The following is a 237,487-nucleotide window of genomic DNA, read 5'->3' as shown; positions in this document are numbered from 1 at the left end:
GACAAGGGCAACATGCCAAGCCAGCCCCAATCAAGCCATGAACCACATTCTACTGAATGTGAGTTCACCAGGATTTTTTCTTTTTAACTAATTTTTATTGGAATACAATTGCTTTACAATGTTGTGTTAGTTTCCACTGTACAGCAAAGTGAATCAGTTTTATGTATACATATATCCCCTCTTTTTTGGATTTCCTTCCCATTTAGGTCACCACAGAGAATTGAGTAGAGTTCCCTGTGCTATACAGTAGTGCCAGGATATTGATGGGTGTTCTTAGAAAAAAAGGAGACATCATGTGCTCAAGGGAGGGGGATTGTAATATTACATAACAACATGTATTATCAATATTAAAGGTTTAGCGAAATCTTCTGGTTGAAAACTTTTTTTTTTTGGCCATGCCGTGTGGCATGTGGGATCTTAGTTTCCTGACCAGGGATCGAAACTGCACCCCCTGCAATGGAAGTACGGAGTCTTAACCACTGGACCACCAGGGAGGTCCTGAAAAACAATTTTTTTAAGCAGGGAAACTCATCACAGAATCTCTACTGATATCTTGAGTCATTCCGATGCCTTGTGGAATTCAGTGTAGGAAATTTTGCACTAATCAACATAAGGTATCATTCCTGAAGAAAGCATCCCAGGAAGAAACTGTAGCGAAGGGGGGGCAAGGAGAAGGCTTCAAACATTAGGCCAAGATTCAGTCTTTACATTTTGGTGATGGAATTCTTCTTCTTTTTTTTTTTTTTTTTTCTTCCTGATTACAAAAGCAATACAATACAGCCTCCATAAAAATTGAAGTTTTTTGTGTAGGGGTGTCACATTGTCCATGATTTAAGAGAAATCAGTCTGATATTTGCACATAATAGTCCAGGCATGGGTGGTAGCAATGGAAATTGAAAAGAGTAGATAGAAGAGTGAGCAGGCGACTCACAGCATTTAGCAACTAAGTTTGAGCTTGAAGAATGATGTTAAAACTTCCAAAGATTTAAGAGCTTTCATCCTGGAACACTGGGAAAGTGACATTGGTGCAAGAAAAAAAATAAAAGAAAGAAAGAAAATGACAAAGAGCAGCTAGTTTAAAGAATGGGAGATGGGTCAAAGAGAGAGCTACCAAATTTGGTCCGATATTTGGTCAGGTTTGAGTCACATCTTCGTGGAAGCATCTGGAGGCAAAGGAGACCCTGGATAAGGAACTCCAGAAGACTGGAAATACAGATCTTAGAGTTCTTATATAGTCCCACTCCACAAAGGGATTTATTCTCTGATGACACATAGAGGGCAAAGAGTGGCAAGAGATGGGCAGCCTGGCAGAATTTCCAGGTAGAAGTTGGACAGAGACTGAACAGGAGACCAGAAAAGTCAAGTTCCCTGAAAGCCAATGGAAGATATTTCAAGCAGGAGGGAGTGTCCTCTAGATGCTAGAGGTTAGAGAAAATACACACCAAGAAGAGTTCCTGGAATGGGAATCGTTAAGTTCTCAGCGGGAACTTAAGTTGAGAGAGAGATTTTAGTGGCAGGATTAGACACCAGCCTGACGAGGAGGAGAGAATGGTGAGGGAATGAAAGCAGTGGGCTGTGACCACAGGCATGACACACATGCCACTTGGAGTCACTTAAGTGTCTGGGCACAGGGCCGTTGTCTCAAGGCAGAGAAAGATCGAGGGAAGGATACGAAATGCAGCAGGATGAAAGCCCTGACCTGGGTTTTAGGCTCAGGTGTAAATGCATGTCTGGGATGCTAAAGGCCTTCAGATCCAACAGAATCTCAAGGTGAATTCTCCGAAGGCAGCAGTAAGTCTGCGTTCAGCTCCTCCTTTCTGCATACAGAGTGTCTAAGATGAACTCTCTCCTATTCAGAAATGCTTTCCTTCCTGGTTGGGGAAGTCACCGTTTTGATTTAGAAGTCTTCTAGGCTGTAGGCATGTAGGTGTAGATAACACTTTTTGTCTCAGAAAAGGGTTATCACTAATTTCACTTAATTGTGTCAGTACAAACTGGGTAAGATTTGTTACTAGAGTCCAGCTTTTTGACCCAGAGATCTATAAAAAAAAGTCTGCCTGAAAGGACTCCTGAACTCCATCTGGACTTGATTCTAGACTTTCTAGCCAACCAACACCAATAAAGCTACACCCTGCTCCCCACTCCTGGATAATTCAGGTGCTATATGAGGACATATAGGCCAACCTCCTGATTTGGTGGTGTCTATTTCTCTCTGGAAACGGGCACTGAATTTTTTTTTTTAATTGAAGTATAGTTGATTTACAATGTTGTGTTAGTTTCAGGTATACAGCCAAGTTATCAAAGTGAATCAGTTATACATACATATATATCAGGTTTTTTTCAGATTCTTTTCCCTTAAAGGTTATTACTATATACATATATTTAAATATTTATTTATTTATTTGGCTGCACTGGGTCTTAGTTGCGGCATGTGGGATGTTTAGTTGTGGCATGTGGGATCTAGTTCCCCCACCAGGGATCGAACCCGGGCCCCGTGCATTGGGAGTGGAGTCTTAGCCACTGGACCGCCAGGGAAGTCCCCACAAAATATCGAGTATAGTTCCCTGTGCTATACAGTAAGTCCTTGTTATTTATCTATTTTATATATAGTTGTGTGAAATTAGGAGTTTGGGATTAACATACTTCTAATTTATCCCTCCCCCCAGGCACTGAGTTTTTACCACTGACAAAGGATGCAAATTTCAGTAGACTAGCAATTCACATATGTGAAAGTCACAGTGCTTGTCAAACACAAATGAATTAGGCAGTCCAAGAGTCTCAGGAGGCAATGATGGAGGGACACTTTACTGTTTGTAACCTGAACTTCAACTATCATTGAGTGACACTGGTGGGCTTTAATATTTGGGCTTAGTATCCTTTCCACTGGTATTAACAAGCTGTCATTCTTCACTGTCAGTGGGCACTCTTCCTTGTCCAAAGCCAAAACACCAAGAGAATGTCTCTGCCGGCTAGCACCCACCAGGTCATCATTTTTCTAACTACTGTTGAGGCCCTGCCTTCCTTGCTGCCTGTGCATTCACCTGGCTCAGTTCCCATTTCCCTATTTGGATGTGAATGTCACTTAGCCAGTTTGCCCACATGATTTCCCAGACCAGGAAGGGACATGCCTTGATGCAGAAAGATGCAATCGCTGCTACCACCATGGAAAGGAAAGCCCATCCTTGGAATGGGTCATGTGCTCTTCTTTCCTTTGGTTTCTTTTTTTTTTTTTTTTTTTTTTTATGTCAGAAGCTGTGCTCCTGTCATCCATTTTGGTGGGGTATTTCATTCTCTCTGACAAATGCCCATTTGCCTTTGATTCTTCAAGGATACAATTTTCCAGCCAAATGGGACTTCTGTTTATGCTTAGGATTCCAGACTTCATGGACATCGCTTAATCCAACATCTCTGCCTCCAGGCAATGCTTTTTTTTCCAGAGAATCAGAGAAATTCTGTGCATTCTTAAAATAAAAAGTGAGGTCTAATTATAGGTCCTGACATTTCCAGGGATCAGTCTGGAAATTACATAGAGTAGCTCTGAAATAACCTCACTTCATTTGCAATTTCCCTTTGATAAAGTTAATTTAGGTGGCCTTGACCCTGGTCAGGGACCCCACTTGCCCTTTGCTCTTGAGTTTGGGGACTCTATTAGAGCCGTATCCAGAACATTCTCCCAGCTTGCCTGAAAGAGACATAAGTAAGGCTCAGGGAATTTGGGGTTCTTACATGACTCTGCTCTGCACTACTCAAGGGCACAGGTCTCCTTCCTTCTTATCTTTCCTGCACAGAGGTCAAAAGTGAGATTAAGACAGTGCAAGTTTAGGATCCAGCCATAAAGTAGCAGTAGGATGTGAACAAGTCACAGTTGCCCTCTGGGCCCCTCAGTTTCTCATGTATCAAATGAAGGGGTTGGACAACAAGCTGCTCTTTGATCCCAGTTCAATTCAGAACTATAAAAGCACTGAGGGATTACTTAAATGAATAAGGCTGGATTCTTTTTTTTTTTTTTTTTTTTTTTTTGGGGTACACGGGCCTCTCACTGTCGCGGCCTCTCCCGCTGCAGAGCACAGGCTCCGGATGTGCAGGCTCAGCGGCCATGGCTCACGGGCCCAGCCGCTCCGAGGCATGTGGGATCTTCCCGGACCGGGGCACGAACCCGTGTCCCCTGCATTGGCAGGCGGACTCTCAACCACTGTGCCACCAGGGAAGCCCTAAGGCTGGATTCTTGCTCTCAGAAAGCAACGTAGTTAGTGACTGGAATGAAACTAAAAACTCCTGAGTCCTAATGTGTACCAGGTACCATGCAAGGCACTTTGAGCTCACAATCCTCAGTGCAACCTTTAGAGACTGGTATTCTCACTCCTGATATGGCTAAGGAAAGTAACTGGCCTAGCTAGGGAGTGGCAGGCATGTGTTTGACCCCGGTTCTGCCAGTCACCAAAAGTCCAAGGGTTTTTGGACTGTAGTTTTTGGACCCTAGTTCTGCCAGTCACCAAAAGTCCAAGGGTTTTGGACCAAGTCTGCAAGTGTCTGCCTCAGACAGTTGCAGAATGTGGTAAGTGCTACAACAGAGGTACAAACAAGGCACTCTGGGAACACCGTGTCTTTATGTTTCCAGTGGCTTCTTTCCCTATCCAAGGACTCCATGAGCCTTGCCACTTGGGTCTGGGCTGAGCTCACTCAGGGAGTCAGGCCCCACAGGGCTCTCTGCCAACCTCCCATCACTCTGACCCTCAGAATATATTTTTTACTTTTCTTCCAGGAATGTCAGCCCACTTGTAACAATAACAATAATCCTTTCTACACAGGAACACTGCTTCAAGGTTTATGAAGCACCATCACATCCATTACCTCAATTAAAAAAAAATTTATTTATTTATATTTTTGGCTGCGTCGGGTCTGTTGCTGCACACGGGTTTTCTCTAGTTGCGGCAAATGGGGGCTACTCATCGTTGCGGTGCACAGGCTTCTCATCGCGGTGGCTTCTCTTGTGGAGCACGGGTTTTAGAGCACAGGCTCAGTAGCAGTGGCTCACGGGCTCTAGAGCGTAGGCTCAGTAGTTGTGGCACACGGGCTTAGTTGCTCCGTGGCATGGGGGATCTTCCTGGACCAGGGCTCGAACCCGTGTCCCCTGCATTGGCAGGCAGATTCTTAACCACTGCACCACCAGGGAAGCCCACATCCATTATTTCATTTAATCACTTCCTCCTCTACATTCCTACAACATATTCTGGGTATGTCTTTAGTATAACAGTCTGCCTTGTCTAATAGGCCTATTTCCCTTTATTGTGTTCATCTTGGTTCACAAGTTCCATCCTATAATTCAGGTATCTCAGCAACTTGCACATTTCTGTGCACAAAGTGGGGAGAGATAAAAGTTTGCCATATTGAATCCTCAGAGTGTTATGGCTCTTTCTCATTGCTGCCTTCTTCACCCCTTCAATTCAGTGGATGTCTGGTTGCCTGTGAAGGGTATAACTGGGTTCTTCGCGGGTAAATCATGGGAGCAGTTCAGACCAGCTGGGGGAAGACAGAGGTGAAGGCCTCTGATGCCTGGTAGGCCATGGTGAATGCTACAGCAGAGTTTGGTGACTACTTAGTTTTGTCTCGGGACAGGTGGGAAGCAGGACTGCTTCTTGGAAGGGCCCCACTCAGAGAAGAAAAGTGGGACTGAAGAGTCCGACAGGGGACAGAATTAGGAAGGGCCACAGATTTGACCCTTGGGAAAGAGTGGACAGCTGCTTAGAAAAATTCTCCTCAAAACAAACAAACAAAAAACAAAAACAAGGAAGGAGAGCTAAATGGGTAACTTTTCTGGGGCACAGGAGTTAAATGGTTGCCGTTCTTAGGAAAAGAGGAACTCTTCCTGCAACACTCAAACACTGCTTAGAAAAAGCGCAGGGAACGTAACTCCCTGGCAGTTCTTGACCAAGAAGGGTGAGGGGCCATCAGTTTCCTGCAATTCCTCTCTGGAGAGAGGAGAGGTGCTTTAAATCCCAAATTTCTCCTCTGGCTGGAGGAGGTACATGCAACTTAGAAATTTCCCAAGTTATCTTTAGAAATGAAGGCTAGGGCTTCCCTGGTGGCGCAGTGGTTAAGAATCTGCCTGCCAATGCAGGGGACACGGGTTTGAGCCCTGGTGGGGGAAGATCCCACATGCCACGGAGCAACTAAGCCCGTGCGCCGCCACTACTGAGCCTGCGCTCTAGAGCCCGCGAGCCACAATTACTGAGCCTGTGAAGCTCAGTAGAGCTCCTAGAACCCGTGCTCTGCAACAAGAGAAGCCACCGCAGTGAGAAGCCCGTGCACCCGCAAGGAAGAGTAGCCCCTGATCGCTGCAACTAGAGAAAGCCCACGCAGCAAGGAAGACCCAACGCAAACAAAAATTAAATAAATAAATATTTAAAAAAATAAAAGAAACATAGGCCGGGGACATGCAGCCCCCACTGCCCCCCAGATCAGGGAGGAACAAGGCCAGTGGCTCCCACTAGGGCTCAGAAAACAGGCAGGGTATGTTCTCTAAATACTCTCCAGGAAAGGCAGTGGACCCTGAGCTCCCCAAATTCTCCTTAGTAAAGCGGACAGGGGCCCAAATCCCGTCAAGTCTTCTTTGAACAGAGAGCGGTGGTGGAGGGTGGTCCTGAACATACAAAATCATTCTTTTCCTGGCAATTCTCAGAAAAGTGGGCAGGGCAAGAATAGCTAAAACTCTTCTCAGAAGAGGGGTCAGGGGCAAGATTCCTCAAGGTTTTCCTTAGAACGGGGGCCGGAGGCAAGAAACCTAAGATTCTCCTCAGAAGAGAGTCGAACCCGTGACTCTAGTCAGAAGAGAGCCCAGGGCCAACGAAACCCCTCGGAAACAAGGCCGCGCCGCAGCTCGCCCAGTGTCCTTAGAGCGCGCCTGATGAGGCCCCGCCCACTGCCCGGCGTAACCGCCCCACGCCCGCCGGGCCCAGGCCACCTCCGATGCATTGTGGGTGGGGCGCCCCTGCTGAGCACTGCGGGGAACCCCCTGCCCATCCAGTTGTTGGCCGCCGGGCAGCCCGGCGTAACCCCCCGCCAGTGTCCGAGCGAGCCGGCCACGGATTAACGCGTCCTCATGCCCCACCCCTCGCGGTGTTCCTGCCCTGAAGCTAAAGCCCCGCCCCCGCAGCACCCTGACTGGACCCGAGGCCCGCTACACTCTCCCATTGGCAGGCCGTCTGTCAGTCATCTCGTCCCGCCTCCTTGGGCCCGCCCAGGCCCTCAGCCTGATCCCGAGGGCCAGCCGGCCAGCGCGCTCATTGGCCTCCGGCTGCTGTCCGTCATGAGCCTGGCCACGCCCTCTTCGGGGCGCGGATGCCGGGAACCCTGGCTGGACCTCATTGGCCTGCGGCGCCGCCACTCAGTGAGACGTGCCTCAACCCGGAAGTGTGCGAGGCGAAATCTGCCTAGCAACCGGGGAAGCCGGGCTGCGAAGCGGGCAATTTCAGTGTGAGACGGAGCGGCGAGACCGAGCGGCGGCTTCGAGCGCTGTGCGGCGGCTCCTCCCGCCCGGGGTCAGCGCCCTAGCGCGCGCACGCGCACCCCCGCCGCCCGAACGCGCTCCGCGCCACCCGCTCAGTTAGTCCGTCGATAGTCCGTCGTCCTGTCGCCGCGCCGCCGCCACCGCGGGCGCCACCTGAAGGAGCTGCCGCCGCGGAACCCGAGCGGACTGGATACGACCCTGCCACCCGAGGCCGCCCAGGGCCCAACAGCCGCCCGCAGAGGCGCCGAGCAACTTCGGTGAGTGAGGGGCGGGCGCCGCTGGTGGCGGGTCCCCGGCTTCCGGTGTCCCGGGCTTCTCTGGGGCTTCCGCTTCTCTGAGGGGGCCGCTTCCATGCGTGGACCCCCTTGTCTGAGGAGACCTGCTTCCCTAAACCCCGCCTCTCTGATAGGAGCCTCCTTTCCCTGAGGGTGCCCCATCTCTTTGAGGGACCGCCTGCCTCCCTGAGGGGCGCCTTCTCCGAGGGCCCCCGCCTCTTTGAGACTACCCCTCCCAACTTCTCTAAGGGGATCCCTGCTTCTCCGAGGGATTGCTTTTTGAGGGATCCCCTGCGTTTCTGGGACCCCCATGTCTTCCCTGAGGGACCCCCAACTTCTCTCAGGGAGATATCCCTGCTTCTAGGGCACCCTTCCCCTCACTTCTCTGGGGGACCCCCACCTCTGCGAGGAGATCCCTGCTTCTCTGAGCTGTTGTCCCACTGTTCTGTGTTCCTTTTTGGCCCTTGCCTTTTTAAGGTGTCCCCCACTTTTCACAGGTCTCCCTTTCCCCCTACCTTTCTGCGTTGCTCTCCCTGCTTTTCTGTCGCCACTTCTTTGGGTGACTTCCTCCTTTTCCCAAGTGTCCCCCAACTAATCTGAGGTGTTACGGCTTCTGTTAGAATCCTTGTTGGAGGTGTTCCCCACTTTTCTGATTTGACCCCACTTTTGATGGGACCCGCTACTTTTTGATGAGTACCTCCATTTTACTGAGGGGGCCCACTACTCTGAAATGCCCATACGTCTGACTGGATCCTTATTTACTTGAGGAAATGTTCCCCACTTTTCCAAAAAAGTTCCCATTCTGGGGGGGACTCCTACTAATCTGTGGATGCTGCAGTGTTTGGAGGGGTCCCTGGCTTCTCCAGAGGTCCTCCCCGTAATACGAGATGTCCCACTTCTGTTAGGCTCCTCACATCTCTGAAATGTGCCTGCGCTCTTTCAAGATACCTCCTCTCTGATGGAGGACACAGTGGATTTCTTCACTTCTCTAAAGGGTCCCCCTGAATTCCCAGGGGTTCCCCTTCCACTTGCCTGAGGACATGCCCCCTTTCCTGAGGTTTCCCTCCTGATTTGCTAAGGGAGAAACTCTGCCCTCATTTTTCCTTCGAGCCCTCAACTTCAGGGTTCCCGTATTTCTGTTTGTGGTACCCACTTCTCTCTATTCTGGAAGGAGAGATCAGAAATATACCCCTCCCATCTTCAGTCTTCTTTCTTGCCGGATTAGGGGTATTCTCTGAACTTTTACCTCAGCTTCCAGGGACCTGGAGGAATTTATGTTTGGAAGGGAAATTGGGAGACAGGCAAAAATAATGCTGTTTTCTTTCATCCTTTAAGACCTGCTAGATTTGGGGGAGCAGGAGCTGTTGTCGAAGGACAGTCTTGGTTGCTCCATTTTTGAGTCATGGGGCCACCACAGTGTTGTCAGGCCAGTGTAGAGGCAGGAGGGACAGGGCTGGAGCATTGTACCCCATTATCACACTTTCAACTTCCTGTCCCATCCCTCAGTCCTCCCTCTGCATAGTATAACTCACCCCCCCAAAAAAAGAAAAAAAAAAAGAGAAGAAAAACGCTCTTTCAGTTCTTCCAGCTGTGTTTTCTCTCCCTAGGCCCTCTGGTTTACCCCTTGATCTCCAGTGGATCCTCAATTTGTGGGCCACTCGGGTTTGAAAGGCAGAGCAAGAAGCAGGAAATGGGTCACCTTAGATCCAGGAAGGGTGGAAGGGAGGCAAGGCACAGGGGATTTGAATTCATTTCTCTAAGTTTTAGGTGACTTCAGCTTGGCTCAAAGGAAGTTTTTACGTGGCTTTTACAAATCTCATGTGTACCTTTTTTTTTTAATGGCCCACCCTGGATTCCAAGTTCACTCCAGTAGCTAATTTTATCTGTTTTGCTAAACGCAGAGCTCTCTGGAGCCCAAGTAGATGAATGCTGGCATTGAGAGATGGTCCAAAGGACAGGAATGAACTCAGTTTGAAACCTGAGTAACTTGTAACCACTTCGTGTCCATGCACAAGTCTCAGGCTAAAAATGTGGGGAAAATGTTCCTGAAGTGGAGTTCTGAAATATAGGCTGAACTTGGTTGGTTTAGCATTTCAACCAGTTCTTCCCTCTGATTCTGCTAGAACTGCAGTTCACTTAACAAGTTTGACTTAAGACTGTCTCTCTCCTGTTCATTTCCATCTGGGTCTTGCTTAATTTGAGTCCTTTGTGAAGACTCCTGCCGAGGCTATAATTTGAGTTCTAAATCTGTCGGTGGACCATGTGGACACAAGTTTCAACTCGAGCTATTTTCTTCTGTGGAGAAGCGCTTGGAGAGTTTCCTGGGCCCTCTGCTCCTGGGGTAGTCAAGTCCAGGCAGGAAGCTGCTACAGACCTGGTTGCTCCTCTACTGCCTCTTCCTGGTCAGCTTGCCCTGAGGGGAAGAGGAAATTTGGTGGGGAGCTCTGGGCTTAAGGTGTCCTGAGACAGGGCAGAGAAGTGCTGGCACATGTTTATTATTTGAAAATGAAGCCCATAGGACCAGCAAGGTGAGGTGTTAGGGAGGAGGGAACTTTGAAGTCAGAAGGACCTGATTCAGATTCTGGGTCTGTCCTTCCTAGCTGTGTGGCCTTGGATAAGTTATGGCACAAGATTAGCGCGTTACTAAATATTTGAGGGGGTCACATCTCTGTGAATGTGTGTAAAGGCGCCTACAAATGGGAAGTGCTTCCTAGATGTGTGAATGAATGAATCTGAGATAACAAACAGGAGGCAGCCAGCACAGCGCCTAGCACATGGTTGGTGTGCAATAGGTTGGTTGTTGTGCTCAGGAGATTATGGTTCTGGTCTGGACTCCCAGACAGGAAGCACTTGACATTTTGCCAAGGCCAAATATGCCCGCGGAGCAAAGAGAAAGAAACTCGGAGTGTCTCGTGCAAAACCCACTGCCCACCTGGGTCTAGTAGCGTTTTTCTGTGTTCAGATAGCAGACGTGAGATGGATTTGCTGTGTGACAGGGGTTTGTGTTTGCCTTCGCCTTGCTTTCTCCCTCTGTAAAATGGGGTATTTGTGAGTTAAGGCCATGGAGATGTATTACTATAATTAGACCACAGGCAAGATAGAAGATTATTACTAGCTTGAATTGTGGGAAGATAAAGACGGTGAACCATAAAGGATCACGGCCATATTTTGGGACTGCTTGACTGAGTGATATGCAGCAGTTACCTGATGAGTGATCTCTTCTTACACGTTAGAACCTTGGAAGAAGAACCGTTCTTTTAGGGTAATGGATCAGATTTGGGGACAAAAGACTGGAAAAGTGATGTACAAAGGCATTTATTGGCACACAAGAATAGTACATTGAGTGTGTGGCTTAGTGCCCATGAGGAGATCAGGATTCACCTTGAGTTCCCAAGGATTCAGAGAGCTGTGAAGATGCTAACTCAAACTCTGGGGATGGAGGCTGGGGTGGGCAGGACACTTTTTTTTTTTTGAGAGGGTTTTGTCTTAGCAATTAGTGAAAGCCTTAAAATCATGGCTGGTGAGTTGGGTCCAGCCTTTTTCACTTATTCATGTGGGGACAGATGGCACTTGCCCTTGATAGCTAAAACCCGGGTTGCGGGTGAATAGTGGGTGAAAAATCTGAGCTAGGCCCCCACTGCACCGCTTCCAAGTTTGAAGAAAAGGGTTTTTTCCCCTCTCTTGAAATATCCCCTTTCCCTCCCTCTGCCCCCATCCCCCCCCCCACAGAGTGAATTTACTATTGAAGCCAGGAAATATCTGCCAGTCTTAAATTTCTCTTAATTCTTTTAAGGACATTTATTCCATTATATGGGAAAGGAGCAAAGTTTATTATTTTTAAAATATAAAACATAGGGTAAACAACTTTAAGGGGATTATTATCCCTTTTGAAATTATGATGTCCCTTGTGTACCACAGACTTCACTCTGGTGGATGGTGGCACCACCACCAAGTCCCTTTTATCTAACGGGAAGTTTTTTAAACTGTTTTTTGAATTGAAAGATCCTTACAGCAAAAAAAACCTTCGGATAGTTAGAAACGATATTGATCTAGGTACATTTATTAGATGTAATGTAACCTGGTTATCCGTTGGTGGGCAGCTCTAAAAGGTATGTGGGTCGCAACACTGCCCAGCTTCTAACTGGACAATAAACTGTTGATTTATGTAACTGAAATAGCTGGGGAAGTCAGGGTTTCCTTCCTGTTGGAGACAGCACTGGGGGCATTAAATCCCTGTGGGATTTTGATGATAAGAAAGAAGCTGACCTCCCTCGGAATTGGGGAATAACTACCGTATGGAGTCGTTCCATCCAAATGAATGGATGTTGTTATTTTGAATTTCTAGTATTAATTTTGGCTTTATCCTCTCTGCAACCTGGCTGCCTTTGTTTACACTGGTGCATTGTTTGAATATGAATTTATCCCTCCAAACTGTCCTATAAGGGACGTTTAAACACTCAAGTAAGGGCTTAACTTGGCACAAGTTTTCCTGTGTGGCCATAAGGTAGGGTTTTTTTGTTTTTTAATACAACTAAAATTGGATTGAAAAATAGAAAGTGTTAGATTTTCTGGCTCATGTAACTTCCTATGCCAGCAAATAATTCAGCAATAAATGTGTGCCAGTGATGTGCTAGGCATACCATGCTGGGTGCTGGGGGCCTAGCAGTGAGCTGGGCCCCCAGGGACAGATGCAGTCAGCCCTCAAGGATCTTAACATCCCAGTCACAGACAAGTAAACAAATGAATGAAAGAATATCTCAGGGCTTCTTTGGGCATATTCCTGGATGTTGGGAGTTTGGGGTGGAGTTTCTTGGAGGTTTGGAAGTGAAACCTTACTACCCTTCTAATTTCCTCACTGGACTCCCTGCTTCTGTTTCCTCCTTCTGAAAGGAAGCAGAAATTATGGTGTTTTCCCGGTTGATTGTTGGCTTTTGGCACTAGTTGATCCAGGATGACTGTGGCTGTAGTCTTGGAGAAACAAAAGAGAGTCTGGAATGGTTATTGCCAGGAGCATTTTCAGCTTTACTTTTCTTGAAGTTGGTAGCAGTGTGTTTTTGGAATCCTGTGGCATTTCTTCATGGCAGTGCATATTATGCAAAGAGGTAAACAGCTATTAAAGCCCTTCTTGCCTTGTTTTAAATCTTAAAAAAAAAAAAAATCAGACAAGGGTAGTGCTTGGCTGTTGTTTATGGCATAGGAAACGTGAGATTTCAAATAGGTGGACTGCTTTGTCATGTATTAGTAGGTTCTTGGTGCACAGAGTTCCCTCTGCCCTAGGGTTCCCTCTTGTATTGGGACTGGGGAAGCACTATTTTGATCTTCCTATGTTGTGGCCCGGATTTGATGTTAGTCCACATAGATCAATTATGTGACAGGTGCTTTTCTTAAGTAGGTGTATTTTTGAGGGGTGGAGCCAGAGAGCCGGGGTGGATATTCATTCAGGGCCCAGGGCCCAGCAGGGGAGAGAGAGCATATTACAAGGAGAGTTTCTGGTAGTCTGTCTTCTTTTCCTTTCCCTTCACCCAAGTACTGACTCATGAGGTGAAGAGGAAGGCCCAGGCCGGAAGTGGGCGTGGACAAGCAATGCAGCTGTGCACGTGACCAGACTCCCACCTCTGGGCTCTGTTACCCTTGGGAAGTGGATGCTTGCTCTCTCTTCATTTCCTGTTCCCCACACTCCAGGCTGACTTCTTGGGCTCCAATTTGAGCGTAGAAAACATGTTCAGGTTATCACTTTTTGCTCAGTAAGCTGCTTTGTCAGAACTGGGAGCCACCAGTGGACCTGCACCTAGCAGTTCTAGGGGCTCAGCTAATGTACCCACAAACTCAGGACTATCTGGCAGGGTGGTTAACAGGATGGTTTCCTATTGCATTATCACAGTGTTCCCTGCAGGAGCTTGCCTGCAGAGGGCTGCTCTGGAGATGTGTATAGAACTAAAGGAAGCAGACAGTAGATAGATCCTTCTGCAAGAGTGTGCTCTTGAAGAATTAATTTGTCTTTGTTGCTTTGTAAAAGTGCCCTGTGTGCAGTAGAAACTTTGGAGCCAGAAAGCCAGATTCTGCCACTTGCTGGCTCTGTGACCTCAGGAAGGTGGCCTAACTGCAAGTGGCCTAACCTCTTTGAGCCTCAGTTTCTTCATTTGTTGGGTGGGGATGGTAAGCACGAAGCAAGCAGCTGGATTGTAGTAGGTGCCTAGTAAAGCTAGTTGTTAGCAGAATCATACCAAGGCTGACTATTCCTCTTGAGGTTGGCCCCCAAGTTTGGATACCTATCTATGGCAGTTAATACTGCCCAAGAGCAAACCAGTCCACGTTGGGGCCACAGGCTGCTGCGTATGGCTGAGGGCTGATGATCTAGAGGTTCCTCGATTGGCTGATTTTTGACAGTGGGTTCCCTTAGTTCATCATAGCCTTACACTGCTGCTGCTGCCGCCGCACCGCACCACCTTGGTGTACCATATGGACTTGCAGTGCCTCCTGAAGCATGACAGGGTAACTAGGAAAAAGGCTCAAACCTACACTCTATGTGGCTATAGTATGTTGTAGGAAAAGCCTTACTTTTGAGTGTGATGGAAATATTCATTTAACTTGCTAAGGGTCAGGCACCTGGCTGGACACAGGAGCTCATATGCTACTAGGAAAAAAGCAAGTTCATGAACTGATAACTGCAGCAAAATGCTGCAGTTGGATTGCGGAAGGAGAGCCTGCAAAGGAAGGGGCGATGGGGAGGGCTGCTTTTTAGGTGGCTACTCATTCCCAGGAGAGGAACAGCATGGGCACCGTCAGGGACCTGGAGGTAAAGAAACAATCTGGTGAGTTCCCTTGACCTGAGGAGGTTATGCTCATCTAAAAATCAGAGTTTGAACTGATCACATTTGGCAAGAAAAGCCCAAAGTTACCTTCTAAGGTAGAGAGTCTTATAAAATGTACCATAGTAGGATTCAAGATTGAACTCTAAAGTAATATTTAAATTGAGCTCTGAATAAGTATTTTCAATCAGAAACCAATGATGGCCAGTGAAATCAGACCATGCAGACTCTATTTATAATAGTATGCAGTCTACATGGAGTTTCAGGAGGACAGATAATGGGGGCTGCTTCTGAATTTTTTTCCTTTGAGAATTGTCATTTAAGCTGGTCTAAAACTCTTAATACAGCAGAACAGTTTTTTTTTTTTTTTTTGGCTGCGTTGGGTCTTCGTTGCTGCGCACAGGCTTTCTTTGCTCTCTGTGGCAAGTGGGGGCTACTCTTCGTTGCAGTGCACGGGCTTTTTATTGCGGTGGCTTCTCTTGTTGCAGAGCATGGGCTCTAGGCGCGTGGGCTTCAGTAGTTGCAGCACGCGGGCTCAGTAGTTGTGGTGCACGGGCTTAGTTGCTCCGCGGCATATGGGATCTTCCCGGGCCAGGGATCGAACCCGTGTGCCCTGCATTGGCAGGTGGATTCTTAACCACTGTGCCACTAGGGAAGTCCCCAGAACAGTTTTTTAACTTGCATGACATTTTCAAAGTTTAGGCTTTATATTTATACTTAACCTCATAAAGTATCTCTATTGAAGGTTGATTTTTGACCCAAATTTGAAAAAAAGATTTTACTGCTCCCAAACCAGGAGTTGGTAAAATTATAGGCCTGACTAGGTCAACATGCAAGAGGACATGGTGTTTGTTATCAAGCTGTGAAGGAGAAAACTAGAAAGACCCGCCTCCTGAATTTCCTATAGTGAAATGCTGGGCACCAGTGGAGGAGGGGAGTATTCATCCTATTAGGAAAACTTTGGGGAGGAATGTTTTCCTCTTTCCTATGTTAGGTTGGAAGATCTGCCATTTAATAACTGGGGAGGGGGGTGTGAACTGGATACCAAGTTTTTAAAACATGTTTTTCTTCATGTCTAAACCAAGGATGTTTATTAGCAGGCCACTGATGTGATTAATACCCTTTCTTTGTTAAGCAGGTTTGAATAGGTTGATCTCTAGACTTAAGACTGTCATATAGCATTTTTTTTTTTCTGGTAGTTTTCTGATTTTTTTTCCTGTTAATTCTTTAATTCATAGAAAACATGGTTCACTTACTAACTTTTCAAAGACTTAAAATTGACCTAAATTAGATATGCATATTTTTTTTTTTGTAAGCCATATATAGACACAAAAGAGATATTCCTTGCCAACTGGTGACACATGCAGATGAAGACAGAGTGGGAGATACACTTCCGGTTCACAATGATACTTCTGAGCAGTTTGTATTTAACCCTTTAGGGAAGCATTTGTGCTCAGAGCCCTGTAACAGTGGGATATCGTCAGGGCCACACAGAGACTAACTGCAGATGGAGCCTGAACTCCATGTTGCATCTACACTAAGCGTTCAGAATTGTGGTTAGAGACGATACTCAAACACATGTTGACAAAGTGGCTCATCTCTAGAGAGCTGTGCTTCAGAGAGCTTTTCTGCATACACGACAGGGATGGGGCAGATGGGTGCTTATCTGTCTCCCACAAACTCCTAATCTAGTGTAAAAGTGTTGTGATTTAAAAAATGACATTTGTTGTAGAAGCTGTAATGTGTTGGGAGTATTGTATTTTTCATAAAGCATAGTCCCTTTAACTATTTTCTGGTCCTTGAAAAAAGTACCAAAAATATCAAAGTACTAGGGAAATCAAATTCACATAGAAATGAATCTTTTCCTTTCCTTTCCCAACCAATTGCTTTGCAATCTCACCATCTGAGAGTGAATTCGGGGTGAAATAAGAAACTTTAAAATAATCCTCTTAGAGATTGTGGTTATATTGTCCCTAAACTCAATGAAAATAGTTTTAGACTTTAGAGTACTAAAGTGCAAAGTGTGGAAAGTAGTGCTCTTTTTTATAAAGGTACTTTTTTTTTAAACTTGGTACACTTTTGTAAATTAATTAATTAATTTATATTTAAAATTTTTGGCTGCACTGGGTCTTTGTTGCTGTGCGCGGGCTTTCTCTAGTTGCGGTGCACGGGCTTCTCATTGTCGTGGCTTCTCTTGTTGAGGAGCACGGGCTCTAGGTGCACGGGCTTCAGCAGTGGTGGCTCGTGAGCTCTAGAGCGCAGGCTCAGTAGTTGTGGCACACAGGCATAGTTCCTCCGCGGCACGTGGGAATCTTCCCAGGCCAGCGCTCGAACCCATGTCCCCTGCATGGGCATGCGGATTCTTAACCGCTGTGCCACCAGGGAAGTCCGAAACTTGGTACACTTTTGAATGAACAACCTGTTTATTCTTTGGAAAGCTTCTCAGAAAACAAGAGGGAGCCTAGTGTCACTGTTTGATAGCAGTAATCTAAAAATTGGTTAAAGTCTACATAACTAGGTCTGCTTAGCTTGTGAATTGAAGTGGTCCACAGTTCATTCCGTGTTCTGAGAGAGAAAGCCACCTAGAAAGTTTAAAGGTTAATGAATCCATCCCTTTGCAGCCCTATCTGCCCCAAAGCCCTCACACTCCAGGAGTAGCCAGCCAGCTCTGGCCCTTGCTTCTGCTGTTCTGGATGCCTGGGATGTTCATCCATTAAGAGCTAGCTCAAATGTCACATCCATAAAGATCTCCCAGACCCCTCTCCAGGGAGGGGAGCAGCCTCTTCCTTTGTGATTCCTGTCTTTTCTATGAATGCATTTTCTGCATTGAAAGCATTCTATGTCTTTCTGTGCCACCAGCCTGTGAACTTCTGGAGCTGGTGCCTATAGGCTCCCCAGCCTACAAAACCCTTGTGATGAGAGGTCTCTTAGACGGTTCTTGTTGACTGGTGTTTATAATGTAAGATATCTTAAATTTTGTCCACCAGGAACTTTAAAGACATTTTCTGATTAAAACCCCAAAAGTACAGTACCTTAAACATTTAGTAGGTGATGCTACTCCTTTTCAGTCGGTTTCACACTATTGTTGAGCCTTTGACCAATTTCTACTTTATAAAAGAGGACACGAACATGGATTTGGCCCAAATTTCTTGTCTTCAGTCCCTTTGTTGTACAGGAATTAGCTCAGTTGGTTTTTGGAAGTTTATCTAATAGTACATTAGAAAGATAATTAGAATATTTCTGCAGTGGTTAGGGTGGAAGGAGGCTTGGCTATTATTAGCAAGGATCTGGTCTGAAGGATATGAAGTGAATTCGGCAGAAATTTTTGTTTAACTTAATAACAGAAGTGTTTTTAGAGTATCATGTTAACTGGTACCCATAACTATTAATTGACTGCCTTGTTCTTAGGGCAGAGGGGAAAAACTTCAGGAGAAACATGGTTCTAGCCCTAGTTGTCTCTTAAATTAGGGTTTCTTCAGTTTTAGAATGGCATCTGAAGGTGATTGCATCATATTTCATAATCACCCAGCTGAACTATTTGCTGTTTAGTCCAGTACTATAGGCACAAGGTCTTTAGGCCAAGCAGTCTCAGCATTCACCCGCCTGAGCATCTGGTACCCCAAACAGGTCTGGATTCACTATCGCTTTTTCCATCTACACACTTGGCCCTCTCTTCCTATCACAGAAGTAAACTCTATTTCACCCTTTCCCAGCTGGAGAAGTTGGCACTGTCCCCTGGAGCAGCCCACCTGTCACCAGTGCACACCTCAGTCCATAGGGGTGTGTCATTAATATGTCACAGCTGATGCCTCCCTCTTTATTTTTTTTAATAAATTTATTTATGTATTTTTGGCTGCGTTGGGTCTTAATTGCTACGCGCGGGCTTTCTCTAGTTGCAAAGAGTGGTGGCTTCTCTTGTTGCGGAGCACGGGCTTCTCACTGTGGTGGCTTCTCTTGTTGCAGAGCATGGGCTCTAGGGGAGCTGGCTTCAGTAGTTGTGGCGTGCGAGCTCAGTAGTCATGGCTCGTGGGCTCTAGAGCACAGGCTCACGTGTGGCGCATGGGCTTAGTTGCTCTGCAGCATGTGGGATCTTCCTGGACCAGGGCTCGAACCCGTGTCCCCTGCATTGGCAGGCGGATTCTTAACCACTGCACCACCAGGGAAGTCCCATGCCTCCCTCTTTAAAACAGGATGGTTGTCACCTTGGTGACTCGTATGGGGGTTTGCCAGCTCAGATTCTGGAATCCCTGTGTCAATCTCAAGTCTTGGGTCTCCCACCTGACCACACTTTGCTCTGTTTATAGTTAATTAAGTTGGCATTAATCAAGAGCCAGGTGAGGAGCAGTGAGGTAATATTTTGCTTATATTGCTTTAATATGCATCATCTGATTAATCGTCGAGTAAAGCAGTTCTCAAAATAAACAGCTGCCGAATTAGAGTGAAAATCATTTGCTTTAAACTATCTTTGCATATGGGATTAGGGAGTTTCCTGCATTCCTATACCAAGTTACCTGTTTGAGAATAAACTGTTTTTGTTTGGTTTTTGAATTTGAAAATTCGAATTTCTTAGTAGCAAAGCAAATTGCTGACAAATCTGGGTCAGGGAAGGTGTTTGGGGGTCAACAACTTGTATTTTGTATCATTTTTAGTTTAAGGAATGCTTCTTTTTTGGCCCTGGGGAAGTTGTGCCAGACGTTGGCATTGAGCCCTTGGAAGATTTTGGGGGTAGGATTGATTGGGGGTGGAATCAACAACAAAAAGTTGCCAGTTAGGTGTGGAACTCAACACAATTAAAATGGGCTTTTTTTAACTTCTTATTGTGGTGGGGGCACATAGCAGAAAATTTTACTTGTAAAACTTATTCTGCATTAAGTGTTTTTAAAGTTTGGGGTCAAGACTAACAGTGGGTTAGAATTACATTGATTCTTTTTAAAAAATGAAATAGAAAATATCAGTACATTGCAAGGTATGTTTGGTGAAACTTTTGTTTCACTTGTATTAGGATATGTTATCTAGGTGTCTCATCATGAATTATTTGTTTTAACGCTGTGAAAAGAACATGGAAAGGGCCTTTTCTGGTGATTCTTCAGAACCTAATCTTGATATTGAGAGCTTCTTGTGATACTAGATATTTTATTTTCCCTATTAAAACTGTGTTTGTTTTATGTAGTCGAACATCTCCAAAGCCCATCCTATCTCAGGTTAGACTGTTTCCCGTGTTTCCTCCAAGTCACTGGAGAGGGAAGGGTGCAGATTTGCTTTCTTGGGGGATTTCACCTTCTCCCAGAGGCACGGGGGCAGATTGGGAGGTAACTGGAGAGGGAGAGCAGTCATCCCTGAAGTGTCTTTGAAGTGGGTGGGTCTGGAGCTTACTTTGTAGAACTCTCTTTACTGCGCTGTAAGAATTACGGTTTCGCCTATCCCCTGGAGGGGAACTTCTGTGTGACGACCCCGCCGGGGGTGGCATTCTAACCTTGGTTTTCAGAAGCAGTTGCCTGATGTCTCGCAGCTCAGTTGGAGCGAGGTCAGCAGTGAGCGCGTCGTGAGTCAGCCCTGGGCGCGGCCCGCCCGGCTCTGCCGCGGGTGAGCTGGCGACGACCCCCCTAACCCTGCGGCAGGAGCCCGCCCGAGCCCTCGTGGGAAACCGGCGCGCGGGGCCGGGCGTCCAGTGGAGTGCGGCCAGGAGGGGCGGTGCTTCCGGGGCGGTGTCGGTCTGCCTGACCCCGCCCACCACTATCAGGCCCCGCCCCAACCGACTGGCCCCGCCCATCCGGGCGCGGGCGGGCGGCGTCGCCTTTAAGAGCTCCCCGGTGTTTTGGGGGCCGCGGGCCGGGCGCGCTGACCTGGTGCGCATGTCCCGGGCGGTGACGCCGGCGCCGGGCTCCATGTGTGCGGCCGAGGGGCGCATTATCTGGCCGGCGGCGCGGGCGGGAGGGCGGACCGGCGGAGCGAGCGCCGCGGGCCCGGGCGGCCCCACAGGCGGACCGAGCGCGCGCGGCCCGGCGCCCCCAGCCCCTCGGCCGCCCGGCCCCGCAGGCGACCCCGACCCCGGCCCCGCGGCCCCTTGAACCTGCGCGCTGTCCTAGGGCCCGGCCGGCCCGCGGCCCGGTAAGTTCCGGACCAAAACTTGGCGGGGGGCGGGGGCTGAGGTCTTGCGAGGGAGACTGGAGCGGCAGGGGCGGAGGGTCGGGGGGCTGTGAGGGACCCCCTGTGTGAGCATGGAAAAGTGAGAGCGAGCGAGTACTGCTTTTATTCTGGGAGCGTCTTTCTTGCGCTGCCCTGGAAAGTTCCGCGCTCTGACGCCGCCCGGGCACGTGGGGGCCGGGCCGGGCGGGGGTCCTGGAAAGTCGCGTCGTCGCCCCTCTTCCTCCTGCGCTTCCTCTGGGGTCGGGGGAGGGGTCGGGCCGAGAGGCGCAGCTTCCCAGAGGCCGGGACGGGCTGGGGGGCGGTGGCACGTGGGCGCGCCGGGCGAGGGTCCCGGGCGGGGGTCGCGGGCTGGCCGGGCCGCGGCGCTGAACCCCGCGGCGACGGCGACGGCGGCTGCGGATCCCGTGTCAGAATAAGAGTCCCCGCGCGCCCACGCCTGCAGGGCTGGCCCTCCCCCCGCTCGCGCCCTTCCTGCCTGACCCCCGGGAGCCGCGGGACCCTTCCCCCTCAGTGGGTTCCGGCCTTTCACAGGGCTTTATACTTTAAATTTGCCTCCCCATCTAGGCGTTGGCTGTATTGATTTCTTTTTTCCCACCTGGAAAGGGTCGGCATCAGTGACTAGACAGCAGCAGCTGGCCTTTTAAAGGGATTATTGCCAAGAATCGGAATTGATCACTTCAACAAGGAAGAGCTTATGGGCAGGGCCCTAGCCTAGAGCGTGATTGACACTTGGTGTGTGCGCAAACACTGGGACCCAGAAATGAATGGGGATCCCTCCCTTAGGAACTCAATGACACATTGGGTGCACGTTTCTGCCCTGCCTTGGGAATTTTGCAGGGACTGCTTAATTTTGTGTATCTGATCCTATGCCTTTAGGTGTGTAGTTCATCCTTATCCTTAGAGCTTTGGATTCTTTAGATCAAAGTCCGAGTGAGTCACTTGCGACTTTAATTTCCTCTTCCTTACCCTTTTACTTCTTTCAGTTTTCTTGGAGTGCACAGTACTGGTTAAGTCTCTGGTTCCGTATGTCCATTTCACACAGTGACACCTTCTGGCTGTGGTAGCGCAGAGAAACTGAGGGACAGACAGCCTTCTGTGCAGTTGCTTTAGTCTTGGACCCACTGTCCTGTTGATGTTTTTATTTCTTCTGGTAGTGGTTACAAGTTTTCTTTTAAGATAGATTATGTGCAGTGTTTGCTGGCACCAGATCAGTATGCTGAGTAGTGTGTTAGACCTGACAGCAAACTGTGGAGGAAGGCTAAAAGATCACACCGGCCCCGATTTGAATGCCCACTGTGTGCTAAGCTCAGTGCACAGACATATTTCAGTGCCCTTAACAATCCGATGGAGGAAGAGAGAGTATAGTCCCCACTTTACAGGTGAGGAAACTGGGGCTTCTGGAGGTCAGGCTGCTTGCCCAAGACTGCTTAGTAGAGAGGCAGAGCTGGGCTTGCGCCTGCCCTGTGGGGCATCAGAGCCTAGGAGCTCCTGTTTGCAAGCCCAGTATGTGAGTATTTTCTGGGAGCTCCTAAAACACAAGGCCATTTATTTGTCCAGGCTCCAGTACACCTCTGCTTGGAGTTGGGGGATGACCTGGTGACACCATTTCTAGCCCTGCTTTGTCCTCGGAGAGCAGAGTTACCAGCTGGCTTTTAAGAACCAAGCGACAGAGTCACCCCTTTGCCTTGCTTCCATAGCCTGTAACTCAGAAAAGTTGGTCCTTTTCTAGAGGAAGCAGTTTAGGTTGGGGATTTTGAGAGTAATTTGCTAGACCCTTTCCTCAGTTACTCCCCCACCCTTCATCTTTCATCCCCTATTTCTCCCCTAAAATTCTGAAGCTGGGTTTTGCAGAGGATTGCCTCTCATCTTGGATGTGGTGTAGAGAATGGGATTAATGTATTAATGATTTGAATGCATTGTTATTTTCATTCAGATGACATCATTTTTTTTTTTAATGTCAAGTCATCTCTATTAATGCAGTATCATTTGGCGGATCCTACAATTTTATATTTTGATAGAGAGGAAAGAAATAATGCTGCTTTTGGTAAAAACAAAACAAAAAAAGTCCTGGAAGGATTTGTACCAAGATTAGGGGTAGCAGTAGTTTGTTTGTTTTCTTAACTTTTTGATACTTGTGTTTTATGATTTTTTTTTTTTTTAAAGAAGGAACATTTTATTTATTTATTTTTGCAGTACGCGGGCCTCTCCCGTTGCGGAGCACAGGCTCCGGATGTGCAGGCTCAGCGGCCATGGCTCATGGGCCCAGCCGCTCCGCGGTATGTGGGATCTTCCCGGGCCGGGGCACGAACCCGTGTCCCCTGCATCGGCAGGCAGACTGTCAACCACTGCACCACCAGGGAAGCCCAAAAGAAGGAACATTTTAAATTTAAGTAAAAAATGACTCCAATTCTCAACTGTTCAGTAGTTCTCACTTGTTTTGTATCACTTATTTTGTGACTTTGTGGCATTGCGAGTAGTGATTTCTGTATTGATTTATTCAATAAATATCAATGTGCTTACTGTGCCTCCGGCACCATGCTAGGAATCCCTGCTCAGTGGAGTTTACTGTGAGATTAATGGGAGAGAAATCGTAACTAATCTCATAAACTTGGGGAAACTTACAAGGGCCAAGGAGAGAAGGATGCTGTGACATGGTGAGCAAGACTTGAGAGGGTCTTTTTTCAGCTGGGATCAGAGGACATGTAGGAGCTAAATAGGTAAAGTGAAAAAGGGAGAGCATTTCTGGCAGAGAGAGTGCTTGGGACTGAAGGAAGATCAGTATGGTTGGAGCAGAGAGAGACAAATGCGCAGGCTCCAGGGCTGAGGCATCTGGAATTTACCTTGAGAACAGTAGGACCTCACTGAAGAGGATAATACAGGGACCCATGTGATGAGGGTGCATTGGGCCTTAGATAGCAGAAGACTGGAAGATGGTGCCTGAAGGACATGAGGGGGAGAGTAGCGAAGCCATTCTGAAATGTTGGCATTTTCTTGTGTTCTGTTGGGAGAAGATCAAGAATGACCTTCAGAGTCCTGAATGTGTCTGTTTCCAAGAGACAGAAATGTAATGCCCTTACCACTGAATCCAGTTAAGGACTCTTGGTGTGGGTGTGTTAACCTCTGAAAGCATAGGCAACTCAGATGCTTACCTGGAGAACTACCTGTTTGGACTTGGTAGTCCAAACTACCAAGTTTGGACTTTGGGTGTTTCTGTGCCATCAAATGGAATGGAAAAGATTATTTTCCCTAGGCTTATTTTTTTCTCCCTGATGATTGAGTTAATTTATGCTCATTGTAGAAAACTAGGAGGATTATGAAACAGGTGAGTAGGTGAGGTCTTCATGAGCAGTCATCCTGGGGTAATAGAGTATCATTGGGATTTTCTTGTAATAGTTGTCGGGTTAGGAAGTGCAGCAGAACCAGAAGAACGAGTTGGCAGTGTCATAGATTGAGGCTTACAGAACTGTGCAGCCTGCCAAGTGTGGTTGTTTGTTAGAATGGATGCTCTTGAGTTATTTGAACTGTTTTAGGAGGTGAGTTGGACAGCCTGGCCTCAGATTGCTTTTCTTTCAGGTAATGAAACTTACTTTGTGTGCTAACTGTGCAAAGCTACATCTTTGCCTTGAATTAGGAAGGCAACGTGTTAAGAAGGTTGACGTAAAAAAATACAGGGGACCTGAAGTGGTGGCAGTGAGATGGAAGTAGTGAGACTGGTGTTATGAGAAGCAAAAGTACCAGCTGGGGACAGATCTTACATACTTGTGGATTCCGGCAAACAGGATCCAGGACTTCTTAGTCAAGAGGAATGTTAGACCACGGGCTTCTTGCCCCTCCTCTTGCTTTCTAGGCTGTATTTATGACCTCTTTTTGTGTGTGATGAGAATGTAGGTTAGTCTTTTAGAAGACAGAGAAACTTACTCTAATTGAATACCTGAAGGTAGCCGTAGGAAGTGACTTGAAATCCTCTGGAACCCTCCAGGGTATGTGGGAAAGGGTCTTTGTGGCTTCAGTGCACTGCACTCACTTTCTCTCGATTTTCACAGAGGTACTTGAATCCTTCAGCCATTTCTTCTGCATCTCCATCTCTAGCCTTGAAACCACTTGACCTGCCTTGCTAGTCAGGTCTTTTGGTTTGAACCTTCAAAGCTAATTCATCCTAAATGAGGTAATGCCTTTGAGTACACTTTTAATAAATAGTGCTGCATTATAGTGGCCAGCCAGATCCTCCTGGTGCCAGGGAGGTTGTTCCACATCCAGTACCGCCTGCTCTTTACCATGTGAGGCCGTGGGCCTGTTCCCAGGTAGCAGGTCCCTGTAATGGTGTCATGGGTCAGCCCTGGCTTTGCCTTAGGTTGGGTGTGAGCTCCACCCGGCCACTTCCCTGTGGCTTGACCTTGGTGAACCTTGTCCTCTGTTTCCCATTTCTAAAAAGGGGGTAGTAATGTCTGCCTTAAATGGCTGAGTTGGGAGTGAGATAATAAATGCCAGTGGCATAGCACAGCACCTAGTATGTGTACCTGCTCAATAAATTGGAAGTTCAGTGAGTGTACCATCATGACTAGAGCAGATGAGGCAGAGCCCCAAAGCATTAATGACTGTTGTGCTTCTCGTGTGTGAAGCACCTCTATGTTTGTGGGACAAACCATCACTGTCTCTGCCCCTTGGAACCACAACCTTGTTCCCACATTTCAGATGGAAGAAGGTGAAGTCCCTACAGAGGGTGATACTTGCCAGAGTCACCTTGCTGATTTTTCTACAGCTGGGACTGGGCCCCAACCTTTCCGATTTCAGACTATGAATGTTTTTCCCACCAGCCTCAGTGCCTCCCTGGTGATACAGAATGGCTAGGTTGGTGGTGCCTCATCAGGGCAAAGGAGACACAGCCCCTTTTCCTGATCCCGAGCTTGCTGAACCCCACATTCTGATTTTCAGGGTCAGCCCTTCCATTTGTAAGATGTTTGCCAGGCAGATTCTCATGGGGTCCTGCCTTTGAGAACCCAGAGGCGCCCCTGTAACTCTGGCTTTATCACTGAGTGGACTCTGCTCAGGGATGAGAAGTAGGTTGCTTGGTGGTGCTTGCAGTGGCAAACAGGAGAGTTTGTTCCCGAATCCTGTCCTCCTTCCGCACTTACAGTACTAGCCAGTTTGGGAATTTGACAGTTCTGACTACAGCTTACCACTCTTCAGCATTGGGCAGGTTTTCTGGCCCCCTGGCCTCAGCTTTCCCATCCATAGACAGGGACTATATCTTAATCTCATGGGATGGCTGTGAGGGCAATTGGGAAATGTTTAAAAGTAGTCAGGGATATCCTAGCCCTTGATCCTCCATTTACCTCTGAGACAGAAATCCTTCTCTGGGGAAATTCCCTGGCAGTCTAGTGGTTAGGACTCCTAGCTTCCACTGCAGGGGGCACAGTTCGATCCCTGGTCGAGGAACTAAGATCCCACGTGTCTTTAGGTGGGGCCAAAAAAAGAAAAGTAACCAAAAAACAAAATGCTTCTCTGCCCAGAGGACAGCTACATGATGATCCCCCTGGGTCTTACATCTCAGTTATCACACACAATGAAACACTCAGATTGAGGAGCTAGATTTTCTTTTTTTTTTTTTTTTTTTTTTTTTTTTTTTGGCTGTGCTGGGTCTTCATTGCTGCACGCCGGCTCTCTCTAGTTGCGGCGGGCAGGGTCCACTCTGTTGCGGTGCACGGGCTTTTCATCGCAGTGGCCTCTCTTGCTGCAGAGCACGGGCTCTAGGTGCACTGGCTTCAGCAGTTGTGGCTTGCGGGCTCTAGAGTGTGGGCTCAGTAGGTGTGGCACACAGCCTTAGTTGCTCTGCGGCATGTGGGATCCTCCAGGATCAGGGCTCGAACCCGTGTCTGTTGCATTGGCAGGCAGGTTCTTAACCACTGCGCCACGAGGGAAGCCCTAGATTTTCTTTATAACAAAATTCCACCACAACCTAACAGTTTGGAGGTCTTCAGAACTTATTGTAAGGAGATCTCACCTAAAAGGTCAGTCAGGTTATCCGGAAGGGAAGTGAAAAAACCTTGTGGTCTTAAATCTGCATATAATCCCAATATAACATTTCCTACAATCGCAGTTGTTCTGTGCAATTAGCCTTTGAGTCAGTAGCTGTTAAACTTGACTCAACACATTCTTACCTTAGAGGCAGCTGCTCACCATGACCTTGGAGGTGAGCAGGTTTCAGGCCAGTATCTTCGTCACTTGAGTTTCCATTTGGTGGACTTTGTGGCAGTGACAGCATATTTTTAGCTTTCTTGTGTGTTTTGGGCAGGCTCACTCTGCCAGCAGTTTTGAAAACTTTGCTGCTACAATCTTCATTCATCCACGGAGGAAACACATTTTTTTCGCAATTGCTCAGTGGTGTGGGGAAAGTAGGAGCATGGCAAACTGAATCCTTGGTTTGAAGGTGTTGATTGAAATTGGTTGAGTCACTCCAGACCTGTGATATTCTCAGGGCTTGCATATCATTGACAACACCTGAACCTCATTTTGTCTTCTCTCCTGCATGTAAAGGGTTAATGCCCACCCCCTTCAATGACGGGCAGTTCTTTCAGAGGATTCTGGAGTCAGATCCCTCCCTGGGACTCTCTTACACCCACCAGAACCTGGGGTGATTTCGAGGGTTTGATTAGTATTTTCTTTAACACTTTTGCTTGATTAGCTGACCTTCTCAGCAGTTTGTATGTTGGTCATCTGTCTCTTGCCTCTCTCCGCAAACCTTTAAAGTTTTTATTGTTGAGGCTTTTCGTTTGTTTCAACCTTACAAGTGACATTTCCCGATGCCAAAGACTGGGGAAGTGGTGGGAGCCTCAGGTGTCAGTAGTAGTTTGCATTTGAAGTTTTCTTGGTTAAGGATATGAAGGGACTGAGTCTGGATTAAAATGTAATTGTAGCCTTACTGTCAATTTATATTTGTCAGGCAGAGCATTAGAAATGTAACTATTTTTGGTCCTTGGGCAGCAGACAATGTAACATTCACCTGGGACTAGCTTGCTTCTGTGTGCTGTTTTGCTGAACCCAGCAAGGCAGCATACAGACTTCCAGATGAACAGGACAGCCCTTGATGTTGCAAACTGGAAACTGAGGCCTGAGAGTAGGAGTGGCCTGCCCTGGGTTGACTTGCAGAAGAGAGAACATAGATCTCTGTTCCCTTCTAGTGCTTCCTGGTCTGATCTCTGTTATCCTTATTTCTTTATGGCCTGGTTAGTTTAGAATTTTTTGTTTTGTTTTAGGTTTCTCTTTTATTTATGTAGTGTAGGTCCATTGGCAGATTTCCTTCCTCAGGGCTTTGTTTTTTGAGGTCATCATGGTATCTCTGGTGTGAGGATGGGACAGGACACAGGGAAGAAGAACTCAGGGCTGCTTCTGGAGTCTCAGGGCTGCCTTCAAAACAAAACAAAACAAAACAAAAACTCTAGCTGTGTTTCCTGTTCTGGAATTGAGTGGTTGATGGCTTTCAATTTTAAGAGCATTAAACTGCTTTTCCCCATCTATTAATAAAAAGTAATGACACTTATTATTTAGTCATCCTTCGGGTGATCCATTTTGGGTGTCCATTTCAAGATTCAAAAAAGCTGGCCATCAGATCCTATACGAGGCTCTGATGGTCAGCTGTGCTAGTCTGGGGCAAGAGTGAAGGACCTTAACACTCAGATAAGGATGAGTCTAGGACAGCACAAGCTGGCTGCTAAAAAGCTTCGAGGGAGGTTATTTTTTGCATATCCTTTATATGTGGGGAAGTCCATTCTGCCTGCTGAAGTAGTCTTTAAACCATTTCATAGGAGAACTGGTTAGAGGATTGATCATGTTCTTGGAAGAGAGAAGATTGGGTGGGGGGGGGTGGCGAGGGGTTCCAGGAGACCCATTGGTGAGTTGGGATCTCAGCTCAGGATTGGACAGTTGGCCTTTCCTGCTGTTGGTGCCATCAGGTATCCACTCACCCCCCTCAGGGAGAATGGAAGGGGTTCCTCTTACTTTCCAGAGATAAGATCAGGTGACCCTGACACAAAAGGCAGCAAGAGTGGACAGGTCGCCACCTGGGGAAGGTACTTAGCATTGGGTGAGCAGATGAGAAACATGCACCTTCTGTGAAGTTTAAGATGGTGGGAGCATGCCCACTTTGTTACCTTGGTTTATTGCAGAAGGGAGAAAGTAACTTAAATTGCTTAGAAAAATTAGGGTCACTTTGAATCAGTTTAACCAGTCTTCTAAGTCTATGAACTAGGGTTGGCTAATTTTTCTTTTAAGTTATTTTAAAAAGTTAACCCATTGACATAGAAGAGCCTAAGCTACTCCAGTAGGTGGCCTATGGAGTGAAATGCAGTACAGGTGTCTCAGGCCCTGAGATAGTGGGTCTTCGGTTTTAGGGGTGCTGAGTATGAGCAAAGGTGAGGTGAGCTGGGCCCTAGAGAAGGGTGGTCTGAGATCGTGTTTACTGCCTGGGAGAAGGTGGGCATTGGTGAGACCCAGGGCGCAGCCTGTGACCCTGGATGGCCAGTTTCTGCTTCACTAGGAGAATGTAGTGTGTTGAGGTGTGGCGGTCCTGTGTGACCATCAGGGCTCAGGACCCTCATGAACAGGAGGCACGTGTCTTTGACCCTGACAGATCTTGGCTGGCTCTGGGGGCTGGGTGCGGAACTTGATTTGTCCTTGTGTCTCTTCCTCCCCAAAGAAGTAGTGCTTTGTGTTAGATGAAAGTGTGATAAATAATGGGTAAAAGAATAAAATATCTGAGGGACTGTTGTATATACGAGTTTGTTCTGCTCTGTTCCCAAGAGTGAAGTAGTGATGGATAGGTGGAAATTAGAAGGACGTGGCCCTTAACTTAGCCTGAAAAAGAGCTTTGTAGCAATTAGAGGGACCAGGAAGAAGCTCCATGTGATTCCTGTGCCCTAGGAGCTGGCTGGTAATCAGCATTTTTTTTTTTTCGATGTGGACCATTTTTAAAGTCTGTATTCAATTTGTTACAATATTGCTTCTGTTTTATGTTTTGGTTTTTTGGCCCTGAGGTATGTGGGATCTTAGCTCCCTGACCAGGGATCGAACCCACACCCCCTGCATTGGGAGGCGAAGTCAACCACTGGGCCACCAGGGAAGACCCGGTAATCAGCATTTTCTGGATTCTGAGAATTTTCCAACTTGAGGTTTTGGACACTTTTCCAAACAGACCTAGGGCGATTAAGACACTTCTCTGAAACATCACATGAATTTTTCCAACAGCTGCGGCTTCCTAGTTAGAGAATGTTTCCCTATTTCATGCATTGCTCAAATGTTTCCAAATCCTGACTCTTCTTGTAGAGTTCAGGGGAGAAGACAGGTGGGTGTCTTACCCAATGACAATACTGGTTTTGAGAGTAGGGAGAGGGGTTGTGGACACAGGAAGGAAAGGGGCCGTGGGGACCTGACAGTTGGAAAAAAAATGACTTGGGTCTGAGAGTGACATCTGCCTGATGATGACCAAGACACCATCAGGGTCCTGATTTTGCGGTCATGGGTGGGAGTGAGGAATCAGGTGAGGGCAGCAGCCTGGTGCCTCATATGCAGAGCTGGGAGGGCCAGCACATGCCCTGGCCACCACCCACCTTAGGAAGCGCTTCCACAGGGCCTGGGCTGTCCCCCAGCTCCATGTCCCTTGGCCATGTGTCTTCTACTGTCCTTGCACTCTCCTTGCTGTCTTTGGCCAGAGGACCTGTCTCCTTCCCAGTGGTCTGTGTCTGCTCTGTTCCCTACCTCATGCGTGAGTGCTGTGCTGTTCTGATGGAAGGAAAGAAGATAATTCTGCATATCTGTTCCTTGCCAGGGACCCCTGGTCTGCTCTGTGGAGTGCTAAGAGTGGTTGACTTGTGTGTACATCTCACACAATGGAAAAGAAGATGAAGAAGTCCTAGTTTATGACCTAGGCTGGCAGTGTTTTTTTTTTCCCTTAGTTTTTTGCTGCGCCCCGCAGCATGAGGGATCTTCATTTCCAACCAGCCTCAAACCCGCGCCCCCGACAGTGGAAGTGCAGAGTCTTAACCACTGGACTACCAGGGAAGTCCCTGGTAGTGTTGATCAAGTCCTTTAAGCCCCTTCCCTTGGCTTGTATGTACCCTAGCAGGTAGGGGCTCAGAAATATGTGCTTCGTCAACCTCTGAGGGTTTTAGTGCCTTTTGCAGAAGGTGAAGATGCACATGAGTTACTGAATTTGCTGTATGGTCCATGGAATGAGGGTTTGCACAACAAGGCTCATTCCTCCAGGAGGTTTCTAGCAATTCAGTAAAGGGCTAAGTTAGTGTGCTCTTGTAAGAGGGAATCGAGGGTGTGCTGATCTTTGCTTTAGGAAGTCTTCCCGTAGCCTTGGGAAGGATCCAGCCTTAGGATGGCCTTAAGAGTCCGACTTCCCTCGAAGGTGTGGTGGTACAGATTTGAGCCTGGGTCTGGGAGATGGCTGACCTGCATCTGGATCCCCATTTAACTTCTTAATCCTGTGACCCTGGCCAATCACCTTGACTTATCTTAGCCTCTTTTTTTCACCTGTCAAGTGTGGGCATCAATGGCAGTCCCCTGTGTGAAGTGTGGGTGACAGTGACAGTCTCCCAGTGTGAAGTGTGGTTAGTGTTGGTAGTACCTCATTCTGTGGTTATGAGGATTAAATGAAATCAGGTATGTAAAGTACTGGCACCATGCCTGGCACCAAATAAAGAATTTAATAATCATTATCCACTGTTGCACTTTTCTTTTCCTCCTTTAGTAACAAAATCTCTTGTCAACGTGTTAAAGGTGATTCTTTAGATGTTCCTGCGTTTGTCAGCAGTGAGCTTTTTTTTCTGCAGCAGTTTGAATCTGTGTGCCCAGTGGTAGCTTTCTCAGTGGAGAATCAGGCCCTCCCCTTTCTGTGCCACCAAAGTCCGATGAACACTGATGAGTCCTGGACCATGGGGGACAGTGGAGCCCCCACTCTAGCAGTAGTGTGACTGGGGTCTTGGGGACAGACCTGCAGTGCCTGGGGCTCAGGCTGGATCTTGGTGCTGGATGGTTAGGTAGGACCTAGGTCTGTGTGAGGTGGCTGGTGACAGAGCATGGCAGTGGAATAGGCCTCGGAGGAGGACAGAGGGTCCCTGCAAGGCTGGCCCAGTAAAGGTGAGGTGAGTGAACACCCCTACCCTTGCCCCTGTGGCACTACTCCTCCTCTCTCCTCCTCGCCCCTTTTGGTCTGGGAGGGCTAGGGCTGGGACTCGAGGCGACTTCCCAGGGGATTTCTTGCTTTGGGTTGGGTTGTATTGGCAGGACTGTGCTTTGAGAATATTGGAATGAGGTGGACTTTGTGGGCTACTTGGGAGCCTGACCCTACATAGGACAGTGTTTCTCTGGCATGTGTGGTCTACATTCTCAACAACTGACAGCTTAGAAGTATACCTTTGCCTGGAAGATAAAGTGTGTGCTGGCCTCGTGTGTGCCCATGTGGTGTCCTGTATATATTGGTTTTGTGTGCACCCTTGTGTGTGCTTGTGCACATGTGCTTATGCACGTGTGTGATGGCTCTATATGTGCTTGTGCGTGTGTGTATGTGTGCAAATGGAAGAAAGACATTTCAGTCCGTGTTGGACATGGGCTTCGTGTGGCAGAGTCCTGCCTTTTGTGGGGTCCCCAGCCCACTCTGGGGTGAATCTCAGGTAGAGACAAAGTCCCACTGAGGGCACAGCCCACAGGTTTCTTTGGGCTTCTTATTTTAAGTCAGAGATTCACATGACATTCGCATTGTATCTCATAGCACATCAGGTTTAGTACTAAAATCTGCTACCAGCAAGGAAATCTCCAGCTTGCAGCGGAAGCCAAAACGAAGTGTATTTCAAAATTCTGGTGTCCTCGCCGTTGCATCCCAGGAAGCAGGCCTTTCACTCTTCTAAAGCTTTGGTAGGGCCCGGGGATTTGGTCTTTGCTGCCTCTCTCCTCCAGTAGCGGGCTTCTCTATGTGTCTGACTCTCTAGCACGGTTTCCTTCCTGCTTGCTCCCTAGATGCTGGCTCTTCGGCTGAGTCAAGCAGAACTCTTCCCAGCCAGCAAGGCCCTGTGTCTGCCCAGCACCTCTTCTCCCCAATGGGCCTTCTGTGAGGATAGAGTGATGGGAAGTGTCTATGCAAGGTGCTGGGAAGCTCTGATGGCGTAGAGAAGCCTGGTGTAGCCCACCCTCCCCTCTTCCCTACCTCCTCTGAGACCTTGGGAAGGCTCTGCTTCTTCCATCTTGGGCTCATTTTACCTTATAAGGGCTGGGGGCAGTGAGGACAGTCCTATGGTTCTCTGAAACACCCTCCCTGAGGAGCCCCTCTGTTCCTGACCTCCTCTGATCATACTTTTATCGTTGGGTACATTGTCAGGAAGATGTGGTGTCTGTTCATGTCATTTCTCAATTTGTTCTTTTTTTTAAATATTTATTTATTTATTTGGCTGCACTGGGTCTTAGTTGAGGCACATGGGATCTTCGTCGTGGCATGCAGGATCGTTTTTTAGTTGAGGCCTTTGAACTCTTAGTTGCGGCATGTGGTATATAGTTCCCTGACCAGGGATCGAACCTGGGCCCCCTACATTGGGAACGTGGAGTCTTAGCCACTGAATCACCACGGAAGTCCCTCTTAATTTGTTCTTAATTGGCTTATGTAGTGTAAGCCACAATTTACTGATAAATGTTGCCATCGTTGTAGTTTCTTCCTTGGAACTTTGCAACATTTTAATCATTCATGCAGTTTTTGTGATCCTTGTGATACATCATCAGAGTTTGTGGCAATGATGAAGTGTCTGGGGCTGGGAACTGGCTTGTTGGCCTGGACCTTGCCATGAGGCCTTGGGACTTCTGGGCTGAACACGTGGCCTCAGTCACGGCCATCAGTGCTGTGATTGGTTGTTGGATGGCTCCAGCCACGTGTCAGAAGTTACTAGATGGTTTTGACTGTTTGACCTGGTTCCTGACAGATAGAGAAACTGAATCCTGCCTCTTAGGAAAGCTTGGTTGCTCAGATGGTTGTAGCTTGTTTTGTATTTGAAGACCCAGCATCAGACTGGAATTCCAGAATTCTACCAAGGCCACCCTTCTGTCCAAAACTCAGCTAGGGGGCATCTGGAGGTTTGTGTGTGAACGATGCTGACTTTGCCGTCTGCCTAGGTACTCACTAGCTGCTCTGGATTTGGATCTAGGCGGACCCTTTGGTGTTCTGGAAAGTACCACCTTACATAGACCTCAGTCACTTGTTCTCAGTCTCCTGTTGCCTGCCTGGAGGATGGGACCCTTCATGAGGATCAAGGTGGCAGAGGCCAGCTGAGGCTCCAGGTCCGTCTAGCAGTAGTGGGACAGCTGGTGGGTGCTTTCCTTGGTAGTGAGCAGACAGTAGACCTGCCTCCCAGGAAGTGCCCAAGTGCCACAGGGGCCCTTCTGGGCAGGGGTGAGGGGATGGGGGAAGTAGGGGAGTGCGTTTTAGAAGTGAAAACTGGAGGTCCTCTCCTGGACTGTGTGGTCTGCCAAGTTTACATTTCTTTTTTTATTTTCTTAATTAATTTATTTTATTTTTGGCTGTGTTGGGTCTTCGTTGCTGCGCACAGGCTTTCTCTAGTTGCGGCGAGCGAGGGCTACTCGTGGGATTCTCATTGCAGTGGTTTCTCTTGTTGTGGAGCACGGGGTCTAGGCACGTGGGCTTCAGTAGTTGTGGCACTCAGGCTCAGTAGTTGTGGCTCGCAGGCTCTAGAGCGCAGGCTCAGTACTTGTGGCACACGGACTTAGTTGCTCCTCGGCATGTGAGATCTTCCCTGACTAGGGCTCGAACCCATGTCCCCTGCATTGGCAGGCAGATTCTTAACCACTGCACCAACAGAGAAGTCCCCCCAGTTTACATTTCTTTGGTGATATTTCTGCCATCCTACCTGCTGCTACCTGACCAAAATAGTCCTATCTTGGACCTTACAGGGATAAGCTTTGTGAACTACTTTTAGATTTTGTTTGGATTTCAAGACCATGAAGTTTTTTCCTTTAGGCCCAGGTAGGTCTTCATTTATATACAGTGGGGCCAGCACAGAACACTGCTCCCTCCGTGCTCTTGAACAGGTTTTCCCTTCTCTATTCCAGTTCTGGAAAGTGAGATACCGGTTCTTAAACTTGTGGGGAGCACCTGCCCTAGTTACCAGCTTGCGCCAGATTGCTGCTTGTTCACCAAGACTGCCTGTTTGAAGATGGCCGGTGAGGAAGTATAAACTCTGGGCTCAGCCTATGGCCTTCATGTTGCTCCTCAGAGAGACTTGGGGTGATGTGCAGGTCTTTGCCCTGTCCATGAATATGCAGGTCATGGTTGATGCCGGTATCATCACAGAGTTGGGGCCTGTCTTTACGACATGGAGAAGGTGCTCAGCTGGTGGCTTCTTTGCTTCTGCTTTCTCAGCACACACAGGCCCACGGCCACAGGACCTGGGTTGAGGCAGCACATGGCGCCTGTGGCCAGGGCCGGGACCCCTCAGGGGCAGTGGAAGACACCTAGTCCTCCGCTTGGTGAAAAAAGGATTCTTGCTTTTCTGGGAGATGTGTGATAAATAAGGTGTTGCTTCTTTAAAAACAAACTCAAGAAAACTTGCCACAAGAATGGAATGGCTGGAGGTTTTATTTCTTGACATGAAAATAAATACTGATACAGCTGGTTGACATGCTGTGTGACGTGGAGGCCACCTGGATGGTGCCTTCTTGGCAGTGAGGCCTGCTGCTTTGGGAACCTCCTGTTCAGGCCACCTGCTGTAATGGAGATCTTCTGTGGTTGGGGCTCTTTGTGATCCTCACTCTCAAATTTTTCTGTTCTGAGTGGTCCTGGAGACTCAGTTACCTCCTCAGCCTCCCCCTTGTTAGTCGTCCCAGGAGGACACTATATTTTGCAGTCACAGGCCACACAGGGACATGTCTGTTTGGAAAGGAGACTGCCTGCTTGCCCAAGCCAAACGAGGTGGGGAACCCCAGAAAATCATTTTTGCCCTTCTTATTCTGGAGCAGTTAACCAAAGTGATAATTGAGGTGCTGTGGGTGTTTCTATCTGAAATTATTGGTAATGAACCAAATGTCCTCCTCCTGTTGGAGTTGGGTACCTCATGTGGGGTCATTTGGTGTCACTGTTTTCCCACATAGCATCCATGGACTTGGCCAGTGTGGTGACTGACTCCCCTGGGCCTGGCTTTGTGTCAGCCTCACAAGATAAGTGGGTTTGGTACTCAGACCTTGAGGAGGGGATGCAGTGTTTTCCTCTTCGGTGACATTGATTGCTGAGTGCATTGTTGGGGCTATTTGTCTGTGTCTCTGTTGTCTTGAGTTTGACCTGAGTTTGACGTGTCTGGAACTCAGGGCTCACACCGCCAGTGGGCCTGCGTAAGGGTTTCTGAGACTGACTCAGGTGCTCCAAGGAATAGGTTTGGGTTGTGCTGTGATATCTCTGGCTTCCACATATAGGAAAAGATTGTGCCCAAGACAAGTTAGTTATCTTTATCATTCATCTAACAGGGATTTCTTGACTCCCTTGGTTCATGGCTGTGAGATGGGGCTGGAATAGGTGTGTCCTGGGGAGACAGAGTGCTCTGGGAGGCAAGAACTGGGCTGATGAGACTTGGCATACTTGAAGTCCATCTGAGGTATAACATTAGATGCTGCTTTCATCTCACTATTCTAAGTCTTTCCAGTATCTTTTTGTGCAATTTATTTGGGGAGGGAGGGAAGGACTGGTTGATAGTAGAACATGTCAGGGACATGGCTGGTCTGGGAAACAGGGTTCTAGAGCCATGCTTTTTGGCTGTGGGTGTACCATACCCATGGGCCTTGTTCTGTACACACTAAGGCCTCGAAAGGTTAAAATGATTTGTTGTTCTACCTCAAAGAGACATTGTACTGAGTGAAATACGCCAGACAGAAAAGGACAAATACTGCATGATTCTATTTATATGAGGCACCTAGAGTAGTCAGATTCATAGAGACAGAAAGTAGGATGGTGGTTACCTGGATGGGCATGGGAGGGAGGGAAAAATGGGTAGTTAGTGGGTAGTTAGTTAATGGGGACAGAGTTTCAGTTTTGCAAGGTGAAAAAGTTCTGGAGATGGATGATGGGGATGGCTGTACAACAGCGTGAATGTGCTTAATGGCACTGAACTGTACACTTAAAAATGACTAAGACCAAAATATGGTTAAGACAGTAAATTTTATGTTATGTGTATTTTAGCACAGTAAAAAAAAGAAAAAAACCCAGAACCTTTCTGAATTCAGACATAGCCTGCATCCTTATGAGAGCATGCATGCATTTTTTAAAATAAATTTATTTATTTATTTATTTTTGGCTGCATTGGGTCTTCGTTGCTGCATGCGGGCTTCTCATTGTGGTGGCTTCTCTTGTTGCAGAGCACGGGCTCTAGACACGTGGGCTGCACTAGTTGTGGCATGCAGGCTCAGTGGTTGTGGTGCATGGGTTTAGTTGCTCCGCAGCATGTGGGATCCTCCCTGACCAGGGATCGAACCCATGTCCCCTGCATTGGCAGGTGGACTCCCAAGCACTGCACCACCAGGGAAGCCTAGAGCATGCATTTTTATCCTCCAAGAGTTAGCTTAGGGAGAAATGAACAGAGACACTCACATTTTGATGGTCTACCTTATGCCAGATACTAGGGGCTTTAAAAAAAAAAAAAAAGATATACATGGTTCTAGAAGGCACATTTTAACATCATCTTGGGAGCGTGATTCCATGGGTGTTCTTTGGTCCCTAGAGCAGTGGGGCCTGGATGCACTTCCTCCCCTCAGTAGAGTCACACAGGACTGGAGTCTGCAGGAGATTTAGGAGGACAGTCGAGGAACATTTGAGATCTTCTCTCCTCCAGTGCTCAGCACAGAGATTGAAGGTGTTCCTTGGTTTTCTGTGGCTCTTTGTTAGAGAATTCCCTTAGTGTGGCACATATTAATGTGTATGCACAGAAGGGGAGACTAGTTCGTAGTTACTCGTTACTAACACAGAAGTTATTTCCTCTTTTGTTCTTGTGACATTTTCTTCAAGGTATCCTTTAATATTGTAATGCCCTAATGCTAGACATTTCAAACACCTACCAAAGTCTCAGACTTGTCTAGATGTGAACATTTGATCCCTGGGCTTTTTAAAATTTTATTTTTTAAAAATTTTATTCATTTATTTTGTTTTATTTTATTTATTTATTATTATTTTTGGCTGTGTTGGGTCAGTTGTGGCACGTGGGATCTTTGATGAGGCATGCAGGATCTTTCGTTGCGGTACGCGTGCTTCTCTCTGGTTGTGGCGTGCGGGTTTTCTCTTCTCCAGTTGTTGTGTGCTGGCTCCAGAGTGCGTTGGCTCTATAGTTTGAGGCATGCGGGCTCTGTTGTTGAGGCGCACGAGCTCAGTAGTTGTGGCGCACGGGCTTAGTTGCCCTGTGGGATCTTAGTTCCCTGACCAGGGATCAAACCCGCGTTCCCTGCATTGGAGGGCGGATTCTTTACCACTGGGCCACCAGGGAAGTTCCTGATCCCTGGGCATTTTAAGTATGGGAGTTTATCTGAAGTTCTGAACTGCCGAGTGGACTGCCTGGGCAGCTGCTAGGGAGCGAGGGTGGAAACACTGAAAGGAACCTTGTTATAAGGAATCACAATATTTTGAGGAACAACATTAATCACAGTAGTCAAAGTAAGAACTAGTTGCTTCTCTTTGAGAGCCTGCCTGGAGCCAGGGCCTGCCACTTGGTCCTCAGGATGGTCTTGAGTCCTAAGGGGCTAGGTGGGCTCCCAGGGGCACAGTTGGATTTGGCCCCAGGCTGGACAGACTGTTTAATTATCAGGAGGGTTGTGGCTGGGCAGCTAGCTGTATGATTCATCAGTAGCATTCTGTTCATTATTACCAGGATGGTCTGGTAGTGTGAAAGGGAGGGATGCTCAGAAGAAAGGAGGGTCGTGTTGGAGTCAGGTCTTCGAGAGGGCAGGGCCTTCTGTTGGAAGGATTGTTGATGGGTCTTTTAGGGAGGGATATGGAATCTTGGCAATAGAAATGGGGAGGGGAGTGCAGGGTGTGGGTGAATGGGTGCTGGGGTAGGTCACACTTCTTAGTGGTGATAGGGGAGGGCCCTTCCAGACACAAGGCCATTGAGGCCTATGGGAATCTCCAGGCGCGTTTCTCCAAACAGCCATGTGAGGGAGTTGGGGAGAGCTCCCCCCACCCCAAGAAGCTCTGGGCTCCGCAGGGGCTGTGGCGACGCTGTGGCCTTGCCTATCTCCATACTGTTTCTTCCTGATGTTATATTTATATTGTTATGTTTTTGCATCAAGTTGGTGGTGAAAACATAGTGGTTGAGTATTTATAACTCACAGAGGATGCCATTTTGTCATTTCTTCTCCATGCCTCCTTGGGCCTTGGATAAGGAGACGAGCAAGCGCCCTTTCTCTTGTGGAGTGTAGAGCGTTTGGGGGAGAGAACCTAGTGGGATGCTTGATGTCAGGTGTCAAGATCAGCCGTGCCACGTGATGGGGCTGTAGTTCTCGGGGATGGAAGCAAGGAGAGGGTGCCTGAGTAACACGTTTTGAGTTTGAAAGGTGAGTGGGGGGAAGGAAGGACTTTCATGGCAGTGAGAACAGCATGTGCAAAGGCCCAGTCCAGTGGTGGAGGAAGGCAGATATGATGGGTAAGATGAATCGAAACAAGGCCTGTGTGGTTGGAGCCAGGAGCATGGTGTGTGTACACGTACTATGTGCGTCCCAGATGACTTCATAGGGTCACCTGCGCCTAAACAGTCAGGGTCTTAAAGGCTGTGGTGAGGTGTTGGGGGTGTTGGGGGGTTTTAATGAGCTTTAGGAACAGCTGCATTGGCATAGTGTGGGGAGTGGACAGTCTGTCTCTTGGTGAGGCCGTGGTTACTGTGGCTGAGGGAGGAGAGTCAGGGGCAGACTGGGGGTCTGGAGGGCACATACTGGTTGTTACCCTGGTAGATGCTTTGGCTTGACAGTGGAGACCGGCCAGCTCTGGTTGCCAAGGATAGGCTTGTGCAGCTGGCCTCACTGTCGGCTCCTTGGCCCTCATGGGGTTGGTTCTTTGCCTCTCGAGTCTGCCTAGTCATGCTCTCCCTCACTCTGTGGGGATATAGGGTTAATGAGGCTCTTTGCCTTGGGGAGAGCAGGTACTGCTTGGTCCCCTGGGGCTGACGTGGAGCTGAAGCACCCCCTTGCTGTGCCTCTGCCTTGACTTCTTGTCTCAGGCGTGCTGCTCTGCCTGAGTCATCTCTGTCCCTTTAATGCTCAGCAGAGCCTGTTAGGGCCATGGTTCCCTCCTGCTCTCAAGGATCAGGTAGTCAGTATTTTCCACCGTTTCTGTCTTTGTCATTACTACTCAGCTCTGCCCTGTAGGTGAAAGCCGCTGGAGACAGTGCAAACTTGAGTGGGCGTGGCTGTGTCCCAGGAAAGCCATTCGCCAGAACAGGCCCAGGCAGTAGTTTGCCGACCCTTGGATTAGGGAATTGACTCTGACCCAAGTTAATCTTTCCCTAACCAGCCAGCGCATGTTGGACCAGTGTGACCTCTGGGCTTCCTTGAGATGATCCATTGTTGCCCTGCCTCAGTTTCTCCCTTTCTCATAGAGCTAGCTGGGGACTTCCTCTCCTTGACAGTTAGCAGTACAGTCGCTAAGACTGTTGGCAGAGAGGGTCTGGGTGGGGTGCTCATTTTGTGTGGAACAAGTGGACTTTGTGGACCTAGGGGTAGGAGAAGGTGAATAGTATTATTGCTGGGTTTCATCTTGGAGGTTTTTTGGCTTAATATGTTCCCGGGATTGGATTAGAGCCAGAGTGGTAAAACACTGGGCAAGTGTTTGGTGAGTGCAGACGGTGGTAGGAGGAGATCAGAAGTGTGCAGCTTCCATGGGGCCAGGCCTCGGAAGGGATGATGGGGCCCTCTGGGGGGCACCTTGGAGAGCCCAGGCTTCCCCATCAGGTGCCCATGGCCTCTGAGAGCTGTCCCTGGGCTGGCCATGGGCAGTGCAGCTGAAGCGTCTCTAAGGAACTGGAGCTCCCTAGACAGCAGCCAGTGTCTGGCCGGGGGCTCCTCCCCTCAAGTTAAAAGGGAGCGGACCTCTCTTGCCTGAGCTGGAGAGGATGAAGTGGCAACAGTGGACTTTTGTTGCCCAAAGTGCAGTGACTTGATTTCATGTAAACCACCAATCACTGCCTCCTTACCAAGTGTGATCTCCTTCAGATTGGGAAATTGTTGTTTGGGTAGGTCGAAGATTCGGGGTGTTGTGTGTGTATGCATGTAAGTGGAGTACCCAGGTGCAGGGTCAAAGCCAAACCATAATGATTTATCAAGGGAGTGGAAGAGTCTCTTATGAGTTGGTAATTGTGTACTTAAGGGTTACTTGATACTGTTTTAAATATATGGGTTGGAAATAAAAACAGTAAAAGCTCTCTAAACCCAGCCAGTGTGGGGTAGATGGCACAGCAACCCAAATGATATACCAGTGGAAAGTGATTACAGTTTATTTTAGAGAAATGCTCCCAATCCTGATGGTGCTAAGTGGTCTCTGCTTGGTTTCTGCTCCGTTGTGAATTTTGCTCTAATTGTATCAAGGGGTTGTTGGTGTGTGAACTCCTCAGATTGGTTCTTTCTCCCTCAGTGTTAAACCATCTCTGCTCATTCATTCTATAAATATTTATTGAGCACCGGACACTGTTGGAGGTGCTTGAAATGATATCAGGCACCAGGCAGACACCCTTTTCCTTGTGGCATTTATGTTCTTGCCGGGTGAGAAAGTCCATAGATACAGTAGCTGTGTTGTGTGGAGTTTGAGGAGGGGCCAGGGCTGTGGCAGAGAAAGGGCGGGGTGAGCAGGATGGGCCTCTTTGAGGGAGACATTTGAGCAGTGACTTGGGGGTACACGGAGGAGACAGCCATGGTGGGGGAGAGTGATGGAGGCAGAGAGCAGCTAGCACAAATGCTAGCACAAAAGCTAGCAACTACTGTTAGAACAGGCTGTGTACAGACGTTTTTGGGAAATTGTGTGAAGCTGAATATGGACTGGGCATTTGTTGACATTTAGAGATTATTGTATGGTAGTTATGTTTTCAAAGGTCATTTTCAACTTGGGATGCAAATTGAAGAATCAATTGTTAAAATTACAAAGTATCGGGGATTTTGTTGAAAACCTTGAAGAACCCCAAGGTGGGAGGGTGCCTGGTGTGTTGGAGGCCAGCATGGCTGGAGGAGGGTGGACATGTCAAGAGAGGATGGGGCTTCATTCTGAGCGATTGCAGGGCCTTTGGAAGGTTTCGAGCTGAGGAATGAAAGCAGGGGGTCCAGTTTGCAGACCTCCATTGTATTAAGGGAGGATAGTGTGGAAAGTGGAGGTGTGAGAAGTGGTGGGACCCCAGATGTGTTTGATGGCAAAATCAGTAGGATTTTCTGGCAGACTGGATGATGGGTAGTCCTATCAAGAAGGCAAGTGCAGCCAAAAAAAAAAGGGACTTTCCGGCAGTCCAGTGGTTAAGACTTCTCGCTCCCAATGCAGGGGGCGCAGGTTTGATTCCTGATCGGGGAACTAAGATCCCGCATGCCTCATGGTGCACACAAAATAGAAAAAAAAAAGGCAACTCCAGATTTTAATCTGAGCATCTTGAAAGACTGAATTTACCATGAGCTGAGGTGGGGAAAGCTGTGGTGGAGGGTGAAAGTCTGAGGTGACCTTAAAACTTCTTGTATGTTGCATACTGCCCCATGATGCACGGTATGCATTGTGATAACAGGTGAAGGTCACCTTCCTCGCAGGTTAACCCTTCAGGAGAAGGTCCAGTGTGTCTTGTGGTCTCACGGAATTAGGGTACTTGGATCTTTGTTGAAAATCATTTGTCCACATGTGCATGGGTGTTTTCTGTTGCATCTGTCTACTTGTCTGTCTTTACGTTCATATCATACTCTCTTGGCTGCTGTTAACTTTACATACAGTATGTCTTGAAATCAGGTTAGGTAAGTCTTCCAAATTTGTTTCTCTTTTTCAGTATTTCACTAGTCTAAGTCCTTTGCATTTCCATATAAATTTTGGAATCAGTCTGTTTTTTTCCGGCAAAACATGCTTGCAGTTTTTTTTCTTAATAAATAAATTTATTTAATTTTTGGCTGCGTTGGGTCATCGTTGCTGCACACGGGCTTTCTCTAGTTGTGGCGAGCGGGGGCTACTCTTTGATGTGGTGCGCAGGCTTCTCATTGTGGTGGCTTCTCTTGTTGTGGAGCAAGGGCTCTACATGCGCGGGCTTCAGTATTTGTGGCACGTGGGCTCAGCAGTTGTGGCTCGCGGCTCTAGAGCGCAGGCTCAGTGGTTGTGGCGCACGGGCTTAGTTGCTCCGCGGCATGTGGGATCTTCCCGGACCAGGGCTCGAACCCGTGTCCCCTGCATTGTCAGGCAGAGTCTTAACCACTGCACCACCAGGGAAGTCCCATGCTGGCAATTTTTGATTGGGGCTTTGAATCTATGAATCAATTTAGGGGAGAATTGACACCTTCTGACCCATGGAAAAGTCATATCTCTCTGTTTATTTAGGTTTTCTTTCATTTCTCTTAGCGACGTCTTACTGTAGTTTCAGCTTACAGGTCTTGCACATTTTTTTAAAAGATCAGATTTATCCTTAAGTATTTCACATTTATGGTAGTATTAATTGATTTTTTTTTAAGAGCTTTGAGTTTTGGTTGTTTGTTGCCATTGTGTGGAAATACCACTGACTTTTGTATATTGCCCTTGATCCTGAAGAGAGTAGGTGCTTGGAAAAGCCCAGGACCCCTACAAGTTCTCTGAGGCTTCCCCCTTCATGGCAGAGAGAGGCCTTGGCTTGGGAGGTAAAAGAACTCTGATTGCAACTTCCCTGGTGGTCCAGTGGGTAAGACTCTGCGCTCCCAATGCAGGGGGCCTGGGTTCGATCCTTGGTTGGGGAATTAGATCCGACACGCATGCCGCAACTAAGAGCCCGCGTGCTGCAGCTAAACGTGCTGCAACGAAGATCCCATGTGCTGCAACTGAGACCCGGCGCAGCCTATATAACTAAGTAAATATTAAAAAAAAAAAAGAGAGAGAGAGAGAGAACTAAGATTCATGGCATCTACTGCATTTCCCAGCCTGAATGGGGCCAAAAAGAGTGGCAGAAAGGGCCCCTCTCCCTAGGAGCTAGCCCTGGTGGTGGCTGTAGCAGCCCTGGCCCTCACTGAGGAGGATGCCGTGTGCTCCTTGGTTCCCGAAGGTCTTTGCATAGGGTTCACTGATATTTGCTTATTTTGCAAGTTCTCCTGTGGGAGTGTTTCTCGCCATCCATGAGTTGTGAATTGCTGTGAACCCAGCTTAAAAATAAAGTTTTCATATCAGAGCAAGCTCCTGGTAGTCATGTGGGTGCAAAGAATGACAACAGAGGTGATATTGACAATATTTGGCAAGCTACAACTGACAACTGCCTGGGAGTCTGAGATTTAGCTGGTTCACTGGGTTCAATCTCTGTGCCCAGAGGCCTGGACATCTGATGTCACAAAGGAGGGCAAGTTCTGGGACCATGCTATCTCTGGGACCTTGGGAGAGTTCCTAAACATTCTTGAGCCTTAGTTTTCCTATCTGTGAAACAGGCAGACTCTTTCTGCCTGGGCAGTGTAAGACCTTTGGAGTTGATCCCTGGGTGAAACTTCTAGTTGCCCTGTGGCAGTGAAGCCGCCTCCATGTGGGAGATGAATTTTGTCCATCCCTGGGCACCTCATGCCCTCAGCTTCTTGAGGGCAAACTCTGTACTGCCTGTAATGGTGGGTGGTTTCCTTGGGGTCTATGTTGGGGAGTGGGCACTGGGGAGGGGAGAGGTCATCTCTGGAGAGGGAGACCTGGGTGGCCCTGGGCAAGTTCCTGAATATCAGACATGTCAGATCCCTTATGTGTAAAATGAGGGTGATTGTGTAACTTATCCGTAAGATTGTCCTGGGGATTCAAAGAGATGCTGAATTGTATCATAGTACCTGGAACTCACTACTAAACATCAATTAAATGCTAGTATTTCTATTTCTGCTGTTAATGTCATTACCATTATCATCAAAACCGTGAATTGTTTTCTGTGTGTTCAGTATGTTGGCTTGTGGCTGTGTGCCACCTCTTGTCTTCATCCATATTGCTAAAGATGAGATCTGTAGTGTTTGAGATGTTAGTATTTATTGGTTAGTGCACCTTATTGGGTCATACATCAGAGACTGATAGAAATTGATTTCCTCAGCTTGCCCTCCCTTGGAAGGTAGCAGACACAGAGGTCTGTTTGAAATCTAGAATTTTGCAATTCCAGAGATTGGAGACATTTAAAACTGTCTGTACATTCCAGAAATTTTCCTTGGAAACTCAGTGTTTCTTCCTCTGTTCTTTGCTTTAGGTTGGCCAGCACGTTGACGGAGTTGCCTTTTGACATAGCTCCCACCATGGCCGGCTGGTAGGACCACCGTCCCATGCCCAGAAGCCAGGTGAGTGTGTAGTATCTAGTATCTGTGGAACGGAGGCACTGACTTACCCAATAGGCCTTATTCAGGTCCTTGGACATTTGAAACAGAGCACTGCTTTAAAAGCTGATGGCCACCTCCTAGAGGAGAAGGAGGAAGACAGGTACCTCTGGGATTGCACATTGGGCCATCTCCACAGGGCTGCCCAGGCCCTGCCTCCTCCAGGATGGCCGTTTGCTCTCCTGTTGCATCTCAGGGGTCGCTCGTTTGAAAAGGCCAGGCCCAAGTAGGATGAACTGTCCTCCGTGAGCATCAGGGGCAGAGGATAATCCTGGCCAAGTGACCTTTGCCCTCTGGCCATTCCTGTGATTTCCCAATGCTGACAGAAACCATTAGAATTTATCCTTAACCACCAGTGCTTGGAGCTCATTGCCCTTACCGCACCCCGTGCCTATGGGGAAACTGAGCCATCCCCTACTGCTTAGGGCTCTCAGGTGGAGACTCTGTCCAGGGCTTTCGGGACCCAGCAAGACAGAGCCCAAAACCCAGGTGGGATTTTGTCTGTTACTATCAGGCCAGTGATGTTTTGGGCCAGGGCTGCCTACCTGGAGAAGAATGTAGGACTGAGAGACGTCTTAGACGTCTTAGAACACGGAGATAGCTTAGGGTTGGTTAGCTGCTTCCTCTTATAGGCCAGCTGGCTGGTGACTTTCCAAGGGGTGTATGCCCTTCAAACAGTGTCACAGCTGCACAGGGTAAGAACTGGCTGCTGGGTTGAGCAAGGTATGTGACAAGGGTTGGGGGTCGGTTTGTGAGGTTTCAGCTCTTATCTGCATTTAGCGAGATGATAGTATGGGCATGGTCAGGTAATCCTGGTGTCAGGAAAACATTTCCAGAATGTTTACCCAGCAAAAACAAACTTTACTGGTATTAAAAAAAAAAAAAATTTTTTTTAAATTGAGATAATTTGCATACCATATAATTCACCCATTTGTAGTATACAGTTTAGTGATGTTTTTGTATATTCAGGAGTTGTACAAATATCACGTCTATCTAGTTCCAGAACACTTTCATCACCTTCAAAAGAAACCCCACACCCATTAGCAGTCCCTCTCCAATCTCCCTTCCTCAGCCCCTGGCAACCACTAATCTACTTTCTATCTCTATGGATTTGCCTGTTCTGGACATTTCATATCAATGGAATCACATAATATCTATGACCTTGTGTGTTTAACTTCTCATACTCAGCAAGTTTTCAGGGTTCATCCACTCTGTAGCATGAGTCAGTCAGTGCTTCATCCATTTTTGTGGCTGAGTATATTCCATCGAATGGATAGACCGCATTTTGTTTATCCATTCATCTGGGATAGATTTGGGCTATTCCCACCTTTCGGTAATTATGAATAGTGCTGTGAACATTTATGTACACAAATTTGTGTGGACTTGTTTTCACTTCCTTTGGATATATACCTAGGAGTGGAATTGTTGGGTCATGAGTCTTTAATATTCTGAGGAACTGCCAGACTGTTGTTACTGTGGCTGCACCATTTTACATCCCCCCACCCAGCCCTGCCCCAGGCCCCCAGAGCTCTCTGGAGACAAAAAATGACTCAAAGTCTGTGCCGGTTTCCTAGGCTAGTTGAGGATCATCGGTGTTGACAGTGCTCGTTACCTGGTGCTGGTGGCAGCATGCAGTGAGCCAGCCACCTAGAAAGTGGGTTTGGCGCTTGGTTGTCAACAGGCTCTCTTTGGACGTTAGTGTTGGAAAATCGTGGTACTTTACATCTTGACAAGGTCTTACCTGCAGCACAGAGGGGTGAGTGATCATCCCTTATCCTATAGCCCAGGGCATTGTCTGAAGGCAGCGGGCTGGCTTAGGGTTCTCTGAGGTCCTCGGCTGGGTGACCCCACCTCTGCCGGGCCCTTTGTTAACTAGGAAGTACATAGTCCGAGCAGTAAGTACTTGCTGAGTGAATGAATGAATGAATGAAAGAAAACTGCTCCTTTCCTATCACAGGGTCAACAAGGAAGACACAGCCAGAGCATTGCAAAGCAGTTAGTTTGGTGATTCCGGAGGGAATTTCTGGAAGCCCCCTCAGGTGTTCCCTCTGGCCCTGCCTCTCTGTACCCGGTGAGTGAAGGAGCTTGATGGGAAAGGATGGTCTGTGAATGGTTGTGGCAGATGGTGGTCGATGTCAAACAGGCAAAAACACCCTTGAGCAATTTTTTTTTTTGGCTGCGGTGTGGGATCTCAGTTCCCTGACCAGGGGTCGAACCTGGGCTCTTGGCAGTGAGAGCACAGAGTCCTAACCCCTGGACCACCAGGAAATTCCCTGAGCAGTTATTGTTAAGAGATGTATAAATATGTCAGCTTGTGTACTTTTTGTTGTGGGTGTAAGTCAGCTCAGCAGATTGATTGATTGTTCCACTTTCAGTTGAACCATGGCCTAAAGTCAGCTGAGGCCTCCCCATTCCTGCTGCCTAGGACTCCGGGCACAGAGGAAGAGCAAGGCAGGAGGAGGGCTGGGTCCTGGGGAGTCTTGAGGCGCATACACAGCCCCCACACGATGCCCCCACAGTGTATGTGGCTGTCAGTGTGAATACTGAGGGTCAGGCTGCCTGCTTGGGCTAATGGAATTGGTGTCCACCCTTGAATTTTGCTTGTTGGGTCCTGTTCGTTCAGCAGCTACGTATACTGCTTGCATGCTGAGAGACTGGCCTTGTGCTTGGTGTTAAGGATCAAAAATGGGTGTGACTTACAGAAAAACAAACAGGAAAAGCAAATGCAGATGATCCTTAACCAAGGCATAAAAGATACTCAGTCTTTTCTGATACTAAGAATAATGATCTTTGGAGCTTCCCTAAGATATTTCTGACCCTTTGTCTTGAAAGGTGGACACCATTCTCTTGGTGGGAATCACGCAGCACCATATGTTGCTTTTGGAGGTTCACAACTCCTCGGAGGGGGATTTGCTTACCCTTTGCTCCAGCAAGTCCACTTCTAGAAATGTATGCCAAAGATAGACTGTCAAAAATAAGGATTGTGGCAAGACTGTTCATTACAACATTCTGAAGTATAAAACTGGAAATAACGTAGATGTTTGTCATTTGGGCCTGGGACTGATGGGGCTGGATCGCCAGTGGGGTGGAGCCGAGCCCCTGAGCAGAGGAAGAAGGGGTGTCTTCTTGTCATGGTGATGGGATTTCTAGGGTGAAATGAGTAGAAAAAATTATAAGGTGAAGGATAAAGAGATGTACTGCACTCACTTTTATCCCTCATAAGGAACGGTGGGGGTGGGATATAGACATGTGTATTTGTTTATATTTTATTTTATTATTATTTTAAAATTTATTTTATTTATTTTTGGCTGTGTTGGGTCTTCGTTACTGCGCGCAGGCTTTCTCTGGTTGTGGCGAGCTGTGGCTTTCTCTAGTTGTGGCGAGTGGGGGCTACTCTTCGTTGAGGTGTGCGGGCTTCTCATTGCAGTGGCTTCTCTTGTTGCGGAGCACAGGCTCTAGGCACACAGGCTTCAGTAGTTGTAGCATGCGGGATCAGTAGTTGTGGCATGAGGGCTCAGTAGTTGTGGCACGCGGGCTTAGTTGCTCCGTGGCACATGGGTTCTTCCCGGACCAGGGCCTCAAACCCTTGTACCCTGCATTGGCAGGCAGATTCTTAAGCACTGCGCCACCAGGGAAGCCCTATATTTTATTTTTATTTTTCCTTTTTTTGGGGGGGCCATGCCATGTGGCATGTGGGATCTTAGTTCCTCGACCAGGGATCGAACCCAGGCCCTTGGCAGTGAGATTGCAGAGTCCTAACCACTGGACCACCAGGGAATTCCCTAAAACATAGTAGTTTGATTGTAAGATATGAGATATGCCATAAAGGCAAAAATTAGAAAAAAATCTTTAACTGTTTTTAGGAGTCATATTTTTGGTTTCAGGTCAACAATGCCCATGGTCTTACTGTTATATATTGTAGGAGAAAACAAGTAATTGATGTCTTTAAGAACCAAAATTGGGAATTTCTTGGTGGTCCACTGGTTAGGACTCCACGCTTCCACTGCTGGGGGCCTGGGTTTGATCCTTGGTTGGGGAACTATGCCCCCCCCCCAAAAAAAGAACCAAAATTTTTAGGATGAAAGACATATGCAAATAAAAGATCAAAATACTTAAGTGAAAATGTTTTAATTCTAAATCTGCATTGGGAATGTCCCAGTTGTATAAGATGGTACCAGGGTTGTGTCAGAAGGAATCCCCCCCTCCACCCCACCAAGGGTGGGGCAGGTAAATGTGAATGAGAATTAGTCCCTGAGTTGGAGCATCAAATGTATTAAAAAATCCAGGGTTCCTATTGGTGCTCATAGGAAAGGAAGAAACTCACTGGTGCCCTTTGGAAGGTGTTAGGGAATCAACTCATTTTGAAAATTGGTAGATAGAAGGAAAGAAGCAAGCATTTATCCTGCCTCTACTCTATGGACTGTATTTGCAAGGAACAAAAAAGGGGGTAAGAGCTAGTTTCCTTCGAAGATAGATCAGTGCTGCCAGAATTTTCCGGAATCCTCTACTCGCACTGTCCAGTGTGGTACCTGGAATATCGTGATTGAGGAAGTCAAGTTTTAATTTTATTTGATTTAAATCTTTTTAAATAGCCACATGTGGCTAATGGACCATGTAGCTATTAACGTTCTGGCTAATTAATATGAAACGATGGGATTATAAATTCATACATTTGCAGGCATCTGATGAAATGGTGGGTCTAGACAGTGGACCTCAGTGGCTTCCAGCCGCCAAGGAAGGGTGCACATGCTTCCAGAGGGATGTGTGCTTGGTTGGACCTCAAAATCTAGTGTTGGGACATTGGGGTTGTGTTACATTATACCACAGGGATGCCAACTGGCAAAACCCAATTGTGGGAAACAGGACAAATGGCCTGATTTCTTCAACATATGATTGAAAAGAAAGTGGCAGGGGAACCTGTAGGTTTCAGCCAAGCGTGACTTCAACAAAGATTGAGGAATGATTGTTTAATTGTTGATGGTGTGATCATGGGATTGTGGTTTTGTGTCCTTGTAGTGATAAACGCTGAACTGTTCATAAATGCATGTTGTATGGCATTTGCTTCTTAGAGGCGACGTGGGCGTGAGGCGTGTGAAAGACCAAGGTGGTCGTCTGACAACCATGGAAGCTGGGTGGTGGGCATGAGCAGTTAATTGTGCTGTTCTCGCTGCTTCTTTGGGTATGTTTGCAATTTTCCGTAATGAAAAGTTTGGAAGATGGTGTTTGACCCAGGCATTCCCTCAGGGAGCTTTATGATTCATGTCACCCAGGGCAGGGGAAACACTCGTTTACAAAAGTGAGGATGGTGGCCGCTTGTGGTTAAAATTCAAGCAGAAAACCTTCAGCAGAGATTCTGGAATTGCTGTGAGGGGCTGTGGCCAGTAGCCTGTCAAGTGGGACAACCTCTTGTTAACAGCATTCTCATTTTCTGTAATAACAACCCTTTACAGTACCTTCATGGAGCCCTTGAAGAACCTTAGTGATAAAGTGGGCGCTGTTCTCGTTTCACAGGTGAGGAAGCTGAGGTGTGCAGAGATGAACCAGGCATTCTGGTTTTGACCTAATGTAGTGTGATGCTGATGGCACCTTCTGTTCTGGGAGCACTCCGCCCACCTCCCCCAGTACCCAGAGTGCATTTTATCACCACAGTGCATCAACACCCTGATGCTGTAATGTCCCATATGTTGTTTTCTGACATAAATTAATATATTATTCATTAGAAATCAATCTCACCTCTCTATTGGTGTGGTCTGTACATAGCAGCCATAGCCAATTAAGACTGGATAAAGTAGGTAGTTAGCTGGTCTTCAGTATGACTTTGTCTTATAAAAAGCATTGCTTTGCAGATTTGATCCTTATGTGTGATCTAGGGATTATTGCAACTCCCAGTGTGCGAGGGACCTCAGCCCCATGTCTCAGCCTGCTCTGTCCACTGCCTACCCCACACATCTGTGTGTGTCCCCCCAGTGGCCTACTGGGGCTATGCTGCTACGGGTGGGAGGCCTTTTGTTGAAACCCCAAGGGTGTCCCTGGGGCCCAGTTAGCTCCTGCTTCCTGGTAGAAACTAAGCAGGTGTTTGGGTGAATGTGTGAGTGAAATGTCTGCGAGACTGAGGCGTCTGGCACAATCCCAGTGTGAAGCCTGTGACGGACCTGACTTGAATCCAGATCTGCGGTGCTGGCCCGTGTGACCCCTGCCATCAGAGGTCTTGCCGTCTCTCCAAGTTGGCTCCCTGTTGGTAAATTGTCCCATTTGTGTCCCACGTGGTCACACTCCCATCTATACCGTGGGCTTGCTGTGGCCCCCTTGGTTGCTGTGAGAAGCTGACGGTTGTTGCTCGTGGAAGGACTGCATCCCAGTGGACAGTGGCTCTTCGATTGTTTGGGATCTTGTTACACAAAGGAGTCTTTCCTTGAGGACCCTATTCGGTGCTCTTGGGGGTCATAGTAAACCTGCTTTTGCGTTTTAGTAGTTTAGCAGCCGTAGAGGGGTTGTGGCTCTTGAGGTTAAGATTATTTTGTTTTTTGTTTTCCTGCTTAAAAAATAATAAAGTAAAATTCACACATTTAAAGTGTACATTGGCATTTACTACGGTCACAACGTTGTGCAGCCATCACCTCTAGTTCTAGAACATTTTCATCATCCCAAAGTGAAATTTGTATGTATTAGCCTGTACTCCTTCATTCCCCTACCTCTGTGCCACCCAGTCCCTAGCAACCATTAATCTATCGATACTTTCTGTCTCTATAGATTCGCCTGGCTCTGGGCATCTCAGATAGATGGAATCATATACTGTATGGCCTTCTGTGTCTGGCCTGTCTCACTTAGCATGTTTTCATAGTTCATCTGCATTGTGACATGAATCAGAAATTTATTCCTTTTTAAAAATTTATTTATTTATTTATTTATTTTTGGCTGTGTTGGGTCTTCGTTGCTGCGCGCGGGCTTTCTCTAGTTGCGGCGAGTGGGGGCTACTCTTCGTTGTGGTGCGTGGACTTCTCATTGCGGTGGCTTCTCTTGTTGCGGAGCACGGGCTCTAGGCTCATGGGCTTCAGTAGTTGTGTCATGCAGGCTCAGTAGTTGTGGCTCGCAGGCTGTAGAGCACAGGCTCAGTAGTTAACGGTACACGGGCTTAGTTGCTCCGTGGCATGTGGGATCTTCCGGGACCAGGGCTCGAACCCGTGTCCCCTGTATTGGCAGGCAGATTCTTAACCATGGTGCCACCAGGGAAGCCCGATTCCTTTTTATGGCTGAAGAATATTTCATTGTATGGATATACGACATTTTGTTTATCCATTCACCCATTGATGAACATTTGGGTTGTTCTTACTTGTTGGCTGTTGTGAATAGTGCTGCTTTTTAACATTTATGTACAAGTTTTTGTTTGAATAAATGCACATCTCTTGGGTATATATCTAGAAGTAGAATTGTTGGGTCATATGGTAATTCTGTATTTAACTTTTTGAGGAACTGCCAGACTGTTTCTCACATTACTGCACCATTTTACCATTTTACATTCCCACCAGCAATATGTGGTGGTTCCAATGTCTCCACATCCTCAACAACGCTTATTTTCCTTTTTTTTAATAGTCATCCTGGTGGGTGAGAGGTAGTATCTCATTGTGGTTTTGATTTGCATTTCCCTAATGACTAATGATGCTGAACATCTTTTCATGTGCTTATTGGCCATTTGTCTGTCTTTGGAGAAATGTCTTTTCAAGTCTTTTGCCTGTTTTGTTGAATTGGGTTTGTTGCTAAGTTTTAAGAGTTCTTTATATATTCTGACACCAGACCCTTATTAGAGGTACGATTTCTAATGTTTTTCCCGCTCTGTTGATCTTTTCACTCTCTTTTGCACAAAAGAATTTAGTTTTGATGAAGTCTAATTTATCTTTTTTCTTTTGTTGATATTGAGCTTTTGGTGTCATATCTAAGAATCTCTTGCCAAATCGAAGGTCATGATTTACCCTTACATACTCTTCTTCTAAGAGTTTTGTAGGTTTAGCTTTTAGTATTTAGGTCTTTGACCCATTTTGAGTTGATTGTCATTATATGGTATGAAGTAAGGGTTTTGTTTGGTTTTGATCATTACGTTTTCTATTGACATGAAGACTTTTTGGCTTACGTAACAAGGAAGGGGAGTGCCATAGCTGGAAGTTCTGAAAGTACTTTTTCTCATCTGTTTAACAAATATGTATTGAACACCTGTTCTGTCCTGGGCCCTGGGATGGTAGCACTGAACAAAGAGATATATATTCTCTGTTCTTGTGGGGGATGGGGTGGGGGGGACAAACACGTAAACGGAGAGATGAGTAAATAGAATGTCAAGTGGTGATGAAGTGGTAAAGGGATAGAGACCCACCGAAGTGCATGGAGGGGAGATACATGTAACTTTGCTGTTTTGGCTGAAGAAGAGAGTGGTATGCAGAGACTTGGGGGAGGACCTTCCAGGTAGGGGGAGCAGGAAGTACAAAAGCTCTGAGATGGGAGTAAACTTGGTTTTCAGAGGAGCAGCTGGGATGTCAGAGTGGCTGCAGCTGAGAGAATAGGGTCGAGGGGTAGCGGGGACGTGTGGGGGACAGCAGTAGACAGGTCAGAGAGGCCGGCAGGGCCTTGGCTGGGGTGAGGCCTTGCTTTTACCTTGAGTAGCATGTTTTACAAAATGACCACTAATGTGATATGCTCTAGGTCAGCTTGGCTATTTCCTGGAGGTTGTTGTAAGTGTCTATACCCAGAACAACCCCCTGCCCAAGGGGAAGATTTCCACTTACAGGGTGGAGGAGAGAAGTAGGATTTCTGTTCCAGCTCTCACAGCTGTGCAGGAAGTGCTGCAAGAACTGTGCATCAGTAGAAACTGTTTCTTAGGCCCATGGGCTTCTCTGAGACCAGAAACTTATTTAGTCCTAGACGTAGGTTTCCCTGCTGGCTCTGAGCCTTTTGGGGCGGCCTCTGGCCCTGCCTGCTGCAGGATGTGTGCAGGGAGGAGCTGACAAAGGAGCCCAGGCAGTGCTTCCAGGCAGTGGCGTCACCACATTGCTGGGTGTCCTGTTGAAAATGATGAAAGATGCACATTTGGTTCTCCCACTTTCCACTCACATTTCCTCCCAAGACTGGAGAAGGCTTTTCTGGCCCTTCCTGGAATTTTCTGTGTAAAACCTCCTGCCATTTCCAGCTCGATGAAGCTGATGGTCAGGGCTGCATTCTTGGCCAGGCCCTGAGGGAGTCAGCCCTGGAAGGGTTAAGGCCTCCCATTTTTGATGTGACGCCCGATTGGCACATTGCAGGTGGCATGGAAATGGCAGGCGTAACCCTTTGTGGGCCGAGGAGGCTCAGCCTAGGAGGCAGCTGGGAGGGACAGAGTCCTTTCCTGTGGGAGGGAAACTCAGCCAGACATCCCTCACAGTGACGTCCTACACCAGAGGACTCCTGGTCACCATTTCCCTGTGGACATTTCATATTTTTCAGATTCCCCTCACAGGTGGCACCTTTATTTCTGTGTCACGTTCTCTGGCACCATTTGTTTCTCTCTCTCCGGGGCTGCAGGGGTTGGGCTTCAGGCACAGGCCCCCGCTGTCAGAGGCTCAGACACCCATGTGGGGTCACTTCCAGGTGGGCAGTGTTGGGTGCTTACTGAGCACTTCTGAGAGTGTAAACACAAAATCCAAGTCCTCACGTGGGGGTGAGCCTGGGGGTGCTATCAACAGTTTTAAAAACACTCGCTACCCATCTCTCTCCTCCCCTCTTAAAACGTGATCAGTTTAGGTGTACTTTGTCCTACTGTGTGCTTTGACTAGGAGGTGTAGACAGGCTTTCATCTCATGTCGCTGGGAAGGGGCACTCAGAGGCCAAGGCATGAGGCTGAGGGGTAGACAGAGCTCAGTGGAATCTGCGTGGCCTGTCTGGTTAGTGGTGTTCCCTGTTTTCAGAAGTTTTTAGGAGATTGTCTATGTCTGGGGGAAGATTAAAACATACTCCCTACTTACACCATCTTCCCCAACAGGATCTGTGCTTTCTTTAGCCGCCCCTCCCTGATGACTCCAGGAAGGGAGGATGGTTGTTGAGGTCAGGGGACTTGGCTGTTCCAGGCCAGGCCCTGCATGTCCCCAGGTGAGTTTGAGTGGCCGGGCATGCTACCAGAGGGCTGGCTGTTACTGTGGCATGAGCCTCATTGAAGGCAGTGACCACTGATTTTTCTGGAGATGACTTGTCCCAAAACCTGCTCTGTTCCCACAAGCGGTACTGGGGTGAGGTGCTTCCAAGCGCCTTTCTCCACAGTGCACGTCTACATGGGGTTTTCCTTTAGGAATCTGAAGACCATTCAGGCTTTATTTTTTAAATGTTGGGTGGTTACTACTTGAGTACATTAAAGTTTCTGCTTTCTAGGTTAATTTTATTAAATATATCCCAAAAAAGCATTATTTCAGAGGCTGTATTTACATGTCCTCCACCTTAAAAAAAAATCAGATTGTAAATGTGTGTTTATTTGTAAATGTAAAAGCCTGAGGTTCTGTGTGTGTGGTTTTTTTATTTTATTTTTTTTACTCTTTTCAGTCTTAACAATCTATATACCTACATATCTGGGTGGTTCTTGAACCAAGGACTGAGGTGACTTTCATAGGATGGCTGATTTGGTCTGACTTTATCTTGCATGACTCCTCTGGGTGGTGATGGCCTTTTAGATGGGTCACTAGCATTTCAGATGGAGTGTGATGTTTGGGCACACCGGGCATGATAGAAGTGCCCTGTTAGGAGGAGGTCGAGATGCTCCTGAACTTAACCTTCCCCTTTGACTTCTGTGTCTGAGCTGAGCGCTGCGTTTGCAAATGGTGTCTCTTCCCTGAAGGGTTAGGTAGGTAGAGCGCACCTCCGGGGGCTGAGGGCAGAGAGCTCCCTGCGGAGAGCGCCAGTGCTCAGATTGATTTGTTTGATGGAGTGACTGGAAGCACTTCATTTAAGTTGTGTGCGTGCATGTGTCTTTTTGCAGCATACTCTGTGCCATTTCATAGGTCTCAGCACTCCCCTCCTCTGTCCTTCAGGACCTAATTAAAGGTTCCAGCTCTCCTCACTCTCACAGGCTGAAGGCGGGCTGGTCAGGGCCCCTACCCCACCCCCAGTCCCTACACTCCTGCAGGGCGCCCTGAGTCAGAGAAGTCTCTGGGAGGCCCGATCATCACTGTTTAGCCTCTTAAACTGAATATAAGTGGCCTCACTGTAATGGGGGAATGTTTTTTCCTTTTTTTTTTTTTTGCAGTACGCGGGCCTCTCACTGTTGTTGTGGCCTCTCCCGTTGCAGAGCATAGGCTCCGGACGCGCAGGCTCAGCGGCCACGGCTCACGGGCCCAGCCGCTCCGCGGCATGTGGGATCTTCCCGGATCGGGGCACGAACCCGTGTCCCCTGCATCAGCAGGCGGACTCTCAACCACTGCACCACCAGGGAAGCCCTGTTTTTTCCTTATAAGCAACCTCATTCCATTTAAAAAAGTGGTTAAAAGTTTTGATCTCCTTTTATTTGGTTTCACCTACTTACTTTGGAGATGGGTTTTCATGCGCCTGTGTATTTCTGCCACTTCACCTTTTGTGCTACCATTTCTTTCTCCCTCTTCCATCTCTATCTACAACTCCAGATTCTACTCTTGGGGCCTAGCTCAAATGAAGCTAGATCCTTAGCCTCCTCCTCTGGTCGGGCAGGGTGGATTTCTTTTCCAGTGTTGATTTGTAACAAAATGGTGATTGACACACATATCTCATAGCCCTTACTGGGTCTTTGCTCCCATGAAGGCGGGGATCCGTCCAAGCTGCTCTTCCTGCCCTCCACAAAGGTGGTACCTGCAGGTCACTGGCCCCTTGGAGGTCACTGTCTGGTACAGAATCAGTATTTGGAGTCTGTCGGCGTCCACGTCCTGGGCCAGATGGGCTGTGAACTAGGAGAAGGGTGTCCCTGGTCGTTAGTAACCGACCAGGCTCCTCCGTGCTGCAGAAGTTCCCTTCTGGGTTCAGGCATCACTCAGATAAACAACAGTAGACAAAAGTCAGTTCTTCGCCTTCTCTGGAAACTTAAATTACTGTGTACACAAAGTAGTAGAAATGAGCATGGTTGCAGTGCTAGTGATTTTAAAATGATCAGCTGTTCCACCCAGGTGCGAAATTATTTGTCTTAGAGGAATTGTGGGTTGATGTGGCGGAGGTGTGCACAAGGCCCTGCAGGTCTCTCTGCAAGGCCCTCTGGGCTCCTTCACTTGCTTTAGAAGTTGGTGATCCTGGACCCTGTGTCTAATCTTATTTCCATACTTAATAGTTTTGCTTCTTCTTGAGATGGTTGGACACTAATCACCCATAAGAACTGCTGTTCTTTTGCTCATAAATGAATAGAGAAGACCCTTTGTAAGGTAATTGAGAAGGTTTGGAGGTGGGAGGAGGGGATGAAAACTGTGCACACGTATGTGTGTGGTGTTCATGTGTACGTGGGCGCATGTGTTTGTGTTTGCACGAGTGTGGGTACACACACACGTGTGTATTTGTGTTTGTGGCGCAAGGTTGCTTGGTGTTCAACTAGCCTGGTGTGCTGCATTTTGGGGAGCAGGGAGGTGTCTGCCGATACCCTGGTTTCCTGCGTCTGTCCTCTGCCAGTAGGGTGTCCATCAAGTGGGGTCAGATGCTCCCAAGTCTGGAGCACCCTGTGTTCCCCGTCCCTTTTACTCCCTTCTCATTGCCTCAGCCTACCCAGAGCCTAGGCACCACTGGCCACCTTTGGAGGCTAGCAGTGAGAGTGCCCACCTTATGAGAAGCCTTTGAAAGAGCAAGTGAGCCCCTTCAGCAGGACAGAAGAATTTGTTGGTCAAGTCTTTTTGTTACGTGGCTGTTTATCTGGCGAGCCAGCGTCGGCTTCTCTTAACGCTAGGAAGAAGGCTCAGAAAACTTGCAACAAGTCCCCAGGTCCAGGGAGCTCCTGTGTGGGATGGACACGACGCCGCAAGGCTGGGGGTGAGGTGATGTGCCTACCAGTCAGGCCTAGCGTTCACATAAAGGTCAGGAGAATTGAAGGACCAAGGTGCTGACCAGGTGGAGGCTGAGCCTAACTGCTGTTCCCGAGGCTATCCTGGTGTCCCCAGGCTGGGGCTGAGCTGTGGAGCTACAGTTGCAGGCAGAATGCACTGAGGTTCATTAAGGATGCAAGGTACATGGCTGTGATGGCACTGGAGTGGGACAGTCGGGTGCAGTATGGTGTGAACCTGTGTCCTCCCAGATCCCAACCCCTCCAACCAGGTAGAGTGCGCTTCTTAGGGTTTCTCTAGCACAGATGACCCCTCTGTCCCCAGCCCTCAAGGGCAAAGGTGATTTCTGGTTACCTGGAGAAGCCTGGCCCTATGGCTCTTCCCAGGACCCCCCTGTCTCCAGCGACTCAGCCCTAGTGTGCTTGATTCACACTTTCCTTCCTGGCTTAACCCCTGCGCCCCCCCAACCCACCCACCCACCCAATCAGGTCGTTCTCAGTTCCTGTGCTTTTCCTTAGAGCTTTGGTCTGATGCTCAGGCACGTGTGCTTAGGAACTGCTTGTTTCTGTAACTGGGTTAAAGTTTCATCCACTGCAGCAATTGAGTTTATAGCATGTAATTTCCCTCTACGAGGGACCTATTTATCTTGAGAGTGTGTAGGGCTTTTAGGATGGTATAAAATAGACCCACGTAGTGGGGCAGACTGACCCTGAAGTAAGCAGTCTGCATTTGACACTTTTTGAAACTAAATTACTTCTCACTTGTCAAAAGGGTTAACCTTGAGTTCTGGGCTTGGATTGAATTTACACATTCAGGTACTTGTTTTGAAATCGATTTTTCTCTGTTGTCAGTTCTGCTGTGAGGCTTGTTTGGAAAAGCGGGTTTGTTCCAACACTATTAATATATTGGGCACACCGTTTGGTTATGTGCGATTTTGTCCAGGAGAAATGCTAGGTCTAGGGGTTGGGAAGCTATGGCCCACAGGCTGCTGGCCTGTTTGGGTAAATAATGTTTGATTGGGACACAGCCGTGCCCCTTCGAGAACGAACTGTCACAGTTGCAGAGCTTGAGTAATCAGGACAGAGACTGAATGACCTGCAGAGCTGAAAATATTTACTGTGTCCCTTTAAGAAAAAGTTTGCAGACTCCTGTACTATAGGAATCCGGAAAACTGCTCCTAGATAAAAAAGAGCGCCTGCTGGTACCCTAAAGGAAAATGCACACGCCTCACATGCACATCTTGCCCCCTCTGGGCCACACACATCCCCTTCTGGGGTCAGACAACCTCCTTCCAGCATGTCACAGTAACTCAGAAACTGCATCTCACCCACTGTCACAGCAAACACCAGATCTTCCCTCAGGTGAGGCATAAGGCTTCAGGCCGCATTTGTGTATTTCTTAGCTGTTTAACGTGCTGCCATTTAAAAATCAGGTGCCTGTCTTTTTTTTATGGTGCTAATGAAATTTTAGGGTATTGTGCCCTAACCCCATTGTTCCTACAAGCCCTGTGTTTTTTGTTTGTTTGTTTGTTTAATTAATTTATTTTTGGCTGCATTGGGTCTTCGCTGCACAGGGGCTTTCTTTAGTTGCCGCGAGCGGGGGCTACTCTTCATTTCGGTGCACAGGCTTCTCATTGTGGTGGCTTCTCTTGTTGCGGAGCATGGGCTCTAGGTGCGCGGGCTTCAGTAGTTGTGGCACGCAGGCTCAGTAGCTGTGGCTCGCGGGTTCTAGAGCGCAGGCTCAATAGTTGTGGCGTACGGGCTTAGTTGCTCCGCCGCATGTGGGATCTTCCCGGACCAGGGCTCGAGCCTGTGTCCCCTCCGTTGACAGGTGGATTCTTAACCACTGCATCACCAGGGAAGTCCAGCCCTGTGTTTTTATTGCATGATTTTGCACCATGTGGCAAGTTTTGGGAATGCATATGTTGAGCTCCAGCAGAACTTACTGTACTCTGAAAGCAAACAGCAAAAGGTGTGGTCTCACTCATAACACTCAATAAAATTGTAGACATTTAATATCTCGTCTGGACCCCATTGGGCCAGAGCAAAACTTCCTGCTTGTGAGGAGCTCCCTGTGTCCTTTGGAAACCACGCCTGACTCTAGGTGGTTGACGGGGGTGTTTCAGTGGGCACTGTCTGGAGGAGCATGGGCTTCAGTTCCCAGCACTGTCCCACCCACTTGCTGTGTGACCTTCACCTGCCTCAGTTTCCCTACCTGTAAAACAGAGGCTGATGATAGCACTCACCTTGCATCTGAGGTGATCCATGTGGGGTAAATAGTCAGTGTAAGGTGTTCTGTCTGTAAAGGAAGACCCCACATTTCTGTTAACAACAGAGGAGCATTAAACTTGGGTTGAGATCCGAGAATCCCAGTGGTGAAAGGGAGCCCGTGCTCACCAACCCCTCACCCCACCCCCCAGTCCCTGAGCTCCTCTCTGTAAAACCTACATTTGTTCATTCGTTAAATGTTTGAAGTGCACCTACTATGTGGCTGGCACTCTTCTGGAGCTGGGGATACACCAGGAACATTGATGACAGGAGGCTTGTACCTTTTGGTTGCAGGGGTCTTCCCTGCCCAGGCCTTCCCATGAGTGCTTCTGCAGCCCCTGGCAGGGCAAGTCTTAATTTTCTGAGGTGAGGCTGCCATGGAGGCACCTGAGGACAGCTGTTCTGTCCTGCTCCTCACTGGCAAGCGTCATTTAAGCCCTACCATGTGCTTGTCTCTCCAGGTGAAAACAAACAATTTAAACATGATTAACAAAAGGGCTTTAGAGTGTATAGTGGAACGTTCCACAGTGGGCAGCTTGTAGGAATGCCAGGTAGAAAGAAGAGTGTTGGACCTGGGTTCCAGACCCACTAGACTTGGATTTCTCCACCTTGTGGGATGACAGGCTGGTCTTCTACCCCCAGAGGCTCTGGGTATATGGCACCTGTCCCCCTGCCGCCACATGTATGGGTGTGGCCTGTCCCCACCTGGATCACAGGACTGCTGCAGGGAGAGTCTGTCCTCCTCATCTTCTCAGTTCGGGCCTTTGAAGGCCCAAGGAGCTCCTAGCTGGGCCAGGGGCCCTTCCGATGATGTACAAGAGAGAAAACACCTGTATTCTGGAGTGTCTTAAGTTTTCAGACAACTAAGGGTTCAGAACCCAGCTTCAATCAATGAGGAAGACTTAGTTCTCTGTTTCAGGAAACCTTTAGCACAGGACTCAACTGTGGCCTCCCTTCCTTTGCCTGAGACTCACAGCTCAGTGGCTTGGCCCATGCTGTTCCTCTGCCTGGACCATCTCCCTGGATTCCTGTTCCTGCCTTGGCCTCAACCTGTGAGGCTCCATCTCAGTACACTCGCCTCCCAGAAAGTCAGAATGCAGGGGTTTTTTTGCTTTTGGCTGCATTGGGTCTTCGTTGCTGTGGGTGGGCTTTCTCTAGTTGCAGTGAGTGGGGGATACGCTTTGTCGTGGTGTGTGGGCTTCTCATTGCGGTGGCTTCTTGTTGCAGAGCACGGGCTCTAGGCTCACGGGCTTCTGTAGCTGTGGTGCGCAGGCTTCAGTAGTTGTGGTGCACGGGCTTAGTTGCTCCACGGCATGTGGGATCTTCCCAGATCAGGGCTCGAACCTGTGTCCCCTGCATTGGCAGGCGGGTTCTAAACCACTGCGCCACCAGGGAAATCCCAGGACTTTTTAATGAAAGCACTTGACTTGCTTGCTACATTTTGCCTTGTAGGGCAACCCCAGGAATCATACACTTTGTGAGGCTAATTTACAGAAATGTAGGTTTAACTCAGTAGCACATTCTGAACCCATACTGTTTGCTCCACACCGAAAATGGAGATGAATGGGAAAAATCTTCTGCCGTGGAAGAGTTTAACGTTGAGATGAAGCCGTCAAGCTGTATGGGCGTTGTTGCTGTGGGCAGCCCTAGTGAGGAACAGTGTGGGCCGTGGGCCCTCTCAGAATGAGCCCACACTGATGCTGTGGCCTGATGTCCACTTGGGACAGCTATTGGCCCAGGTAGAAGAAGATGGGCTGTGGGGATGAGCTAAGGGGTTTGGGTTTACTGCTTAGAGCCCAGGAGTCACTGTAGCAAGTGATATAAAGGTGGACTGTTAAGCTGCCAACAACAAATGGGAAAGTGGCAGTGGCATCCCCTTTCAGTCCACTGAAGGTCACGGTTCATCTTGGGTTCTTTGTTCTGCCTGTTGAAGGAGCTGGCTGGGGGGTCCTCCCTCCAGTGCAGGGCCTTCTTCCTTCACCCCCACCCAATACCACTTGTTCTTTCAATTCTCAGCCTTTGTAGGTCGGAGTGTTATTTTATCTAACTCTCCTTTTTATCTTTGTTTTCTTTGAATACAAAGAAACTGATAAATAGTCCCTGTTAAGAGAAATAATTTAATCCAGAAATGCTTAATACAGACAGTGAAAGTTTCTGAGATGAGTGTTGTGGATTTTAGTCCAATTTCTTTCAGTTTCAATTTTAGTGAACTTTCTTTCAGTATTTTTTTCTGCAGGTTGTAAGCATTTTAAAACTGTGAATGGTATCATATCATTCTGCAACTTGATTTTCTCATTCAAGTTTTTACTAATGTCACTCTGTGCCTCTTCACATAGCGCATCTATGAGGTATGGATGGGGAAGCTGAGGCTCAGAGAGTGACAAGCTCCCCCGGCTAGTTGCTCCCTGAGGTCCATCCTCTGTTCTCTGCAGTGTCTAGTGGTGGGGGCTGGCTGTTGGGATCAACTTTCTGTTTCCCAAGTTAAATTTCATCTGTTCTACTTGGCCTTAACGAGGTTTGACATTATTTAAAACTCGAGAGCTGGTGTTTTGGGTGTGATTTTCTTCCAGAACACAGCTGCTCTATCCCTGCCACTGTCACTCAAAGATATGTATCAGGAAGTAGCTCAGGCAGAGAGCAGAGTGAGGTCTCTGGTCTGGAAGGGAAGACTTATGCCTGTCAGCCAGGGGCTGTGGAGAGTGTGGAGCTTGGCCAGTGGCTAGTGAGGCTGGCATTTGGAACCTGTCATTACTCAACTGCATCGGTTGCTGCATAGGCCCAGGCCCTTGTTTCCACACCGCCCTGAGGACAGTGGCTATCTCGTGTGCAGGCCTCCGCCTGTCAGCAGACACTCCTCAGCCTCTCTGCATGCCAAACAATCCCACTCGCAACATTCTTCCCCCAGATCTGCTCCTTCCCCATATCAGAAAATCAAATCCATCTTTTTCCGGTTGCTCAGGCAAACAAACAAACAAAAAAAACCAAAGCAACCCTCTCTCGCCTAGCGTCCAACTGTTGGTATGTTGTGTTGTCTAAATCCTCTAAAGTACGCCCAGCATTGGTCATGTCTCCCTGCTGCTCTATCCCCTTTCCATCCTGAACCACGAGATACAGAACCCCCCTGACTGTTCCCCCTGCCACCTCCCTGCCTCAGTCTGTCCCCAAATCCTTTAGAATAAATTGGATCCCACTCCCCCTCCCCCTCCATCCAACACACCCGCTGCCCTCTGTGCTCCACCTGAGGTCAGTCTAGACTCAGCACCCTCCTTTTGACACCTCATCGAGCTCACTCCCTTCTTTGGGCTCTGGAAAAAGCACCCCACATCATCTCCTTTTCAGAGCATCAGCTCTGTCACTTCTCCCAAACACATGTTCTTAAGCCTCATTTTCCTCACGCCTGAAACAGGAGTATTACTAGTAGTGTTCCTGCTGTTATTTTGTAGCAGTGTGGTATAAATAACATTTCCTAGTACAAAGTATTAATGATAACCTCAGGATTATGGCTGTATGACTTATGCCTATCTAATCCCCCCTCTCAACCAAACCCCCCCCCCGCCCCACCCCCTGTGCAGAGTCAGTGTTAGTCTTCTGAGTCCTGTTTAAAAATATTGGTTCCTGGGATTTCCCAGGTGAAGTAGTTAAGAATCCGCCTGCCAATGCAGGGATCACGGCTTCGATCCCTGATCTGGGAAGATCCCACATGCTGTGGATCATCTAAGCCCATGCGCCACAACTACTGAAGCCCACATTCCTTACAGCCTGTGCGCCACGACTACTGAGCCCACACACTGCAACTACTGAAACCCGTGCACTCTACGGCCCATGTGCCGCAACTACTGAGCCCACATGCTGCAACTACTGAAGCCTGCACTCCTAGAGCCCGTGCTCTGCAACAAGAGAAGCCACTACAATAAGAATCCCGCGTACCACAACGAAGAGTAGCCCCCGCTCGCTGCAACTAGAGAAAGCCCGTGTGCAGCAATGAAGACCCAAGCACAGCCAAAAAAAAAAAAAATACTGGTTCCTGCCACAGCACAATTCACCCTTTTGGAGTTGTCTTAGAACAGATTTTCCACCTGAGGTCCTCAGACCAGTTGGAAGGTGACATTTTAATAAAAGAAAGCATCTTTTGGTAGAAGCAATTGAAATTCGCATCCAACCCAAAGCCATGTGTCAGCATTCCGCCTGGGACTTGGTAGCCCACTCATCCTGGGATTGGTCTGTGCTGTGTGCTTGTGAAGCCTCTAGTATGGCTGGAGCCTGCCCTTCTTTGGCCTGAGGAAGACTTGGGTTGCATCCTGCCTGTCCAGCCAGGTTATGTTTGGAGAGAGTGAGGAGGGGCTGAGGCCACCTGGGTTCCAGCCCTGCTCCGCGTGTGCAGCCTGTGTCTCAGGCAGCCTTTGCAGCCCTGGTGGCCGCATCTTTACGGTGGGCTTGCTGCTGTTGGGATCTGTCCCTGCAGACAGCAGCCAGCACTGGATCCTGCCTTGATTAGAGGGGGCTGCTCTCTGTGGGCCAGCAGTTCTCCCCGGGCCTGTGGTGGAGCTTATGCTGTTGTAGCTGCTATCCCTCCCTCACTCACCAGGAGTTTTGAAGCAGATCCTAATTTGTCAGTTGCAGTAGTCCAACCTCTTCACCTGCTCTTTAGAAAGTATTCTAATGTACCTCCTCACTGCATTTTGCAGAAATTGTCGGTCATGCTTCATTCCTAGGTCACACTTCATTCCTCAAGGCTGGTTTCTTCCTGACAACTTTTTTTTTTGCTGTCCCTGCCTCTGTGCCTGCAGGGCGGTGGCTGCCAGCCCTGATTTGCTAGGTTGGGGCACTGGTCCTTCCTGCAGAGAGGAGGGAGAGGCCACTCCTTACTAACACCTGCCCTCCCCAGGAGCAATTGCCTGGTGGTGTCGGTGTCCAGGATTGGCCAGTGGCAGGCCCCATGTGGGCACTAAGGCAACCGCCTTCCCAGTGGAGGAGGCTCCACCCAAGGAGGGGGAGGTCCGAGCTTGAGGCTCCATCCCCCATGGCTGGCCCCACCCCCTCCAGCTGTGCTCACCCTTTATGTGGTGGGGGAGGGGGGCAAGGCTGCGGCACCCCTCCCCCACTCAGCAGCCTGCCAGAGGCACAGGGCGTGCCTGGGGTTGGCAGAGTTCCAGCCCCTCAGCTTCTGAGTGAGCTGCCCTGACACTGCACACAGAACACAAGCAGATGGTCTCCCAGGTCTTCTGCTGGGGACCCCGACCAGAACTGTGGCCTAACATGGTCTCGGGGGCTGGTGGGAGCAGCCCCATGGGTGTGAGGCTCTACTCTGGCCCCTTGTGACCGCTTGTCCTTCACCAGTGACAATGAAGTGAGGTCACTGGGGCACCACCTTGCTGGTCTGGTGACCTGATGCACAGCGACCTCCTCGTCAGCCTCTCCTCCCACCCCAGTCCATGTGGGCAGTTGGGAGGAAGGAGGGACTTCATGCAGGGTCTGCGGTTCAGATGAGCTTCATGGATTGGAGCCTGGGGTTTACAAGGCCAGAGGCTGTGCTGGGGGTGGGGGCCCTGCAGGCTGGGCTGGAGCAGAGGCGAAGTGGGGAAGTATTGGGGGTGGTTCTGAGTTCAGGATTGGGGGGTGCATTCTCCCTGTTCACTTCGGACCTCCCCTCCCCCAGTGGGCACCAGGCCAGCCTGGGAGCTTCTCCCTTAGGAACAGAATTTCCTTTGACTCCAGTGGGGGCCCTCCGTGCCTAAGGTCCTGGACTGCCTTCATCTTTTACCCCCGATAGGCTCCTCTCTGATCCTGGGAGCACAGGTACCCACTATCCAACGTGGCCGCTGAAATCATTCCTCTCATGCAATTCCCCATACATTCGAGCAGCTCCTGTTGTTTAGGCAGTGCCCCAAAGGAAAGTGACCCATCCCTCCCACAGTGAGGGAGAGGAGGGGAGTGACTGACATTCAATTCAGGGCAGTGACCTGTCTGCAGCTCATGGGGAGACAGGACAGACAGACTCAGTGAGCAGGCTGACAGCATTTGTGGTGAAAGCATGTTGGAGAAGGACAGAAACTAGAACTTTAGGCTGAGAGGGACATGGGAGCATCCCTTGCTTCCCTCTGGGGTGGTGAGGAGATGACCTCTACAGGTGAAGGAGGGGATGGGGAGATCTGGGTGAGAGCAGAGGGACGGAGTGTGGCTGAGGGCTGAGATGGCACGGGGTGGGCAGCAGGTGCAGGCTGGGATGCCAGGAGGGGTTGGAGGCAGATGGAGGCCAAGTTGATAGGCTGTGCCCTTGAGCTTCAGACTTCTCAAGCCCTGCCTGGAATGGGGAACACCCCAGGGGCGGGGGTGACATGGCCACGGGGAAACCTGCTTGATTCAACCCTTTTGGACTGCCTGTGGGAGCAGATGTCTGAGGGTCCAGGCCTGGGCACGCTGGCCTAACACGTGTCAGACGGACGCTCGGCCTCCTGTGCCAGGAGCACGAAGCAGCTGTCACTTTCCTTCCTTTCAGTTTGAGTCCAAGGCAGGGCCCTGCAGTGTTGCTCATTTGTGAAATCAGCTCCTTGAAGGAGCTTGCAAATGAGTCAGCTCAGGAGTGTGTCCCAAATACAGTGATGGGGCCCCTTCAATGCCCTGTGCTCTCCCCACCCCCACCAAGTCTCCAGAAGGTGGGCTGCTTTGGGACTGGTTCTGCTTGGCCATACCCAGGACAGGCCTCCCAGGGTGTTTGCTGGTGAGGACACTGAGGTGCTGGGTGTCCTGCCTGCTTGGACACAGACCCAGGAGGTCTTCATCGTAGGCGCACTGCAGGTGTGAATTGGGATTCTTTGAGGGGCTCATACAGTGTGCTCCTCCCCGGGCCCCCACGTTGGTAGATGTGGGCATTGACTGTCCTGTGGAGAACTAGTACTTCAGGAGCCTGGCAGCTAAATTCTTTTTTTGTCCTGTGATGAACTCTTGAATGGCTTTTTAGACCCTGACTGTTGAAGTCTGGTTTCCCATGTCCTGCCCTGCTGGGACATCAGGGCTGGGCTCTGAGCGGCCCCTTTAAGAGCGAGCACTCGTGTCCCAGACTCAGTTGTGGAATGCCAGCAGTCTCCCTGTAAACAGACATCACTGCTGTCTTCCCTCCTGTCTCTGTGAGGGTTAACAACACTTCAGCTTGTTGTCTGGAACCGGTTCAGACTGGTTTTCTGGAAAGTGCTTTGTCTCTCAGACTGAATCCTGGGAAGGGTCATGTGGAGCCCAGTGATGTCATGGGATCAAAAACTGACTCAGCTGTTTTTTGTCTTCTTTTCTTTCTTCTTTCAATCAAGATATGTGTATGCTGCAGGTACAGGGTGCCGGCATGGTGATGGGCCAGGCCTCACCCCACTCAAAGTTCGCCTCATCGGCAGTCAAAGGGTTAAATGTGCCCCCCCCCCACTCCTCACCCCCCTGAGGTGAGCAGGGAGTGAGAAGGCTGCCCCTCACTGAAGCAGGAGTAGAAGGGTCAACCCTCATCAGTGCAGTGCAGGGCTGGAGTTGGGCTGTGACCCTGCTTCTGAGACAGCATGGTCCCTCCTTCTTGGATTCCAGATACCTCCAATCCCATGTAGGTGCTCAGGATCCCATAGGCAGGGAATTCAGATCTAGAACAGTTTCCTCTATTTGCTCTTGAGTCTGGAGTGCAGAGATTTCCCCCTTCTTTCTGATAAGCAGCTACCTTCCGTTGTTCCTGCCCAGGTCCCTGCAGGTTTCCGGCCCTGGATGGGGCGATGCATAGCTTGGCTTCCCAGATGCTCTCTGTTGCTCCTGGGCACGCTTTGTGGGCCCTTCATTTGTTGTACCTACTTCTGCCATTGTCACATGGTGAGGAAAGCACTCCATGCTGACATTGTGAAAAGTCTGAGAAGACAGCCACTTCGTTGTGCCAAGTTTAAATGTCATGTTTTCTCCATCCCCTAAAGTTCAGAATGACTGAAGAAGCATGCCGAACACGGAGTCAGAAACGAGCGCTTGACCGGGACCCCGCAGAGGACGATGTGGAGAGCAAGAAAATAAAAATGGAGAGAGGAGTGTTGGCGTCAGAGTTAAACGCTGACGGAGACATGAGAGTGACGCCTGAGCCGGGAGCAGGCCCAGCCCAAGGGTTGCTGAGAGGCGCAGAGGCGATGGCCATGGGCAGAGGCGAAGGGCAGGTGGGCGATGGGCCCGTGGACATGCGAACCACACACAGGTGAGCAGGAGGGTCCAAGAACCAGGGACAGGCCTGGGCGTGAGGAGGTCTGTGGGGGTGAAGCTGCCGTCAGGCCTACAGGAAGCAGCTTTCGGTGGCTTATCATGGAGATGGCTGTGGGCTCCAGCCCTGGCACCTCCTCCACCATCCTGGCCAAGGGACCTCCCTCTTGGGGCCCAGACATCTGTAGCATGGGGCGTGGGTCTCACAGGATGGGGGAATGGTAGCCTCTGTTGGCTCCCCTGCTTGACAGCAGGCCTTCACTAAACTTGTACCTGCTGTCTAGCTCTGTGCTTCTGGTTTATAGGAAACCTTTTTCATTTGGTCCAGCTCCCCTGCTTTTCAGATCTGGGGCATGGGAGGCCAGGGATGATGCTACACCCTGCTTGGGTCACTTGGCCAGGGGCAGAGTCAGGAGCACAGCCCTCTCACGTGCGTCACCACTCCTCCTAGGCCGTGCATCAGGGAGGAGGGGCCCCTGTGTTCGGGACTCCTGTGATATGCTCTTTCGGTTTCTCCTTCATCGATACTGATTGCTTCAAGAGTAACTTTCCCAATCCTCAGCTTTTAAGGAAAAAGCTTGAAAGAAATAAGACTCAGTGTGTACCACCCCATGTCTTCACTAAGAAACCCTCTTTTCTCCCTGTAAAGAGAATTGCAGGCCTAGCTCCAGCTCCTGCTTTACCCCTCCCTTCACACCTTGATGTCCCATGAGCCAGTAGCCGGTGGCCATGGCCTCCTGAGAAGCCCCGCGGCCCCTCTGTGTGTGGCCCCTCTGTGGTTCATCCCTTGTCTCCCTCAGTGCCTCCTCTGCAGACTCCCTTCCATGTCTGTTTGCCCAGGGTGGGGTGAGGGGCAGTAAGTGCAGATCTGGAGAACCTGGTGCTCTTTGCCTCCTTGTGTTGACTGACCCCGCAGAGGGACCCCAACCTGCAGTCTTTGCATTAAATTCATTTGGGCCCCACACTGTTGGCATCCTAAGGACTTCAGAGATTGTCTGACTCAGTATTTCTCAGCTTTAAAAATTCTTACCGCCTTGAGATAAATGGGAAAATCTAACCCCCTCCTACTGGGGAAGCGTATTAGTCTGGGGTGGTGTGCTTTGTGTTCTTGCTACCCAGAAAGGCCTTTTTTATCTGGCTCTGCTTTCTGCAGTCCCTGTTCTAAAACCAGAGGCCTCTTTTAAAGTTCTAGAAATAAAATTTTAAGTTTGGGTCTGCTTTCCCTTCCCTTTCCTTTCAGAATGTCACAGGTGGGTGAAGAGAAGGAGGAGCCCACACTTGCAGAGATTTACTGGGTCCCTCTTGTGTTCCTGGGCTCCTGGTCTACATTTTTTCCTGTAATCACCTGTAGGGCAGGCCAGTGAATTGTGAGGGAGAGGTTAAGTGTTGAAGGAGCATAAAAGAATGTAAGAGAGCAAGAGACAGAGACTAACCCAGGCACACAGAGCAGGGGTCCTCCTGTGGGACTAGGGAGACCCCAGGGCATTCTTGAAGCAGTGTGAGATTGTGGAAGGAGCCCGGCTTTGGCAGAGTGGGGCTCAGATCACACTCTCTTACTGACCTTGGGCAGATGATACTGGCCCGTGCTTCTTCATTTGTGAAATGGATGATAATCTGTGCTCTGCATCTCTGGGTGACAGATGCGTGCCCAGAATTGACCCTGGTGCATGGCATGTGGTGAGGGAAATAAGTGCTGGTAACAACTACCCTTCAGTCTCCAAGCTTCACTTAAAATACGACGTCACATATAGAGCTAGTGTCTCCTTGAGTGCTCACATAGAGTGTTCTGTCTAGTTTGTTGAAGTATAGTTGTGAATTTTGACAGAATAATAGGATCAAGTCCAGCCCAGAGCCATTCTAAAACTGTAATCTTTTTTGGAGTGAGTGGCCATGGTTTCTGTGTTAGAAGCAGGCAGTCTCTGGATCCTCATTGAGAGTGTCTGGCTCATCCCTTGGGAACCTCCATATAGAGAATTTTATTTAATTGAGGTATAGCATACATAATGAAAAGTACACATGTGCCACTTGGTACATTTCACAAACTGAGCACATCCTTGTAGCTCAAATCAAGAAATAGAATGTTACCAGCGCCCTCATGCCCACTTGTCACTACCCTCCGAGTAACCACTTTCTTGACTTCAAACAGCGCAGGTTAGTTTTTCCTGGTTTTGAACTTTAAGTAATTGGAATTATATAGTCTGTACCCTTTGCTTGCTTTCATTCAACGTAATGTTTGTGAAATTTACTTATGTTGTTGAATGTAGGAATAGTTACTCTTTTCATTGCTGTATAGTATTTTTCTAGAATTTGTTTGGCTCTTTTTAAAAACTGCTTCTTTCTTTCATGCTGTGCTATTCTTATGACCCAGTTTAGGCATATTGAAGGCTAGAGGGGGGTTTCTGGTGGCTTCTAGCAGAGAGAATTTCCTTTTTCTTTAAGGAAGTGCTGGTGAATTAAAATCGCCAAGATACAACTTTTTTTTTTTTTTTTAAACGACGTTGGGGAGATTTAGAGTATGTGGATATCGATAAAATGGTAGGATCAGTTCTCTCCTTCTCTGCAGTTCCCCTCTTCATCTCTCTTTGGCATTTTTTCTGACTTAGTCTCCCAATGTGTGTGTGTTTTATTTTCAAAATAAATCAGGGCTGGAGGGCAGCTTCCAGCAGTGATTGAATGAGGGGAAACTGTCAAATGCTTTCCCCAAAAAAACAACTATGAAGCAGCACAGAATTGACCCCCCAAAATCAGCCATTTCAACACTCTGGAAATTGACCAGAAGCACACAACAATCTGCGAAGTGTTTGTGCTTAAGAAACTGCTGAACTCTGGGTAAAAATGGTGAGAGTGTGTGGCATTTGACCTGGGGCTCCTCTCATGCCCTCTCCCCAGCTCTCTTGGTAGGGAAGTTCTGCCTAGCCAGTGCAGGCTGTAAGGACCAACAGCTTCTCTGCAGGGGTGAGAAGGGGCTCACTCAATTTAGAGTGGTGGGCAGCAGCCCTGCCCGTGGCCTTGTTGGTTAAAGTGACAGTTTTGGAGATGGGTGAGTGGGGAGGGACAGTGGCTGTATTAGCCCAAGGTTGCAGACGTGTCTGGGGGCAAGACAGAAAAACAATTTGAAGAAACAATGGCCAAACATGTATTTGAGCAGAAGCTTATCCAAGAAGCTTAACAAACCTCAAGTAGCATAAATACAAAGAGATCTATACCTAGACACATCAGAGTCAAACTGTTACAAGCCAGAGGAAAAGGGAAAATCTTGAAAGTAGCAAGAGAAAAACAACTCATCACATACAGGGGAAGCATTAATATAATTAACAGCTGACTTCTCACCTGAGACATTCAAATGGAAACCAAAAGGGAACTGAATGGCATTCAAAGTACTCAAAGAAGAAAATTGTCAACCCAGAATTCTCAGTACATCAGAACTCTCCTTCAGAAACGAAAGCAAAAAGATTTTCAGATAAACAAAGACTGAGAGGATTTGTTGCTGGCAGACCTGCTGGTTCTTCAGGCTGAAAGGAAGTGACATGTTGGTAACGTACATTCACAGGAAGAAATAAAGAGCACTGGAAATGGTAAATATGTGGGCTAATAGAAAAGACATTTTTTTCTCATTTCTTCTTAGTTAAAAGACATAACATCATATGAAGCATTAACCATAACACTGGATAGAATTGACAAAAACAACCATAGCTCTTTGGCAGTTGACCAAAGGCATACAACAATCTGTTGTATTTATAACATATATAGACACGTGATATACGGGTCAACAACAGTACAAAACAGGAGGAATGAAATGGAGCTGTATTGGAGTAGAGTTTCTATATTTTACCGGGATCAGGTTAGTGTTAATCTGAAGCAGACTGTATTGTTAATAAAATGCTTATTGTAATCCCTAGAGCCACTATTAAGAAAATAACTTTAAAATATAGTTTAAAAAAATCAACAGAAGAATTGTGGTACATTAAATATTTAACACAAAAGAAAGCAGTCAATGAGGAACAGAAGAACAAAAAAGAAGGAAGACATGTAGAAAACAGCTAAATGATAAATGTCAATCCAACCAGATCAATAATTGCATCTAATGTGAGTAGTCTAAACACCCCAATCAAAAGGCAGAGATTGTCAGAGCAGATAAAAAAGTCAAGATCCAGCCTAATTATATATATATATATTTTTTTTTTTTTCCTTTTTTTTCTTTTTTGCGGTACGCAGGCCTCTCACCGTTGTGGTCTCTCCCGTTGCGGAGCACAGGCTCCGGACGCTCAGGCTCAGCAGCCATGGCTCACGGGCCCAGCCGCTCCGCGGCATGTGGGATCTTCCCGGACCAGGGCACGAACCCGTGTCCCCTGCATTGGCAGGTGGACTCTCAACCATTGCGCCACCAGGGAAGCCCCCCTAATTATATATTGTCTATAAGAGACAACCATTAGATCCTTAGGTAAAAGGATGAGGAAAGATATACCATAAGTAACCATAAGAAAACTAGAATGACTGTATTAATATCAGATAAAATTGACTTTAAGACAAAAAAATATTCCTAGAGCCAAAGAGGGACATTTTTTAACAGTACATGGGAAGATATACCAGTAACAAATGTATATGTACCTAACAACAGAATCCCAAAATATCTGAGGCATAAACTGATAGGATTGCTAAGAGAAGTAGACAGTTCATAAATTATAGTTAAGAGATTTCAGGGGCTTCCCTGGTGGCACAGTGGTTGAGAGTCCGCCTGCTGACGCAGGGGACACGGGTTTGTGCCCCGGTCCGGGAAGATCCCACATGCCGCGGAGCGGCTAGGCCTGTGAGCCATGGCCGCCGAGCCTGCACGTCCAGAGCCTGTGCTCCACAACAGTGAGAGGCCCGCGTACCGCAAAAAAAAAAAAAAGAAAAAAGAGAGATTTCAGTACTCCTCTCTCAATAATTGGTAGAGCAACTAAACAGAAAATCGGCAAGATTCTAGAAGACTCGAAGAGCACTATTGATCTGTTTGGCTAAAGGGCATCTATAGAATACATCTCATGTGCACATGGAACATTCTCCAGAGTGGACCATATGCTAGGCCGTGAAACAAGTCTCAGGAGTAGCTGTAATAAAAAAGACAGACAAAGGACTTCCCTGGTGGTCCGGTGGTTTAGACTCCATGCTTCCACTGCAGAGGGAACCAAGATCCCGCATGCCGTACAGCACGGCCAAATAAATAAATAAAAGCTCTTAAAAAAAAAAAAGAAAGAAAGGACAATAACAAGTGTTGGCGAGGACGTGGAGAGACTGGAACCCTGATACATTGCTGGTGGGAATGTAAAATGGCATAAACGGTTTGTCAGTTTCTTAGAAAGTTAGACATGAACTTACCACCTGACCCAGCAGTCTGTCCAAGGAATGTACCTGAGAGAAATGAAAGCGTGTCCACACAAAGACAGGCACATGGGTGTCCATAGCAGCATGATTCACAATAGGCAGAAAGGTGGAAGCAATCCAGAAGGCCACGGATAAACAAAATGTGCTATATCCATGCAGTGGATTACTAATCAGCAGTTTTAAAGAAGCGAGTTACCGATTTGCGCTGCAACATGGATGAAGCTCAGACTCACCATGCCGAGGGGGAGACACCAGACCCAGAGACTATGTATTGTATAATTTCATCTACAGGGAGTGTCCAAAAAAGCAAACTTACAGAGACAGAGAGCATTCAGACGGTGGTCTGAGGCAGGGGTTGGGGGTGGGTGAGGGCAGTGATGAACTGTTCACAGGCACAAGAGAACGTTTTGGGGTGATGGAAGTGTTCTAAAATTGGATTGTAGGGATGGTTGCACAACTCTAAATTTACTAAAAAATCACTGAATTATACTCTTAAAATGGATGAATTTTGTGGTATGTAAATTATACCTCAAGATGGATGTTAAAAAATATAAATGAGGTTAAAATAGTTTGGTTTCCGTTCTGGCATCCGTCAGTGTGCTCATGGAAAAACAAAACCCCGCAGAGCTGGAGGTTGATCCTGTTGGTCTTGTGAGGCCAACCCAAAGCTCATGAGCACGTGCTGCCCTCCCTGTACCCCAAGTCTGGACTGCTGGATGAGGTCTGGAGCTGGGACAGGCAGAGGAAACTGTTTTGGGTTCTCTGTTTTGTTTCTGAGATAAATAGATTCCACTCCTGCACTTTCCTATAGAGGAGACTCTCTTTCTGTCACAAATTGTTGATCTTCAAAAATAGTCTAGACCACACACAGGTGAAAAGAGCTTTGTTTTTCCCCTCTTGGGTAGAGGAACATTTAACTGAGTAAAACATGAGCCTGTTCTCCAGAGGTTCTGCACCTGAAAGGTTAGGGCTGGGTCCCTTGGTTGCCCTGGGCCTGTGTGGGGTGGGAACTTCATGATTAGCCACCCCCATACTTCACTGAAAATGTTTTTTTGTGTGCCTTTTTCTGAGGCGCCAACTCTCCCTGGATTGTCTGTGGCAGGTACCATGCTCGTCCCTGGGGGCAGAAATGATGGGACAGGATCTGACTTAGCTGTTTTTAGGGTACTGGATCTTGAAAGAATATGCAGAGGTGTTGGGGAGCCTCGACTTTAGGGCTGTGGCTCACTAGGGATGGAAGTCGCTGGATGCCTAAGCAGTCCATCTCTATTTCCTCATTTTACCTGGGAGGAAACAAGGCTGGGCTCCCAGGGTCTCACGGGCAGGGCAGGGACAGACTTGGAGCCCCATTTCTGCTGCTCGACAGCCAGCCATGTGGGTCTTGTGTGGATGTGTGGGGCAGGTGTCATGGTGACTGTGTCTCCCTGGCTTCCATTGGTGTGCATGGTCTTCAGGCAGCTGTCTGACACCTCTTCCTTCCCTGCTTTGCATCGTGTGTCTCTTTTGCTGTGGGACAGGGCTTTACTTGGACCAATGGTCTGCCCCATGGTGTGGGTGGGAAGGACTCTGATGTGTGTTCTTATCCCTACTGAGGGGCCTGTGGCCTATTGGGAGCTGGCAGTAGCACCTGAGCCATTAGAGCTGTTCTTGGCTTTAGTTCTTCTGGCTTTCTGCCTTCTTGCAAGGTTTAACAGACTGTAAAATGCACCAGAAGTACACCCTCTGTTTACCAAGGCTGCAAAAGCAGGGCACCTTTGTTGAAGCCGGTATCCTTGATGACAGAATCACTGCCCCATCTTTCTTTTCGGACTTTGGTAGTGGAGGGCGACACTCTGTATAGAAGTTAGGATTCTCAATGGCAGATCATTTGCTATTAAGACAGGGCTTGGCCACCCACAGTGGTGAGTGTGGTGTGTGGGGCATGTCATCCACACCCATGTTAATGCCCGAGTCCTCTTCCAAAGTGAAAATGAACCTGAAAGTAACATGATAGTGCTTCCGCCTGTCATCTGTAATGTTGGATTGTGTGGATGGCCTTGTTTTGTTCTGTTCTGTGTAGAAATGGAGTCCACAGGAAAGGTATGTGCATCACTTAACGTTTCCAAGATGACTCCACAAGTTATAGAGTCCTTGTTTGGGTGGACATGCTTTACAAGCGGCCTTTGGGAGAAGAAGGATACAGTAAACCCGGGGATGCATTGCCCTGCCAGGAAGTACTGCTGGTGCCTGCCGTGTATGCCTCTCCTGCTGCGGTTTTCACACATGTATCCACCTGTGTAGTTGAGAGCCTTATCGAGATACAGAACCTTATCACCCCAGAAAGTGCCCTGGAGCCATCCATACATTTCCTGCCCTCCCTGACTGGGTGTATTCTCCCACTCTCCACCAATCTTGCCTCTTCTCAAACTTCCTAGAAATGGAATCATAGAGTATGTGCTTGGTGGGGTCTGGCTTCTCTCACTCCACGTGATTGGGATTCATCTCTGTTGTGCGTATCAGCATTTTGCTGAGGGACTCCCGCGTGGATATGCATAGTCATCCACTCGCCTGTCCACCGATACTGGGCAGTATCCAGTTTGGGGTGCTGTGATCATTCCTGTAGAAGTCTTTCGCGTGGACATCGATCATCATTTCTCTTGCTAAATACCTAGGGGTCAAATTGCTGGGGTCACAGGGTAGGTGGGTATTGAGCTGTTTTAAAGAAACTGCCATGCCTTTCCCCCAAAATGTCTGGGTGGTTTTACTCTCACAGGCGTGGAGGTCCAGCTAACTTAATCCTCACTTGGTGTTGTCAGGCTTTACAGTTTTAGCCATGGAGTCTTCAAAGAGGTCTGAGTCCAGGTCCTGGCCTGCTTGTGTGACCATCAGCCCTCTCCCTTCCATGACAGAGGGTGAGGCCAGCGATGTGCAGACGTGAGCCCCCCTCCTACCCTGTTCTCCCCACCATACTCCACTGCAGCTGTGCCTGACCCACCGGCCAGCTGTCTGCTGGAATGTGCGTCCTTGAGTGATTCAGGGGAATGTTACACAGCTGTGGGCGTGATGGCTCTGGAAAGGGCTCTGGTTCTCTCACAGCCTGAGTGAGTGTGATTGTGGCCCTCACCCTGGTTCCTCCTACAGTCGCCAGCGATGGACAGCCCCCCACCCCCACCCCAGTGTGAGAGCTTCGGAAGTCACACAGCCAGGAGCCTGTTCCTTCTGTGTGATGATTACTTCCCTCAGTGTGTGTGGGGGGCTCTGGCACTCTGTGGGAGGCTCTTGGGGAGCCCAGCCCCTCCGCAGCACCTGTTGTGGGCTGGCCTTTCACTTGCTAGTTCTCTGTCTGCGGCTGGGTGGCTTCCAGGAGGGGCCAAGCAGCCTTGGGGAGCAGCTCCATCAGTTCCAACTAGAAATCCATAGCCTGCTTGCATTTCAGCACGTAAGAGCTGAACTGAGAGGTACGTTCCTTCAGAAATCGGTTCCTCGTTCTGGATTCCCCTGCCTCAGCTGCCACCTCTCCAAACCTCTGTGACTTCTCTCCATCTCCTCATTCGCTGCCTCTCCCCTTCCCTTGGGGCTCCTCATCCCGGTTCTCCTCTGTCCACCTGTCTTTATTCTGGGCCGTTAACTTATCCCAGGTTTGTAATAATTGTACTTTGAGGGGTTCACCTGTACTTCTGAAAATCATTAGATTATTTTTGGATGGCAGAGTGACAGACTCTGGGTGCCCTGTTTCTAACTCTTAGAGTGACCTAGTTCACATGGGGCATATTGTGAGCCAGCCTGGTGACAGGTAAGGAGCTCCACAGTTTTGCCACTTCCCCATTGCCTTTACGGTGCCCTCCTCTGGCCTTGGAGGGGATGGTTTCTCACTGGATAGTGCCAGCCTTCTGGGGATATTACTGTGTGGCTGCCCTGACGGGAACCAGCAAGCCACCGTCTACAGTCATCAGGATAGTAGCTGTAAGCACTTGTTTGTTTAACAGTCAGGAGCTCTTCTCTTCACACATGTGTGAGTTAAGCAGATTGGCAGATTAAGCAGATCATTTCCTTATTTTGAAATTATTCAGTATAATTCTGCAATTGCAGTTTCTGATATCCTCTTATGGCATGTATTCCTGCTGGTGCTTTGCCACATGCTGACAGGCAATGCCCTCACTGCTGTAGTGGGTTTAAACATTCTACCTATAGTGGTACATGAGGGAGGGTCTCTGGCCAGCCCTCTGCCATGGAGGCTCTGCTTTTATATACACTGCTTTTTATCTTAGTCAGTTTCTCTGACATGAGGAGAGCAGGTGTACCGGAACCATAACCAACGCTGGGGGTGGGGATGGCGAGTGCGCTGGCCTGAGGGATCCCATCCTGTCCCTCATGGCCACCTAACCTGGTGGAGAAGAAGGATGACGGGAACTCTGTTTGTAGAACAGGTAGAAGCAGGAGTGAATACCCAGCACTTCCCACACATACCATGTGTCACCCCAGGTGGGGCAAGCAGGATTTATACCAGGAGAGGAGTATTTTCTCAGTTAGCAGAATGTGCCCTGGAGGAAAAAGAGAGCTGGCCTGATTGCAAGAGATTTCTGGGTTTTTTCCTCAAGAAGATGAGCACTCGAATTGTAATTTGTGAGCCTGAAAGGGAGCGGGGGATAGCAGGTGGTTAAAAAAAGAATGTGGGGTCTGACGGCTCAATTTCACTCACACCCCTGTGTAGCCCAGGACAGTTCACCCCACCCTTGGAGCCCACCATCTCCTCTGAAGTGAGGCATAGTCCAGTAAGGTTTGTCACAGCGCTGATGGAAAGGAGACTTGGGACTCACAGGTGTCCAAGAATGAGGGAGAGGGGAGCTGAGTTACCTGTGGCTGATCCAGCTCTGTGGATGGGCCCGCCTGGGGGAGGCGGGGAGTGCGAAGGAGGTGGGGAGCGTCTGATGGGTGGAGAGATGGGAGACATACCAGACGTTACTGTGTGTCCCCTTCCTTGGATCCCAAGCCATAAGAGTGCTTATTTTTAGAGCTTAAATCTTAAAAATAGTTGTGATGTAATCACATTGAAAAGCTTCAGGTCTTAGGGGGCACTGAAATCTGGTGACATGCAGAGTTCCTTAAAGCAGGCCCTTGATAGCTTTCAAAAGCAGCTTTAACACAACAGTGCTTTAAAGAGAACAACCAATCCAGGCACGTGTGGTATCTGTGGGCACTGTGGGAAAGAGCAGTCCGGGTGGCATGTCCTGGGGAGCTCACGGCCCAGAAATAGGGGTGCTCAGGCATCCAGCTAGCTCCCTGGAGCCATTGTATTTGCCTGGAGTCAGGGCCTAAGAAGACCCATGGCGGTGGGAGCAGAGCCGGATGTCAGGCTGGGAAATGCAGCCCATGGACCACCCTCTGGAGCAGGGAGAGTTGATGCTCTGGATGTGGGTGGAGCTTGGAAGTTTGCTGGATGCCTGCATGTGAGAACAGAGGTAGACATGTTGGAGGAGGGAGTAGATGCCTTTGCCTGCAGTGCGGCATAAGGGGGGAGTGGGGCATGAGATGCAGGATAGTTTCCTGGCGTTGGGGGCCTGGGGTGCCTGACCTGCCTCTCCGGGAAGTCTGTGCTTGGCCTGCCCATCTGCAGATGCAGGGTGTCCAAGCTGCCCTGGGCAGTGGCAAGTTCTCTGTGAACTGGGTAACTGTGGGGCCTGTACAGTTGCCGCTTTTTAAGGCCACAGGAACAGGGTTACCAAATTTTGTTGTCTTATAATTGAATAGGTTTTATAGCGAAATTATGGTGTATATGTGTGGTGAGTCCTATTAAATTTTTAGTACGTCTTGATTTTCAAAACACAACTTTGGCAGCATGAAAAAACCATGTGGATTGCGGTATGTCAGGAGGACTGCACTTGGGAACCTCTGCTCAGACTGGCATCTGTGATGGGGACAGGAAACCCTTTGCCGAAAGCACTGGTGCAGCCCCTTTTCCATCTCTGGACCCCAGAGAACCTTTGGTCGTGTGGAAAATATGTTGACATTTACTGTGTTAGAAAATCTGAAAATAACTTATTTATTTAAAGATGATGATAATAAGCCCATTACATGTTAACATAAAGAACATTGCTTATAAAAAAAATAACTGTTTTGCAGATCTCTTTAATAAGTAGACAGCTGGATTCTCATATCTGCTTCTTCATCCAGTCTCTTGTGATAAGTTTTTTTTTTTTTTTTTGCGGTACGCGGCCCTCTCACTGTTGTGGCCTCTCCTGTTGCGGAGCACGGGCTCCGGATGCGCAGGCTCAGCGGCCATGGCTCACGGGCCCAGCCGCTCCGCGGCATGTGGGATCTTCCCGGACTGGGGCACGACCCCGTGTCCCCTGCATCGGCAGGCGGACTCCCAGCCACTGCGCCACCAGGGAAGCCCTCTTGTGATAAGTTTTTAGGGATGAAGCATGTGAAGAAAATCCAGCCTGACACAGAGAAGCAGTTTGAGCAGGGAGGAGTATTTGGTTAGTCTTGGATAATTGTGTGTTTCTTCCTTTAATACGACACCAAAACACAGAGTGGCCATTCCTAACTGTTAGTTGCACTGTAGACTCTGAAACCTCGATTATCAGTGAAGTTTTTGTACTCAGTTACATTAAAATCTGTCAGTCTCTCTTGCACCTTGAACAGAACAATTTTTTTTTTAAGTATCATTTTAACTTTATTTATTTTAATTAATTTATCTTTGGCTGCATTGGGTCTTCATTGCTGCACGCGGGCTTTCTCTAGTTGCGGCGAGCGGGGGCTACTCTTTGTTGAGGTGCGCGGGCTTCTCACTGCGGTGGCTTCTCGTTGTGGAGCACGGGCTCTAGGTGTGCGGGTTTCAGTAGTTGTGGCACACAGGCTCAGTAGTTGGCTGGCGGGCTCTAGAGCTCAGGCCCAGTGGTTGTGGCGGGCTTAGTTACTCTGTGGCATGTGGGATCTTCCCGGACCAGGTCTCGACCCCGTGTCCTCTGCATTGGCAGGCAGACTCTTAACCACTGCGCCACCAGGGAAGTCCCTGAACAGAAGAATTTTTAAAAAAAATGTTAGGATTGTTTTAGATTTACAGAAAGTTTGCGAAGATCGTTCCTGCACACCCTTTCCCAGTCTCCCTCATTGTTAACAGATTACTGTGGAACATTTGTCACGAGTAATTACCATTAACCAAAGTCTATATTGTCTATTCAGATTTCCTGGTTTTTTACATACCCTTTCTGTTCCAGGATCCCACATGACATTTTGTCGTTATGTCTCTGGGCTTCTCTGGGCTGAAACAGTTTCTCAGACTTTCTTGGTTTTGACGACCTTGACAGTTTGGAGTTAGGTGTTCTGTAGAATGGCCCTCAGTTGGAATTGTCTGGTGTTTTTCTCATGGTTGGACTGGGTTTTGGAGAGGAGGACCTCAGAGAGGAAGTGCTCTTCTCATCACACATGTGTCCAGGGCACGTGCCATCAGTGTGACTTGTCACACCTTGATCACCTGGATGTATGTCAGGTGTCTTCACTGTAAAGTTACTTTCCTTCTCCCTTTCCATGCTGTGCCCTTTGGAAGGAAGTCAGCTCACACCTAAGGAAAGGGATGCGGAGTCATGCTCCACCTTGAGAGTGGAGCGTCTACACAAATTATTTTGGGTTCTTCTGCCTAGATTTGTTTTTTCTCTCCCTGAATGATCTTTTACTCATGTTTGAGTTTGTAATACCATCGACCATTAGAAAATATTAGTTTACTGAGTTACAGAGATCTTTCAAATACTGATATATTTCATTTTACAGTATCGCAGAATCAGATTAGTTAACTATCCGATCTGTTGGGAAGCTCTTGGGCTCACAAATTTTCCAAAATTCTACATTTTGCTTGTTGGAAGCTCAGACATTATCATTAGTGACATATTATCGGTTGTTTTCCTTGAAGTGAACAGGCTTTGCTTTGACCATTTTGGGGAAAGTGTGTGCCAGACACCCAAGTCTGAATAACCACAGTACGTCTGTCCGACCTTCCTTCAAGCATCATGAACACTCAAACGTGTGATTTTTTTCCTGCATATCTGTTCTGCTTCTGTATGCAACAGGAGTGCTTTATCTTGTCACAGAATATTAAAAAGACATGTTCTCAAATGCTTGAGTTTTAATAAAATCAATAGCTTGTACTTCATGCAGGGCGTTGCCTACAGCATGATGACACCGTGAGTCTTGGCACAGTTTGGTGCAGCTCTCCTGACTTGGTGAAAAAGGCAAATGTCATCTTGGTGTTACAGCAGCCTGGCAGAGCCCCTGAAGGGGTCCTGAGGACCACTCTGGGAGGACCGCAGGCAGGCTGTCCACAGTGGGCACAAGCAAGGATGCCTGGCAGGACTCTGAGCTCACATCTCAGGCAGGACAGTGGTTAATGGCCTGATGGGGTCAGACAGTGAGAGGAAGAGAAGCCCTCAGCCTGGGATCTTGTCCCCAGAGACCTCGGATTGCAGGGAAGGTGGCCAGATGAATCAATTCAGAGCTAAATTATAGCAGAAAAGGTGATGGGGGCTGCCCTGAGTGTGCACATTACTATGTTCTGCAAGGATGGGGAAGAGAGGTGGAGTCATCATCCGTTGACTAGATGCACTTTCTGTGCCCTTTACCATTCACAGCATCCTCTCATGGTCAGTGACATCCCATTCTGCAGATGAAGAAACTGAAGCTCTTTGAGGTTTGGAGACTGGGCCAGGTCCCAGGAGCCACTGACGAGTGCCCAGCCCCCCAGAGTCCTCATGGCTGACCTGGGCGGAGTCTCACAGCTGCTTTGCTTAGAGCAGCTGGAGCAGGTCAGGTGGGGTGGATGGGGGACACCTGAGCCGTGCTGGGAGGACATCCCCTGGGATTTGCCAGGGCGTGGAGGGGCAGGACCCAGCAGTTTGAAACACAGATATTTAAGAGGGGGCAAGAAAGTTCCAGGCAAATAGAGCACTTTCTGTTTATCACAAGAGTTTGTAGTCATTGCAAGCTGGAAAACGGTGTTTGTTTCTCGAGCGTGGTTTCATCTGCACACAGCTGACTTGCTGTGAGTCGGTGAGGAAGCTGGTATCCCAGGAGGTGTGTTTGGGTTCATCTGGTGTAGGGAGTCCCTCCGTGCTGCAGCGTGCTCCTGAGTTTCTCCCTGGAGGAACGTTGGCCTGGCATGCGGGTACGGTGACAGAGCAAAGAGGCGATGCTAGCGATAGTGCTGTGACCAGCAGAGGGGTCCCACACTCCTTTTACCTTAATTCCCCAGGCCCAGGCCCTTTGGAAGCCTGGATTCCCGAGTGCTGAAACCCCACGCAGCTTCCTCAAGCAGGTAGCGGTCCATGTGTAGTTAGAGTTGTTTCCCAGTCAAGTCCAAGGACCACATCCATGTCCTCGTACTGTCATCTCTTTATCACCTCAGAGACTTGGCATGCAGATGCTGGTGGCTATCCAGCATCCTTCAAGTATAAATAAAAATATTTCCCCCTTTTTAACCTAGTCCAAAAATGGTATTTGATAACCCGAGTTAGAGGCCTCAGTTGACAGTTATGTGAGACCTACCCTTTCCTGCCCTGCACCTCCTTTTTGGGATGCCATTTAGCCCCCTTCAGGCTATGGGTGCCCAGCTGGTCTGACTAGGACAGGAGGCCCAGGTCCCAGTGCACTGTGGAATACACCTGGCAGACCTTGGCGTGCCAGAGTTGACCAGGCCTGCCAGGGGTCCATAGGAGGCTGGTTATGCTGTGGGCCCAGGTTATCCGCAGGCCATGGGTGTGTGACCTCAGGAAATCACTCTCTTAAGACTCTTTCCGCACCTGTGGATGTGGGTGACAGTTGAGTAGTTGAGACGATCACATGGAAGCATGCATCTTGGTGGTTGGCACAGGGATGGCCATCAAAAAGGGTCAGCAAACGTCCTGGGTGATTTTCCCAAATCTGACATAAGTCAGCACTTCAGTTCTGACTATGGTCATTTCTAATAAGTGCCCCTTTCCAAATTTCTGAGCAGAGAGCGTGCTGAATCGGATTTAGCCTTCCTGGTGGTGACCCGACTGGAACATGTTGCCTGCTGGCAGGGTCATGCTGCAGTGACCTCCTTGGGTGGGTGCTGGCCCTGCAGGCTGTCCCACTGCCATTTGATGTCAGGGTCTTTTTGTGGGGCCACTGCCAGTTGCTGGCCCAGGGAACACTCCCTTCTGCCCATTCTTGGCATGTTTCTCCATCGACTCTGCATGCCCCCCAAACTGGCCCCTATCCCTGCTTGCAGTCCCAGTGAGGTCCTCTGGGTCTCCCTAGCCAGGCCGTGTGACTTCTAGGGGCTCCTGTGTTCCTAGAAGGATCCCCAGCAGGACAGGCTGGATGCCTCCTGGCCTTGCTAATGGCACAGTGCTCTTCCACGGCAGCTGCCTCTGCCCCCCGCCTCTGTGCTGGGGGCCCTGGTTGGGGGATGGGCTCTCGGGACCAGACCCTGGTCACACTTGCTCTCTTCCTTTCTTCCGAGATGTTCGGCTGTTGCCATGGCAGGGTGGGCCATAATGGAGTCCCAGAGAGATAGCCGGACCTGGAGTCTCCAGGAAGAATTATGGCTGGGTTTCAAAAATCCTGTCCCAGCTGCTCACCTCCATGGCCTCTGTGGCCTAGAAGCAAAATGTATTCTGACTTCCTGGCCCCCACAAAGCAGGCTCTGGGCTTTTGTCTTGACATCCCAGCCAACAGGGTGTCAAGTTACAGTGCGGGGAGAAGTGGTAATGGATGCCAAGAAGGGAGTCGAGGGGGAATTGCGCAGGGGAGCCCAGGGAGCCGAGGGAGCTGAGGGGCTGGGGCTGGTGGGAAGCAGGTGGGCTCTGGGGGGCGCGGCAGGGACCAGGCACTCGTCAGTGCCTACCAACCCCAAGGGCAAGCAAGTGTTCGGCTTTGGGGCGCACCTGTGTCTGCATGCAGCGGTTCCTAATCACATCGGGTGTGTCTGAATGGATGGGGCCCCTTGGGAAAGGAGGGTGGTGTGTTATGGGGTCCCAGTGAGCAGCTCCCATGCCCAAACGGCTGTGAAAGATCCCAGTGGTGTGTGTCTGCGGAGATGCCCAATATGCAACTGGGAACTGCCAGTGAAATGTTACCAGGTAGTAGGACTAACCTGGGAACTGGTGATAAACGTCTTATTTTTCTCTCTTTAGGACTTTTCTAGAAGTATTTCTGGAATGGGAGTGCTCATTGGATTAAGTATATGGAATTGCTTTCCAGCGTTGACTCAGACACCACTCCCGGTAGTGCCTGAAGCCGCCGGTAGTGGCTCCCAGACCTGAGGATGGCCCCTTCCTCTCCTGTGGGACCTTCTATATATATACCCCCTTTTCTTTGTCGGGCAGCTCTGTGCTCCTGCTGGGCAGTCCTAGAGCTATGCTCCAATCCCTTTCCAAGTCTGCATCTGCCCCGGGCAGCCTCTGTGTGCAGAGAAGTACTGCTGGTCCTTTTGGGGGGATTTGAGGTTCAGCAGGGATGGTTACTTGAGTAAACCTTTTCTTTCCCACCTTCTCTCTCCCAGGGTACTGTAGCGTCTAGAGTAGGTGGCCTTGTTGAGTCTGAGGGAGGCCATGGCATTATAGTGGTGTAGGCCAGCTCGCTGGGGGCAGAGCTGGGCTGCCGGCCCCATTAGTTTAGTGGTTTAAAGTAACTGTATTGGTGTAGCATCATCTGTCAGGTCTGCTGGTTCCAGCTGGGTGCAGCTTCTTGGGTTCTCATCTTTGTAGTCCCACGTCAGCTGGATTGGGTGTCCCCAGTGGCTTGGTTACTCATGTGGGATGGCTGGGCCCATGTCTGTGTCTGTGACCCTCTTTGCAAGCAGCTAGTTTGGCATCCTACTCTGGGGTGGTCTCTCAGAGCAAATGTTCCAAGGGCCCAAGCACAAGCTTTTTTTTAATTATTATTTTTTAATTAATTAGTTTTTATTTATTTATTTAGTTTTGGCTGCGTTGGGTCTTTTTGTTGCTGCGCGCGGGCTTTCTCTAGCTGCGGTGAGCAGGGGCTACTCTTCGTTGTGGTGAGCAGGCTTCTCATTGCAGTGGCTTCTCTTGTTGCGGAGCACAGGCTCTAGGTGTGCGGGCTCAGCAGTTGTGGCTCGCGGGCTCTAGAGCGCAGGCTCAGTAGTTGTGGCGCACGGGCTTAGCTGCTCCGCGGCATGCGGGACCTTCCCGGACCAGGGCTTGAACCTGTGTCTCCTGCACTGGCAGGCAGATTCTTAACCACTGTGCCACCAGGGAAGTCCCAAGCACAAGCTTTTGAGGCTGTGACCTTGCTTCAAAAGCTTGCATCGTTGCTTCCTCTATGTTCCTCACTCCTGGCCTCAGAGAGTGAGCCACAGAACTAACCCAGATCCCGGGGATAGGACCGGACACGAGGACGTGAGCATGGGGAGGCATGGATCACTTGGAATGAGCTACCTCCACGGTGCTCTTCAGGACTGAATGGATGGCCTCGTAAGGGTGTAGTGCAGTGGGTCCTCTGTACAGGGTTTTGTCAACCAGGTGTATTAGGACTCCTCAGCATCCACCAGAGTCCTGGACTCATAGGTTAGGAGTTGGACTTCCAGGGCCTAGTGCTTGAGAAGACATAACGACACAGAATTCAGAAATCCTTTTTTTTTTTGCGGCACGCGGGCCTCTCACTGCCGTGGCCTCTCCCGCCGCGGAGCACAGGCTCTGGACGCGCAGGCTCAGCGGCCGTGGCTTACGGGCCCAGCCGCTCCGCGGCATGTGGGATCCTCCCGGACCGGCGCACAAACCCGTGTTCCCCGCATTGGCAGGCAGACTCTCAACCACTGTGCCACCAGGGAAGCCCCAGAAATCCTTTTAAGTGAATTTGCACATCCTTTACCAGTGCAGCATCTGTGTGCGTGTGGAAAGAGCTGCTCACATGTGCAAGGTGATCGGTCAGTCTATAGGCATTGCAGATTCCTTGTGAACTCATAGGCGCCATCCTGGAACCAGGTGCAGGGAAGAGGAGGAGGTAGGTGCACACCAGCTGTGTCATCTGAGCACCCACAGAGCAGGCCCAATCTCTGTCTTCACTGGGTTTGAGAATATTCACGTGTTACTCAATTGACTGCTGTGTGCCGAGTTGACCTTCACAACAAGCAGCCCCTTACTGCCTCAGGAGAGGTTGGGGCCTGAACTGCCCTGATGGCCTCCTACGGCATCTGAGCCTCCTTGGCACTGAGGTCTCACCTCACGCAGTAAACCCCACCCAGTGGGGCAGGAATTACTGTCCCCATCCTTGTAGGGGGCACAGAGGGGGAAGTGTCCTACCCTGGGCTTCTCACTTGCAAGAGGCAGAACCAAGTGAGAGGTTTTGTAAGGGTGTGACTCTCCCCCTCCCCTCAGTGTGTGTAGGCTTGGTGCACAGTGCCTGCTCTGGGAGGAAGCCCTGTGGCCTGTCCACCACCCAGCATGGCACTAGGAGGAGGGTCCTGTCCCTCTGGCTCTGGGGAGGTGGGGAACCCGGGGAACCCTTCGCTTGTCGGGCCACCTTAGGAGCATCCTGGCCCTCACCGGGAGCCATAGGGCCCCAGCATTGTGGAGATGGCTCCAGGTGGGACCATGGCTCCCTGGCTGCTATGCCTGTGGTGACCTCTGGCCCCAGCCCTGGGTTGGGGAACCCGCCTATCAAATGCACAATGACAGCATTACCCTGGGAGGCTGTGGGAGGGTGACCTGAGCCAGCGCAGGGCTGCCATAATGGCACCTTGTAGGAGGGCAAGGCACTTTCTTGGATCCTTTGCTGAGGTGAGGGTGAGTGAGCTGGTCTCTGTCAGGGGAGTGCCTCTGCTCAGGCTTGTGCTGCCCTTGAGTGGAAGCTCCCAGAGTTTTGCCCTAAGCTCCCTGCCTCCAAGATGGGCAGTTAGAGGCAGGGCGAAGAAGGCTGCCCCAGACATGCACGCTGTTGCGGGGGCGGGTCCCGTGAGCACAGTGGGGTAGTGCTGACCACGGTCCCAGGGCAGGGCTTGGCCAGCCGGGGCCTTTTCTGAGGGCACAGGTGGTTTGAAGCGCATCTTGAAGTGTGAGTTGGGCCTCACAAGGGAGGTGAGAAATATGACGGAGGAACATTCCTTGGAGGGGATGGTGGTGAAGGTGGGAGGAGCTCACGACAGGACGTACATGTGAACAGCAACTTGGAGTTCAGGGGCTGAGGGCTGGAGAGGCTGTGGGCCTGGGAGGGCCGAATGGGCTCTAGAGGGAGGAATGCCCTGGGGGAGGGTCTGGTGGGGCCAAGACTAATGTTTGGTGAAACTGGCGCTGGGTCTGGAAAAGCCTCTCCCCCGCACCTGCCATACCCAGCAAACAGCAACCACCTGCCCCTCCCTGCCCAGCCAGGCCCGAAAGATGAGGGGAAGAGGGAGGGTTCTGTCAGGGAGTAGTTGGCCACCAGCGCTGCTTGTCTCCCCTGGGTTAGCCCTGAGGAGCAGTTTGTTGTCCCCAGGCCTCATTTGGCCCACCCTCGTCCCCGGCTTCCCTAGTGTGTGCAGGCATCTAAGGGATCTTATAAAAGTGCAGGCTTTGATCAAGCAGGTCTGGGGTAGTAACGTGCCTTGGTGAAGCTGCTCTGCTGCTCAGTGGGCTGAGGCAGGTGGTGGTCCACTCCCATCTGCCCCTCCCCCTCCTGGTTTTGTGTCTGCCCATCCTGGTCGACCCTAAGGATGGAACTGCTTTTATCCAGGGGTTTCTCCCCACTACCTGACACAGCACCTGCTTCTTAGGTTGGCTTTCAGCAAATTGGAGTGAGTGAGTAAATGAATGAGTGTGGATCAGGTGTGCCTTCCCTAGACATCAGGCAGGCCCATATTGAGAACAACAAAGGTCAGAGCTGCATTCCCTTGATGAGACTGCTTCCCCTGGCACAGGCCAGTGAGACACTAAATATTAACCTCACACTGACCGCTAATTGGTTAGCAGCTGGGATGGTAGTCTGGTGCTGTGAATGGAGGGATCTTGTCATGAGTTAAGTTTATAATCCCTGCCTTCCCTTTAGGAAGCTTGGTGAAAGTTCTGGGCAGGTAACAGAACTCTGTTTAGCCACGGCCGGTATACAGGGGAGGGAGGTAGTGAGACCATTTTTGCTAACAGCCTAGCCTGCTTCCAGGGATTTTTGTCGGTCATATAAAATCTCTTCTGATCATAATTTTTTTTTAATTTGGCTGAGCCAGGTCTCAGTTGCAGCATGTGGGATCTTTAGTTGCAGCATGTGGGATCTAGTTCCCTAACCAGGGATTGAACCTGGCCCCCCTGCATTGGTAGCGTGGAGTCTTAGCCACTGGACCACCAGGGAAGTCCCCTGATCATAATATAAGGGTTCGCAAGATGGGCAGGATAGGCTTAATGAATTTGCCCTGGAATCATATAGCTTCTAAATAAACTTGGTGCCCAGGCAGCTGCCCTGGATTGAGGCAGTACCCCTGGCCACTACAACTGTTCCCCTGGCATGTTCGGCTAGATTTCCTCTGCTTTGTTCTCCTGGCCTAAATGGTTTTATAATTTAAAATACGTTTTAAAAAAAGAATGCCCACAATAATTTTGAGCCTTTGTCAAATGCGTGTTCTTTTCCCTGAATTAAAAGAACCCTCTGGGAAAGTAATGAGAGACTTGAAGCACCTTTGCTTTAAAATTGAACTTAGGAAAGTTTTTCATCTTGGAAACTAGCGGGGCTGGTGACCCTTCTGTGTTTGGAAGAGGTGACTCAGGTCCCTGTAACAATCGAACGGGCCGGCACCACACAGGAAATGCCTGCAGCCCGGCAGCCCCAGGGTGAGCTGGCGCCTCCATTTCCTGACAGCACCTGAACCCTACCTCACTTCTCAAAATGAAGGCTGCGTGTCACAAACTGGTTAGAACTGGCTGTTGCCATGGTTTTCACGTTGGAAGGCACAGTTAAAGGGTCACATGACCAAAGAGGGAAATGCCTTTGTCACATGACTTTTTGGTGGCCTGATTAGCATACAGGAAGTTCACTCCCTGCTGGCTGCTGGGATGCTGAGTGATCATTGATGGGAGGTGATGTCATCTCTTGGACGAGTTATTGATTAGTCTCAGTCCAAGATGGGACCTGGGAGTGCTGTGGTCAGAGTGGCCATCTCAGGGAGCTTCAGCTTCAACATGGTCCCAGTCCCTAACCCTACCCTCTTCCCTCAGGCAAATTTGAGCTTTATTAGACATCTCACCTTTGGAAGGCGTGCACATCCTCATTGAGGTGATAAAAAGTGATAAATCCCTGCAAGTTACCATTGTCTCAGAGCGCTTTTGCTCAGGAAGCGCCTGTAGTTTGTAACTCCAGACGTGGTTCTGCCTGGGCTGCTCCTCTGCCCGTGTGTAGCCAGCTGCCTGGGAACCCACCTGGGCTGGGACCAGTGGCTGCACTCCTGTGCTGGAGCCTCGTGTCTGCTTAGTGCCTGTGTGCGTGTCCACAGAACCCAGAATTGGAGCCCCGAGGTCTTTTTTTTTTTTAAATATTTTTTGGCTGCATCGGGTCTTCGTTGCTGTGCGCGGGCTTTCTCCAGTTGCGGCGAGCAGGGGCTACGTTGTGGCACATGGGCTTAGTTGCTCCGCGGCACGTGGGAACTTGCCGGACTGGGGCTCGAACCCGTGTCCCCTGCATTGGCAGGCTGATTCTTAACCACTGCGCCACCAGGGAAGTCCCCCGAGGTCATCTTTAAAGCTGATCTTGGGCAGAGTTGGCAATCAGCAGGGAGACACGGAGACTTGAAAGTGTGGTGGTTCCTGAATTGCATTGGTTTTTAGTTTGATGAGGCTCTAGTGAGACATCCCGGGTTACTTTGTAGACAGCCAGCCAATTTCTGGACTTGAGAACGTGGGCTGCTAACCACAGTGAGGGGATTCTATACCTTGAAATGGAAGCCTTTTTTTGTTCACTCTCCCGGTCTCTTTTCTGGAAGACCATCCAGCAGCTGTGCTGGTTAAATCAGATCAGGTCTGGGATTGTTGAGGTGCAGCAGCCATGCTGCTCTAGGAGGTGGGATTAGGAGGGGCCTGGGGAAGCACACTGCGGGTTGAGGGGCTCCGGGAGTTAGGGAATGCAGTATCTGATCCTCTGTGCCCATCCTTCCCTGAAGACACAGCTCACTCTGGGAATCAAAAGGGCAGTTGAGTGGGCTGTTAAAACACCAGTCCTCCATCTATAACTCTGTACCCGCTCAGCCGGAAGGAATGGGACAACTTTGAGGTGTTACTCCCAGTTAACTTCATCGAGTTTGTTCTTTGGGTCACAGTGCCACCTAGTGGACACATTCAGTCCTTGGCTGGTTTTCCTGCTGATAGAAGGATTTGATTCCTTTGACACAAATGCTGAGGCAATATCTCAAGGGAAAGTTTACGTTGTGCCCTCAGCAAACAGAGCTCCTTGGTTCGGGACTAAGCACCGTCTCTGGGACCTGTTGGTCCTTATGTGTGGGGTCAGCAATGCCAGAGCAGAAGTCCAGCATCACTAGATGTGCATATATGTCCTAGGGAACTTGGCTGGTAGGGTTGGCGTAAGAGGGCAGAGGGTAATGGGCAGAGGTGGCTGGGAACTAGTTTGTGAGCGGATCAGGTGGGTGGAAAGTACCCAGATCTGTGAGAGAAAATGTGTTCCATGTTCCAGTTGGTTTCAAAACATGCAGCCACTACTGCCACATTGCCACTGGCAGGGTGAAGAGGCCACGTGTAGCCCAGGAAGGGCTGTCTAGCAGACAGCCTTGGCCACCTTGTGAGGTGGTGGCATCCCATGCTGGGGAGCTAGAATGTAGGCTGGCAACATGTGCATCAGCCCCTCTGTCTCCTGGGACAGGCGTGAGGGCTGTTAGCGAGTCTGGGTTTAGCAAAGAAAGGCTGATTTGCGTGGGAGCTGGACGCCCCATCAGGTGACTTCCAACATGGGCAGGTAGGAGCCCTAGCAAGAGGCCCAAGATTCAGGACCCAGTATTTTTATTCAGTACTGAGCTACATGGTAGAGATAGGAGCCGTGGTGTTTTTCAAAATGACTGTGTCACCTTCAGACACATAGGCGTCCTCAGCCCGGGGGACACAGAAGTGGTTACCAAGAACAGTCCCGGCTTTTGAAGAGCTCAGCCGCAAACTGGCAGATTTGAGTGCCCTGTGGTGAGTGCGGTGAGAGAAGGCAGCCTGGGTGGGCAGGTGGTGGGGAGGTCTGGTGAGGCAGCCCTGCTTGCTGCCACCTTGTTGTGTCTGCGTCTGAATCCAGGCATCTGCGGGGTGTGGGGGTGGGGCTCTAGGGGACGCCGTCCAGTGCAGTCGGGACGCTCTGGTAGTAACCTGTGACTGTTCCTGTTCCACAGTGACATGAAGTCCGAGAGGAGAGCCCCTTCGCCCGACGTGATCGTACTCTCTGACAACGAGCAGCCTGCGAGCCCGAGGGTGAATGGGCTGACCGAGGATGCCTTGAAGGAGACCAGCACTGAGGCCCTCATGGTGAGCCTTGTCCCCATGCTGGGGAACCATCTCGCAGTGGAACAGCCTGTGTTCGCCGGCCCCCAGCTCTTCCCCTCAACCCTTGTTCTCTTGCCCTTGTAGAAAAGCAGTCCTGAAGAACGAGAAAGGATGATTAAGCAACTAAAAGAAGAGTTAAGATTAGAAGAAGCAAAACTCGTTTTATTGAAAAAGTTGCGGCAGAGTCAAATACAAAAGGAAACTACCACCCAGAAGGTATGTGCGCGTCTGTTCCCTCCTCAGTGGTCAGTGAGAGCTGTTTAGAACCAGGGACAGAAAGCCATGGTCATTTCCTTGGCCCACTGCTGCCTCAGGAGCCAGAAAGACTGGTCATGAGGGGTCAGGTTTCCTTAGGGGCATAGGGACAGGGTCTGAATTGGAAATTTGCAGACTCAAGTTCATGTTTTGGATTTAGCTTAGAGGATATCAGAGTACGTTTTGGTCTAGTATGTTCTTGATCTGAGTATGTAAACCTCATTCCCTGTAGACTCCATCAAGGAAATGGAGAGCAGGCATCTTTGACCATGCTGAAAGCACAGTTCTGTCTCAGACCCCTTTTCAGAAAGGCCTTCGGCCCTGTGGATGAATGTTCTGGCCAGCAGGGGCCGCTGTGGTTTTGTGGACAGATTGCTGAATGCCACATAGCCTGGCCCCAGAGCTTCTACTCCTGTTAACCTCCCCTGATGCCTCAGGCTCCTTGTGCTGCTTCTAAATGCACCTTACCATGTAAGGCAAGGTCAAGTTTGTTTTGTCCTTTTTTGGTGTCTCATTCTGGGAAGGTTCCTGGTCGGTGACAAAACTACCCTTCCTTATATTCTAACCACTCTCTTACTGAACCAGAAAGTAAATGCACTTCAGGCAGTACAGTGTGTAGAACATGTGTCCCCTTAAGGGAGCAGGACAGGGGGACGCTCACTGGTCTGACTTGGGGATTTCCTTGAGCCCCCACCCCAACCTGGTAAACAAGTGGACCAAGCCTGCCATCTGTTAATATCCCGATGGACAGAGCCTGCTCATTACTTGTTTCCTTGTTGATTGCTTAAGAATTGATGATGTGAACCAAGTCTGTCAGTGTCCCTTCTCTGATGGAATATGTGACTTTAAGAAGTGCCCGGGGACTTCCCCAGTGGTCCAGTGGTGAAGAATCCTCCTTGCAATGCAGGGGACGTGGGTTTGATCCCTGGTCAGGGAACTAAGATCCCACATGCAGCGGGACAACTAGGCCCGTGCACCACAACTACTGAGCTCGCGTGCCTCAACCCTGCGTGCTGCGAACCACAGAGCGCAGGCGCTCTGGACCCCATGTGCCACAACTAGAGAAGAGAAAACCTACATGCCACAACTAGAGAGAAGCCCCCGGGCTATAATGAAAGATCCCGCATGCCTCAACGAAGATCCTGCGTGCCGCAGCTAAGACCCAATGCAGCCAAAAATAAATAAATAAATCTTTTTTGAAAAAAAGAATAAAAAAAGTGCCTGGACCCAACATTTTCTCACCAGGGTTGGGATTAACCTAAGCCCGGGGTCCTTCACCTCAGCCTCCACCACCAGCCTTTTTTGTCCCCTGAAGGGCAGAGATGGCACCTGAACCACAGTGATGCCAAGCACCCCCAGGGTGGGGGGGTAAAGGGTGCTGGAAAATCTGTCCTTTGTTTGTTTATTTTTATTTATTTATTTATCTACCTACCTACCTATCTATCTATCTATCTATCTGGCTGTGCTGGGTCTTAGTTGCGGCACACGGGATCTTCGTTGTGGCATGTGGGCTCTTAGGTGCGGCATGTGAGATCTTGTTCCCTGACCAGGGATCGAACCTGGGCCCTCTGCATTGGGAGCCTGGAGTCTTAACCACTGGACCACCAGGGAAATCTGTTTCAAACATGTCAGTTCCTGCTGCAAGGAACGTGGCAGGCGGGAAGCAGAACGTTTGAGAGCCTGATGCCTTTTGAAGAGGAAGAAAAGCAGTGCTCTTCTGTCAGAATTACGTGTGGGAGGAGCAGGGTTGGTGGCCCTCTCATCTCCTGCATGCCCTGTTCTCTTGCAGCCCGCAGGCTCCACTGGGAGCTCTGTGACCACCCCTCCCCCGCTTGTACGGGGCACCCAGAACATTCCTTCCGGCAAGCCATCACTTCAGGTCAGTGTTCCCTCTGCGTCATGCTCCTGAGCAGCCCTGATCCAGTTTCTGCAAAAGCCCGCTCGTTTCTTCTGATTAGAGGCCTTCTGGTGGGAGCCCAAAAAATAAAACATGCTTGTGTTCCCATACCCAACCCAGGCCCCTGTTGACATCATAAACAAATCACACAGACTCTCGGAGGTCCCCTATGACCACCCCTAGAGAGACTGGAGAGAGAACCAAGGTTCTAGGCAGACTGGGCTCCCTTCTGCCTGACTCTCTGAGGGCAGTTGGAGGGCCCAGTGGGGCCTTGTCCCAGCCCGGCTCACAGCCTCCTTTGCCCACAGGGTGAGATGGGCAGGTCTCCCACTTCCAGCCATAGGACAGAGAGGCCAGGGGCCCACCTCCCTTCAAACAGGCCTGAGCCCCCAGCTCAGACCAGCAGGCGGGTGGTACTGGTCCCAGTTAGCTGGACTCTTGCTGTGGTGGGGCCCGAGTCCTGAGTAAGCCTGAGTGAGCCCAGGTTGGCGTGGCTCTTGTCAGAGTCTGTTGCTGGTTCTTTTGTGTTTTGAATAAATAGGCATTTTAGCTTTTATTTTCTCTGCCACCACCCTTTTTTTTTGACATTTTAATTTTTCTTTTAATCTTTTTTTTTTAAAACATCTTTATTGGAGTATAATTGCTTTACAATGCTGTGTTACTTCCTGCTGTATAACAGAGTGAATCAGCTATATGTATACGTATATCCTCATATCCCCTCCCTCTTGCGTCTCCCTCCCACTCTCCCTATCCCACCCCTCTAGGTGATCACAGAGCCCTGAGCTGATCTCCCTGTGCTATGCAGCCGCTTCCCACTAGCTATCTGTTTTACATTTGGTAGTGCATATATGTCCATGCCACTCTCTCACTTCGTCCAAGCTTGCCCTTCCTTCTCCGCCACCACCTTTTTTCTGGGTGGTGAGTATGTGCTTTTACAAAAACAGCAAACCTGTTTGTTTAAAAAGTCAGGTAAGATCTGAGGGTTGGTGTTGTTGACAGACCTCTTCAACTCGGATGCCTGGCAGTGTCATCCCACCACCCCTGGTCCGTGGCGGGCAGCAGACGTCCTCGAAGTTAGGGCCACAGGCGAGCTCACAGGTCGTCATGCCCCCACTCGTCAGGGGGGCCCAGGTAAGCAGAGTGAGGGCTTAAGGGAAGCCCCAGGCAGCCTCCACCTCTTGAGAATGAGCCTTCCTAGTTCTCAGGTTGGGGGCTCTTTCCCTGTGGCGCCCTCTGTCGTCCCTCTCGTTGACTTGTCTCCCCCACTACACCCTAACAGCAGATCCACAACGTCAGACAACATTCCAGCACAGGGCCACCACCGCTCCTCCTGGCTCCCCGGGCATCTGTGCCCAGTGTGCAAATTCAGGGACAGAGGATCATCCAGCAGGGCCTCATCCGCGTCACCAACGTCCCCAACGCTAGTCTGCTCGTCAACATCCCACAGGTGAGGGTCATATGTGTGCCCCGCAGCTGCCCCTCTGACAGCCCACAGTCCTGGGACCCAGTCATGTCTCCAGGGTGGCTTGGCGTGACTTGCCTGCTTCCTTGGAGCCAGGTGAGGTCTTGGATAATCCAGCCCCGCAGACGGTGTTACTGTAGCTCCTTGGAGCTAGTTGGTGCATGAAAGTCGTGGGCAGGAGTCTTACGTTGCCAACTGCCATCTAGCAGAGGTGGATAGCTGCCGAGAGTGGGAAGGGTGGAGATCTGAGCTGACATAGGGAAGGCTCAGGGTGCGGCACCAGAGCGCTCCGCACCCTCCCCCTCTATAGGCACAAACGTGTGGAGAAGGTCTGCAAATGTCCTTTCAGCACCAGGGCATCTATTCTTAGCCACGCATCCCTTCACCTCCATACAGAGCCTCTGAAATGGGGAGGGTTTGTCGCCACCCAACAGAGCGGGGGAAGATGGGGCCAGGGGTGGGCAGGCCGAAGCATGATCCTCACTGACAGATGAAATTACTGGGTTTGCAAGGGCTTTTGTTGATGTGCAAGTTAGCTTCTCTTCCTCCTTTGGCACGGTGCATCCTTGCCCGCCTTGCTCAGATAAGATCATGGCCAGCAGGGCTCTGGGCAGCGTCCCTGCCTCTTCTAAAGTCAGGTTCAAGTACAGTCTTGCCACCCAAATGGGGACGTCCTGGGCAGGCAGTTTCTTCCACACCATAAACTCGGATTAAATTACTACCGTGTGCCATACCCTGTTCTCGTGCCATGAGGATGGGAACCAGGCAGGCAGTGGTGGATGGATCCTGTGGCTGTGCTCCCTGTGGGGCCAGGGGAGCCTGCAAAAGGGGCAGGGAGGAACTGGCTGGTCAGAGGCTGGAGTAGACAGGCCAAGGTGCTGTGATGGCATCCTCTGTGGTGGGGAGTTTTGCTCCGCTGTGGAGACCCCATGGGCGGGGTCTGGGCAACCGTCCTGGGCTCCCTGAGCCCCATGATGTGTTACATACAAGTTGTCAGGTGTGTGCATTTTCCTGGAGATGGTGTACACAGCTTTCCTTCTATTTCCAGAAGTGTCTTCAGTGCCACAAAGCTAAGCACACTGGCGTGGTCAGCTCCAAGTTTGGGGGAGAGCATTTGATAATATTGGGTGACAAGTGGTCTGGAGCAAGGAGATGGTGATGGTGGAGGGTCAGCCACTGGGGTGCAAAAGATGATAAATGATGCAGGAGCAGTGAGGGTCAGGAAAGGTGAAGTGCAGGGGCACACAAAGATGCTCATGAGGGAAATGCCATTGATGCCACAGTGAGCCACCTTTGCAACCTTTTGAGGAAGGAGGCCACCCAGACCTGTGCTGGGAGGAGAGCCAGGCCATAGTGACAGGAGAGTTGCCATGCTGCCTGGGTGGGGGACAGTTGCCAAGGGGCTACCCACTGTCATGGTGATGGCTTCATGGGTGTCCTCAGGTGGCAAAGTGTAGCAAATTACAGGTTTTAAAGTTAATTGGATATCAGCTAAACCTCAACAAGTGTATTTATAAGATTGGTCATCTCATAGGGCAATTAGTTTAATGGCGGTTTTCCTGTTGCTTGTTGATGTCAAGCAGCTCTGAGTTACTTTTTACTTAAAAATTTTTTTTTTATTTTTGGCTGCATTGGGTCTTCGTTGCTGCACGCGGGCTTTCTCTAGTTGCAGCGAGCAGGGGCTTCTCATTGCGGTGGCTTCTTTTGTTGCGGAGCACAGGCTCTAGGTGCGTGAGCTTCAGTAGTTGTGGCTCACAGGCTCAGTTGCTCCGCGGCAAGTGGAATCTTCCCGGACCAGGGCTCAAAGCTGTGTCCCCTGCATTGGCAGGCGGATTCTTAACCACTGCGCCACCAGGGAAGTCCTGAGTTACTTTTATAAGGATTTGTTAGCATAGCTAATGGTGCTGATGACCTGGAGCTACTTTTATAAGGACTTAGTGTAGCTAAATGGTGCCGACCTGGGCTGTGGGTGCCGTGGTTGGGCTCTCCTCAGGGTGGGTGCCTCAAGCACCCTGACCAGGTCATTGTCTCCCAAAAGCCCTCCACAGCATCGCTGAAAGGAACGACAGCCACTTCTGCTCAGGCCAACTCCACCCCCACCAGCGTGGCCCCTGTGGTCACCTCTGCTGATTCTCCAGCCAGTCGGCAGGCAGCCGCCAAGCTTGCACTGCGCAAACAGCTGGAGAAGACGCTGCTTGAAATCCCTCCACCCAAGCCCCCCGCCCCTGAGATGAACTTCCTACCCAGCGCTGCCAACAATGAATTCATCTACCTGGTCGGCCTGGAGGAGGTGGTGCAGAACCTGCTGGAGACGCAAGGTGAGGAGGCCCTGGGCCTGGGGCCGTTTTTATTTCTTGCTGCTGAAGTTTCCATCATGCAAGTTGTTTTCCATGCATAGCACATGTTAGCATGTCTGCTGTGTACCCACAGCTGTGGGGCGCATTGTGGGTGACATCTTGTCATTAGTTATTTGCTTGCTGTGAGGTTTAGATAATTTCTTTCTTTTTCTTTAAATTAATTTTTATTGGAGTGTAGTTGATTTACAGTGTTGTGTTCGTTTCAGGAGTATAGCAAAGTGAATCAGTTATACATATGCATATATCCACTCGTTTTTAGATTCTATTCCCATATAGGTCATTACAGAATATTGAGTAGAGTTCTCTGTGCTATGCAGTAGGTCCTTGTCAGTTATCTGTTTTATGTATAGTAGCGTTTACATGTCAGTCCCAATCTCCTGATTTCTCCCTCTTGCCCTAGATAATTTCTTAAACATACCATAGGCGCCTTCTTTCTGATGGGGCCACTTCTGAGAGTTGGGCAAAGGTGGAACTCTGCAGAGCCTCGAGCACTCTTAGTCTCCAAAGTGGGAGAGGGACACCTATGCCCGGGCCAGCATCATTTTATTTACCCTCCTTGGAAGTAGTTTGGAAAGCACACCTGCATGTTAGAGGGTTTTAGGAATAAAAGTATAAATAAGGTAGTGAGCAAAAACGGTACTGAAAGGTGAGAGGTCAGGTTGGCCCTTTGGGAGCCTCCAGCAGATGCTAAACTGAGGACTTTCTGCCCTTAGATTGAGCTCGTGGTGGCATTTATTAGGCAGCCAGCCTGAATCCCCGTCGCACGTGATCTCGTCAGATGCTCAGAGCTGAGGAGGAGGCAGAGCTGTAACCTCTTCAGGGCAGGGGATGACCAGGTGGACTCCACCTGAGGGACTGTGGGGCACCAGAGCCAGGCCCAGTGGGGAGAGGTGTGGGCTCTGACACAGCCTGGATGTGTCTGGATCCCTTCAATGACTCCTTTATGATGAGGTTAAGTTGGCAAAAAAGCTGCTATAAGGCCAATGCAGTGCGGCAGCAGGAGGCCTGAGTCAGGAGGCGATGCCTACCCATCCTATGCTTGCCTGTGCTGGGCACCCGCTCTCCCAGACCAGTCTGTCTCTGCTTGTTCTCATCAGGGGTCTGTCTCCCTCTCCTGTTGTCAAAAAACAGGACCTAACTGTGGGAGGAGGCTCTGAGTCCTACTTGAGGTGTCTCTTGACACTTCGCAGAGCCACAGGTGGACACTGAGTACAGCCCTGCACTGGTGTGTCTGTTCTGGCACTGGTCACGCAGGCTGCAGCTGCCTGGGAAGCAGGTATCCCATCCTCTGGGGTTGGATGTGTGGAAGCAAAAGTGCCCTTGTTACCAGAGCGTGTTAGCTGTAGGCTGGGGGCTGGAGCTGGGGGCGCAGTGTAGACCCCTGAGCCTTGGGCAGCTTGGGCAGGCAACATCCCATCTGCTCCGTGGAGTGACAGGTCTCCCCCCTAGAGTCAGATCCTGCACAGCCCCTCAGCAGTTAGGGGCAGCTTGGCCAGGCCCAAGGCGGGATGGGGAGGCTAAGGGTCTCTCGGCATCATGGTCCATAATGCCAAGAGGCAACTAAACTCAGGAGTGCTGGACACAGAAAAGATAGGAACAGAGTGCAAAAGGTACCCCTTACTGCACATTGGATGGCAAACATATATACATTGAAGAAAGTATCGAGGGCTTCCCTGGTGGCGCAGTGGTTGAGAGTCTGCCTGCCGATGCAGGGGACACGGGTTTGTGCCCTGGTCTGGGAAGATCCCACATGCCACGGAGCGGCTGGGCCCGTGAGCCATGGCCGCTGAGCCTGCGCGTCCGGAGCCTGTGCTCCGCAACGGGAGAGGCCACAACAGTGAGAGGCCCGCGTACCGCAAAAAAAAAAAAAAAAAAGTATCGACCCCACACCCCAGCAGGTGCTTTTTGTGGCTTCCCCAGTCACCCCTCCTGTAGCTGATCAAGGAGCCACCAAGTTCCCATTTCCCAGGGCAGCCGGGTATGTGTCCTGGCCCTGCCACTGACCAGCTGTGCACAGGTCACTTCAGCTCCTTGGCCTCAGTTTCTTCCTCAGAACAGTGGGGTGGGGGGTGCCCCTTAGAAGTTTGCTATGAGAATTGGACACCCTGATACCCACAAGGCACCAGGCACAGTGCCTGTTAGCATAAGCACTCGCCCAGATGACTGGTCCTCTGTTAACTCACCCACTAGCAAAGGTGCCGTCACCACAAGGTGGGGGCCTCGAGTGGTCACCATCTCCTCTCCACTGGTGACGCAGTATGGGAGGGTTGGAAATGTCTGCACTGTGGGTAGGAAAGATGACTGGGAGAAGCCAAGCTGACAGCACTGATGTCTTTGAGAGTTGGTATCAAGGGTGCCTAACTCACAGTGACTTCTTGAGTGCTTCAACTTTGCTTCTGCCAGCAAAGCCTCCCGAGGCTGGCCCAGTGCCCACACACAGTTGGCACCCAATATGTGTTTGCCTAACGAACACTGACTGAGGCTTTGGTGTCCTGATGCCAGTTGGGCCACATGGCCCAGGGTGCTGCCTCTGCTCTGCCCTCATCCATATCCCACCTGGGGGTAGTCCGGGCTCCTACTGTGGTGTTCCTGTTCCTCTGACGTGCGGCACACCCATCTCTCCCTGCAGCGGGCAGGATGTCAGCCGCCGTTGTGCTGTCTCGGGAGCCCTACATGTGTGCACAGTGCAAGACGGACTTCACGTGCCGCTGGCGGGAGGAGAAGGGCGGCGCCATCATGTGCGAGAACTGCATGGCATCCAACCAGAAGAAGGCACTCAAGGTGGAGCATACGAGCCGCCTGAAGGCCGCCTTCGTGAAGGCGCTACAGCAGGAGCAGGAGATCGAGCAGCGCCTCCTACAGCAGGGTGCCGCCCCCGCGCAGGCCAAGGCCGAGCCTGCTGCTGCCCCACACCCTGCGCTGAAGCAGGTGAGAGTCCTGGTATGGGAGCCAGAGCTATGGCCTGGGAGCATGGGCTGGGTGGCCTCGCCTTCCAGGAGAGGGGCTTCGTTCCCTTGGCAGGGAGTTGTCGCTAGCAGGCAGGATGTTCAGACATTCTCTCCCACACTCGGCGATCATCTGCCTGGTTGTTAACTGTGCGTCTAAATTGCATTTAATGGTGGTGTTTGGTGGTGAAAATACTAATTTGCAGTTTCTTTAGATTTTGTAGCTTTCACTTGCAGTGTGCCGGCTGACAAGCACTTCTTGTTTAAAAGGACTTTTCTGAAAGCCACATTGAGATACAAAAGGGGCGTTTGGAAGAAATGTTCTAGCTAAATTAAGGAGAGAAGCAAGTTTGAAATCAAGTTTTTTTGGCTGCTTTTTTTTTTTTTTAATGCTTTGCTTTCCCACCCCCTATAGACCCAAAGCTCCCTGTTGGCAATTTTTTGTGTCCTTGGAAGTCATTTGTAATTCACTAATAAACACATCTTCTCAAGATCCCTACGTAGTGGGTGGCTGCGCTGCCCTCAGGAAATGCCTATCCTGTGGGGACTGGGCCTCAAGCGGCCATAGCTGCTGCCCTTTGGTCACTCTAGGTCACCCTTGGCCAGACTCTGGACAGTGCTGACCTCGATTTCAACCCCCATTTGTGTAGGTCATAAAACCCCGGCGTAAGTTGGCGTTCCGCTCAGGAGAGGCCCGCGACTGGAGTAACGGGGCTGTGCTACAGGTCAGAACTGCGGTGCCGGGAGCCCCCTGCACCGAACCACCAACCGGCCCTCACATCCCAGACCGTGACCACGTCAGTCGCCGACTGTCACACTGCCTGTGTCTGTCTGTGTGTGTCTCTCTTTCCCTTCCTCCTACCCTCCCGCCTCGGTGTAACTTACCTAGTCTCCTGATTTTGGACTTCAGGGATTCCGTGTGGGTGGGAAGAGGTCAGCCAGAGCAAGGAGCGGCTGCGCTGAGCATCTTGCCCTCTGTTGCCCCCTTCCCCACACAAGCTGTTGCACCCTCTCTCCACTGTAGGCCTCCAGCCAGCTGTCCCGGGGCTCGGCCACAACGCCCCGAGGCATCCTGCACACGTTCAGCCAGTCACCCAAACTGCAGAATGCAGCCTCGGCCACAACCCTCGTTAGCAGGACCGGCAGACATTCCGAGAGAGCCGTGAGCGCTGGCAAGGGCAACGCCACCTCCAACTGGAAGAAGGCGCCCCTGAGTACAGGTGGGCAGACCCCGTGGGGCTCGGAGTAGGGACCTCGCTGGGGTTGGGTCCATCCCTTCCTTATTTTTAACAAAGACGTGCACACGCACAGGTAATGGCACAAAAGGGCCCTGAACCTGCAGATGTGCTGCCTCAGACTCTTCAGCTTCATCTCTTCTGTTCACTAAATAGGATGCCCTGAACAAGTGATAGCCCTGGGTAAATACTAATCACCCTCGGTGTCTCCACCCTCTATACCCAAACTCTCAGCTCTTGACCCAAAATGGGGGACAGAACCCGTTCCGGCAGTGCCCCCCACCCCCACGCCGTCAGTGGACCCTGTGAGCATAGATGCTCATTTTGCCAACTCACCCCCTCTCCCTTCCAGCCATAGAGAATGTCTGATTCTGCTGTTACAGTGTATTGATACCTTTCACGGCACACTGACTTCATTTCTTGCTCACCCAGTGTCCTTCATTCCCTGCTCTCTGGGCACCCTCTTCCCAGCCCCTCTGGCTTAGACAGGTCAGATGGTACAAAGTGCAAAACAGAATGAGAAAGCAGGCAGGAGGAGGGGACCCTTGGGCGGGGGCTGAGATTTCAACTGAGGTAGGCAACAAAGGCCCCTGAGGAGATGGCATTTGAGGAACAACCGGGGGAGGTGGAGACCCTCAGGTGGTCACTCCCCAGTCTGCCACAGGCCCACCTTCCCTGGGTTGTCCTTGGGTCATCCCCCATACCATTTGTCCTGTTTTTTATTATTTATGTGCTGGCCTTAGGATGAAAGTTAAATATGTCTTGTGTCCGTCAGTAATTGGACAGTGAAATGTAGGCACAAAGAGCTGAGAGGAGGAGATGGGTGAGAGGTCTCATTGGACCAAGTGTCCCATCTCCCTCCTCACCCCCACGCCGGGGTTGCTCTAGGAAGAAGAGGCGCCATCATGAGATCCATCTCACTAGTCAGAACTGGGAAGTCTGGGTTGTTGGTGGAAACAAAACACAGAAGCCGGCTGTGCACGCAGCTGACCATGAGTTATAAACATGCCCAAATGTCAGAGCCTTCTAGAGGAGAGTGAGCTCGGGGGAGTTCATCCAACTGCAGAAGAATCTGGCCCTCCTGGAGAGCAGAGAGCATTTGTAAACAAACCAGAGATACTTTTGTTCAGCCTGTTTAAGATTACAGCTAAGAACTCATAGACTGGTCAGAAGTTCCTTTTCTGGGAAATTTGAAAGTACATGAGATAAGTGGGGAAAGTCAAATATGAGAGTACGCATGTATGCACAGTGATAGTACCATGTAAAAACTTCGTATTAAGGGTAACATTCGAAAGAGAATCTGAAGGAATAAATAGTTGCTGTGTTCAACGATCTGTGGGATTAGACATGAAAGTGTCATGGCTTAAGAGCAGCGTTTCTCAGAAGAGTTCTGCTTGGGCTCCTGGTTGCCCTGGGTTTCTGGATGTGGCTTTCTGGGCAGGACCTAGCAGCAGGTTTCTGGAGTGCTGGCCTTGGATGCACAGGGAGGGTTCTGTGGTGCATTTGACTTTGGAACATTTATTCCACAAAATATATTAACCCACCAAAAATATTTCTGGGTAACACAGCGACTCTGGTCCCTGCTGCAGCTGAGACTCCAGGGCAGTCCTTTCCCGCAGGCCAGCCCAAAACCTAAGTGTGCCGGTTGGAGGCTGGTGGGGCGGTGGGGGGCAGGGTGGGTGTGGGTGTGTGATACTTGAGGAATTCCCTGGCTGTCCAGTGGTTAGGACTCGGCGCTTTCACTGCTGGGGCCTGGGTTCAGTCCCTGGTCGGGGAACTAAGATCCTGCAAGCCGTGCAGCACACTGCCCTCCCCCCGCCCCCCAAAAAGAAGTGATACTTGTTCATTGTGGAAATTTGGAGAATACAAAAAGAGAAGATAATGGCAGTGGCCATTGTCAACCCCAGGAGAACAAATGCTGCACTTCAGGACTTTCTCCTCCCCACCCCCCCTCCACCTCTTCACTCACATGTCACACATGTGTAAATGCCAGCACATATATAAGAAAAAATAGGAAGTACCTTACAGAGGGATCATGCTGTATTTAGCATTCTGTGTCCCTCTTAATGTTTTAATGAGAGAATGTTACCATATCATTAAAAACTTTGAGGACAGGATCAGTTGTAATGACTGCATAGTATTGCATCATACTGGATCGCTCATTTGCACAGTTCAGTCATTTGCAGTTTTTCAGTGTTCTGTATAGTACTGTAGTAAACAACTCAGTTTTCATAGTTCCGATAGATGACAGAATCTCTGATTATTGCCCCACGTGTAAGGTTACCATGGCAGAGGCTGGGAACATTGTAAAAGCGATTGAGTTATTAAATTCTCTTCAGCTTCAAGGCTGGTATTTGAACCACCTTTGCTCAGTGGGCCCAGCTGAGGCTGGGGTCCTCCCAGGAGCCTCCCCCTGACTGGGGCTGTTGTGGCCTGTTGCTCTGTTCTGTTGCAGGCGGGGCCCTTGCATTTGTCAGCCCGAGCTTGACGGTGCACAAGACCTCCTCAGCTGTGGACCGCCAACGGGAGTACCTCCTGGACATGATCCCGCCACGCTCCATCCCCCAGTCGGCCACGTGGAAATAGTGCGAGCCGGGCCCAGTGGAGAACAGGCTCCCTCCTCCCTCCCACCTGGCCCCACCACCCTCCACTCGGGAAGACACCCTGCTCCCCGAGAGGGCGAGTAAGCGCCGGCCGCGCTGCGGAAGTGAGAGTTCCGATCTTGGCTGCAAAGTCTCATCGACGTGGGGGGACCACTTCACAGGTGGACCAGGATTATTACTGGGGACCTTTCCTATGGGCTTTCTTCCTTTCTTTGCCTTTAGTTTGCCCAACACCAGCAGAAAAGCGGACCTTGGGGGCTAGTTCTGCTCCTCGCCCTCTCCTTCGGCCCCCTGAAGGGCACATGGACGGCTCACCCTAGACACTGTGACACGCTCGGGCAATGGCGCCCGGGGCTTCTGAAGTTGAGCGGAGCATTCTGTTTTGTTTTTGCTTTTCCCTCTGTCTTAGCCTCCTAATCTTTGACTGCCTTCCTTCATGGCAATCTCTAGGTTGACAGATTTTTTTTAAATCACCTCATGATGATGGAGTTTAATGTAAACCGTGCAGACCTTCCTGCCAAGCACGGCCCCCATGCCCTGGAGGGTGGGCCTCTGACCACCCAGCCCTTGCTCCAGCAGAAGGCCTCTGCTGCTGCTTGTCCCAGAGACCCCCGACCTTCCACACTTAAGCAGAAGAACAAACTGCAACCCGGACCCAGCCAGAGAGCCCGGGATCCTGGAAGCCGAGAACCGTCAACAGAGTAGGGAGGAGAGAATCGGCAGCAACATCCAGAGCCTGAGCGGGAAGTTGGAGGGGCTGGCTGTTGTGTTTTTTTGTTGTGGTGGTTTATTTTATTAAATTCTTTTCTTTTCCTACTTACTTTGATGGACAACATCCTAAGCCCTGGCCTGTGCTTCTGTCAGGTGTGTCTGGGTGGGGAGGCGCCCCTGCACCCCCACCCCAGACTTCAGGGTTCATGTTTGGGTCTAGTTTAGAACCTTCCCTTAAAGCAGGGCCATGCTGCCAGGGTTTGCCTTCGGACTTTTTTTTTTTTTTTTTTTTTAAGCCCCCCGCTAGAGTCTACAGAAATGTCTTACAAAGGATCAGGTCTGCTTTTAGTTGTGTTGTGTTTTGGTTTCTCCCACTCCTTAAAAATCGGTCCATGAGGAAAGGCAGAAGCTGTTGTGTGTGTGCTGCACATGGGCCAGCTCTGTGCAGGGGTGAGGGTGTCATGTGTATGCGCACACGCGTGTGTAGATGGGGTATGCTGCTCCTCACTTCAGCCCCAACCCTGGTTTTACTATCCATGCAGTTAGGGACTTAATTTAAAATCCTTATTTTGTAGGGCCACCTTCTTCGAATACACTGCTGCAACATTCTAATAAAGGCTCATTTAACCACCGCCGCGCCCCCCCCCCCCCCCATGTTGTGTGACTATCAGTGTTTAGAGGACATTTTTGACATGCCGTAGAACTAGTTTTCCAAAGCATTCTAATTTTTTGTTGTGTAAAATCCTAAATTTTTCATTGATTTTTGTTTTGAGTACATAATGTAGATGGGCTGAAGGAGGGGAGGGCAGGAGAAGGGTGGCTTTCATTCCAAGATCCAGGGATTTGGGGGAAAGGGGAAATTGACCTTCAGGAGGGGTGGGGGAGCGGGGAAGGGTGTGTTTTTACACCAAAAAATCAAGAGTATGCAAGCATTTCTATTCCTCTCATTTTTCTGTGTGCCTGGCAAATAAATACCTGTCTTATACTACTCTGAGCTGTTAGCTCTCTCTGTTCAATGACATGGGCCAAATTTTCCAAATCCTCCAAGGAGTGCCCGCTGGCCTCCCCTGCAAACTGACCTCAGTCCTATGCAGCAACTCAGGCGTCTGGGCCAAGGTCACCTCTGCACTGGGAGTGCACCATCGTTGTTGCACCCCCGCGGGGGCTGACTGGGTCTGTGACTCCAGGGCTCAAACTGAGCCACTTGCATTGGCCCCGAGCCCCGTTCCCATCAGAACCTCACTCTCCACTATGCTCAGGAACCACCTCTCCTCACCTCACCTGGCCAGACTTCTCCAGGCTGTTGAATAGGCCTCGTGAGTTCAGTACAAACTGACCACCACAGGCAGAGGATGGGATGGCCGGGCCCTGACCCTGTCTCTGCCTCCTGCAGCCCAGCATTTGCAGGAACATTCCCATAGTAGGACATACTGTGACATAAATGTAGCTTTTTAAAAGGGGGTCAAGAACGTGAGATGCCTTAATCTTCATTTCTACTGTCTCAAAACTTCTATCTCCCCCCTTTTTTCCTTTAATTTCCCCTTTGCAGTGTAACTTCTATAAGCCTCAAGTGCATGGTTCTGTGATGAAATTTATAATGTTGCAAGAAAAGGCATTAAATACCTCTCTGAATACGGGAAGGATATTAACATTAAGGGTATTCTCCCAGCCCCAAAGCCCACGCCTCAAAATTGGCTACAGTTCTGGGAGTTTGTAGGCTGAGAGGATCTGGTTCCCAGGAGAACCAGAGAATGTGGGAGCCTCCAGTCCCAAATGACAGTTGTAACTGCCCGGGAATCTGTGACAGGAACCCCTGATGGCAACTGGAAACTATTCAAAATGTCAGCTGTTCTGTGGACTCGGGTGTGGGGTTCACCAAGCTCACTTCCCCATTTGAAGTGGCTGCCTGTGTGGGCCCAAGTGTGCACGTGGATGCTCTCACAGATAACTGTGTGTCCACTTGGAGCTGCCCACGGCTCTGGCCATCCTGACCACGTCATGGGGACTCCAGTCCTCAGTGTCCCGTGTGTACTGTTGGGACCCACACCTTTGACAAGGTCAACAGTGGCCTCTCCCCGGGAGGCGGGGAGTGGGGGCTGGGGGTGGGGCAGGGCGCGTCTCTGGTCCTGTCTGTACTATAAGATCTTCAGGAAGCAAAAGCTCACTCCAGTGCAGAGGGAATGAAAGAGGCGACAGTACACCCCTGCTGCATCCTGTGGCTCCTGTGTCCCACAAATCACTCTCCTGTGGGCGGAGAGACACGGGGAGGAGTTTTCTATATAAATAATACATTATCATCACAGGGGTGTAAATAATGGGAAAGACAGTCTTTGCTGCTCTGCCATAGGGTTTTTCTTTGATGCCTAGTTATGCTGCACATGGCGTTTGCCTAAAGAACTTGGACTGAGCTTTTTTTTTTTCTTAAAGGACAGCTAAAGTTTTATAATCCTTAACAAAGAAAAGTATAATAGTCACACTAGTGTAGGGTATTTGGGAGGTGGTTTGTTTTGGTTGGGGGGAGGAGATTGTCACTTGTATTTATTGTGACTCTAAGTCTTTGATAATAAATGTTTAAAAAAATAATCTCCCACCAAACCGGAACAGAAGTTCCAGTAAACAAAGACGCTGGAATCAATGGCTATACATTGTGTCATGAGGAAGTTTTAGAATCTGAAGGACAATAAAGAAATGGATGATGTGTTGGCTGTATTTTTTTTTTTTTTTTCGTCCCCTCAGCCCTGGTATCCCACGTTTTTGTCACGGCTTTGGGGCAGCTTGGAAACTTGGGAAGGGACAGCAGGGTGACCCTTGGTTGATGGGGAGGCAAAGGAAAGGAGAGGACACCTTCTTGGGCTTCTTTCAGGCCTCACTTGTCATGGGTATTTAGTCTTCCCCCAACTGGGTTCCGCACCCTTGCTTCTGGGCCTCCATTTCCACAAGAACCTGGGGCTTTGTGGCCGGTTTACCCACAGCGCTGGGGGAGTGCAGTGAGAATGTAGTGGGTTTTGCCCATCGGCCTGTCTCCTAGCTAGCCATCACCAGCCTCCACCCCAGAGTGGTGGGCTTTTCTGGATTGGCACAGCATTGGGTGTCTGCTGCAGGACATGATGTTGCAGGTGTAGATTCTAAGCACAGAGGGTGGGAGCCACCCGGCTGGCTCCGAAATGAACAATTTCTGGTGAAAATTTGTTTTCAGAGGTTGACACACTTTCAAAATTTTATTCACAAAAATGAGACTTGTAAGCACTTTGGTGAATTCCAATGTGCAGTAAACGTCACCCTGTTTTCCTAGGTGCTTTTATTTACTTATATATTTTCTTGCTTTTTTTTTTTCTTTTCTTTTTTTGCGGTACGCGGGCCTCTCACTGCTGTGGCCTCTCCTGCCGTGGAGCACAGGCTCCGGATGCGCAGGCCCAGCGGCCACGGCCCACGAGCCCAGCCGCTCCGCGGCACGTGGGATCCTCCCAGACCGGGGCACGAACCCGCTACCCCTGCATCGGCAGGCAGACTCAACCACTGCGCCACCAGGGAAGCCCTACTTACATATTTTGCTGTTTCTTGTTATTGGGGCATCTCTGCCTCCAGCCTCCCCAGTGGCCATGACTAGCCTGGGCAAGGCACAGAACTGGTACAAGACATGACTGACATTAAACGCAACCCTGTCCTGCTCCACCCGTGACACATAATGACTGGTGCCCCACACCCCGACACTGGCTGAGAGAAGCCCACTTCCGGGGTTCCACGGCCAGCCTTCAAGTGAGTCTTTGCTGGATTAGGCACAAGCTCCTCCGTGGACAGAGGGCAAGTCTCATGCATCTTCTCCAGCTAACAAATGGGACACCAGCCCTTGTCCCTGAGACCTTGTCCCCTCTGAACTGAGTTGTGGGTGTGGCCGTGAGGCAGGAGGACCCCAGGCCCATTGCTTACACAGATCAATCAGTGGACAGAAAAAGGCATGTGCCATGCCCCAGGCATTGGGATCACACCTTGAGACACGGGTGAGGAGGGAAAGAATGGGGTATCACGGGAGGTGACCTTTTTAGGCCAAGTCTCGCGTGAAGGGAGGGGAAAAGTGGTGCAGGGAGTGGGAGCAGCCTGTGCAAAGCCTCAGAGGTGAGACCAAGCAAGGCAGGTGGAGGACAAAGGAGAGTAGTGTGGCTGGACCTTGGGAGCAAGGGGAGAAGGATGTGGGTTTTATTGAGTGAGCAAGTCATTTCCCCTTTCTTAGCCTGTTTCTTCCTCTGCAAAATGAGGGGGTTGGGGCCACAGCCTATTTGAAGGGAGTGAGGGGAGAGGTGGCACATAATCCCCAGGGCACCTGAGAGCCATGGAGGGTGAGGGAGCAAGGGGTGGGGTATGGTCAGACCCATAAATGACCACCCTCCTCAGGTACTGTGGGGCTCTGGTGGAGGCAGGTAGGATAAGGGCCTAAGGAGGTGTTCCCCATACACCCCAAATGACAACAATCACTGTCACCAAACCCAGTAACCTCATCACAGGCAAAATAACCCCCAATCTCCCCCAGGCCCAGTGGGGTCCCTCTCCAGACACACACCTTTTACCTCTCCACCTCCTTTCCCCCTCCATTCCAGCTACAGGAGTTCCTAGCATTACTCAAACACACCAGCTCCATCTTGTCTTGGGAACACTTGGAACACTCCTTTTGCTGTTTCCAGTGTTTGATTCCTTCCCGGCTCAGCTCAAATGGCGTTCCCTTCAGTCCCTCCTTGCTCACCCCCACCTGGCATTTAGCAACAACTTACAATTATTTTATTTTCACGCCATTCTTTTATTTTACTTTTCACTTGCTCCCTTCACTGACAGCAGGGATGAATCCAAGCCATTTGACTGAGTCCCAGAGCCTGGCACACAGCAGGCGCTCAAAAAAAATGCATGAATGAACAGAGTAAAGAATGAACCCTCAGACAAATGCCCCACCCTCGACTCTTCCCCGAAGCTCTTAACCCTCACCAAGGAAGGGACCCTCACTAAGGAGGGGACCCTCACTAAGGAGAGCTTCCACCACCTCCCCACCCCACTTCAGACATATCTGGGTGCAAATCCTGGCTGTTCTTCGGCAAGTGATACCGGTGTGGGAATCAATTTTCTCTTTTGCAAATGCTGTTTCTGTAGGGATAGGCGACCCCCGCCCCTTGCTGTACCATCCTTAAACACCAGAAGGGTGCTGGGGTTCTTGCTCCCTAGTCCAGCACCTCCATTCCCAGGAGCATTATGACGCCGGGGACGACTCCAAAGCCCCTTCGAGTCTGCCCAAGATGGGGAGCCCGAAAGGTCTGGGTTCGAATCCTTCCAACTCCCTTTTCAGACCTGTAGCAAGAACCTCTACAAGCCTTTCTCTAAAATGGGGCGCCCGCGCCTGCCTTCTCCCAGGGAGCGATCCCCTCCCCCCAACTCCGTAAAAGGGGGCCGTCGCTAGAGCCAGGTGCGAGAAAGAGCGAGTTTATTGCAAGTTCCAAGGTGGGCAGCGCCTGGAGCGCGCCGTCCCTCACCAGCATGCGCGGCTGGCTGTGGACAGACGCCCTCCGCGCGCGTCCGCTCGCCAGCAGCTTCTCCAAGCAGCCACTGCCCGCCGCGTAGCGGTCGCTCATTCCGCACGGGGGCAACGTTTCCCTCTCCTCTCGTCCAGCCCCTTCCCGGGGGCCTTCTCTCGGGGAACCGAGGAAGCTGCTTCTCTTGGGATCGTGGCGGAGGAGCCGAATTCCAAACGGGGTCGACTGCCGCCCACGGCGTCGAAGTTGGAAAGAGGAAAGGGCGGGTGCGCAGTGTCGCGCGGCGGCTTCGCGGAACTCCGGAAGCGCGCTTCTTGCGCGTGCGCTGCGCTTGCGCAGTGCTCAGGGCGGCGGGAATGGTAGGAACCCCGGCTTCTAGCCGGAGTCCTCCGAACGCAGCCAGCAGTTGCGCGCTACTTGGCTCGCGGAGGGCCTGGCCGCCGGGCTGAACTGCAGCAACTCGGCTATTAGGGCCTTGCAGCGCTCAGACAGCTCGAGGCCATCGGGGTAGAGAACGCCGCGCTTCTGACGCCGGGGCAGACCGGCGATGTCGGAGTCGTCGAAGGGCATACACCCGGTGACCATGACGTAGAGCACAACACCCAGGCTCCATATGTCGTACTTCTTGGGGTCGTAGGGGATGCCGAGGAGTACCTCGGGCGACGCGTAGGCGGCTGAGCCGCAGTAGGTGGTGCTCAGATCGGGGTAGCCATGCGCCTGACGGCCGAAGCCGAAGTCGGTGAGCTTGACGCGGCGTTCATCAGGGCTCAGCAGCACGTTTTCGCACTTGAGGTCGCGGTGCACCAGGTGGTGGTCGTGCAGGTAGCGCACAGCACCGGCGATCTGCGCGAAGAGGTCGCGCGCTTGCCCCCCGGGGATGCGCCCGTTTCGCTGCACAGCCTGCAGTAGGTCGGTGGCGGCCGCCTCCATCACGATGTACAGCTTCCCGTTGCACACCTCGATGAACTCGAAGACGTGCACAATGTGCGGGTGCCGCACGCCCCGAAGGATGGACAACTCGCGTGGCAGGAACTTGTTGACAAAGTCTGGCGGCGCGCGCCGCCGGTCCACCACCTTGATGGCCACCGTGCCCTTGTATTTCTTGGACGTAGCCACCTTCACCTTGGAGTAACTGCCCTCGCCTATCGTGCGGCCCAGTTTGTAGCCGAGTTCGCTCAGAAGCTTGTCGCCCGACATGGTGGCGCCTGAAGCACGTGGGGAGCAGGAGGCGGCTGCTGTCGGTGGGCGGCCGGACTCCTATCTCGGGCCTAACCCATGGCACTTGGCACCTGCACACCCCCACCCCCATGTGCCCACTCCCGGGCCCCCACTGCCGCGGTGCCCTTTATTGCCTAGGTAACAATTTCTGCCTTGTGAAGTGACCGCGGGCGTCACCCCGCCTTGGGGTGGGGGGGGTGGGGCCCCAGACCCCGCCCCGTGGTGCCCCACAAGGCCGTAGCTAGGGCTTTGTGACTCATGATCACGCTGAATGGTCCAGTTCCCGATGAGAGGACACTAGCAAGGAGTCCCGACCACCACGGGGAGTGGAATCCGTGCCTGGGATTGGGGCGGCTCCTCATGAGTCCGAATCTGAGTAGCAGCCGTCCCCCAACTTCTGTACTCGGCCCTGACCCTGTGGAGCCCTGGGCTGCCCACAGGGCCCCCCGAGGGGGAGAAAATGGGTTAGAGACCTGAGGGTTTCTAACTGGCCTGCACATCGCCCCAGAGGGAAGGTGAATGGGTGGTCCTTTGGTGCAAAGACCCTGGCGACCGGACGGGCTGCAGGCTTTGACACCGACTAAGCCGCGCCCCATGTGGGAGAAGAGAAAATAAGGACTCTACGGCCGCAGCTGGGGCGTGCAGTCGATCCCGGGCCCAGCTATCTGAGCTCTCCCACGCACTGGGGTAGGCAGGTGCACCGGGGTAGGTAGGTGCACCAGCGCCCTAGGTTTCGCAGCCGTGTCCGAGACCGGCGCGGCAGCTTCCGCCACACTCATCATGGCGTTGGTCGCCGTTGCGTAACTTCCTCCCGCGACTGGAAGTGCAGGGTCCTGTAAGTATGGCGGCGTCGAAGGTGAAGCAGGACATGCCCCCGCTGGGGGGCTACGGCCCTATCGACTACAAGCGGAACCTTCCGCGTCGGGGACTGTCGGGTCAGTGTCGCCCTGCGCCGGGGTGTCAGGGTCTGGGCCTTCTGGGTGCCTGGGCGGGGTCGGGACGCCGGGGAGTCTAGGGGGCCTCAGTTTCCCTCTCCATATGACGGGAAGCGGAGTTCCAGGATCCCCAACAGCTTCAGTACTAACAATAACGACAACTGCTGCAGTTTGTCGAGCATTTACTAAGCCCTTTGCCTCCTCGGAACAGCCCAAGAGGTCGGTCCCGTTAATTATTCCCATTTTACAATTGATGAAACTGAGGTTAATTTAGTCCGCGCCGCGATCCTTCCGCCACGTTCCGGTTTCACAGGTGGGGAAACTGAGGCCCGAGAGAGGATGCGACCTCCCCACGGGGCCACCCAGAGCAAAGCTGGGGCCGAAACCCGGAATACCGAGGGAATTTAAAAGATGTTCTGAAAAAAAAAAAGAAGATGTTATGTGCAGTGGTTCCTCTCTGGTGGCCCCCAACTTCAGGCTATCCCAGAATTATGTGTTCTTAAAATTGTCAAGGGTTCTAAGTAACGTTTTAAAATTTTTTATTGGGTTCAACACAAAAAAATGTAAGCGAGAAAGTAAAAGGCGCCCATACTCTGCACCCAAGGATAACAGAGAAATACAAAAAATGTAAAACGAGTTAAGAATGAATACTTTGTTGCAAGTCATTGAACTTTACATTTAACCGTGTGCATGTTGTGCAAATTACGCCTCAATTAAAAAGCAAAAAAATTCATGGGCATGGTTTCAAAAAAAAAAAGTTATAATTCAGATAGTAGAAAAGTTACTGTCAGGTGAAAACTCAGGTCTTCTCCTGCCCCTTCTTGGCTTTTTTTCTAATCCAGAACAAAGGTTGGCAAACTTTTTCCGTAAAGAGCCAGATAAATAGTTCGTACTTTCTCTGCCAGATGGTCTTTATCCACTATTGCTGCTTTTTTTTACAACTTTGCAAACCTAAAAGTGTTCTTAGCCCGAGGGACATACAAAAACAGGTTACAGACTAGATTTGGCACCACATGGGCACTCGACTCTAGACTCATTCCTAGATTCAACAAATATAAAGCGATCTTTGAGTCTCTTCTTGACACCCAGGTCAGTGCATTCCTCGGGTGTGTGACATGAGGTCTTTTATACATGGATAGTTCTGTGACCAGGCTGCAGAAGGACCCTAGCCCTTGGGTCTCCCTGGGCTTCCCACAGTCAGCATCTCTTTCATTTTTAAGTGACAAATGTGGCCCATATCCCGGTCCTCTTCCAGTTAATAATACAGCAGTGCCTCCCGTGTGCCTCAGATACCACCAGTTGGGGTTGGGTCTCCCATCACAGCCCTTGACACCAACTTTCATTGCAGCACATACAGACCCACCCCAGTCTTTCCTGGTTGCAGAGGGGTGAGGAATATAAGACCACATTCCTTTCTGGGATGTGGTCTTCGTTTATGTACCTGCATTTAGTAATTGTTGAGTGCATCCGTGGTGCTGGGCTATGTACTGAGGAGTTCACTGTTTAGCTGAGGAGACAGACACATCACTCCATAATTTCCCATTATGGTCAGTGCCGAGGCCTAGGATAACTGGGGCTTGCTTTAGCCAGAATGGGCGAAAGGACCTCTCTGAAAAGGATTTCCCCAGGCAGAGGGAACAGTAAATGCAAAGGCCCTACAGTCTGTCTTGCACCCTGCCCTCGTCCTCTGTCCTCCAGCCTTATCCACAGCTGCTCTCTCCCAATCAGTCTTGCTCTTGTCAAGGCACCGTGGCCCCAAGCCTGGCACCGACTCCCCTTTTCTCTGCGTGGCCCACTCAGCGCCAACATCCCAGAACATGCCAAGCTGGCTCAGGCCGCCTTTAATCCATGCTGCTACCGAAGTGACTGCTACCCCCACCTTTGCTCTTTATCTCTCACCCCCAGCTCTCCTCTCTCCACTCCCACCTGCACCCAGTGAGTGGCCCTTTCTTTTTTTCTGGTATCTTTAACATTTTTATTGAGATTCACATGCCATACCATACGGTTCACCCATTTCATGTGTACAGATCACCAATTTTGAGTCTATTCACAGTTATGCAACCATCGCCATGATCTAAATTTACAACATTTTCATCACCCCAAAAAGAAATGCTCTACCCGTTAGCAGTCACTCCACATTCTCTCCCAGCCCGACAAGCTAGTGCTTTCTGTCTCTGTGGATTTGCCTCTCATATAAATGGCATCATTCACTCTGTGTCCTTTTTTTTTTTTTTTTATGCGTTACGCGGGCCTCTCACTGCTGTGGCCCCTCCCGTTGCGGAGGACAGGCTCCGGACGCGCAGGCCCAGCGGCCATGGCTCACGGGCCCAGCCGCTCCGCGGCATGTGGGATCCTCCGAGACCGGGGCACGAACCCGTGTCCCCTGCATCGGCAGGCAGACTCTCAACCACTGCGCCACCAGGGAAGCCCTCTGTGTCCTTTTTGTGTGACTTTTCGCAGCACGTTTTTTTTTTTTTTTTTGCGGTACGTGGGCCTCTCACTGTTGTGGCCTCTCCCGTTGCGGAGCACAGGCTCCGGACACACAGGCCCAGCGGCCATGGCTCACGGGCCTAGCCACTCCGCGGCATGTGAGACCTTCCCGGACCGGGGCACGAACCGATGTCCCCTGCATCGGCAGGCGGACTCTCAACCACTGCGCCACCAGGGAAGCCCTCGCAGCACGTTTTTAATGCTTATGTTGTAGTGTTTCAGTGCTTCGTTCTTTTTTATGGCTGAATAATACTCTTGTATGGATGGACCACATTTTGTGTGTCCATTTACCACTTGTTGGACATTTGAGTTGTCTCCACCTTTTGGCTGTTACGAAGAGTGCTGCTGTGAACATTCCTGTACAGGTTTATGTGTGAACATATGTTTCCTTTCTCTGAGGTGGAGTGGAATTGCTGGGTCATATGGTAACTCCCTATTTAACATTGTGAGGAACTGCCAGACTGTTCCCAAATTGGCTGTACCATTTTACGTTCCCACCTGCAATGTACGGGAGTTCGAGTTTCTCTGCATCTGGACAACACTAATTACTTTCCATTTAAAAAACTTTTAGCCATCGTAGTAGGTGTGAGGTGGTATCTAGTGTGGCTTTGATTTGCATTTCCCTGGGGACTAACGATGTTGAACATCTTTTCATGTGTTTTTTGGCCATTTGTATAGCTTCCTTGAAGAAATTTCTATTCAAATCCTTTATGCATTTTTAATTGGGTGGTTAGTCATTTTATTATTGAGCTTTAAGAGTTCTTTATATATTTTGGATACCATTCCCTTATCAGGTATATGATCTGCAAATACTTTCTTCCAGTCTGTGGGTTGTCTTTTCAGCTCATTGATGGTGCCATTTGCAGCACAAAAGTTTTAAATTTCGACGAAGTCCAGTTCTGTTTTTTCTTTTGTCACTTGTGCTTCTGGTGTCATATCTAAGAAGCCATTGCCTTATCCAGGGTCACAGAGAATGACTTCTCTGTTTTCGAAGAGTTTTATGTTTTAGCTCTTAGTACATTGAGGTCTTTGATCCATTTTGAGTTAATATTTGTGTATGGAGGGAGGAAGGAGCACACTTCTTTTGCATGTAGCTATCCAGTGGTCCAATTTGCTGAAAAGACTGTTCTGTCCCCATTGAATTATCTTGGCACCCTCGTCCAAAATCAATTGACCATAAATGTGAGGGTTTATTTCTGGATGCTCAGCTCTGTTCCATCAATGTACATGTCTATCCTTATGCCAGGGCACACTGTCTTGTACACACAGCTGCGTGATAAGTTTGAAGAGTCCTCCAACCTTGTTCTTCTTTTTCAGAATTGTTTCAGCTATTCTGGTCCCTTGCATTTCCATATGAATTTCACGATCTGCTTGTCAATTTCTGTGGGACTGGGGGCGGGAAGGTTGGGATTCTGATGGGGACTGTTGAATCTGTACCTCAGTTTGGAGAGTGCTGCCATCTGAACAATGTTAAGTTCCGATCCATGAACACAGGATGCGTTTCTATTCATTCAGGTCTTCTTTACACGTGGCCCGCACCCCCTTCTGGACATGCCCCTCGTTGGCCTCTCCCACCAGACTGGCAGCTCTGGAGGCACAGACACCCCGTGAAGGCCTGGGGCCTCGGCCTCACCGCTGTCAATGAGGAATAGATGAGTTAGAGCTGCATCATCTTAAAGGCCACCTTACCTTAGTCTTGGAATTTATCTTACAGATGGGCCCACACATGGGTGCCCAATGTTGAGGGCAAGAGGTCCTCACAAAGACAGTCTCTCAGTCTTTTCCCTGGGGCTGGGTCGGAAGAAGCAGCCCCGGGCCTCTCTGCAGCTGTTGCAAATAACGGGCAGCTCTGATGAAACACTCGCACCCAATGGAAAGAACGTTGAGTGCCCAACACAGGTGGTCAGCCATTGTGGGAGAGCCACGAGTGCACTACGGACTGGTCCTGGGCACTCGGCCCTCTCAGGAGAGGTCCTACTTCTGACCACAGGAACCACGGTGCCCTCGCTACCTTGTCCCCCAGAACATGGAAGTGCCTTACCCTGAGCTCATGTTTTTAACAGGTTGAACTAAAGGGATTAAAAAATTGAGCCAGTTTTTCATTTACCTCTGGGTCCAACAGAGGTGCCAGAGGAGGCTTGTGCTGGAGACGAGCTGAAGAAGAAGAAAGAGCCCCCACTTTGTCCCCCCACGAGTCCCAGGAAGTGGCTTTACCCACCATTTGCCGGTCCTTTACTGGGTGTTAAATGGAGCTCGGTCTGGCTGAGCTTGTCAATTCATCCCAGCAACCACGAGTTCTGTCCAGAGGAGAGACTGAGGCTTGAAAGATGAGGTGGTGCAGGACGAGCCAGCCCCAGCCAGGCCCCAAGCGTCCAGACCTCCCTGAAGACCCCAGCAGGCCCACGGCCTGTCAGTCAGAATTACAGCACAGGTGCCCACGGGTTCTCAGTAAATATTCATTTCAGCCTCTGTCTCCTGGGGTCCCGGGAAGGGGCTCCACCCCACTGGGCCGGGAGGAAGCAGCACCTGGGAGCCCAGGGAGTGGCTGGGCAGCCCCTGCAGGGCACTGCCTGCCTCCAGCAGCCCCATCCAGCCCCCTGTGGGCAACACACAGGGAGGTGGCCCAGGCAGCCGGGACCCGGCATGGACACCGTCCTTCCCCACGGGGACCAGCTGGCTGAAGGGAACCAAACCACCTTCTCGTCAGTGGCGGGGCCAGGGCCACCCAGCCGTAAACGTTTAGGCCCTCAGGCTCTCTCATAGTCTCTGCCCGTCCTGTACCTTCCAGGAACCCTGGCATGGGGGCAGAGGTGTAGCAGCCTCGCAGCCTGGTGCCCCTGCCCGCAGAGTGGGTGAATGGGATAAAGAGTGGGCTGCAGCTGTGGGGGAGGGGGTGTCCAAGGGAGGGGGCCAGTGGACTTTCCACAGAGACAACAAAAAGTAGTCTGAAAAAATAGGTATTAGAGATGGTACCGGCCGTCTCTGGCAGGGGGTTCGTGAGGGATTTTGCCTTCTCCCTCATTCATGTTACTGGAGTATTTGCACAGTGAGTGGGTTATGCTTCAGGAGAAGAAAGGACAAGGTGGCCTGTCCCGCGTGCAGGTGCTGAGCAGCGCCCCCTCTCCCCACAGGCTACAGCATGTTCGCCGTGGGCATCGGGACCTTGCTCTTTGGGTACTGGAGCATGATGAAGTGGAACCGCGAACGCAGGTAGACCCTGTGCTGGTGAGGATGGGAGGGTGGGCACGTGTGCCTGTGGACTTAGTGTACCTCGGGGCCCCTTTTCAACTCCTCAGGCCTCAGGGGGTGCAGGCCCTGACACAGCAAGTCGATTTCTGGGCTTTACCCTCAAGGAATGACTGACTAGTAATCAAGAAGCTCGCCACCAGATGTTTGCTGGGTGCCCTTGACCTCCACCACTGGGTACCCGAGGGTCCACGTTAGCATAGCAGAGGTGGAGGTGGAGGGACAGGCCCGTGATGCACTCTCTTAGTGGGTTTTTGTCTTTTTGTGGGTGGTGACCGGGCAATGGTGATATAAAGGCTTAAAAAGCAGATCATGCAAGATAGTGGCCGGGCCAGCCATACAGGGCCTGAGGGACCCAGGTCTGCAACGGCCTTGGCTGGGACTCTGGCCGCCTCTGAGCTTGCCGGACGCCCCGCCACGTGGCTCCTTCTCAGTGGCTCCCAACGAGCTAGGCCCCTCCACCCTCTCCCACTCTGTGTCCTGTGTCCTTAGCACCCACCTTGAGCTTGCCCACCCCCAGCACAGGTGGTGCTGGAGAAGGCCTAGCAAGTGCAGGGAGCTCAGCATTGTGGAGTGAACTCAGCAGCACCTGGTGGGTGCTGGACGCTAGGGCCGCCACACTGGACAGGCAAGACCAGGCCCAGTCTCCCAGAGGGACCAGTAGTAACCACGGTGTGTGACTGTGGTGAGGGCAGCAGCCTGGAGCGGGGCTGCTACCCTGGGTCCTGGGGGATGGGGAGGGGGTGGGAGGGTTGAGGTGGGGGCTGACGTTCACCCAGACCCTTCCTTGTGCTGCTGTGAGATTTCTGGTGATGAGGGGACAGGGCCGGAGGCCACTCCCTGGGCCACATCATTGGGCATCGCTCTCCCCACACCTCCCAGCACAGATGGGGCTGGTGGCTTGGAGATGCCAAAAAGCAGGGAGAAGAAAGGAGCTGCCCATGATGCTTGCTCCCCCACGGCTACCTTGCGGTGAAAGTGACGTGATTTTGTAAAGTCCAGAACCCTGTGATGAACGTTCCCCACAGTTCACTGCAATCATCAGGCCCGGGCTATTTTTAGGGTTTAAAAAAAAGTTTTGCACTGAAAAGAAAGTGTGAAGCCAGCACTCTTGTGGACTGACGCCGCCTGTGTCAACTGCATGCCCCCCTCATCCCCCATCTCAGGCTGCTGGTGGGCAGAGCCCACTGCCCAAGCCCTTCCCCCTTGCTTGCCTCTCCCCCAAACCCCTTTCCAGGGTAATGCATGTCCAAGGGCCTCATCATCTGCCCCCCATCCCACCGTGGTCTGATCTGAGTGTTGGTTTTGGGGTTTCACAGGCGCCTGCAGATCGAAGACTTCGAGGCCCGCATTGCACTGATGCCTCTGTTGCAGGCAGAGAAGGACCGGAGGTGTGCTGCTGGGGCCAGGGTCGGGAGGTTACAGGCCTGAGTGCTGCAGCCTGCAGCGTGGGATAAGGCCAGAACACACACGGGGACCGACAGCCATGACCTTGTACGTGGCTCCAGGGGATACCCTCGTCCTTGGAGAGGGCCCCAAACTTGATTTGCAGCAGAGACCCAAGAGAGAATGGAAGGGCTTCTGGAGGAGGGGGCATTGGGGCCGGGCAGGAGGACAGTAAGAGTCTGCCAGTGGAAGAAAGGAAAGAAGAGGGGTCAGCATGCGCAGAGTTGAAAGCTGCAGGAGGTGATGGGGAGGTGGGGCAGGGACACGTTTGGCAGGTTTGTTCGGCAAGAGCCCCTCAGGGTGGTCAGGCCTGTCCCCCACCTCCCACCCTGTCCCTGCAGGGTTCTCCAGATGCTTCGGGAGAACTTGGAGGAGGAGGCGATCGTTATGAAGGACGTGCCGGATTGGAAGGTGGGTCCTCAGCAGGGAGGGCGGGGGTCTAGGCCACTGCAGAAACGCAGCCTCCCACAGAAAACCTGGGGCCAAGGGGTAGTGGATGTCAAGTGCCAGAAGGGGAAGGCAGTTTTGGGTGTAGGCACAGTGGCTGCCAGGCCTGGTGGGGTCCCAGCAGGCTGCATGGGCCTAAGGGGTTAGCTGCACCGCCACCCATACCCTTCTGTCCCCTCAGGTAGGCGAGTCTGTGTTCCACACAACGCGCTGGGTGACCCCCATGATGGGCGAGCTCTACGGGCTGCGCACGAACGAGGAGATTCTCCGCGCCACCTATGGCTTCAGGTGGTACACGTAGGCACCTGTGCCCTTCAGACCACTGGACCCCTACTCCCTCCCTACCAGGAGAGAATAAACGCTCTGGAGACTGGCCTGCCTGTGTCCTAGGGACTGAGTGATTGGGGGTTGGGGGCTACGGGGTGTCACAGGAGGTGCAGGGACTAAGCAGAAGATGCCAGTGGGATGGCCCCTGGATCACCCTTTAGCATCGGCTACCAAATATGCCTGGACTTTTTCCTACCTTTTCTGAAACCCTGCTTGTCAGCAGCCAACCCCTTCAGACTGGGGGGCTTCTCCACCTGGGTACGGGGTGGGTGGGTGACCTGCATAGGAGAGCACCGGGGTGGAGAGGGGCGCAGCACAGGCGGGTCCCCTCACTCCTAAGCCAGGATCCCATAGCAGGGGTAACCGGCCCGTCGCTGCCCCTCCAGACTTTGTTTTCTTGCCAATATTCGCAACTCTGGGATTCCCGCCATCCTCTGAGGCAGCAGTGGGGTTAAGTCCACTTGCACCTACCGACCAACGGCTGTGCACAGCGCCTTCGCGGCGTCTCCTGATTGGCGGACACACGGTGGGCGGGAGGAGAGAGGACGCCCCCTCTGCCCAGGGATGCACTTAAAAGGCTTTGGTGGTGGTGGTTGCCTGCGCGCCCAGATCACCTCCGCCATGAGCAGCGCGGTTGGCCCGGACCTAGCGGAGGCACCCAAGGAGCGGTGTTTCCTCAGGTCAGCCGGGGGCGGGGGGAGAGGGACGGGAGGCTGGGGCATGGCTGGAAGAGGGCCTGGGGGGCCAGGGGCTGTAGATCAGAGGCAAAGGCATGGCCGGGATGGGGGGGCAGGGAGAATCCCAGGCCCATCCGCATTTCACTGGAGAGACAGCCTGCAGCTGCCGGCACCTCCAAAGCTGCGTTACCGGGGAAACGGCATCTGCAGCGGCCCGCCCGTCATAAATTACTCATCAGCACCACTGGTTGCTCCCCCATTACCCACAGCCTAAGCAGGGCCCGCTTCCCCTTTCCATCTTTCCCAGGGACCCTGGAGCCCATGCCCCTTGTCTCCCATCTGGGAAGAGCTGAGCTCTTTTAGCTCCTCAAATGCTCACACCCTCCTTGATAGTGCGCCTGCTACCAACCCCTTGTTCAGAGAAGAAAACTGAAGGCTGGGGAGGGAAGCCACTGGCTGAGCTAGGGCTAAAGTGATTTTTAAATACATGGGGCCACTTGCCAGTGGGCTGATGAATTTGGGGTCTGGAGCTGGCAGCTCTGGTTGTGCCTTCCACCTTGTCCTAAGTCATCCTCTTGTGTCCTCTAAGCGCTTGTGACATGGGACCCCAAGCAGGGCTGTAGACCTCACTGTAAACCAGACCCCACAGTCCTTTGTGCGGCCGCCTGCCCACTGTCCACTCAGCCCCTCTTCTCAAGGCAGATCCTGTGCAGCGACTGGCTGATGTCCAGACTCGGCGAGAGACCCAGCACATGCTAGGCAGGGGGAAGAAAGTGTTTTAGAAGCTGGAGCTGTGACTTCACCTGGTGTGGGGGATGGGGGGGCCTCAGATGCCAACTAAGGAGTGATGGGGTGCTGTGTGTTGGGTGGGAGTGGAACACGGGGAGAGGAGGCTGAGATGAGAGACATAATGGGGGGCATGTAAGTAAGGTGAGGAATTTGAATATTCTCTGAACACTGGGGACCCATAAGAAGGTTTGGGACAGGGGGTGGTGAAATCTGGTGTTCAAGTTTTCAAAGCCCCCTCGGCTTGTGTTGAGTTTGGGGGGATGTGACTGCAGTAGGCAGCCAGGTGAGCAATGATGAAGGGCTGGTGGGCAGAGGCACGAGGGTGGAGAGAAGCAGATGGAGCTGAGAAAGCAGGGAGTGTGTGGCACAGGCACCCTAGCCTCAGAGCTTCATCTCTAAAAAGCCCCCTCCTGGAGCATTTTGCCCCTTCTGGGGCTGGTGGGCAAATCCCAGGACCTCACAGCTCCTCTCATCTGGGGGCTGAGGTTGGGAGAAGCAAGAGGCACCCTCATAAACTGAGCACCGTCCCCCAGTCCCATAACAGTTCTGCCCTATCCCCTTCCCTGCCCAGAGCAGCTGCTGCCCCTACCCTCAGGCTCCTAAGCCTGGACTGCCCTCTGCCTGTGGAGTCCCGGTTATCTCTCCAGTGACCGGTTAGGCAGGAAGATAAGGTTCCAAGTGGAGGCCAGAGGCCAAAGCTTTGGAACAGAGAAAGAAGAGGAATGCATGATCCTCCCCCAGCCCTCCTGCGGGGGCAACAGAGCTGTCACAAGGTGAAGATAGAGGAATGAGCCATATTCTGCCTGCCTGCCTGTGCTGGGTCTTTGTTGCTGCTCGCAGGCTTTCTCTAGTTGCGGGGCTACTCTTCGTGGAGGTGTGTGGGCTTCTCATTGCGGTGGCTTCTCGTTGCGGAGCACGGGCTCTAGGCACGCGGATTTCAGTAGTTGTGGCGCGCGGGCTCTAGAGCACATGCTCAGTAGTTGTGGCACATGGGCTTAGTTGCTCCGCGGCACGTGGGATCTTCCCGGACCAGGGCTCGAACCCGTGTCCCCTGCACTGGCAGGCGGATTCTTAACCACTTCGTCACCAGGGAAGCCCCACCACATTCTTAAAGCGCCTTCGACATTCTTTCTTGGGAGCTGGGCCGGCCTGTCCTGGGGGCGCTCTTCATCTGGCCCCACCATGAGGTCTGTTTCCCCACCCGGTCCTTCAACCTCCTGCAGCATCAGCCGCAGACAACCTGGGAGTTGCATCTGGCTCTGCTCGCTGGGGTGACAAGGCTCGTCACCTTGCCCTAAGCCTCCATCTTCCGCATCTGTGTGGGACCCTGAAGTATCTTTCTGACCAAGTTTCTCAGCCTCGCTCTCTCTGCCTCTCTTCTGTCCCTTGAACCTGCCAAGTTCATTTCCACCACAGGGCCTCGGCCCTCACTGTTCTTGCCACCTAGATTACCTCCCACAGCACTCCAGGCCAGCTCCTCCAGGAAGCCCTCCCTGACTCCCCATCGCATAGCAATGCTTGCTTCCCACCTCCACCCCTCCTGCCACCTGGCCTGGTCACACTGTACAATTGGCTAGAAGGTTGTGGTCTCCTGCTCACAGAATCAAAAAAAGGAACCTCAGGGTTCATCCCAACAAACCTCTACCCATCTGTAGGTCTCCCTCTGCTTTGCTCACACCCCATCCGTGGCTCTGGAGACAGACACCAAGGGTAGAAGGCTCAGTTTTCCAACTTGCTTCCTACATGACTCTGGGGAAACCATCTTATTTATCTGAGTTGTTATATGTTCTTCCAACTCTTCTGGGCCTGGTCCTTTTACGATAATAATAATAATGATAATACCCTAATAACAATTATTATTATTATCATTACACTCTAGGGTGTGCTGAGCTGGGGGCAAGTGCAGTTCCCCAGCTGGAAGGGGTCCTGGCTAGGGGAAGCTGGCATCAGGCTATAGACCCTGCCCAGCTGCTCCAGCCCCTGATTCTGGAGTGAAGAACGTCTTCCAGTCCTCAATGCCAGCCAGCCAGCTCTTCCTCTCTGTAGCCACCAAGCCCAGACCAAGGCCAGCTTGGGCCCTGCTCTTAGAAGGACCCAACACTTGGTTTAATGCTCTGCCATCACCATCTTAAAACTCTTAATAATTATTGATCAAGGGGCCCCATATTTGCATTTTGCACTGGACGTTGAAAATTAGCCTGTCCTGCCTTCTCTTTTGCAAGGCTCAGAGAGGTGAGACGGACCTCAGTCACTCACTGAGCTGGGGGCTGAGCTTCACCTCAAGCACTTTGGCTCCATTTCTCTGGCCACAATTATTGAATTTTATCACTGTCCCTGAAAGAGGGATCACCAATGAGTCTCATAGCTGCAGGCGCCACATCCACCTCCCCATGTGAGCCATCAAACTCTGCTGCCTTGGACTTCCCTGGTGGCGCAGTGGTTAAGAATCCGCCTGCCGATGCAGGGGACACGGATTCTTGCCCTGGTCCAGGAAGATCCCACATGCCGCGGAGCAACTAAGCCCACGCGCCACAACTACTGAAGCCCCCGCGCCTAGAGCCCGTGCTAGGCAACAAGAGAAGCCACCACAATGAGAAGGCTGCACGCCGCAATGAAGAGTAGCCCCTGCTCGCCGCAACTAGAGAAAGCCCACGCGCAGCAACGAACACCCAACGTGGCAAAAAAAACAAAACAAAACAAAACTCTGCTGCCTTTAACACCCTCCTCCCCACAGGCACCCCCAGTCCAGTTGACCTCCAGTGTCCTAGAATCCTTTCAGTGGTTTTCACTGCCTGAAATCCACGCGTCACCTCCAACAACTAAGTCCTTCATGCTCTATTCCCCCCTCTGGGTTCCTCTTGCCTTGGGGGCTGGGGGCATCTGGGTGAGGCTCTATATCCCATGCTTTGGGGCAGTAGAACCAACATGCACTGCCATGCACTTCTTCTACCACCAGAGAGCTCCCGCGCCTCAGGCTTGTGCTCAAAACTCCCGCAGCCTTCCAGGCTTCAGTTCAACGGTGTGCACGATGGATGAGGAAACTGAGGGTCTTCGGCTCTGGGCACGGGGTGGGGGTGGCATCCGGGCCTGGCTCAGAGCATTGGTGGCACATTTCTGGCTCCAGCTGAGTCTCTGTCTCTAAGTCTTTCTGTCTCTCTGTGTCTGAGCATTTCTCCCCACTCTGACCCCCAGCACAGCCGAGGCAGCTGCCCTGGAGCGGGAGTTGCTGGAAGATTATCGCTTCGGGCGGCAGCAGCTGGTGGAGTGGTGCGGCCATGCTAGTGCCGTGGCTGTGACCAAGGTACCTGACCCCTGATCCTCAACCTTGACCCCAACCAGATGGCCAGCTCACCAGAGTGGAGGCCTAGCTGCATGACCCCCATGGCCAGGATGGTCATTTCTGCCCTCAAGAAGCCCCTCTTTGCTTGGGGCCACCCCAGCCCATCACTCAGATGGGGAAACTGAGGTCCAAAGAAGATCATCACTGGCCCAGGCCAGTGTGTTAATGAGCGTCAGGACAGAGACGGGGGTCCCCACAGATGTGGAGGCAACCACAGAGATGGGTCTGGGGCCCTTGACTGCCTGCCTCTGCCACCTCCTGGGTCTTGAGCAGAGGGGACGTCAGTTCCTGAAGTCTGAGCACCCGCAAACAACTCCCAGCCACAGGTGGGGGAACTGAGGCCCAGAGGTGGGGAGGGGTCTGCACAGGGCCCTGGGGGGTTGGAAGTAGAGCTATGTTTGGCTCTGGAGCAAACCCCCAGGCCTCGAGGTGCCTGCAAGAGATGCAAGAATAATAGCAATGACGATACTACTGTCCAGTGTTTCGTGTCATGTTGCCAGACCACGCTGGGCCTCAGTTTCCTCCTCTGAAAAAGGGTAATAAACTGACACCAATTAATAAACACAAATGCCTTAAGAAAGTGCCTGATCGAGTCAGGGCTCCAGCACGTAACCCTTTTCCTCTTCCTCCCCTTCTTCCTCCTCTTCTTATTACTGCTGTGTACTTTTTTTTTTTTTTTTTGTGGTACGCGGGCCTCTCACTGTTGTGGCCTCTCCCACTGCGGAGCACAGGCTCCGGCACGAACCCATGTCCCCTTCATCGGCAGGCGGACTCTCGACCACTGCACCACCAGGGAAGCCCACCACTGTGTACTTTTAAAAAAACTTAATATCTTTATGTTGCCCAATTGTCTTTTAACTTAAATGTTGCTAGTTCCAAGTGAAACAGATCCTGAGTGAGATGCTCAGAGGAAAAGAGAACAATGAAAATCAAAGCCACAAAAGCAAACCCAGTGTAGTAAACTCACGCCTGACCATTGATGACCAACCGTCCAGTTTTTGCGCTGAAAGCTCTGTGTTTGTCCAGAGGCCCCTTGGTCCTAGCCAGCTGGATGTTATCACTCTCCCCGACTTGGTTGCGGGTCTGGGGCTCTGGGCATGGCGTGGTGGGGTCATAGGTAGGACCAGGTTGGGTCAGGACCTTGCTGAGGCCCTGGGGAGGAGACTCAAAAAGGAAATAACTTTCCCTCTGTGTGGTTGGAGGTTAGAGTATAGTTGGGCCCCCTGGAGCCACCCTGGGCCTGGTAGAGACCCCACAAGCATGTCGGAGCCATTGTTACTCCCATTCGATAGAGGCTGGGGAAGGAGAGTGAGCTGAGGCCAAGCAGAGAGTCAGGATAGGTCTGAGACTCTTAACTTCTGAGTTAAAGAGAGGGAGATACACAGAGACACAGAGGAGAGTCTGAGAGATACAGAGATGGAGAGAAAGAGAGACACAGAGGCGAAGACAGAAATGAGAGAAACAGATGAGGAGAGACACGTAGAGAGTCTGAGAGATACAGAGAAAGACAGGAAGGTGAAGACAGAGGCCAACACAGAGGGACAGACGGAGAGAGACAGGGTATGGCCCGTTGGAAAAATACCCCCCTCCCCTACTCCCTCCAGCTTTGGGGCCTCCGGGAGGGACGGAGGCCTGGAAACATGAGCGGTGGGAGGGACAGCCACTGCAGTGGAAAAAGGTGGAAGAATGTCTGCAACTCAGGCCGAGAATAAACAAACCGCACTCTGGGCTCGGGTGGTGGCAGGAGGCACGTTTTTCTGCTTGGGCTTGGCAGAGCCTGAGGCAAGGACTCTGGGTCTCCAACAAGGAAACTGAGGCCCCCAGAGGCCCCAGCCCCTCTCCTCCCGTCCTGTCCTCTTGCCTCCAGGGCCGAGCCCTATCCCATCCTCTACTCCAGGCCTCAGTTTCCCCACTGGAGTAAGAAGTTCCGAACGCCATGCCTTTGCCTTTGCTGTGCCCCTGCCAGGTGTTCCCTTTGCCTGCCCACTCCCGGAAGCAGAGGACGGTGCTAGTCGTGTGCGGCCCGGAGCAGAATGGGGCAGTGGGGCTGGTCTGTGCCCGGCACCTGCGGGTGTTTGTGAGTAGCAAGAATTTCCTTGGCCTCTCAGGGTCACACTCCCAACCCATCCTTGAAAAAAATTTGCTTCCTCCTATTAGTGTCCCAGGGGGAGGATGAGGCATGTCAGGTTACAGAATATGCCCAGTGCTTGTGCCAGGCAGTGTCTGCTGCCTGGTACCCAGATCTGGGGACAGAGGCCCAGTTGGGGAGCCTGGGAGGGCCCCATTGCTGACCCCTTCCCACTCCCCACAGGAGTACGAACCAACCATCTTCTACCCCACACGCTCACTGGACCCGCTGCACCGGGACCTAACTACCCAGTGTGAGAAGATGGACATCCCCTTCCTGTCCTATCTGCCCACGGAGGTCAGCTCGGGTGGCAACTGAGGGGGTTGGTGGGGGACAGTGCCCCAAGATCGCCCCCTGAGCCTCCCTGCCCTCCCAGGTCCAGCTCATCAACAACGCCTACAGACTGGTGGTGGACGCCGTGCTGGGCCCCGGTGTGGAGCCGGGCAAGGTCGGGGGCCCCTGCATGCGTGCACTGGCCACGCTCAAGCTGCTGTCCATCCCCCTCGTGAGCCTGGACATTCCCTCAGGCATGTCAGGTGGAGTGGGGGGCATGAGGATCTGGAGGGCTTGGGTGGAGGTCCCTGTACCCTGGCTTCTGGTGGTCCCAGCCTGTCTGCCCACTCTGAGCCTCAGTTTCCCCAGCATGGATGGATCCTGCACTCTGGGTGAGGCTGAGGGTCATGTCCATCCCTCGGATGGGGAGTACCCAGGCTGGTGCCCGTGTGACCCTGGGTCCCCTCCCCCGTACACCCGGCACAGTGTGCCCGCTGCCCACCCTGGCCCAGTCACCCGGGGCAGACGTGAGCTCACTCGGCAAAGGCCCCGCTCATCCTGGCCACCGCCCCAGGCCTGTTGGAGCCATTAGGCAATGGGCAGAACGGAACAAACAGCTGCTGGCCAGCCAGACCCTCCATGGGGGTGGCCAGACTCAGGGGGACATCACCTGGCTTACAAGACCCCAGGGTCATACCAGCAGGATGCCACAGAGCTGGGGGTGGTGTCTAAGGGAGGAGGTGGTCTGAGGGGACAGGCTGCAAGCTCTTGTCTGAACAGATAGCCTTGGACAGAGAGGGTCTCCCTGTTAGGTCAGAAGGGCTTATTAGTGGCCCCTAGTCTGAGGGTGGAGGCTCATTTGAGGGATGGCAGAGGCTACAACCCAGTGAGGGAGGGGGCAGGGTCCTGCCAAGTCAAAAGGCAAGATCTAGTCTGAAGGTGAAGGCAGGGATGTCAGGTCAGAGGGGAGAGTCTCTAGTCAGAGGCAGGAGGCTGGCTGCTCAAGTTGGGAGGGGCGGGGGGCACATCTTGTCAGAGGCAAGAACCTGGGGCAAAGAGACAGGTCTGATGGGGTAGGCTTGCCTGAGGATGGTGGCAAGTCTGTCCCCTGAGTAGAGAGTGGGGATCTGGGAGGAGGCTGGGAGGTCTGGGTGGAAAGAGACTTTAGTTTAAGTAGGGGAGCTCAGGATTGATAGGCAGGGAGGTATAGAGACGGCAGACGCAGAGGTCTGATTGGGAAAGGGCAGCACGTATAAATGAGGTCGTCTGAAGGCAGAAGCTCTGGTCAGAGGAGGAGGGAAACATCTCCGGGGAGCGGGGAGAAACTGGCCTGAGGGCAGAGGCTCAGTTTTTTGGTTTTTTTTTTTTTTCCGGTACGCGGGCCTCTCACTGTTGTGGCCTTTCCCGTTGCGGAGCACAGGTTCCGGACGCACACGCTCAGCGGCCATGGCTCACAGGCCCAGCCGCTCCGCGGCATGTGGGATCTTCCCGGACCGGGGCACGAACCCGTGTCCCCTGCATTGGCAGGCGGACTCTCAACCACTGCGCCACCAGGGAAGCCCCCAGAGGCTCAGTTTTATGGGAGGCAGGTCTGACCAAACTCATGGGTCAGAGCAGAGGCTGTGTCTGATGGGGAAGGGGAAGTGGGTGATGGGGCGGCAGGTCTCTTGTCTGAGAGCGAGCACCCCTCCCAGCTCCTGATCCCCGCCTCCCATCCTTCCTCCCTCAGGCTGGGACCCAGAGACCGGCGGCGACGCCGAGGACGGGCTACGACCCGACGTGCTCGTATCGCTGGCGGCGCCCAAGCAATGCGCCGGCCGCTTCTCCGGGCGCCACCACTTCGTGGCCGGCAGGTTCGTGCCCGACGACGTGCGCCGAAAGTTCGCTCTGCGCCTGCCGGGGTACACGGGCACCGACTGCATCGCGGCGCTTTGACAGCCACCCGTGCCCACGCGGCTTGGGCCCGCGCCAATAAACACACGTACCACCGCCACCTCGCCTGGGCCTCCTCTGTGCGCGGGGTCTGGCGCGGGGGTGGGGAAGCTCAGGGAGGAACTTCCCACCGGTCCCCTGGTGGCCCCAAGGCGGGAGGGATGGAGGGCAGACGTGAATGGACTTCTTGCTGGCCTCGGAGAAAACTGGAGCCAGAAGAGTGGAGGGTAGATTCAAGGTGGGATTTCCAGGCTGCTCAGGGTGGCCTAAAGCCAATAGAATCGAAGTTACACCCGATGGAGGATTTCTAGCCGCCTAAAGGGCGGCTTAAACATTGAAGGTTCGGACAGCTTCAGGCTCGATTCCAGGAGGCACTTCCCGACGTGGAGAACAGAGGGTGGGCTAAGGAGGGGACTTCCAGCCGGCGACGAGGGGACGCAGGCCAGCCCGAGGGCGGAGGTACAGCCAGACGCACCGAGGGGGGCGACCCAAAGAGGTTGTCTGCGCACCGAAGTCACCTCAGGCCCGGGAGCGTTGCGTGGATGGGGAGTGGCCTGGACGGGGCGTGGCCTGCGGTCGCGTCCCTCCCCCATCCACAGCCCCAGCAGCCGCCAGACCCGCGGGAGTCCGACCCGAGTGCACAGCGGAGCTGGGACCCTCCCTCCGACTTTCGGACCTGGCCATGGCGTCACTGCAGATACTGCTCTGCCTCTGTGTCGCCGCCGCGCACCTGGCGGGGACCCGAGGTGAGGCGCCCCCAGACCCCAGACCAGCCCCCTAGGCGCCGGACGTCTGACAGAGGGCGTGGCAAGCAGCCGGAGCCTGGAGACAGAACCAAGCGACCCACTTGCTTCCCCAGGCCTGCATTCCCTTTGCCAGCCTCGGGGGTGGAGTGAGGGGGCAACGAAGAGATGGAGCTCTGGGACCACCTGGGGCAGGAGGGGATCTCGTCCACTGTCTTCCCTCCTCCAAGGGACGATAGGGGCACTGGGAGTGTGGCTATGAACTTCAGGCTCCTCTGGATTCTCAGGACTGCAGGGTACCCATCTCAGCCACAGCATTTGGACCCTGAATCATCCAGTCTTGGTCTCACTATGAAGGGGCCAGAGCTGTCCCCTCTCACCTAACTCCTTCCCTCTTCCACACACACACAGCACTCAGAAAAGAAATTCCCATCTCTGGAACACTCAGTGGAGTGGGGAACTGGGCCCATTTCTCAGATGGGGAGACTGAGACTCCAAGAGGGAAGGGACTTGTCTGAAGTCACCGCCCAGCCCAGTTATCTCAGACAACTCGCGGCTGGAGAAGCCAGGCTAGATTCCAAGGACTTCCCACTGGCAGCTTGGGCCCCAAGTGCAGGGATGAAAGGTAGACTGAGGGAGGGACTTCCAGTCAGCAAATGGATGAAAGAAAATTCAGATCAATATGACAGCAGGGAGGGGCACAGCCAACTGAACTCATGGCCACTGAGCACAGTGGGAGAACTGGGTCTGGGAAGCAGAGTGGATACAGACTTCCCTAACCTAAGGGGCTGTGTCAGAGTGAGGGATGGGGCTGTGGGAGACTGGGGGTGGGGAGGTCATGGGGAGGCTTCCTGGAGGAGGGGGTGCTGCAATTCTCCCCTGGATTCCGGCTTCTCCCCTGTGAAATGGGGATGATCGTGGGAGCACTTTGCATACCAGGAGTTCACAGAAGTCCTCCCCCCTACCCCTCACCCCTTTGACAGGCACCACCACCCCTGAGGAGCCCATGGTGACTGCGTGGGGCCTTGAAGGTTCATGGCTGCACCCTGGCCAGCCCTCACCAGCCCTGGAGGACTGGGAAGGTGAGCCAGCTTGGGTCTGAGTCCTCGTTCTGCTGTGGACTCTGTGTGAGCTCTGGCTGGTAGGGTCTTGTGAGGAGGGGACACAAGCTGGGTGAAGAGCCCAGGACTGTCCTGGTCCCTGGGCATGGCAGCCCCTGGAAGTGGTGCCCCAAGAGGTCTAAGTTTTAGGAGCAGGGAGATGAGAGCCCAGGCTGTTTGTCCAGGAGGAAACCAGGGTGGGGTGGGGCGGGGCGGTGAGACAACAAGCTCAGTTCAGTCAGGGAAACAGGAGTTCTGGAACCCAAGTCGCTAGCTTCCCAGCTAGGAAGGTTCTATTTGACTTGCTCTTGAATGAGGAAAGGAGTGAGCGCCCCTTGGGGGATTGATGGAAACAGAAGCTAACCTGTGAGAGGCCAGACCCTTCCCACCTCTGGCTTCTGTGAAAGGGAGGGTTGCCTGATAGGTTCAGTGGGCAGCGAACAAGGTCCCAGCTGGCACTGATGCGAGGCTGCCAGGCAGTGGAATAGCTGGTCTCAGGCCTGGCTCCTCGTGCTGCCTTGATATCTCCTTACACCTCAACGGTTCTGAATTCTGAGAGTGGGGGCTGGTGAGACAGTGGCAAGATCTCAGCGTGCACTCATGGGCCAGCTCAGATACTGAGCAGCAGAACTAGGGCCGGGGCAAGCGCAATCCAACCTCCCCTGATCCTTCTACAGCTCCTTCTGCCCTCGAGGGCTCTGGATCTGGGCAGGCTGGGCTCGCCCATGCACTTTTGTGGGGAGGGGGACCTGGCTTAAACACGCAGATGGGAGTGGGCAGGCCGCAGCCCAGGCTCCTGCCTGAACTGATGGGGCCCGACCGGCTAAGGCCCGGGTCCCAGCGCGTGCGGTGCCCGCAGAGGCCAGCGAGTGGACGTCCTGGTTCAACGTCGACCACCCGGGAGGCGACGGTGACTTCGAGAGCTTGGCTGCGATCCGCTTCTATTACGGGCCGGCGCGCGTGTGCCCGCGGCCGCTGGCGCTGGAGGCGCGCACCACAGACTGGGCCCTGCCGTCAGACGTCGGCGAGCGCGTACACTTGAACCCCACGCGAGGTTTCTGGTGCCTCAACCGCGAGCAGCCCCGAGGCCGCCGCTGCTCCAACTACCACGTGCGCTTCCGCTGCCCGCTCGGTGAGGGCGGGGCTAAGGGAGCGGCGGGGATTGGCCATAGGTGGATGAGGCCTGAAAGGATGGTGTCGTGTGGGGTGGGGGGAGGGGGAGGGTGCAGGGCGTGGCTAAGAAGAGGCGGGGCCTTTTAGGAGCAAGGCCGCAGGAGACGGCCGGACCGGATAGGAGAGGAGCTTTGGAAGGGAGGGGCTAAGAATAGCCGGGGCCCAGGTCGGGGTCAGGAAGGGGCCCCCAGGAACATAGCTCCCTCTCACTGCCCTCTTTTGCTCATCTAGAACTAGGGCCGTTCTGTGGAAGTGTGTTTTGAGCCCCAGATGTGGGTGAGACGCAGGGAGAACAGCAGGGCTTATCTTGGCGGGGGCGGGAAGGTACCTCAACTGCACTTTCGACTGGTGCGCCTGGGGGAGCACCGATTGAGGCAGTGGGCAGGACTTCTCTCTGACTCGGATGCACGTGACGAGAGCACCCTCCAGTCCCACACTGTCAACAGAGTTCCAGGTTCCATCTGACGCCCCCATCCCTGCCCTCTCCCCAGAGGCCACGTGGGGTGCGTGGGGCCCGTGGGGTCCTTGTTCGGGGAGCTGCGGGCCAGGCCGTCGCTTGCGCCGCCGCCGCTGCCCAAGCCCTGCTGCGGATGCGTGTCCTGGGCGTCCCCTGGAGGCGCAGAAGTGTGTGAGGCCTACATGTCCAGGTAGGAGGGGCGGGGCCTGGAGGAGACAGTTGGCTTAGAGGCGGGGCCTGGGTGTAGGGGCGGGGCCAGTTGAGGGAAGTACCTAGAGGGGCTAGTTGAGGTGGATCCTGATGGGGCGGTGCCTGGAGGGAGGAGGCGGAGCCTGAGTGTAGGGGCGGAGCCTGGACGACCAGAACTTGGACCACTTGGAGACTGGCTTTTCCTTCCCTTCCGGGCCCCTGAAGAGCATTGGTAAATGTGTACATCTGGACGGGTGGACGCCATGGGGGTCGTGTCCAGTCATGGGCAGATCTGAGGAGGCACTTCCTCTGTGTGCCTGTTGGAGTGTGCGGATGTCCTGGTGGACGTGGATACACACAGAAGCTGGCTCACACACTCGTGGTGCACACACGCGTGGCATTCGCAGGCCACGCCCGTCCCCCACGCCCACGTGGACATGCGCTCACACCCTGGCAGACATGATGCCCAGGCCCTCCCTGGTCCAGACACCAGGCCAGCCAGGAGGCGACTGGAAATTCCAATCAGGCCTGGTCTCCACAGACATGGTCTGGAGACTGCCCCAGCAGAGCACGCAGCAGGGTGGGGGAGCACAGTAGCCAATGGGGTGGTGGGATTCCCCACCCTACTCTGCTTGGCTCTGCCTTCTCCGTGCCTCTGCCCTGAAGTTTCCAGTGGAATTTTCCATTTTATGGAGAAACCACAGGATTGTGACAGGAGGGAGATGTTCTGGGCCCAAGACCCATCCCCTCGCTGGGCCCCCAGCCCCTGCCTGAACATTTTCTCTCATGCTAGAAGGAGCCTCTCTGCCCTGTAAGAGTCACCTATCCTGTCCTCTCCTCCAGGGCATCTCCTTCACACCAGGATCCCAAGTCCCTCCCCTTGGCCCAGCCCTGACCACTGAACCCCATGTCCTTCACACCAAGGGCTGCTGCAAGCAGGTCCATGCTGAGGACTCTCTGAGGGGAACAAGGTGGGGAGGGTGTCTGGGTACCTTTGCTGAGTGACTGATAGAGAGGAAAGTCCTCCCCAGAAAGGGGTCAAGAGTCTTCTCTGCCTCCTGTGCCCCCCCCAGGGTGTGGTCTCAACACCTGTGGGTGCCCTGACCACATCCTTCTGGGCTCGGTGGTCACCCCACCTGGGTGTCCGCTGCCAGGAGCCAGGGTCTCCTTGCGAGACTGGCCTGGCACCATGGCTACTAGCCATGCCCACAGAACCTTCTGGGTGCCTGGAGTCTGTGCCAGCAGCTGAGCCAATGTCAGTGCCCGAATGGATGGCTTCTCTGCAGGCATGGCCCAGGCCCAGGCCAACAGCTCCATCTCTGCTGTGGTCACTGTTGTCCTTAATAAGTTGGGTAAGTGCCTCATGGTAAGAGGGACGAGGGGGCTGAGGAACTGGGGAGGAAATTCTGGGTGACGCCAAGCACTTGGGATGATGTGATGTACAGTGAGGCCAATGGAGCAAGAAATAAGATGTAACGGTCATTGGAGAAGATGTGAGGTGAGAGGTAGAGTTGCAAAGGGAAGCATTAAGATTAAGCATTGGGCTTCCCTGCGTGGTGCAGTGGTTGAGAGTCCGCCTGCCGATGCAGGGGACACGGGTTCCTGCCTCGGTCCAGGAAGATCCCACATGCCGTGGAGCAGCTAGGCCCATGAGCCATGGCCACTGAGCCTGCGCGTCCGGAGCCTGTGCTCCGCAGCGGGAGAGGCCACAGCAGTGAGAGGCCCGCATACCACACACACAAAAAAAGCATTAAGGGCACAGTCTCCAGCAGATGTGAGGTGAACCTGAGTGGGGGGAGGGTCATTAGAAAAGGCCCAAGTGAAACAGGGCATCACTGTAAGGGAAAGGATGGGGCCCTGCTCTTGGGAAGGGTCATTGGGAGAAGCTGGGGTGGGGCAGGGCCCTGACCTTTGCTGCCTCTGCCCCCAGAGAAGCCCTATCTGGTGAAGCACCCTGAGTCCCGAGTTCGAGAGGCTGGCCAGAATGTGACCTTCTGCTGCAAAGCCTTGGGCACCCCCATGCCCAAGAAATACTCCTGGTGAGTGCCTTGCCCCATGCTCAAGGGTCTCGCGCCCAGATTTGGGGTTGGAATGGGCTTCCCATGATATGTGGTGCCCCAGAGGAAGCTGCTCTGCAACCTCCCTGTGCCCCATGTGGGGCGGGACAGATGCAGCCCCTCCCCCGTGCCAAGGGCATTCATGGTGCTGCTCACCCGCCACCCAGGTTCCACAACGGGACCCTGCTGGACAGGCGAACGCACAGGTACGGGACCCACCTGGAGCTGCATGGGCTTCACCCAGACCAGGCAGGCACCTATCACTGCAAAGCGTGGAATGATGCCGGGGCCGTGCGATCGGGCACTGCCCAACTCACCGTGCTTGGTGAGTGTCCTCAGCAACCCTACCCACAACCCTGAGTGAGCCGTGACACCAAACTGAGCCCCAACCCCAGCTAAAACGCAACTTCAAATGGAACCCCAACTTCAGACTGATCTCTGACCTTGCTCAGTCGGATCCCATGCTCCCACTGAGCCCCCCGGGGTTGAGCCTCTGATCCCAATCTAGGCCCCCAACCTTGGCGTCCATGGAGGGCCCCCCTTACCCTGATCTGGCTGATTTCTTGCTCCACAGCCCCAGGCCAGCCAGCCTGTGACCCCCAGCCCCGAGAACACCTGATCAAGCTTCCAGACGACTGTGGTCAGCCAGGCAGCGGCCCCATCTACCTGGACGTAGGCCTTTGCCCTGACACCCTCTGCCCCAGCCCTGCAGGCTCGAGCCCCCGATGTGGGGATGCAGGATCCCGCTGCTGCTCGGTGCACCGGCTGGAGAGCAGGAAGATCCACTGCTCTGGCTACATCCTCCCAGTAAAGATAGTGGCTGAATGTGGCTGCCGGAAATGTCTGCCCCCTCGGGGGCTGATCCGGGGACGTGTGGTGGCCGCTGAGTCTAGGGAGCCCTTGTGCTTTGCTCGGATCCTCCTGGGCCGGGAGCCCATTGGCTTCACATCCTACCAGGGTGACTTCACCATTGAGGTGGCACCTTCCACTCAGCGGCTGGTGATTACTTTCGTGGACCCCAGTGGCCAGTTCGTGGACACTGTCAGGGTCCTGCCTTTTGACCCTCAAGGTGCGGGCGTGTACCATGAGGTCAAGGCCATGCGCAAGAAAGCCCCTGTCATCTTAGATGCCAGCCAGAGCAACACGATATCCCTCGGGGAGCTGGAGGACGAAGCCCCCTTAGGCGAGCTGGTCATCCCGCCGAGAGCCTTCCGCAGAGCTGATGGTGAACCCTATGCAGGGGCTGTGGAGGCCCGGGTGACATTTGTTGACCCCCGAAATGTCACCTCGGCGGCTGCGGCCCCCACTGACCTGCGATTTGTGGACAGTGACGGGGAGTTGGCTCCACTGCGCACCTACGGCATGTTCTCGGTGGACCTCCGTGCTGCCGGCTCCGCAGAGCAGCTGCAGACCGGGCCGGTGGCCGTGCGTGTGGCCGCCAGCCAGATCCGAATGGCCGGCCACGTGGAGGCCCTGAAGCTGTGGTCGCTGAACCCTGACACGGGCTTGTGGGAAGAGGAGAGCGGCTTCCAGCGTGAGAGGTCGGCGGCCTCACGGGTCCGCCGGGAGGAGCGGGTCTTCCTGGTGGGCAACGTGGAGATCCGGGAGCGGCGTCTGTTCAACCTGGACGTGCCTGAGCGCCGCCGCTGCTTGGTGAAGGTGCGCGCCTACGCCAACGACAAGTTCAACCCCAACGAGCAGGTGGAGGGCGTGGTGGTCACGCTGGTCAACCTGGAGCCTGCCCCCGGCTTCTCGGCCAACCCCCGCGCCTGGGGCCGCTTCGACAGCGCCGTCACTGGTCCCAACGGGGCCTGCCTCCCCGCCTTCTGCGATGCTGACCGGCCAGACGGCTACACCGCCCTGGTCACGGCCACCCTGGGCGGGGAGGAGCTGGAGCCCGCCGCATCCCGGCCCCGCCCACGCCCGGCCACCGTGGGCGTGGCCCAGCCCTACCTAGACAAGCTGGGTTACCGCCGCACCGACCACGATGACCCCTCCCTCAAACGCAATGGCTTCCGCATCAACCTCGCCAAACCCAGGTCCGGCGACCCCGCCGAGGCCAACGGCCCCGTGTACCCGTGGCGCAACCTGCGGGAGTGTCAGGAGGCCCCGGTGACCGCCAGCCACTTCCGCTTTGCTCGCGTGGAGATGGACAAATACGAGTATAACGTGGTCCCCTTCCGCGAGGGCGTGCCGGCCTCCTGGACTGGAGATCTCCTGGCCTGGTGGCCCAACCCGCAGGAGTTCAGAGCCTGCTTCCTCAAGGTGAAGATCCAGGGTCCCCAGGAATACATGGTCCGCTCCCACAATTCGGGGGGCAGCCACCCTCGGACCCGGGGCCAGCTCTACGGTCTGCGGGATGACCGGAGTGTCCGAGATCCCCAGCGCCCTAGCACATCTGCCGCCTGCGTGGAGTTCAAGTGCAGCGGGATGCTGTTCGACCAGCGTCAGGTGGACAGGACGCTGGTGACCATCATGCCCCAGGGCAGCTGCCGGCGCGTGGCGGTCAACGGACTCCTGCAGGATTACTTGACCCGGCACCCCCCTGCTGCACCTGCCGATGACCTGGCTGTCTTCTCCATGCTGGCCCCGCTGGACCCTCTGGGTCACAACTATGGTGTCTATACAGTCACTGACCAGAGCCCAAGGCTGGCCAAGGAGATTGCCATCGGCCGCTGCTTCGATGGCTCCTCTGATGGCTTCTCCAGGGAGATGAAGGCCGATGCTGGCACAGCCGTCACCTTTCAGTGCCGGGAGAGACCAGAGGGCCGGCCGAGCCTCTTCCAGAGGCTGCTGGAGTCCCCATTGGCAGCTCTTGGTGACATCCGCAGGGAGATGGGTGAGGTGGGCCGGGCACAGGCACGAGCCTCAGGTCCCCTGCGCACCCGCCGTGGCAGGGTCCAGCAGTGACCCTGGGCCCCAGCCTCGCTCCTCTGCCCTGCTCCAGACTCCTCTGTCCTTGGCAAGTCTCTTCAGGTTTCTGGGCATTTCCCTCCCCAGCCCAGAATTCAGTCAGGTCCGATGGTGCAAACGCAGGCAGATAATTGTTGCTGTGTGCCGTGAAATGGAGTTTGTCCTGACTGTGGGAGCCAGCATCCTGGGATGATGGTCGGGGCTGGTGACTGGCTGAGGCCCAGAGGGGATCATTCCCAGCTCACATGCCAGCTCTGATTTCATTTCATATTTTGACCCAGATTTCAGATAATCCTCCCTTTCAGATTTCTGTGCTGAGCTGGATGCTTTATTGGGTCCTCTACCCTGAGTTTTGTTCTTGGGGTTATTTATTGAATAAATAATAACAGGTGTGAGTGTGGGGTCCAGATGTGGCCCATTGAAGGTCTGGGGAAGAGGCTTCTTGGCTCTGGGACTGAGGAGCACAATTCTCATACGTTTGGTGCTTGGAGATTCCCCAGGGGGTCGGGGCAGGGATTCCATTAAAGATGCTTCATTTCCAACTCCTGGTGTCAGTCTTGGGGAGAGAAGGATGGAGGCTGGGGCTGCTGGATCCAGGGGCACCTTGGCAGGCAGAAACAGGCCTGAAGCACATACGGACATGGGTGTGCAAGCGGCCTGCAGGCCCCCGTGCGGCCCTGGACACTCCTCAGGCAGGCACGTGGGCCCCAGCCGATGCCCACAGAAGTGCATCTGCGACATGTGTGTGCAGAGCTGACTCATTAGCAGCCCAGGCTTGTGCAGCCCTGACTGCAAAACACAGTAGCAGCTGCTGCCCTGGCCTTATCCTCCTTGCCTGGCTGTGGTCAGTGGCTCCTATCTGGCCACATGCCCAGGGGCTACAGTGGGCAGGGAGGGGCCCTGGCAGGGCCGCTTGCCCCAGGAGGCAGGAACTGAGGCTTCCCTGGACTTCTTCCACCGGGACCACAGCTGCCCTGCCCTGGGTCACACCCGGCTGAGGCCTGGCCATGCCTTGACCACGTGGTGACTTGGCTGCCCAAGGCCATGGTCCTGAGCCATCACCGGGACTCTCGGTCTGGAGGTGCAGCACCATCACTTGCTTGCGTGCAGTGTGCGCGCGGCCAGGCAAGTTGTCCTGACGCCCCATGGGGCAGGCGCTGTTCCGACCACACCCCCACTTTCCAGACAGAGAAACTGAGGTCCCAAAAAGGAGAGGCAAAGGGCTGCTTGGGCCCCAGAGTGAATCCCGGCAGGAGCGGGGGGCTCCCTGGATGGCCCAGCAGTGCCCTCAAGGACACGCGTGAGACTCCCTTGGCCTGTAGACGTCGGTCCCTGGAAGGCATCAATGTGGCGTTTCTGGGGGCCTGGAATGGGGAGCATTGTGCCTGGCTGATTGCCCCCAGAAAGGGTGGCGGCAGGGAGTTGGAGTGCAGGGTATTAGTCCCTTATTCTAGGGCCTGCTCGGGCCTTCTGCACACCCACCCACTTACCCACTCAACTGCCCACTTCCCCTCTATCACCCACCCACCCGCTCGCTCACCTGTCCACCCCTGCCCCTCCAGTCCCTCTTACCATCTGCCTGTCTGGCATGTAGAGGTGTCACCTCTGTGCCAACAATGGGGGCCCGGAGAGGGCCTGGCCTTGGCAGGGAGAGAGGTTCACGCACACCCCGACACACCTGTGGAGTCAGTGCTCAGCCTACATGGCCCGCTGGCTCTTGTCCATCTGGAGAACTCTCCATTGGACAACCCCCAGCCTCTCCATCCCTCCCTCACACTTTTGCTCAGCCCATGCCTTTCATGGGAACATCTTCCCCTGCCCAGGGGCCAGACTTAGGGGCCTGGAGGGTCTGGGAGAATCTGGCAAACCCGAGGGTATCAGCCCCAGTCTCTGAGGGTGGGCCCCAGGGCTGTGCTTGGAGACAAGGTTTGGAGGCCCCGGTGCCAGCACCCCAGCCTCTCCTTGGATAGGCTGTGATGGACAAGAGAGGGGAGATGCTTTGAGGCCCCTGGGAGCCAGGGGCATGAGCATTTATCCAGACTTACTGTGTCTACACCCTCAGCTGAGACGGAAGCTCAGAGGGGTAGGCCCCCGCCCAAGGCAACACAGACTCTGGGCCTGCCTGTCGGGGTCCTGGGGGGCAGCAGGAGTTGGGGGGGTTCCGCCTGCAGCTGGCAGGAGAAGCTGGCTTCCAGGCTGGGTGTGATGAGGTGTCAGACACCACTGCCAAATACCTTTCATTGAGAAAGTGTTGGGGCTGCGGCCACTGCCAGCCCTGGGGCAGCTGAGTTTGGGGCCGGCAGCTGGCCCCCCTTCCCTAGGGTGGGGCAGGGGTGGGTGGGCGTCATCCTGGGGCCCCCTCCCCAGCTGCTGCGGCTGGGCCAGGAGTGAGCAGGGGCTCCTAGAGGGAAGCGGGCCAGGGAGACTGTTCCAGGCAGAGGGCAGAGCCCAAGAAAATACTTGGCACAGGACGGTGGCTGGAGCCCCAGTGCCTCCTCATCCCTGCTAACAGCTCTTCAAGAGGGCAGCACTTGGCCCCAATATTCAGATGAGAAAACTGAGGCTCCAAGAGAAGGAAGCCATGGCTCTGAGCTGACAGCCCTGTGCTTCGTTTTTTGTTTTTTTTTCTGCGGTACGCGGGCCTCTCGCTGTTGCGGCCTCTCCCGTTGCGGAGCACAGGCTCCGGACGCGCAGGCTCAGCGGCCATGACTCACGGGCGCAGCTGCTCCGCGGCATGTGGGATCCTCCCAGACCGGGGCGCGAACCCGTATCCCCTGCATCGGCAGGTGGACTCTCAACCACTGCGCCACCAGGGAAGCCCAGCCCTGTGCTTCTTGACGCTGTCTTGTGACCCCATTCTAGCCTCCGAGCCAGGAGTCTCCACGCCCCCCCTCCTGGAATGTTTGCTATCCGCCTCCTGGTAAATCCATTGCTCTCCCCCTAAAACTGGGACTGCCAGACCACACCCCGTCAGCTTGGGGTGTGGGGGGCATAAAGTCCACCCTAGAGACCCCAGCTCCAGCCACCCTGGCGTCAGCTCAGGGCACAAGGAGGCCCTTGGTCCCGCCCACGGCATTTTAGACTTATAATTTTAGAACCAGAGGTTCTTAAAATTCCTAGTATTGCGAGTGGGAGAAAAATCTTGGAACGGTGCTTAAAACAAGAGAGTCTTAAACCTGTAGAATCCAAGAGGAGGAAGATAAAAATGAACACACATTGAGCAGTGACTGGATACAAGCCCTCCCTGTCCCCAAAGCCCTAACTCACTTTGAAAGCATTTAATGTATATTTGTTGTCTTGGGCCTCAAAATATGCTTTTAGGGAGGGTGGTTTTTCACACACATACCCCCATTTCACAGCTGAAGGGACTTGCCCCGGGTCACACAGCAAATGGGGACACCATAGGCTGAAGGGAAAGGCAATGTTTCTCAGAGAAAAGGACACAGGCAGTGGGTCTTGAAGGATGTCTAGGAGTTTGCCAGGTGGGCAAGGCAGGAAGGGCATACCAGGCAGCTGGAAAGGTACATGTGAAGGCTGAGGAGGGAAACCTCAGGCGGGCATGGAGAAGGGAGACACACAGGGGTGGTGTACAGAGCCTTGAATGCCACACACCTGTGGAGTCAGTGCTCAGCCTACATGGCCCACTGGCTCTTGTCCATCTGGAGAACTCTCCATCGGACAACCCCCAGCCTCTCCATCCCTCCCTCACACTTTTGCTCAGCCCATGCCTTTCATGGGAACATCTTCCCCTGCCCAGGGGCCAGACTTAGGGGCCTGGAGGGTCTGGGAGAATCTGGCAATCCTGAGGGTATCAGCCCCAGTCTCTGAGGGTGGGCCCCAGGGCTGTGCTTGGAGACAAGGTTTGGAGGCCCCGGTGCCAGCACCCCAGCTCCTGCCAAGCAAGGAGCTGGAGAGTCTCAGGTGGGTGATGGGGAGCCACAGAAGGTGCTGGAGCTGGGAAAGATCACACAGTTTCTCATAACAAAGACTCCTCTAGACCTGGGGCAGCATTCAGCGTGTTGAAAAGTGTTTCCTTTATGGAACTGGGTCTGCCCCCTCCCACGTGGCAGACCTTCAGGGTCCAAACCTGCAGCCCAGCGCCCCTTCCCCTCCAGCTGCCTCCTGTTTTGGCTGAACACTGCTGGCTCCTCCACTTGGGCCTCGTGTCCCTGGCATGGCTACCCACCACTTCCCCAGCCCTGTCTGTCTCCCTCATCAGCCCTCAGAGTTGGGTATGACCCAGTCGCAGACCCCAAAGACTGGAGCCAGCCTGGCGGTGAGAACTGGCTTCAGTCAGGTGGGAGGAATGCTTGCATTTTAATGGTGGAAACAGAGGCAGGAGGCCAGCAGAGAAGGAAAAGTTCAGCTGAGCGCCAATGTCCTGCCCAACCCCTCCCAGGGCAGGAGCTGAGGCCAGACCCCAGGGCCTGGGGTGGGGGATCTGGGCAGGCAGGAGGGAGGAGAGCCCAGGGATCAGGGGAGCAACAGACACGGACATTTGGTGATGGATGCAGGGAGACATCCACCGCCCTACCCAGGGTCACAGGTGCTGTGCCAAACAGCGGATGTGGCACGTGGAGTCAAGCTTCCTTATCATCAGTCCTGAGGTCACACCGTCCTGGTCACTCGCTGTCCCTGTCCTCCCCAGTCAGACACTCCCTCCCACACCACTAGGCCCCCTTCTTGTCATTCATTCAGCTACACCGACACTCTTAATTGCAGCCCCACACGCAGTCATCCCCCCCCCCCCGCACCCCGCCAAAGTGCACACGGCTGGATTTGCCGGTTGTTTTGGGTGTGACAGCCTAGCTGGCCACTGTGCCAACCCTCACAGCAGCCCAGGCAGATGAACCCTGACACAGAGGCTTACAAGGCAGGGTCCTGCGAGGGTGCTGGCAGCCAAGAGCACCTGTGTACAGTGGAACATCAACACCCACAGTTGCCCTTTGTCACCCTGAACCTGGGGACACTCAACCCTCAGACACCCAGATCGCCCAAGTCAGGGCTGATCCTGACCCGCCACGAACCCCCGCAGTTCAGTCCCTCAAAGCACACCGGGCGCAGCCTGGTGCACATGGCACCTCCCACCGTCTGGTGGCCCTGGGGAGGCCGTGGGCTGGGGGCTGGGGGCGCCTCGAAGTCCCAGATGCTTTTCCTAGGAAGTCCCGAGTCCCTTCCTGCTGACTCAGCCCTGGGGACTGGCTGCCAAACCTCAGGTATGTCCTCGAAGGCTGCCTGGCGGGGTCTCCATCAAGGCGATCAGGGGAGCCCACTCAGGACTCAGCCCTCCCCCGGGCCCCAGCCCCTCCTTTGCCCCAGATGGAGATTGAGCTTTAACGATGGGTCATAAGGCAGGCTACTGGCATGGTGGAGGAGGCTGAGGTCGGCTGCTCACACCTCCAGTTCTTCCAGGCTGAGGGTCGGTAGACAAATGAGCTCCAAGCCAGGTCAGGCTCCCTCATAAAGGGGCCCTGCTCAGCTCACGCTCTTTGCCTTGTAAAGATGCCTCTGTCTTGGGTGGTCTGGGGAGATTTGCGTTGGCTGCCCCTCCTGGGGCCCGGCACGGGGACAGCGACACACACACACACACACACATGCATGTGCACACATGTGCTCTCACGTGATGTCTACATGCAGACCTGTGGGTACAGATATGCTTGATCGTGCCCAGACTCGGCCCTGGACGGGCCTTTCCAGAGCCCCATTCTGAAGAGAGAGGCAGAGCCAGGCACAGGTACCTCAGCCTGTGGGGGTCAGAGTTAGGCCAGCAGGAGGGCCAGGGGCTGGAAAAAACCAGAGAAGGGCCGAAGGAAGGCTTTCTGGAGGAGAGGGCATTTGCTATGGGCTTTGAAGAGAGAATAGGGGTTTGCCAAACCAAGATCAGATGTCCAAAGGTCTTGAAAGCTGGTTTTAGAGTTTACCTTTCTTTCTGTGAGGATTTTGAGCAGGGGAGGGACACAGTTAGATGAACTGCAATTCACTACCTCCTCTTGAAGACCCAGCCTCTCCCCTCAGGGGGCTTTCAGTCAGATGGGAGAGGCAGAGCCAGACCCAATCTGGAGGCATAGAAGAGTCCTCAGGTTTGTGAAGCACCTGCTAGGCATTGGGTTGGATCTTGTCAACAACCTTTTAAGGTAGGTATTATCTCTAGTTTTCAGCCGAGGAAAGCAAGGCTGAGAGAGGGAGGTACCTTTCACAGGGTCCCACACGGAGGCAGGGCTGTTCACACACAACCCTGGCTTCTGACTTGCAGTTGTGTCTGCTGACCTGGTCCCAAGCTGACCCTAAAGTTCGAAAGGCAGGGCAGTGGGGCTCCAATAAGTCAGCTTTGCCAAGGGTCGTGTCTTTGCATCTTGGGTCCTGGCCTGTGGGGGAGGCCCCTGCTCACGGGACACACAAGCTCCCCCTGGGCCTCAGCGTGATCGTCCCTCTCCCACAGCCCTTGTCATTGGCTGCTGAGTGGCTTTAATGAGCAGCCTCTAGGCAGAGGGATGTCTGAGTAGGAGGCTGGTGGTGCTTTTCCAGGCCTCCTGGGAGGCCAAGGCCACAGGCCCGACGTCTGGCCCAGGTGAACACAAACACTTGGAAATGGCTGACCCGACGGAATCTAGGCTGTGGCTGAAGAAGCCACTGGAAAAACACGCAGTCCACACGGCCAGATCCAGCTTACGTCTCACCAGACAGGAGTGGCCTGCCCAGTGCCTGGAGCTGAGGAATGTTCGTTCCCTAGCTCTTTGGAACCTGCTGTCTCTGACTGGGGAATCCAGCCGCCGGGCGGTGCCACCCTCGGTCTCCTGTGGTCAGGCTGTCACCCGCCTCCTAATGTGTCCTTGGAGAATTAGGCCTCTTGTCTTGTCCCCTGGCCCAGATGCTGTTGGAGACCATTTGCTTGCTTGCATGCCCCTGACAATAGGAAGCTCACTCCTTTACAGCTGTCGTACCTGGCAGCCAGGAGCCTGTAACTGGACCAGTTTCCTACAGGAAGCTCTGGCTCCTTTGACCACGTGGAGGGGAGGTCACTGCAGCCTGAGCACCCCACACCTCACACACCCTCTGTGGGTGCAGCCCCCTCCTGGGCCTCAAGACTTCCCCCATGCTCTTTGCATTCAGCGTGTCCTAAGGAGACCCAAGTGTCTCACCCCAGAATGTGCTCCTTGCCCCATGGCCATGCTTTAGCACTAGTTTCTCTGTCCGCCTTCCTGAGCCACGGCCTGGGCAAGTGGACCACACATCCATTGAGCACCTACTGGATGCTGAAGCGCTTTACTTGCATCTCTTCACTGACCCCCTCCCAGTGAGGCTGTTCCTATAATTGCTCTACTTTACAGATGGTGAAACCGAGGCTCAGAGAGTTTACTTGGCATCCTGGGGTAGCAGGGGCAGATTCTGGAAGTAGGAGCCGTTCCCCTGCTGGAACCAGGATAGGGACCTGGCGGCCTTGTCTTTTGGGCTGGGGCGGCCCCTGGAGGCCAAAGGGGGAGCCGCAGCCTGAGCCACACTCTTGGGCCTGAGAGCCCCCGGCTTCCCATAGGCTCTGGCCTTTCCCCTACACACAAATCCTCCATGGCTCTGACGGTCCCTGTCAGTAAGACGAGGAGCTCTGGGTGAACTCTTGCTGGCTCACCACGGAGACGCCTAAGCACAAAATCCAGCCTCTTGTATCAAACCCAGGCTGGAACCAGGGATGGGGAGGGACCAAATGAGGGGAGGAGCCAGAGTCAGGGTCTGAATGCGGGTGACACACCGAGGTTCCAGGGAGGGGGTGGTTCAGATGAGGGGTGGGGTCCAGATGGACTGAGAACAAGTGCTGCCCGGTCTCCCAATTCTACCCTGCCCCAGGAGACACTGCGAAATTAAACTAGGAGCTTCGGGGGGCCTTTGACGAATGACCAACGTGGGGTGAGTGGGATCGCAGACCTCCCCTCCACACATACCACAGCTCTCCTCACCTCTCAACCCTCCCCAGGACTCGCTTTGGTCCGGAAAATCCCCATCGGCCAGGACCAGAGGGAGTTCCCTGGCGGTCCAGTGGTTAGGACTCCGCGCTTTCACTGCCAAGAGCATGGGTTCAATATCTGGTCGGGGAACTAAGATCCCGCAAGCCGCGAGGCCAAGGAGAAAAAAAAAAAAAAATTGAGGACCAGAGAGGGGTATATCCTCCCTGGGGACATACAGCCCAGCCCCCGTCCTGTCCCCGGTGGCTGGGCGGCGATTGGGTGGGGTGGGTGGGTGATGGGCCCAGAGCGAGATTAACCGGAGCCACGCCCACAGCTGCGGAGTTGCCCCATCACCTCTTTTTTTTTCTGGCCGCGCCACCATGCTTTCGGTATCTTAGTTCCCCAACCCGGGCCAGGGAATTCCCTTTTTTGGAGTTGCCCCATCCCTATTCCAGGGGAGAACGCGGTTCCAGGAGGACAAAGCAAAACGCCCTGGCTCCTGAGGTGCCCCCAGCCCCTGGACGCTGGCTGGCTGGCGAGGACGGGGCGGCTAGGGGGAGAAGAAAGCTGGGGAGGGGGCGGTAGTGAGTCAGGGACCCTGAGGGGTCAGGTCCTGCGGAGAGAGTCTGTGGGAGTCAGGCTGGGAACAGAGGAGAGGGGTGGGGTTTGGGGGAGGGGTAGAACAGTTCGCCGGGCATAGAAGGGAAGAGAGGGTGCTCCGGCAGAGGGAACGGGCCAGTGCAAAAGCCCTGGGGTGGGAACACGTTTATGGGATGGGTAGCCAGGGGGGCCAGTGAAGAGGGAAATGACGTCAAAGACACACCTTGTAGAACCTGGAGGGGGAGAAAAAGGGAATTGGAGTCTGAGAGGGAAGGGAAACCAGTGCCTGGATCCACTTCCCGTTGTAAGATTGCCCCCTGGCGGCCCAGTGAAGAACAGGCAGGGAGACGGTGGAGTCCGTCCATCCTCAAATCTACCTACCCTCTGGCCCTCACAGGCCTTCACAGAAATTGTGGCAGCCTGAGCTAGGCTGCCCTTGGTCAAACCACCGCCCTCCTGTCTTCCTGTGTCAGTGTCCCCCTCGGCCGAACGGGGACAAGGTAACCCCAGACTCTCCAAGAGCATGGACACCATGCTCGGTGCTTTGGGTCCTCAGTGCTCACGTGATTCCCACCAAGCCTACTGGGGCAGGAGCTACTTCTGTTTCCAGTTCACAGTGGGGAAAACTGAGGCTCAGGGAAGGCAGCACATGCAGGGTCTTCTCACACCAGGGATACCTGTCAGGAGAGACTGGACCCCACCGGGGGCCAGCCCAGTCGGCCAGAACACAAGTTCAAGTTCTGCCTGTGCATATCTCCCCAGTTCTTCAGTTGAGGGAGGCTAGCAAGAATAGCACTAATTCGTTCTTCAAACTTTCTCTTGCTGGTGCTGGTGTCCATTGGCGATTCTTCTTCTTTTTTTTTTTTTCCAGAGCAAAGTTTCACGCTGTGTGCCTTCGCACACCAAAACTCTCTCCACCAACATAGGAAGTCTAACTCGTGCTGTGTATTTCCTCAAGGGCCTGGGCCTTTCCAGATGCAGACGGAAGGAGGCAGCACCACCAGACACCAGAGGGATCTGAGTTCAGGGGTGGGGGGAGGGGGGGGTGTCGGTTTAATTAATTGTCCTTTTTTTGGGGCCACAGTGCGTGTGGGTTCTTAGCTCCCCAACCGGGGATCAAACCCGTGCCCCCTGCAGTGGAAGTGCCGAGTCTTAACTACTGGACTGCCGGGGAAGTCCTAATCATCCATCTTAAACTTGCCGTTGATGTAGGGCACACAGTCCAGAATCAGCCACCACTCGGTGGCCCACACCAGTCCCATGGTGCCCACGGTGCCCCACATGCCCACCGTGGGAATCCAGTTTCTGGCCAGCTCGCGACAGTGCAGGCCCAGGAACCTGCTCAGCATCCTGGGACCCGCTGGTGATTCTTGCGTGAATCAGTGCCATCATGGGCCAGTGGGAGACCCTTCAATGCTGCTCCTGTATCTGTGATTTACTCTAAAATCCAGGTCCTCTGGCTCTCTGACCTCAGGCTCCTACGCATTTGGATGTATGTTTTGAGATTGAAAGTGCTACTCCTCATGCCTGAAGAAGGTCCCTCATCACCTGGTTCTACAAGGACTGGCTCATTAGCCACTACAGTTGCTCCTTCAACACACCTTGAAAGGAGGTCAGGGAGATCAGGAATGAGGCTCTCAGTGCTCTGGGAAAACTGGCAAGAACAGGTCTTCAGATAGGCAGGTGTCTTCAGGAGGACATTTTTTTTTTTAATGACTTTATTTATTTATTATTTATTTATTTTTGGTGGTGTTGGGTCTTCGTTGCTGCACACTGGCTTTCTCTAGCTGTGGTGAGCAGGGGCTTCTCACTGCGGTGGCTTCTCTTGTTGCAGAGCACGGGCTCTAGGCGGGCGGGCTTCAGTAGTTGCGGCTCACAGGCTCTAGAGCGCAGGCTCGGCAGCTGTGGTGCACGGGCTTAGTTGCTTCTCTGCGTGCGGGATCTTCCCAGGCCAGGGCTCGAACCCGTGCCCCCTGCATTGGCCGGCGGATTCTTAACCACTGCCACCAGGGAAGTCCCAGGAGAAAATTTTTATGAACCAAATTTCTTGCATCTTCCCATACGTAGAAAAGCACTAAGATCACTAACCGAGACATCTGCTCTTTGTGACTAGCAGCAACCTTCTACTGAGATGTGTGCTTGATTGCACGTCCCCTTTTCCAAAATCACATATATGCTGACCTCCTTCACACCGCTTCGGAGCAGTTTCTCAGAGCTCTCTGAGAAGCTCTCTCCAGGGCTATAGTCCTCAGTATGGCCCCAAATAAAACTGAAACTCACAGCTCTCATGTTGTGCGTTTTATTTCATTCGACATTCTCTTTCCAGTGTATTGTTATTCCAAAATAAGGAAACTAAGGATCTGACACCCCAGCAGCACTCTGTCTCAGCCAGTCCCGAGGGAGTGCTGTCGTGTGCAGGGCCCACACCCAGGCAGGGGCCATTACCCCAGTCAGGATCACACATTCCAGGTAATGGGCCACCACTTGCAAAACTCTAACCTAAAGCCAGTCTTTTTTTTTTTTTAATCACCAGTCAATCCTAGACAATTTGCTAATTAATTAGCATGATGAATATTAGAACTGATTTTTCTCTGGTGGGAAGACTGGGTTAAGATGTGTGGATCAGCTAAAAAAAAAGGTTCTGAAGAACCTGGGGGCAGGACAGGAATGAAGACGCAGATGTAGAGAATGGACCTGAGGACACGGGGAGGGGGAAAGGTAAGCTGGGACGAAGTGAAAGAGTGGCATGGACATATATACACTACCAAATGTAAAATAGATAACTAGTGGGAAGCAGCCGCATAGCACAGGGAGATCAGCTCGGTGCTTTGTGACCACCTAGGGGGGTGGGATAGGGAGTGTGGGAGGGAGATGCAAGAGGGAGGAGATATGGGGATATATGTATGTATATAGCTGATTCACTTTGTTATAAAGCAGGAACTAACACACCATTGTAAAGCAATTATACTGTAATAAAGATGTTAAAAAAAAACCATTAAAACACTAAAAAAAAAAAGTGTGAATCAGGGAGAATATTAGCGGCTCTCCCCCTCCCAGACATCTGGCCAGAGTTCCAGCCTTATCTGGGAGATGGTAAAAATGCAGATTCCCAGGCCTGGCCCAGAACTGATGAACCAGAGCCTGCATTTAAACCCATCTCTGGCCTAAACCCCTCAGAGTAGCCCCCTTGACTCGAGACTCTGAATTGGTCTTGTGTCCAGCTGCTTGGAACCCTACCCAGGTTACAGTGGCTTTTGCCTCAGTGGCTCCGTGGAGCTCTAAGCAGATAGAGTGTGCCTTTCTGGGGCTCCTGACCAGGTGATGGAGATGTGATTTCGTGGAACCTGGGGAAGGTGCCTACTCATCTCTCAGAGGCAGCCCAAGACACGGATCCTCAGTCTCTGCCTCCCACCAAACTGGCTCACAAAAGCAAGACAAATCTCTAAAAAGCTACACAAATGGTACGCAAAGGATATGCAAATCCCACACATCTTTAATTCAAATAAAGCAAGTCGTGCATATTATATGCAAGTAACAAACACATATGCAAATGTCATGAGAGGAAGGGTGCCCGGCTCAGGGGTGAGGGTTGTCAGACACATTTCAAGGAACACACTGAGTATAATAGTAATGGTGGGGCTTCCCTGGTGGCGCAGTGGTTGAGAATCTGCCTGCTAATGCAGGGGACACGGGTTCGAGCCCTGGTCTGGGAGGATCCCACATGCCGTGGAGCAACTAGGCCCGTGAGCCACAACTACTGAGCCTGCACGTCTGGAGCCCGTGCTCCGCAACAAGAGAGGCTGCGATAGTGAGAGGCCCGCGCACCGCGATGAAGAGTGGCCCCCGCTTGCCACAACTAGAGAAAGCCCTCGCACAGAAACGAAGACCCAACACAGCAAAAATAAATAAATTAATTAATAACCTCCTACCAACAACATCTTCTTTAAAAAAAAAAAAAAAAGTAATGGTGGAGGTCTCATTTCCTGCCCTGAGCCCGGTCCTTCACAAGGATCAGCCCTTGGACCCGACAGCTACAAGTTGAGGGGGTCTTATGTCCCTGGGTCTCCAGCCCAGGAGAGGTAGGTCTCCAGCCTCTAGCTCTGTACTCGCTGCAGGGCCACAGCGGCCTCTGGTGGATGGTGATGGGACACAGCAGCTGGACCTTTCACTCCACCTCCACTTTCTTCTCCCTGTGTGGTGGTTTCCAGATCCCCCTCCCGTGGGGCCCTGATTGCGAACTTCCAAGCCACAGATTAGTGGGGGAGGGGGAGAGGAGGGAGGGCGAGGGGGAGGGGGAGGGGGAGGGGGAGGGGAGAGTGGCATAATGAGTAATGAGCAGGACTGGCTGAGGGGAGTGGTCAGTGTTCCAAGGGCTCCTGCTGCTCTCCCAGCACAAGCCTCAGGGATTTCTAAACTGCAGACTGCCCAAGGGTATACAGAGAAATGAGAGATCGCTTCCCTGTCAACTACCGGATCCTTGGTTCCTTCCCCAGTGGCCACGGCTGTGACCTGCGTCTCCTTCCAGAGATACTTGGATACCCCCACCCCCCAATTTCAAAAATGGACACAAATGGTTATCCTTCCTATTTTTTACATTAATGCATTGTGGAGACAAGCTACTTCAGTCTTTTGAACGGTTGCATGCTATTCCACTGCAGGGCTGAACAGCGTGATTTAAACAGTGCCCAAAGGACAGACATTTATTTTCATTTTTTTGCAATTACAAAAAAATGTGGCAGGAAATGCATCATTTTGCATTCATTTGCATGTACCTGTAGAAAAATTCTTAGAGGGAAAACTGATGAGGGAGAGGGTGTGTGCATTTTTAATATTAATAGATTCTAGAAAATTGCCATCTTGAGCAGCCATACTGATGAGCTGTCTCCCCAGAACTGCCTTCGGGCTCACAGCCTTGGCTCTGCCTGTCTCTCTCTTAAATGGGAGCCTGGGGCACAGGTCACGAAGCCTCTGTGCCTCAGTGTCCCCACCCGTTGCGTGGACGTGCCATCAGCACCCACTCTGCCAGCAGGGTGGTCTCAGGGGGTGCCAGGTGACTCCTCTGCGCTCTTGTAGTCCTCGATGAGTGTCGTGGGGCCACATTTTAGGCATGTTTTTGAATAATGCAGTATGAAATGCTGGTAAAGTGTGACTTTACGCGCAGAATTTGACCTAGGGAGTTTCCTCAAATTACAACCCTCCAAGAGGGACTTCCCTGGTGGTCCAGTGGTTAAGACTAGGCACTTCCACTGCAGGGGGCCCAGGTTCGATCCCTGGTTAGGGAACTGAGATCCCACATGCCGCGCAGTGCCGCCAGAAAACCGAAACAAACGAGCAAACCAAACCTCCAAGAGACTCAGCCAGAAGCTGGCGGCCGAGCCAACCACGAGCCGCATTCACGCCACAGCCACGAGAGAGCGCAAGTGAGCCTCGGGAGGCTCCAGGGCCACCTGGTACCCGCAAGTTGCTGCTTTGTCTATTTCCTTTGGGACCGCGCTCTCCACCTCCTCTCCAGTGTCCACACGACCTGCCGCGGCACATCCCACCCTCTTGCTCCCACAGGACCTACCCGGCAGCTCTCCACGGCACTGCCTCAGTTTCTCCGCACGGCCTCTGGCGACCTCTTTGCCACGAGTCTCCTGGAGAGCTGACTGTGCTCTCTGATCCTCTGAGTCGCTGATTGTCTCTTGAACTAATCGGTGGCCCCATCGCTCCACTGAACCCAGGCTGCTCAGTCTGGTAGTCATTTTTCCACGTTGGTGGACCTTCACTTTCTGCTCCTGAAATCTGTCCTTCTGGCTTCCATGACATCCTGTCTTGGTTTTTGTCCCATATTCTGGCCTCTCTCAACTTCCAAATTTCTATCCCGAACAAGACTCCGATGTCTAGTTGCGTGCACACCCCAAGCCTGTCAGTCCAGAGCTGAGCTACCTTCCCTCCGTGATGTCCCCGTCCGGTCTTCCTGTGGCTCAGACCACCCCATTCCTACTCGGCAGCAGGTCCTGCAGGTCTCCCTTCACCCACGTCCTCCGACCCTAACCACTCCTGCCCGCACTTGACCGCCACCTGGAGGTCGCAGGTCCTCCCCTTCCCTGCAGTCTGTTCTCGATGCAGCAGTGGATCCTGAAGATGCGAGTCCCACTGGGGTGCCCCCTGCTCACACCAGGCCTGGCCCCTTCCAAGGGCCGGCACCTCTCGCCCTCCCACTGGTGTGGGTACCTCGGGCAGCGCCCACCCTGCACCTCGGCACGCTCTCTCAATCACCTCCCTAAGGCCTTGTCTTAAGGCACAGTCCCCAATGGGATGTGGGCCGTCAAAAGGAATGAAGCACTGACACATGCTATATATAAAATGGTGAACCCTGAAAACAGGCCGAGTGAAAGAAGCCAGACACAGAAGGCCGCATGTATGATTCTATGTATATGAAATGTCCGGAACAGGCAAATCCACAGAGACAGAAGGTAGATGAGTGGTTGTCAGGGGCTGGGGAGGGGAAATGGGGAGGGACTGCTCACGGGGATGGGGTCGCCTTTTGGGTGGGCTCTACAACAGCCTCGACTGACCGAGACCCCCCCCCCAGGCTGTGGGTTTGGGGTTGCCCAGCATCCTAACAGCTCCTGCTGGCAGGGATAGGGTGAAGAGCAGCTGGGAGGGCTCAGTGGAAAGGTCACAGATGCAGGGGGAGGTCCTGATGGCTGTCCCCCGCCCGCCCTGAAGGTTTGCAAGGCAGTGAGGGGAAGAAAAGAAGTGCCAGCAGTGCAGAGAGCCAGGCTGGGGGCGGGCTCGCAGAACAGCACCAAAGAGACTCGAGCTGAGGGGCGTCGCGGGCACAGGGCTGCAAACGTGGGAGCTACCTAAAATATCCAGCACTGGGGCTGAGGGGCTCCAGCCGTGGCAGTTCATTCCCTGGAGGAAGAGCCTCCCAGACACAGAGGCAGTGGCCAGTGCAAGAGGCATCGTGTAGAGAGGAGCAATGGTGTGCCAAGTGGGGGCTCGTCTGCAGGGACACACCCAGACCGCCGCCGACCGTCTTGGCAGGTCACCCTGAGGACTAGCGTGCCGCGGGTGCCGGTGGAGAAGGGGCCAGGACCTGGACACGGTCGGCTGAGGTTGTATCACCCGCCTTAGATTTCCATTTCTTGGTTCTTGAAAGCAACAGAAATGGAGGCGTGGAGGGCAGTGTGGTGACAGGCCGGGTGAGAGCAGCTGGCTGCTGCCCAGAGGCCCATGGGTGTGACGGGTTGGGATGGGCAGATGCGGGGGGGGGGGGATGGAAGCCAGAAGGGTGGGGGGCAGAGGTCCTTTGATCCCAGGAGACCACCGTGCTCAGTCTTTCGGGGTGCAGGCCGGGACCCCGCTGCGCTGCATGGCTGTGACCCAGCGGACCCTCACTCCCGCACCTCGTTTCCTGTCTGCAACCCTCACTAGGGTGTCGGCGCCACGGTGGTGACACCCGCGGGGGTTGGAGACAGGACAGAGGGATCTCTCGGGCATGGGGACCCAAGAACCGGGAGAACGGTGATGCATCCAGCTGGCCAGGATCTGGGCGGAGCTGGTGCGGAGGCGCACGGGAGTCAGAACACTGTGTCCAGGGATGAAACACTCTGGACAGAAGCTCAGATGCTGGTCATGGTGGCAGCTGACAGTGCAGGGTTAGGGCCGCGGTGACACTGACTGACGGGCAGATACAGTGCACCTGCTCAGGGCCCCGAGCTGTCCTGAGCCCAGGTTCATTTAATTCTCCCAACAGCCCAGCTCTAGCATCTTCATTCCCGGTGAGGGGAAGAGAGGAGGAGACAGAGGCAAGGTCCCACCCGAAGGCTGAAGCAGAGGAGGAACTGGGCGAGGAGACAGAGAGGGGCATCCAGGAGCCGGGGGACTTGCAGCGCCAAGCCTTGGGCCAGCAGGATTTCAAGAGCACGGACGCAGGAACGTGCTTGGGAAGTTTATCGTCTTTAACGACATTTCAGCTGAAAATGGTAGAACTTGTATTAACGGGAAAAGGTGCCAAACCAATTCCCAGTAAAATTCTGAGCTCACAACAGACTTAAATCAAAACCGCATGAAACGACACAGCAGAAGAGAGTGTGGAAGGCAGTGTCTGGGCGAGTTGGCACACGGATGGACAAGCGAGCAAACAGAGTAACAACCCGCCCAACTGCGCAGCTGCAGCCCTGCACCTGCGCGGTCACCATCGGCAGGAACAAATCTGGGAGTGGACGACATCGAAATTAGAATCGGTCCAAGACTGTAATGGGAGAATTTGTGCCAAGTCCTGGAAGAAACAATTCAGCCTTAACCATAAAATTACTGTAAAAAACACCAAACGGGGTTGGCAGAACGAGCAGTGTCTCAGCCCATTTCAAACCCCAGCTGACAAGCAAAAGATGGTACCGGTGTCGCCTGCCGTCAGCTCAGGGAGCGCTGTCTGCTGTCAGTTCTGGGTCTTCTGAGGAAACGTGAATTCCAGGGAACCAAGGCAGGTCACACCGTCCTCTTTTCTGCTCATCCCAACACTTAATTAGATGCATCTGAGGTGACCCTGCCGGGGTCTCCAATAGGTGAAGCGGTCGACATTCGCCTCACCTGCCAGCCGCCCCGGCCTGAAAAGACAGAGACAGAGAGTCAGAGAGGGGCCGTGGGACAGATGACCCATCCGGCCCCCGCATCCCTGAGGCGGCCTAGAACATGCCGAGAACCGTGAGAGGAGCCAGGAGATGGGGCAGGGACAGAGGGGTCAGTCCTGGGTCACAGCTGGCCTTGCACACGAGTGTGCCTCCTTGGCAGGAACTGGCCTCCACTGGCCGGGCTCTGGCAAAGGACTGGCAGGGCACCGCGGCACACACTCTGAGGGTGAGGGACTCAGGCAGGCCCGGAGCTGACGGTGGTCCCCCAAACATCGTGGTGAGACGTGGTGAGCAGGAAGAGGCTCAGGAACCCAGCAGGACGCAGGCCTGGCTGGGAGTCAGGAGGGCAGCGCCCATGGCTGCGGGCATGTGGGCTCTGTCCGCAGGGCGGGGATATATCGGGCACGTGTGACCCTGGGATGTTTGTCCACAGGAGCCCCCCACAATGGAAACCACTACTATTGGTAGTGGTTTGCAGCCCACGAGAGCAGGGCCTGCAACTCACAAGCTCCCCTTCACCTTCCTCATTCTTTTTTATTTTATTTTATTTTAATTATATATTTATTTGGCTGCGTTGGGTCTTTGATGCTGTGCGTGAGCTTTCTCTAGTTGTGGCGAGCAGGGGCTACTCTTCGTTGCAGTGCGTGGGCTTCTCACTGCGGTGGCTTCTCTTGCTGTGGAGCATGGGCTCTAGGTGTGCAGGCTTCGGTAGCTATGTCTCGCAGGCTCAGTAGTTGTGGCGCACGGGCTCAGTAGTTGTGGCGTGCGGGCTCTAGAGCGCAGGCTCAGTAGTTGTGGCGCACGGGCTTAGTTGCTCCGCGGCATGTGGGATCTTCCCGGACCAGGGCTTGAACCCGTGTCCCCTGCCTCGGCAGATGGATTCTTAACCACTGTGTCACCAGGGAAGTCCCATTCATCTTCCTCATTCTTGAACTTTCCTTAACAGGCTGAACCCTCCTGCCTGCACCCTCTACCCCTTCCGACCCCACAAGGCCCAAGTCCCTGCTCCTCACCCACCCATCCCGTTGCCCCCTCCCCCGCCTCAGCTATTACCTCCCATGTGTCCCAAGGATCTGCCACAGAGGACAGTGCTGGGCAAACAAATCAAGAGAATGCCTTCAAGGGCTGCCTCATCATGTGACACAGGGAAACTGAGAGGCCAGCGTTGCTCCGCCCACCCTCAGTCTGAAAGCACCTGGGACAAGGATACTGGCCTCAGGGGGACACACTCTGCCCTTGGATGGACACCCATAGGCCTATGATCCCAGAAGGAGAACATGAGTGGTGAGGGGAGGGGTCCACCCACAGGCCTGGGAGGTGACAGGCTGGGGCCCAGTGTGGGACTGGGAGCCAAAGGGCAGCTCAGGGCCAAGGAGATGGCTCCCAGCTGGGGTGACCTCAGCCCCTGAGACCTGCTCTCTGGAAGAGCATCTGTGCCTGTCCAGGGCAGGGGCCCACGGCACAGGTGGGTGTCCACACCACAACCCCAACCTTCCTGCTCACTATGTGGGGTTGACAGGACCCCATGTCACAGTCCACGGAACCCTCACCCCGATTCACTCTCACACGCTCACCCCTACTGTGCTCGAGGTGCTGAGCCCTGGGCAAGGGCAGAGCCGGACAGGTCTGGCCACTTGGTGGTGTCAGAGCATTTACTCTGCTCAGGTGCTCATTATGGGCTGTGGGGTTGCCACAGTGATGGGATGCGCACTGCCTGGCACCGGGAGGCATCCATTCCCTGAACCTTTAAGAGGGGCTGGGGGTAAACGGGTGGGGGGTCAACCCCAAAGGAAACAGGTGGACTGTGTAAGGCCCTGCCCACTCCCGCATGGCCTTGTCACACCTGCACCTGCGCAGCCTCTTCAGGACAACCCTGCGCGGGGGGTCAGGCCCCTGTGGCTGTCAGTGGGAGGCCGAGAGGCCCCAGGGACTGCGAGAGGGATGATGCCCTCTGATCCTGGCTGGCCTGGCACCTTGCCCCAAACCCTGAGAAAGTTCCTGAGGGCACATCCCGAGACAGCTGAGATCCATGGCTCATTTTCTTCCCAGATCTTCACTCTGGCCCAGCTCGCACGGGCCAAGGGGGCAGCCAGGATGGTGAGGCCATGGCATGAACGTGTTGAAGGGTCTGAGCCCAGTGGGGCTGTACCTTCAGACCGTCAGGGCCTCGTCTGCCCACCCTTGCCTTCTCCTGATGGGTACAGACACCATCGGGGAGGGAGGGCTCCTTCCCACTAGGCAAAGCCCTCAGCAGTCATCGAGTCCTGTGAGGCGTGAAGGTCTTTGCCAAGTGAGGCGCCACAGAGCTGGGCTCCCTGAGGCGGCTCTGCCAGCCTACATTCATCCCCATGATGGACTGAGACACGGTCGAGATAGCCGGTCCCGAGGACCCGCCACCCACCTGGGCTCCACGTCAGCCCTATCACAGAGTCCGGGAGCCCACAGGTGTCCTTGGGACTGTGCTGGAGACTCACCTGGCCCAGAAGGCTGCCTTCCCCAGGGGCGGGCCGGAGGGAGGCCAGCGTCTGCAGGGTGATAAGTGTGTCACTGGTGCTGGTCCTCGGAAAGGGACCAGAGGACCAGGAGGTCCTGGAGGGGCGGGAGGGGTCAGGACCAGTGGGACCTACCAGACCCCCGGCCAGGAAGAGGCTGCGGAGGTGACTCCTACGGCTCCCTGCCCCTCCAGCAGCCCTGTGTGGGTGGGGAAACCAGACTTTTGGTAGGAACTTTCTGTCCCCACAGCATCTGCCCAGCCTGCCGGGATGTGTTGACTTCACCGGGATAATCACTAATGGGAACAGAAACCTCACAGTGTAAATAGAGAAAAGGGGCATACGCAGGGACCAGTCTGCTTCCCCAGATGCAGCTCAGTGGGCCCGGCCACATGGGAGCGACTGACCCTGGGCTGGGCAGCCTTACTGACTGGAGCTGGGCCTCAAAGGGCAGCTGGCCTGGCTGCCCGGGCCCCTGACATCGGTGGTGTCCTCTGCCATCTTACCTGTGTAAATGGTAGCCCCTTCTTGAAACTTCCCCATGTTCTTTTTATACCAGATTCTTTCGTTGCCAAACCAGTTGGAGACCTGTGGACAGGCAGAGATGGAAGTCACTGGAAAAAACTGACCTAGCGATGAGACGCGATGTGGACAGACAGCCGGGGGGGAACATCACTGAGTGACAACGCGTGGCCCTGGGGCTGGGTGAGAGGCCGGGACTGAGAAGGTGGCATTAATGAACTGTGGGCCCAGGGAAACGTCTGCAGTGTGTTGGTGACACCCTGGACCTGGCGTGGCTTATAGGAGAGAGGAGAGCTGGAAGGAAAACAGGCACGTGTGTGACACACTCAGAGAGACGAGTGTCTGCTCGCTGCGGCGGCAGGCAACAGACTGAATACTGATGCGGGAGACGCATCAGTAACCACATTTCTGGGAATGCAATTTAAGCAAAGAACACAGTCGAATCCAAAACTTATCAAAGGATAAGGACCACTTGACAGGGCAGGGGAAGGAGCTGAGCACTGAGCTGAGGGCCTGGTTTTAGTCCCCAAAGCCAGTTAGGAGGGAGCTGCAGTCACATGCATCCTGTAAGCAAGGGGCAGGCCCAGGGCCTAGAGGTCTGAGCCCAGCTCTGACTCCAAACCTGCACCAAGACCTCCAGGGCAGGGCTTCTCCCTGTGGGTCACTCTCTGGGGGGCGTCCTGGGCACTGAGGGTGCTGAGCAGCACCCCTGGCCTCCACCCACCAGATGCCAGTAGTGTCCTCCCCGGCCCCCCACCCCCCCCCACCCCACACCGAGAGTTATGATAATGAAAATGTCCCCTGGGGGCAGAATCGTCTGGGTGAGACCCTGGGCAGTGCCTTCCTGAGAGCATGGAGACATATCCCAAAGTAAGGCACCAGGCCCTGCAGTGAAAGGTATGTATTTTAATGAACAGAAATAAACAGTTGAGTTACGTGGCAGTACTGTGGATGGAGGAATTTTCTCCTCTAAAAACCTGTTTCTTTTTTTTTGTTTTTGTTTTTTTGTGGTACGTGGGCCTCTCACTGTTGTGGCCTCTCCCCTTGCGGAGCACAGGCTCCGGATGCGCAGGCTCAGCGGCCATGGCTCACGGGCCCAGCCGCTCCGCGGCATGCGGGATCCTCCCAGACCGGGGCACGAACCCGTGTCCCCTGCATCGGCAGGCGGACTCTCATCCACTGCGCCACCAGGGAAGCCCAAAACCTGGACTAAGTTTGCAGAAGAATGGCAGTGAGCAGTTTTCCATGTTGAATTCAACTAGCATTTTAGAGGGACAAAGAGCAAACTTCCCGTGCGGGTGACGGAGGGTGGCTGCCGGGGAGCTGGTCCGGGCCAGGGTCCACCCTCTCCACGGGGTGTGTCCCGACACCTCGTACAGGAGTGGGATGCCCTCTCCGCCAGCTGTAGCTCGGAGCCACTGGCCACTCCCTGCCCAGTCACTCTGGTCCCTTTGGCTCACACAGCTGCAGCCGCCTGCGTTTCTGCCCATGGCCCTGTCCATGGGCTCAGCTCTCCCGCCCTATCCCCCTCGAGCCTCCTCACCCTGGAGTTGCAGCTGATCCTGTCCTGAAAACGTCTGTTGCCTCATCTGCAACACCCTTTGCCCTAATGGTGCTCTCCCTCCCCCGCTACTTCCTCCTTAGGCGAACCGCACAGCCTACACACATCTGTATCCCAAATTCCGAGCCCTCCCTCAGCTGTCAGACATTCCCAGCTGGAGGACCTGCCCGAGTGGGGAGGGGCTCCCAGCACAGAATTCTGCTGCTGGTGGGCGGGGTCTCAGGGCCCGCCCACAGAGCAGGAGTCACCGGAATGTGGCCGGTGCTTTTCAAACTTTTGTTTGCAACGAACCCTCTCCTGAGATAAAGTTGAGACCCAAGACCCATGTGCTCTCGGGGGGGTGCCAGGGCTTGAAGTGAATCTGGCCGTTTTCAGACAGCTGCTCACGGTGACAAACAAGCTGCCGTGCCTCCCACTTCTTTTGGGCCTCGAAGCCCCAGAGGTGCAGCCCTCACTTCAGCTCCAGCCAAGGTGCCGAGGACACTGCAGCGGTTCCAGGGTGAGTGAGGTCTCATGTGACCGGGACACCTGTGAGGCTTTGCTGCCTGTGTGACCCTGCGGGGTTCCTGAGTGCCCTTGTCCCCAAGTCACTGCTGGACTGGGCAGGGACCAGAGCAGAGGGTGGTGACAGAGGGCACAGGCTGACTGGGCTGGAAACTCAGCCCCTCCAACTGCACAGTGGGAGAGCCCTCCCTGCAGCCGGGGGCGGGGTGCCGTGCCCTGACCCCCACGCTGCCCCACGGGTGTGGCCTGGTCCTGCCTCTTGCTTGTGGGCTGCCTGCACTTACCGTTCTCACTTTAAAGCCTTCGGAAATATTTCTTGGGTTCTCATCTTAGCCCCGCCACCTTACCCCAATTCCAGTGAGGACAGTGGTGGTCCCGACTACCAAGGTTGCCCAAGGTTGTCCAGGTCCCTTCTCTGATCTGCACCACCATTCCCCCTCTGGAGCCAGATGTCGTCTGTCTTGTACCCCCAGACACACACACTGGACTGTTTGAGAAACCAGAAGGCAATGCACGCGCCTGAATTTATCCCAGGACAACTGAATCGGTACTTAAGCACAAGAGCTGCTCTATCACTTCCAGTCCTCATTTTCCTCCAAGTTCTTCTTCTTCTCCCAAGCTCATACCCCACCCCTCTTGCACAACACAGCACATCCCTCTGTTAGGAGAATATTAAATCCTAACGACTACAATCCACTGAGTTCCTCATGATACACTCTGTGGTGTCGCCTCCGGGACCGCACACTCCACACCAGTCGCCTCAGCGAGTCCCCACACCTAGTGGGTGTGGCTTCCCGCCTGAGGCCCACGTTCATAGCCCAGACCCGGGACCTGAGCCCGGTCAGGCCAACTGGGAGCCTGCATACCCGGCTCCCGCCCCACACATTTCACCAACTTCCCTGGGTGTCCTCCTCACTGGGCTGAACTTTCCCTCCCTTCTGGGTTCAGGGAGGTGTGGCAGGAAAGGACTGTCACCTGGGAGACGGTGATGCCACCCTTCCTGGGCAGCTCTTCTTTGGTTTCTTCACTGGGGTAAGGGTTGCTCACGTGGGAATAAAAATATTAATTCAGCACTTCCGTGGCTTGCTTGCCGAAGTTCTGCCGCTTATGCCTGTGAAGACAGACAGCCTCAGCCGGGGATCGTACACGGGGCCTCATCCTCGTCTCTGATTCCCTAGAGTTGTAACAGCAGCAGCCAGCACTTCAGTCGCCTTCCAAGAGGCTGTGTGAGGGCTACGCCTGCAGCTGTGGCCACAGCCCCTGCACAGGCTTGGAGGCCCCCAGAACTGAGACCCAAGCCAGCGCTGACTTAGGTTCCTCTTCCTAAGAGCTGACCCTGGGGTCACAGGCCGGGGGTAGGTAGGGCCTGACCTGGCATCGAGGAACCTCGAGCGCAGGGTCATCACGGCCTCGCAGGTGCTCTCCTTCAGCTGTATCGGGACGCTGTTGAACTTGCCGTGGAGGATGCCCACCATGTGCTCGATCTCCTTGGGCGAGACAGGCCTTATCCTGCTCTGCTCCCGGAGAAGGCTGGTGACATGCGTGGTGAACTCACGGCAGGCCTGGGGTGGGGAGACAAATGCCAGCCGGTGACTACCCAGCAGGCTGTCCCGGAGGCTCCATGTGGGACCAGCCACCTGCCCCCCGAGGCTCCCACACAGGCTGGCTACGGAGAAGTGAAGGCAGAAGGCTTGCGGTAAAATCGGCCACCTTTGCTGTGAGACCAAGTGTGTGGACCCCCTGCTCTGGGCCACCAAAGGCAGGCAGTTAGCGCTCCACGTTTCGCTTTGACAAATGCGGATTCACATGACAGAAACTCTTCCATGCAGAAAGATCACCGGTTCATATTTCTCTAGCTCAGAGTGGTAAATCTGTCGGATCTGGGACAGCTTGGCCCTGTAGTCAGAGCGCTCAGGGCCATTGTCATTTGGACAGCCACCTGGTGTTGCTGTGCCGGCCACCGCCTGGGCTCCTCTTCGGTGCTTCTCCGGCCTGCACATGCCCTCGGCCAGCAGCATGTTATCCAGCTTTTGGAGCTGAGCGTCAGGGGGACCCTCTTCCGGAATGCCACGAATGTTCAACCCTGGGTAAGAGAGGAGACACTGAATCAGTGTCTGTTGTCGGAATAAAAACAACCACGACAGAGTGTTAGCACTGGCTTCGTGTCTGAACACTTTTCACGGAACCCTTGAGGGGAAAGAAAGACTTCATCTGATAACAGACATTGAGTAACCCCCGTGACGCTGGTCCAGGTGCCGTGCTTAGGAACCCAGTCCGGGTGGCGGGAATGCAGGGGGCACACCGATCACAGCTCACAGCCCACAGCTGGGTGTGTGTGGGGGCCCGCAGGGCAGGGGCGGGGTGGCACTGGGTGCTGGAAATCCTGAAGCCCTGAACCTTGTCTTCAGATGGGAGAGGAAGCACGTTCCAGACACACACACTAGCACAGGCAGGGATACGAAGGCTAGTGGCTGCCTGGCTTCAGGCAAGGCCGTGCTGCTGTGCGTCTGAGACGGAGCCCCCCAAAACCGAGTTCCCTTACTGAGTTTGACTAGTTTCTCTATCTAAAACTTTATTCCCTTTCTTGTCCCCTTTGACCTCAGTCCTGTGCTAACTGAACACTAATCAATCAGTCAGATGACTAAAATTGCTGTTGTTGATGACATCGTTAACGTGCTAAAATTGCTATTATAGATATCGCCATTAATGTGCAAACTCAGGTTATGTCTCCAGGGCAAGATGAGCTAACAGACCCTAAGCCATGGACCCACCTGGTCAGCGAATCATAAACCAGAGACATCCTGATTCCCGAAACTACGATTATGAAATGTCACAAGGTGATGATTAATTCCAGCCTCTCTGTTCTTCCCCTTAAAAAAAAACAAACCAAAAAACCCTCACTCAAAGACCAAGGTGGAGTAGATCTGAGGCTTGTCTCCCGCTCCCTTGCTTGGCACCCTGCAATAAACACTGTACTTTCCTTCACCACCACCCGGTGTCAGGAGAGTGACTTTGCTTTTCAGAAGACTGAACTTTGGTTTGGTAACACATCTATTATGTCTGTTTGTGTTTCCTGTGTGTGTGTTGGGGGGAGGGTTGTTGCTATAAAGTAAAGAGGAAAAGACTGATCCAGAGGTGCCAGAGAAGATGAACTAACCCACCGAGAGATCTTTTTTAAAAAATACATTTATTTATTTATTTATTTATGGCTGCATTGGGTCTTCGTTGCTGTGCGCAGGCTTTCTCTAGTTGCGGCCAGTGGGGGCTACTCTTTGTTGCAGTGTGCGGTCTTCTCATTGCGGTGGCTTCTCTTGTTGCGGAGCATGGGCTCTAGGCATGTGGGCTTCAGTAGTTGTGGCTTGCAGGCTCAGTAGTTGTGGCGCATGGGCTTAGTTGCTCCGCAGCCTGTGGGATCTTCCCGGACCAGGGCTCGAACCCCTGTCCACTGCACTGGCAGGCGTATTCTTAACCACTGTGACACCAGGCAAGTCCCCCACGGAGAGACTTTAAGCGGAGAAACAAGATGATTGGCTTTACAACATGGAGAAGCCACCGCAGCTGGACTGAGAGGGTGACATGCTCGAGGGCAGGACTGGACGGGCAGTGGACGGGCAGGGGAGGCAGTGGGGGGGAGCTGTTGCTGTCCGAGGGGATGCAGGTCAGCTACAGGGCAGCCAGAGGGCGAGGCCCCAGAGTCTGTGACCACCAGATGTGGGCGTGAGAGAAAGGAAGAGGCTGTGACCACTCCCACATTCGCCCAGGAAGGTGCCATTTTTTCCCAAGTACAGCACACAAAGCAGCAGGCAGGCATGTGAAAAAATGCCATCAGCCTGGTCCCTGATCCAGCTAAGCATGAACGTCCAGGTGGCTGCGAGGCAGCTGCTTCCTGGGAGCTGGGGCTGAGCTGACCAGTTTGGGTGGGAAACATGTATTCATGAGTCATCGGCGTGTGGTGTGTGGGAAATCTGTACATATCCACCTGTACCTGCAGCTACGCCTATGAGAAGGCCATGCCCCTGAATACTAGAAAACCAGCATTTCAAGAACAGGCAAAGGAGGAGACGGAAAGAGTTTTCGGGTAGGTGGAGGAAAAACCAGAAGTAGTCACAGAGGGGTAAAAACATGGGCTTGGTCATTAGGGGAACGCTGTTAACCCTGAAAAAGCAGGGTAAGGTGGGGTACAGCCTGACTAGCAAGTTCCGGAGGAGCATGGGAGACAGGCAGTACAGGGAAGAGCCTGCTGCAGGGGTTACAGAGCAAGCTCAGGTCTGAGGAGGGTGGTCTTGCAGGATCTGTGTCTTCTTTGCTTTTTCAGTGACAGAAGAAACATCTGTGGCTACAGAGGAAAAAAGATTGGGGGGTGGTTCCTGATGGGAGGCAGGGAACGCCGGAGAAGGAGGTAATGATATAGGATATCCATCTAGCTCTGACTTTCTGGAAAAACAAAGTTTAAAGTGTTTTCTTGGAAACAGGCTCTCAATACTATCAGCTACTAACTGACTCAAGTGCTCAAATAAAAATTGAGTTTAGGGAATTCCCTGGTGGTCCAGTGGTTAGGGCTCAGCACTTTCACTGCTGTGGCCCGGGTTCAATCCCTGGTCGGGGAACTAAGATCCTGCAAGCTACGTGGTGCAGCCAAAAAAAAAAAAAATTGAGTTTAATCCTATCATATGGATATTTACTCATTAATCACGTGCCCCTTTCTTGTTCCCTATGTAACAGGTTAACCTTTTCTGTCAAAAACTCACCAGTGAAAATTGAAGGCACTCAAGAGATATCCTTGCAGGAATTTTCTTCACATGCAGGGAGCTTTACCTCCTTACGTTTGGGGACCCTCAACTCACCCAAAGGAACCCCTGCCACTTAACTCAGTCCCACTGGGTTATAATGTGGCTTTTTCTGAAAGAACTAAAGGAAAAGTGCCCCTTTTATCAGTTGCTGGCCTTCCAGTTCAGAGACCCAATTCTCTAACAACCTTACTTGGTCTTCAAGAAGTACCAGATGTAAACGCTGGGCACCCCTGGACAGAGTTGACCTGTGCTGCCTGACCCCCATAAAGGCCCACACCCTCCTAGCCACTCCTAACCCAGAGTAGATAATGGACGTCCTCCTCCCTCAGGCCCTCTGTTTGCAAATCCTATTGATTCAAACTCCATGATCAACCCACCATCGATCCCCTCCCTTAATGCCACCGCTGGAACCCTGCTGCGCTGACCCCTCTCCTGCCCTCCATGACCTGTGAGGAAACGCCTCCCCTCTGATCCACTGTGCACACCGGCAAGCCAACCACCGTCAAACACGGTGCTCATCATGCCAGTCTTCTGTTCAAAGACTTCAACCAGGGCCTGCACCCACCTAAATTAAAGCCTAGACTCTGACACCTCGTACTCAGGGTCTTTCGTGACAGCCTTCCAAACCCACCTTCATGAACTTTCCCTCTGCTGGGCCCTTCATGGCCCTTTGCAGCACAGCAGATGCTCTGCGACCGTCTCAGGCTTACTCAGCATCTCGTCCCTGAGCACCCGAGGTTGCGGCTGGGGCTCAGGAGTGACCCGAGAGGGACATACAGCACCCCGCCCCACCCCAGAGGGCCCCCAGCACACCCTGACTCCCGGGCTGGAGAGGCCACCTCCACAGCTTCCATCACAGCTTCCGTCATTACAATCAGGGGCAGGAGTGGTCCAGGCTGGACATGCGGTGGTGGGGACATGTGCACACCTGTGTGTGTTCATGCGTGTGTGACTCTGGGCCGCTCAGGGGTGCATGGCAGTCTTTCATTCTTTTTTCTTGGCCGTGCCACGTGGCTTGTGGGATCTCAGTTCCCCGACCAGGGATTGAACCCGGGTCACAGCAGTGAAAGCGCCGAATCCTAACCACTAGACCACTAGGGAACTCCCCTTTCGTTCTTTTATTTATCCAACAGTAAGCATCTGAGAGTCTATCACAAGCCATGTACCCAACCAGGTGCTGGAGATTTTAAAAAATACACCAAAAAACCACGGGACCTACCATCCTCAAATGAAAGCTCTCAAATTACAAAGAGAACACCATTTTCTCATGTCTCTTTACGGGGTATGTGTTGGTGTGGCCTTTCTTGGAGGGGAGGTTTGAAATGCCGATTAACGCAGAAAAAGCACATATCCTTTGATCTTGATCAGAACTCTGTTCTGCGAATTTACCCTACAGGAACACTGACCCCTGTAGATGCTGTACTTACAGGACACTCATGACCACCCCGTAACTGTGAAAAACCAAAACCACCCAAATGCCCATGAATAAGGAGACAATATGCCTGTCATACCCCAGGCCCTGTGGTGTTAACAGTGCGTATGTTATGACCATCATTCATGAGCTACAAGCTTTGCTTCTTTAAAGCTGTATATTTTAGCGAATGTATGTGTATGAGGAGAAGCGAAACCTAAAAAAAGTTACCCTGTGCCTTAGTCACCAGGACCGGTCCCAGCTGTGGACACGGCCATGCCGAGTGCCTTTGCCTTCTGTCAGCAAGCGGCCCCTTGCACGCGGCCCTGCCTCTCCCTCAGCACCGCGCATCTGTCTCCCAGCACACTGTCCCTGCCTGATTATGGTCCTTAGACACTCGTTACCGTTAATTACAACAAGCTCATTTCCGGTCCCAGGGGTGCTCCTCAGCTCCCCCAGAGCCCTTGACTGGCAGCCGGGAGGCTTTGGAGACCAGCAGCTCAGCTCAGGGACACTGTCAGTTGGAGACACTCAGATGAGGTGGTGGGATCTAAAACAGAGGCACTTCCACCCAACCACCAAATTTCCTTATGTTCCCAATTTACTGTGGGTAAAAAACTCCAGTAAACCAATGTCTATGTGGAATAGGGCCTGTGAGGATGCAATTAAAGTCCAATGAGGGGCTTCCCTGGTGGCTCAGTGGTTAAGAATCCGCCTGCCAATGCAGGGGACGCGGGCTCGATCCCAGGCCTGGTAAGATCCCACATGCCATGGAGTAACTAAGCCCGTGCACCACAACTGCTGAGCCTGCTCTCTAGAGCCCGCGAGCTGCAACTACTGAAGCCTGCGTGCCTAGACCCCATGTTCCGCAATGAGAGAAGCCACCGCAATGAGAAGCTCACGCACCGCAAGGAAGAGCAGTCCCTGCTCGCTGCAACAAGAGAGAGCCTGCGCACAGCAACAAAGACCCAACACAGCCAAAAAAGTTCAGTGAGGTCATAGGGGTGGGGCCCTAATCCATAAGACTGTGGCCTTCTAAGCAGAGGAAGAGAGACCTCTTCCTTATTCCATTCCCCTTGTGAGGACACAGTGAGAAGTCATCTGTCTGGAAGCCAGGAAAAGAGCCCTTACTGGGAACTGAACCAGCCCCGGAAAATAGTAAACCAATGAGCAGCTGTGCTCCAATAAAACTTTATTTACCAACACTGTGGTCTGCAACCCTGCTCCACAGTATGTATGTCACAGAGCCTAACATGGGTCTGAGGAAGAACCTACATGCATGCAGGTCCGGGTAGGTCAGCACACCTCCGAATCACTGCCTTCAGCTTCCCCCCCTTCCTTGGAATCCCCTCTGGATCCTGCCCCTTCTCTTGACAGTTTTCCTTCTGTGGGTGCAGTATGAAGGATGAGATTTTTGCTTGTTTTGTTCAGTCCTAATCTAGATCAGGACTCCTTGAAAGGTAGTGTCTGGTTTGCCCTCCGTCTATGGAAAGGCCAACACAGACAGAGAGGTTGCACATAGAAACCTTTATAGCAATGTGACAGAGTAATTTCATGTCTGTTGAATCTAATGAGACTTTTGGGCTTTTTATTTGGCTGCTCCGCGTCTTAGTTGCGGCATGCAGGCTCTTAGTTGTGGCATGCGGGCTCTTACCTGTGGCATGTGAGATCTAGTTCCCTGACCAGGGATCGAACCCGGGCCCCCTGCGTTGGGAGCACAGAGTTTTAACCACTGGACCACCAGGGAAGTCCTGGGCTTATTCTTTTGTATGCTTGCTTCATTTTTCCTTTCCATGTCCTAGTTCATCTTGCTTGTATTTCACACTGGTACTGGGCGGTGGTGAGCCAAAACCCTGTGGCCTGAGCAGACTGTGGCCGGGTCACTGCCGGAGGCTGTGGGTATGTCCTGGAGATGCCCAGGCCCCAGGTGCGAGCTCTGGGTGTGGGACAGTCCAGAAGTGACCCTCCTGACACATTTGTAGGATGCCTGCCTCCCTGTGCATCACTACAGTCATCAGTCGTGGGATGGAGACAGAGCTGCCACCTGGAAAGAGCCTGTGAGGGTGCTGAGTTCCAGAGATGAGGTGCTGAGGGAAAGCCCTGTGCACAGGAAAAAGGCTCACTGCAGGAGCTCCCATCGAGTGGACACAGAGATGCTAAGTGAGGAGGAGGGGGCCAGGACCGGGTTGTAAAGGAAGAGCAATCCATTCTCAGGGGAAGATCTATTTAGTGAGGAAACAAGGCCCCTGAAACCCCGAGGACGCCAGCTTGGTGGCATCACAAATGCGGCAGGAACCCAGACTGTGGGCGCTTCCCTCACAGAGAAGCAGCCCAGTTTCCCCAGCTCAGGAGTGAACACCTTAGCCGAGGCAACAGCATGGGAACATACCCCCAGAGACCCACCTGCCCGCCCACTCACCCCGCCTCTACCCAGGGCCCTGAGGGCCACATCTGTCTCTCTACGGCTGTGTGGAACAACCCTCTTCCCTAGGGACCGTCGCTGTCTTGTTCACTGCCTTGGCTCTGGTTCCTGGAACGTGCCTGGCCTCACAGAATCATGGCCCAGAAATAGGAACTTGTGCTAAGAAACCTCTCCTCAAAGGCCACCAGGACATTTTTATGGACCAGTGCTACCAGGCCCTCAAGGAAGAGAGAGCCCCTTTCTGCAACAAACTGTTTCGAAGAAGAGACACGGAAAAAGCCACCCACTCACCAGACGGAGAACTCAGGGCGGGACCTCATGGGGAAGTCACATCCCAGCACATTCATGACCAGAGCCGAAAGGGCAAAACAAATGACCAGCAACCCGAAGTCAACAGCATCTGTGTGCATGTACATGCACAAACATATGAATCATAACCAAGAAGATTTATCTCTGAACATAGGAGCTTCCAAAATCTGTCAGTAAAAATCATCAACGCCAATGAAAATCAGTGTAAATGAATGTAAATGAAAACCTATCAACGTAAAGCATCACAGTAACCACAAGGAGAAAAACTATAGCTCAAAGGATGCAGAAAGAAACAAACTGAATGGGGCTTCCCTGGTGGCGCAATGGTTGAGAATCTGCCTGCTAATGCAAGGGACATGGGTTCGAGCCCTGGTCTGGGAGGATCCCACATGCCGCGGAGCAACTAGGCCCGTGAGCCACAACTGCTGAGCCTGCGCGTCTGGAGGCTGTGCTCTGCAACAAGAGAGGCCACGATAGTGAGAGGCCACGATAGTGAGAGGCCCGTGCACCGCGATGAAGAGTGGCCCCTGCTTGCCACAACTAGAGAAAGCCCTCGCACAGAAACGAAGACCCAGCACAGCCAAAATAAATAAATAAATTAAAAAAAAAAAAGAAACAAACTCATTCAAACAACACCCATTAATGATAAAAACCCTTAGCAAACCAGGAACAGAAAGAACCCTCCTTAACCTGACAAGGGGCATCTCCCTAAACCACACACACACTTGGACTTACTGGGGACCCTTTAGAGGCACTGCTTCGAGTGAGACACGGGCAAGCTCTGTCCTGTAGGTGTTGGTCGAGCGGATGGGACCAGAGCCCGGGAAGGGACAGACGGGCAAGGTAAAGAGGGGAGATGTCACCCACTTGCAGGTTGAAGGGCATTCTTGCGTGACTGGAGTCACCCGGGGATCACCGATGTCACCGACAACTCCCCCCTCCCCCTCCCCCTTGCCCCTAAATTGGCCCCCAGGTGGGGTTGGTGCTGAGCAATGGCATTCTGACCAGCTGGCCACCCGCACCGTCAAGGGCCCTTTAAATGCTTGTTTCCGGGGGTGGGTAACTTGGAACACAGCCTGTTGGTGTGGAGAACTGCCTGCATTTACCTTTGAGACGACGTCCCCCAGGTCAGTTTTTTAAGCAACATTCTAGATGAAGCCATGTTTTAAGTCACTGGACTTTCTCAGTCCCACAGGACTTTACAAGGAATATCCCTTTAGCAAACTCTCATCGGTTTCTGAAATCACAGCTGACATGCACATTAGATATTCATCAGATGGCGGGAGTATAACACTATGCAAATTCCTATCAATTCTAATTAATCCTTAATTAAAATACATCACAACCTAAGTGCTGAAACCTCAACCAAATATGCAAATTAATTCTCATTTCAATATACTTTTGCATTTGTTAATTTAAGGCCTGCGATTCTGTCATAAACTACTGTATGAACTGCTGATGCTCTGTAAAAACGGCATGCAGTTTGCCTAGGTTTTTTTTTCCTGTGGCAACAGGGCAAAAGGAAAAGACAGCAAAATGCTGTAATAGAAAATGCAGCCAAGTAAAACGTCTAGAAAATTAGTCCACGCTCTCCTGTGAGGCTTTGGGAACATTTAAGAGCAACAGCTAAGGAAAACAGCACTTATGGATGGCTTCTGTCTACATTAAACAATCTTATTTCTCATCCAAAGAAATGCTTTAATTTCAACCGAACAATATCTAGAAGCTTCCGAAGCTGGGCTACTGTCACCCAAAGGTACGACCTTTATTTTGCCGAGTCCTGCACAGGGAGGTGACCAGACCAGCAACACGCACAACCATGTCCTACCCATTCCCAGGCTGGAAATCAGACTTTTAGGCCCTCCAAGGCCCTAACTTCCCTAAGAGGGATTGTCCCAGGGACTGATGACAGTTCTAGGTGACAGTAAAAAGGAGCATTTTCTGTTAAGAGAGATCAGTCACTTTCACACCATCACCAAGTTTACTGATAGCTACTGTATGCCAAGCCCATAACAGGGTTGGGACACTCTGCAGGCACGCCTGTGCTTTTGCGGGTAACAGATGCTGCATGAAATTAACACATAGGATAATTTCAGTGGATGGGTAAGCCCTAAGAAGAAATCTGAATAGGGTAACAGATGCTGCAAGAAAGTGCTGCTTCACAAGAATCTGTGTGCTAAGGCCTTAAGCTATGGGCCCCCAACTGAAATCCTTCAGTCCTTGATTGGTTTTTATAACAGCTTTGTTGAGAAATAATTCATGCGACATACAACTCACCCATTTCCAGTGAATAACTCAGTGGGTTTCAGTACATTCACCAGGTTGTGCAACTACCACCTAACTTTTTCACTACCTCAAAAAGAGATCCTGTCCCTGTTAGCAGTCACTCCCCACTCCCCACCCCAGCCCCTGGCAACTGCTAATCTCTTTCTCCCTCTTCTGGACATTTCACATAAATGGAACCACACACTATTGTGGACTTTTGTGTCTGGCTTCTTTTATTCAGAATAAAGGTTTTTTTTTTTTTAATTGAACTATGGCTGATTTACAATGTTTCGGGTATACAGCAAAGTGATTCCGTTTATCTATATCTGTATCTATATCTTTTTCAGATTCTTTTGCGTTATATGTTATTACAAGATATTGAATATAGTTCCCTGTGCTATACAGTAGGGCCTTATTGTTAGCATAAAGTTTTTTTTTTTCTTTTAAAAATTTTATTTATTTATTTATTTTTGGCTGCGTTGGGTCTTTGTTGCTGCGCATGGGCTTTCTCTAGTTGCGGTGAGTGGGTGGCTACTCTTTGTTGCAGTGCACGGGCTTCTCACTGCCGTGGCTTCTCTTGCTGAGGAGTACGGGCTCTAGGCGCGCAGGCTGCAGTAGTTGTGGCTCACGGGTTTAGTTGCTCCGCAGCATGTGGGATCTTCCCGGACCGGGGCTCGGACCCGCGTCCTCTGCATTGGCAGGCGGATTCTTAACCACCGCACCACCAGGGAAGCCCTAGCATAAAGTTTTTAAGGTTCATCCATGTTGCAGTTTGTGTCAGAAAACTTCATTCCTTTTTATGGCTGAACAACAGGCCATTGTACAGATGGACCACATCTTGTTTCTCTAGTCATCATCATGGACATTAGATTTTTTTCATAATCCTTGATTTTCTATTTGTCTATACTAATCCACCTGTCTGTCCAATAGAACTTTCCCAATGATGGAATGTTCTAGATCTGCACTAATATGGGAGCCACTAGCTACATGTGGCTACTGATTACTTGAGATGTGGCTAGTGTGGCTGAAGAACGCCTTATTTAATTATACTTGATTTTAATTAATTCAAATGCAAATCACCCCTGTGGGATGGGCCACAGTCAATAGCGGCAGAGGAACTATTATGTAGGCTGATCAGAATCGGAGGCTTGATTCATGAGTCACCTGGAACCTGTGGAGCCGAGAAAGGACACTCCAAGCAACCTGAAAAATAACCCTCCAGCTCTAGGAGATCCGCCGCCTGCGTGGCCACAGCGAAATACCGCACAGGGGTCTCAGCCCCAGGGCCAGCCAAACACAAAAGGGATCTGAATTCTGGAAGAAGTCACACATTGGCCCGAAGGGTAGTCGTTGGACAGACCCAACCAGAAAGCTGACGCTACTGACCAAGATGTTGCAACCGCAACAGACCTGAGTGGCAGAGGAGGAAGGGAAACGGAGGTAAAAAAAAAACCGCTGGATTACTTATGCCTGAGAGCTCCCAGCCAGGCCCAGGAACAGTGGTGAGGAAATAGGAGGGCGGTCCTTTGCGTGAGAGTTATTACATCCACTTCCCCCACGGCAGCTGCCCGTGTTCCTTGGCCCGAGAGCAAGGTTGGTGGGGCTGGGACTTCTCACTCCTCAGAAACAAAGTGAACCCAGGACTGACCAAAGTGAGGCACAGATGCGTACTTGAGGCCAGCAAAGGGGACAGTCACGGCTTGGAGAAGACGGAGCAGGTCCCTCGGTGTGAACTTCCCAGGACGCTTGGCAGCTCTTCAACGGGCTGCCCATCTGCAATCCAAGATCCAAAGGTCTTTACGCAAGTTGGCATTCAAGCGAATTTGGAGGCAAAGCCTGACCCACACCAGTGTGTGCGACCGTTCTTGTTCTGAGGCTAAGTCACTGAACGCAAGGCTCTGCCTCAGTTCTTGTCAACACCACATATGTAAAACCTAAACAATTCTGAGTTCTGTAATGCACCCAGCCCCAAGGGTTTCAGGAAAGGGACTGGGCCAGTATTGGGTCCTCCCAGCTAAATTCAAAGCTCTCTAAAAAGGGTTTATTTGTTCTCCTCAGGACAGCTCCTCCAGATACCAAGAAGGATGGCTGTTTCAAAGGAAGGATTCAGGAGGGGGGTGTACTCCTAGGGTATCCTTGGTCTTCAGAGACTGCGGCAGGCAGGACCACCCAGACACCACACAGAGGAGAGCACAGGTGGAGGGCCTGCGTATCGACCCTGGAAGATGCACCCGTGTCCTTCCCACAGGTCGGAGGAGGCACCGGAAGGCAATTCCTGGAACTCGTGGGGTAGTGCTTCCAGGAACACTTGACAACACGGTTTACGTGGAGGATGGCTTTCTTTTCAGGATGATACGAACGATAAGCCTTGGGTTCTAAGTCAGGCCCCAGACACTCAGTCTTCCTGAACCCGTAAGCTGTACAGGATAAAGGATTTCACTTAATAGGTATCAGTCACCAGAAACAGTTCTTCACTCAACAAAAATATAAGGTGTGTACACTGTGTGTCAGGTACCAGGGCAGCCCTAGGACACGGCTCGTCCTAGACCCTGCACTCACCGTTGGAGACAGATTGCAGAGGCTAGGAGCCATCACGGGTGCAGTGAGAGCAGCAGATGCACAGACAGTGCCCGGGGCCTGTGGGTGCAGAGTTCCCTCCCTGAGCCACAAAAGGGTGTGGAGGGGCAGCACACAGCCTGGCTGTGGGTTACTGGGGTGCAACCCTCTCTCCGGAGCTTCACGCTACTCATCTGTAAAACAGGAGTGAAGTAACCGTCTGTCCCGGGCCACTGGAAGTTTGGGGTAATGATGCCAGGACTCGCGGAGCTCTCTGGCTGTGGCCCACGCTCCATCAATACCTACTGGGCTTTTAAACACTCTGTGCAGGTTTAGTGTTTACCCTAAAGGTCTGTCGCAGACATTAGCTAGAGGGAAATGTGAGAAACGTGGGTTAAATCAAGAAGCCAACATGCCATTTCCCAGTGTGGGCACCCCAGGAGGCTCAGCCTGCAGGACCACTCATCGGGCAGAGGCCCATGGGAAGCTGGTGCAGGATCATGACCCTGAATAGTTTTCTTTGGCCCAAGACTTGGTCATTCCTGGTCATGGGGTTGGAGGAAGCTGAGGCAGCACTGAGATCTCATTTACTTTCCTCATGGTCCATCCTGGAGACTGTAAGGCCTGCGGCCCATGTGCTGGAAACAGTGTTTCCATGACTGCACTTCCTACTGATATGAAAAGACCTGGCCACACTGAACTTGACATTTAGGCAGCTCTCGGCAATTGTGATGGCTAGTGCTTTTCAAGGCTGAGTGGTGCTGCCCCATCCCCGTGCTGCCATTCAGCCAAATGTACCAGGCACCCCGATGCTTGAGCCAATCAGTGGAAAGGAAGCATGATTTTCTGAAGAAATGCCTAGATCTGATGCATGGCCTACGCTCTGAGCCCTACAGCCGCCTTGGGATTCAGCCTGGGTGTCAGTCAGAAGCCCTGAGTGTAGCCCTTGCCACCTGGGAGGATGGGACAGGGCAGTGGCGTGGGCTAAAACGGACACCTCAGCCTGTCCTGATGGCAGTAGGTCTCAAGCCTGTCATTTTCTCCTGAAACTGCTGAGTTTGAAGCTGACTGACAGCTGTGTTCACATATGGACATACAGAATCAGATGAAGCAAAAGGAGAAGTGCCCAGACAGCGCACGCCCACAGCTCTCAAGAAGCAGTTTCCCCAACATCATCTCACTAATGGGGAAAAGGTCATCAAGAACTACAGCTTCCTGAGACAACAGCTGATTAAACTACTTTGAAAAACTGCTTTTCATTACTACTAAATGCCTTACTTTGCATAGCTAAGTTGTCGATAAAACCCTCAAGGGCCCACACACCCAAGAAGCTCTGATGACAGAGCCAACTGCTGAGGGCAGTGGGGACCACCCGCCCCCCTCCCCCACAAGGGCTGTTTCTTTCCCCCTGGCGGCAGGTGGGAGCTGGCAGGGGGACAGCACACCTCAGAGAGAGGCACCAACACGGGAAGATTTTTATGACGGTGATCAACATCATACAATTCAACGGTCCTGAGGAGCATGTGACTGTAGCCAATGCCCCCAGGGGATGGACACACACTGGCGTGTCCCCCGTGGGCGGTTTCTTCCAGCTCACAGGACTCGCGGGTTGTGCTCATTCAGCTGTAGGAATGCTGCTTATCTGGTTCACACAGGGCACTGAAGGGAGTGCTGCGAGGGGTTAAGGGCAAACTTGTTTAAACCCCCAAAAAGCCCAACCTTGTTTACTAGAAGTCATAATATCTGCTCCCCATAATTTAAATAAGGAACAGACAAGACGGGCCATTAGACATTCAAACACCTGTGAGAGGCACCTGAGCAGGAGCTTAACGTGGGACCTACAGGGCAAGGGGTCGTCCGCAGAGGGTGACCTGGCTCTGGGCATTGGAGCCTAAGGGAAGTGAGGAGGGCAGCCAGTGGGAGCTGGTGGGGGACCCGGGTCAGGGGCTGAGGTGGTGAAAAGGGATGCACGTGAGTGGGGGAGGGAACGACTGATTAAATAAGTAAAAGTACTGAGGATGATGGGAGCAGGGTTCTTATTGTCAGAGAAAGGAGAGAGACAATCTCCTTTACCAATCTAGAGACAGAGAAAAATAGAATGAACCCTGTGGTGCTGAACCAGAATTAAAGACACTGAAATGAGGGAATTCCCTGGCAGTCCAGTGGTTAGGACTCAGCCCTTTCGCTGCCGGCGCCCGGGTTCGATCACTGGTCGGGGAACTAAGATCCCACGAGCTGCCCGATGCAGCCAAAACAAAGAAACGAAAAAAAGATACTGAAATGAGCTCATGGTTTTCAATATATGCAGATACAGTAAAAATAGACATGAATGAGTGTGTGTACACATATATATGCATCACCCGCAAATACTCCTGAGCTCTGTGCCCTGAGAGTGACCAGAGCAGTACCACCTCAACAGTAACAAGCATACCCAGGCCCAAGAACTAGTCTAAATGGAGCCAGGGCTCCTGGAGAAATGGCTGATTCCGGCCCGGCGGGAGAGGGGAGAATATGAGCCTGGAACATGCTATGGCAGCAAGGAAGGGAATGCTCAAAGGCTGATGGAGACATGTCAGAAGGACATGAGCCAGCTTCAAGGGTCTCACACTAGCCAACGCTGGGACAATTTGAGCGTCGAAATGAGTGATAATAGTAACTGTGATAAAATAAGACTCCATGCATTCCATGAATCTATACTGACACAAAATACGAAAATGAATAAAAGGGAAATTGAATGAGGGATAGTCTCAGAGTACCTCCTACAGAATACTTATTACAAAGGGAAAAGGAGCAACTTTAAAAAGGAGAAGTCTGGCAGACACTATCTCACTTGAGTGATCAAAGTTCAAGTCATCAATAGGGGACAGAGCAAATGTGGGCACCACTGAGCAGCCTCTGTGTGAGGAGGCGTTGCTTCATTTTGAGGATGTGTAGCAGAAATCTAATCATGAGGAAACACCAGATAAATCCAGATGGAGGGACTTGCCTGTGACCTTCCAGATGGTCAAGTTCATGAAAGTCAAGGAAAGACAGGGGCTTGTCACAGATGAAACAAGACCGAAGAGATGTGATAACTAAACGCAACAAGATTTTGACCTTTTTGTCCTTTTCTATAAAGGATTTTATTGGGACAACTGGCAGAGCCTGAATGAGATCTGCGGATTCCATGGTGGGTGGGGTATCAGTGTTCCCTTCCTGACCATGACAGTTGTCCTGTGGGTAAAAAGGAGACCGTCCCTGTTTGTTGGAAACGCACTCAGGTGTGCAGGGGTCACGGGGCATCGTGGCAGCAACTTACTCTCTAATAGTTCGGGGAGAAAATGTATTTGCGTGTTCTTGGAACATTTATGTGAATCTGTGATTGTTTCAAAATAAAAAGTTAAACACACACAAACAAACCTATGAGAACAAACATAGACCACTCAAACTACAGTGGCTTTGTAAACCAAATGGGATATAAGCTTTTGGGTTACAGCATGCATAGAGGGTAAAAGAATTAGAACAGAAATATACCACATGCTGGCTCTTATGAAAAAGGAAAGTGGTGGGAAAGATAACAGATAAAATGTTGACTTCTACCTGGGTTAAGGAGTGACACCATGAAGATCCACAATGAGTTATTCCTTTGAAATAATATGATTCCCAAAATCTGCTGTCATCAAACAGTCTTTCAAATACAAACAAGTGTAAAAGGATATCATGTCCACTACAATGGGATACCACTTCGCATCCACTAGGATGGCTATTATAAAAACAAAACAAAACAAACGCAGAAAATAACAAGTGTTGAAGAAGATGTGGAGAAATTGGAACCCTTGTGCACTGCTGGTTAGAATGTAAAATGGTACAGCTGCTGTGGAAAACAGTCTGGCAGTTCTTAAATATACAATTACCATGTGATCCAGCAATTCCACTCTTGCGTATATACCCCCAAACAACTGAAAGCAAGGTCTCAAACAGGTATTTGCGCAGATATTAGCATCATTATTCACAATAGCCAAAAAGTGGAAACAACCAAATGTCCCACAATGAACGGATAAACAAAATGTGGTCCATCTATATGATGGAATATTATTCAGCCATAAAAAAGAAGCAAATTCTGACACATGCTACAACATGGGTGAACCTTGAAAACATTATATTAAGTGAAATAAGCCAGTCACAAATGGACAAATATTGTATAATTCCACTTATATGAGGTACTTAGAGCAGTCAAATTCATAAAGACAGAGAGTAGGATGGTGGTTACCAGAGGCCAGGGGAGTGGGGAATGGGGAGTTGGGGAGTTAGTGTTCAGTTTAGGAAGATGAAAAAGTTCTGGAGATGGGTGGTGGTGATGGTTACACAATGATGTAAGTGTACTTAATGCCATTGAACGGTACACTTAAAGATGGTAAAGTGGTAAATTTTATGTTATGTATGTTTTATCACAATAAAAAATGTTCCAACTGTGTGTGGGGGGAAATATCACGTCCTTACAGCATTTGGGTGAAACAAATGTAGGTTTAAAATTGAATTTCTCTTTCAGTCACCAGATAACTACTGGAGGCTGGCACCACACCCATAGCCTTATATGTAAGAACTCACACAGTCTTCAATAACCGTGGGCTAAGTGTTGTCGCTGTCCCCAAGTCACAGAGAAGGACTGGGGACAGAGGAAGTTTCAGTCGCATGCTAGGGTCATGGAGCCAGAGGTAAAGTGGAATTCAGACCCTTTCACTGCTCTCTGCCACCGTCCATGTCAAGTACACGTCAATCTTGCACCAAAACCGTGTTCAGAAAGAAACATACTTTTGTACCACATACGTGCTTTCCACAAGCCCCAGCATAACTCAAGTGCTATGCTCCAAAGTGACACACAACATTCAAATAATTGATCTCAAGAGACCAACTCACTCTGGACTTCCCTGGTGGAGCAGTGGTTAAGAATCCGCCTGTCAATGCAGGGAACATGGGTTTGAGCCCTGGTCCGGGAAGATCCCACATGCCGCGGGGCAAGTAAGCCCGTGAGCCACGACTACTGAGCCTGCGCTCTAGAGCCCGTGAGCCACAACTACTGAGCCCGCGTGCCACAACTACTGAAGCCCTTGCACCTAGAGCCTGTGCTCCACAACAAGAGAAGCCAAAGAGAGAAGAGTAATCTGTGAGAAATGCTTCTGAGAGGTGAAGTGGGAGAAGAGACCTTGGATTTAGCAACATGGAGGTCACTGGTGACTCAGCAGAGTGAGAAGGTTGGGAGAAGGTGGGTGGAGGTGGGAGAGGAAGTGGAAGTAGCAACCACAAACTCTTTGACACTTGATCCCAAAAGAAAGTAAAGAAATGTAGCAAGTGCTAAAAGTAAGGGTGTGTATTAATCATGTTTAAAATTTTATATCTTTTATGATGCTTTGACATCCTGGGGCAGGGAGAGAATGCCCTTCCCAGGGCTAACTAAATCCAGATATAGCAAACAACTTGCCTGAGAGCGTGCCTTTCATATGCAAACTCAAATCCAAAGGCCACACTCCTAATACCTCTTTTATCTAACTCTCAGCACCAGTCAACATGCCTACACACACCCCCACACCCCCACACCCCTGCCCCGCTTCCCTGGTGGCACAGTGGTTAAGAATCCACCTGCCAATGCAGGGGTCACGGGTTCGAGTCCTGGTCCAGGAAGATCCCACATGCTGCGGAGCAACTAAACCTGTAAGCCACAACTACTGAGCCCGTGTGCCACAACTACTGAAGCCCGCGTGCCTAGAGCCCGTGCTCCTCAGCAAGAGAAGCCACGGCACTGAGAAGCCTGTGCACTGCAACAAAGAGTAGCCACCCACTCACTGCAACTAGAGAAAGCCCATGCGCAGCAACAAAGACCCAATGCAACCCAAAATAAATAATAAATAAAGAAATAAATTTAAAAAAGAATACAAGGAAAGAGAATGAAGTCGGCTGCTCTGCTTCTTAAAGGGGATTCTAGGAATGATTATTCCCAGGTCAGTTTCCTGCCTATAAAACATCTTACTTTAGATACAGTATAAAGCACCTTTGAATGAATACGAAGTAACTTCACAGAATGTTTTTGTGGTTCATTATGAAAAGTAAACAAATGTCTAACCTTTAAGCATGTTCCTGGCCTAGAGGTGATCAAGCGGCTGACAGCAAACCATCAGTGATTACATAAAGTAGGACAGACTACATCATTCATCAAAGGGGATGAACTAATTTCTGTGACAGACACATCCTAAGGTGACTCCCACTGAGTATAATCCTGTCTCCTTGAGATTGGGCAGAATCTGTGACTTGCAAAGTGGCAAAAGTGATGGTATATAGTCTGGCAAGAGTGATGGTATATAGTCTCGCCCGTGGTTATGTTACATCATGACTCCACCTTAGTGGACTGGGGAACGTCACCTGCTGCCCTTGAAGCCAGCTGCCATGTTGTGAGAGGGTCGGTAATGGGGAACCGCAGGCAGCCTCTTGAAGCTGAGAGCAGACCCCCAGCTGACAGCCAGCAAGAAAACAAGAACTTCAGTCCTGCAACTGCAAGCAACGGTTCTGCCAACAACCCTACGAGACTGGAAGATGATCCTGAGCTTCAGATAGGAACACAGATCAGCCAACACCTTGACCGAAGCCTTGTGAGACCCTGAGCAGAGGACCCAGCTCAGCTGTGCCCAGATTCCTGCCAGTGGAAACTGAGATCAGTTTTAACTGTTTTAAGCTGTTAGGTTCGTGGTAATTTGTTACATAGTGACAGATAGCTGAGATAACTGAACAGATTGTAAGGCAGTGAATGGGGACTGTGGGGAGAAAAAGAAGGTCTGTGCTCGCACCTTTGGCAAGTACATGACATGTTCTATGCAACCAAGTATCTGCATTAAAACAAAACGTTAATGTTTATGAAGAAGCAAAATTCCAATGAATGAGAAATCATAAATCTTTTAAATAAATAAAAGAAACTTCCGAGGATAATCTAAATTAAAAAACAAATCTGCGAATATCCTTTTAAAACCAATGCTAAACAAAACCAATCTGTAACAAAACTATTGAGAGTCATATAGAATCATGCCAGAAAATGAAAGCATACAGCTTTATCATCCTCCAACCCCACTTATTCAATATTTATAGGACAAACATTTATTGAGGCACTAGTATATACCGGTCACTGTATAAGGAGAAAGGAATGTGGGAATGATAGAACGTAAGTCACATCCTGGCTTCTACCAACAGTGTACTGTAGCTTCTAATTTTAGCTGTAATTTACTTTTCCAAATTATGGAAAAATCTGCTTCCCTGAACAAGGTATTATTTTATTATATTTATTTATTTTGGAGGTATTTATTTATTTACTTATTTTTTACTGAAGTATAGTTGACTTACGTTACATTAGTTTCAGGTGTACACCATAGTAATTCAATATTTGTATAGCTTATACTCCAAACAAAGTTATTATAAAATATTGACTATATTCCCTGTGCTGTACATTACATCCTTGTAACTTATTTATTTTATACCTAGTAGTTTGTACCTTTTAAGCGCCTTCACCTATTTAGCCTCTCCCCCAGCCCTCTCCCTCTGGCAACCACTAGTTTGTTCTCTGTATCTGTGAGAGATTTCTTTTCTGTTTGTTTGCTTGTTTCATTTTTTAGTTTTCACGTATCAGTGAAAACATAACGCTATTTGTCTTTTTCTATCTGACTTATTTCCTGAGCAAGGTATCATTTTAAATTACCGAGGAATTTGATTTAGAGATACATTCAGAGATCTTACCCTTTAGAATGAGATACTTCTTGAAAAAGCTTCCCTGAGAGCGGCAATGATTCTAATACCTCAACAAAAGATGAAATCAAATCCCCTTAATTATTCTCATTTCTAGAAGGATTGTTTTAGCTGACAAATCCAGTCACCTCCTGGAGACAGACCTAGGAAAAGAAAAAAAATTAGAAGCCACGTTTCCAACCCTGAGGAAATCAAATCTTGATGGAAAACCTAGAAATTCACAGAGGATGCCAAGCTCCAGAAAGGAATGCAGCCCAGGAGACAGATGCCCTGGCATTTTAAAATAAGCTTCTTTGTAAAAGTAAAACTGCGGAGAATCAAACTGTTGTGGGTACCATCAGTCATCTGTAGAGTCATTCTAAAAGCAAACCTACAAACAATGAAACAAAAACAGCTAAGTAAATGGGGGTTGAGAATACGTACTGATACCCAAATTCAACCATAGAAATTATTAGTTATTTTAGCAAAAGGAAGCCTTGGATCAGGAGGCAGTTTTGGCAACAGGAAACGAGGATAATTATTTAATACAACACAAGAAAAACTCTGCAGGACTTGAATGAAATGCAACCTTTAAACGGAATAAATTTAAGTCTGTGAAAATCTCATTATGATGTCCTTGTTTCCTAATTTGCCCATGGATTGGTCACAATCAACACTATTGTTAAATTTCTTACTCACAACCACAGAGAGATGAAAATCTCTCTCCTGAGCAAAAGGTGAAATGGCTTCTCACTGCCTGCTCCAAAAAACTCAAACCACTTAGCAAGGCATTCGAGGTTCTTCACCAGAGTCCTGCTGACCTTCTCCCTCCTCCAGACTTGGGGAAGTCCTACTCCTCTGTCTAGTCCAAGACTCTAATGGGTTGGCCTGTCCTAGCCTGGATTTCTTACTCCCTCCTTTCTTCCGTTTAAAGCATTTACCACGCCTGGCCCGGGCATGATGAAGGCCTCAACTTACTCATTTCAGAAATTCCAGGCCAGCACCATACTTGGCACACTAACTGAGCAAAGATTTGTTGAACTGAACTGAAGGAAAGGTAGAGGCTAGAGATGTGACACTAGTAGAGTAGAAACGAAGAGTTTGAAAGCAGAGCTCTGACGTCTCTAGACTTAAGTGGGGCAAGTGGAGAATCAAAAACTAGGGTGAGAACTGCTAGGTTCCACAGCCAAAGAAGGGAGCAGAAGCCAGAGGCACACAGGGCTCGGCTGGGGGCCCCTCTTTTTGGTCTCGGTTCTAGGGCCGAGCCCACACGGGGCACTCATCCACTCTAGGAATGAAGGGAAAATATTAAGGGGTTTAATAGTGCATCATGACAAGAGAAACAATCAAAAGGGATTTTGGGCTTCCCTGGTGGCACAGTGGTTGAGAGTCCGCCTGCCGATGTACGGGACACGGGTTCGTGCCCCGGTCCGGGAAGATCCCACATGCTGCGGAGCAGCTGGGCCCATGAGCCATGGCCGCTGAGTCTGCGTGTCTGGAGCCTGTGCTCCACAATGGGAGAGGCCACAAGAGTGAGAGGCCGTGTATAGCAAAAAAACAAGGGATCTTGCTGTGATCCTAGATAGCTTCAGGAAATTGTTTTAAAACCAACAAAACCGGGACTTCCCTGGTGGCGCAGTGGTTAAGAATCTGCCTGCCAATGCAGGGGAGATGGGTTCGATCGCTGGTCTGGGAAGATCCCACATGCTTCGGAGCAACTAAGCCTGTGAGCCACAACTGCTGAGCCCGCGTGCCACAACTACTGAAGCCCACGTGCCTAAAGCCTGTGCTACGCAAGAGAAGCCACTGCAATGAGAAGACCGCGCACCGCAATGAAGAGTAGTCCCTGCTCAATGCAACTAGAGAAAGCCCGCATGCAGTAATGAAGACCCAATGCAGCAAAAAGTAAAGTAAAATAAAATAAAATAAAATCCAACTCTTAGGAAAAGCACACCAAGGACAGCAAGACTTTCCTTTGGCACTAGACAAAGCCAAGCTAAGCATGTTAACCCAGGAGCAGAGCTAAAACCTGCAAGCAGTCTAAGAACACAGACTGCCAGGCACCAAGTTCACTGGTATCTACAGAACCTCCTTAAGGGCGATGAAAAAGAAAATCTCAGCTCTGAAATTTTACTTCCCGGCTTTGGACTAATAGATCCTCTCATGCTAATGCTATCTGGCTTTAGGAAAATTCCAAACCATAAATTCCTCTTCTGACCCCTTGCATTCTTTGATGGGCGTGCTGAAAGCTCAATGCTTTCTGACATGCATTAATGTACATACTTCTAGAAGTCTGTGTTTCCATATTTAGTATCCCAAAGGTACCAAGACGAGGGGAACACCATTCACTTGACAGTACATGCCTTGCCATTTGAGTAAGCTTTAAGGATAGTCAAACTTATGTCATCATCTCCTTTTAATATTAGGAATTTAATCCATATTCCAGGTAAAGTCTGCAGGAATACTGGAGGAATGAAGAAAGTCATGCAAATTTTGACTAGTAGAAAATACCTAACAAGTCATATATGTAAAAATCAAATTTAAAAAAGTTCAGAGAAATCTTTTCTTCCTAAGGAAAGCTATGGAGGCCCTAATTACAGTATCTGTTATGTTGCCCAAAGGCCAACCTCTAAATATACTCTTTTTAGTTTCAGGTTCACCAACGCATATGCCATATAGCTTACTCTTAACACATGTATAATAGTGACCATTCTCCATCATATTTTTATTCGTTATATGTAAAGTTTTTTTGCCCTAAAAACCTTATTACCATTCCCCAATGATCATTTTCTATTACACTCAAGTTCTACAAACTAACGCAAAGTTGAGCTATGGTTTAATAGACCATGTAAAGGAAATATAGAAACAACCCTGGGACTTCTAAAACTTGACTTCCTTAGACTGAAAATGTAAACAGATCCTGAAACAACAAGGTCCCATGGCCCCAGATCAAATGTTTCATCTAGAGAAAAAAAAATCAACTGTTTTCTGATTTTTATTTGTTCATTTCTAATTTTCTTTCTATATTAAGTAGACAAAACAATGCTAATATGTGACCCTTGTGATTAATTTAAAATCCCTTATGCCCACAAACACAACTTAGGCTCAAAAATAATTTCCATTTGTCAGATTAACCATCTACTAGGTAAAATGATTCATGAAAATTGAAATAAATGACACGCTGTCATCTCCACTCTTGAGAGTCTGACCTCTCCAAGCGTGGTCTGAGATCAGCGGTATTGGCACCCTTGGGAGGTGGTTAGAAATGTGGACTCTTGGGCCCCACTGAGACCTGCTACATCAGAACCTGTGCAATAACATTTCTGCAGAGATCTGCTGCAGGCCCAGCTAAGAGAAGCATTGCTCTAGAACACTGCTGTCCAGAATTTTCTGCAATGATGGAAATGTTCTCTACCTGCATTAAGATGGTAGTCACATGGCTACTGAGCACTTGAGAGGTAGCTAGTGTGACTGAGGAACGAAATGTCTGATTTAATTTTATTTTTTAAAACATTTATTTATTTATTTATTTATTTAGGCTGTGTCTTAGTTTGACCCGTCTTAGCTGCGGCATGCGGGATCTTCATTGCGGCATGCAGGATCTTTAGTTGTGGAAAGCAGACTTCTTAGTTGCACCATGCATGCAGGATCTAGTTCCCCGACCAGGGACTGAACCCGGGCCCCCTGCATTGGGAGTGCAGAGTCTTACCCACTGGACCACCAGGGAAGTCCCTGAATGTTTAATTTAATTAATTAATTAATTTGTGGTTGCGTTGGGTCTTTGTTGCTGCACGCGGGCTTTCTCTAGTTGTGGTGAACAGGGGCTGCTCTTCGTTTTGGTGAGCGGGCTTCTCACTGCTGTGACTTCTTTCTCTTTTTTTTTTTTGCGGTACGCGGGCCTCTCACTGTTGTGGCTTATCCCATTGTGGAGCATAGGCTCCGGACACGCAGGCTCAGCGGCCATGGCTGACGGGTCCAGCCACTCCGCGGCATGCGGGATCCTCCCGGGCCGGGGCACGAACCCGCATCCCCCACATCGGCAGGCGGACTCCCAACCACTGCGCCACCAGGGAAGCCTGCTGTGACTTCTTTAGCTGCGGAGCACGGGCTCTAGGCGCGTGGGCTTCAGTAGTTGTAGCACGTGGGCTCAGTAGTTGAGGCAAGTGGCCCTAGAGAGCACGGGCTTCAGTAGCGGTGCGTGGGCTCAGTTATTGCGGCACGCAGGCTCTAGGGCATGTGGGCTTCAGTAGTTGTGGCTCGCGGGCTCTAGAGCGCAGGCTCAGTAGTTGTGGTGTACAGTCTTAGCTGCTCCGCAGCATGTGGGATGTTCCTGGACCAGGGATCAAACCCGTGTCCTCTGCATTGGCAGGCGGATTCTTAACCACTGCACCACCAAGGAAGTCCCCTGAATGTTTATTTTAATTCATTTTAATTTACAGAGACACATGGCAAGTGGCTACCTCATTGGACAGTGTAGGTCTCCAGAGCATCTTCATGCCCTTGCAAGCAAAAGGTCAAGAACTGACCACAACAGCTAAATCTGCCAATCTGGCAGCACAACCCACCTGTCGTTCCAACATGCAGAATGACTTGAAGGGCTAGTCCTCTTCAGCTGCCTCTTCCAGAACATCAGGTCTGGAGCCCAGGTCTCCAGGACGACACTGTTGACCATTCTGCTTCCTTTTTTTTTTTTTTTGCAGTACGCGGGCCTCTCGCTGTTGTGGCCTCTCCCACTGCGGAGCGCAGGCTCCAGACGTGCAGGCTCAGTGGCCATGGCTCACGGGCCTAGCCGCTCACAAGGCATGTGGGATCTTCCTGGACCGGGGCACGAACCCGTGTCCCCTGCATTGGCAGGCGGACTCTCAACCACTGCGCCACCAGGGAAGCCCTCTGCTTCCTTTTAAAATCAGGTTTCCAAAACTCACCCCTCAGCCTTCCCAGCTCTAGAGTTTTCACACTAACTTGTTAGGAATCTCACGACTAGACAAAAAAGTGAGTCCACCACTGATGAGGGGCAGCTTCCAGGCCCCAGGACACCTGAGGCCTGAGGATTCTCAAAGGTGTGGTACACAAGCACACTGTCGGGGAGGCATGGTTAGGAGGGGACCCAGAGATTGCACCAGATTTTCAAAGGGGCCGATGATTCAAACACTGGTTAACAACTCTGGGAGGGGGGAAGAACTTTGGAACCTGAGAGTCCTGACAGAGGAGCCCTCAACCTTAGTCTGATAACCTTATAAACCCTTCATAAAGGTATTCAAAAGAAGCAAAGGAAACAAATCTACATAAACTTCAACATGTTGTCAAATTTATTATTATAAAAACTAAGGCTACACATGATAGAGTGACATACTCAGAAAATCCTTGGCAAACAAGAGAAAATTTCCTGCCTTCCCGGTCCCATATAAGAAATGAATGAGAATGTGAGCAGTGGAAGATCCAACTCAGAAAACACAAAAACTGTCCCTCTCTAGGAAAAGCTCAGGGTGTCACCAAAGAAGTTGAGAAGATCATTCAAGAAGACTAGTTACCTATCACACAGGAAATTTCCAGCTGACGTGGGCTGAATTTCAACCAAGACAGTGCATTCCAAACTCTCCAGTGTCCCTCTACTATCTGTGTAGCCAGAAGGAAGAACAATACACAGTTCACTATTTGAAGACTATTCAGCTATAATAACAAAATGAATTACACCCAAGTATGTGGAGCTGCCTTCCTAATAACGTAGAAAGGCGTAAGAAAGAATCCAGTAGGTGTGCTTCCCTTCTTTAAGCACACGGTGACAAAGCAGGTTGAGAAGGCCTCAAATCTGAGATGAAAAATTCTTTTCTTGCAAGCCAGTTGAGCTAAATTGACTCCAGGGGCTCTTAAGGGGTCGGCAGCGCACAGAGATGAAACCGTTCTCTCTTGTTTCAGAGAGAGGGCAGGGTCAGAAAGACCTCACCAGTTGAAGTGAAGCCAAAGGCCAGGGAAGCCAAAGGCCTCACCCAGTTGGCTGATCAGGAAAGACACAATCTGCTTCCCTGCCCAAGCTGATAATCTACCAGGCAGCAAGGCTTACTATGAGGAAAAGACCCACCCAGGCTGTGTTTTCTCCAGAGTGGAGTAAGTGGCCCACCCACTTGAGGACTGAAGACTGGTGTCTGGACTTGGGTGACTTTTAGGGCCTTGAATTTATCTAAAGGCTACGCAAGGAGTGGGGCAGATGTGAAGCTTCCAAAGTCTCAAAATAAAAGCTCCAGGGATCTTTCTACCTCAGGAAGAAACCAGGAATCAGCTACCTAACAGCTACGTTGTAAGGCAAGTGTAATGACCCCCTGTTCAGTTTCTTAGCCTTAAAAGAAAAACGACTCTCTTTGAGAACAGCAAGAAGAGGTGACTGACTGCATTCCATTCTAAGCCTACCTAGGGGAGTCTAGAATCTCAAGAGATTGTTACAAGAAAAAAGTAGCAGCCTTGGGGCAGTGCAGGGTGACACACGCCTGAGGAAGGCCACATCTGAGTAGAGTTCGCTCCTTAAGCAGCTCCTGGCCTAGAACAGAAGGAACACAGGTAGCTCCACGTGCACCCAAAGCACTGCTTCTGTGGTTCCTGGGTGTGAAGAGCCCGTTTTCCCCCTTCCCTAGCTCCTACCAATCCTTCCAGAATCTAAGTGCCACAAAACTTTACTGAACGCTAGGTGCCAGGCATTGTGCACAGCCCTGGGAATACAAAGGAAAGTACAACAATGCCCTTGCTCTCGCACTGGCTTAGCGGAGAAGGCATCACAGAAGGGCACCCTCTCCCGGCCCAGCTCTTTTGTGCCAGGAATTACCTCTACTCAGCACACTCCTATCATGATGACTGTTTATGAGTTAAGTTTCCCACACACCTTCCTTCTGAATGAGCTCTGAAAGGGCAGAGAACATCTTAGCCATCTTGGTTTCTGTAGCACCTAGCACAATGCTCCAGTGGTGTGCGGTGGGGTTATGTGTGTGTGACACTCTTAACTTCCCAGATAGAGGCCATGAAAACTGTGCAAAGAGTCGACATTCCACAAGAAGCAAAGGCAAGAAAGTTTGAAGAATAAATGCCTGCCATATCCACCTTTTACTTGCCTCCTCCTTTCCTGGGGCTGCTGTTCACCTGGCTTTGTAACCCCTCCTCACTAGAAGGTTCTAGGCACTGCACAGTCCACACCACTACACCCTGGTCCCATCCACAGGGACCATCCTTTACCCCCAAACAAGTCCCATTCAACAAGACCTCATCCTCCAAAAGGATGTCATTCTGTGCTTTGCTACCTTCTAACAATTCAGGCAGGCCCCAAACACAATGGGCTGCCTTGTGAAGCACATTTTACCAATCCTGGCTCACTGACAAGTGGTGGGTGGAGGTTAAGTGGGACAGGTGGTCTTAAAACCACTGTGATTTTCCCACTGCAACTGAAATAAAATCCAAACTCTTTCCTGAGACTTGGCCCCATGTGATCCTGGTTCCAGACTCTCTCTGCTGTACTGGGGACTTTCAGTTCCTGGCTCTGCATTCTTCCTGCCCTTTCCCACCTTCGGGCCTCTAAAGGTGCTATGCCCTCTCCTGGCTTCCCACAGCTTGCCATCTCTTTACTTACAGCTTTTAGCTCAACTTATACTTAGTTTTGCTACTTACTTTCTCTCCCTCAAACCATGAGCTTGAGATCAGTGACTATGTCAGCACCCAGCTCCATGCCCCGCACATAGTGTCTAATAAATATTCGCCAAATTAATAAAAAAGGGGGTCCTCTGTCCCCCTCCAGCTCCCCCACTAACCTTTTTCCTGGATGCTTCCCGAATCAAATCACACCATCTCTTCATTCCCGAGTCCCATTTCCCACAACTCATTCTCCATTACCTGCCCCCAGAACTTCCCATCCTCATACATACCACTGATCCATTTAGTTGTCCATCCTTCACAAATCCCGTGTGCACCCATCTCTCAGCCCTTACACCCCCCCAACACTCCTCTTCCCCCTTACATCCATAAACCCTGAAACCACCTTTCACCATAAACCTCTCCATCCACAAACTCCCCTTAAACCCATCCCTCTCACCCCAAGATGAGCTCCTAAAACCCAGCACCCACAGCTTAGCGCCATAAGCCCCCTTTCAATCCGTTCCATTTTAACCCTAAACATCCCTTCGGCCTCAGAACCCCCTTTCAGTCCTCCTCAAACCCCCCGCCCCCGATCTGCCCTCTCCCTCTCCGCCCAGACTCACCACCCCATCTCTCACCCTGCACCCTCCTCACCCCTCACGCCCCCAGCCGCCCCGGCCCTGGCCCCTCGGCCCGCCCCCTTCACTGAAGCGACTTTGGGTGGCCCCCGCCGAGTCCGCGCCAGCACCTGGCCTGCGCCTCGTCCAGGCTCTGGTCGGTGATGGCCATGATCTGCAGGACGTCGTCCGTGTCGGAGCCCGGTGGGGGCCGGGGCGGTGAGCGGCGCGGGTCAGCGGGGCGGCAGCACAGGGTGTCCATGAGCGGCGAGGCCTGGCGGGCGCTCAACCAAGGAGCAGCAGAGCCTGGAGAGCTCGCGCGGACGTCGTAGCCAACCGCCGCAGTCTGTGAGCGCACCACGCGCGCCCCCGGGCCCCGCCCCCCTCCGCCTACGGCCAACCGCCGCCAGCCAGGGGACCGCGCCCCGCCCAGGGACACGCCCTACTATCTCCATCAGCCAACCGCCGCCGCGCGGGCCGCCGTGCCTCGCCCACAGGCAGGCCCCTAAAAGCCCCTCCTATCTGCCTAGGACTCTATTGGGGGTTGCTGAGGCAATGGCGCTTTCTACCCCTTCCCTCCTCCAGCCGGAGAGGGCAAGGCCGGCTTTGCTCTGCTTCAGAAACCCCATCTCCCACATCTCCACCTCCCTCAACCATTCCTACTCTGAGACACTTTACACCGCACACGTACTTAGAGCGCTCCCTTCTCAGAGAGCCCGCACATCTCTTCAAGAGTCCCCACTCCTCAGGCACCTCACTTCTCAGAGCCAATCCCCCCCCAGCCCCCACTCTTCCTCATAGTCTCCCATGTCTCAGAGAATCCCACTCCTCAGGGACCTACACATCTCAGTCTTAACTTCTCAGAGCACTGCACTCTTCCTCCAAGCCACCCCTTGCTTCTCAGACCCTCCCTAGCCTCTCAGAACCCCATCAACACCCCTACCCCCATTCATCTCCAGAAGCCCGGAGCCCCAGACCCCTGGTCCCCTCAGCCTCAGTACCAGCAGGTGGGTCACTTGGGCTCCCGGCCTCCCAGTTCCCCCTCCCCCCACCTCTAATATTCCATAGGGGGTACAGGTACGTGTGGTGATGGTGGTTGGAAGGTCAAAACAGTGATTTTCTCAGTTGCAGAAATCACTTCTATTCACCTTTCAAGGTCCAGCTTAAGAGTGACCTTGCTTTATTCATTCTTTTGCTCTACAGCATTCCGCTAGCACATGAAGGATGCTTTCTGAGGACCTACCCTGTGATGCACCCCCAAATCAGAGCGAATCTTCACAGGCCTTTGTTTCTGGCTGCTAGGACTCCTGGCATCAGAGGGTTCTTGTGCGAGAGAAAAGGATTTATTCTCAGACATAAATCACTTCTCCAGTCATGGGACCTCCTAGAGCCTGTTTGCAATGGGGACAGACCCCAGACGAGGCTCATAAAGGGACCTCAACCTCCTGGGAACCCTTCAGGACAGGGCCCATCTTCTTCGCATTGCTGCTGGAGAGGAAATGCAAACACCAACTGGTCTGATTAGATTCGGGCACTCCAAAGGGAATGGAAATGAACGACGTAGGCTAATGTAAGAACAACCTGGAAAGCTCCTTGATGAAGGAAACCTGACACTTGGCCCCAGTAACAGGAAGTACTAGAACATGTGGGGACCATGGAGAGCTGGTACCCTGTACAAAAGGTCAGCCACTAGTGCAGCACCACACAGGAGGTCTGAAAAGTAGTGGGTAACTTTGGCATCCTTCAGAGAACAGTAGTGGGGGGATGGGTTGAGAGCTTCAGGGACCATCTGAGACAAAAACCTTAAGTCACCTGGTGGAGAGGAGAGACCTACAGAGAGGGAAAAACTGATGGGACAAGATCCCAAAGGAGACCAGAAGAGTGTGGGTTAGAACCTGGAAGATGCTGATGCAAGAGCAGCCAGCTCAGAGCAGGTGAAACAGAGCTCCCTTTGGAGACCATCAGGGGTTCCCACCCCATAGGAATGGCTGGCTGCCTTGGCACCCAAAGTGATACTTTTGTCCAAAAGGCCTAGAGCTCCCTGGAGACAAGGACTATGTCCCCATCCACGTGGCTGGGTGCTGGCCTAGGTCATCACTTCTGAGATTCAGGCCCCAGGCTCAAGGAGCCACACTGCCTACCTTGGACCCTGGAGAAGTACCTGGCACCCCAGTTTGTTCTTGCCTCCTCACAGAGCTGTTGTAGGGCAGGGAGAATTTTCCCAAAGGGAAACTCAGCCCCAGTTAATGTAGAAGGATCTACACATTTTTGGTTCTTTGGCAATGCATGCTTTAGTAGTTTAAGAATTCAGCCTCTGATGGGAGGCCTGGGTTCAAAATCTGGCTAGGTGTGTAAGCAGAGAGAATCCAGATCCTGGTTTACGCCGTGTCTAGCACAGTGCCTCTATGTATCTGAGAGGGGACTCATCATGGGTCTGGCACATCTGAGACCACAGGGTGAAGTGGGGAAAGCCAGGCTGAGCTTGTGACCAACTCCGGACTTTGCGGAAATCTGAAGTCCTTTCCTCAGGGGTCTCTCTAGTCCCTCGATGTATCTCTGTGCCCTTTTGAAACTATGTTACCATGGGCCAAATTTCGATCTCTCTGAGCCACTGTCCTCACATGAAAATATATATAATACCTATGCCACAAGATGCAGGTGGTGATTAAATAATGCACCTAAAACGCTTATCAGTGTGCCAGGCACATCAGAGAAGCTTGAGAAATGGCAACTCTAAAATCCTGCATTCTGGTCCATGGACCTCACTACCCCAAGCCCACAGGTGTGCACGTAGGTGATGGAGTGGGCAGTGGGATGGACACACCTGACTATTAACAATCTGGACTCAGGCAAGGGGGCAGGCAGGTGACAGAAGCCTCACACAGGCCACAGACTACTCTGGGCTCCAGAGAATGGAGACAGAGAGGCAGGTGGCAAGATGAAGGCAGGGAAAGAGGTGGAGGAGACAGAGGCAAAAGGGAACAACAAGAGAGACAGAGCAACAGCCATGCAGAGACCAAAGGGGAATGGGAACAGGGCCCAGGAGATGCCACGTTGAAGGATCCCAGCTCAGCCTGAGCTGAGGTGGACAATTCTGGGACATAGGGACAGACAGATAAGCTGACAACAGAAAAGGCTTTGGAGACCTCGGAGCGGAAAGGTTTACTCTTTATAGACCCCCTCCTTGTAGACCCCCTTAATTCTTGTGAGGATAGGCAAGACCACTGGAGGCTGCCAGAGGCCATAAACCTTTCCCAGCTCACGCTCAGCACTCCTCAGTCTGTGGCCCTAAACAATCAGCCTCAGGCAGATGAGGCGCCCATGGTCCATCCTTGTTACCCTGTTGCACTGGGCAGCGTGGCCTGAGGGGGCCCTAATCTCTCCCACCTTTATTACCCACGCCACCGTGGACGAGGAAGCCAGTCCACAGGGCTTGCCAGGCATGTGCAGTAAAAACAGAAAAGTGTCCGTTAAAAAGCCCTGCAACCTGAGATGACTGAAGAGCCAGATTCCTGCACCCCGTTCAACTCTCTCCCAGGTGCTTAGATGACCCCAACCTACAGGCCCTGAGATGGGCACAGTTGTCTCCCTGGGTAGGGCTGGCAGTGGTTTCATGCCAAGCCAGACTGAGGGTCTGCCTTTAAGTCTGGCCCGCAGATTGGGTAGAGCCGGGCGCACCCACAAGTGGCCAGGGGCAGAGCTCTGGCATTTGCTGTACCCTGCTGAAGTCCAAGGTTAGCTAAAGGGTGGAGTCCATCAGGGAATGGCCATTCTCAGGAAGCATGATGCGAGTGCTACGGCCTGTCTGGGTAGAGGGTGTGTAGCGAACAGACTTGTGGGTGGACCGGCGAAGGCACAGACAGCAGAGGAGGTGGCGGAAGGTGCGGCGCATCTCAGCATCTCGGCATGAGTACACCACGGCGTTGACCAGCGAGTTGGCCTCGGCTAAAAGTAGGAAATATTTCTCCACAGCCAGGACGTTGCAGGACTTGCAGCCCAGACCATCCAGAAGCAGCACCACCTGGCCCGGTGTCCAGCAGACCACAAACGCCCCTGCGGGATGGAGCCTGATGTGAGCAGGGCCAGCTGTTGCAATGGCTCAGAACTGGAGGAGTCTCCAGAGCTTGGGCGACAGCTGTGCAGTTTGTAGGGAAGAGCTGCCTGTCTTGCTGCCTTTGCAGCATGATGGGGCAGAACTGCTAAGAGGGGAAACCTTTCTCTGATTGTCTGCCAGAGGAAAGCCCTTCCTAACTGGTACACGGTGGACAGGACCCTGGACATTTCTACATAGAGATTTGTTCTTTGGGGGAAAGGTCACTGTGGGACCGACCGATTACTCGGTGGTGGAAAAGGAATGATTAGGAAGAGTTGCTCTTTGTTTCTTGGGGGTGGTGTGTGCACCTCCCCTGCTCAGACCATTCTACATTCAACCGCCAGACCTCATTACTCCTGGCTAAGAACTCTTAAGGGCTTCCCATGGGACTCAGAACAAAATATGACTCCTGTCTGTGCCTTTTGAGGCTGTGCTGACCTTCTCTTCCTGCGGACCAGTCACGTGGGCCTTCTCCCCTCTTTGGAGACACTGGGCTGGTCCTGTTTGGGGCTGTCACCTTCTGTTCCCTCTGCCTGGAACTCTTGCCTTGCCTCTGCTCAGGTGGCACCTCCTTGGAGAACATTCCCCACCCAGATCATCCCCTCCCATCATGCTCTATCAGTCTCGCAGGAGTTGGGAAGTAGGGTGCCACTCACCCAGGATGATGACAACAGTCTTGACCAGGCTGAGCGTGGTTTCACGGTAGTGGGGGTGGCAGCTGACATGCTCTGCCATGCGCTGCACCCGCCGCCTCACATAGAAGAAAATGCGAGTGTAGACAGCCACCATGAGCAGGAAGACGAGCAGGCTGGACAGGGCCCAGACGGCCAGGTAGGAGCGGCTGAGCAGGGGGGCCATGCGCGAGCAGCGGTCCAGGGCGCAGAGGCAGTGCCAGGAGTGGGCGGGCAGCAGCCCCAGGCCCAGCGCGGCCACCCACACGCCCACGATGAGCATGATGACCCGGCCTCGGGGCAGGCGGCTGTGCAGCTGCACGGCCATCACACTGCGATGCCGCTCCACGGCGATGGCCAGGAGTGTGGCCACGGACGCCGTGAGGCTCGTGTCCAACAGGCCCTGCCGCAAGAACCAGCCCTGAAGTGAGAGCCGGGCTGTGCGCGGGCCTGTGTGGAACATGAGGAAGAGGTAGGCTACACCGGCAAAGAGGTCAGCTGCGGCCAGGTTGCCAAGCAGGTAGTAAATGGGCTGGTGGAAGCGACGGTTGGAGGCGATGGCCGCGATGACCAGCAGGTTGGTCAGCAGCACCAGCACGCTGACAGTCAGCCCCAGTGCCACCACAACCACATCTTTGGGCCGCCAGTGGGAGCTGAGCTCCTTGCCGCTGTTGTTGTAGAAGAAGCCGATGGTTTCATTGTAGTAGCACTGGCCCATGGTGACCATCTGGGGGCACAGAGGGAAAGGTCAGTACAGAAGGTCCTTGTTGGAAGGACAGAGAAGGGAGCAGCAGCCAGAGGGAGGATTAGGACAGGAAGGGCAAGGGTCTCAAACTCAGATGCATGAGGGCAAAGTGGTAGTGGTAGGGGCCAGGGTGACCTGGAAAAGCAAGTCTGTGAGTTCGGGGGTGGGGTGGGGAAGTTGTTGCTTAATTACTAATAAGACTCTTAGAAGGGTATCTCCCAAATCAAACGACTGGGTGGTTTTGTTTTTAACCTAAAGAATCAAAACAAAACTCATTTGCCCACGCGGTGCCAACCTGTGACCAATCTGTGTGTGTGTGTGTGTGTGTGTGTGTGTGTGGCGGGGGGGTCGGTTAGGGCAGGACAAAGGGGTGTGGGCTGTGAAAGCAGGCAAGGGAGGGTCAGTTTGGTGTTGGGGTCAGTGCAGGGAGCGGAGCCCAGGGGGCGTGTGTGCGCAGGGTGGGGCCACTGCTAGGACCTTGCAGGAGGTCGGTGCTGGGACATGGAAGTGACTCGGGCAATCAGATTGGGGGCAGTGAGGCAGCCCCACAAGTTGGGCGGCGGGCTCTGGGCGCGAGCGCTCCCGAAGCAGGCGGTGGATCGGGCCGTTTCGAGTGGGACAAAAGGGGCGGTCAGGAAGGCGGCAGCAGGCCGGGCCTCTGGGGGCCCCCAGGCTAGGGGAGGAAGAGGAGGAGGTAGGAGAGGAGGGGGCGGCGCCCGGGCCCCGCAGCACGTGCCGCGCCCTCCCCAGGCCCCGCGCCCACCCTCCCCCGTCCTCGCCGGTCTCACCTGAGCCGCCCGTCACGCCGCAGACAGGGTGGCCTCGCGCCCGAGACCCATGACCGGGCGACGAGGGCTGGAGCAGAAGAGCGTCTGGGTGCGCCTGGCGGGAGCGGCCAAGAGAGGACTGGAGGCGGGGTCCCGCCGCCCCGCCCCCGCCGCAGCGCCCCGCCCCGCCCGGTCCCCACCACCTGGAGGAGCCTCTCTTCCGCTGCCGCGGCGGGGACAGGGTCGCCCGGAACCGTAGCTCCCCTCTTTCCTCTCCGCCTCGCGTCTCCTCGGTCGCCCCTCTCCACTTCCGGCGCGGGACCCCCACCCCGAGTCCCCGCACACCTCACGCGCCCGCAGTTTTGGGCCTTCGCGGGGCTGAGTCACTCGCTGCCCGAGATTTCCCGCCGTGACCTGGCGCCGCCCGGGCCCACCTCCGGGTGGTCTCAGGGTCTGCGCCCCTGCCCCGGCCCCACCCCGCCCGCTCCCTCGTGTCCAATCCGTAGCCAGTTCTAAGCCACGCCCTGATCCGACCCGGCTCCCACCGCCGCGACCCCAGCCCCTCCTTGGCTTCGCCGGCTTAGAGCTACCGCGCGACGCAGCCTCCCTTGACCCGCAGACCTCTCTGGCCCCAGCTGACTCTCCGGCCGCACTCAGGTTTCTCGAAATCCAGGCCCCGGCAGCGCTGTTCCCTGCCCGGCCCACGCCTGTGGCGGCCCTGGACTCCCACGGCCCAGAGCACACAGCCCCATTGTCTCGGTTATCTGCACTTAGTTATGTTTGTTTGATTGTGCAGGACCGAATCGCACGCTGAGCTCCGGGAGGGCCGGCCCGGTGTGACTCAGCCAGGTGCCCAGGCCCAGCCTCTACTGCATGTAGGTGCTCGGGGTGTTCTGAGATGAAAGAAAGGGGGCTTTGGTTTCCCTGGTCGGTAAAATGGGGCGAAAAGATGCTGCCTCACCGACCTCTCCCCTGTCACCCTTCCCTGGCAAAGAAAGACACTCAAGGTTATAAAGGACACAGTTTATTCAGAGGCCACCAGACCCCAGGCAGGATGTTGAGTCTGGCTTGCCCACACCCTCCAATATCTGGTCACTTGGGATCAGCTAAGGAGGCAGACAGAGATGGGGGAGTGGCAACAACCAACGTAGCAAAAAGCACCCCTATCCTAGGGGTCAGAGACTAGGGTGGACCTCAAGGACCCCATGATCTGTATTATTAACCCTGAGTGACCTCTGAACCTGAGTGGCCCTGTCGCTTGACATTGACCTGTGTCTAGTGGGGGGGGATCCTGGTACATTGCTGCTGAAGGGTTTTAGTTCTCCCCTAGGCCATGTAGTCTTTCCCCATAGGAACTCTCCAGACACCCCAACATTGAACTCCTGGGATGTTGGGCCCATCTTCTCAGTCCTGGGCTTCTTGGTCAGAGTGCTGGGATAGTCAGAAATGGTCCTCAGCTTCCTCAGGCTGGGTGCCTGGGCAGCAGGTGGCCTTGGGCACAGATTCGTTGTGCAGCTTGGAGAGTAGCCGGGCCGTCTCCTGCGTGATCTCAAAATGCTTGGGCAGTGGGGTGCGGCGCAGAGGGCTGCCCTCACGGGAGGTGGCGGCAGGGCCGGGTCTTGGCCTCCGCAAGCTCCCTTGGGGCACTGATGTGACAGGGGTCTCCTCGCACAATTTGGAAGCCACCAGGGCCAAGCAGGACAGCTGGTGGGTGACAGGCCGTACACCCCCCCGGGGATACTTCACTGGCTGGCGGCTGAAGTGGCCACGGGACTGTGTCCCCAGGGGTGAGTCCTCAGGGCCTTGGCTGGACACTGTGGGATAGGGTGGTCAATGCTGAGCACCCCTAAGTCCTCTGGATACACCCCTCCCCCATTGTCATCACTCAGCCAAGCTACCCCAAGGCAGGGGCAACCCCAGAACCCCTGGGCTACCCCACAACACACTCACCTTCCTCTCCCTCATTTTTGGTGTCTTTGGTTACTTCCTCTTCCTGGTCCCTCTGCAGAGTTGGAATCTGCAAGAAGAAACCCAAGAATGAGACCTCCAGCAATAAAATGCCAGTTCTTTGAGACTCGTAGACATGCAAAAGTTCCCTTGCAGTTCTGGTAGCTGGGAAGAGATGATGCCCTTGAGAGTGTACTGCTTGTCCTCCTGTGAAGAGCAGTGTCATTAATCTCAACTGTGGGCTCTGTGAGGGCAGGAATGCCTTTGTTCAACAGAGGACCAGCCCGGAAAGTGACAGCCTTCTCTGCATTAGGAATGGGTGAACTACCGGTCTTCATCCTGCTCTACTTTCTGCAATTTCAGGCCTGCTTTTTAGTTTATCTGAATATCTTTTAGTTCATCCTTTCGCTAAATGCTAATAGCAGTTGGAATTCTTTCTCTGTGTCCGGAGCACTTTCTGAGGTATGCCAGTTCTCAGAGTCCCACACCTCACCAGCAGCAGCTTTCCCAGCTCTGGGGTGCTGCAGGGGAGATCCTAGCTCTCAGGAATGGTAAGTGTATCAGCATCTGAGGGTCAGAAAGCCTCCCCTAAGAGTCTCATCTGTAAATGGTTTTCATTAACAGTATTTACCTCTTAGGGCAATTACTATGCAAGCACCCCTGCATTGTAGGCGTGCAGTCTATGGAGGCTTGCACAGCCCTCTTTGGCCTCACTTCCTTCCACCTTCCCCTCACTCATTCATTATAGCATGGGGCTGTGCTCTGAATATACCAGGCATGGTCCCACCTCAGGGCCTTTGTACTGGCTGTTCCCTTTGCCTGGAACACCCTTCCCCTGATCTCCACCTGGCTTACTCCCCCCTCACATCCTTCCAGTCTTTGCTCAAACCCATCTTCTCCATGAGACCCACTCACAACATCCTATTTACTGCTACAAACTGCCCACCACCTCTCACCTTGGTGCCCTTGATGTCCCCTACTTTACCCTACCCTTTCTTTTTTCTATAGTATTCATCACCTTGTAACATCCTGTATAACTGACTTTGTATCATATTTCTTGTTTATTGTTGGTTTCTTTCCCACTAGAAGGTAGGCAACCAAGAGGATGGAGTCTTTGAATATTTTGCTAACTGATGCCTAGAACAATGCCTAGAGCAACGCTTGGCACATAGTAGGTGTTCAATATTCTGTTGAAGGAATGAATGGTACTCATGTTAGTATCTCTGCAAGGCTCTACCCTGTTGTTACTCCCTTATTTCCCACCACTCCATTCCTTACCTTTCCTTTCAGAATGAGTGCAGGGTAAATAAGGAAAGGAGAAAGGGAATGAAATAGAAAAATGTCAAGGGAAAGGAAGGAAGGAAGACAGGAGAGAGAGAAAATTAAATGGAGAGAAGGCTCTCCCCATGTCTGTGGGCCCAGCAGGTTCCTTACCTCTGTGGGCGTGGTCTCGGGATGCTTCTCCAGGGCACTAAGGGGCATGGTGTCTGGGTTGGGGTCCGAGGCTAGGGATATGGGCAGGGCGTCCAGGGCAGGTTGTGAGTATGGTGGCTGGGGGCTGGTTGGGAGGGTCGTAGGGGGTGGGCTGGGGTCTCGGGGCAGGGGCTCAGTGGCCAGGAAGAGGTCATCAATCCCGAAGATCTGCTCATGGTGTACAATGAGGAACTCGATGAGCTGGGCCTGGTGCACGGAGTCTAGCAGGCAGGTGACGGGGCCGGCGCTGGCTACCCCTGGACCGTCCGGCAGCCGCAACAGTGTCGGCCCGAACACAATGCCCAGGTTGTTGGCAGACATCTTGTTCTCCTCATACTGTGCAGCCACCCTGGGGACAGTGTGAGGAGAAGGGTCAGGGCACAGAGGGTATGGTTATTGGTCATCGGGTAGGATCTGCAAGCCAGGCTAGTGGCAGCTTGCCCAAGTCCTGGGTAAGTGGTCCCAGTCATTGTGTACGACCAGCAGCCACATGCCTGGCAATGGGGGTCAGGGGTCAGCATCCAAAGTCAGGAGTCATGTATTAAGTTTCAGAGTTCAGAAAACACATTCAAAGGTCAGAGGTCAGGGGTCAGTGGTCACATGTCCAAGGAAGGAGTCCTGGATCCGTGCCTCAGGTCAGAAGTCATGTGTCAAGGTCAAGGACAGTGCACACCTGAATAGATGGGCCACCAGGTGCCGCAGGGTGTTGTAGTTAGAGTCAGGCAGCTGCACCAAGAGGTTCTTCAGCGACCGGATAACCTCAGGGCTGGGGCTGGGGGTCCCAGGGTCGTGCCCAGGGTCTGCATGCAGGGTCTTAGCCAGAGAGATGAAGGCGTCGTAGAGGTGGAAGGGGACCACGGGGTCAGTGAGCTGGGGGTGGAATGGCAGGGGGGACATGGGTGTGGGTGGGCTACAGAGGGTCCTCAGTCTGAGCCCACCCGGCCTCTGACTCCTGAGCTGCTGAGCACCCACCTCCTGGAGGAATCGCTTGAGAACACTCGAGATATCGTGAGGCGAGTTCCCTGACAGGTCAACCAATGCTCGGCCGTTCTCAAAAGCCTGGCACAGCCGTTCCACGCGGACCCGGGACCCGCTGACCCTATAAATGCCCTGAAGGGCAGGGGTGGGAAGTTGGACAGCTGGCTTGCAATCTGGCCATTGAGAGGGCTGGGTCACTCACTCTTGGGGGTGGTCAAGGGTCAAGGTGGCACCTGCACACTCAGGGCGCGCTGTTCTATCTCGGTGGTGCACCTGGTGATCACAAGGGGCACCTCCTCCGGGAAGTCCCTGGGCAGTTGCAGGAAGTTGACCCCAAAGAGGGGGGTCCGGGCTGGGAGCCGCTTATGTCCGCAAAGGATCAGTAGAGTCTCCAGGCAGCGCTTGTGGCAGGTCAGAAAGCACTGAGGGAAAGGTCACAGGGTCAGGGAGGTCATCGGGGGTCAGTGGGGGAAGAGAAGGTCACAGGGATCCTCAGGGAGCAGGGGGCTCATAGGAGATCATCAGATCAGGGCAGGTCCCAGGGGTGGGAAGGTCTTAGGGATCTCAGGTCAGAGAGATGCCTGGGGTCAGAGAGGTCACTGGGGTTCAGCAGAGGTCATTAGGTCATCGGCTCAGGCCACACCTCCTCGCACTCGGTTCCGCTGACCATGAAAGCCTCGCACTCTCGGCACTTGGCTGGGCCCCGCAGCCGCCGCAGCCGGTGGGTCTGGGCCGCGTTGGACAGTGTCCACTTCTTGAACGGGGTGCCTGGCCCGTTCTCCAGCCCATCTCCCAGGTCTGCAGGGAGACAGGGTCAGGAGTGCCTAGTCCACCCCCACCCCACCCCTACCTGCTTCCAGCCTCACCAGGGTCTCGCTCCTCCAAGTCATCTGAAGATTCGGTGCCTGTGGACGAGACCTTCACCAGCCGCCTCGTGCCAGAGCCTGGAGTCAGAGGGTTACAGAGGTTGGGGGTCACAGAGGTCATGGGGAGGCTCCAAGGCTAAGGAAACATTCCTGGTTTTTGGCCTTCCAAAACCACCCACAGATGCCCTTGGGGAAAGGGTCAGAGGTCGGGGGGGGGTGGGTCAGACAGGTCAGGAGTTAGGGGTTGAAGAACCTGGGGGGTGGTTCAGAAGTTGGATCAAGAGAATGGGTCAGAGGTTGAGAAAATAGGTCAGGGTTGCAGGGTAGGTCAGAGGTCAAAGAATGGGTTTGAGATTGAGGGTCAGAGCCTGGCCAGGGGCTGGAGGATGGTCCCACCTGGGCTGGAAGTGGGAGAGTCCTGGGACCGAGACTCGCTGCCACCACCCATGCTGTCCACATCACTGGCCAGAGTGGGGCCCAGAGTTCCTAGGAGGGGACAGGTCAGTTAGGTATGGCCCCCTGCCCCAGCACCACTCCTGCCTGCCCTTCACGGGACTCACCCTGCCAGCCTGTGCCAGTGTCCTCCCAAGGGCCTGGCTCAGCTGCACTCTCGTCCAGTGGTGGAGGTGGGGCTCCAGAGAGCTTCTTTCTTGTGTCCAGAGGGGAACTGAAAGGAGAGGTTTGAGGGCTCTGATAACCAGGAAACTTGCCTGGGATGACATCACCCTGGCATCCCGTTTAGGCCCCAACTCCAAGTACTTGGAGTTGCCCACCACACTCATTCGCCCTTATGGCAAGCCCTTATGGCCATGAGCATCGTGGCCCCCAGTGCAGTAGCCCCAAATTCCCAACTCTCCCACGACTGGGACAACCCCACCCACCTGCTTGGCTCCTACCTGACCCCGCTCCTGGGGACCCACCCGTGCGTGAACTCCTGGAAAGAGAAGGCTGGTGGCAGGGGCGGTGGGGCGTCGGGCCGCAGCGCCCTCACGAACTCCTGGTATCGCTGGCCCGGCTCAAAGGGCGCGCAGCACTCGGCCAGGGCGGCAAAGGCGCGGGGGCCGCGTTCTGCCTGAGCCCCTCGCAGCCGGAACAATCCCAGGGTCACCTGTGGGGCGGAGGCCTCAGGTGAGAGAGGGGCTGGGCCTGGGAGCCTGGGGCATGGCCTGACCCTGAGAGATACCAGCTCGGTCCAGGCTTGGGGGCGGGGCCGGGCAGTGGGAGGCGGCTTAGGGACAGGAGCGCGCAGCTGGGGTTGGGGGTGTGGTCAGAACCAAGGTGGGTCATCTTGGGGGTAGGATCCCCTGGGAGGGGGCCGAGGGGGAAGTGCAGTCAGGGTCTGGGGGGCCGGAACTGGCTGTCCAGCAAGAGGGAGCGGGTCCTGGTGCTCTGGAGGTGGTTTAGGGGCAGGAGGCGCCCAGCCTGGGCGAATGAGTGTGGTGGGCAGCCATCGGGTTAGGGTCTCACCCGCCTCAGCACTTCATCCCCCTGCAGCACCAGTTTGCGCACGTGTGATACGATCCGCTGCTTGGCGGCCTCCAGGTCCTGCTGCCGCGCATTGGCTTCGCGGACGCAGGCCTGGTACAGCGCCTCGGCCTCCTGCGCCTGGAGAGACCAAGGCAGGGAGCGTGTGTGGGACAGATCGTGGGACCGGGGGTGCCGAAGCACAGGGGGGCACGGGACCGAATCCCCACCTTGGTCTGGGCCTCCTCTCGCGAGCGCCGCCGCCGCTCCTGCTGCTTGTTGGGTCCCGGCTGGGCCTGGGGGGCCGGGTCTTCGGGGGACGCCTGGGAGCGCACCCGCAGGTCCTCGCTGCGCTGCATATACTGGAGCTGGGCCCGCCGCAGTGCCTGCACCGCCTCGTTCTGTGGGCGGAGGAGGGACGCGGTCACTGCTTCTTCATCTGCTTCCCCAGTCCGCTTCCCCAGCCCCCCACCCTAGACCTTACCATCCGCTTCTGCTCTTTCATCCACTGCTCTTTAAACTCCTTCCGCCACTTCTCAATCTCAGTCCGTTTGGCAGCCAGGGGCTGGGAAGGATGGGGAATGGGGATGCTGCCTCAGGGCTACTCGATCATTGCATTCACTGGGGCCACATGTCTTTCATCCTTTGGACCCTTTTCTGGGTCTGCACTCTCTCTCCTGGGTCTTCTCACCCAGAAGACCTCTGCCCTCCCCTAGCCCAGTGTCTCCAGAAAGTCTCAGTGGTCACCTCCATCCTTTGTGCCTAGACCCAAAGATGCCAAGGCCCTCTTCCTGGGCACACTTGGCACCTTGCCCCGTGGCCCGCAGAAGAACAAAAGCATGGTTTTGCAATAGCACAGGAAGCCTTGTTCGAATCTCTGCTGGGTAACCTTGGGCAAGTTCTTCAGCATCCCCGGGTCTCAGCTTCCTCACCAGCAAATGGTGCTGATGGTAACGGTGCCTTCCTCCAGGTGGTTGTGGAGGGAATAACGCATGAAGGGCCCCCTCACCTGGTAGTAGTCTCTTTTCTGCTGGGCCACTGTCTCCATGGCCAGGGCTCCCAGGCTGAGGTCGTGCTCCAGAAACAGGGTGTAGATGTACTGCAGTGGCATGTGGCTCTGAGGGTGGGGAGAGGCCGTCTGGTGTTGGAGGATGCTGAGGATCTAGGGGTATCTGGCTGGGGTTCTGGAGAGACTGGGCTCTGGTGGGGGGCGGTGCTCATGGCTACCTGCTGGTGGATGGACACCTTTCCCGCCTCAGCAATCTTCATGATGTTTTTGGCAAACTCCAGCTCTGGGGGCAGACAGCAGGGGTCTGAGTCAGGCAGGGTGTGAGCACTGCAGGGTCTGGGCAGGGCCTGGGACCCGGTAGAAGGGGCCCTCACCATGGCTGGCTCTCTTCTCAGTCCAGGCCAGCAGCTCCTTGGCGTAGCGGCTCCAGGTCTTAGCATACTCCAGGGCTGCATCCACACCCCCCTTGGTCCGAATGAGCCGCAAGTCCAGTTCCTCCCCTGGGGCAGACAGTTGGACCTCTGACCTCTGAACCCTCCCATGGAAGCCTTCCCTGAGCCCTCAAACCAGACCAGTGGACCCTGTTCTACACCCTATGGCTTCCCCAAACACCCCCTTGTTTTCATTTGTCCAGGTTGTTTTACACTGATTCTCCACTCAGACTGGGGGCTCCCTGAGTACAGGGGTTCAGATCTGTTGTGTGCACTGCCGTGTCCCTGGTGCATGGAATAGGCAGTTGATGATGGAAGGACTCCTTTCTGTCCCTCCCCCACCTCGCTTGGCCTCAAAGCCCCCCTACCTGTAAGGGGTGCAGGATCCTCTGGGGAGGGACCACTCCAACGGTTGGTTTCACTCGTCTGAGGGGGAGGGAGACAGCATTCAGGAACAAGCAGGGCAGGGGCTCCACCTTCCTCAGACCCCCTCCTCCAAGGTCCCCTCCTCCCTGTCCCCTTGGTCCCATCCCTCACCAAAGTGGCTGTGGGGGTCTTGTCAGGTTCTGGGTCTCCTGAAAGCACAGGGTCTCCAGCCAGCATCTCAAGGGTCCTGGGAGGTAAGGGTGTCAGGATGCCACCCTCCACCCAGTCTGTCCCACCTAGGGGTGCTGGGGGCCCCAAGGCAGTTTGGGGATGGTCCTAGATATCACCTCTGTGACGTCTATTGTATCTAGGAGTCCTGAGGGATGGGGCTTTAGAGCGGAAAGTAGGTGAGCTTTTTTTTATGGGACTTGAGATAGAATTTGAAGGATCCCAGGTAACTTTGGGGTTCAGAGTAGGATTATAAAGCTCTCAAGTGTTTTAAGGGGTCACAAGGGTCACAAGAAGGATACGTGGGGGCCCTAGGATCACTTTGGGGATTTCAGGTGGATTTGGGGGGTTGAATTTTGGGATATTCAGGTGTTTTGAGGATCCAGAAGTTGCAGGTTCCTAATGGGGTTTCAGGCACCTAAATGGTTAGGGATTTGGGGGGTCCTGGTGGAATTTGGGGTTACTCAGGCACAGACTCACACGTTCCCAAGTGAGATGTCGAGGTTGTCCAGGCTCCGGAAGATATCACTGTATCTCTTCCTGCTCTCAGGAGCTGAGGGTAGCCCTTGGGGAGGGGAGTATCACACATGGGCCAGTGGAAGCCTCCCTCCACCCACCGCACTTCGGCAGGTTGTTTGGAGGATCGGGGTGGGGCGGGGACGTGGGGGGGGGGAGAGAGAGAGAGTGAGGGAAAGGGAAGAGAGAGAGAGAGTTCTGTTCCCATGGGGAGTATAGGATGGCGTGGGTGTCTGAGCTGGGATGGAGGGAGTGTGGGCTTGGGTGGGGCCCGACTTGGGACAGGCAGATGGACTCAGGCACAACCCAACACAGAGACAGCTGCTTAGAGGAGCAGAGACACCCACACATGCATTGGCCCAGAAGCAAAGCGACAAAACAGACGTCCTAGATACAGCCACACTGTCTCCAGGGACAGAGCCGGCTTGACAATGGAACCACATGGACCTCAGCCCAGACAGATGGAAATACACGTGGGACAGAACGGCACATGGCCTGCCACAGAAACACACACAGCCAGCCTGAAACCACAAGAGGCATAAAGACCAAATGACAATCAATATGCAAAGCAGAGACACAAAGACAGGCGGAAACGAAGTCGGACCTTGCCACATTTCTGTCGCAGGCACCACTTCTAGGGAGCCCAGATCAGCATGTCCCCCTCCCCGGGCAATGGAGTAGCCGGGTGGGGATCCTGCCGCGTTGCCCTCTCCATCAGCGGTCGTGACACCCTGCCCCCATCACAAATATCAGAAGCAGAAGCGGCCACTTCCCCTTCCTGGGCCCCCTCCCCCAGGCATCCGGGGTGAAGACTCCAAAGGGGGAGGGGAGATCAGGGACTGGTGTCCCGGGTCCCCCTCAGCTTGGGGGTTCCCACAGTGGAGCATGCCCGTGCCCTCCCCATTCAGGCACTCCTCTCCCGGCTCTCTGGACGGAGAGGGATAGGCGGGGCCCCTCATTGATTTAGGAAGTAGGATACTGTCGGGGGAGGCCCCTCTCTGATCCCGTATCCCGGACTGCCTACCCGGCTCTGTTGAGTCCATGGTCCGGCCCTAGGATCGCTCGGCTGGGACGGGGATTGGGATGGAATCGCGCGCCGGCGCCAGCGGGGCCCAGCCCCGATTTCCTGCTGCGGCCGCCGCTGCCCGGGTTCCTCGTCGCCCCGCCCCGCGGAGGCCCCGCCCCCAGCCACGCCTCTGCTGGTCGGCCGCACCCTCTAGGCAGGGGAGCGCGGACCACGCCCCCTGCCTGAGCAGCTGGATATGCGGCTGAGCCAGGACCTCCTGAGTGACCTGCCGAAATGACTCCATCCCGGCCAGGGTTCCCCTCCCCATATCTTTGAGGGGTCCCCAAACCCCAGCACACTCCCCTTGCAGTGAGTCCACAGAGTCTGCCTGGCCTGAGGAGCCTGTCCCAAACCTTTCACGTTCTACGACCCAATGACGCCCCTGCCCAGGGGTCTCTTGGACCTCTGAACTCATCCCAACCTGGCTGGGGCAATGGGAGCCCCCTGGTTGGAGGTGTGATGTCCTGCCTGATTCCAGTTGAAACTGAAGTCCCCTAACAACGCTGGGGCTGGAGATACAACTGGGGACACCCAGTAATGCTCAGTACTGGATCAGGTTCTTGAAGACCCAGTTACAGCAGAGCCGGAGCGCCCTTAGCACTTCTCTCAGTCATGGAGGACACAGAGACCCTCGCCCTGAGCCCCGGCAAGAATCATCCCCAGCAAATCACAAGTCCAGAGTGCTCCCCTTCTTGTTGCCTCAAATTGTCTCAAGGATTCCATGTGACCCCAGCAGCCCCTCTGCTGGATGGGGCCTGGCACCCGCGCCCCTCCAGAAACCTTGGCCAGTGTTCGGGGCTCACCTGATGCTCACAGCTGGTCCCAGCCCCTTTCCCACTTTGGCTCCCAGGGCCTTCCTTGGGCTGTGGGCCACACTCCTCCTGATGGGAAGCCAGTCAGGGGTGGGCTGCTGAGGATGACCAAGGGGCAAGGGCAGGAAAGGGTAGAGAGCTCCTCACTGAACATCAGTGGGGAGGGGGAAGTCGTCCAGAAGCCTGGGCCTGGGTTCCCTGGCCTGAGGTCATCACATGCAGCTTGCCAAAGTTATAAAAATGCACTCACACCCCACACTCTGTAATTTCTGGCAGGAAATAGTTTTTTCTAGTTTTTGGCTGTCAAGAAGGCAAGAAATCTCTGACTGTGGCTCTTAGCTTTCATGCTGTCTATTGCACAGTTCCTGAGCTGTAGTGAGCCAGCACCTTTTGAAAGGAAGGACAGTAACAGTATGAGAGCCAGGCTGCAGGTCAGACCCTGGCTATGACCTGTGTGGTGCTGAATCCCGAGTGTGACCCGAGTCAGTATTTGTAATGATTTGAATTGAACTTCCTCATATCTGACACTATGAGAGGAAGGCATGCTGGTATTTTGCATATTATTGAAAAGGGAAAAATGGCATCGATCTCAAAACTCCCTTCAGTGCCTGAGGTGTCAAAATGTGAAGCTGCGAGACCACAGAAACATGGGGGCGCTTGCAAAACTAGGAAATATGCAGAGCTCTCTGGGTTCCGAGCTTGGCCTGTCCAAGTGCTCAATGTGTTGCAGAGGGGGGTTAGAACCTCACACAGTCCATGAGGAGGGTGCCAGGACCTTCCTTGGGGACCACCCAGCCCCCAGCGACCCCTTCTGTGGTGCAGAGACAGAGGCAAGGCTTCTTCAAATCACTGATGCTGCTTTATTTACCAAAGACGCTGGCCCAGAGCTGGTTCCGCCAGCCAGGCCTCAGACAGCCGTAGGGGGTGGGGTGGGGGTGTCCCAGCTCAGTCTTGGTGGGCAAGGCCAGGTCAGCCTCACCGTGGGGGCAGTGTTCCCTCCTGGGGCCCTCGCGGGGCTCCTGCCCAGCGGCAGCAGAGTGGGCAGTAGGTGCCAGCACTGCCATCTCAGGAAGGCACTTTCAACTTTGGGGTCCCCAGGAAGAACTGCAGGACGCGGTCGACCAGGAGTGCCAAGCAGAAGTCCAGGAGTAGGACCTGGGCGATGACCAGCTTGAACTGTGGGACAGGGAGTGCTGGTGAGTCAGGTGCCTGCAGACAGGTCCAGGCCAAGTCCTGGGACCGCGTCTACAGGGCCCCTCACCTCCACAGGGATGTCCACGAGTCCAAACTGGCTGTTGAACTCAGGTGAGGAACCAAGGAGCAGGCCCACGATGGCCAGGAGTGACACGGCTAGGCTCCACACCAGAGGCCGGTTCTCAGGCAGACTCTCCATGAAGGGTGGGCCCTGTGGGGATAGGCAGATGGGCAGCTGTGTGTTGTGGCAGCCCAGAGGGTGGGCAGGGTGTGTGCGGGCAGGGGCTGGGCCTCACCTTGTAGTTAATGGCGAAGGTGGCCATCTGCATGGCCATGGCCATGATGTACACTGTGCTGTTGACTAGGCTTGGCTCAAATTCTTTGTACAGGTCCACAAATTGCTCCTGCCTTCAGGGACACATGGGGGTCAGGGCCCCTTCATGATTCCTGCTGCTCCCCGCGGAACCAGGACTCTGCCTGGTGGACTCTGCTGGCCTGGCCCTGGTCACCCCAGGCCAACATCTGCATGTTTCTCCTGCCACCCCCCAACCGCCGGGATGCTGCCTCCTCTGGGAGCACCCTGTCCACCCCCAGGCTGGGAGTGCACTCACTTCTCAGGGCTCCGGGCCTGGGCCTCGCTGTACAGGTAGACGAGACTCATGAAGTGCACGCAGAACTGGAGCATGACAGTGAGGATGGTGTATAAGTTGAAGATGTTGGGCAGGGGCCGTTCTCGGGAGAGGGTCTTGAGGGGCTGCAGGGGCAGAGTGGGGGTCAGGGCCCAGGCTCACCCTGGGGTCACCCACCTACCCTGCTTCCTGGCAGGCCTTGTGCAGAAAGCGGTCACCAAATTCTGGGGTTTACAGGTCAGCACTAGTCCCCAGAGCCCTGTCCACCCCCCATCCCCTCAGTCCAGATGCCACCCCCACCTTGCTCAATGCCCAGCCATAGCGGTCTTAAGATCCACCCACTCTAGAATAAACTTAAAGCCCTCCCTGTTGCTCATGGGGCATGTATGATCAACCCAGACCACCTCCCACCCCCTCTGGCCACCAGGGCCTCCTTGCATCAGCCCATGACCACCTGCGGCCTTTGTGCCTAGTTCCTCGCTGGTTCTCTTGTTCTTTATGCGTTGGCCTCAATGTCAGCATTACACAGACCTCCCTGACCGACCCTGAGGCCATTCCCCACAGCCTGTGTGACCTACTTGGTGTTTTTCTCAGCACTGCATACTGAGTGCTCTTGAAAATCGTTTTCCCATCTGTCTCAATGGTGTGGCCCACCTGAGACCCCAGCCTGTGGACAGTGCTGGGCCTGAGCGGCGGCACTCTGAAGAGCCTCAGTGGGCACCCGCCCTGCCCCCTGATCCCCATCTGTAACCTGGGGATGAGAGTTCCCATCCCAAGGGCTGCTGTGAGGATAAAACAGACATGTGGTGGCACCTTTAATAGCCTGCCCTGGCTGGCCCAAGCTTCGCCAGCCATCAATCCGAGAAGCCTCCCGGCACCTCTGGGGCAAGAACCATGGCTCAGAGAAGCAGAGGGCACCCTTGGGCTGGGGCGGGAGCCCCTGCTTTGCTCAGCGTCCTGGCCCACCTTGGAGCGGGAGATGAAGAGGAAACAGCCAGCCAGGAGCAGCCCCTGCAGTGTGGCCTGGAAGTCACTGAACTTGACACCCTCCAAGTATAGGACACTCTGGCTGTAGGCCAGGATGAGGGCATTGAGCGCCAAGATCTTGAACATCTGCAGTGTGGTCACCAGCGTGCAGCGGCCCTGCTTGATCACGTGGCAAACTGCGGGGGAAGGCAGGCGTGGGCGTGGGTGCCAGGCAGGATGGGCCTAGGGATGGGGTAGGGGAGGATCACGGCAGCAGGACTCACTGCACTGGATGGAAGAGAGTTTGGAGGTGAAGGGCGCAGCGATGCTGGCATCCCCCAGCTTCACGATGGGCATGCTCTCGTCCTCGAGGTCCCGAAGCACCTGACTCAGGCGGTCCTATGAGGCAGGTGGCAAGGGGTGAGACCTGACAACAAGGGGGTGCTGGTGCCCCCCTTCTGAGACTTACCCGCTGGGAGGCCAGCTGCTCCTCAGAGGGTGGGAGCCCCGACCTCTGCTTGGCTGCCCTGGAGGTGGCCCTAACTCCACTGTTGCTCAGGACGGGGCTGTCCCGGGGCCGTCGCCGCCGCTCGATGATCCGCTCAGGGGCATTGGCCAGGAGGGCCACACCTGGTGGGAGTGTGTGTCAGAAGCCAGAGGGAGCCTGCCACCCCGGCACAGAGCACGGAGTGTCTGTTCAACACAGCTAATCCCGGGGCCAAACCTCCCCACATTTTACCTGATCACTCACCCCAAGGAGCGCCTCAGAGAGCATCTATCTTACTTTCTACAAACTACTTAAGGACAACAAAAAAATACCCAAATAAAGTATATAACGCTATGTAGGTCAAAACTAACTGATTTCCAAAGAAGTTTATTGCCAAGAATCATAATGAGATAAATGATGTGTCATAAACATCGTAGTTGATAAACCAAATGAATATTTGAAAAGCACTGAAACTAGGTTAAATTGGTCTTTAAACATCAACTTGACATCTATGTTCTGTTGACACAGATCCGAGGCTATAAACTCTCCCTGGCCTCTGGCCTTGGCCCTTGGAGCCCATACAGTGCCTGGGGGCCTGAGAAAACCAAGTCATGTCTGCCCCATGGAGCTGCCCTGGACCCTCACCAGAGGTTCCTGGTGGTCTCCGCCACACTTTTCCTCAGACACTTGTATCTCTTCCTGGCCTTGGAGCCCTTCAGATCCCCAATCCCACCAGTCCCTGCCCCATCCCTTCACTACTGCTTCCTCACAGAACTTGCTCAGTGGCGCGTCCCTGATGGTAAGCTGGTGTTGGCAGAACAGCCCCCAACCCCAGGGGCTCACCCACATCAGCGTGCTTCAGGGCACCCACGTCGTTGGTGCCATCCCCACACATGAGGGTCACGTAGCCCAGCTCCTTCAGGCTGGTGATGACAAACTCCTGTTTGGGGAGAGACGGACTGAGTGAGGGCTGCGCGCCCTCCCCAGGGCCCCGCCTACCCTCCGCCACCCTGCACCCACCTTCTGTTTGGGGGCCACTCTGGCGAACACTTGCACGTGTGGGATGAGGCGAAGCAGCAGCTGGGGGTCCTCGGCCTGCAGGTGGGCCAGGCCATCGCCCGTGAGGCACAGCGCGTGGTCCAGGGCCAGTGCCTTCGGGGAGCCCTGGGCCAGGGGCAGCATGACACTGCCGTCGATGGAATGCCACTCACACGGTCGACCTGCAGGGCCAGTGCCAGGGTCAGGGATGGGGCTCAGCTGCTCAGGTGGACCCTCTCACTTGGACCCCACGTATGCAGTCCTAGTCTCTCCTCTCTGGAGCACCTCCTCGGCCCCCACCCCAGGTCCATACCAACCTGTACCCCAGACACTAGGCACCCCACAGAGACCATGCACAGAAACCTCCGATACAAAGGATCTGAAAACCCAGGGCCTAAGCTACTGGCCTGAGACCATGTGATGGGCCAGATTCAAACCCAGGCAGCCTGACCTCAGACGCACCCCACCTCCCCCCAACCCTGGGGGCCTGCCTGAAACTCTGCTCTCCTAGGGCCAGGGCACCCCGAATCACTTCCTCAGGCCAGACACTGCTTGCTATCCACTTCCCCTTTCTAGCTGGTTGGTCTAGGTGTGGGTGCTGAGCACCGAGGACAGCTGAGGGCAGCCCACCAGCCTTCTCAGCACTGGACGGCTGGCCCTGAGCTGTCAGAGCTTGAAAGGAAAATAATCTCCACCTGGCTCCTGTTGCGGCTGTTCTGTTAGAGCAGCTTCACTTGCTCATCAACAGTCTTGGCAGCCACCTCTGGGCCACCTGCCTACGATCCCCAGGCTCTGGAAGAGCCCAGTGCCTGGGACTGGGACAGAGACCTGGGCTCAACAGCACAGACGGAGAGAAGGGCTGGGAGGTGCTGGAAGCCCTCTTGGCCGGGCCATACCAGCACCCTCCTCTGGCCTGCAGCCCAGTGACATCACTGGTGCCTGTTGCTCCCAAGCCAGGCCCTGCACCAGGTGCCGTCCTACGGCATCTGACAGACTCCACCCCGTGAGCCAGAGGTGCTGGGGCTGGATTCGTCCCTTGATTTTTCTGATTCACAGGCACCACTTGCAACCAATTTGGTTACTCAGGAGAGACCAGAGACCATGAGTTCTGGAATCAGGACATCTGAGTTCAAATCCTTAGTCACAGTGTTTCCCAATGATCCAGGTGGATGGATTCACTTCTCTGTCTCCTTGTCTACAGAGCAGGGGCCCCAACAGCTGACCTGGTTGGCTTCCTCCTATGTGGTGTGGGAATGGCAAGCCCTCCCATGTGGGGCAAAGAGTCTGATGAATGCAAACCAAGCCCTCGGCCCCAGGTTCTGGCCACACCAAACACGAACACCAGCAGTCCCAGTGCTCGAGGCGAGCACTCGCCACACACAGGCAGCCAGCCAGGCCCAAGGTGGGTGGGAGGCTATGAAACGTGGGCTGGTGTGACAACAACCAACCGCCTTAAGATTGTAAGGTGTTGCTGGCCCCAGAGCCGGTGACCGCCTGCATGCTGCCGCACAGGTCGGGTGTGGAGCTCCCCGGCCAGACGGCCCAAGTGTGCTCACGGGGCAGGGCTGTGATCCGCAGGCCTGTGTCACGGGTCCTGGATGACGCTGGGCGTGCTCACTCAGGCCTGGCACAGAGGTGAGCCACCGGGCGGGAGCTGTTCTTGGACTCAAGGTCCCCCTAGCCCACGACCACATGGGGCCTCACCTTTCTCCGTGGGAGGCTGCAGGATCAGCGTGTGAGCCTTTTCAATGAAGTGCAGCTCCTGAGCCACGTGGCAGGCAGTGAGCGGGTTGTCACCTGTGATCATGACCACCTGGGGAGAGGGCGGAGGCTCAGTGGAGCAGGGCTCAGGGCATCAGAACTCCAGCCTGGAGACCTGGGGGCCAAGTCCCTTCTGAGGACAGCCATAGAGGAAGCGCTTGGCTCCCTAGTGCGGACTGGGCTTCCAAGAGCCTCAACCTGCCTCACCTGGTGGAGTCTTCTGCGAATGATATGTGTATGTGTGTCCTTCTGAGAACACCCATAGCCTTTATTTGCAACACAAACTAAGAGCCAGCCCTTGGTGTGGACCCTCTTGGCTTGGTAGATGCTCCAGGCAGGAGATTGGGGGTGGTATGACACAAGCTCTAGCCTTCTGGCTTAGAGCCTGGTGATGGCAAGATGGGCCTTGACTGCTGAGGCCAGGTGAGGACTAATCATGTCACTACCCTCTGACACTGCCAGGCTCCCCTCCCACACCCTAAACTGAGTCCTGAACTAGAATACACAAACCACCAAGACTGACAGAGAAAAGCCACTGGGACACACACAGCCTGTCTGGGTGTTGTCTCCACATCCTCCAACCCAGCCTCAGCTTTTTCCTAAGATGGGGCGGAGTGGGGGGAATAGCCCTCATCTCCCAGTGATGCTGGGGGCCTGAGAAAGTGATGTGAGAAGGATGGGCACAGATTGAGTCCCAGAGCATCCTCAGGCATGAGGGATAGCATGAGCGTCCAAGCCATGGTGGAGCTCAACCAAAAGCCATGGAACCTTTGCTTCCAAGACCCAGATACCCACCGCTGAATGCCCCACTGAGGATGGAACTATCCTCTACTGTCATATCCCCCTCTCTGTAAGGAGTAGCCAAGACTGCCCACCCATGGGGCCTGGTGGGGAGGGGTCCAGTGGCTGTACCCGATGGGAGGCGTTCTGGATCTCGCGGATCACGGCCTTGGAGTCAGCCTTGAGTGGGCAGGAGACCACAATGAAGCCGACGAACTTCAGGTTGCACTCCAGGGCCTCCCGCTTGAGCTCCCGGGCCTGTGGATGGACATGGCAGTGCTCTCATGACTTGTCTCTCCCCCTCCCCCATTTCCTAAGCTCTGACAACACGCTGGGTGGGGAGAGGTCAGAGAAGGCCCCATCCTTGCAGGAGGGACACTGGAGGGTCAGAAGGTGAGAGGTGTGGGGAGGGTGAGAGGGACCCTGGTGGTAGAGGGGCTCAGCAGTGGCTGGGTGGCCCTGGCCCCCCAGTGGTGCCTCTACCCGCTACCATGGACAACAGCGTGACACAAAGTCCCTGTATTTCATCTTCTAGGACAGGAAAGTTGGGACTCTCCTTTGATAACCACTGAGCAAACGCTCACACTCTATCTCGTATCAGAAACTAAAAGATCTCTCCCCTCATGGAGCTTGCCTTCTACTGGAGAAGACATGTAATAAAGAAAGTCACAGAAATCAGAGCACTGACTACCACAAGAGAGATGAAGCCAGGGGAATGGGGCAGAGAGGGTCGTGGGGTGGCACAGAGCCAGGTGGCTCTGAAAGGTCTGTGACTAGGCTCAGGAACGGGCCTTGAACGAGGCTCTGAACAGAGATGTGACCTGGTGTGCATTCTGGAAGGATCTCATGGCCACTGGGTGCAAGCAGATGAAAGCCACTTGGATGAGGGCCAAGGTGGAAACTGGTAAAGGAGCAGCATTGGTACTGGAGGTGGGAGGAGAGCCTACAGCCAATGGGGGGTGACCGAGGGCTGGGGATACCCCAAGATCATGCAGTGACCAGGTGGTTGGGCAAGGCAGGGGTGGAGCTGGGCTGGAGATAGGGAACCCAAGGTGCCCCAGGGTGTTCCCCAAGGGGGTGTGAGAGAACCCGTGGATGTGAGGATAGGAGGTGAGACCTGGGTGTGCTCTCTAGGGAGCAGCCCTGGGTTCTGGGGTGGGATGGGGTCCATGGGGAATGGGGCATGCAGGGGAGGAGAAGAAAGTGAGGACTGAGTGCCACCTGGGGCCTCCAAAGGTAGAGACCAGGGAGGAGGAAGATGAAATTGTGCCCATTTCACAGGGGAAATGGGCCACAGGGGACAGAAGGTGATGTGGACAAGGGGCTGGTAGGTGGGGGGTCTTGGGCCCTTACCTGCTGGTGAGTGAGGTGCCCCAGCTCCTTATACCCCAGCGCCAGGACACGGGCTCCTTCCCGGGAAATCTCCGTGTGGATGTGGTGGTAGTCAGGTGGGCACTGGGCGAACTGCAGGGAACGCAGGGGGATGTCACCAACCGCCCCGCACCCCCCTCCCCACCCTGGGCCGGGGCTGGCTCACCATGGAGTGCAGGGTTTCAGGGGCCCCCTTCACAGCCGCGATGTAGCAGAGATCGGTGGAGCCAAGCTTCTCGTAGGAGGCGAGCACGGACATTCGCTTTAGGGCACTGGCAAAATGAAAGCGCTGGTGAATTTTCAGCCCCTGAGTTTTAATACTTCGGGGGAATACTTTCTCATCTGGAAACAAATAAGTACGAGTCCTGAGGGCCTTCGCTCCAAAGAGGCAGCCAAGCCCCCACCTGCCCCCTCCGTGCCCTTCCTCCCTCCATCCCCTTCCTCCCCCCACCTCCAGACCCGGGGCCTACAGGAACTCCTGGCTCTGGGAGGGGTCCGAGCTGGGAGATCTGGGTATGGAGGACCCTGCCCCAGGTCAGAGGTGAGCCCGTGCCCACGCACCTGCCTGAGTTGAACACACAGGTGCCTGAGAGGCACACCCCGCCTGCCGGGGGACGTAAGAGTTGTGGTATGGCCGAGGCTCCAGCCCCTCACCTTTGGTCAGTGTCCAGTCTACGGCCGTCAGCATGGCTTTCTCAAGCGGGTCACCCACAAGGGTGCCGTCATCCAGCTGCATGAGAGAATGGCATGAGGCCAGAGCCCGGTGTGTTTCTATGGGGATGTTGGACACAGGGGTCACCTCCTTCCCATCTCTGCAAGGAGGAAGAATAGCTGGTTACCAAGGTGGAGGTGACTGGGTAGAGGGACCCCTTGGGAATTGCTGGTCACAGTGGGGGGCCGCAGGGTGTTGTCTTGGTCCCTGCGACACCTGCACGCGTCTCATGAATGCCCCCAGAGGTTACATGGCTGCCTGGAGCCCAAGCTGAGCCCCCTGCCACTGTCACTCACACTGAAGAATGCTTGGGGGGCCCCCTAGAATAGACCTCTGTGGTAGGGCCTGTGACAGGCCCTCACTTCGAAGACTTGGGCTGGGCAGCTGTCTGTCCCTTGAGCTCCCAGAACGCCCCCGGCTCGGCGCCTCGCGATCCAGACTCCCCACGCTCACCGGAGCCCGGCCACACCGCGCACCACCAGGCTGTCGCTGGTCAAGGTTCCTGTCTTGTCAAAGCAGCACACCTCCACCTTGCCGGCGAAGGGGATCCGGAAGGGCTCCGTGCAGTACATGTCTGGGTGATGGGAGCCAGTGTCAGGGGTGCTGCCGGGCCCCAGCCCACTCGGCACCTTGTCCCTGCCCCAGAGACTCACAGAGCTTGGCCAGAGCAATGAGGGAAGTGTTGACGGCCAGAGACAGCTCAATGGGCAGCTCGGGGGGCACGACAGAAGTGAGGATCAGTGTGCATTCCAGAAATAGCTTGTAGCGGTTCCGGCTGGGGTCCTTGGTACCTGCGAAGACAGGGCCTGCCAGCCTGGGGGCCACAGGCGCGGGGTCCAGCAGATGGGGGTGGGGGCGGAGGGGAGCGGTCACGGTGCTTACCTTCGATCCATACGTAGGCGGCTGCCGCAATGGCAAAGACCAGGAGGAAGAGGATGAAGATGAAGGTCTCCAGGTTGTTCGCCGTCACCCTCTTGACCCCAAAGAGGATCGTGCGCAGCAGCTTGCCCTAGAGGGACGGAGGGACAGAGATCTTCCCTGGGAGGGTGGCGGCCTTTCCTGCCTAAAAGCACCAGGGCCAGGTTCCCTCTGCTGCTGGGGAGTGCCTGCCTGGGCTGACTGAGCGCCACAGCTGACAACACAGCTGTTCCAGGAACTGCACAGCTATGTGGGTGGCTGCAACTCAGCCAACAGCTACAGAGTTACGGAGACCAGTGACTGAAGACTCGGGGTCAGGGAAGGAAGTGGCTGAGATTGGGGCGGAGGGATGAATTTTCTGGAAGGAGATCTGACCATCGTCTCTACCAAGGGATCCTCACGCCACTTTAGTGAAAAGTTTATGGCCCAGACTGTGATTCCCAAGCGTGCGGGACGAAAATCAGTCTACTGTCTGTGAGGCAGAACCTCAGCCGGGGAAAGCAGGCCTAGTCTGGGGCTTGTCTCAGCACTCTGGCCCCCAGCCCAGTACCTGGTATCAGAGTGAGCCTATGGGGTGGATGTTCTGGGGTCTGAAAGAGTTGCCATCTCAGCTGTCCACCATACGCCCCAGGGACCACCCTCCTCAGAACTGGGCAAGGTGCCACACCTGGGATGTGTTGAATCCGGTCCTCAGGACATAGGCCACACACCCACTGTCCACCGCTGGGGAGAAAAAGGACCAGCGTCATTCATGTCTGCTCATCTCGACTCTCTCAGAGCCAAGCAGACTTTGAGGGTTTGGGGGTGGCAGGGCTAGGACACCCCCAGACACCCCTGAGGCACCTACGCTTCAGGCCTGTGGTGGCTTTCTGGGGAGGGATGTGCTGCACCACCTTGGTGCCCCCGAAGATGACATGGAGCCGGGAGTCGGCCTGGAGGTCCAGTACTCGGTTGGGGCTGAGGTCTTCGATGGGTTCCTGGGAACAACAGTAAAGTCAATGGCTAGTCCCACCTTGGCCTCCTTCTCCATCCCCAGGCCGGAGAGCCGGACCCTGGGGCTGGGAGGAACCTGCCTGACCCTCACAGGGCTCCGCATCCGAGCCGGTGCACCTCACAGGGGTGGGGGCTCCACCCTGTCTTTCCACCTTTGTGTGCAGCATAGACTCCCTGTACCCCTGTACCCAGCCTCACCCCGGATTCACAGCTTCCCGGTTTCTCTCATCCCACCTAAGCCTGAGATCCCAGGGTGCCTGACACCCCACCGATGCTCCTGGCCTCTCATCTCCTTCCCTCTCCTCATCAGCACCTGGCTCCCCTTAGTCCAGGGCACTGACCTGCCAGGAAACCCAGGGTCTCCATCCAGATGCTATGCCTCCTCCAGTCTCCTGGCCCAGCCACCAGCCCTTCCCTGGCCTGTGTCCTCCTCAATGGATGGGACAGTGACGCGCCTGAGGACCCCCCTCCCTCCACTCCTGACCCAGCACCTTCATCTGGGGCACCGACTCCCCAGTGAGCATGGCCTCGTCCACGATGCAGCGGCCCCGCAACAGCAGCACGTCGCATGGCACCAGGTTCTCCTGTGGGGAGCGGCCTGCAGGGCAGGGGCAGGAGGGTTGGACAGAGCCTGAGGCCTGGGCTCCCACCGGGAAGGAGCAGAACTGGGCCTCACCGATTGAGACGATGTCCCCAGGAACAATCTCATTGCTGGCAACGGGCCTCCACTTTCGGCTCCGGTAGACCTGGGAGGGGGTGGGGTTCCGTCAGCTCTGGGGATGTGCCCATGCCTCGCCCACGCCAAGACCACAGGGACCCTCCTACCCATCCGTCACGCTACTGGCCATACCTGGATCATGTGGGGCTTGTTGCCCATCTTCCGGATCTCTGACATGTTCCGCATCTGCTGCTGCACCAGGGAGGCCTCGAAGGCCACCAGCATGGAGAGTGTGAAGACACTGTAGTACCAGTACTCGTCCAGACACCAGAGTCCCACGCAGAACACCTACGGGACACGGGCCTGTCTGTTCCTGGGAACGCAGGGAGAATGCCTCCGGAGGACTGGATGGCACACGAGGGTCGTTGTGCCCACAGGCTCTGACCACGAGGACAGGGAGAGGTTTTCACGTTTGGAGATGGACTGTGAAAGCCCGAAGGAACAGGGTGGGGAGAAGGACCAGAGCTGCTGCTTTACCTGGAACACAAAGAAGGGCGCGGTGGCTCTCTCCTTGAACAGCTCTGAGAAGTCAGGCACCACCATCTCGGCCCTGAAAGAGACCAGATGCCACGCCCTGTTCCTGGTGGGAAGCCCCAGGGGCCCCACCCCCGAACACCTCCACTTCCGAGCACGGACGGCCTCCCTGGGCAACTAGGGGCCCTGGTGAGCTTCCAGACATTGGGATGCTCAACTATGGCTCTCCTCGACCGTGTGGCACTGCAGCAGGTACGCTGACTGCCCCCAGCCCTCTGCTCTGCAGAGCCCAGATGAAGCTTCTGAATCAGCACTGGGCCCTTCGGGCAGCCGCCCCCGAGCGGGGCTGGTGCAAGACGAGAACCTATCATCTGGGTGGGTGACAAGGCAAGGGGAGAGGAATGGCTGACCGTGGGACGGGAGCCCTGAAGCTGCACAGAGGAGGCCCGGCAGCTAGGTGCTGTGGAGTCCCCTGGGGCCTGAAATACAGTGCCTGAGCCCCACCCCACTATGGAGAGGGGGAGCCTGAGCTGGGATGTTGCAAAGACTCCCTAAATAGAAGCCCTGGAATTTGAGAAGCAGGGCCGAAAAGTGTGCTCTACAGCACTCTGCGTGGTGGCCCTGTCTGGCCATGGGACCAGCCAGGTCCACTATGGCTGTCCTTGTTTTGCCCTGCAGAACTGGAGTGATATCCAGGACATGGGATTTGAGAAAAAGAAACTGCACAGTGGCTGCATTGCAATAAAAACTGAGCCCCACCCTGGACTGTGTAGGGTACCTCTGCGTAAGCGAGGACGGTGTGAAAGTGGACATCCCAGGCTGCCACCATGGCAGACCTGGCTTGGGTAGGGGAGGATCAGTAAATGTTTCCTATAAACCTTCCTACTAGATCGCTGGTTGCAGTAACGTATTTGCAACTTTTTGAAAAGCAACTAGGTCAAGAAATAATTTCCTAGAGATTCTGAGCGTTTTTGAGTCAAGGACAATTATCACCATGGCCAGGATGGGGGCTCTGAAGCCCAGCTCTGACCCCTCCCAGCTCCCGTCAACACTGGTGGTTTTGGTGAAGGTTAAAGGAGAAAGTGCTCACAGAGCATCTGCATTCCACCTGGTACAAACAAGAGCTATCCTGCTCACCACCATCTTTTTTTATCACCACTCATAAAGTACTGGGATATGTATAAGAAGAATGACGAGAATTTACATTTATAGAAAAAATTTAAAATAAAGAAGAGAATACAAGTTACAAACACAAGACAAGGATGAACTGCCCTGGGCCAGGCTCCAAGCTGTGGGCCCTCCAGGGGGTTCCTATCAGCAGGCAAGTTTGAGGGAGACTAGACTAGAACATGTTTTTCAGAGGGTGCCCGCCACGTCCACCTGGGACGTTTTGTTGAAAAGGTGGATTCCTCCAAACCACAGGGCATATACAACTGGGGAAGGAGCCACTAGCTGGGATAGAGACCCGGGCTGGTAACCACAGGCAGAGGCCCAGTCCTGTCTCAGCAGGGGCGATGCTTGGGGACGCTGGGACTCACCTGTTGCTCCCAAACTTCTTCTCGGCTGCACGGATCTCCGAGTCCTCCTGGAACCCTCTGTTGCTCTGGTAGAATGAGAACAGGTTTCCCACAGGAAAGGCCACAGGGAGGAAACGCTTCTTCTCCAGAGCATCGTAGGAATACTTGATCTTCTGGAATTCGAAGGACAGCACCTCCTGGCCATCTTCGCCCTGTGGGAGGTGTGTCTGTGGCAAAGGCCCCTGATCTGGGAATGTCAGGGCCTGGGGATCCCATCCAAGCCCATGCTGGAGCAGGTGGTCCCTACCTCATCACGGTGCAGGGCTACGAGCTCAGTGGAGCCGTTGTTGGGAGTCGGCACCACCTTCACGAAGGTTGCTTTGCTGGGGTCGAACTCCTGTGAGAGGCAAAGTACTGCCGCTGAGCCCTTCTCAAGCCCCAGCTCCGCGGCTTCCACTGGGGAGATCACGGGGGCCGCAGCTCTGTGGACATGCTCTGGAACATGCCACTGGGCTCTGGGTGCTGACTGGCCACTCCCCAGTCTGTCACTGGGACAAGGGACAGCACTTCACTGGGCCTCTGGTCCCGCCCATATTATAAAGCCAGGGTCATGAACAGCACTCAGTGCACAGAGCTCTGCTGACGAAGGTGAACTCAAACAGGAAGAATGCTGCCCGGCATTCCGAGGTACACTCTCGGTCCATGTGAGCCAAGGCCTGTTACAGCCCACCTGGCCTGCTGCTCCCCCTCTGCCCCCCGTCCCCAGTACTATTCTCGCTGTGTCCTCGAGTGACAAGGGATGATGAGGCTCATCCTTGCCTCAGCTAAGGGCACGTGCTGTTTTCTCTGCCTGGAATGCGTGGTCACACAGCTGGCTTCAGGCCTGCGCTCAAATGTCACCTTCTCAGGACGCTGCCCCTGGATGCTCCATCTAAAGATCCCTCACAAAATCCTTATCTGGTTTTCTCTCTTTAACATCGACTGCTGAGTTCTATCTCCCCCACTAACACCATGAAAACAATGTGTTTTGTCTGTTTTGTTCTTTCTCCAGCACCTAAAACATGGAGGCACTGAATGGAACTGCATTGGCACTCCCTGAATCCTGTGAGCTGCATCCATCCCACCTCTGCTCCACCAGAACCTGTGTTGCCATGCTTTTTGTTTTTTTTTTTGGGGGGGGGGGGGGGTTGGGGGACATGGCAGTGACCCTGAGCAACAAGGCCCTGCCTCTCCAGAAGTTCACAGGCCCCAAAGCAGGCAAAAATAACAACAAAAGACAAAACTATGAACTCAGGAAACGCTGCAGAAAAGTACAAAGCACTACATGCGGCCAGCACTACATGCGGTGCTTTGCAAAGTTCATCTGTTTCTTCTTACAATGGCACCCTGAGGTAGGTGTTACAGTTCTCACCTTACACAAGGGGAAACTGAAACCCAGAGAGAAGAAGCACCCCTGTCTGAGATCTCTGATGCAAACCCAGATCTGCCTGTCCTAACCCCACAGCTGCTTAGTTCTTCTTTCTTCTCCATCCCTGGAGAGAAAGTTAATAGTCACACTTTTTAGCTGCAGGCCAATAGGCAGCTGGAAGTTTGGGGGTGTTACCCCCCAACTTCCCTCCATTCTTTTGTCCCTCACTGGGGTCCTTCATTGTACTGACTTGAAGCCACCAACCCCAGAATTTTGAGAAGTTTGAGTCTCTCCCCTGGGATAAGAGAGATTTCACTTTCTCAAAAGAGAAAGAGAATTCAGTCCACACTTAGAGTCAAAGAGGGGTGAGGGAGGGTGGTGGTGTGGTTTCTCTTTCTCTTTCTGCAGCCCTGGGTGCTGTTCCTTTTTTCTCTTCTTTTAACAAACCTGTGTGGGATCAGAGGGGAGGCTGACCTCAGTGCCCATGGCTCCATAACCTGCTGGTGTCATCCGAGGCCGGCCCAGAGGGCAGTGGCATAGCCACTGATATCAACTGCTAACCCAGGGCAGCTCTCATTCATCCAGATCTCACAACTAAGGGTCACATGCACTACCTCGCTGTTGTATTCTGAGGGCATCATTACCATCACCTCATCATTACCTCTTTACCATCACCCTTGCAGACAGACATAAAGAGACTCCAAGCAGCTAAGTCACTTGCTCACAAACACCCACTGCTCCTCTTAAACGCTGCAATTAACTGCATTTCAAGCTCATTTTGGTCGTCATGGGGTGGACATGGGTGGCTCTGAGCACTGGCCATCAGGACTGATGCTCAGTTCTCAAAGCAAGCTCCACAGACAGGGAAACCCATCCCACAGGTCTAACCTCACACTACGAACAACAAGGTAGGAGACAGACAACAAAGAAAGCAGGACCGTTTCCAGGAGAAACAACCGAGTACTCGCTAGTATGGGAGCTAGTAAATGGTGACATATGCCGGTCCCTGCGCTAAGCTTTTTACAAGTATTACCTTATCGAATCTAAATGACCACACCAGAGAGGAATTCCAAAGAAGGGAAGTAACCTACGCCAGGGTTACACAGCCAAGTCAGAAGCGGGGCCAGAATTTAGCAAGCGCAAAAGGGTGGAGAGCGCCTCTAGGGACCCGGCTCCAGCAGATGCGGAGGCCCCGGCTGGGATGGGGACGGACATAAACTCAGTAGCTGGGATCCGCGGTGAGGCCGGACCATGCCGAAGGTCGGTCTCGGGTGCGCACACTTACCGGGGTGCAGGTGAGCGCGCAGTGCGCGTGCACGGACCAATGCCCCGAGAGGACGGTGAGCGCGTGCGCGAGGCAGATGGTGGCGAGCACAAGCAGCGCGGCCTCGGGGATCTGCGTCCAGCTGCTGCCCCAGCCCCAGCAGCCGGCAGCCGCGGCACCCAGCCAGGCTGGGTAGAGCAGCCCCACGAACGGCAGCACCGTGAGGCGCCGCAGCAGCGCCAGCCGCCGGTACGGCCACACGGCCGCTACCAGCTCGTCGCCGCTCTCTATAAGCGCCGTCCCGGCGGCAAGGAGTGTGCGCGGCAGCGGCCTGGGCTTGGGCTGCCCGGCGGGCTGGGCCCCGCAAGGCCGAGCCCCGCAAGGAACCGCATTGCCCGCGGCCGCCGCCGCCGCCGCCGCCATCTTTCCCAGCGCCGCTCTCGCTTCAGGGCAGAGGCTACGGCTCACTTCCGATGTTGTACTTCCGGTAAACCCTGGGCGCCGCCATGGCAGCCTGGAGTGAGAAAAGCCAGGGCAATGTAGGGGTCTGGGTCCGGAAGTGGCTACTCAGGGCACCGCCATGATAGTCTGTGGCCGGAAGGAGAGTCAGGGCGCCGCCATGACACAGAGGGCTTGAAAGGGCTAAGGCAGCCTGCCTGCTTTGCCACGCCGGACTGAGACCGGAAAAGACGAGGCAAGGCGGGTTGGGCGCCACCATGACAACCTACATCGGAAGAGGCCAGTCCTCCTCGGAGACTGCACTGTCTGGGCCACGAGGGGCGGAGCCTGGACACTGCGGAGGTGGGGATAAATAAGCACTAGTGTTCAGGGGGTGGGATTTATTATGAGGGCGGGCCTTGTGCGCGTGCGGGTTGGGTGAGGTGGGGTGAGGTATCCCTACCTCCGGGCCTGGGTAGGGCTCGGGCCTGGTGGGCTTCGAGAGTCTAGACCGGACACAGCCACATCTGACAGGAGGCGTCATGTAATAGATAATAATTACACACCCACAAAGTTACTACTTTAACGTAAGAATATGAAAAATTGGTGTTTACTTATTGTTTATTATTTACTTTCCTGTTACATAAATGCTATTGTTTCAACAAAACCACAGTAGGACTAATTAACAGTGGCAATTAGTATTTCAGTACCTAGTAGTACTACTAATAGAAAACACATCCAACAATATGTTTGAGAAAAATGTGTATGATGTGTTTATAATGTTTCTGTCCTCTGATACAGCAATATTTGAACTACTTTTTAAACTCTTTACTGGACCTTAAATTTGTAGGTTATATTGTTGCATATTCTTAAGATTCTTGAGGTATATACATGTAAGACTGCAAAAGGAGAACATAAATGCAATAGGACTTAGATAATATTCTATATTTAATAAAAATAACGTGACATTTCATTCTGTCCCATTTTACACAGTAGGATATTTTTACTTTGTTTTCTTTTCCAAAAATACTTCTTTGAATGGACTGCAGCCTTTGGAACATCTTTCTCTTTTATGTGGTGATAAAACTAACACAAAGATGACATCACGTTGACTTGATTCCCTGCTCTTAGCGGGCCCACAATTACTCTGATTCTCTTTTTTTAAAAAAAATTTATTTATTTATTGGCCGCATCCTGCGGCTTGAGGGATCTTTGTTCCCGGACCAGGAACTGAACTCAGGCATGGAGTCCTAACCACTGGACTGCCAGGGAACTCCCTACTCTGATTATTGGTGTCATTCCAATGTGAAGACATCAAGGTAAATAGCCTCCCACCTAAAGCCTTTCAGCATGGATTTTACTAACTAGCAACAACAAGCTTTTTGACTTGTAGGGATTCGTATCTAGCTCTCCAAAACAGGTTTGTTTTGTAGACCAACTATTTGTCAATCAGGTCTTTGCATCTATAAATTTATATGCTGCTATCGGTGTCCAAGATGTTTTCATTTTTGAACATTCCCGAAGCACATTCCAATGTTAACTTATCATCATAAGTTAAAGCTCCCTTGCTCAGGGAGAATGGTTTTAAAGCATAAAGTTGTGAAATCACAGTTGGATTCCAAATAGTTACATGTTTAGGAAGGAAACAGGATGTCCCATTTAATTTGCCCCTTCCTGGTGACATGTTGAATTCCAAAGCAGTCTTATTTCAAAAAATGAGTCATTGTTTTGCTGTATGAGTTTTTGTCACAACTGTCTCCATAGTGTTTTCTTTTCCAGAATATCATGTAGTTGGAATCATGCAATATGTAGCCTTTTCAGGCTGGCTTCTTCACTTAGTGCTGCATTTAAGGTTCCTCAATGTCTTTTCATGGCTTGATAGCTCATTTCTTCTTAGCACTGAATAATATTCCATTATCCAGAGGTACCGCAGTTTATCCATTCCCTACTCAAGGACATCTTGGTTGCTTCCAAGTTTTGCCAATTATGAATAAAGTTGCGTACACGCCCATGTACAGGTTTTTAAAATGGCAACATGGTGACATACATTTCTTTTTTTCTTCCTTTCTTTCAAGTGTTCCAGCTTTATTGAGACATAATAGACATACAACATTGTGTAAGTTTAAGGTGTACAACATGATTTGATACACATATATATTGCAAAAGGATTACCACAATAAGTTAGTTAACACCTCCATCACCTCACATAGTTACCTATGTGTGTGTGTATGTGGTGAGAACATTTAAGATCTACTGTCTTAGCAACTTTCAAGTATACAGTACAGTACTGTTAACTATAGCCACCATGCTGTATGTTACATCCCCAGAACATATTCATCTTGTATCTGGAAGTTTGTACCCTTTGGCCAACGTCTCTCCATTTCCCCCACCCCTCAGTCCTGGCAACCACCATTCTACTCTCTATGAGTTCCATGTTTTTAGGTTCCACATATAAATCATGTGATCATGCAGTATTTGTCTGTCTCTGTCTGACTCTTTCACTTACCATAATACCCTCAAGGTCCATCCATGTTTTCTCAAATGGCAGGATTTCCTTCTTTTTTTTATGGCTGAGTAATGTGTGTGTATATATCACATTTTACTGATATATGTATTTGTAATGTATATGTTTTATAAATATATACAGATATATTTATAATATGTATATATCTCACATTTTCTTTATCCGTATATTGGTCAATGAACACTTTGGTTGTTTCCATGTCTTGCCTATTGTGAATAATGCTGCAATGCACATGGGAGTGCAGATATCTCTATGAGATACTGATTTCATTTCCTTAGAGATAGTGATTTCTTTTCCTTTGGATGTATACCCAGAAGTATGATTGCTGGATCATATGGTAGCTCTATTTTTAATTATTTGAGGAAATTCCATGCTGTTTTCCATAGTGGCTGCACCAGTTTACATTCCCACCCATAGTGCACAATTTTCTCCACATCCTCACCAGCCTTTGATATCTCTTGTCTTTTTTTTTTTTTTTTTTTTCGGTACGCGGGCCTCTCACTGTTGTGGCCTCTCCCGTTGCGGAGCACAGGCTCCGGACGCGCAGGCTCAGCGGCCATGGCTCACGGGCCCAGCCGCTCCACGGCATGTGGGATCTTCCCGGACCAGGGCACGAACCCGTGTCCCCTGCATCGGCAGGCGGACGCTCAACCACTGCGCCACCAGGGAAGCCCCTCTCTTGTCTTTTTGGTAATAGCCATTCTAGGGGTGAGGTTATAACTCATTATGGTTTTGATTTGCATTTCGCTGATAATTAGTAATGTTGAACACCTTTTCATGTACCTGTTGGCCATTTATATGACTTTGCAAAAATATCTATTCAGGTCTTCAGCTCATTTTTTTTTTAAGATGCTAGTTATTTTTTTTTAATTAATTAATTAATTTTTGGCTGCATTGGATCTTCGTTGCTGCTCACGGGCTTTCTCTAGTTGCAGTGAGCGGGGGCGACTCTTCGTTGCGGTGCACAGACTTCTCATTGCGGTGGCTTCTCTTGTTGCGGAACACGGGCTCTAGGTGCACAGGATTCAGTAGTTGTGGCACGCAGGCTCAGTAGTTGTGGCTCACAGGCTCAGTAGTTGTGGCTCACGGGCTCTAGAGCACAGGTTCAGTAGTTGTGGCGCACGGGCTTAGTTGCTCCACGTCATGTGGGATCTTCCCCGACCAGGGCTCAAACCCATGTGCCCTGCACTGGCAGGCAGATTCTTAACCACTGCGCCACCAGGGAAGTCCTATTTTTTTTTCTGTTGTTTTTCTAATCTCTATTTCATTTATTTCTCCTCTGATCTCTGTTATTTCCTTCCTTCTGCTGACTTTGCACTTAGTTTGTTCTTCTTTTTCTAATTCCTTGAGGTGAAAAGTTAGGTCATTTATTTGAGATTTTTAAAAAATGTAGGCACTTATAGCTATATTAGTGCCTGACATTAAGCTTTTGATTGTCAAGGCATCCATTTCAAAAGACATCCATCTTGAATAAACATCTTGGCAGCTGTATAACACAACTACTAGCAAAATAATCAGATAAGGAATTAGGCCACCCCCTTCCCATGAAGGTCCCTCTTTCAGAAAGCCCTGGGTAACCTGGATAACTGACCATTTGAGTGATCCTGCTTCTCCCTTCCTATGCCCTAATTCCTGCTCTTAAGCTTTATTTATTTATTGGCTGCACTGTGCGGCATGCGGGATTTTAGTTCACCCGACCGGGGATCCAATCTGTGCCCCTTGCTGTGGAAGTGCAGAGTCTTAACCACTGGACAGCCAGGAAAGCCCCTCTTTTTTTTTTTTTTAACATCTTTATTGGAGTGTAATTGCTCTACAATGGTGTGTTAGTTTCTGCTGTATAACAAAGTGAATCAGCTATACATATACATATATCCCCATATCTCCTCCCCCTTGTGTCTCCCTCCCACCCTCCCTATCCCACCCCTCTAGGTGGACACAGAGCACCGAACTGATCTCCCTGTGCTATGCGGCTGCTTCCCACTAGCTAGCTATTTTACATTTGGTAGTGTGTATATGTCCATGCCACGCTCTCACTTCGTCCCAGTTTACCCTTCCCCCTCCTCGTGTCCTCAAGTCCATTCTCTATGTCTGTGTCTTTATTCCTTCCTGCCCCCAGCTTCTTCAGAACCATTTTTTTTTTAGAAGGAATGTCCCTCTTAAGCTTTATAATAACCAATAACATGAACCTACAAAACTCTAGACACACCAATCTTGGATCCTAATAAAGACAGAGTCCTAGGTCTTTTCTCTCTCTCTCTCTCTTTCTTTCTTTCTACCTCTGAACTCACTGTGTAGCCCTGGGGTATGCTGTGTGTGCTCCAGGACCTGTGAGTAATAAATCTTGTTCCTCAAATTCCCTGATGGTTTTTTCCTGCAATCATAATAAGAACCAAGGGCTGCTCCAGCCACAACATTGGCTGGAGAAATGTGTGTGTGGCTCACTAAGGGTAATATGGGCCAGGGTGAGTGCCTCAGGTGTACCTAGCTGATAGCATCACTATCAGTAGGCTGGGACCAACACAACACAATGTAAACTTCTTTCTTAGCACTGCTTTTGCAACATCCTATAAGTTTTGGTATGTTGTGTTTCCATTTTTGTTTGTTTCAAGATTTAAAAATTTTTCCTTTTTTATTTCTTCTTTGACCTGTTGGTTATTCAGGAGTGTGTTGTTGAGTTTCCCATATTTGTGAATTTCCAGTTTTCCTCTTGCTATTGATTTCTACTTTCACATCATTGTGGTCAGAAATGATACTTGGTGTGATTTCACTCTTTTAAAATTTGCTAAGATTTGTTTTGTGGTGTAACGTATGATCTATCCTGGAGAATGTTTCATGAGGGTTTGAGAAGAATGTGTATTCTGCTGCTCTTGCATGGAAAGTACTGTATATGTCTTTTAAGTCTGTTTGGCCTAAAATATAATTCAAGTCATGATTACGCAACCAATTTTGATGTGCAGGTTTTTTCCCCAACACCAAGTGTTTCTCTGGCACCAGCTCTGTGTACTACAATTCAACTCAGTTCTGACACTGTCTACCTGGAGATAGCATCAGATCCCACAGGATAAGGGCTTGGTCTTATAAGGCTGCCCACCTCCCACTTCAAATGCCAATCAAAAGTCTAGTTTGTTACCTGTGCTTCTGATTGATCAGCTATAGATCAGAGGTTCCTATGATTCCCCTCCTCAGGTTCAGTTAATTTTCTAGGGTGGCTCACAGAACTCAGAGAAACATTTAAATTAGTAGATTACCAGCTTATTATAAAAGGATATAACTAAAGAAGAGCCAGATGGAAGAGATGCATAGGTAAGTTATGGGGAAAGGGCTTGGAGCTTCTGTGCTCTCTCCCAGTTTGCCACTCTCTCAGCACTTCCAAATGTTCACCAACCTGGAAGCTCTCCAAACCCATCCTTTTGGGTTTTGATGGAGGCTTCATTACATAGGAATGATTCATTAAATCATTGGCTGTTGGTGATCAATTCAACTTCCAGCTCCTCTCCCTTCCCTTGAGGTTAAGGAGGATGGGACTGAAAGTTCCAACCCTCCAATAACATGGTTGGTTCCCTTGGCAACCATCCCTCATCCTTAGGTGTGGTCGAGAGAAGTCACCTCATTAACAGACTCAGGTGTGGTTGAATGGGTTTTTTTTTTATGAATATTAACACACCTTTATGGCTCTTACAACTTAGAAAATTCCAAGGATTTTAGGAGCTCTGTGCCAGAAATAAGACAAAGGCCAACTTTACATTTCTTATTATAAAACACAATATCACAAAGTCCAGTGTTTCCTTATTGATTTTCTGTCTGGCTGATCTGTCCATTGTGAAAGTGGGGGTGTTGAAGTCCCCTACTGTTACTGAATTGTTGTCTATTTTTTCCTTCAGATCTGTTAGTATTTATTTTAATATTTATTAAATATTTACTTAATATTTAATATTTAGGTGCTCCAATGTTGGGTGCATATATATTTACAGGTGTTATATCCTCTTGATAAATTGACCCCTTTATCATTATATAATGGCCTTCTTTGTCTCTTGTTACATTATTTGACTTAAAGGCTATTTTGTCTAAGTGTAGCTACCCCTACTCACTTTTGGTCTCCATTTGCATGGAATATCTTGTCTCATCCCTTCACTTTGGGCCTATATGTGTTCTTAAAGCTAAAGTGAGTCTCTTGTAGGAAGCATATAGTTTGAATCTTTTTTTTAAAATTCATACTACCACTCTATGTCTTTTGATTGGAGAATTTAATCCATTTGTATTTAAAGTAATTATTGATAGGTGATGCCATCAATATGGCCTTACTAATGTCATTTTTTTTTTAAACAAGCAAAAGCAAGTTTATTTGGGAATAGCCATTGGAATTGCAATTCAGGAAATGCAAGCCATGGCAGACCATAGACTAATGCTGTCTTAATAATTGTTTTCTGGCTATTTGTAGTTTTTTCCCCTCTATTGCTGTTTTCCTTTGTGAATTGATGATTTTCTGTAGTAGTGTGCTTTGATTCCCTTCTCTTTATCTTGTGTGTATCTACTATAGGTTTTGTTTTATGTTTACCCTGTGGCTTCCTTGAAACATCTTACGTAACAGTCTATTTTAAGCTGATAACAACTTAACTTTGATTACAAACGAAAAATCTACCCTTTACTCTCCTCCATTTTATGTTTTTGGTGTCACAATTTACATCTCTTTATATTGTGTATCCATTAATAACTTATTGTAGCAGTAGCTAGCTATTTCTTAGTACTTTTTTTCTTTAACCTTCGTATTAGGGTTAAGTGGTTGACACACCATCACATTACAGTTTTAGAGTATTCTGAATAAGACTATATACTTACCTTTATTGGTGTATTTTACATTTTCATATGTTTTTATATTACTAATTAACATCCTTTTGTTTCAGCTTGAAGAACTCATTTCAGAACTTTTGGTTAGAAAGGTCTAGTGCTCTGAACTCCTTCAGCTTTTCTTTGTTTGGGGAAGTCTTTATTTAGCTTTCATTTTTGAAGGACAACTTTTCTGGGCAAAATATTCTTGGTGGCAGTGTTTTTCTTTCAGTGCTTTGAATGTATCATCCCGTTTTTATCCTGGCCTGCAAGGTTTCTACTGAGAAATCTGCTGATAGCCTAGGCAGTGGATAAGTTACCTTATATGAGAGAAAATTCTCCTTTTCTGCTTTTTTTCTTTTTATTTATTTTTGGCTGCGTTGGGTCTTCATTGCTGTGCGCCAGCTTTCTCTAGTTGCGGCGAGCAGTGGCTACTCTTCGTTGCGGTGCACGGGCTTCTTATTGTGGTGGCTTCTCTTGTTGTGGAGCACAGGTTCTAGAGCACAGGCTCAGTAGCTGTGGCGCACGGGCTCAGTAGCAGTGGCTTGTGGGCTCTAGAGCGCAGGATCAGTAGCTGTGGCACACGGGCTTAGTTGCTCCGCGGCATGGGGGATCTTTCCGGACCAGGGCTCAAACCCGTGTCCCCTGCATTTGCAGGTGGATTCTTAACCACTGCGCCACCAGGGAAGCCCTGTTACATTGTTTTTGATCTTGTGAAAGAATTTCAATCTAAAATAGAAACAGAGGATATAAAGTGGAGAATCTCACACACATGCCCTCAGGAAGACAAAACTTAAGGACTAAGAGACTGATTTCCAGTAAAATTCCTGATTTACAGAAAATTATAGCATTGGAATTTTCTCAGATGATGTAGGATTGATCAGAGGTTGTCTCATATTGACTTTGGAAAGTTTTGTCAGAGGCGTGAATGGGAGATGACCCAGGAGATGTCAAGGTTGATCTCACAGAGTGGGCTAAATTGAGCTTTGTTTGTGTGACTGGATCGATTTTGTCTGCTTAGGAAATTTTCCTAAGGCTGGTGGTCTCTGGTTTTTATTTTAACTGACTAACTGAACTGTCCTCTCTTTACCTTCCCTGCCCATAAATACAACCTGCCCCAAACCCTGAATGGACTTGCCTGTAGCTTGCTACAGTTTGCTTGTCCTGAATTGCAGTTCCTCTAACTATTCCTGAATAAACTCGTCCTTTGGAACTTGCCTCAGTTTACCTCTTTGTTTAGGTCAACAATCTCTAGCACTTACCTTTGGTTCTATCTTAGTATTTCCATCTCTCTGCTTGCATTGACCGTCTTGCATGTTGTTGTTGACTGAAAAAAAATGCACAACCTAAAAGTTGAGAATTATGTTTCGTTCAGCAGACATACTAAGAACTTAAGCCCAGGAGACAGCCTTTCAGAAAGCTCTGAGGGACTGTTCTGAAGAGGTAAGGAGGAGCCAGGATATGTAGGAGTTTGTGCAAAAAAAATCCCATGTAGTCGGAACATCAAAAGATTACTCTTGTTTCTGTAAATCTAACACCTCTCTAAAAAAATAAAATCTATTAATTTAAAAAAGATTACTGTTAATTAAAGAAAAGCAGACATTTCAAGTTAATGAATTTAGTGCTTTTGTATATGGGAAGGTACAAGAGTCTGGGATTATTAAAATTATTCCTTTGAATAATTAACTATCTATGGCCACCTTAACTATCTATGGCCAGTATCCTGTTTTTCTCGATCCTGAATCCCACCGTTGGACATGGCTGCAGAGGCTGAAGCCTTGATGGCCTCAGCATCCTTTGTTTACTGAAATGGCAGGCGACATTCTTTGTCCACACTATTTTATCTATCAAAGCCCTTACTGCTGCACGGGCTTCCCTGGTGGTGCAGTGGTTGAGAGTCCGCCTGCCGATGCAGGGGACACGGGTTCGTGCCCCGGTCCGGGAAGCTCCCACATGCCGCGGCATGGCTAGGCCCGTGAGCCATGGCCGCTGAGCCTGCGCGTCCGGAGCCTGTGCCTCGCAACGGGAGAGGCCACAATAGTGAGAGGCCCGCGTACCGCAAAAAAAAAAAAAAAAAAAAAAAAAAGAGGAAAAAAAAGCCCTTACTGCGTTTATCATGGCTGTTTTAAATTCCTGGTCTGACAATTCCCACATTCCTGTCATGTCTGGTTCTGATACTTACTCTGTCTCTTCCAACTGTGTTTTTTAGTATATCTTGTAATTTTTTTCTTTTCTTCTTTCTTGTCTGCGCCCACGCGGCCTGAGGGATCTTTGTTCCCGGACCAGAGATCAAACCCGCACCCCCTGCAGTGGAAGCACAGAGTCTTAACGACTGGACCACCGGGGAAGTCCCTCTTGTAATTTTTTCTTAGCCAGACATAATGTACTGGGTAAAAGGGACTATGGTAAATAGGGCTTTAGTCATGTGGTGGTGAGATGTGGGGGGATGGGGAAGTATTTTATGGAGCTGAGAGTAGGTCTCAGTGTTTTAGTGAGCCTGAGCCTCTAGACTGTGAACTCCCTTAGGTGGGAAATAATGGCTAGAGCTGACTGGAGCTGGGTATTTCCCTTTACCCAGGTCAGTTAGACTGCTAATAACCCAGCAGGTTAGGCTTTGGTCAGCTAGTTTCCCCTGATGGCAGGATTTGTGAAGAACAGAGTGCTCTGGCATTTATCAAATGGTTCCTTTTCCCTTCTCGCTGCCAGAAGCACAAGGAGATTTTTCTGATATTTTCTGTCAAGCTTCTGGAAGTGAATCTCCAAAAATTGTGGAGACTCCTCTATGACTGGGTTCCCTTGGAGTTTTAAATTGTCACACTTGTCCACCCTGAGCCTCCAGCAACTCATCAAGTACAGTTCAGGTTTTCCTATTTTGGCACTGGTTCCTGCAGCAGTTTCTGCCGATGAGTCTCTGCTCTGGTAAGCTGTGACTCCCTGTACTCACCTGTTTGTCTCCCCAGGCTTGGGGGCAGTGGTTTGTCCTTCCAGATCCTAGAAGAGTTGTTGATGTTTCAGTCTGTTCATCTTTTTATTTGTTAGGACAGGGTGGTGACTTCCAAACTTACATGCAGAAACTGGAAAACCCAACGACAGCTTTATTAAGACATATTTCACATACTGTACAATTCCCCATTTAAAGTGACGAATCTATGGTTTTAGTACATTCATAGATGTGTGCAACCATCACTGCTTAGTGTAATGATTTCAAGGCTCACTTACATTGTAGCATGAATCAGTACTTCATTCCTTTTTCTGGCTGAATAGTATTCCATTGTATGGAGGGACTGCATTTAGTTTTTCCATTCATTAGTTGATGGACAGTTGGGCTGTTTTCATCTTTTGGCTATTATGAATGATAATTGTCCTTAGTTTCAGCTGTGGGCAGACCCAGGATACCCTCCTAGAGCCTCCCTGGTTGGGAGGGTGACCTAGAAAAATTTTTGTCTGACACAGGGCTGGCGATGAACCCAGAATGCCCTTCACCAGTTTCCCTCTTTAAAAACCTTTCTGGGAGATTCTCCACATATTCAGGCCCCATGCAAGACTATGGCCAGGCCTGGGACTCCCTTCTTAGGCTTTCCTGCATAACCTGGGCCAGTCCTAGCCTCCAGTGGGAGACTTAGAAAAATTTGGGGGAAGCCTATCCAGCAATTGGACCCCACCTGCACTGCCACTAAGCCCAGGGCACCTTCCCAGGTTATCACAGGCTGACCTGTGCTGGTTGCTGCTACTGGAGGGGGACTTAGAAATATTTTTTGGTGGCTCCTTTGACTATCAGCGTCCATGTAGGACTGCAGCTGTGCCCAGGCGACCTCTCCACGACCCTCTGAGTGTGGCTGCATGTTCATTTTCACAATTACAATTACGGTCGTTTTCATTTGTTCTAATTTGATGTTAGTTTTGCATGATTGTGTGACTCTTCCTTTTCACAAATAATACATTGGTTCATCTTCATTTGTTCTAAGTCTCTAAGTCAAAATAATATTTTAGTTTTGTAGGCTCTTTATAACTCAGAGCATGTGTGATGCATAATTTCATGGGTCAACCTGGCTAGGCTACGATACCTAGATATTTGGTCAAACACTAGTTTAGACATTGCTGTGAAGATATTTTTTAGATGTAATTAACATTAAGATCAGTGGACTTCAAGTAAAGTAGACTATCCTCCATAATGTGAGTGGGCCGCATCCAATCAGTTGAAGGACTTAAGAGAAAAAAGACTGACCTCCCCCAGGGAAGAAGGAATTCTGTCTCCAGACTGCCTTTGGACTCAAGCTACAACATCAACTCTTCCCTGAGTCTTCCGCCTGCCAGACTGCCCTGCAGATTTTGTACCTGTCAACCTCCACAATCATGTGAACTAATACCTCAACATCAATCTCTCTCTCTCTCTGTTTGTATGTATGTATGTATCATCTATGTAGATAGGTATGGATCTATCTTTACATGCATACATCTTATTGGTTTTCTTTCTCAAGAGAAGTCTAATACAGCACATTTTCTCAATGCATTGATTCTTCTGCATTTATTCTAAGCTGAGATAACACAATGTGTTTTTTTTGCACTATGTGACTCTGAGCTTGTTTCAGTGTTGCTTAGCTGCACTGTGATTTGCTCTAACCTGAAAGGAGAACTTTGTTTGGAGAGCACTGTTTAACTTAACACATTTCCATAAAA

General features: G+C 52.1%; 10 protein-coding genes and 1 non-coding gene across 25 annotated transcripts; 5 read left to right on the top strand and 6 right to left on the bottom strand.

Annotated features, from left to right (window-relative positions):
* The first annotated feature begins 7,422 nt into the window (after positions 1–7,422).
* GATAD2A (GATA zinc finger domain containing 2A) lies at positions 7,423–108,712 on the top strand. 11 transcript variants are annotated; one of them, XM_032625875.1, is made up of 14 exons: positions 20,422–20,699; positions 45,152–45,239; positions 47,233–47,346; positions 68,469–68,737; positions 92,396–92,528; positions 92,631–92,762; positions 94,591–94,680; positions 95,698–95,829; positions 95,978–96,145; positions 98,199–98,478; positions 101,147–101,445; positions 102,113–102,259; positions 102,487–102,682; positions 105,153–108,712. In XM_032625875.1, the coding sequence occupies exons 4-14, from the start codon at positions 68,475–68,477 to the stop codon at positions 105,281–105,283; spliced, it is 1,971 nt and encodes a 656-aa protein (XP_032481766.1). In that variant the 5' UTR covers positions 20,422–20,699; positions 45,152–45,239; positions 47,233–47,346; positions 68,469–68,474; the 3' UTR covers positions 105,284–108,712. The 11 variants fall into 11 exon arrangements, with proteins under 11 accessions (XP_032481764.1, XP_032481769.1, XP_032481766.1 ...); XM_032625873.1 differs by lacking the exons at positions 20,422–20,699; positions 47,233–47,346 and adding an exon at positions 7,423–7,764; XM_032625878.1 differs by lacking the exons at positions 20,422–20,699; positions 47,233–47,346 and adding an exon at positions 7,431–7,764 and having other exon boundaries at positions 102,113–102,187; positions 105,153–106,643.
* Positions 108,713–111,819: 3,107 nt separating this feature from the next.
* Positions 111,820–112,864, bottom strand: TSSK6 (testis specific serine kinase 6). The gene has a single exon (XM_032627233.1). The coding sequence runs from the start codon at positions 112,716–112,718 to the stop codon at positions 111,897–111,899; it is 822 nt and encodes a 273-aa protein (XP_032483124.1). The 5' UTR covers positions 112,719–112,864; the 3' UTR covers positions 111,820–111,896.
* A 623-nt stretch (positions 112,865–113,487) lies between these two features.
* NDUFA13 (NADH:ubiquinone oxidoreductase subunit A13) lies at positions 113,488–121,679 on the top strand. Its single transcript, XM_032628929.1, has 5 exons — positions 113,488–113,674; positions 119,296–119,374; positions 120,730–120,801; positions 121,198–121,267; positions 121,485–121,679. The coding sequence occupies exons 1-5, from the start codon at positions 113,581–113,583 to the stop codon at positions 121,602–121,604; spliced, it is 435 nt and encodes a 144-aa protein (XP_032484820.1). The 5' UTR covers positions 113,488–113,580; the 3' UTR covers positions 121,605–121,679.
* A 268-nt stretch (positions 121,680–121,947) lies between these two features.
* On the top strand, positions 121,948–130,829 carry YJEFN3 (YjeF N-terminal domain containing 3). Its single transcript, XM_032628928.1, has 6 exons — positions 121,948–122,310; positions 126,289–126,397; positions 128,403–128,513; positions 128,748–128,861; positions 128,941–129,091; positions 130,567–130,829. The coding sequence occupies exons 1-6, from the start codon at positions 122,195–122,197 to the stop codon at positions 130,770–130,772; spliced, it is 807 nt and encodes a 268-aa protein (XP_032484819.1). The 5' UTR covers positions 121,948–122,194; the 3' UTR covers positions 130,773–130,829.
* Positions 130,830–130,947: 118 nt separating this feature from the next.
* Positions 130,948–139,943, top strand: CILP2 (cartilage intermediate layer protein 2). Its single transcript, XM_032625619.1, has 10 exons — positions 130,948–131,007; positions 131,120–131,228; positions 131,369–131,515; positions 132,496–132,594; positions 133,472–133,744; positions 134,277–134,432; positions 135,718–135,783; positions 136,362–136,470; positions 136,656–136,813; positions 137,063–139,943. The coding sequence occupies exons 1-10, from the start codon at positions 130,948–130,950 to the stop codon at positions 139,396–139,398; spliced, it is 3,513 nt and encodes a 1,170-aa protein (XP_032481510.1). The 3' UTR covers positions 139,399–139,943.
* Positions 139,944–149,116: 9,173 nt separating this feature from the next.
* Positions 149,117–149,287, bottom strand: LOC116750463 (cytochrome b-c1 complex subunit 10-like). Its single transcript, XM_032625141.1, has one exon. The coding sequence runs from the start codon at positions 149,285–149,287 to the stop codon at positions 149,117–149,119; it is 171 nt and encodes a 56-aa protein (XP_032481032.1).
* Positions 149,288–155,187: 5,900 nt separating this feature from the next.
* On the bottom strand, positions 155,188–191,817 carry PBX4 (PBX homeobox 4). The gene is given in 8 exon segments (XM_032625618.1): positions 155,188–156,538; positions 159,033–159,151; positions 159,482–159,642; positions 162,617–162,752; positions 163,013–163,203; positions 163,480–163,724; positions 191,494–191,646; positions 191,757–191,817. Coding segments are annotated over 8 exon segments (1,152 nt in total). The 3' UTR covers positions 155,188–156,452.
* On the top strand, positions 166,177–166,248 carry TRNAE-UUC. Its single transcript has one exon. It is a non-coding gene; the product is annotated as a tRNA-Glu (tRNA).
* A 708-nt stretch (positions 191,818–192,525) lies between the features above and the next one.
* LPAR2 (lysophosphatidic acid receptor 2) lies at positions 192,526–197,758 on the bottom strand. 2 transcript variants are annotated; one of them, XM_032625094.1, is made up of 3 exons: positions 197,660–197,758; positions 196,112–196,853; positions 192,526–195,415 (listed from the first exon to the last, which is right to left on the bottom strand). In XM_032625094.1, the coding sequence occupies exons 2-3, from the start codon at positions 196,851–196,853 to the stop codon at positions 195,102–195,104; spliced, it is 1,056 nt and encodes a 351-aa protein (XP_032480985.1). In that variant the 5' UTR covers positions 197,660–197,758; the 3' UTR covers positions 192,526–195,101. The 2 variants fall into 2 exon arrangements, with proteins under 2 accessions (XP_032480985.1, XP_032480986.1); XM_032625095.1 differs by lacking the exon at positions 197,660–197,758 and having other exon boundaries at positions 196,112–196,855.
* An 888-nt stretch (positions 197,759–198,646) lies between these two features.
* GMIP (GEM interacting protein) lies at positions 198,647–208,082 on the bottom strand. 2 transcript variants are annotated; one of them, XM_032628133.1, is made up of 21 exons: positions 207,941–208,082; positions 206,881–206,965; positions 206,344–206,419; positions 206,175–206,232; positions 205,750–205,875; positions 205,594–205,658; positions 205,376–205,483; positions 204,851–204,931; positions 204,597–204,767; positions 204,370–204,507; positions 203,799–204,010; positions 203,463–203,569; positions 203,299–203,388; positions 202,903–202,980; positions 202,680–202,834; positions 202,270–202,458; positions 202,031–202,168; positions 201,732–201,928; positions 201,020–201,407; positions 199,589–199,655; positions 198,647–199,452 (listed from the first exon to the last, which is right to left on the bottom strand). In XM_032628133.1, the coding sequence occupies exons 1-21, from the start codon at positions 207,957–207,959 to the stop codon at positions 199,079–199,081; spliced, it is 2,922 nt and encodes a 973-aa protein (XP_032484024.1). In that variant the 5' UTR covers positions 207,960–208,082; the 3' UTR covers positions 198,647–199,078. The 2 variants fall into 2 exon arrangements, with proteins under 2 accessions (XP_032484024.1, XP_032484025.1); XM_032628134.1 differs by having other exon boundaries at positions 203,823–204,010.
* Positions 208,083–209,634: 1,552 nt separating this feature from the next.
* Positions 209,635–225,465, bottom strand: ATP13A1 (ATPase 13A1). 3 transcript variants are annotated; one of them, XM_032627223.1, is made up of 26 exons: positions 225,046–225,465; positions 222,660–222,749; positions 222,374–222,564; positions 220,839–220,911; positions 220,494–220,649; positions 220,320–220,389; positions 220,135–220,241; positions 219,498–219,627; positions 219,318–219,373; positions 218,615–218,741; positions 218,386–218,523; positions 218,186–218,306; positions 217,675–217,832; positions 217,187–217,362; positions 217,003–217,113; positions 215,782–215,907; positions 214,813–214,921; positions 213,091–213,290; positions 212,914–213,010; positions 212,053–212,213; positions 211,868–211,982; positions 211,584–211,780; positions 210,600–210,742; positions 210,285–210,396; positions 210,056–210,199; positions 209,635–209,970 (listed from the first exon to the last, which is right to left on the bottom strand). In XM_032627223.1, the coding sequence occupies exons 1-26, from the start codon at positions 225,445–225,447 to the stop codon at positions 209,860–209,862; spliced, it is 3,621 nt and encodes a 1,206-aa protein (XP_032483114.1). In that variant the 5' UTR covers positions 225,448–225,465; the 3' UTR covers positions 209,635–209,859. The 3 variants fall into 3 exon arrangements, with proteins under 3 accessions (XP_032483114.1, XP_032483115.1, XP_032483116.1); XM_032627224.1 differs by having other exon boundaries at positions 209,639–209,970; positions 210,600–210,664; positions 225,046–225,451; XM_032627225.1 differs by lacking the exon at positions 218,615–218,741 and having other exon boundaries at positions 209,639–209,970; positions 218,386–218,538; positions 219,494–219,627.
* Positions 225,466–237,487: the final 12,022 nt, after the last annotated feature.

Source organism: Phocoena sinus, chromosome 3, assembly GCF_008692025.1.
Source record: "Phocoena sinus isolate mPhoSin1 chromosome 3, mPhoSin1.pri, whole genome shotgun sequence".
NCBI lineage: Eukaryota > Metazoa > Chordata > Mammalia > Artiodactyla > Phocoenidae > Phocoena > Phocoena sinus.
Note: the sequence above shows the minus strand (reverse complement) of the source record. Positions and strands in the feature narration are given on the sequence as shown.

Coding starts and splice junctions, on each gene's coding strand:
- GATAD2A (XM_032625871.1), top strand. CDS start 67,929: ATGTGCCCCCCCCCCACTCCTCACCCCCCTGAG. Junction 95,830..95,977: donor CACTCGTCAGGGGGGCCCAG/GTAAGCAGAGTG, acceptor ACACCCTAACAG/CAGATCCACAACGTCAGACA. Junction 98,479..101,146: donor GAACCTGCTGGAGACGCAAG/GTGAGGAGGCCC, acceptor CTCTCCCTGCAG/CGGGCAGGATGTCAGCCGCC.
- TSSK6 (XM_032627233.1), bottom strand. CDS start 112,718: ATGTCGGGCGACAAGCTTCTGAGCGAACTCGGCTACAAACTGGGCCGC.
- NDUFA13 (XM_032628929.1), top strand. CDS start 113,581: ATGGCGGCGTCGAAGGTGAAGCAGGACATGCCCCCGCTGGGGGGCTAC. Junction 120,802..121,197: donor CAGGCAGAGAAGGACCGGAG/GTGTGCTGCTGG, acceptor CTGTCCCTGCAG/GGTTCTCCAGATGCTTCGGG. Junction 121,268..121,484: donor AGGACGTGCCGGATTGGAAG/GTGGGTCCTCAG, acceptor CTGTCCCCTCAG/GTAGGCGAGTCTGTGTTCCA.
- YJEFN3 (XM_032628928.1), top strand. CDS start 122,195: ATGCACTTAAAAGGCTTTGGTGGTGGTGGTTGCCTGCGCGCCCAGATC. Junction 126,398..128,402: donor GTGCCGTGGCTGTGACCAAG/GTACCTGACCCC, acceptor TGCCCCTGCCAG/GTGTTCCCTTTGCCTGCCCA. Junction 128,514..128,747: donor CCCGGCACCTGCGGGTGTTT/GTGAGTAGCAAG, acceptor CACTCCCCACAG/GAGTACGAACCAACCATCTT.
- CILP2 (XM_032625619.1), top strand. CDS start 130,948: ATGGACTTCTTGCTGGCCTCGGAGAAAACTGGAGCCAGAAGAGTGGAG. Junction 132,595..133,471: donor AGCCCTGGAGGACTGGGAAG/GTGAGCCAGCTT, acceptor CGGTGCCCGCAG/AGGCCAGCGAGTGGACGTCC. Junction 133,745..134,276: donor GCGCTTCCGCTGCCCGCTCG/GTGAGGGCGGGG, acceptor CCCTCTCCCCAG/AGGCCACGTGGGGTGCGTGG.
- LOC116750463 (XM_032625141.1), bottom strand. CDS start 149,287: ATGCTGAGCAGGTTCCTGGGCCTGCACTGTCGCGAGCTGGCCAGAAAC.
- LPAR2 (XM_032625094.1), bottom strand. CDS start 196,853: ATGGTCACCATGGGCCAGTGCTACTACAATGAAACCATCGGCTTCTTC. Junction 195,416..196,111: donor GACTGTTGTCATCATCCTGG/GTGAGTGGCACC, acceptor TCCATCCCGCAG/GGGCGTTTGTGGTCTGCTGG.
- GMIP (XM_032628133.1), bottom strand. Junction 204,932..205,375: donor AGAAAAGAGACTACTACCAG/GTGAGGGGGCCC, acceptor CATCCTTCCCAG/CCCCTGGCTGCCAAACGGAC. Junction 204,508..204,596: donor GAGAGGAGGCCCAGACCAAG/GTGGGGATTCGG, acceptor TGGTCTCTCCAG/GCGCAGGAGGCCGAGGCGCT.
- ATP13A1 (XM_032627223.1), bottom strand. CDS start 225,447: ATGGCGGCGGCGGCGGCGGCGGCCGCGGGCAATGCGGTTCCTTGCGGG. Junction 219,374..219,497: donor AGCCACCACAGGCCTGAAGC/GTAGGTGCCTCA, acceptor TTTTCTCCCCAG/CGGTGGACAGTGGGTGTGTG. Junction 217,833..218,185: donor CGCGGTGTGGCCGGGCTCCG/GTGAGCGTGGGG, acceptor TCCTCCTTGCAG/AGATGGGAAGGAGGTGACCC.